At 40.4% G+C, this 239196-nt stretch overlaps 10 protein-coding genes and 1 long non-coding RNA gene across 22 annotated transcripts; 6 read left to right on the top strand and 5 right to left on the bottom strand.

Moving 5' to 3' along the window:
* Positions 1-14755: 14755 nt before the first annotated feature.
* Positions 14756-48046, top strand: ntn4 (netrin 4). Of its 3 annotated transcripts, none has more exons than XM_088645272.1 (11): positions 14756-15170; positions 15267-15371; positions 16399-16934; positions 23620-23892; positions 30303-30429; positions 32742-32930; positions 41931-42144; positions 43426-43535; positions 44956-45024; positions 45781-45954; positions 46999-48046. In XM_088645272.1, exons 2-11 carry the CDS (start codon positions 15311-15313, stop codon positions 47136-47138), a joined length of 1893 nt encoding a protein of 630 aa, XP_088501398.1. In that variant the 5' UTR covers positions 14756-15170; positions 15267-15310; the 3' UTR covers positions 47139-48046. The 3 variants fall into 3 exon arrangements, with proteins under 3 accessions (XP_088501398.1, XP_088501396.1, XP_088501395.1); XM_088645270.1 differs by having other exon boundaries at positions 14757-15130; XM_088645269.1 differs by having other exon boundaries at positions 14757-15371.
* Positions 48047-55337: 7291 nt separating this feature from the next.
* On the bottom strand, positions 55338-63430 carry LOC148655103 (uncharacterized). 2 transcript variants are annotated; one of them, XR_015941186.1, is made up of 3 exons: positions 62716-63430; positions 57523-57665; positions 55338-55705 (listed from the first exon to the last, which is right to left on the bottom strand). It is a non-coding gene; the product is annotated as an uncharacterized LOC148655103 (long non-coding RNA). The 2 variants fall into 2 exon arrangements; XR_015941185.1 differs by lacking the exon at positions 62716-63430 and adding an exon at positions 59791-60192.
* A 1014-nt stretch (positions 63431-64444) lies between these two features.
* Positions 64445-81378, top strand: usp44 (ubiquitin specific peptidase 44). Of its 2 annotated transcripts, none has more exons than XM_088645265.1 (6): positions 64445-64705; positions 67812-69376; positions 74779-74977; positions 76090-76198; positions 76611-76816; positions 79361-81378. In XM_088645265.1, exons 2-6 carry the CDS (start codon positions 67883-67885, stop codon positions 79483-79485), a joined length of 2133 nt encoding a protein of 710 aa, XP_088501391.1. In that variant the 5' UTR covers positions 64445-64705; positions 67812-67882; the 3' UTR covers positions 79486-81378. The 2 variants fall into 2 exon arrangements, with proteins under 2 accessions (XP_088501391.1, XP_088501392.1); XM_088645266.1 differs by lacking the exon at positions 64445-64705 and adding an exon at positions 66613-67115.
* A 4111-nt stretch (positions 81379-85489) lies between these two features.
* On the bottom strand, positions 85490-97735 carry metap2a (methionyl aminopeptidase 2a). Of its 2 annotated transcripts, none has more exons than XM_088645267.1 (11): positions 97539-97735; positions 96518-96631; positions 95665-95727; positions 93120-93222; positions 92875-93036; positions 92217-92398; positions 91658-91752; positions 91341-91437; positions 90873-90976; positions 86536-86651; positions 85490-86193 (listed from the first exon to the last, which is right to left on the bottom strand). In XM_088645267.1, exons 1-11 carry the CDS (start codon positions 97699-97701, stop codon positions 85941-85943), a joined length of 1452 nt encoding a protein of 483 aa, XP_088501393.1. In that variant the 5' UTR covers positions 97702-97735; the 3' UTR covers positions 85490-85940. The 2 variants fall into 2 exon arrangements, with proteins under 2 accessions (XP_088501393.1, XP_088501394.1); XM_088645268.1 differs by having other exon boundaries at positions 96518-96628.
* Positions 97736-101822: 4087 nt separating this feature from the next.
* LOC148655100 (uncharacterized) lies at positions 101823-125265 on the top strand. 2 transcript variants are annotated; one of them, XM_088645262.1, is made up of 20 exons: positions 101823-102051; positions 102200-102271; positions 102360-102469; positions 102894-103459; positions 104400-104459; positions 106564-106629; positions 107883-107986; positions 108655-108878; positions 109752-109901; positions 110305-110425; positions 110789-110920; positions 111014-111130; positions 111322-111499; positions 112097-112319; positions 112837-112929; positions 115643-115952; positions 116538-116654; positions 120921-121063; positions 122257-122381; positions 123743-125265. In XM_088645262.1, the coding sequence occupies exons 2-20, from the start codon at positions 102221-102223 to the stop codon at positions 123766-123768; spliced, it is 2916 nt and encodes a 971-aa protein (XP_088501388.1). In that variant the 5' UTR covers positions 101823-102051; positions 102200-102220; the 3' UTR covers positions 123769-125265. The 2 variants fall into 2 exon arrangements, with proteins under 2 accessions (XP_088501388.1, XP_088501387.1); XM_088645261.1 differs by having other exon boundaries at positions 101824-102051; positions 107883-107982; positions 108651-108878.
* Positions 125266-126061: 796 nt separating this feature from the next.
* On the bottom strand, positions 126062-128021 carry LOC148655099 (zona pellucida sperm-binding protein 4-like). The gene is made up of 9 exons (XM_088645264.1): positions 127793-128021; positions 127530-127717; positions 127355-127452; positions 127153-127280; positions 126886-127075; positions 126651-126798; positions 126499-126574; positions 126293-126415; positions 126062-126213 (listed from the first exon to the last, which is right to left on the bottom strand). The coding sequence occupies exons 1-9, from the start codon at positions 128004-128006 to the stop codon at positions 126077-126079; spliced, it is 1302 nt and encodes a 433-aa protein (XP_088501390.1). The 5' UTR covers positions 128007-128021; the 3' UTR covers positions 126062-126076.
* A 1927-nt stretch (positions 128022-129948) lies between these two features.
* Positions 129949-132033, bottom strand: LOC148655098 (zona pellucida sperm-binding protein 3-like). Its single transcript, XM_088645263.1, has 9 exons — positions 131656-132033; positions 131467-131585; positions 131288-131391; positions 131012-131189; positions 130813-130930; positions 130614-130699; positions 130414-130532; positions 130188-130313; positions 129949-130101 (listed from the first exon to the last, which is right to left on the bottom strand). The coding sequence occupies exons 1-9, from the start codon at positions 132016-132018 to the stop codon at positions 129986-129988; spliced, it is 1329 nt and encodes a 442-aa protein (XP_088501389.1). The 5' UTR covers positions 132019-132033; the 3' UTR covers positions 129949-129985.
* Positions 132034-136542: 4509 nt separating this feature from the next.
* vezt (vezatin, adherens junctions transmembrane protein) lies at positions 136543-167982 on the bottom strand. Of its 3 annotated transcripts, none has more exons than XM_088645257.1 (12): positions 167847-167982; positions 164118-164252; positions 157384-157473; positions 151720-151895; positions 150421-150705; positions 148593-148741; positions 146337-146485; positions 144533-144861; positions 143397-143590; positions 140736-140836; positions 139608-139815; positions 136543-138220 (listed from the first exon to the last, which is right to left on the bottom strand). In XM_088645257.1, the coding sequence occupies exons 1-12, from the start codon at positions 167880-167882 to the stop codon at positions 137658-137660; spliced, it is 2415 nt and encodes an 804-aa protein (XP_088501383.1). In that variant the 5' UTR covers positions 167883-167982; the 3' UTR covers positions 136543-137657. The 3 variants fall into 3 exon arrangements, with proteins under 3 accessions (XP_088501383.1, XP_088501385.1, XP_088501386.1); XM_088645259.1 differs by having other exon boundaries at positions 148593-148729; XM_088645260.1 differs by having other exon boundaries at positions 164118-164225; positions 167847-167938.
* Positions 167983-168102: 120 nt separating this feature from the next.
* On the top strand, positions 168103-213544 carry fgd6 (FYVE, RhoGEF and PH domain containing 6). 3 transcript variants are annotated; one of them, XM_088645255.1, is made up of 21 exons: positions 168103-168369; positions 177593-179888; positions 186213-186345; positions 189771-189838; positions 189930-189960; positions 194711-194862; positions 194961-195117; positions 195362-195449; positions 199220-199270; positions 199649-199707; positions 199847-199918; positions 200170-200238; positions 201378-201461; positions 202906-202985; positions 204462-204564; positions 204782-204928; positions 206532-206634; positions 208250-208365; positions 209244-209372; positions 210714-210856; positions 211409-213544. In XM_088645255.1, exons 1-21 carry the CDS (start codon positions 168333-168335, stop codon positions 211443-211445), a joined length of 4155 nt encoding a protein of 1384 aa, XP_088501381.1. In that variant the 5' UTR covers positions 168103-168332; the 3' UTR covers positions 211446-213544. The 3 variants fall into 3 exon arrangements, with proteins under 3 accessions (XP_088501381.1, XP_088501380.1, XP_088501382.1); XM_088645254.1 differs by having other exon boundaries at positions 168104-168369; positions 208241-208365; XM_088645256.1 differs by lacking the exons at positions 168103-168369; positions 177593-179888; positions 186213-186345 and adding an exon at positions 189299-189667 and having other exon boundaries at positions 208241-208365.
* Positions 213545-216766: 3222 nt separating this feature from the next.
* On the top strand, positions 216767-232986 carry nr2c1 (nuclear receptor subfamily 2, group C, member 1). Of its 2 annotated transcripts, none has more exons than XM_088645251.1 (14): positions 216767-216906; positions 221429-221554; positions 222003-222233; positions 223423-223507; positions 223895-224074; positions 225182-225329; positions 225424-225517; positions 226683-226864; positions 227495-227648; positions 227747-227868; positions 228427-228566; positions 229787-229924; positions 230454-230559; positions 230860-232986. In XM_088645251.1, exons 2-14 carry the CDS (start codon positions 221483-221485, stop codon positions 231032-231034), a joined length of 1827 nt encoding a protein of 608 aa, XP_088501377.1. In that variant the 5' UTR covers positions 216767-216906; positions 221429-221482; the 3' UTR covers positions 231035-232986. The 2 variants fall into 2 exon arrangements, with proteins under 2 accessions (XP_088501377.1, XP_088501378.1); XM_088645252.1 differs by lacking the exon at positions 216767-216906 and adding an exon at positions 216953-217126.
* Positions 232987-234472: 1486 nt separating this feature from the next.
* ndufa12 (NADH:ubiquinone oxidoreductase subunit A12) lies at positions 234473-237715 on the top strand. Its single transcript, XM_088645253.1, has 4 exons — positions 234473-234632; positions 235120-235202; positions 236051-236138; positions 237422-237715. Exons 1-4 carry the CDS (start codon positions 234544-234546, stop codon positions 237612-237614), a joined length of 453 nt encoding a protein of 150 aa, XP_088501379.1. The 5' UTR covers positions 234473-234543; the 3' UTR covers positions 237615-237715.
* Positions 237716-239196: the final 1481 nt, after the last annotated feature.

Genomic DNA, 239196 nt, shown 5'->3' with positions numbered 1-239196 from the left:
GAGATTTTACATAATTGTGGGTTTCTAACATAATGACATGTAACTAGAGCACATTCTCTGGAGCAATGATACCTTCATTTTTCACTCAGATCATCATAATAACCCCCTTTGTGTAAAAAAACAAACATTTGGAAGTATTTTGAAACATTCTGTGTGAGAAATACACATACACATGTATTCTGAGAAATTAGGCAGTCATAAATAGTCATGGTTCAGGTGGGTAGCTGTGTCAGCAGGCGTAGGCTGCAAAGGAACAAGTAATACAGTAGGTTTGTTCCATGCTGAAAAGAAAAGAAAGAAAACACAATGTTTCGGCCGTGGAGCCTTCTTCAGGTGTGGCCCTGTCTTTCTCACACCTGAAGAAGGCTCCACGGCCAAAACATTGTGTTTTCTTTCTTCTCTTTTCAGCATGGAATAAACCCATTACTTGTTCCATAAATACTATGCCTGGCCATGTCATGCCTGGTTAGTAGTTGCAAGGGAATCATCTTTGGTATATCGGGTACTGGTAACTTCAAACAAATTAGATACAGTATATTAAATGGCTTCCTCTCATTTGTGACAATTTTTATTTTCTTTATTCTTCTACACTTTTTTCATTTATTGTTTCCGGCACCTCAGCATTCAAGATTCACAGTCTTTAAAAATACTATTACATTTTTGCTGTCATAGTCTTAAACCGGAGAGGTGAGAAAGACCACTCTACCTACTGCTGGGGAGGAATTATTTGACTGTGGATGTCACATTACAGCTTTTTTTTTAAATCACAAATGTCCCCATTAATTATATGTAAATTACTGTATAAATCTGAGACCTTTCTCACCACAAACCATCACAAGAATACATAGGGACAATTTTGGTTTTGCTACAGAACGCATTTGCCACATCAGACTTCCTACGCCTTTTTTTCTTTTTTATTTCAATCAGCATTTTGTTTTCTTTTTTATTTAGAATTGTCACTTACGTTTTTTGTAGCCATGCAATGTGGAAGAGCCGATTGCGCGTTTGGCAAGTCTTTATTCGTAGCTACGAAACCCATGCGGAGGAGGTGTAGAAAATCTTTTCCAGTCTGCACAGCTTTGAAAGCACAGCTACCTGTCTACTAACACGTCACAGGCCCCATAGCCCTGTACCAGAGATTCAGTGCCTGGAGCTTCAGGAGCGTTTAGGAGTGTATTTTGTCTGCTGCTGAGCTGTATCATTTTTGGCCTTACTTAAAAATAGTGTGTATGCAGCAAGTCCGACTTAATTATTTATTTAAGTAGGGAGGTAACTAACCCAAACCAAACCATAATCATAAAGCTCGGCCTGCGCTTGCATGAGCACCTTTACTGTTTGAGCCCCACAAGATGCCACCTTTCCCTTTTTGAGCTCTTCCAGCTCTTGAAATCGCTTGAAATCTCAGAATCATGTTTCTGTCAGGCCCTGAGATTCTTGCCACACCATGACCCCATCAGTGACGGGGCTAGGGGCTGGAAGGAAAATTCTACAGTTCTCCCGGTAACACTGCAGTACAAGGAGCCCACGATCATTATTGTACAAGTTCTGCTTCACCACAGAGCCAGACTGAACTTTGGAACTGTTCAACCTGCTGTTGAGCCAGGAGTTCTTGGTTGTAGCTGTGGCTAAAAACAACCTTTTCTGTTTTCAATCCGGTGATCTGCAGACAATTTACCATGGTAGTAGATTACAGTATCTCACAGAGGTACCTGGATTGTTTGTTATAAGTGTTTAAATTTATCTTCTGCTACATGAGTGCATTTACATTTTATAAATGGAATATATCTAGTAGTAATAGAATAACATAAATGTGATAATAACCAGCCTCTATGGTAGGTCATTTTGATATTGACCATATCTTGAATCATACCCCTAACTCTAGGGTTATAGTTATGTAATATTTGTGTAAGCCTTTATAACATGCTTAGATCTTTTTCTTCAGCCCCTGCTAAACAAAAGTAAATAACAGGAGTCATGTAACCACCATAAACAATATATAGTTTGTGCTTACAGCTATGCTTAGTTTGTTAAGGTTTTTCTTTTTAAAAGGATAAGGTGAGTAAAACTAAAACCTAAGACAGTTATAATGGACACCTTAACTAAAGTATGACAGGTAATGGCTCAATAATTAGCACACTGCACCACCTTAGGTATTACGGTTCAGATTGTGATGTATAATTTCATGGTGATGCAATAGAATATTAGGAAAAGCATCCAAAACGATGATAAAAACCTTGCCATTTTTCTTTATACAGCAGTGCTACAGTATATGTTTTGGGATCATCTTTGTGTGTCCTGGGAATACACTGGTGTCCCTTGGATTAAGAATAATAATAGACCTGCCTGTAATAATACACTATGAATTTCTATGGGGTTTGTGGCATTCGAGTTGCACTAAGATGATTAACTACTCTGTGCAGATGCATGGCACTGTTCTTCTATAGAATTCTTCTATAGAAGGTGTATGAAACAAAATCTATACCTGGATTCTCTCGGTGGTAGTGATTTCAATAGTATTACACTCCACAACAATAAAAGACAAACACAGAATATGCGCCGGACTCAGCCTACATAAAGCAAGCATTCCTTTCATGACGTGTGCTGATCACAGATGAGCCCTAACCTTTTCCTCATCCTTAGTCAAGATAAACATCATGTTCGTTATACCGACAGGAGCCTGGTGAAAAAATAATTAGTCTGGGTTTGTAACTGAAGAGAAAAGGGGGGAAGGTTAAATCTAATTTATCAAGCAAAACAAGATTTTGGAGTGGTTATGAACGCAATAATACAAACTATAAAGAGTTCTTGGCGTTGTGTACCTGTGCACTCATCGGTTAATAATTAATCACCCAGGGAAAGAATTATATGACATTCATACTCATTTTCTTTTTAGATTTAATCTACTGTCTCTTTCTTTCTATGATCTTTCCATCGCTTCAAGGTAGCTAAGAGAGACAAAAACAATATTTCATCATCCCCTAATGATAGTTCAAATGAAGAGCAGCCGTAAATCTGCTTCTGCCTCAATTTCTAAGGATTCTAATAGCTGTGTGCTATTTTTGATTTGGGCAGATAGAGCTTTATTGTACTTCCTTGGTCAGAAAAACCCCTGGAGCTTCAACCACAAACAGCAGTGGAACCAATGGAACATGCAGTTCAATTCCACATGCTATTACTTTCATCACAATGAATGGGTAGAGTTTGAACTCTGATGGTGAAGACTGAACATGAGTAACACATCCTGTTCATTCTGTTCCTGCTGCCTCAGACGCCCAGCACATTAGCTGTTAGGGGATCTTTGGATTTTGTCTATTGGAGCACAAGAAAAAAACTAAAGATACCTTTTGTATCACACACCTACAATGTCTTGCAAAAGCATTCAGGTCCTTCAATGGTTTTCACATTGTGTTGCTTCAAAGCCTGCAGTAATGATACTTTGAAGCAGCAATTCATATTTGTTACATATGCATCTGACCCTACACATTCAAACCAAAAAGAAAGAAGTAAACAGATAAATAATACAAAAGAAAAATAGAAAAGTCATGATTGACCGAGTATTCAGTCCCTCTCCTTTGGCAAACCTAAATTAATTAAGGTGTGTGAAATTACCTTAACAGTTAGCTGAATGGCCTGTCAAGGCTATCCACCAAACTGAGCAGGCAGGTAAGGAGGAAACTGTAGAGGACAACAGTGACTTTCAAAGAGTTCAGTGGCTGAGATGGGAGCCAACGATATCCCATCACTCCACAAAGAGGTTTTGGCAAATCTTAGAGGAAAATGTTTCAGACAGAAAAATAATCACCTTTTGGTGAAATACATGATAAAAAAGAAATTACCAAAGGCACACGTGAGCGACTTAAGAATAAAAACGTAGATGCCCTTAAGTGGCCTAGTCAAAGTCCTGACTTGAATCCCATTGAGAATCAGTGGAACTACGTGCTGTACGTGAGCATCCCCCAGGGAACCTGGGAGTAATTGAGCAAATCTACCAAGAGAGAGCAAAACCTGCAACGTTGGTAGAGATTCGCCAAAAGAGACTGTAATTGTTGCCAAAGGGGCTTTCACCAAACATATCTGAATACTTATGGAAACAACACATTTCTTTTTCCTTTTTTTCTCTTTACTCTTTGCTGACATTTACTATGACTTACCATGCCCTTAAAAGTCTTCAGTATGAGAACTGTGGCTTAGAATAAAATATGAAATGTAAAAACTTATATGCACATGCATCACTTCATAATTTTGTAATGCGATAAGAAGGGTCTGAATACTTTTGCAAAGCACTATACATTTCTGTTAACAAAAGAGCTTTTTACATCAGTGTGAGATACTATCATGTTCATATAGGGTATATAAATGAAATCCGCATTCAGAATAGTTTGAAATGATCTGCAGTTGTCTGGCAGGCATTTCACGATAGAAAGCTATCAACAAGCCCATCTTGCTCACTTGGCAGTTTAATAACTAACTGAATCTAAAATTTCAACCAGCTGTTTCTTAAAGGTGCCCAGAGCTTGGGCCTCAACAGCCTGGCTGTAAAGCCTGTTTCTTACACTCACTTCTAGGAGGAAACAAGTGTGTGCTATTCTCTGCCCTAAATGTATGCCTATTACATTTTCAACCTGTGTTTCTGTTTCACTGCGGTGTGTGAAACAGTCCCCTGGGTTAAAACTATCTACTGTATATCCCCGAGGGTTTTGTTTACCTGGATCAAATCTCCTCTCAGTCTTCTCTTTTTCAGACTGAAGAAATTGAACTCCCTCAACCTGTTCAAATATAACAGACCCCTGAGAGCAAGAATCATTCATGTTGCTTTTCTTTTAAATGAAGGCTGTCATAACTTTTCTGTGGTACAGTGACCAAAACGGAACACTGTAGTCTAGGAGCGGTTTTGTTAGTGTACTGTAGAGCTCAATAAAATGTTTTTGGAATAGGATCTAACATTCACTGCGGTGGCCCAGTTTGCTAACCTGAATACATGTCATACAAACAGACTGAGTGGGACAGATGGCAGACATCCATTACAAACAAACAGGATGGAAGGCCAATATAATCACTGACTGTCATGACCACCTCTTGCACGGTGGATTGGAGCTCCTTCCATCAGGTAGGACCACCTAGATTTTAGTGCAATAGAGTATAATAAAGTTATTCTTTATTCTCACAGCTTCCCACCTACTTCATTTGAACAACTGAATGTTATTTTTTACTTATTGTATTTATTCATCAGGACTGTCTCTTGTGCATTTATCTCACACACTGATGACACAATATTTTTATTTAGTTTTCCAAATTGTTTTGTCCTCTTAATTGTTAATAGGTTCACGTGTTGTTCATTGTGTTCTGTCTTTTACCTGTCTGCAAAGCAAGTTTCACTTCTGGGATAATAAGAGAAGTGAGTACGTTACTGTCGCATCATCCAGGTGGTGCACATTGGTGGTGGTGGAGGGGAGACCCCATTACTTGTAAAGCACTTTGAGTGGAGTGTCCAGAAAATCTCTATATACTGTAAGTGTAAGGAATTACTATTTAAGTATAACTTCCCTGGAAACTACATTTAAGTTGTGGATGTTTCTGGGAAGCAAGATCTGGTGCTTACGGTACATGGTGCTCTTCAACAGAGTTTCTTTTTTTTCCCCCAACAGCACCTGTGTGTGAGGCGTTGAAGTCGAAGCCATCCTGTTCTTGCTCTGGCTGTACCAAACCAGTGGGACGCAGCCCTGCGGCAGGAGCCCGTGACGGCGGCTGCATCGCACGTCGGGCCGCGACGCCGCTACAGCAGCGCAGCTCTACAGCCGAGTGATGTTTGTGTGCTCGTGCCTGGCTGCTCTGCGGCAGGCCCCCTCATTAAGAGCGGCAGCCCGCCGGCCCTCCCTGCCTCGGCCCACACCCGGGGGAGATGAGCAGGCCGCCTCGCCTTGGCAGGTGCTGGGGGCAGCGGCCATGTTCCCACAGCTCCCCGCTGCTGCCTTGTCAACAGGCCCCGGGCTCCCCGCTGGCGGGGGAATGCTCCGCTGTCCCCTTCCTCACCCTGCCTGACAGCCCACATAATAACCGGCACCAAGACAAATGACGCTGCAGAACTGCGGCCAGCTCATTAGAATGGGAGGCAGGCGGGCACTCTCCAGCACGCCTCCCTCGGCCAAACAATCAGCGCCCCCCCTCCCCTCGGGCCGGCGACGAGCAGATGCTAATCAGCGCCGGGCTTCCGCTTTGGAAAGAAGGCTGTCGAGGGCAGCTTTCAAAATCAGCCCACAATTTCGAGACCAGGGATGGAGAATCCCTGGACACATTCAGCGGTGCCGAAATGTTTGCGACGTTGCGGCTGAAGTCGTTAATTGAATACCTTCTGTCCTGGAAGTGAGGGGCTTGAATTGAGTGAATTATCCCTCCAGACCTCAGATATGACGACACAGGTGGATCTTTGGGCATTCCCACTTCCGCCATCTATTCTTATAACTGTTAATTTCATCTATATGGGCATCGATGGGCTTTATTCCCACTACAGGCTTATTTACATCAGCACACACCCAGACATTTACATAAACCTAGAATGTGTGATGCAGTTTAGAACTGTGATTTAGTTTTATTCACATTTACTGCTCTAGTTACTTTCAATGTCAGTTTAGCTCTAGTGTTATGCAGCTGGCAGTTGTTTCTAGTTTCTTAATGAAAGGAATTTGACAGGAGGATAGATTTGGCTCCTGACTTTTTTCTCCGTCTTTTTCTTCCCTCTAAATGTACCCCCAACTTTAGAATTTCAATCAGTGCCGGTGAGGTGTTTCCATATGCGCCACTGTAGATCCTGAAGACAATATAATCAGTTTGAAAACCCCCCACTGCAGGACTTTCGTTAAAGTTCAATTACCATTAATAATTTGAACCATGTTGAAAGTAAAGTCGTGTGTGGCATTGCAAGTTTTTGAAGATCTTACAAACAAATATTCAGAATAATAACTAAAAATAAATATATATTAGTGTGACTTGCCATTTCTGGAGCTAGAAGACACGTTGGACAGTACCATGACTATGGCACATACTATAAAGTATTTAATATTATTGGATTTTTTGCACCTTCTGTCTGCAGCATTGCGAAGGCAGGGTTCTGTCTCTGCTTCAGGTAAAAAGATTGCTTTACATGCCTTTGTCTGGCTGAGCCTAAATCACCACAGAGCACTACTTAATAGCCTCCCATTACACTGCTATCAAAAGAGCCCATCTGGTCAAAATGTGGCACTCAGAGTTCTGTTTGGCACCAAGTTTCACAAACACATTGTTCCACACCTGTGAAAGAGCAGAGATGGTTAATCGGGTTTCAATTAACTCTTCTCACACCCTACAATGCCCACCATGTAATTTAGACTGATTATTTCTCTGATCTACTGGCCCTCATGTTCTTAGGCAGTAGCTCTGAGTTCCTTCTGATTTGGCATGTTTGTAACTCAGATACCCAAGAGGGGTTTCATTTGAGGGGAATTCAGCTATTTTGCACTCTGACTCCAACACATCTTTGAAGAAATGTATTCAAATTGTGCTATAGCTGGAGGTCCTTTTCAATTAAATAACAAAAGACATAGAGTACGTTTTTTTTTACTGTCATTACTGTAAGAGAGACTCCTACTGTCCCCTGTTCAAATGCAAACTGAAAACATGTTGTTTTGGTATTTCCTTAAACTACTAGTATAAAATGATTTTACTCTTCACATGGTGACTTATTATTTATCTTCTTAGGACGCTTTTTGTACTGTATATACTGTATATGTATTTTTAATTTCTGTAGTTCTGAGCTTCTGGCAAATGTTTAAAAGCTCAAGTTGGTTTTTGTTATTTCTAAGCTTTGTGTTAATGCTTTAAAGAATTTTTAAGTATTTAAAAGTATTTTTTCTCCTGGGTCTTTTATACATGCTTTGACAGCTTCATATGAATCATTTTTCAAATTTCTTCTTTTTTAATTGTGCTTTCTAACTAATCTTAACATTTCTGCCATACTTTCCCTCTGCCCTATTACTGTAAGCATCGCTGTGAAGCACTTTGAAGTGGTGTTCTTCATGAAAAGGCACCATGCAAAATAAAAATTGATTGATTTTCTAATCTTGACAGCGCATTTTTCAGTTCACTTACAGTTCACAAAGGACTTTCTCATAAAATCAAATTAAAACACAGTGAATGAAGTGGATAGGCAATGAAAGTAATACTTGTTTTTACACAAACAGGCACTCAACCATGATGAGAACATGGCATTTATAACTATATCTTTTTATTATGTATTGGCAGATTTTCATCTTTACTGAAAATAAGCAATATAGTCTAAATGAAAGCTATCTACTCTACATTTGAAAAAAAAAATCTTATGTAATTGTTTATACACTAGCTGGATTTCACACAACTATACTATAATAATTTTACATGTCTTCACACACAGAAATGCAACTACTGTATTATCTTCTTCTTTTCAATAACCTTTTTAACAATTTCTTTGATTACAAAAACAGAATTGACTTATATTCTAACAACCAAATGCAGGTTACAAATGTGACTTTGTGCTATATTGGGTTAGTTGATTGAACGTGGCAAGACTGTTGTGTGGAGGGAACAGAGCTTGCTTATATAAAATCAAATGACTTCTTCACAGAATATGTTCTCAATACCTTTCTCACTCATCAATTTGTCTTACTTGTTTGCTGCTACATTTTCACACACTTCACCTGCGTAACATTCACGTTTTAATAACATGGTGAGATATTTCAAGCTTTGCACATCTCCACACAGAGCTGATCTATAGAGTTGTTCATGTCTGTGACACTAACTCCAGCCCAGAGACAAAACTCAACCATTCATCATGTGTCCTTCTGTCTGAGTGCTGATGGATCACCAAAGTAATCAATTACCGGCTATAGGCAAGAAGGCAGTTTCTGAAAGCTGCAACAGAGAATGAGCATCAGAACAATGGATGTTAGTTATTAATGCTTCTCAGGGTGCAGTTAGATCTTTCCTTTTCTGGGTAAGAAGGAAATACTCTGCTCTTGTTACCCAGTCACTAAGAGAAAGTAAGTAGGCATTGTGCTGTAAACAATGAACTCTGTTTTATTCTTCTTCAGCCAGAATCTCCTGTGTGACCTGTTCGCAACACACACACATTACATAAATGAAATAAAAGAAAGGAGAATTTTTTTTTTCAATATTTGTGTACCTACCAAGATCTGCCATTGCATAAACGTTCAAAGAGAAGCCTTGAGGTTCAGCAAAACAGCATCAAGTACACATCAGGAATAACATTTTCTCTCCTGCACTTTTAGGATGAACAGTGAGGGACACTGTTTATATACAGTAGGTGTTACCGTTAGATGAATGCTAAATGTCATTACCTTCTAAAATGAAAATGAATGCCAAATCGTGCTGCCAGTATACGTTTATGAGGAACATAAAGGATACTGTGAGCAGCAATGAGCAATCGAAAAAGTTTGACTTTTAAAGGAGATGGCTTTACGTAACCACCGTATATCACTTGGGTCATTATTTTGCCGAGTGCTCTTTGCCAGCAAGCAAATCTTTCTCAGTAATGAGAGAAAATATTGTGGGTGAGTACTTCTGGGATCCAAGAGAGACAACTGGCTACACGAGCAGAGTTAAGCAGGTGTATCTTGCATCCTTTGCTTTAAAGAACCATCTACTAGGGTTATCGCTTGAGTTTCCCTTAAATCTAGACTTTTCTCATGTTTTAAGAAGAATTAGAAATACAGGAATTGGAGGATCTTGGTCCTAAACTCCCTGGTCCTTGGTCCTAAACTAAATTTCAGTTTGCATTGGTCTTGATATTGTATGAAGGTTGGTATTATCTGATTTGATCATCTTATCTCTCTTTAGTGCTCCAAGCAAGAATGTCTTCAACAAAGTTTCTCCAAGCAAATGTACAGTTTACAGTCACCACTGCAAAATAGCAGGAGCACAAAAATCCCCTTTTTTATCTGGAATATGAGGTCAGCCTGAACACCAACACAGAGTCACAGATTAAATGTAGTCAGGCAAGAAAGAAACAGATTTCCAAATACAGATGGTATACATTAATACTGGAAATATTTCACTTCGACGGGCTGTAAGAATAATTAGAACAATTAATTCTAATCACTTCCATTTGTATCAAACGTTTCATTACAAAATACCCCCCTGGCCATTCTACCCCAGTAGCCCCAATATAAAGTAGATTTAGTGAAGAAATAAAAAATTGCATTATTGACTGAACTTTCGGGGGGAACTTCAGATAGGCCTGGGTGGAATTTAACCAGGACACAGGCTTTAATGCATTCTCTGACAGTTCCAGGGGATCTTTAATGTTTAAGAAGCCAGAATATCTGTTTAACATCTCATCCAAAGGACCTGCAGGTTCCGTTGTGATTATAACAGTGCCACCTACTGGTCTACTACCAGCACTGCCAGCAGCAGCTTCACTTCTTATAGGGGTCCACCATCTCAGTGCTGACAGGCCCAGTCTTGCTTTTGAATTCTGATTAAAGCAGTCTACAAGGCGGCAACTTCGCTGTTGCTATTAGCAACTACCTTTGCTTCTTGTTTGCTAATTAAGAGGCAATTGAGGACCCTGGAACTGAATTGACCAGACAACCTTTTTTAACTTGTCTCATTTTCCTGAGAAATGTACTCTAAGGCCTTCCAATGGTTTCTTCACTTCAATAAACATGAAGAGTTAAGAGATGTTAATTACAGATGAGAAAGATCACCTCTCACAGTAAACTCCTGGTCTAACTGGAACAAGAAGAAGTCCCCTGTTTGTGAATGTAATTCTATGCTTCCTAAACGCCTTTTTGAATATTTTAGTAACAGATTCGATTCTAAGAAGAAATAAGAAAAAAAGGTAGTAAGAGAAACCATTAATGCGTAACGTCACAGACTTTTGTATCAAAAATAAAATTTTATAATACAAAACAATATATATAATACAATATTTATAATACAAAACAAGACAAATAGTTCAAAAGTGTTTAAAGTAGAAGTGTTGTGGGTTGAGATACATTCTGTTTGTTTTTTCCTACAGCCAAACATGTGCATCCCAAAAGATCTAACAAAAGATCTATAAAAAAGTAAAATTAAATTATTTTAGCCCATCTGTTTAACCATCTCAATCTCATTTTTGCAGAATCATGATAAAAAATGTTTTAAAGTCCTATTGTAACAAAATACAAAAACACCCAAATAGTTATTTCTCAATAACTTAGTCAATACAAAGGCTGGGGAATTTTTTTCATCAACACCAGAAGAACAAATTCCGTTCTTTATCGGATGTTTTCTAACACAGAAAAATCAGAAAAAAACTCCCACTTTGCCATGAGAATTTCCACCTACATTATTGGTAGATATGTTTCCTTTTACAGAAAATGGAGATTAGTCTGTTAATGGAGCTGTTAAGGGGCATTTTGCCTTAGTTTATGAGTGTACCTTTTGTGTATACTATCTGCTAACCATGACTTTGAATATTCTGATGGAGACAAAGTGTGGGATGGAACATCATATTGAGCGGTATGGTGCCACCGTGGTTAGCATTGCTGCCTTGAAGCACTGAGGCCTTGAGTTCAATTGCTGGGGTGCTGTCTGCGTGGAGTTTGTATGTTCTCACCTGTTTGCATGGGTTTCCTCTGGGTGTTCCTTTTTCCGTACACAGTCCAAAGACATACAGGGATGTTAACTGACTTCTCACACCAGGGAAAACTGGTCCTGGTGTGAGTGTGTGCGTGTGTGTGTCTGTGTGTGCCCTGTGATTGACCGTTGTCCTGCCTGCTTTGCACCTGTTGCTTGTTGGGATAGGCTCTAGATCCCAAAGCAAAAATATTAGTTTTGTCTTTCTTGATCAGATACTTTTGAAGAGCACTGTATGAATCCCTAATGCTTTGAAACCAAGTTTTAGGTTTCAGAAGCCCCACTTTTTAGATTTTTTTACTTATTAAACACAGAAGAAGCCTCATGTGGAAACATTTGTCAAGGACGTCTTTTTTAAAAAGAAATCAGCTTGATTTGCTTGCATGACCAGGTGCAACAGTGTCAATCTTGCCAAAATAAAGTCTCTGTCCAGTCTGAACGAAAGACCAGCCTTTGTGTGGGTTGTGCTAGTTTTGTTTGAACAAAACAAAATGTGAAATTCCTGAAACCTAAGTGAATCATCCACAATAAAAGAAAAAAAAAATGCTGGAAGGTAAAAAGCTATTGAATATCACACACCGAAGCCATGATATATTTGTAACTTAACAAAGCACTTCTGAAATGAAAGTCCACTTAAAAGAGAAAGATGAAACTGTTCAATGAAAAGAGGCTTGCCATTTCTTTTGACTGGTTTTATATCATATAAAACGGGTTGTGTGACACATTCTATGCCTTTGATTTTAACATTCTTTGTTTTCTTCTCCTTCCAAGAGGAAAAGCTCACAATTATTAATACATGAGAGTAATTCATTGCAGGATATTCAGTTCTGTTTCCCTAACAAGCTCATACATACTGTATGTTCAAGGAAGATATTTCTTTTTAGCAGAGAGTATAGTTGCAGTTCACTGTTTTCCAGGCACTGGCTCTAAGGGTGTAGCTGAATTGAGGAACTGTGTGCATTGTCTCCGTTAACTCAATACTAAATGGCGCACAATAACATATTATTTTTGATTGACACTGGGCATTACTGGGCACAGCCAGGGAAATTTTGTAGAACATCTGTCATTTTGAAGTACTGGACCAGTGCCAATATGCTGAGAGCACGTGATGGAAAAGACAAAATTATTGTTCACCATGCAAACCCGAAAAAGCCATAAAAAACGTTTGGCCCAAAAGCAAGTTGGCAAATTTGTTTGGAGCTCACCAAATGCCAGATATAGATTAGGAGTATTGTCCTTCTATGAACTGAACCAGAGTTTCAATTAGATATGACACTATTGCTTCAAATCATGCAAGAAAATGTCTGCTCCTTATTGTGCGACAGACGAGATCATTGAAAATAATTCACAGATTCACAGCGTATAACTGAAAGGTTCCAAGGGCTAAATCACAAAAGAAGTGCCAAAATGTAATTTTTCAATTGAGGCCCTTCAACTGGAAGTGAAATGCCATATTTGTGCAACACTGTTAACCGGCCTTAATTCTCTAACTCAAGAAAGAAATGTTGTGACCTGAAGCCACAGTAGGAGTGACACATCTTACAAAAGTAGCTTTTGTGAGACTGAATTGAAAGTGAATGGTAGGACAATTTAAAAGGTGACAGTTGACCTTGTGTTTTAAATGCTTATGTTCCTTGAATTCACAGACAATTTTTTTCCCTGGGGGTTATGTAGCTGTACGGCCGAGGTTAACTGCTGTAATGCTCCTGACTAGTCCACCAGGGCAAAGGTTGTTTGCCTTAGGCTAGGATACCCCAAATACAACTGCCAAGATGACAGGTTAAATAAAAGGGCCTCAGACTGACAGTAAATAATGAATGATGAGATTCCTCTCACCCTACCTCAAGGAATTCAGATGATCGATGTGAATGACAAAAATGTGTCAAATTGAATTCAGGCATCATGTGTGATCATTCAACAGTGATTGACTGTTTTGGAGAAGTGGTATCTTTCTTTCCCATAGAATATGGGCTGTAAATAATTAAGACTCATTTACAAGTACCTCCAGAAAAACCCACTACAAAAATTGATCATAACAGTGGGATAATAGCCACAGCCATTAATACACGTGGAAGAAGTATGAAATTGACAATGGTGAGGCCAAAAATGGGTGATAAAGATTTGCTGTCACCTCCATATAAAAAGCATTACAACGTTTCGCAAAACATTTAATTTGACTGCAATATGTTATGTTATAGTAAAACACTAGAGGGCAGCTTTTGGAAATTAATCCTTATTCATAATATTTTGTGCCTAACAATATTATTTAATATCTAATATTATACACCTACATATATACATTAAATGTTTTTCTTAAAATTGGTTTTATATATGGTTTACAGTCAAACTGTTTTGCATTTTTATACAATTTTATCCAAACCTTTAACATTTATAGCTGGTCAGATGGTCTTTACCATTACCGGCAATTACATCTAATTTGCAAAGATTAGATTTGTATTTTAAAATGATAGTTCATTGTTTTCGATTTGTACATCTTTGGCTTACTATACTTGTAGGTATTACACTAACAAAACTAGTGATATTTTCTGACTATGATCATATGTAATTTTTTCATCAAAATAAACTCCAAAGTCAGAAAAGCAGCAGACAGTAAATTTGAAGACACAAAACATGTAATGGCAAAACATTACAAATCCCAAAACCTTAAGAATAATAATTCTTAGCATTTAAGGTACGTACAGTCAAAAGGCCAGCGTTAGGCCTAATATCAAACCATATGAATAAGCTGGTAACAAAATCGTTTTTCGCAATAGGAGTATTCCAGATAAAGCACCTGTAAGGGTGAATATCCTGTACCTGAACTTGACAAGCTCCGAGGTATTTAAAAAGTAATGTGTTTACATTTACAGTATCACTGCTAGTCATCTTATTGACTATTCAAGTTTATTAATATTCGATTGGATAACTGTCCACTGTCCACCCCAAATACAAACCTGACGTGTTTACGAAGTAATTGCAATGAGCTGTATCAATTTCAAGTCAATTTAAGTTTCATGACGAGCGCGCTGTTACGTTCACGATATCGAAATATGGGACAGATTATCAGTTACAAGGTGGTCGTTTAGTTTCTAGTAAACTTGGTAAAACTTCGCTTTGGTCTGAAAAGGTAACCACATCTAAGGGGGTAACGAGAAATCCTGTGAATCATGAATTACAGGAATGTTCCTTTAAGCTAAGAAAATACGAAGCGACTGGGGCGGAGCCGAAATCCCCCTGTCACTCTTTGAATATTACTTACATATCTGGAGGCAAAACTCAAGTGAATGTGCGGCATGGTAGTATATGGTAGATGAAATGAGAGACATAGCAGTATCTCCTCCTCTGCACCTGGCGTTTTTGGAAAGCCTGTTACCTCAAATAAGAAAATGTGCTAGCTTGTAGTTTTCGGGAAATTCGGATAGTGGGGTTGTCAAAGATTGGATCTGTCTTCATTATTATTAGAGTGGATGAAATTGGCGAGAAGGTCAGTTGGTCTGAAGAAACGAGTTCGCTTTCTCCCGCTGGTAAAAAAAAAAAACTTGCCTCCACATGTCACAATAAAAAAGCAAAGTAAAATTTCGGTCCTCATGCGAACGCATGTAAGTCTTGGTGTTTTTTAGGAAAAACGAATTGCTGGTCTCCCGTGCTTCTCAAAAGCCCTGCGATGAAGCGTTGGACTTCAATTTCACTGATTGCACTTTTTGGATTATATTCTCTCGCTTCAGGTTGGTATTTTAATAATTTCTCTTGATTACTCTTGCGCAGTTGAAATAACCGTAGCATGAAACTTATTTTCCACGCCATTTAAAACATGCGCGATAACACAGACGTAGAGGTTCACAACAAAGATATGCTCGTCGTCACCAGACAATGGAACAGCCTTCGGATGTGAAGCTAACCCGGAATGATCAAACTGCGAGTTTTGTGGACTTTGTAAAATCATCATAATCTAAACTTCACAGCTTTTCATTGTCGAACAATAACTGCATGGAAAAATCTCGAAACGGTTTCTGTGTTGGGTACTGATTTGCCGTCAGCTAAGTGATTGTTTACAGTTATCATCACAAATGTGACTGTGTTATAACATGAATAAACAAGTTAGCCCCTTTGTTGGTATGTGATGAAGCGCATTTTACCCTGCGCTTTGAGTTTAAAGCATCCTTCAGTGTACCAGAGTCAGAAGTGTCATGGCACGCAGGATTGCACGGATGTCAATATCCGGAGGCTGTCTGGGTGTATTTTCATCCCTCTTGGAATGAATACTTCTGTCTGCATAATCCATAAGTCCGTCGTAGAGTGGTTCACTTTGAAGTTCATATTATTATGACATGCTGTAAGTGTTTTTCTCTAACATATTTAGTAGCCAACTGCATTCAGTGCCTATAAAAGTGCACATTAAAAGTTTTTATGTCCAATTGCTTACTTTTGACAAATGTTCTGGATCCGTGAATCAACGCTAATGTTACACATTTAAAAAAAAACATTACATTGAAAACATCCTTCTATACAATAGCGTTGAAACCTACACGATACCAATTGAACTAATTTAAAAAATAAGAACATTTGAAGATATTTATGGCAATGAGAGTACAAATCAGTATGACAGAGAATGAAAGAATTCGAAATCGTAACACTTCAGTACCGATGAAGGTGAAAGGGAGATCCGATGGTAAAGATCAACAATGCTGTTATGGCCTGGGTTTATTCCCTTGTGTTCCCCGTGATCAGCACGCTCTCTTTTCGCCCTTCAAGGTCTGGGCGGCGCGGGTTCGAGAGTGCCCGACAGGTGTGACAGCCGTGCTTGCAATCCCAGGATGGGGAACCTGGCCCTGGGTCGGCGGCTGCTCACGCAGTCGGTGTGCGGCTCCAACTCCACCGAGCTCTTCTGCTCCTTCTCCGAGACCGCCGACGGCTCGTGCCGCCCGCCCAAGTGCGGCAAATGCAGCGTGGCGCAGCCCCAGCACTCCCACCTGTCGGGGGCCATGGCCGACTCCTCCTTCCGCTCCCCCGGCACCTGGTGGCAGTCTGCCGGGGGAGCGCTGCAGGAGACCGTCCAGCTGGACCTGGAGACGGAGTTCTACTTCACGCACCTCATCCTGGTGTTCAGGTCTCCCCGGCCGGCGGCCATGCTGCTGGAGAGGTCGCAGGACCACGGCAGGACGTGGACGCCTTACAAATACTTCGCTACCAACTGCACAGAGACCTTCGGCTTGAAGGACGACACCGAAGTAGAAGGAGCCCAGTGCACTTCTAAATACTCGGGGCCCTACCCCTGTACCCGTGGAGAGGTAATTCGAACTTCATAGCTGTATTTTTTTCTTGATGATCAGTTTAATAACCCATTTGCTTCTGCCAATTTCCTTTAAAAAGTTATTTCAGTGATACTGATTATGAGTCTCATCCAAAAGTTCAGATATCAGCATCAGTTATGGTTCAGATGTCAGTTCTGGAGAGCCATTGTGACCCCACAAAAACAGCGGCATTTGAAAAGCTGGGAGAAGTTGGTAAACTGGCCCATTTAAGACAATAGTAGGGTGACTAAGTATGAGGAGCCGAGCTTTAAAATGAACCAGTCTTTCAGTGGTTTCCAGCCCTGGAGTCCTGGAGCAGCACTGTCTTCTGGTTTCTGTTCCAGAAAGTGCAGACCTATCAATTTCAGTTTTGTATTTGGGACATATTTGTGCATTACATTCCAGCTCTTAAAAGATCCGATAGTAATTTGTAATTGGTAACAGCCCTGTAGTGATTTCTGGGATTCAGAGCTGGTGTAATGTAAATGTAACCATCTAGACCTCTGCAGAAGAGAAAAAAAGCTGATGTTGGAGGGTTTGATTATGTCATTCCTACTGGTGTCTGTTCCTCAATAATAATAATAATAATAATAATAATAATAATAATAATAATAATAAAAGCTTAATGTAATATATCACCTTTAAAGCTGGCTGCTCAAAGCACATTACAGAACAACAACAAAAAATGCACAATATGCACACAGTGAAACTACAAATTGGGAGGAGATAGTAGATGGGGCTACGGAAGACGACAGGGGCAGAGGTATATTGCAGAACCAGTTAAGTAAAGGCTCTTTTAAAGACGGAGGCTGTGAGTCTAGATATGAAAGAGCTTAGGGAAGGTTACTCTCTGAAATGCTTAGGGATAAAGTTCCAGAGCCTTGAGGCATAACAGGAGAAGGCCCTGTCACCCATAGTAGACAGGGTCGGGGGACAGATGCTGTAGGAGACCAGAATCAGAAGAGCGAAGGTTGCGAGGTGGGGAGAAGGACGATCGTAGCTCAGGTACTGGATCAGCTAGTTGGAATTTTTTAGTCAGAAACAACAGCTGAGGAGAGTGCACGTGAAGTTCTGATGTTGTTGAAGACAGTACCCTTGAAAGAGGGTATTCGTGACACCAAAGACTAACTGAAGGGACACGTTACATGTATAAACTAGCAAGTAGATGTAGAGCTCAGCTGGAGTGAAAACTAACAGACAGCGTTCCTCCGGGACCAAAATGGGAATCGCAGGACTAGGTGCTCACATGGGGTTTACTCCTGCTGTCTGTTGTAGGTGCTCACAAGGGGTTTACTCCTGGTGTCTGTTGTAGGTGCTCACACAGGGTTTACTCCTGGTGTCTGTTATAGGTCAGGGTTCTGCCAAACAGGACTGGGAACAAAGTAACGGGCTGAGTTTGATTTTCATCTCACTGAAAAGATTATTTTTTTTTTTAGTGGCAGCTGTGTTACATAAAAGCTCTCAGCAAGGAGAGAACTAACCACCTGCAGCAGCTATTGCTCTCTAAGAGCCCTTATTTCACAGTTGGGCATGAGTATGAAAGGTCTCCTTCAAGTCATTACTGGGGGTCTCTTGCAGTGTAACTGCAACCAGAAATAGCAGCGAGTTTGATAAGTGGTTCTCAAGTGGGTAGGGTAAAGGAAACCTCCTTTAGGAATTATTATTTGCATATCTTAATCTAATGCAGGTATTTGGTTTTAAAGCAGTACAAGAAACAGGCTGAGGTTCAAGCATAACTGGCTCTTAAATACAACCTCGGGTAAAATAAAGCTGATTTGCATCCTTTAATATAATACGTATACGCTGAGTATCAGAAGTGTCACATCACAAAATTGTGTTCTGTTGATTTTTGCTGATATTTTTTGGTGGCGTATTTACTGATTATGGTTTTCTCTTGCTGCCATCAGGGGTCACAGGTGTTTTACAAAGCTCCTCAGTGACTTCACCTGGCTACTACTTAAGTTACATGTTGTGTACAGTGTCACAAAACCTGGTTTCCTGACAGATTCACTATACAATCTCAATAACCCAGTATTCTACTCCGTTGAAGTAAAGTGATCGACTACACATGGTACTCTAGATAAATCTGTATAGAACAGTGTTGGTCAAAATTAATTGAAAAGAAGTTCATTTTTTGTACCACAATGTGAACTGTCCTTATGACCATTAACAGTATCGCTAAAATTGCAGTTTATTTTTTGGAAAACGTGATTTATGTTTTGATTCTCTGCATTAATATACATACGGTAGTTGGTGGGTCATTATATATACATATTGTTTTGTACACACAAACCTATGAGGAATCTCAAAAGACAAGCATCCACATGTCATGTGATGCTACAGTACATCAGAAATTAGCCTCCTGAGATGCAGTCATATTATATCTTTTCTAGAAAGACTTTAAACTGTTATTTGGAATCAGGTATCAGCTGAGATCCATTTTATTTCTAAAGTTTCAGGTATGATCTTGGCCATGTCCTCCATGAGCAGCTTTGGAAATGTGCTAATTTTTGGCACTTTTCACATTTCAAATTTGAGATCTGATTAAGAAATTTTAAATGAAAATATAATGATTTGCTTTTAAACGTTTGGCACAGTCTGTGTCCAACTCAGCAAATAAGCATGACCAACATTTAACTGTACCACAGAACTACTGAACTTTAAGCAGCAGTTTCACAGGCACTAATTAGCACTAATCTCAGACTGCCTAATGTCTGGGCAAATAAATCCAGGCCTGCTGTAAATTACTGTGAAACCAGTCCTCAATGGTAGGTCAAAAATGAGGGCTCAGAAATCTAGTACACCAAAGACTGATAGTGTATATCCATGCATTACGTCTTCGAGCCTCTTTTCTTAATATGATAGATAGTTGCACAAAAGAAGTGACACAGATGTCTTACAGCCCTGTGGTTGTAACATACCACCACTTGAACAATGTGCATTCCTGACACACTGGCTCTTAAATATAACTACAAATAGCATAAGAGCTGATCTGCTCTTTGAAATAATTAACCCTGGTATTCATTCCAAAAGACCAAATCCTGTCTACCACTTTAACTATGTACCAACTTAACTACTTTACTGCCAGAGGAAAGGATTATTTTTTCAATTCTCTTTTGTCACGTCTGTTAGCTGTGCCCTAGGAAGATGCATTATCTTCCTCACCTTGACAAGTTTTCTCACCAGGCAAGCACTTTCTGTAATTTGGTAGCACTTTTAATGGACCACAAATTCTATTCCGGCAAATCATTAATAACATGCCTTTTTTCTTGAGCTTGTAGTGATTAACTATTGTGTCTTGAATAGTACAGTGGGGAATCAGATAAGCTTAAGCCATGATGGATAGAAACAAGAAAGAGCGATGTTGCTTCAAGCAAAATAGGTAGCAGGTATTCTCAGATTTTTGTGGAAACATTAAAACATGTCATCTCTTGTGCTGAAAGCTAAATATGCTGTGAAGAAATCTGAGTGAACATAGACCAAAATAAGCTCTACAAAATTATTTTAAATAACAACGACAGAAAATTGTTCAAATACTGAGCAAATGCATAGCTGATTGGATTTCAGGGGCATACCTGAAACATTTTTATCATTGTAATAGTAACGTGCAGCTAGCTGTGAAGTGACCACAGTTAATTTCTGTCCACTTTCTCTCCAAACACCATTTTTATGTACTTTATATCCAAAAATGTCTACATTATTTGTGCATAATTGTCTTACCATTAATAGATTTGAACTTTAATGGGCTAAACAGGATTAATGGTTGTGAACGATATTGAGGAGTTCATATATATAACGTATATACTTAATATATATATATATGTTATTTGACTTAAACTACCCATGTTAAAACTGCAGAACATACCTTTTTATCCATTCATATTCAAATTCAGTTGTAGGGCCTTCTGATCGGCTTTCTTAAATGTTTTGTGGAGTTGTTACTAAAACAAAAGGCAAATCATTCATAACATTGAAAATTTCCCAATATTCAAAAATATCATCATCTTTATTTGAGATTAGACCTCCTTTCTGAATTTGTTTGAAATGTTGCTGGCTTATATAGGATGGACTTATAAGTACTCTGAATTTATTTAATTTTTCTATAGTTTTATAGAATATTTTTGCCACTATAATTTACCTTACTGGTGTTAAAATAAAGGCATGTGATCATACTAAGAAGAAATGTGTTAACATTAGCAGTACCCTGCTTATTATACCATTAACTTTAGTAAACAAAAATACATTAACATAATTATATGTTATTGTTATAGTATTATATGTTATAAAGATATATTAACATATAATTATACTTTAATGTATCTTTATCTAAAGTTATTTGCACAGACTTCAGTTAAAGGACATATTTGACAAGACAGTATTTAACAAATGGATTCACTCTTCGCTAAATTGCCCTGAATTCAAAGAGTTAATAGTTTCTGTCTATTGAAAAAACTTTAGACCAATGTATTTTTATGCTACAATGTTTTCTATGTAAAGAATTAACAATAGTAATTTTAATAACTTTATTATTTAACTTATTTCCCCTAGTTCATGCTCCCTTCAATGTCTTGAATTTTGCTTACTTTTTGTATATGTCGGTTTCACAGTAATCCAGAATCATTCAATTGAAAACAGGGTGGTTGGAGTAGTGGTGTTTGATCAACTTTGTGTAGACTGATAGAAAAAGTCCTGTAAAATGTGTGTGATTTATAAGCGAGAAAGATGTAAAATGTAGATGTACTATATGAAGAACTTGGTTACCTTTCCATACCCTGCAAATGAAGCCCACAAGGGATTGAACCTGTTAGTCTTTCTTGAAATATCCTAGCAAACAAGTTTAAAATGTTATGATTATCACCGTAAAAAATCTCTTCCCTATGATTTTTGCCAAAGGGTTTCTTTTCCTCCTTGCTTTAAAGAAACACAGGAGGCTGCATTGGATGTCTTCTCACGTGACACCTTTAGGTATAAGCTTCTGTAAAAGCAAAGGTTTCACAGATGGATTGGAAAAGCAGTTTTGAGTTTTATGCTGCGTTTGTAATGGTTATAAAACTCAGACACTTCATAAGTCACCATGCTGGCTTAATGCTTTTATCACCAATGAAGTCGTGTAGGGCTAAATCTCTCGGCAGCTTTTGTCCTCTGATTTTCTCAAGTATCTCAGATTCCATGGCCTATTTGTTATATACCCTTAATTGCAGAACACAATGCTATGACCTCATAACCTTTTCCACTGCCTAGAAAATGAATAACAGTTCTGTCTGCCTGCCTGTGCAGGCAAGGCAAGTAAACTGTTGATAATCAAATGTTATTCTTTGGATCCTTTTGGGTTTCATTTCCCTGTGGGTTTTTTAACTTACAATTATTACTTCCTAATTGATCTGGACTGACTTTGGTTGGATTAGTGGTTTTGGTAGCTTTATAATGTTTGTCTTCTCGTTGCCAAAAGGATGTGATAGAAATAAAGTTCAGGAGCTTTTGTATGTGGCAGAAAACAGAAGAAGAACCGATGCTTATGTCAAACTTCAAATACTGGTGTTAAATCAAGGGTTGTGGAGGAGGTCAAACCCTAATCTCTCCCTCTTCTGCTCATCACTTTGTAAATGCTTACTCTCTTACACACTTGCTTACTCTCTTGCACACAGTAGGTCATTTTTAGAAGGAAGCTTGCTTTATAATGGTGTTAATGACTGATACAATCTGAATGATTTCATTTTGGTGAGATTCTAGTTGTCCAAACTGCAACAGAAATGGAAGTGCAAAGTCCTGAAGTGTAGAGATATGTGCTTGCAGTGTGGATTTACAGGTGCTGCTCATTGATGAAGCCCCCCATGGACCACAGCTACATGTGTGCCTTGGGACCAATATAGCTTGCCCAGCTCCGGTGTATCGGTGTCACCTGTCTTGACCTGCATACATCGGTCGTGTCCTGTTTTATGTTGTGCTGAACACAAGACGTGTGTTTCAAGACGGGCTCACGACTGTTACGATATTTTAAAAGACACCCATAGTGAAGGTAAAAATGTTTACAGTGCACAGTTATTGAAATACTGATCAATAACATAAATAAAAAGATGCACCCCAACGGTTAACTGAAAGCTCTTTAATCTACGGATTTTGGTATTATGGAGCATCAGGTAAAATGTATGGATATTAATAATATATTTTAAAGGACATAATAAAGCTATTTAATAATAATATAATAAAAATAATAATTGCTTACACTTATATAGTGCTTTTCTGGACATTCCAATCAAAGCGCCTTACAGGTAATGGGGACTCTCCTTTACCATCACCAATGTGCAGCCCCACCTGGATGATGCGACGGGAGCCATAGTGCGCCAGAACACTCATCACGCATCAGCTATCAGTGTGAAGGAGAGCAGAGTAATGAAGCCAATTCATAGATGGGGATTATAAAGAGGCCATGATTGGTAAGGGCCAATGGGAAATTTGGCCAGGACGCCGGGGTTACATCCCTACTCTTTTAATGACCACAGAGAGTCAGGACCTCGGTTTTACGTCTCATCCGAAGGACGGCGCCTGTTTACAGTATAGTGTTTCTGTTATAAATTAGTATCTGCAGTAATAATTAAAAAAAAACATTTGTGTCCTTGGGGCCAAATGACCCTGCACAGCAATACTCGCTGACGGCGCCCTCCTCCCCACCGTCTCCCCGCAGGTGATCTTCCGAGCGCTGCCCCCGTGGCACACCCTGAACCCCTACAGCGCCGAGGCGCAGGAGCAGCTGAAGGTGACTAACATCCGGGTGCAGCTTCTGAAGCGCCAGCCGTGCCCCTGCCAGGACAAACACCCGGACGTGAAGCCCCAGCACCTGGCGCACTACGCCATCTACGACTTCATCGTGAAGGGCAGCTGCTTCTGCAACGGCCACGCAGACCACTGTGTGCCCGCAGAGGGACACCAGCCAGTCAGGGAGAGGACGCAGCATGTGGTGAGCGGAACCAAGGAAAAACCTTGTCGTCTCTTTAGTGCCTATTTACAAACGAGGAGGGGGCCTTCACCAGCCCCTTGTAGCAAGGCGGTTGTTATGACAGTGGCATCAAAGACCACCCTGCCTCTAAACCGCCACTCGCTGTGATTTTGCTGGCTGAGCCCACCCTACGCTCGGCAGCACTCGGCAAACTATGTTGTGTTGACGGGAGAATTTCTGATCGCGGTAGCGATCACCTGGATCTCAGCACACCCGGATCCCCACCCGTGCTCAGGCCAGTGCCTTGACTGGTTGAACCGACTCACTTTCTTCTGCCCCTTCGCAATTTGTGACTGCTGTGTATTTAAACAACCCGGCCTACTGCCACTGCCAACGAATGGCACTCCGGCACAATATCATTTCTCCACTGTTCATTTGTCAGGCATAGTTAATGGCTCAGCCTGGACTCGAAGTGCTTTTCTCTGTACTACATGACCCAGTCTGCCCCGATCCTTCTGAAATGGGTCTTTTTCTGGTAGAGCCCTTTGTCCACAGTGGCTTTTCAGTTATAAGTGAACAGTATCACCATAGAGTTAATAATATATACCTGTATTCTGTGATAAGAACTTAAGGACGGTTATAAACGAGATAAGGCTATCTGGCCCATTTAATATTTGGTTGTTAATTGATCCTATGATGTCATCCAGCCATTTCTCAAAAGAAACCAGGGTATCAGGTTCAACAACATGATTGGCTTGCTTGTTCCATTCTCCCGCATCTCTCTAGGTAAACATGTTCCTCCTGCTCTAGGTTTTCCACTGTGTAGCCTCACTTCACCTGATTTTACATGTGTGGAAGGATTTCATATTCCAAGCTAATAGGTGCACTGCTGAGGATTCCAAATCGACAAATCAGCAAGTTGTTCGTTCAGTTTTGCACGGTGCTTCAGGTTGTAGTGTGCTGTTTGTAGGTCTGTGAAGTGAAATGTATGGTCCTGTAGTAAATTCACTTCTACTTCGCTTTGAAATAGATGTTCATTTCCAGTGTTTGAGAGTCATTTTCTTGCTAATTTAGTGTATCCTAAATGACAACACTATTTTAACTACATATGATGATTAATTAAAAATCACTTACAAATCTGATTTTGAGACATAACAAATTGGGAAAATGGGGTAAAAGGCAAGCAGGTCAAAAAAAGTAGGCAATTCATTGGCAAAACTAACAGACCCCGGTGGCTTTAGTTCAGTGAAATCAATATTATTATGGTGAAATGCAAGATATCCCCACATAAATGTAGCTTACAACTTAATTACCAGTAATTAAAAAAAAGAGATATTTTAACTTTTCCCCTGCTCTGCACCTAACTGTTCTACTATACAGCATTCCTACTACTACTTGAACTGGAACCCATGTTTCTTTGCTGTTTGTAAACCTCCCAGAATTAATATATAATCTGCTAAAGGCCAGTACCGAGCAGGAGCTTCATAGACAGGAGAGATGAGGTGTAATTTGCCACATACTGTCCATGGTGACTAATTCTTTGGTGAGAAAGTGTGTTTTACCAATACAAGTTTAACACCTAGTATGTATAGTATGGGCCCTTTTAGTCAGTTTATTGAGTAATAATTGGTCTTTAGTCTGTACACTGACTGTTAGTTCACCTTTGGAGTGTCTTAAATGTCATTTTCAGTTTGTTTTGAACGATTGTCCCTCTGGGTATCTGTTGTTCCGTGGGGAAAGGTATGAAATTCAGCAATTGTGTGTTCCCAATCCCCTTCATGAGCCTTGCCCATCTCTGCAAAAGGTGGAGGGCTGCCCTTCTTGACCTGACATTTCGATACTTATTAACCTTTCCCCTCCCATATTTCCCTGGTGAACCACATCAGCACGCTGCTGTGTACAGACAATGTGCATTTCTGCCTGAATGGGTTCAGGCACGGCTCTGAAGAGTGCCCCCGTCGTGCTGCGTATGTTTTAGGGTTAAGTGACTTCTTAATCCGTCTAACATTTCACGTGCCTTTAGCAGTTACAGCCTTCCACCTGCCTCTGTCTGCTTCTATGGGTTTCTCTTGTCATTTTTGTAAAAAGAGGTTTACGCAGCTGTTGGTGCAGATAAACCGTTTTAAAATGAAAGAAAAACTGCAAAGTGCTGTCTGTATTTCACTTTCAATAATGGGGGGGGGAGGTCATTCCAGGATGAGAGGGGAAAAAGCAGCAGCTAAAAAGTGTTAGCAGATTGCCTGCGTATTTGTCATTTCAGTAAGGTCCTGGTTGGTGGTTGGTGGTAGCTCCGCTGCCTTATAGCAGTGGGTTCTGTTCTGTTCTCAGTCATATATATGGAGCTTGCATCTTCTCCGAATTTTTGTGGGCTGCTCGGGTTTCCTCCCACCTCTTAGAGACACGCAGGCTAGAGTTTGCTCCTTAATCCGCATCATGTGTGGTGTGGTATGCCATTTCCCAGATAGGTATGACATGTGTCCTCACCGACGCCCCCTCCCCCAGATTTAGAAGGCACAGTGACCTTTTCTTTTCATGCTGTCTGTCTTGGGACTCGTCAGTCGTCACTGGGGTGAGCCCGGCGCCAGCGTGTGGAGGGCACAAGCCCCGTACTCGTGCTCCTCCAGCAAGGACGTTGTTGATCTGCTAGACGTATGCGCTTACTGCAGGCTGTGTGTACCGGAAAAGCAGTGATGACCAGAGGAATAATGCATCTCTTGCAAAGCTCACCGCAAGCTCACCTGTACCCATCCCGTCCCAGGGAGTCCCTGCTTGTCGGCCTGCTTGGTTCAAGCCCCCACACCTCCAACAGCTCTTTGGCTGATCCTGGTCACCGTTATCCAATGATGACACAGCCCATGTCGGCACATCTGGGCTCAACCTGTGCTCTGACTGAGCACCTTGACCCCAGATAGCTCTAATGTAAGCCTTCTGTTTAAACTTTGTCTGGTCGGTTTGTCTGTCTGTCCCAATAGGTCAGCAAGTTTGCTGAATTTTTATGTTATATGAACTGAAAATCTCCCCAGCTTCTGCTGCTTATGTGATGGTTGTATGCAGGACCAAGTGCTTACATTCATACTGTACGTGACTGTCTCAGTCCATTTGCTTTTTACCAGAGGCTGTATTGTATTTATTTTCCTTTAGCTTCCTGGAGACATTCTTTGCCTCACTTTCATCTGAATTAAGACAAGTACCCCTGACTTTATTTTCCTGCTGGATTGATACTGGACTCTGGTTTGAATTGTCTTAATTTCAATCCTAAATTTAACCTACTCAAGTCCAGAATATCTGCAGAATATAAGCAGAGATCTGCCCGTTTCTAGAGATTTGATATGCCATGTTAGGATAAACACCCTCCTAATGTGTACATGTTGGAGAAAAAAACATGGCACATTGACAGAAACCATATCCAAAAATAACCAGGATGATAAACCACTGACATTTTCAGCTGACCGCTGACAAAGAGAAGTGTTTTTTTTTTGTTTGATCTATTATTCTTATTAACGTATTCAATTTAACTCACTTCAATTCAGAATACTTTATTCATCCCAATGGGTGTAATTGGTTTTTTAGATGGTTTTATCCACAGCAACTTACTTTCATATCCATTTATTGAAATTGTTTTAATGAAGATACCAGGTTGGTAAATAACAAGCTTTTCTCCATCAGAAATTCACAGGGCCCCACCTGGCATTTAATCCCACAACCCTCTAGTTTTGTGTTCAGAGTCCTAGCCACTACTCCTCGATGAATGTCATCCTCATGGTGTTTGATTCCAGAAATAAAAAGAAATACGAGTTGTTTGCAGTCAACGACAAAGACAGCGTTATGTCTTTGGCAAGCCTAAAGAGAAGCTGCGCTTTCAGACAAGAAGTATTAGGGATTAGAGAACAAAGAGTTAGTCTTGGGCATATAAATGATTTGTGCATGGATACCCCATGGATGGTATCAGATAGGTACTTGAATGATTCCTGCAAACGTAAAAATGATGCTCTGCTAACTGTGCTGCTTTGTCTTTAATCATATTTAAGTGAGAGGCTATGAAGGTTTTTAATTTATATGAAGTGAGCAGAAAGAGTGGCTAACCTAATCTTGTAAATACAGCAAGAGACCACTGGTCTCCAGTTGATCAGATAAAGAACAAATTCAGAATTTAAACTTGTTAATGAAGTGTACTGGCAGTTAAATAATGTGTTGCATGAGCAATTCAAAGAAAGAACATTTATTATTATTCAGCACTGATAACATGACTTCAATCTTTAATTGATAGTCTCAGTCAGTCACATTTTGGATTAAAATTTGGAACACATTGGAATTAAAAGCCTTACAAACCTTGGTTGTATTTCTGGTAGTTTTTCTTTTTCAAATCTTTCCTATTTAAAGAAATAGGACCTGAAATGGAGAGCATTTTTTTGAAAGACTGGACAGGGAACATGTAACAATGCTTAAATTAAGTTCACCTAGTGTGCCATGTGACAAAACCAGTCCATGTGCGTTAATTGTATTGTAGCCACTGCCGATATGCCTTAGAAAAATATATCTGTATGTGGATTTATATATGACTCACTCCTAAATTGTGATGTGGAAGATGTTATAGAAAGTGGTTCTGCCCTGTGCAGTCTATGTTTTTCACCACAGGATTGTAGAATCTGCATAACCCAAACAACGATAACAAGAAGGGGATCGTCTGAAAGATTAAAACTTTGTAAACACTGAAGATTGAGGCGTGCTCTGGAAATGTTTTCCATTGAATAAGTGCAAGATTGATTTGTGTTGAAAGCAGGCTTTTGTTGTCTAAAATGTTTTCTAGACATAATCTTTACCCATGATGCATTTCCTTGCTTTTTAGCTTCAGTTTTGCCAAGATTTGCTTTAGGTTTCTATAATTCTTAACTCATTTACTCCACTGCTCGAAATATGACTCATTTTCTTTTGTGCAAGCCTTCCTCTTCCTCTGTTCTTTTAGGTGACTTATTGCATTTACTTCTAAGGCTTATTTTCCTTTGCTCCAGCTTTATCTTCTTAAACCATACTAAAAAGCTATGAGCTCATGCACACAATAAGGAGTTGTTCCTTACTCACAAGTGCTTTGAGATGGTTGCTCTGTAAAACAAATCAGCAGTCATGTGTAAATATATATTGTGGAGGGAAAATGACTACAATAATAACATTAATAATTTTGCAATTTTGAGCTTTTGGAAGCAGTCATTTGAAAGCAGCTCTTTGTTGAAGAACTAGTCATCCGCATTCCCAGGCTGAAGAAGACCTAATTTAGAACTTCCTCTTTCTTTAAGGCCAATGTGTGTGACCCCAAAACAGTGCCGAGCATAATCTTTTGTCTAGACTGAAACCCGTCACCCGTTTGTCCATCGCTGAAGACTAGAGCCACTGTCTGATTGCAAAAGCAAGGGAAGAGCAGAGAAACTGAACCAGCTGTTTTGGCTAATCTTCTCCTACCAACTTGTAAATGTGTTTTGTGATTAATGTAGGTGCTGTGGACAGTAACAGCTGGATCTCTGCCAGCCACTGCCTCTGAGTTCTTAATGGCTTGTTTCATCACTCATACATGTTGTTTTGTTTATGTAATTTAATGATAATGTGGTAGCAATTAGGACTTGATTCCTATCAGTAGGTTTCTGTTGGCTCTGATATTTTTTATACGGTTTCTAGTCTTTAATATCTCTTTCCTAGTGCATGATGCATGTTCTTTAAATACAGTATACACCAGTATTACCTGTTACACCGTAGAAAGACACTGTAAATTTTTTTTCAGTGATTTGGAATGAGACTGTCCTGAACTACAGCCACTCATCTGGGACTTAGAAGCTGAAGGTCTTGTTTTCCCTGGTTCCAAATTTAGAAAGATTTCTTTGCACTTATCCACACCAGCTATAAGTAACTGAACTTGAGAGAGCTTCTCAGGGTTACTTTGTTAAAAATACTCCCAGAGCCTTCTGCTTTCCTAACGTTCGATTTGTGGAATGTTCTTTCAATGCTGTTGTGTCTCTCTGGGTTTCCTCAAGGTTTAAGGGCTGGTTACTATGGGTTTTGAAGACATGTCTTTTTAATACTCAGAAAGTGTTAACAAATATTTGCACGAAGGGATTTACTGTGTTGAGAGCTTAACTGTAGTTTACAGAGGTCAGCGAATAATTCTTTAATCATGTTGTGTAAGCACAGTGCGTTGATCCTGGGAACACCGTGGAAGTAAGCTGAAATGGAACGGCTTATTTTACAGTAGTGACAGAAAGCAAATGCATTCACTTTGTACACTTTAAAATCAAAAAACCTTTCGTGGAGCATGTTTTTATGGGCATGTTGATATCTTTGAACTGGTTTTGCTTTCCATGTCTGTAAAATATTTAACCACACGCAGTAAGAAACCTCGCCAGCGTTTCTTTATCAAACCAACCCTGTTGCCCGTTGTCCACCAGGTTCATGGAAAGTGCATTTGCAAACACAATACAGCAGGTGATCACTGTGAGCGCTGCGCCCCTCTGTACAATGACCAGCCCTGGCTGCCTGCTGATGGACTGACTGGGGCTCCACATGAATGTAAAAGTAAGTAACGTGTTGACTTACTGGACATGCCTCTGTATGCATCCATAATTAAAGTATGTTTCATTCTATTTGTATTAAGTAAAACACCAGTATCTGCATTAAGTAAAAGAGCATCTAGGCACCCTTTACTGCTCATTACCTGATGTGTTTAAACACCAGTCTTTGCTTAACTTCTAACTTAGCTCATAAAAATTCAGAGAAAGCCTTTTACTCACACTCATAACTCAGGTACTGTGGGATCTAGAGAGAATCACTTTGCAAGTTTTTCCACTTTAGTATGTTATTTGAATCTGTTCTGATCTTTCTTCTGTGCACTGGGATTTCTTAAGTACAATAGATTGATATTTTCTGTCATTCTGAAGTTGAAAAATGCTCTTACTTAGTAATGATTATTTCTATTATATTGGGTTTATTAATACTGATTTCCCAAGAGTTTTAGAAACTCTGTTTCAAAAAGAGTTTAAAAGAGCCAATCTTTATGCACACTTATTATTTTTTACTGTATGATGTGAAGAAGAATTGGGGAATTAAAAAGAATAATATCATTGGTACTAACATGTCTAAATGGTGAACTGTTTGTCACCAATGATGATTGTCCTGTTAGATCTCTGGAATGTTTTTGAGGGGTTTTTGTAAGGCATGGGTGCTGTTTCAGATCTCTCAGCTGCTTCTCTAGCTCATATGGAGAGAAACACCTTGAAACTGAAACACAAATATGATGTGCTCGGTTTTGTAAGCCTGAAACCCTTGGTAAAGGCAGTAATCTATCGAATCATCTCAAAAAGCTTCAGCGAAACTGACCACAATTTCTAATTTGTGTTGCCACATGTTTCTCACTGTTAAAATGTGTTTCACGAGGAATGACAGCAGCCGAAAGGTTGGGAGAAATTAGAATAGTTTATTGGGATGTGAAGACTTGGCTTAACCCGCTTGGCTGAGGGCCAACCTCCCGGCCGTTGGACGGGGAGGATAGGACCCCCATGCGACCAATTGGGCAGCTGCAAAGGTGGAGAGGGGGTGGAGGAGGGATGCAGGAACCGAATGAGGAAGAAGAGAGGGTGACGTTTGGTATATATGGAGAACGGTCGCTTACGTCAGAATTAGTGGGAATTGTAGCAGCTGTGTCGAATGAGCTCAGCTGCCTTCATTCCTCCCAAACTTTCATTAAAAACTCCATATACTTCTGAGGTACACTGGTTTGTTATTGCACTCATTGTACAGAAAAGTACATTCATAATTTGTGTTTGATCTATGGTGCACATGAGTAAAAAATGTACATGCTTTATCGCTTAATCAGGTGGTAAAGAGATCAAGTAGAACTTAAATCATAAGTTCTTAAATAAGTACTTAAATCATAGCAGCAGTCAGACCCTTGTTCTAAACATTGCTTGTCTGAAGCTTTACAGTGTGAATAGATAAAATACATTTCTAGGTTGTATGACGCATTATGTCAAAAGTAGTGTTTGCACAAGACTGGTTATATGTCTTTATTAGTGATAAGCTCACACCCTTACAAGGAAAATAACATCACTTTGGTTAAATTAAAAATGTAAAAATCATTCCTGGGATTCTTTGTTTTTGATTTTTACTTTCCCGTTAGCAGTAAGTCATTAAAGCTGTCATCTACCATAATTATGCTGTCTCCATTTCATGTCATTAACATGCCACCATATTAAACACTCTACATACAAAGGAATAGGTAATAGGTTTATTCCGTGCTGAAAAGAGAAGAAAGAAAACGCAACATTTTGGCTGTGGAGCCTTCTTCAGGTGTGAGCTTAACTGAAACGTTGTGTTTTCTTTCTTCTCTTTTCAGCATGGAATAAACCTATTACTTGTTCCTTTGCTGCCTACGCATGCTGACGCAGCTACCCAACTGAACTAATCTACATACATTATGCATTATCTAATTATTACGATGGCCTAGTCTCTCGTTTTAACATTTTGTGTGGTGCCTGTCCGAATAAAAGATTCGGGCGACAAACTGGTTTCAAAAAATAAATTGGCAAAAGCAATTAAAAATGGACAAACCTGTTGGAAATTAGGCGCCGGCCTATGGATCTCTTTTTCTGCATGTCCGAAAGGGATATGCAAGCCGTGGAGCGAGAATAATCGGACCTGACGACAGTTAATAGCTTTCTGTTCCGCTTACCCTAATTACACGGGGCCTATAAACCTATAAGCTCGGAATCTGCAAGAAGGCAGCAAGATAAAAGGTGGAAAGGAAGAGGCCTAATTATTTCTGCTTTGTCGGTCCGGCATACTGACTGGCTTTGTCTCCCACTCCCCCCCCCCCTCCCCATTTGATGTAGAGTGCAAGTGTCACGGCCACTCGGACAGCTGTCACTTTGACTGGGGTGCGTGGCTAGCCTCGGGACAGCGCAGCGGAGGGGTGTGCGACCACTGCCGGCACAACACCGAGGGCCGGAACTGCCAGCTCTGCAAGAGCGGCTTCTACAGAGACCCACACCGGCCCTCCTCCGCCCCTGACTCCTGCACCCGTAAGAGCCGCTTGACCCCGCAGTCCGGCCTTTTTCCTGGTGACTGGCACCGGCGTGGAAGTAGGCCTGTCGTGTTTAAAAAAAAAATTCATAATCATCAGCTTACACTTATATAGCGCTTTTCTGGACACTCCACTCCCAAAGGGAGGTATATTCAACTCCTGCACCAGCCCTGCAACAGCCATATCACCCTGCAGCTCATAACCGGCAGCCCCACTGAAGCTCAGCAGGTGTGAGCCTGGTCAGTACCTGGATGGGAGACGTCCTGGGAAAGCTAAGGTTGCTGCTGGAAGAGGTGTTAGTGGGGCCAGTAGGGGGCGCTCAACCTGCGGTCTGTGTGGGTCCTAATGCCCCAGTATAGTGACAGGGACACTGTACTGTAAAAAGGCATCCTTTGGATGAGATGTAAAACCGAGGTCCTGACTCTCTGTGGTCATTAAAAATCCCTGGGCATTTCTCAATAAGAGTAGGGGTATACTCTGGTGTCCTGGCCAAATTTCCCATTGGCCTTTACCAATCATGGCCTCCTCATAATCCCCCTCTATGAGTTTCCTTCATCACTGTGTTCTCCTCCCCTCAGAGAGCTGGTGTGTGGAGAGTGTACTGGTGCATCTAGGTGGATGCTGCGCACTGGTGGTGGTGGAGGGGAGTCCCCATTACCTGTAGAGCTCTATATGGAATGTCCAGAAAAGTGCTATATAAGTGTAAGGAATTATTAATTATTATTGTTGTTCTTGTTTTTGTTGTTGTTGTTATTGTTGTTGTTGTTGTTATTATTATTATTGATTGCTGTATGATAGCAATCGGAAGATTGTGAGGATTTTATTTGCTTCTAGTTGGTGTATTGTACTATGAGGTCAGGGTACAATTGTTTCTGTAAAACAGCATTAGAGTTTTTGCTTTATTGTTGCTAAAGATTGGGGTCACAATCTTATTGTTCACAAGAAATCCTAAATGTTAATATCTCAGAACAAGCTTACCAGAGACAGAGTCCCTCTAAGATAGTATGGATGAGAATACATTTTGGGATGCAGTGGTTCAGTTGTTTACAGGTAATTACAAAAGGTCTTTCAGGTTGCTATTTACTTTTTTCCTCGAAAGCGTTAACATCTTTAATTTGGGAATTACAAAAATATATGATTTATAAACCTAGATCTTTATTTCTTTGTGCCAATTTGAATGAAGATACTTAACTATTATAATGGTGCCCAAATAAGGAGGGGTAGTTAAACTACAAAATAAGGTCATGGAGGCAACAAACGGGTCCTGGTACAATCTTGCTATGTAAGCAAATACTATTTAACATAAGATTAGTTATGTCACCTCGTAAAATTAGGGAATACTGATCATTACGCAGCACGTGTGGTTATTTTTTATCTTGCACAGCTTTAAAATAGAGTAAGAATTAGTCCCAGGCTTAGAAAAGACAATCACATATTTTTAACAGGAAATAAACACTACTACGCAGCACACAACATTACACAGCAATCAGTTACACTACAGACAGAATACCCAGAAATAGATCTTTATAATCGAATTGATATAACCAGCCAAAGAGAGAACTGCATCCTAATCAACAAGGTGTATCCTAACCAGGATTAAATCTGCCTTACTAAGCAGATGCTTACAGTTGAGTAGAAGTTGTCTATTCAAAATAAAGGCATCACTAAAGTAGGAAAGATGATTTTAGCATGCTGGTTTTACAATAAAGATATTAAAAATTTCCACATAAATAAGAATGTTCCAATCATTGTTGAATATTTAGCATGTCAATATGACTGATTTAATGATCCCTCGGTGACTCAATTGTAACATATTTAATTATTAACCCTTTAATTATTTGTATCCTGCTCTGTGTTTACTTACATGGCCCAAAGGCCATTATGTAAACACAGCAGCATTGCTTACACATTATCTCAAACCTTCACAATAAGGCACTCAAAATGGGAAGTCCAAACAAATTAATTCCTGTTGAAATTCAGCTGCTCCATTTTCTGCAACAAGATTTTAGGATAAAAAATAGAGGTAAAAATACAGGAAGGAATTTTTACAGACTTATTCATTTTTTAAATGTATGTAAAACATTTTGTAGACTTATAGTACATATTAATTTAAGAATCTACTCAATTTGTTTCTGGCAATCATGTTTCAATAAAGGTTTGCTCAGTGACGCTTTGACTTGTACCGCACTGTAGGCTGCTTCTCTGTAGTATTGCATAGTCTGTTCAGTACAGTTAACACAGGCTTTGCTGCATTTTTATATAAATGCACAATGCAAAATAAGAGGCTCATTTAAAAAAAAAAAATTGGAGAGGAAAGCTCATTTTAGGAATGGCGCCCCCTCCATAGAGTATGCCCATACAGTGACCTAACAGAGAGAGGTGTATTAGCAAGGGCTGTGTTTTAAGAAGGATCATGAGAAGTGTCAGCCGTCTAGACTGGAGCTGGGCCAATAAACAACACAGAGTTAGAGATTCCCCTGTGTGAAATTCCACAGGTTTTCAGGGAACAAGCCAGCACAAGTCAGTTTATGCAATACTGATGGGCACCTGACCACATGAGTAACCAGAATATAATGGCAAGCCAAGAGAAGGATAAAAACAGGAAGAGAATCACAAACATTTAACAAAACACAATTTTTTAAATGTGACTCACCATTCTGCAGAGTCCAGAAACAGCAGATTGATTAATCATCGGTAAGAATGAAGAACACTTGTTTAGATTCCAAAGAATCTTTTATGTAGAGTTATTAAAACAATCGTTAAGGCTCTTTTATTCACAAATAATTTTTTATTGCAGACACCTGGTGTGTTATGGATGTAAATACACATTCTGTGGGCCTAAATACACTGGGGTAGCTAACATATTCTAAAGACACAGACAGGAGCCGGTTTAAAACACAGACAGATCGTAGAGGGAGCAGCCAAATTTATTTACAATTTAGACTGAAGTATTTGATTTAAGGGGAGGCTGTTTTTTTTGGTTTCTGTGAATAACAATTTAGAAAACCTATCCAAAAAGCAGGTGAATGCAGAGTGATGAGAGTAGCAAGAGAGGTTCTCTCCAGAAGCAGTTACCATTGTGAACTTGACATCTCTCTGTCAAGTCAACTTTGTAATCCTGAACTATGTTAGGCAGGCGAGATTAAGATTTACTTCAGTCACAGCACGCGTGTTCCTACTGTAATATTGAATAATTCCTGTTCTTAAACTGTGAAAGATTTCTTTTTCTTTTTGCTGTCTTAGTGCAAGCTTCAGCAGGGGAACAAAAAAAAAACTGAAAGGCCCAGGGATTTAACGCCTTGAGCAGAAACCTGCATACAATTTGCAAACGATGAGCGATAACAGTATGTAACAAACGATCCTAGCCAATATTCTGATTCATTAAAGATATGAATGAGAATATCATTAAAATAAAAACACATTTTCAAATAGGACATTCAGCTGCAAAGTCAGTTTATAAATTTTGTTTTATAAATCAGGTTTAGTTTGCATACTTAATATTTGATTTTTTTTCAGTCCTGCAGAGAATTCCATATACAGTAGAATGCAGATTATTTTGAAAACTGATAAAAGCTTTATCCACAACTACAGAATAAGATTGTTAGGTATTCTGATTTGGCTTCGCTGTTGAGGCTGCTGAGTTCAGCCAAAGCTGTTAGGCTCGTGCTTAGACACCCTGCATCCTGGATAGAAACATGTGTATTGTTCTATGTAACTTTATGCAATGTTTTAAGTATGTATATTCCTAAATTTGTCTACCTTCCCCAAGCCTCTCTGATTTTGCATTGTGCCAATTTGACCTTGGGCAGCTAATCCTAGGGTATTATATTAAGGATTATTTTATTACTATGATGTACTTTGCTTTATTCAACAACTATTTACCCTTTTAAAGGTGCTGCTGGCTTTTAATTTAAAATTACAGTGTATATGCTATGTATTTCCAGATGGAATCTTTGGCATGCACTAAAGTGTTTCTTAAACAAACGAGAAAGTATATGAGACGTTTGTGTTTTTGCCCCAAGCTTCAGCATTAAACTGAGTGGGTTAATATTAGAAGTTCAAGACAAGAGTTCCAGGGAGAATTTGTGCAGTGGTCCAATGTGTTCTCCTAATAGTAATTCTCAAGAACTGTGAATTTGGGTATTTGAGGTCGTTCTAACAAAGATTCTGCTGTTCCCGTTTTAAATTTCACTCAGAGAATACACTTGAACGGACATCTCAAATGGCTCATTTACATACCAATACGCCCCTTTTTGAATTCCTATGCGTGATTCTCTTTGTCAATATTTCTGTTGTTACTCCTAATTTTAACTGAATGCGTTCGCCTGCTCATTTCTTCCCTCTGATTTATAGAAAAGATTCTGAATGGTGGTTTTTGTATGGAGCCCAAGCAGAGGTTTTTCCTCACGCTTTCTGGGTGCTAATGGACATTTCATGCAGAGCAGACTCTGCAAAATCAAAACAGAGTCCACGTCCCTGATTGATTTCTTTCTTGATCACTTGCGTGTGTGCCCACTGTCCAGGATTCTGCCATGATCAATATATAATATAAAATTCCAGCCTGGGACTTCCAAATGAGATTGGATATAATACTAATCAGTAAATAATATGTTGCCATTTCGTCTAAAATAGTCATATTTTATGGTGGACACAATGGTTTGTAACCCAAAATATGTTTATATAATTTATTTGTTATTAGTTCCTCCTTTCTTCTTCAAAGCGGTGTTGAATCTACTACTGTTAGAGAGCCAGTTTGAGAAAATACATTTTTTTAAACAAACTGAAAAGAAATAATAAAAGAAAGAATTAAATGGCTAGGAGGTACTTTCCGTTTACATTCCTGATATAATCTGCTGGTCTTAATGGCTGAGCCTTTTTTTATAAGTCTGTAAGTATCATAGAAGGGTTTTTGAACTTCTGATAAATTTCTTTTACCACATTCCACGCTGTTTACAGGAGTAGTACTGGTGTTGTCTTGTTCTCTTTAGGACTCGGCTTTCTGCTGAGAAACAGTGCAGTCTAATGTTGCAAGACCAGCTCTTTTATTTTAGCATTTTCTCTAGGTTTGAAATGCAGTTGCTTCTTTCTCTCTTTGACAGCTTTCGGCTGCGCATTCAGGGTATTAACAAGTGCCGAGGTTTCCAGACATCCATTTGATTCAGGAGAACAAAAGCAAATGTAATCAGGGAATCTATAGAGAGAGGCGCCAATCGCTTGTGTTAATTTATTTAAACTGGGCACAGCGAATGTGCAATTTGATTTCAATTGAGCAAAAGGATATTCTCATGCAGCTTTGAGAACAGAGAAAGCACTTGAATGCTGCCTTGAAAATCAGCATAGGAGACCGGATTCAAACTACACACTCCAGTTTTCACAAACCGCTGAATGTTTGAGAATTTTCTGTTCTCTGTGTTTCTTGGATTTGTTGTGTTGGTTTCCTCTTGCACATGTTGTTATACTGTACATTCTACATGCTTGCCACTGTGCTCAGAGATGTATGCACATATTGGAAAACCTGTCCAGTCAAGCATACGGCAAGGTTCATTTAAAACAGGCAAGGATTGCGGTGTTTTTGCCTTCATGTTTCACTCTAGGCTCCAAATAATTAAAATAAGTGATGTGTGTATGACACAATTTACAACAACTCAGCATTCTTTTTAAACTTACACAGCAGTGATGACTTAAAAGTGCTATTAGACTATTAGAGTTGCATGCTTTACTTACAAACAACCTTTCATAAAATGACTGTCTTGAACTTAGGACTAGTGCAACACGGGTTTTGCATTGCTTTTCTCATTATCTGATATCAGAGTACTTAGCATTCATTTAAAAATGGAGATATTCCCGCTTCTAATGTTCTGTATTCTAATATATGCAGTGATTACTTCTTATATAGGCGCTGGTTCAACAGACCTTGTTTGGGTTACTTGTCAGGCTTAAAATATTTAAGAAAGAATTTACTTGTAGCAGATTTGCCTTATGATCTGCATACCATCATGATAAAAGCTGATAAGTCTTATCAAGCATTTGGGAACAGAATGAAATTTGTATAAATGACAACCTTACAGATATTGTACTTAACGTCTGTGTGTCTGGATTACAGCACTGTTATTCTACGAGGAAAAGTTTATTTTTGATAACCAGTTAGCTACCATTTTATCTCTCTAAAGAGTACAACTCAAATAGTGACTCCTGGAAATGAAAAATAAAATTCTGACCTTTTAGAAAATAATATCTCTTAGGAGGAGTGTTTACATCATAAAACATTCTCTAAAATGTTTTATTTTATCATAAAGAAAATATTTGCAGAGTGGTTTTAACAAACAAGAACAATGTGTCCTTTTATAAAAAGGGTTCTTACAAGAAATGCAGCAGCATATGTATGGTTACAAATCCAGCCCATTTGGTAGTGAGTAGTTAATTGATGCAAAAGATCTCATCTAGCCATTTCTTGAAAGAAACCAGGATATTGGCTTCTACAACTGTCCCACACCCCCACAACACTTTGTGTAAAGAAGTTCCCCCTGTTCTTTGTTTTAAGTGCACTTCCACATGTAGTAGATTCCACATGTACTCTCTGGATAGGCCATGCACAGGCCAGTCAGTGTAGAGGATGCATGAACAAGAATCCAGTCAGCTCCTGCCTGCTGAACATGGGCAGCCCAGGCAGTTGGTGTGGGATTGCAGTTTTTAAACCCTACGGAAATTGTAGGACAAGGTGGCATGCCCCCAGCCTACGTTAAAACACCACCTTAAACATTTGCTTTAGGAATGGACCGGTATGGGTAAAATACAAGGACGAAAATATATTTTCCATTCTTATGTTTGCCAAATAGTGAAATGGTATTACATTACATAGTTCACGTGAAATTATTTTTTGTCTTTTCTGTTGTAAACAGAAGTTAATATACTACAGTTCTGTCACGTGTAAGGAGATAGTACAGAGCTGTCATTTTTCTAGGACCTGTCAGCATTCCTGAGATGTAACAGTGTAGGCCCAACACTGCCATGACATGAGTCAGGGATGAAGCCCAGTTCTATTTTTCATTCTGCTGACACGCAGCCAGGTGTAGCTGAGGTCTTGGAAGAGTCACGGTGCTTGCCTGTGTGTTTGACTGGCAGGTGTGTGAAGGCAGAACAGAAGTGCTCATAGTAGAAAGCAGAGTGTGCCGACCATAACACGGGGTAAGATCAATTCTGGCTTGCGCAAAACACTTATTTCAGCATTGGCTCGGCACTGCATGACGCCAGTTTTTCTCTGTAGCTTACCTGTCACTGATCTCCTGCAAGTATTCCAAAGAGTGTGACTAAGGGGGTAAAAATAAGAAGAGAGGAATGGTTTGGGAATTGTATTACATTCTCAGATTTGCACTAGAGCCACTGTGTGTCTGTAAAAGTGATCACTAAGCCATGGAAGGAAGTAGAGGCAAAAAAAATATTCTACCGTTTTCCTTCTGGAAGTGAACAGTAGCATGCCTGGATGGCGGGTGGATTTTGTCATGCTCTAGTCTTTGCCAACCTGAGAAAGAAGGTGTATATATTGCTCCTGTTGCGATCTGCAAAGACATCCCGATTAGATATTAGGAATGACCTTGTCTGTAGTAGATAGTAACAGTAAGATAGTCTTGGATTCACTGAAAGGTGTGAATATTTAACATGTTTTCTCTACATGTATACAAAGACCTACTTTAAATGAAGTAGAAAGACAAGAAAGTCTTTATATTCCTTTCCAAGTAGTAATTCCCTTAGGCTAATTACAACTGCAATGCTTATAATACTTTATAGCATACAATTATCTTTATCTCTGTACAATAAGTTTTATTATGAATTATGATGTAAGAAGGAGAGATTAATGCCAACTTTATCTGACTTTATATTGTAACTGTCTCCTTTCTCACGTCTTTTAGAACACTTTTCAGAATTATCTACGTGAAGCAAAAGTATCAGCTTTATCTGTAGTACTATTAAACTTAAGCTGACAGTAGGACTTCCAAGAAGCCAAATCTGTAGATTAAGAACTTAGAAATAGAAATTAACTTGCTAAGCATCTTCTATATATATATGTATAAAAATGACTTCTCTTTATAGAATTTCTACACAATTAAAATGGCAACATTTTTCAATACCCTGTTCGGGGATCAGTCTCTGGATGTGTTTATAGGCTTTCATTCTGACATCAGCTCTTAGCTGCCTAAACAATTGTTTTTAACAGCACAGGTTTAATACCATTCTCCTGGTGTCACTGCTTTTAAGAGACCTAAAAAACCTGCAGACACACCAGCCCTCCACGACCAAGACTGCCCACTTTTAGGGCTACCAGTATTTTTCACCATTTGGTAATATTTCAGATTTAAAAGTATGTCTTTTTAGTCATCATTATGTACTTTTAAGAAAATAGAGACTTTTGGCTGTCATGGCATCAGCTAACTTCATTGACATAACAAGACTCTTTGACATATAACATTGTTTATCATTGTCCCTGTTTCGCTGAGTATATTTGCGGAAAGAGCACAATGAAGGGCTGGGTTGTAAGAAAAATGATTTGATCCAGGTAGAAATCACATCCAGTGTAATGGATTGTTTACTTGGAAGGCTTTTCACAAGCTTGACAACCTTCTCAGTTGTGAAATCTTTGCCTGATTCATTTATAGATGTGTTATCGGCACTTTAAAGGTCCTTTTATTCTTTGTGGGTGATGCAATACCATGTTCTGATAACATAAACAAAGGAAGGCCTTTGTCTTCTGAGATCAAAATGAATAATAAGAAGAAGAAGAATCCAAAAAGGCCACAATCCATTGAAGGAGATGCGATGTCTTGCTTGCATTCTCTGTCTCATGCCAGTCAGTGATCGTTTATATTTCCAGTAAAATGTGAAATGAGGGAGCCACTACACTGCCAGGCTTCACATGACTGTACAGCAGGTTTAGCTCTTTATACGTAGGGAGATTAATAAAAGGAAGGGCTGCATCCTGATTGTGGCTGTCTTTGATCTGCAGCGTGTGCCTGCCACCCTGTTGGCTCAGTGCCCTTCCACCTCAGTGGGGTGTCCCTGTGCGACCCCAGCAATGGCGAATGTGTCTGCAAGCCGGGAGTGGGGGGCCCACACTGTGATAGATGCATGGTAGGCTACTGGGGATTTGGAGACTATGGCTGCCGACCGTGTGACTGTGCTGGCAGTTGTGACCCCTTCACCGGCGACTGTGTGTCCAGGTAAGGTAACTTTGCTCGCATTTCTTTGTCTGTTCTCACATTAAAAGCAAAATCCCTGCACAGATGGTGTCTAGTATTCTTTGACTTTGATTAGATACACTTGTGCATTATGCGGTCTGTTCTTCAATGTTGTTACAAATAGGGGGTTATGAAAATAGTCACTAAAGTAAATAATCATAACCCCCAAATTGTAAGGATTTCCCCAAGAATATGTCTAAGCGGTTGATATAATTAGAGGCATGTGAATTATTTGTTCTCTGGCACAGTTTCGCTGAAAAGAGGAATAATAATAACATAGGACAGTATGTTCTTAGCAAGATTCAAATACTGAGCTCCGATCGTTTTTTTTTCGGATATAGGTACTCTCGCCTGGCACAAGTCTCAAGTTCCATCTGCTCCTGTCCCCTCTCACGCTTGTGGTCTGCCCTTTTTCTTTTTCCTCTTTCTTTTCCTCTCATCACTGTCTTCATCTGATCTTGTAAGGTGTCTTTCTGGACTGCTGATTGACACTTAATCATTTACCCAGAACTTAATTAGCTAAGGTAAACCAGGGTGATTCTTTTGATCAGTGTGTCTCACACCCAGCACAGCTAAGTAAACATCCTTTGGTTTGAAGCTCTAGGAAGTGGAGATATTGACACTACTTAAGTGTTGTGTCTAAATTCTTATAGAGACCCCTCTATTGTCACCTACCTCAGCCTGAAGCAGTATCTTAGATTTTATTGGACTATGCTGCAGTCTGTTGGAGCAGGGCTTAGCATTGTTTCCTCACAGTTCTGGGACCATGTGTTCAATTCTGGACCTGGGATTCTATCTGTATGGGGTTTGTATCTTCTGCCTGTGTTCACATAGGTTTCTTCCCACTGCCTAACTGGGGATTTTCTCCTGAAGCTGAATTAGTGTGGAACTGAACCAGATGCCATCTGAGGGAATCATCCATCTATGTTCTAACTTGTATCCAAACAGGGTCAAAGGCGAGCTGGAGCCTATTCCAGCAGGCAATGGGTACAAGGCAGGATACACCCTGGATGAGATGCCAGTCCATCACAGGGCACACAAAGACACACACACACACTTATACCAGGGCCAATATTTTCCAGAAGCTTGTTACCCTACTAAATGTCTTTGGACTGTGGGGAGAAACCAGAGAACTTGGAGGAAACCCAGGCAAACATGGGCAGAACATAAAGTTCAAACTCCACACAGAATTGCACCCAGAGCCCTTGAAAAATCATTCTGACAGTTTTTTTTTAAATCTTCAATATCCATTTCAAATCATAGCTCAGACGTGGATGTGTATCAAAGAGGCGATTTCCCATCTCCCTTCAATGAGAGCGAGTCTGCGTGGAACTGGAGGGGTGATGAACTGTTCTCAGCTCTGCATTACTCAGGTGTGTTCAGTCTCGTTTCCACTCATTTTCGAAATGTGAAATTTCCCGTCTGTACTGTATTTTTAAACCATCAGAAACAATGGACACATTAAAAGTATTGCAACAGTAATCAGGGCAAGATTCTGGTGTTCGTGGGCTCTAGGCACTTTCACTCCGAAATGTGCAAAAAGAGGGGTCAACGCCAATTTAATTACATCGATTGACATTATGAACTTAAAACTATTCTAGTGCTAAACCACGTGATTGATCACTTCGATACTTCTAGTTCCTAGAACAGCTGCTAGATAGTGTGTGATTATTGATTTGGGGCACCTAGAGTCGATTGCAAGCATGGTGTTTCAACTCGTTTTTCGTGAGTCACTGGTGTTTTTTTAATTTTAATTTTAATTTCGTGGGCCCTGGGCACTGTGCCTACAGTGCCTAATGGGAAATCTGGCACTGACAGTAATGAATGATGCATGTAGGGATTAAAAATTCATAAGCTTAATTGGAGTTAAAAGCCCAGGCTACACAACTGAGGTTAAGATTTCACAGACTGTGGAGCATTTCAAGTAGCACATGACCTCAAGTCAGTCATCAGTCTGCCTGTCAAGGTTCATTTCCTCTCTGGCCGGCTTATGTCACCAGAGAATAGCAGAGTCGAAGTGGAGCAAACTATAGTGCTTCTCAGTAGCTACTGCAATGTGTCTACATTGGAAAATTAAACCCAGAACAATGTAATACTATATATACTGTACATGATATAAAGTACAGTATGTGAGCATTGTTAATTACATGTTTTAGATTGGTTTTTGTTCAGGTTTCATAAGATCTCTTAACGGGAAGCTATTTGAAAGCTATTTAACAGTATTCAGATGTGTAGCAGTACCTGGAAATGCTTTATTGATGTTATCACACAGTATTATGTGAACTTGTGGTGTAGCACTTTTGATGAATCTTTAATCTCAGGAAGCTGAAACCACATGCAATGATAATAATTAATAATATTTTTTTTACTGAACTGTGGGAGTTGTGGTAAAAGGAAAACCAACTGTTGGCACTTATTTACACATTATTGCTGATTATTTGTTTTTTTCTGTTTTGTGTGTGTTTCTTTTGTTTTTGGTAATCCACTACAATAAAAAGGCTTCCATGTACATCAGTAATTGAATGTCCTCTACTAAACACCTGAAGTATTCAGTCTTTTTGGTAAAATATTGTGAGATGTGCTTATTAATAATTAACAAATTACAGTAAGCAAACTGGAACCAAATCTTTTAATAGTAAGACAAACATTTTTCAATATGTGAGCAGAAGTATCCAGGTGTCACTTTCTAGATGCCAGCCTTGTTTTGCCTTAAAACTTCACAAACCACTGTAGCTGTAAAAAGGGCCTTAAAATAAAATAGGATCTTTTAATAATTATTTTCTTTTTTCATAGAAAAATGTGAATGTAAAGAGCAAGACTTGGGTAACCCCAAACTCTTTTGCACCATGAAATACGCTTATGGTGAGTATCCTTCAGTACTGTTGTTTGCATTAGATCTCTGCTGTGTTGCTTACAGCAGTGTTATGGCAGAGGTCTGCTGTGAACTTGAATGTGTTTGAAAGTGAATGAGAGGTGAAGCAAGATAACCATTGCTGGAACATTCCCAATTGTCCACTAGTCTTCAAACGACAAGCTTAGGAATATTTGAAGAAGAGAAATGTGTCGTATTTATGCAAAGGATTTGAATATACTGCTCATACTTAACCTCAGGGTTTTTTTTATTTAATCCAAAAATAAGCATTCTCTGTTTAAAGCTGATGATTGTGTATTCGCGGAAACAGGCATGAAAGAGGCTTCCGTTAGGATTCATGCTAAAAAAGTGCCTTTTAGTTTCACATCTCTTTTTCTTTTTTCCTTCTGTCTCCCCTGTGTGTTGCAAATCAGTGAATCACTAGAGGATCAGAGGAAGAATAAAATAGCTGTTCATGTGTCAGAGGTGGACAATGATGTGTTTACCTTGGAGCAATAAGATGTTTAACACAATAAAGTGGTTAAACATTAACACCGTGAATATGGGCTGGCTATGAAGTCAACTTCTCTGTAAAGAATTCTCAGTAAAAGTTTAGTTTTCTCTTACCAGCTATCAAAGTACAGTGTTCAAAATTCTTGGGGTTTGTAACAGTGAAGAGCAGGCATAAATGAGATATTTATAAATATTGTATACATTGTATATTTCCTTAAGAAATTATATCTCCTTTTTCCCTTTATTTGATGCAGTCTTAAAGGTAAAAATTCTATCTGCGCATGACAAAGGCTCACATGCTGAGGTCAGTGTGAAGGTGAAGAAGGTTTTGAATCAACAAACAAAACTGAAGATCCAGCGCAGAAAGATAACTCTGTACCCCGAGTCCTGGACAGCTCGGGGCTGTACCTGCCCAATTCTCAACCCCGGTAAGACCCTAAGATCATTAGAAAAGCTACAAATGAGAGGTAGGGTATCCAGGCTCATAACGTGATCAGTCAGTAACTAAGTGATCTGAGGATTTTACCCAGCTGTTTCTTGAAAGATACCCATGTATCAGCTTTGACACTGTAGCTGGATAGTTCGTTTCAGACTCCATTCCTGCATCCCTTTGTGTAATGAAAGCATCTGCTGCTGTTCTCTGTTTTAAATACACTTTCATGTTGTTTCCACTTGAGACTTCTGGTCTGTGGTCAACTGTTGATCCTGAAGCACAAATGGCTCACTATGAACACAGTAGTGTTTTCTACGATATGCCAATACCAAGAAATGAGCTGATAGCTCTAGCTGATAGCTAGAAACAAAAAGATACACGTACATTGGCAAGCACATGTAAATTCACATGCTGGTTAAGATTCCTTCTCTTTCCACCATCACATAAACACCATTATAGTTACCCTGCATTATTTCTCTATATGTGTAAATATATATGTGTGTTTGTGTGTGGAGAGAACGAAGAATAGGCAGATGTCCTTGAGTCCATTCTGTTTCTTATTTTATGTTCTGAAAAATCTGTCTTAAAAGTTGAAGTTTGTAAAAACCATAGTTTCAAATTCAAATACAGTAAATTAGAGGAGTTCTGGTATGAAAAAATATCATAATAACTTTGAAGTGCATAATGTACTATTTTTTTGTGCAATATTGTATTTACAAACAGAACAATATTAGCGTTTTTCCCGTTTCTCTTTTTGCAATTCATGGTCTTATTATTCAACAGTGTCTTAGCATTAATAAAAATGGAGGAGGTAGATTTTCTGTGGAGTGAAGCAATTTTACAGTCAGTATGTAGCTGCAGGTTTACTTTTCAACATTGTTACATTCATTAATTCACAATGTACCATTCACAAGCCTTTGTCTGGTCTATGAGGAAGGAGTCTCCGACTATTAAGAAGGCACATGCTTCTGCACAGCCATCATATGAAAATGGCTGAGAAATGCAGGAAGGGTTTTTAAAGACGGTGGTTGTCTTCCAGGGATGGAATATCTGGTAGCAGGCCACGAAGACAGGAGGATGGGCAGGCTCGTGGTCAACATGAAAAGCTTTGTCAAACGCTGGAAACCTAACCTTGGAAGAAAGGTCATGCAGTTTTTGAAGACGGACTGTAAAGGCTAGGACGGAGGGGTGCAGAAGAAAGGACTGCAGTTTTGATTCCGTGCACTGAGGGGGTGTCGGCTGAGGACGGAACACCCAAAAAGCAGAAGCTGAAAAAAGTGACAGACAAAAGCACTGAGCCCTCGCAGGACTCGTACTTGAAACCGAAACCAAAGTTGGCCAAATTTCCCAGCATTCCCGGCTATACCCTCTGAAGCACTTTACCAGCGGTTGGGCCAAGGCGTTGATGTCTTATCTGGATGTTCCTTTTCAATTAAGAAATCCTGGGCAGGCTGATCAGCTTGTCTACGAATGGCGAGGATGATCTCACTCATGAAGTCTGAGGTGGAAGATTGGCCTTCACACTTACGGGCTGTGCTTGACTGGCCAGGGCTCACCATCACCATCTTCAGACCTGGCTATTGTGAACACGCAAGAGTCAAACTTATTTTGTTGTCCCCCACTAATGCAAATGTTGGATCTCCCCTTTTTGTTTATTTGTTATTCACATGTGTTACACTTGGGGGTGGGGTGGGGGAGGAATTGTGCTGATACACTGCTCAATCTGAGTTGTCACTCCCAGTTGCGCAGTTCTACGTATCCTGCAACAGCTGGCTATTTGTCAGCTAGGCGGTACAAAGACTTTAGGCCTGTGGATTTAGACTATTTACTGTTGTTGCATCACAAAGCCATATTAAGCAACTGCTTTAACGTCTTCAGTACATGATGCTTCCTTGATGTGTATACAATGCATAAAAAAAGAAAAAAGACAGTGTTAAAAGAGCATTTTAATATTCAGCATTTCATAGTTGTATGCACTTAGAAGTCCTATGGACTTGGATATGCCAGATGCTGTTGTTTTTTTTTTTGCTACATTATTTGTTTATGTACAGTATATAATAAAAAAGTAAGACTGAATTCATTTTTAACACAGGCTTATGTAAGTGTCTTTACTTAGTATATTATACTAATATATTATACTATTATATTCTGTTTTAAATGTTGAACTCTTGTTATTTGTTTCATAACATATTGCTGAAACTCGTGGGTTTTTTTTTTTGTAATTTCTTTTTCTTATGATGACTGTATTAGTAATATCTTTCCAGTGGGTATTTTCTGTGTCTGTTTGGTATCAAGGAGATAAAACAGATTTAATAATAGATCATATTAAGAGACATGAGGACATTTATTCAAAATGTAACATAACAGCAAGAAACCTGGTGTCACATCCCTGGGGAAGAGAGAGAAGCTATGTACCTATAGAGACAAATGGAATGTGCAGCATAAGAAAACAGTCCTTGAAAATTCTTAATCATTTTAAAGTCTTTAAACTAGCAGTAAACTGTCAAACTAGAATCACTGACAGAAGTCAATGATTGTCTTCTTGCAAACAGGTTATGCCCAGAATTTCACTGTATGACGCAAACTTTCATTATACTGGTAGTATATTTCCATTTGTGACTCGAAAATAGGCAGTCTGTTGACTAACAGCACACTTGGGGAACTGCATTTCACAGCTTGGATTTGTACTGCTTATTCACATTAGCACATACTGTAACTATAAATACAAAACAAGTTTGATATGCAAAAAAATACTGAAGTGCTGTTTTTTACAGCAATAATAATTATAATGCAGTTTTGCTTATGAGTTTTTTTTTTTTAAAAACTCAGATTGCTGTACATAAGCACACACAATACACAACAGAAGCAGGAAGAAAGTGAAATAAATAAGAGTACGGCAAATTGACTTTAAATCCAAGCGTAAAACTAAAATACACATTAAAAGCTTTAGTGGGAAGACGGGTCTTAAAGTGAGTTTTAAAATGTCAACAGATACATAATCTGCAATGGATTTGAGTCCCATAGATAAAACAGAAATGAGAGCAGGCCTTTTGGTTGATCTAAGGTATTGGATAGTAATTACTGGATCCAAATATCTCTGCCAGAATTATTTTGAAAGAAACTGGCTAATCGGCTTCAAGAAAAGGGGCTGGAGCTGGGTAACTTGTTCCAGACTCCCACAACCTTTTGGCTAAAGAAAATGTCTCCCATTTTCAGTTTTAAATGCACTTTGTACACTTCTGACAATGTGTTGTTCAAGATATTATGCTCGGCTGAGTGAAATTGCTCATAATCTTCAGATCTTAAGCTTCAGATATGGACTATACTCATTCAGTCCTTAAAAGTCTTTAAAATAATCTAGAAGTGGACCATTAAAGGCCATCTAAAATTACTTAAAACCTTCCTTTTGCATGACTTTATTGCTAACTCCTTTGGCTTTTTTTTAGCAGTATGTCATTTTATATCTATGGATACAATTAGACTGTGATCTTCATGGATACAATTTGTGTCCAATTCAGGAAGCAACTTAAAAGCAAAAGTTCCTTGTTTTTAACAACCACTCATTTTAAAAGGAAGACCGTCTTGAAGGGGTAACACAGAAGACGTTCTTCAAGAAAAGGTAAGTGGCTCAGTCTTTCATTACAGTCAATTAAGGCATATACAGTACATAGAAAACAGGCCTTGGAATTGTAGCAGACTGAACGTGACAAGGATAGCAAGTCAGAAGGATTTTAAAAACATGGCAAAAAGTACAGTATTGCATTTTAATTTACAGATTTAATACACTTTACAGTTATCACATGCTGATTTCTAAACTTTTTGATTGAACCATTAAAAATAACTGTAAAATAATAAAGTAAAATGATAATAACTTTAAATAAGTATATGTAGAGACACAAACCCCCCTCCAAAATAATGGATGAACAAGAAGATACACTAAATATTAACAAGGAAAGACATGCGTGGCTCATAAAAAGAACATAAATCTTTTTGGGGCCAGGACGCTAGCAACAGAGATGTGTAGGAAAAATATATTTGACTTGAAATATATCAAACCTTGCAGAACCTGGTGAGTTTCCCTGGGTTTATGCGCTGTGCTGTTAATGTTTGTAACAATAGGGTCCAGACAGTGACCTTGTATTAAGGAGCAGGACAGCCACTGTTCCCATAACTTCATATCACAATATTGATGTTCTGTAAGAAGCGAGGCCAAGAGCTCAGGGAACTGGCAGAGCATGACAAGACGATCTCAGGCCATCTGGGTTTGCAAAGCGAGCTACACAGCACTGGAATTCAAATATGTGCTGTAATTGTTTTTGAAATTCTTTCAGGATTGCTTTCTAACAATGTAAGGACACTTTCTGCCTCATGTTAGTTTGTACGTTACTAATTTACAACTACACAAATGTGGTAGCACTTGCTTAACCGTGTATAAATAAAATCAGACCAATAATCATCTGGCATTCACTACAAAGCCACGTTCAGCAGTGATCTTGGGTAATGATCAGGTTTTCCATTCCAGTATTTTTACAAACTGTTTTTATTTTATTTTTTTTAGGATTAAGTTGCATATGAGGACAATAGCAATACACTAATGGCATTCTTTAAGAGATGGCGTAATGTAAACTAGTGTCCTGAATTACTGTAGTAAAAGAATTCTTAACCACTGTAACAGGCGGCCGTTCATTACACGTTACTGTGCTCTCTTTGATTTTCATACGCTGTCCTCATTGCGTTACATAATCCTTGTAATGTCCAGGCTCAGCCTAATGGGAGTAACATTTCCAGAAGGAGAGTACAGAGAATGCTGCGTTACTCTTTCCAATGGTAGTCTTTCATAACGATGATGATCTGCATAACTGGGATCCAAATTATTCAAAGTGCAGGGTGTGCAATGCAATTAAGAAGTTACTTGTGTAGGGAGTGGGAAAAAAAAAACCTCTTTAATGGGACATGGCAGTAGTCCTGCAAACCACCACATCGGTTTGCCTTCTTACTCCACAGGAATTCCGCCTAAGCAGCCACCCAGCACGTCCAAGGAGAAAACATCCACAGTATGACCCCCTGTTCCTTCCTCTACACCCACTGACTCCGTTCATAGGTGGAAACAAGGCACTGGCTTCAGGTCAGGGAACAGCTTGCAGTCGTCGCAGACTATAGGAGCAGCTCACATGCCACCAGGCTCTCCAGATGTTTGAAAGGAACAAGTGGAGTTAAATTTTAGATGGCAATTTTTAAGCTAGAGTCTTGTGTACCAATTAAGACAATAGAAAATATTGTAAAATCTTTATCTTTCATTTGCTTCTTATGCTGGCTGTGCACCTTTCCCAGGTTGAACGAATTAAAAAGAGGAAGAATTGAAGTCTAAGACAAAAATCCAAATGTAATAGAAAGGACAGGAGCTTCAGCTCATCAAAGCAGATCCTACTTTAAACATCTTAAAGTGAATTTCTAAGGCCTGATGGTGCAGAATTAACAGTTCAACTAAGTAACAAGAAGAAACTGTTTTGCAGGTTCTAGATATGTTAAGACTTGTGGAGCACGTTCTTGTGCTGAATGCCATTGCTGTTAACAAAATAGACACATCTTCGGCCAAAGCGGGAGCAGATGGGTTGTTAACATATCGGCCACGTTAAAGGCTCAGACTAATCAGAAATTCAGATCTGCGATAGGAGAACAAACTTTTTTGTTGCAAATGGTGCTTTTGTGAAGCTTAACTTTAAGTTGTCCATGCAATATATGATTTGATATATTTGAGGGTGATATATACTGTATTTAAATTATATACTGTATATAGATGTTAGGACTTGTAGCACTTGCTTTGGATATTTGTAAATCATGACAATAATTTTTTTCATGTCAATATTTACAAAATTAACATTTTGTGGTACCACTGGAGTTTCCTGCTGTAAGGACACAAATAGTGTTATTGACATTTTGCTTTCTGTCTTGAGACTTGCAGAGAAATAGTTGGACACCATGGACTGAAAGAAAAAAAAATGCCTGCTTGTTTAGAACTTGCTTGCTTGATTACTGCAAGTCGCTTCATGTATTAAGCATTAGCAGGGTCTGAAAAAAAAGGACTTTGAAATTCTACATTCATTAATACAGAGAAGTAACTCACTCCATTTGTCTAAGACAATGTTAGGACTCTAAATTGTAGAAGAATCTCTGGCTGAAGTCTGACACTGTTTTTGATTATTTTCTTTTAAAAAGAAAGGTGGAGCTGTACCCTAGTGAGTACACCAGAACAGTGCCGATTCTGGATGCTAGTGCCTGCCTTAAATGAAGAAATCGCCTTCATGAGTTTGCTGTTGAACAATACTCCACTTGTATGCTATATAATTAAGTTATTGCCTTTGTGCAACTTGCATTCCTGTGTTTTTACTGCTTTTCAGTGCATTGCTGTTTTCGGTATGCACGGACAATGCCTTTGTTGAATGGCTTTGACCGTTCACTGAATCCTAGCGCATTTGAAAGAAAAACAAAGTCACTGTAAGCTTTGCTCCTTTGCCTGAACACTTCCCAAAAAAAATCTTTGCATTATCTTGCACTTACAAACACTTTGCAACGTCAGAAACGAGGAACAGGAAAGCTTTTGTGTAATATTTGGCAAAGCCTTCGAGCAAAGATTAATGTCGTTTGCCGAGGTACAACAATCTTTTCCTGTGCTTGTCGGTTTTGTTTCATAAATCATTACAAAGCACTTACTCTTTTGACTTACGCTGATTTTAATATAGAAATTATTAGTGCATTTTATGTACACACATATACAGTACCTTATGCTGTTCAGTGAAGGCTACACACTTCACTAGTAAAGGACAGTTTCTACATGCAAAAAATGTACTGTACTTATTTGAGCATGGCCTTATGTAGACTGCATTACATCCAGAAAAAATACCTTCTCAGAGGCTACACAACATTCATAACCCTTTATGACCATTCTTCCACATGCCATAACAAGTATCGCATATCCATCCACTTTTTTAACCACTTCATCCAATATAGGGTCCCAGGGGAGCCAGAGTCTATCCAGCAAGCAACGGGCAGGCAGGATACGCCCTGGACGGGACACATATAATAACCCAAACTTGACCATAGCTCTAACCCTGAGACGTACAGTACAATAACCTGTGCGCTTCAACAAATGCGATAAATACTTACAGTATGCAACAATCTCTTTTCCCTTTTGGCTGGAAGGTTGCCGGTTCAAATCCTGCAGCTGGCAGAGGAATCCTACTCTGTTGGGCCCCTGAGCAAGGCCCTTTACCCCAGCTGCTCCAGGGGTGCTGTACAATGACTCACCCTGCGCTCTGACCCCAGGCTACTCTCCCTGTCTGTGTGTCTCATGGAGAGCAAGCTGGGGTATGCAAAAAGACAAATTCCTAATACAAGAAATTGTATATGGCTAATAAAGTGATCTTTTCTTATCTTATTTTACATGTAAAATGTGATTGATTGGTCAGTAAACATCCTCTACTTGTGTCTTCTTGTGCCTTGTGTCATGTTAAAAAGACTTTACATGTTTATAAATTACAGTATACACTGTCTGCCAAAAGAGAAATGCAGTAGCACGTTGCAAGTAGTTTTAGTAAAATATATCTAATGTAGGGGTGGATTCCAGAAATGGTTGGCATATTTGAACTTGTCTCGCATAAAACAATTAAAAAAAAGATTTACTACCTGTCCAAGGACATTTTCTTTCTCTGAGCAATGGTGTATTTTATTTGGCAGTACCACTTGTAAAACAACAGGTGTGTGTTGCAACCTTTCTTATGATAAACATTGATGTAATGGGATAACAGTGCCTACATGATCTACTGTACCAAGTATAATTTGTCTGCTTTTTGTCTGCTATTTCTGTACCTTTCATCATTAAAATGATGGGGATCTTCAGAAGTAATCCTGCATGTTTCTATACTGTACATGAAGAAATGGTGAAAAGGAGTAGAAATAGCCTTTGATCTAATGTTATTAAAGTAACATTAAATAATTTCTGTGGAAATGTTGAAACTAATGTAACTGTTTAAGAAGTCAACTTATGCTGCATATAATTATGGTGTTATTATATCCTCTATTGTTTTCTACCAATTGTGAGTGTTTACAGAGCCACAATGTCTCCCTGTCTCATGTCTTTCTAAGAGTAGCGGTCATAATACAGTTGTAAAAAACGAGAATTTAGTCATTAAAAAGTGAGGAAAGGAGATAGAGGAAGACTGAGTGTCTTTCTCAGTTGTTCCATGTGACGCTGCACCAGGAAAAACTGCTTGAGAATGTGCAGTCACAGGCAAAGTAAAATGGCTTTGTCAAAAGCCAGACACGAGGGGTAAATAGTTCTACCTGTATTCGAAGTCAACACTTCAAGCAATGTAATATTGACATTGTATCAGTCCTGCTTGAGGTGAGTGTGAACTGGTCTCACAGGTCAAGTGAGCAAAGGGATTCTGGAGTGGATGGCGCTGTTCACAAAGAGAGCTTTAAGCACAAACCCTCAAAGCAGCTTTTAGATTTCTGATAACGGCATCGGCATCCAAGTCTTGCGGATGTGATTTCTCTTCAACAATTTCCAGAACATTCAGAGTGAAACAGTAAAACACAAGGGGCAGTGGCCAGACGTTGGGTTATTACCAGGTTGTGTTACATGGGGGAGCAAGAGGGCAGCAGGCTCAGACAAAAGTCTCCGTCCGGTCAGGTCTCTAGTTGGTCAGTTGACTGAGGATGGCAGGTCACTCTCCGTTGCTCGCATGACCCTACTACCCTCTCACAAGGGGGTAAAATGTAAATTAATTTTTAGCAACCACTTCCTCAAGCGGAGAGGCTGTTAAATCTTAATCATGCGAATAACGGGTATGCTTGGCAGACAAAGCTGTGCGGGCCAGATTCGTATTTTCCTCTTTGGCAGCAGTAGAGTCCGTCTCTCTGTGTTTTCGCTGGAGCACCCGTGAGTGAGGGCTCTCTGGGATACTGCTGACCTTGACCTCCCTGCCACCTGCAGCCTGGCTGAACTTAGCAGCAACGAGCCGTCCAATCAGAGCACAGGATCCAGCATAGCTGTTCCATAACACTGGCTGCAACCGAGTCACTCATTGCAGGTTACCTCATTCTCAGGTGACACAAACAGTAAAAATTATTTTCTCAAGAGGGGAATTCAGTTTTGACGGCTTACATTAACAGTTACCGTCTAAAAACTGATCTACATGAAGCAAAAACCGCAGGAAGAAAATGAAGGTTCCTTTTTATTCGCTGATGAGCCAATATGTTTCTTCAGGTACACTGTACCGTTATAGTTCAGATGAGACTGCCACTATAACCCCTACTCTGCCTAAAGTATCAAATTGTAGACCAGCATGTAATATCACCCACAAAGTGAAGCCAACTTTGAAATGTCACCAGAGTTGAATCCTAAATGATTCATTTATTTAGATCTCTTAAATGATGCAGTGGATGTTTTGGAGGGCTCATAAGTATCACTCTTTCAAAGACCACACATTTTAATTAAAGTGGCATGTATTCATGTAAATTCTTGTACTTCAATTTCACCATTAAGTACAATGTAAGAAAAAAGCAGAACAGGACCTCTATGCATACACATGTTCATTAGGAAGACTTTCTCTCTTTCACTGAAAAAGCACTTGATGATCCCTTTCAGCTCTGATTTACCTGTGTGTGTGAAAGCTGTCCTGTGTTGACACTGAATGAATTACCCGGGGAATGCATGTGCAGACACGAAGCTCCCATCTTGCCCCCTGGACATAAATAGTGAAAAAAAAAAAACATTAAGCGTGTCTCACCTGAAAAGAAATTCAGAAGAATCAGGTCGCTGATTTACAAAACTAAATGCATGCTGGCACCACTCTTACACAAAGGAATGCTATGATCTTGAAGATACTTTTGGTATAAACTAACAAGGAGAAATGTACACAGCCAGGAAAGCATTTTAAGTGCTTAAGAAGATGTCTATGGTATGAATTTCTTAGACTGAGTTGTTGTCATCATGACCAAATAATAAATACAGTACCTTATCTGTCAAGAATGACCTTAAATTATAACTTTAAAAGCATAATGTTTCTTTTAAAGTGTGGGGAGTACCAAAACGTAACTGTTATTACTACCACACCCTTTGATGTTGAGCCAAAGTGGGGGAAAAAACACGACTCCATATTGAAGGAAAGTAAGAAAAAATAATGCTTGTGTGAAATATTAAGAAATAAGAATGGGTTGCTTTTTAATGGATTTACAAGGCCTCATCCAAATTAATTGGGAAATTATACATGTTATAATACACTGTTGTGTTATAATAGCTAATGCAAACAGGGGATTAAATATCTGTAGTATGTCAATTTTTAACTAATTCACTAGGAATAACAACACAATAATTAAGCGTAATGAAAAGATCATGGAGTGTTAGAGTCAAAATTTGGCTCAACCTGCTTGGCTGAGGGCTGACCTCCTGGCCAGAGGACGAGGAGGCTGGGACCCCCAGCAGAGTGAGGGGTGACCAAGGGGCAGCTGGAGAAGGGGTGGAGGTGGGATTCAAAAAGACAAATACGAGGGAGAGAAGGGGATCACGTCCAGTATTTATAGTGTTTTAGGAGAGGAAATTACATCAGGAGTGATTGTGGATTACTGACAGCCGAGTCTGATTGAACTTGGTTGTTGTCATCCTTCCCGAACGTTCGTTATGAACTCCATTTAGTAGCAATTATTGTGAAAAAGTAGCAAACAGGCCAGCTCCCCCCCGAGTAAAGCACCTGACAAGGTGGAAAACCCCTGCTTCTGCTTGTTTAAACCTTGGATGCAGAGCTGTTGAAGATATATTGTTTATATCTGTTAGTAAAACTGAAGAATTGTTAGATTTTCTAATGTTGTTTTAAAACATCTCTCGAATGTGAAAAGTATCTTAATTAAAAATGGAGGGCGTGACAACTCTTTCCGACAAAGCAGACTGAAAATAACCTTAAGCTGATGACAACCTGTTTAAACTAAAACATTATTTTTTATTTAATTCTGTTGATGTATGACTTTGCACAACTGATTGTTTTGCACATTACCTGTTACCTGTTGTTGTTTTGCACATTGCCTGTTGTCTCTGTCTTTCTTTCTTATACAATTGTGTTGTTGTTGTTGTTGTTGTTGTTATTTTTATGTACTGCTTACCATCTGAGAGCTAGCTAAATAGCATTTCGTTATACCATATACCTGTGTATGAGTATAATGACAATAAACTTGAACTTAAACATTATCATATCTTCAGGTTAAGTAAACAGCCTATTGGCATGTTTCTTGGCTGTATCAGATCTCATTTGGACTAACCTCCTGGCACAAGGTTGGGCATGTGTCTGTTCCCAAACCCTTCGCTGCAAACGTGACACACTGTGAGAGCTTCATGGTGGTACTGTGGTTAGCTATGCTGCAATGTTTCGATGTTTGAGAGGCTTTCCTCCCACAGCCCAGAGATATACCAGCAGGTGAATTGGCTTCTGGGAAAATGGACCTTGCTGTGTGCCCTGTGATAGACTGGCATCTTGTCCAGGGTTTATCCTGCCCTGTGCCCATTGCTTACTGAGATAGGTTCCGGGTCCCCTGTGACTCCTCAGTGGATACAGCAGTTAGGAAACGGATGGATGAAACAGAGCAGGATCTGCACTAGGAGGCTCCGATAAAAGACCTCCCTGGTCCTGTATTATCTTCACGACCAAGCTTTCACTATTTGTAGAAGAAAAGACAGGAAAAAAAAGGTTAAGGCAAAGCACACAGATGTAGAGAAAATCGAAACCATTACTTTTGAACTTTCAAAACACAGGAATCAAAATCCGTGACATGAAAAACACATAAGGGAATTTAAAATCCAGATATTATTGCCAGTAGTGTCTGAAACCTTTGCCTGCTGGGCGTTTATTCTGCAAGGCCTGTAAAAATAGTTCTGTTTGCGTACTTCAAGTACGGTCAGTTAGTGTAAACAAAAAATGTTTCCTTTTTCCGGTTGGCATCTGAAGGGCCCTGTTCCTACTGTGGTAGTTAACCGTACATAAACAGCAAAGTCAGGGTCACCAGAGGACTTGCTTTGTTTTTTTCCACACCATAAAGCAGCTCAGCTTCGGAGACGAAAACTGAGAGTGAGGACCTGAGAGACTTTTCGTGTTTCAGATATGTAGCTCTTCAATTTTTTATTGTTTGCTCTCCCAGTGTGAGCCCTACACACATTTTGCTTAAACTACATATAGGTGAATCCAGCTGCTTGTGAGATTACAATAAAATGTGATTGGAATGTTTTGTCTATGTCCCATATTATAGGAAAGAACAATGAAACAAGACTAAAATACTGAGATCTAGAAACATTACTTATGTGATGCGTCTTATAAAATCCCTCTAGGTAAAGAAATTAAAGATAATTTCTGTTATGCCTGTACATGTCTAAACCTCGAGCAGGTTGTCCAATGAACAGAGATATGTTTCAAATGAAGTCAAGCAGCGTGCAACACTTCACTTGAATTCAATCAGCCGTTGAGTGATGAAATTCTTGTAGTCATATAGTGCCCCCGCCTGGAAAGTAACTTGTATTGCATTAAAAACCGCGAAGCAAAACAGCATTAAAAACCAAACATTCTCCACTATCGGCAGCATTTCCAGGGTCTTTTTCAGGGATGTGGGGATGAACTTTTTACGCGTTGGGCGAATGGATATTTTTCCCCTTTTTCTACCTTAAATGGGGAGGGGAACGGAAAGTCTACACTGTAACACGTTTCCAGTTTTTTTTTTCCCTTTCGTGTGATTCATCGGTTAGAAACGTTCAGGTTCATTCCGTTCTATGGGTAGCAGATGAAACGCCACCTAAAAGAGTACTTGGATACGATACTCGTCAACCAGGGCCCGAGCTCTGCTAGGCAACACTGCCAACCTCTGCACCATGCCACCCAACTACAGTATATACGATCCCTTGCAAAAGTATTCAACCCCTTTCAACGATGTCCTGTTTAGTTTCGAATGGTGGTGATGGGACTACTGTATGTTATAGCTCTGCTTCTCATCAGCAGGGAATGAAAAGCTTGTCAAGAGCAAGGGGTAAACGGATGGAGCAAAGTACAAATACATCTTAAGAGGCAAACCTGCTTCAGGTCTGCTGAAAACCTAAAACTGGTAAAGGTCAAAATTTACCTTTGAACAGTACAACCACCCAAAGCCAGCCTGGAGTGGTGTCTTAAGTCCTTGAAAAGCCAGATCAAGGTTCTGACATTAATTCAGTCCAACTTGAAATTAGACAGCCTTTGTCTAACTTAATGAAATGTGCACCATCCCACTGTACACAAAGACAGAGTTCCTGTTCATAAAGACAAGCAGACGTAATTGCTGCCAAATGTTCTTCCATCAAGTACTGACTCGTTTACGTGAATATTGATGAAACCAGCATATTTTAGTTTTTTTTATCTTGCTTTGCAACTTCTTTCTTTCGTGACGGAGCTCAGTATGACAGTTCAAGTTTAATATATTTATATATAGCTGTATTTATGTCATCTGTAATTCAATAGGACATCACTGAAGGGGATGAATATTTTCGCAAGGCATACAATGATACTCTCTAGGTATTATTTTTTGGTGTCGAACTCGGCGTCTTCAGGCTTTATGCATATACTGTAAAATGTATTTTACATTTTGCTTTCATTTTTGTTACAATGTAGTCCAAGTGAAAAGTACGTCACTTAATGTCGGCACACTGACATCACGGTTAGTGTTACGTGTTACAGGTGCAGTCTATTGACCAGTCCATTCTGAGACGATGAAACCCGTTTTTTTAAATCTTGTCTTCTTTAACCATCGTTTCTGAACCTTTTACCTTTGAAACGCAGTACGTCACATTTCAGCGCGCGATCGGTTCATGGAGGTGTACACTTCTGCCATCTACTGGTGAGAAATAAGTTTGTCAAAAGCAGCGGACTGTAGTAACAGCAATGCAAGAAACATCATCACAAGTAAGCTTCGATACACAAGACATAAACCACGTATCCCTTATGGATAATGGAATAATCTGTCCAGTATTATTTTTTAACCCGGTACCCTGTCTTCTTTCAAGAAAGGGGATGATCCTCGGATCAATAAATCACTAAATTAACTACTACCTACCAAATAGACGGGCCGAATTGTCTGCTCTTTTGTAACTCATCGTATGTTTCGTATGTAAAACTCTACTGTTGAATCATTCCAAGAAGAATGTGAGGAAAACGGCGAAGTTAAGAAATCGCCAACACTGCGCCAAGAAAAACACAGCGAAACGACTGATTGTTGTCATCATCACAGTAGCCTGCGGAATTAAGGTCAAGGGAGATAACGCCTGTAGCTCTACTACAACCTCACTTTAAATTCGATGTACGGAGATGGTCACCTCATTAAATAGGCACATCAGCGTGGTGGTTATCGCTGTCGTCGGTAGCGGTAGATTCTTGCTTTGAGTACTATCTGGGCAGCGGTTGCATGTAGTGTGTAGGGTTTTCTGAGGGGTGCTCTGTTTTTCTCCCATATTCAAAATACCTGATGTCCCTAACTTGCTCCCAATCTGAGTAAAATGTATGCGCCACGCAATGATGTAGCGCTTTGTGCGAGATGTAATCCTGCCTTGAACCCTGATTCTGACAAATCAGCCGAACTCTTAAGAATAAACATCGTTCTTGGTACTGTACTTCAGACATTTTTACAGTGATTTTTAGAAGAAGTGAAATCTCATTGAACAAACAACACTCAACGAGAAAATTCGATTATTCAACCAGGACTGTCCTGAGGTGCATCTACCATCGTTTTTCTTCACCCTTACAGGTACTGTAATTATTTCTGCTGTTTTTATAGCAGCAGAATCAAAACAGGTTAATTGAGTGTAAAACAATACCAGTTAAAAAAAAAACATGGAGAGCGGAAAACGCAAAGCACAATGAGCGTAACATGGTAAGCGAAACAAAAAAAGGCAGCAATTCCAGAAAAGTCTGAAATGAATGTAGTCACTAGACTTGCTGTCTGAATAGGCGAGAGTCTTGAGGAGGCAAAGAAGATAGAATATTGGCTGTGATGGATCAAAGGGTTCGCCAATTCGCTACGATTCCTGGATCGTGTAACTTTTTACATGAACAAGATTAGCTGGGTGTCTCTAATCGCAATCTCGGGCGTTGTATACAACTCAGTATCTCCGGGAAATCTGTCACCCCCCCCTTTCAAAATGCGCAAGTGCGGCAGAAATCTTCCTTTCTTCCACGCACATGTGCGCACGGTCTGTCTGCACAGGCGGCACCGTATCGGCTGTTGCGAAGGCGATTTTTTTCAGGTTTAAATACGTATAAAATGATTTATAAGTCACCTTAATGCTAATTATACAACAGTCTAAATTATAGAAGAAAACCGAAATAAACACGAAAAGAAAAACAATTCTTTTCGATAAATTACTTAATACATGTGCATGTCTGTAGATTCCCCTAAACCGTGTTATCTGCATACCGTGGGATCCCCTTGAGCCCTTGAGGTTGAAATGATTTTGTCCTACAACAGCCAATCTGACACAGCACGGAAGACGGTGCTTGTGGACGGCCAGACAAATTACACGCTCTGGTGGGTGGAAAACGATTTCCCACGCACATAGGACGTTTGAAAGAGGGATACAGCTTCCCAGGGGCTGAAATTGGGTAGGACACATATTATCCCCTCCTGTAATTACAGCCCCATCCGCCAATAACTCCACGTCAGCCTCATACCTTTGTCTTATTTTTATTCAAAGCGAATCTGGAACAAATATGCACCGCTGTTGTAACACGGTTCATTTCTGTCTTTTTTTTAAATTTGATTTATGTGTGTTTAAGGTATTTTCACACGTTATAATTGCCTTTACACTAGATGATTACTCCCCTCATATCAGCATCTTGACCTGAATTAATGTTCATTAACTGAATAATTTATGTATTATATGCGCGGTTGTTCATTAAAGTTGTGTCAAAGTGTAAGCAGTAAGAGGAGACAGACGCTACAGCGATAAGTATTTGTCAGCTCCTGAAACTAAGGGAAGTATTTAAATAATTTGTTCTCGTTATTCGACAGAGCTCGAGTTTCGGCACCATGTAGACTGTAAGTTTGACTAAATGTCTATATTTCAAGTTTTGAGCTGAGAACAGCACGAGTCGACTGCAGCAACAAGCACCTGGATAAACTACAGAACCCTAATACCGTACTTCGGTGAGTTTTTATCCACATATCCAGATTCAACCCATTTCAAATGCAACTAATTCTAGATTATTTGAAGACCCAAGTCTGTCTCCGTTATAGACAAACCCACTCGTTTCATTTCCAGCGCTCAATACGAGAAACGTTTTTCCATCTACTCATAGATGAGTGAACAGCACTAAATTTCGATGTGTGCTGTGAAATACCAAATTAGTAAAGCAACTGTAGTCGTACTAATAATCCCCGAGAATTACTAGAAACAATAAATACACAAAACGTTATCTGACATTCGCAGGAAACATTAAGAAATGATTACGCACTCGCCTGTGAACCATAACTAATCTCAACGAGGCAACAAAACATGACCCCGATACAGTAAAAGGTGTAAAGAATAGAATTGTAATCAGTTTTTAAAAGACGAACGAAAGGTCGAAGTCAAGATTGGTCCACAGCGTAAAACATGTATTTATAAAAATACTCTGAGACGGTGGAACGCGGTAGAAAGATATACTGTAACTGCGTGTTGCAGCGTACAGATGCTTGGTCTGAGACGAGCATATTTTACCTCAACCGCAGCATTTCCTGAAAGACGACTTGGCACAGTGACAACTTTAGAAATACTGGGAAAAACTCCAAACCCAGAAATACAGTCGTCACACATAAAAATCAGGTCAGCAGAGTGGGCTCTCCGTTTCCACAGCTACTGTACAGCCAATGCTGATTAATCTATTGTTCCCGATTAAATACCAACCCGTTTAAAAAAAAGGCATCGTCTGTGGGCACCACCGGGGAGGATATAAAGGGTGTCCTGCCCCTGTAACGTCAGGGAAAAAATATTTCATGTGCGCTTGTCGTGCCTACATACAGACGTCTAGAAAAAACATACACATTTCGTAAAAGCTTCGTGGGTAACAAGAGGGAGACTAGAACCAAAAGCGGGAAAAAAAACACTCAGAACCATCGCGTGAACGCTCAAATACAAAATCGCTTATTGAGAAACTTACAAGTAAGAAACGCTCATATGGTCGATAACGTGATTATATATATAACGAATGACATTTGGTATTGCCTTTAGAGTTACAAATCATGCACGTGAAATTGCCCGCCGTCAAAGAAAAAAATTGGACAACTTTATTTGTTAAATGTGCTTTCACAGTATGAATTACTTTTGTACAGTACCAGAAATAGTGTCGGGTTATTTCATTCGTGGAAAACACCCACAGGACCCAAACAATTTGAAAAAAAAAGACACTGAGGTCCGTGTTGAACGCGCTTTTCATATTTCAGTTTTATTTAACCCCCTTTGATAGATATTAGAATATTCCAATTCGATGTCTTTCCTCACTAACGCCTTAACACGTCTGACTGCTCGTTATTCACCGCAGTTAACTACGATCATTTGCAGTCTTCGTTTGATGTTTTGAATTTACTCCGCCTGTCATCACTTCGGTGTTAGTTACAACTGGAAATGTTTTGGTGCACACAGAAAGACTGGCCCATTCAGTGCTCATCAGCGTAGTAATTTAGTGTAGTCCGGAGGACTATGAAGAGATCATCCTCAGTAGTACGCTTCCTCGTAGCTGACCTCGTGTTTTGTCTTTGTGGACTTTCGATATTCCTGTGGTTTTTTTTATCCCCTTGTATCGTGTAGCAGTCAGGCTCATCAATAGTGGTGAATTTTACGGACGGGGCAATGCCGTGCATATAACTGTCTCAAATTACTTGATAAAATAGACGATTACTTAGATGCAATAAATAACGAAACGTATCGCTGGTTGTGTTCCTGTTCATTGTTCTGGTTTCCGATTAAATTAAACTGAGCGCAAGATTAAATTTGATATAAAACGCAATTGCAATTGCGATTGGTGTGGTGTGACTGATCCAAGGGTGTTTTCGAATAATTACATGGATGTATGTACATCTGGCAGAACAAGACCATTGGTCGGCGCATTAACCAGCTGTCCGTGTGCAAACAACAACGCAGCTCGATTTTCTGATAACGAATGCTAACTTACTTGATTGCCAAGGGCACTTTTTTACTGCTGAAATATACCTGTTCAGCAGAAACCGCTCACTATCAACAGCAATCTCCACAGTGTAACCTTTTACATAGAGACGTTTAACATTTGGTGATTAATGATCACAAACCAGTTGAGTTTGATTTCTTGTGTTCACGGTTTTTTTTGGCGGCTGATAAAGTAAAATTACTGCTCTGAACTGCGAAACAAATAGTTATACCGCCTTAGTATTTCTCGCATTTTAAGTGCCGCTAACGCAATTGCCGGGAAAAGGGACAGTAGCTGGTCTTGGGCGCTATTCTAGCCCAGGAACCACATAAACAATTACAGCGCCAAAAAGCAGGCAACCCCCTGCCGTGCACACTAAAGAAGCCCCCCCTTCGGCGAGGGAGGGGTAAATGACGTCACTAGAAAAGCCAATATCTCTGACGTCACCGAAGGACGCGGAAAGGCCGAGGAGGACTCCACGCGACAGTCAATGTGAACAGACAAGATGGCGACGGTGAGAGTGTCAGCGGAGTGAGTGCTGTGTGATAGGTACGTTAGCATTGTTTATTGTTCTTGATTCGGAACACATGGTTAAAGCGATGGAAAAAATCCCGTTCTCCTTCTTCGTAAGCCTGGGAAGCCGAGTTGAGGCTCTCAACAGAGTGACAGAGCTTTTTGACACGATATTGGAATTTGTAGGTAGTTAAATAAGAAGCTCTAGCCCCAGCGAGCAGACATGCCGTGTAGCGAAGTGTCCACTATACACGCAGCCTCAGGCGCGCAGAGATTGAGATCGGTCATGTTTGCTGACAGGTTGTGTTGTAACCACCGGATCCCCCCTCTTTTCCAATTGTGTTTAGATCTGTAAGAATAGATTTGGAAAATTACGGCAGCGAATCGCTGTTCGCTGTGGTGTCTCCCCCCTCCACCAGCTTTCATCTACTGCGTATCATCTCACTACTAGATGCTAGTTGCACGCACTGTTTTTGAAAACCGTGGGAATTCATAGCGTGGACGATACATTTGCTCCCCGAGAACCCAGGTCACAGGGGGACCACGCTTGGGTCGTGAATTCTGATTTCACTTAGCGTGAAAGAAAGTGTTTATCGCCGTCGTAACATACTCGTAGCGAAACGTCGTGCCTTCACTTTGTTGGCGTCCTGTTTTCATTGTTGCAAGGTGATCAAAAACAAAATGCGACCGGTGAGCAGCTTTAAAAACCGGGGTCTATAAATAAAATCGCCCTGCAGCTCGCATCAGCGGTCGCTCCGCGATAGTGTGCAGTCTTTTCTCTGCAATGGTTTGTGGAGTGCTCAAAGCTGGGTGGGTAGTGTGGCATCGCATTTTTATTGCAGTGTGCAGGGACTGTTCTGATTTATGTTCTGTAGCTTCATTGTGCCAACTTTGTCCGCAGTCAACGCAGCGGCCAAAGTTCTCCACCTATTCAAGTACTATTTTAAAACGAGGAAGAGAAAATAATTCGCCTGAAAGAAAGGATAAAGATGTTGAGTTTGTTTTTTAGGTGCGCTGCTTTTTCTTAACCCATAATGCAACTTCTAGGCCGGAGTATAAGAAACAGGTACCAGATGCTCCGAAGTAACTTAAGTGCCTAAAAGTGCCGAAACAGTTTTAAAATAAAACAAAGAAAATCTGGAGGTTTACAGTGAAGTCTGGAAAGACTAATGATGTCAGATTTGATCTTTAAATGCAAACAGCAGGTTTGGATGTCTGAACAATAAAGAATACTTGAGGTCTTGTTTATATATTATCAAAGAAACATATCCCAGACCCTGCCTTCCACATTTGACCTATCATTATGAGGTCTTCCACAGCCAAGACAATGGAACCTCATTCCTGTTCTTAGCTACCTAATCTTGATTCTTTTTTTGGACCCTTCCAGGACACTTTTAATGAAAAATTAGCGTTTTTCAATTCTTCATTTAGCTATCTGCTGTTTAGGTCAAAAAACATAGTAAGCCTATGCCTCTGAATCTGTCAGGTTCCCTATGGCCTTTAGAAGTAAGGTTTTCATTAATCCTATGAAACCAAATCTAGGTCTTCTGAAATGTAGTCTAAAAGACTGACTTGTTCATAAGCTCTCCACTATGTTTCTTTGATAGATATGGGCAGCTGGGTACCTGATTCATGTTCTTCAATACACTTCATAGTAATGTTCATTTTATTACAGTCTATGGCTTTGTAGTCATAGGGCAATAAGATGCTTAATGATAAAATATTTAGTAAAAACAAAATCTACAAAAATGTGTTTTTGTAAAGATGCACAAAAATTAAACCAGTAACCTCAGCAGCATCATTTTGTTTGATATCTACCTAAAAGGGATTCATCCTTTTTGGATCCACTTTTAGCCGTTGGAAAGTCATTTTCCCTTTCTGGAATGTAACTGGGGAAAAAAGTGCTTAGCAGGTTATCATCAAACAAAGGCCTGGAATTGTCTCTTGCTGGTTGCTCATTCTACAGCAAGTCTTCAGGATGAAATCCCCGTTTCTCCTTTTGTTAGCTAAACTGAGGTCTCCAGTGCAGATGACTGAATAGTTAGAGGCTGAGGTTTCGATTCTTTACTACAAAGGAAATAGCATGACTAAGACTCAGACATTTGCAATAATTATCCTTGTGTGAGCGAAGAGGTGACCAGACTGTTGAATTTACCATTCAAGCGAACGCAAAGAGAAACTTTAGGGAGAGAAACAGCCATGCGGAAACACCACCTTTTTCATGTAAAAACTGTGTAAATCGAACAAGTATGGTATCTCGCAATAACTTTCTGATGAGAAGAAAAGTGAATCTAAACTGGCAAAATACTGTTTAAAATAAGATTTTTATGGTAGGCTAAAGTATAAAAATTATGCTTCATTTAACTTTCAAGAGGTTGGAGTGGGGAACTGTGTCAGCACTTGTAGGCTGCCAAGGACCAGGTAGAAGTTCATTCCATGCAAAAAGGTAAAAAAAAGAAACCCAAAAATTCAGCTGTGAAGCCCTTTTCAGGTGATTAGAGGTACATTTACGTTTAATCATTTTGTCTTTATGTAGTGCCTTGATGAAGACGCATTTTTTTCGTAGGTAATGTCTTACTTTTTCTTCTGTTATGCTAGGTGACTTTATAATATCTGGGGAAAAAAAATAAAGCTGTGTGAAACATTTGATTAGTTAAACGAGTCTGGGCTCCAGAAGTTATTCCCTGCTTTGAAACTCAAGAGTGTTTTAAAGCAAACATGTCAGCATGACTCTTGCACACCTTAGATTTAGCATCATTCCAAATCAAGGCTTTCATTCTTCAGACTGAAAGAAGTCTTCTAGTATATGTTTGTGAAAGAGTAAGATCGAAATGTGGGCTGTTTTTTGCTCCAATATTTGTATAGATACAGGAAAGGGGCCTTCAGAGCATCTCGCAACAGGCAAATGCATGTTGGTCAGGTTTGATAGGGGTTGTGGGAGTGGGGAGCAAGCTGCCCAGCCGTGTTTTGGAAGCTGACACTCTGGTTGCTTTCCAGAAACAGACGGATGAGGTCCTTGGATCAGTTAACTACTCAACCCCCCGGACAGGCTAGATGGGCCAAACGGCCGCCTCTCACTTGTCAGCTTTCTGATGTTCTTGTGTTTGGTCTGTTGTGGTTAAACCCCGCCTGTCTTTCCCAGGTTAAGATGCTGTGGGGTGGGCATGTTTGGCAGCTCACCTTCTTAGCAAGGGGGATCTGACGCCGCGGAAGATGGACAAGTGTAAGCATGTTGGCCGGCTTCGGCTGGCTCAGGACCACTCCATCCTCAACCCGCAGAAATGGCACTGCGTGGACTGTAACACCACCGAGTCGGTGTGGGCCTGCCTCAGCTGCTCCCACGTAGCCTGCGGCCGCTACATCGAGGAGCACGCGCTCAAGCACTTCCAGGAGCAGAGGCACCCGGTGGCGATGGAGGTCAACGAGCTCTACGTGTTCTGCTACCTGTGCGACGACTACGTGCTGAACGACAACGCCATGGGAGACCTGAAACTGCTGCGCAGCACGCTGAGCGCCATCAAGAGCCAGAACTACGAGGTCACCACCCGCAGCGGCCGCACCTTGCGCTCCATGGCGACCAACGACGACATCTCGGCCGGTAGCGTTCAGGAGCTGCTGCGGGACGAGGACCGCATGTTCACGGCTCTCTGGCACCGGCGGCGGTCGCTGATCGGCCGGGTGTTCCGCGGCTGGTTCGAGTTGACGGCCGGGGGGCAGCGGCGTGCCGCGGAGGAGAGGCTGAGGGAGGAGGCGGAGGCCCGGAGGAGGGAGCTGAGGGAAAGGAGGCAGGAGCTGAAGCAGCGGCAGAAGGCGGAGCTGGAAAGCGCCCCTCCCAGGAAGAGCAGCCGCCTTCGGAAGCAGAGCCGGCAGAGCGGCCCTCCCCCGGCGTCCCGCAAGACCGTTCGCCGGATTTTCGGCAGGGCCTCGGGGGCGCAGCGGGCCGGGGGGCGAAGGCGAGCTGCCCCCGCGCCTCACAGGAAAGTGGGCAAGATGGACACGGGGAAAACGAAACCTCCCACCTCGACTACTGCCTCTACCTCGTCTGATGCAGGTATGAAGAAGCCTGGGGATTCCCCTGTCAAACGGAGACCCACAGTCACCCCCGGCGTGACCGGACTGCGCAATCTGGGCAACACTTGCTACATGAACTCCATACTCCAGGTGCTTAGTCACTTGCATATCTTTCGGGAGTGTTTCCTGCAGCTTGACCTTAACCAGGACCTGGACTTCCTTGCCAGCGCTGCCAATGGGAACTCTCGACCGGCCCTGTGCAAGCTCGTAATGCGCAACGGTAAGGGGGGGGAGTCCCCTTCTCCCACCTCCAAGAGGAGTTTGTTAGCGGGCCTAAGTGGAGGCGCTTCTAGGACTAGGAACATGGAGCTGATCCAGCCCAAGGAGCCCAGCTCCAAACACATCTCCCTGTGCCACGAGCTGCACACCTTGTTCCAGGTGATGTGGTCAGGAAAGTGGGCGCTGGTGTCTCCGTTTGCCATGTTGCACTCTGTATGGCATCTCATCCCTGCCTTCAGGGGTTATGCCCAGCAGGACGCGCAGGAGTTCCTCTGTGAGCTTCTGGACAAGGTGCAGCAGGAGCTGGAGACCACGGGCAGCCTGCAGCCTGCCCACGTGCCGGCTTCACAGAGGAAGCTCATCAAAAAGGTCATGAATGTTGTCAACACTATCTTTCACGGGCAGCTCCTGAGCCAGGTTGGTGGGCCCTCATTTTCTTGTTTTGTTATCTGATTTTCTTTTTTCGCCTTTGTCTTTGCTGGTCTTAACTGGGTGGAAATTGTCCTGGTGTTTTTGCCTACTTGTCCACATGAGGTTAGCTCAGAGCCAGGTCACTAAAATGTATAGCTTCTTATGTGTTATGCTGATTTAATTCTCTTAAGTAAAGTGATAATAATTTAGGGAAATAACGAGGAGCAGGTGAGATCTCTGTTCAGGGTTCTGTGTGTTTGTCTTCACCAGGTTGTGCTAAATAGCAAGAGAAAATAAAGTCGATGTTCATGAAATATGGTTTACAAAGGTGCAGTTTTAGCTGTTCTTGGCAAGTCTTTTGACTTGTCATGGAATGTAAAGGTTATTTCTGATGTGATTTGTTTTTACTGTCATGCTTTTTATAATGAACGTAAAGGTAAAATCTTTCAAAGATTCTTTTGTTAATAAAAGCCTGGGTTTGTACCTCTGAATGCTGCAAGTTCCCTCTTACCTGCTAAACACTCTGGGACACTAAACATTCTGCATGAAAAGTAATGTACACGTTATTACTATTTGAATTATTGTTGAGTGGTACTAGTGTGATGTGTGAATAACTTTTCAGTATTCCATTTTGGTTTAGTGATAGTTTATTAAATGTTTCATCCTGGTGATTTTGATCTTTGACAACGTATTATAATGTAAAAAAACATGGCCGTTTTCCTCTCAACCCGTTAGTTATGTTTTTTATGACATTTTGTGTTCGCTTTTCTCACTGTCTGTCTTTGACGTTGTTGGGTTTGCAGTACGTTTCCGATAGAGTTCAGCCTTTGAAACATATCTGGAGAAAATTCACCAGTCTTGGAGTTATACTTCACAAGTGTAAAGTAATAAGCAGGTGTTGAACAAAAGTTTTGATTGGCACCCGTTCGTTGGTGAAGTTAGGAAGTCTTGTGCATCTTCGTACAGGATGTGATGTAAATTCCTTCATAGTATTTCCTTTCACAGATATCAGTGATGGAAAACCTCTATTAATCAGCATCTAAAGTTTAAGCACAATTACTGCTGTGAGAATGTAGACCAAACATTTTCTACTGGTAATGAACATTTCAGCATCAGATGCAGTCTGTATTGTTGTGGCAGGAATATCATGTGCTGTGGTGTTAAACTGAGAAGGAATAGCCCTAATAAGATGAAGCTCTTGTGTTTGGAGGTACTGTGTTTTACTGGTAGTGTTATCTGCATGGATATAGTGAATTGAATTTCTGCAGATTTGGTGACAGTTTGTTAAAATAATTTTCTTTTTGAAATCCCTAAACAGTGACATTCAGGTTAGAAAGGGATCTACCTCTTATATTAAGTGCCTCTGAGAATGAGTGGATCTTGGGAAAAGCTTATTAGTAGATAAGAGAGGGATTGGGAGGCCATGTATCACGTGACTGTTGATTTGAATGTTCTGGGTTTAAAACAAGTGATCACGGATGCCTTCCACTCTTTTTAATTTAGTTTAAGGATGGGGGGAAAAACGTTCTTTATAAGATCTGACTGGCTTCATACAGCTCGATCAGCCCTTGCAGCGGCGCTTGTCCTGCAGTGTGATTTCCTGCTGGGAGGGGGGTATCTACGTTGCTCCCCTCTCCTCCAGGCGAAGCCAGTTTGCGAGCGCCAGAGCCGTATCTAGTGAGGGGCCTGTTCCCAGCAGGACCTCAGCGTTCAGCCCTTATCTTGGGGGGCCGGGACAGAGCAGGGCTGCGGGCTCTGCAGGTCTCGGTATCTGGAGAAGACATGGGGGGCAGAGACACCAAGCGCCGAGCACGGGGAAACATTTTCACTGGCAGAACGCCGAGTCGCTGGCATTCGCTGCGCTCTTTCCCATCCAGTTTACATCTGATCGTTTTTCCCTGAGTTGTGAAAATGTGACTTTGGGTGTGCCTGCCTTCCTCCACTTCCCCCCTCCCTCCAGCTTTTTAATTAAAACTAGAAATTCCAGTGTAAAATCAAGAGTGTTTCCGGCAACACAAAACGCTTTTGCCTTCATTTACTGAACCATATACTTAAAACATTTTAAGTACTTCAAGCTGTCGGCATGAAACCTGCCTTAAATCTTGATGTAAACTCTTTTACGTGCCATAAATGACGTTTTTTTTTTAACACAAGAAGTAGGTCAAAGATTATGATCTGGTTTCATTTCAATTGAGAGCATTGTTTTGTAGTGTGCGTGGTTACCACTTTCTTACAGTTGGTGTCTGGTGTTGGTAAGAGTGATGTAATGGAAACTGTGGAATCTCAGTGTCTGTTTTTTTTAAACGGGCATGTGGAAAGGTTTGGTAAATATGGCACCACTATAAAGGAGAAGCGAGGGCTTATTTCTGTCATGACTTTTCAGGGCAAGCATGTAACCAAAATCCTAGTTCTTCTTCACTTGTGAATTAAGTGGGTCAGAATTGTTGAACTGTGTGGCTTTGTGCGCCTGAAGCAATACACTTGCCAAAAGAAGGAAGAGAGTAAAAAAGGACATTAAGATTTTTTATGATTTACCCGCTTAAACATTATAGGCGCTTATGTTTTTGCTTTATTGCTAGGTTTTCTAGTTGTATATGAAGTGCAGTAAGATGTAACATCAGTGATTCAAAGTGCCTAATGTCATCCAAGAGTTCTGTGGGATATTTCTGTTATGCTTCAGCTTTGTAATTAGTGTGACTGTTAGCTGCATGGGTTGTATTGCATTTAAAACCATCTTTTGCACAGTTCACACATTTTGCAGTCGCATTCACATGTTGTTTTCCAAATAAGAATTGTACAAGAGAGCAAGGAGGACTGTGGCTCAGCGTGTATCACTTAGGCTATAGCAGTAAAGATGTGAAGGATGTCTGAGGCAAGACTCAAATACTTTTCAGGGTTAGTGTTTTTTAATAACTTGATTAAAAAAAGAAATCATTTTTTTAAACGCAGCTCAACCTTCAGATATTTCAGATGTCCGGGTCCTAAGATGTTCCAAGTGGTTGTGAATAGCTGTGTACCATGTCAGGTTGCTCAGTCTGACCGGCATTGTGGGGTGCCCTCAAGGTTTTACGTTGTGTTTCAGTTGCAGTGGTGCCAATTATTAGGTATTAACAAATTGTGATTAAAGAGTGCTATGTTTGCAAATAGATCAAATGCTTTTAATATGTGTTTTCTGTGGGGAAGAATGTAATCAAATGAGAGATGGATGGATGTTCGCCCGTTATGCCTTCCAGCATGTAGGGACAGAAACATCCTGTTGCTGTTTCCGTAACATTCGTTTTTTACGGGACAGGGTTGTTAGCCTTGTGCCCAACCTCCAACATGGAGGGCCTGGCGCCCAACTTGGGACACGAAGCCACTACCCTGAGATTGAGTCTCATGCTCTTCCAACAGAGCTAGCCGGGGCCCAACCAAATGAGGGGAGAGAATTTTAATTAATTTAAGTTACTATTACTATTATATTGATGAACTTGATTTTACACAGCTACCAGTGCTTCATGGATATTTCAGATATATTAATAAAGTCTGGCTACTAGCCTAATAACAGTATTTTTACTGTTATCCGAGCTGAAGCGGTTTACTTAAAACGCAAAAAGAGAGAGCAGTGAGTTCAGAGAGATATGAGAGAACTTTGTGTTCTAGTGTAATGTTAATGATCCCTCATTATAGTATTTCAAGCATTCAATAAATCGGTGCTAAATCCCCAGGGAAAGTGTAAATAATTTGTTTGGCTTCTGCACCTGACTTGGTTCTCGGTTCGAGAGAACAGTTAGATGTATGACATTTTTTATTAGTATTGTACCACTTCCTTGGACATTTGAAGTACCCAATTGTAATATGACTAAGAGCTTACATATCAGTAACAGGCAGATCACCCGGATACAGTGTATTATACCAAGAACTACACAGCTCCAGGAGCACAGTCCTACCTAGAAGACAAATGTCTCACCAAGGACACTTTAAAGACCAGAGAGAATGGAAGTGAATGTATGCAGGCTCAAAGTATTAGGAACTGCTTTTAATCAACTGTACTCCTAAATTCACAAAAATATGACAATGGAAAATGCTTTCATTGCTGCAACCTACAATCGGAGACTTATTAACTTTTGTGGTGTTTTGGAAAAACTATAAAAACCACAGTGAATCTTGGTTGAACTACATAACAGATGTGCTGTAGGAACAAAAGGAGTTGTTCTTGAAGCTTGTGGTTATCTGTATTTGCATTGCAAGGTTTTTTTTTTGGGTTCCCATCTTTTATTTGGCTTGTATGTTTTTGGACTGTCTTTAAAGGTGAATATCAAGAGGAAGAAAGCTGTCAGTGAATCTGAGCAAACATTACAAGCCTTAGCTCATTTTCGTTGCTGTTTTATTTCATGTGATGTGTGATTATTTTTTATTTTAACATCTGCAGGTTTGTGTTTCTGCAGTACTTAAACAATCTAAGAGCTGTTGGAATATCTAGACATAAGTTAATCTTGATCATTCTTTTCAGTGGTACATTGTATTGCTCTTGGCGCGTGGTAGGAACTCTGAAGGGTATCTTTCTTCTGTGCAGCAATGCTTTGTTAGGACTCTTGCTCTGCATTTCTGATCATGAACTATTGATATGTGTTTTTTATGTATGACTGCTGCCAAGCAATACTAAATATTTTTTCAGACATTACACAGAATTCAGAATGTCCTTGTTCGACACAATGGGCATCAGAGCCTTCTCGTGCATAACACCTCATCTGTGAAACGTAGCTGCCCAAAACAGTCTTTTCATAATGCACTAAAGCTATTCATCTGGTTTTGTTTCAAAATCAGTTTGCTGTGTTTTTACTTCTTTCTTTGTTTCTATTGTGTATCATGTGCTATTGTTCAATTACATGAAGAAGGCTCAAAAAATTGTATCATGTATTTTGAGATGCATTGTAGTAAAGCAATACTTCAGCGTAGAAATGGAGAGTGCAGTGTAGATATCGGCCAGATGTTTGCAGTGTAATAGACAGCAGTATTCTGCTTTCCTTGTTCAATTTAGATGATTGTTTTCTAGTTAACACACTGCTGGTTGAGGCAAGACAAGCTGCTTTTTGTGCAGCGGTATCACTGCTGAGAGTTTTACATAATCAGTCCCTGAATCCTAGTTTGCAGGTGACGTTGATTACTGATCCCAGAGCTCAGTCCTGCAGTTTTACATTTTAGCCTGAAGGTTTTATGGTTGTGTTTTTTTTAATCTGCAGCTGTGTGAGATATCTAGTTTTAAAAAAATGGACATGTAGTAATGTAAAATTTAAAATCATAATCATCCTAAACTGAGGATGATGGAATAATTTTCACTAAATTAGGTGGTCATTCAAAGCAGGAAAACAACCACTGCATACAAGGAGACCTCGTATTAGTCTCTGACTGTCTGTCTGCTTTGACAGGTGACGTGTCTTGCCTGTGACAATAAATCCAATACCATTGAGCCCTTCTGGGACTTGTCACTGGAGTTTCCAGAGAGATACCATTGTAATGGAAAAGAGACGTCTGCGCAGTATCCTTGCTTGCTGACAGAAATGTTGGCCAAGTTCACAGAGACCGAAGCCTTGGAAGGAAATATCTATGCCTGCGATCAGTGCAACAGTGAGTATGTACACACCACAGGCTTGGCCACCTGGGCCCAGCCTTCTCCGATTCATTCGCCGCACTAAAAAGAAGTGGCTCAGAGGTTTTCCCAGCACTGTTCTCTCATTTTGTGGGGAAAAACCCTAAGGGTTACAGCTAAATTGTAAATTTAATTGAATTGGCATTTTCCATCTTAATGTTTATTTTCCTGTTGTGGTATTTGGTATATTTGGCCAGCAGCCATATCACTCTGCAACTCACAACTGGCAACCCACTGAAGCTAAGCAGGTGTGAGCCTGGTCAGTACCTGGATGGGAGACCTCCTGGGAAAAACTAAGGTTGCTGCTGGAAGAGGTGTTAGTGGGGCCAGCAGGGGGCGCTCACCCTGCGGTCCATGTGGGTCCTAATGTCCCAGTATAGTGACGGGGACACTATACTGTAAACAGGCGCCGTCCTTCGGATGAGATGTAAAACCGAGGTCCTGACTCTCTGTGGTCATTAAAAATCCCAGGGCGTTTCTCGAAAAGAGTAGGGGTGTAATTTCCCATTGGCCTTTATCAATCATGGCCTCCTAATAATCCCCATCTATGAATTGGCTTCATTACTCTGCTCTCCTCCCCACTGATGGCTGATGTGTGGTGAGCTTTCTGGTGCACTGTGGCTGGTGGAGGGGAGTCCCCATTACCTGTAAAGCACTTTGAGTGGAGTGTCCAGAAAAGTGATATATATGTGTAAGCAATTATTATTATCTGTTACATGAATGCGTGCATGACGCTAACTAGCGAGAAACAAATTGGGAATTATTTATCAATTAGAAATTTGGCCTTTTCATTTGCCTGTATAGAAGTTGTCACGTTTTCCTCATTCCTCCAGAAACTGGATGTTTTTTCAGGTTGCATACTTCCCTAAGGTGAGGCCTTGATCTATAGCTGGCCTATCCAATTTGAAAATTAAGTACTGAAGCAAAAAAAACAAACTAACGTGGTGTTTTCCTAATACTGGGAATATTTTTAATCTGGCGTTTTTTTTTTAAATCTGACAGACATTTCCAAAATGACACTTTGGTTTCATTGATAGTTTCGATGCATTTAAAAAAGACAAAATGAATAATCTCTCCCCCTGGTTTTAAGGCAAGCGGAGACGATTCTCCTCGAAGCCGGTCATCCTCACTGAAGCTCAGAAGCAGCTCATGGTTCACAAACTGCCTCAGGTCTTGAGACTGCACCTCAAGCGCTTCAGGTGAGAGTGTGGCGTAGTTATTTCTGGGGATGGGGAGGGCTGCTCACGTAAAGAGTTAGGAGAATGCATTTTTTTTCTTCCTCAGCTTTGCAGTCTGTATCCTAGTATGTTTCAGAAAACATTTTTCAAAGTTACTCAGATATTGCGAATTGGCAGTTCATGGGGATTGACGAAAGCTGCTTGCTAATAAAAATACATTCCGATTTCAAGCTGCTTTACTCCTGCTTCGACGTTGCTAAGAATAAACTGGATTTTTACTTTCGCTTCCCAATAAAGGGAAAATATGCTGAGAAGATTTATGTAGTGACAAAATTTATTTCTTTTTTCCATCAGTGATTATCATATTATAAATCTGAAACAAGTCTTTTGAGTTCAGCGGGGATATCGGCTGCATATGTTCTGTCCCTTTCAGGTGGTCAGGCCGCAATCACAGAGAGAAGATTGGGGTTCATGTCAGCTTTGATCAGATATTAAACATGGAGCCTTATTGCTGTAGAGACTCTACAGGGAATCTCAAGCCGGACTGCTTCATATATGAATTATCAGCTGTGGTAATGCATCATGGAAAGGGATTTGGCTCAGGTCATTACACTGCCTATTGCTACAACACAGAAGGAGGTAAGTTTTCCATCTCTTCAGCTCTTACTATGCCCACACCGATCAAAAATACAATCGATTTATGATTAACTCAAAACGTTTTGACTTTAAGCACTTAAGTACATTGCAGAATTTTCATTGATTGTACTTTATATTGCCATGAGTGCTGCAATGCTTTTGTTTGCTAGTTCCCAGACTTTGGTAGGAACTGTTTATGTCTGTTTAGACGTAACCTCTCTTAGTCTGGGTCTTGTCTTTAGGCATCCAGAGAGGGTGTGTGAAAATAAACCTTCTCTCCTGTTTGAAATGCACATATGTCTCAGGAACTGTAAGAAAATAAACACTTATTAAACTTTTCCTGCACTGGACCAGCCTTAGACCAGCGTTTACAGAATATCTGAAATATCTGGGGTTTTTGTTTAGATGAGGGATTGAAAATGAAATGCTGTGTGTGTTGGAGGATATCGTTATTCTTTATCTTTCAATGGGGCACAAGGATTCTACAGCCCTGATTTTAACCTCAAAGTGATGTTTTCTCAGCAGATGAAAGGGGCAGTATTTCATATTTCTATTACAAAATAGCTGAGTATTTCTAAAACATATAGTACTGGTAGTAATGTGATCCAGTGCACATTTTCATATCAATTCCCATTCTAATAATTCAACAAAGCTTTTTTTTTCTAAATTAAATTTGATTTAATTTGTAATTGTGTAATAAATGTATTCCAGAATATTGTTTTGTGTGATGTTCAATTGTTTTTTTTACAATTTTCACTCTTTGAGATTGAAACTGTTGAATACTTACCCTTTTACCATTATTTTTGTTAGATGAGTTAGCAAAAAATGTTTAATTTGAAGCAGCTGGTGAAAAGAATTCAGAAAGTTATTGTATGATTAGCTATTGTGTCCGTTTAATAGAATTAAGAATAGTTGTCAGGTCTTTTCAGAAACATTGTTTAAAAATGACATAGATGGTAATAAAAACTAGTATTTATAGTTACAATATCAAATGAAGACATTATTTAACAAAAAAGTAAAATGTGTATCGTCAAACAAATCTCAGCAACTGTTCTAATTTATTTAAAAGATGTCAATGAATAAATGTTTTTTTTTTATTTCTTCCCTAATTCTATTGGTACAACTTCCTTGTCTTGATCATGTTTATGCAGAGCTAGTGTAAGGTTGCCCTGCACTTACACACCTCCTTAATTAAATAACGAGTGTCATACCTACCAATTAATTCATTCCTCCTGGGTGATGCTCCCTGTCACTGGAAAGGAAAGATAAATTTTTAGTGTTTGATGGCTGGAAACTTGACAGAGCTCAGGTATTTCTTTAGTTGAAACCTGAGGTGTGGCTTCACTTAAAAAGGGAGACACTTGTGCATCAGAATATTTTGGTTTCCTAAGAGCCAGCTGAGAGGGGGCCACGTGGTGGTGAAGCAAGACTGTTGCTCTGCAGCCCAGGTGCTGACGCCTCCAGTCGGGGCAGTTTTGCCGGCTGCCTGCGGGGGGCGCTCTCTGGCAGGTGTGCGGCTTCTGGAGCTGGGTGGTCTCAGATCATCACGCGTCTCCTCTTTTCACCACACAGCAGCTGCGAGGTGGTGATGAACAAATTGGCGGCTTCTAATTAGGAGGATGTAAAATGTGAAAAAAGCAAAGATTCAAATCGGAGAAAAACAAATCTGGCTGGCGAAGTTGTTAATAGCTTGCAAATTAAAACAGCTGAACCCTACTGGCAAGTCCTGTTTTAAATGCACAGCGACTCAAGTGACAATTACAATCATCTCCAGGGATTTGTGGACTGTATACAATTCTTTATTAATATAGGACATCGGAAGAGAGAACGTTTTTCATTTGCATATTTGGTCATGTCACTGCAGAAACATCTTTTGGCTGTCCTCTTCTACGTGAGCTGTCGTACTAATGGCTACAATTTGGATTTAATCTAGGGGCAGTTTTAAGGTGGGACCCCAACATGCTTGTGCGGTTGTCAACATTTAAGATGAGCGGGTCAGCACTACCAAAATAGCATCTAAATGAGTTCAGATGCGACTTTAAAGTCTAAAACTTTTGTATTTGACATATACATTTAATTTAAACGACTTTTAACAACTTGTGTTACATACAAACCAGAGGACACCTGTGGAAACTACGTGGAAGGAAAGGAGGCACCTCTTTATAAGATAAGACCTTATCTTACAAAGAGGTGCTTCATTTCCTTGGTTTTAAAGATATGATCGCTTTATTGGCCATATACAATTTCTTGTATTAGGAATTTCTTATCGCATAGCCCAACTTGCTCTCGATGAGACACACAGACAGGGAAAGACGCTTGGGGTATGCGAAAAGACAAATGCCTAATACAAGAAATTGTATATGGCCAATAAAGTGATCTTCTCTTTTAAACTAGGAAATTAAAATGTCAAAATCCCATTTTTGAGGGTGGATTTTATTGCTTACAGAGATTATAGGAAACGTTCACAGAAGCAGGGCTACTCTGAAAAGGTGTGATTAGCACGGAAATCCCAATCTCGTTTTAAAAAGTGTTGCTTTCTCTCCTCAGGGTTCTGGGTGCATTGCAATGACTCCAAGTTAAACATCTGCACTGTGGATGAAGTTTGCAAGGCACAGGCCTACATCCTGTTTTATACCCAGCGGTTTTCTCAGGACAAAGGAAAATCCCTTTAGAAGGTGCCCCCCAAGGCCAGTCTCCAACACCAGCACCACACTGCAACAGATCTGCATCCAAAACATCAGCACACCCAAAGACCTTTGTCTTGGGGATATTTTGTGGACTTTTTTTGTATTTTTTTTTCATAAATACTGGATACATGTTTTAAACAGCTCCTCTTGTGAATTTGTGTACATGATGTTTATAATGCTTTGTATCAAATTTGTAAACTTTTTAAAAAATAATAGTGTACAGTAATTGATTTTTGAAAGCAATTAGAAAAACACTGAGATGCATGTGGCAAATGTTAAAGACCTTGGAAATCTAACAGTCAAATCTCTGTGTGGTTTGGGCAGTTTCAAATTCTTTCTTGCTTTAAGTATTGTTCAAAGCATTCATTTCATGAATTTTACAATGCATTCAAAACATATCAAAATACTTGCCTTATAGCTAAACAATCTAATTTACTGTGAACTTTCTAAAGTGCAGAAAGTCTGGAATATAGGTTATGTTTCAAGCCCCTAACATTACTTATTATTTTGTTACAAATGTGTATTGGGATTCATCACTTCCTTTTTGCATAAAAAAGTTTTACTATGGAGATATACTATGTTGCACTGCAGATGGACAGTATTCTGCCAAGGGAATATAGCCCTGCAGTGCACCTAAAACAGTAATTAATGTAAGAATGTTGATTCCTTGTTTTTAAACCAAAGTATTTGGTATTTTAGACTGTTTTATAAAATGTCTGGGAGGGTTTACTGATGCGAATGTCTGAGCTTGTTTAAGATGGCAGCTTTGTTTCTGCCATAATGTCCATAGTATTGTTTCATTGTGAATAGTTTCCCTTGTTCTTTTAGCCAGTTTTTTTATAATTGCACAGTGCAAACGTGCATTTGATCTTGGATACGTTTCAGTAAGATCAAATTGACTTGCAAAGTGTTAGTGGCATTTCAGCATGCTAACAGGACCATACACAAGATGAAATAAAATGTCATTGTAATCCACATTTTTTCTGTCTTCACCCTTTCCCAATTTTCTGATTACAATAATTATTTTTAATATTAAGAATGAGGATGACTAGTTTTTGAAAGTTCATTAAAAGTTCCATAAACATTTGCACTTTAATACCAGAAGATAGCACCCTCCATCCTCTTTAATAACATCTATTGCTACCAAACTGATGTTGGATAGCAGTAGCTATGAAGAGTGCCCTTCATGAACAGCTTTTTTTGTCTTCTGAGTTGTCGGAGAAATGAATTAGTCCACCATTGTCATAATCTTTAATAAAGGCCAACTTTTCTCTTCAGTCTTAAGCATTATACGGTACATTACTTTTGTCTTTGGTTTTCATTGCAGACTACATTGTGAAAGCATTTAGAATTCGTCATAACACCACACTTTCATTAAAGCATGGATGTGTTGGCTTTAGTTGCAGTAAATTCCACAGGGCCTGGACAATTCCAAAAAGTTCCAACTTTCTTGCTTGTGTTGATTAAAAATGCATGTCTCCCAAGTATTACCTATAGAAAAAGCTTTCGTTTCAGGAGGGTTGGACTTTCATACTGATTTAGCTTGGCAATTTCAGAAAAATGAATGTGGGTATGATGTATAAAACGTTGTTTAATTTTAATTTTCTCTTGTTTCATGCTGGAAGGTGTGAAGCACATTTGAAGGATGTAGCTCCGTTTCGCCATTGATTTCCAGTCTGGTTCTTTTACACATCAGCAGTTAACTAGGAACAGTCAAGCACAGCATTGTAATATTAGATTTTTCCAAATGTTTGTAAAAATTAAAGTGTTTAGTATGTTTTCTGATGTAAATTTATGGAAGTAATACTATGCAAATTGTTACCTCAATCTTTAGAGAAATTTACCTCAATAAATGAGAATATTTTTACATTTTTTTAACTTACCGACTCACTTGCATCCTTTGTACTGTTCTGTATATTTTTAATACCAAAAGTGTATTTTTTTCATTGTTTTAAAAAATGTACTATATAGCTTTGGTGTGGTGTTTCAGTTTTAAAATGGCATGTACATAAGCCCAATCACATGGTCAAGTGACCCTAGGAATTGTTTTATTAAATAAAATTCAGAAGTTTAAAAACAGATCTGAAAGTCTATTACAGTTAACAACGTCACTTAGTTACTTCTAAGTTTAATTGGATCACTTAAGATGTAAACGTCAAATATTATTATTATCATTATTATTATTATTGCAAATTAAGGAACATTTCTGAGACTTGAGGAAAGGGCAGTTTACCTTGGATCTCCTTACACAAAGACAAGACTTAATCTTTAACATGCAATTATTTACCTTTTTGATGGCTGGTTATTGCTTTATCTCCAGACACAAGTTTCCCAGAGTTATATTTGTATAGAAAAATTTTAAGGAGCATTTTGCTTTTAGCAAACCGGGGAAAAGTGAGCAGAAAAGCTACAGTACAGTATGTGTGACTATGCAAGATGAACACACTTAAGATTTACTGCTCCAATATAGACTGGTGTTGGAAGTATCGAGATTCATTTTATTACTCTCAATAACCTAGCATTTTCTTTATATACTAACTTCAAACAAAGCAGCTAATTTGATGCTTTACCTAGTTTTTTTAGTCAGTTAATATATCAGACATTCTGTGTTCAGAGCCATACTCCTCTAGTGTAAGCAAACAGTTTTAATAAACCCACATGAAAGAGTTGGATTGTTCAGGTGTGTACCCATCACTGACATGGGCACATTGCAAGCCTAATACTAGAAAGTATTGCAGTGATGGAATAGCACACTGAAGAGTTTCTGTGAATCTTGGATGAACCTTCCTTTTGAGGCTTGTGAACAACACTTTTCTAAGCAAGTGTAAGAGAAATTGGTTGTCATAATAGAGTGGTTAAGAATGTTTAACGAAAGCAGAAAAATAACCCCCGTTTACACAAGCAAATATAAATATGTCCAGTGCAACCAAAATAATTTTTCAGACTTGACATGATTCTTGCCACTTCCTGTCTTCTTGTAGAAGGGGTTCTCCCAAAATGTTTTGTAATCAGAAGACGGAAGTGCAGGTTATCAAAAAACAAAAACAAAAAATATATCCTCTCTACTATATCAAATAAGAAGCTCGGTAAATATATTAAAACTGCTCAAATGGATTAATGCATACAAAGTACTTGTTTTGATAATCTACACCTATACTTTGAATATAAACACTTCCACTAGTGGTTACATTTGCTCAGGTGTGACTAGTCTTCATGGTATGTATGCAAAAATGTTATCCTTGTGATGTTTCTTGACTTCTGAAATCTAAAAAAATCATACATTCACAATTACTTTTATATTTTCCAGTAATTGAAATATTTTTGCAAGTAAAACAAACATGCAGCATACTCAGTTTAAACTTGGCCAAATGTTCACACAGGGTAATGAGCCCATTCATGTTGACCGTTGTCATACAAGACCACGCCAGTTACTTTTTGTTCTGCCCACTTGTTTTGAAATCGCCAGTTGCGTGTTTTTCACATCTCGGCTTAGAGCTACAAACCCTGTTGTCGCACACGGGAGAGGATGTGTGAGTCAGACCCATCTGACCAGTCCACTCTCGAGCCACTCGCCTTTTTACACCTCTCAAGCAGCACAGCCCCATTCAGGAGGTGCACTACTGGAGGAGAGGAGCGTCCCTCACAGACAGCACTGCACTCCTGCAAGCACCCTGGGAAGCTGAAAGGCTCACTTGGCAGTGCATCAGCCAAGATCAATTATTAGATATTAGAATACAGATGTTAAAAAAATGTTTTGTGTAATCATAGGTACTCCTTTATGCACATAGTTCATGTTCTCAGACCACGTTGATTTAAAGAAAACAGCAAGCAGTGAAAAGCCTAAAAAGCCCAGAAATTAAAGGTACAATGCTTTCTGTTTTCATGTCATGCTCACACCTGTGCTGATAATAGAAACCACATTCATCTCTGATTGCATCATTACACTTAAGACGCGCATTAAAATCACAATTTCTAAACAAAGCACAGATCAAAGCATCATGATATTTTTTTAGTATGAAATGTTAGTATCGGGCATTAATCCAAAATATTCTCATCAGCCTGTGGTTAAATTGCTGTGGGCCACTCCTGTGTAACTACAAGCCAGCTGGTGAAGGCGCGCAGGCAGCAGTAGTCTCCTGTTGAGCTCAGGTTCTAGCCAAGGCAAGACCTTGACTGTTGACCATGAAGACCTTGCAGTCATGCCATTGTAATCCTAGCACCGTGTGGTCTCCCATTGTCCTACTGGAACATTAATACGTTCGGATTGGCTTGCACAAGAACTGTTGGGTCAAGTACTGTGTGTGACTGAGCAATAAGACAGCACCGAGTCAGTGTACGCCAAAAGTCACTCTTGTGATATAAGAGATCACCATTATATTCACCATGATATCTCTAAACATGTTGTCTCCTGTCACATCTATCAAGAGCAAAATTGCATTCATCAGTATATAAAACACTCTATTACTCTTTCAGCTACCAGCTCAGATATTCCCTGGCCTACAGAGAAGACTGCAATGATTCTCAGGTCTCAACTGAATTGCTAAGTGATCTCTGAACATTTAGACCATTTTCACACAGGACACAGTCCACAGTCCACAGTGATTCAGATCAGATGTACTGGTTTCTTGGAATATCTCATGATGTAGCTGTTACAGTCTAAAAATTATCACAGATTTTGACAGTCCCTGGACAGTGTTGAGTCTGCCTTCTAGGATGTGGCCTCTCCCTCATAGCTATTTCTCTCTGGAAAAGTCTTCTGATTGTTGAAGTAGAACATCTTGTTCTCCAGGCAAATTCACTCACATGGGATCTCATAGTGTTCCTCACTCCAGCAAAGCATAGTTAAATCATTCATTGTTCTTGCTAAACAATGTCTTTTTGAACAGGCATTTATCAACTTAATTTGGGCGATTTTGACAACTCACAGCAAACGCGTCTGCTCCTGATTTTAAAAAGGAAATAATACCTAATTGTGCTGCATTTTCATTGTGCAACGTTCTAGTTAAACACCCCCTTATTACCGTAATGTATGAACAGATTAAATAGAAAATTAAATCAGCAAAAGTGAATCTTTTTCTTAGTAGGAACATTTCTATTTGAAATTCCTCCCATTAAATGGATGTGAGAAATCAAGAGAACATTTTAAATGGAAATATCATGCATTCAAGATCACGAACACAACCTTAACCACACTGTTCCTACATTACAGTCTCTATGCCGCCACATTAATCTATGAATCAGTAAATACCACAGGATTGTGAAACTGCGCAAATCACACTGACAAAGAGGTACTGCAAGCAAGCCAGTCACGTGGGCATTATGTCCCTGCACGCCTGCTCATCCCAGCAAAAGAAGATTAAGGGGAAACGGCAAGGAAATAGACTCAACCATCTGCCATGATACAAAGTGAGTATTTTGGGGGGGGGGATACTTAAAATAATTTAATGTGTCCAGATGTCACCACTCTAATTCCCTTTACATTAAAAACAAAAATGTGTAGTAGAGTTTTTCATAAAACTGGCAGTGAGCCAGAATATTAAATGTTACTAAAATCCCGTTTCTCTCTACTAAACCCTTATAGGTATTTAACCCTAGGTATACTAGTTAAAACCAGGACAAAAAATCAGTAATGATCCGCACGATGTTTACCCTCAATGGATGATATTTGATTTTTTTAATTTCCAATTGACAGTACACCATTAAGTACCAAGATACTTTGTCTCATACTTCCTCCAAAATGCACCCGTCTCATTTAAAAGTGTATCTTCCCTATCATTAAAAAATATTCTCATTTCTGCCATCAAACATTTTTACAATGACTTCAACTATATTATTACAACTGTGGGCAACTTCAGGGCTTATTGATCAGGTTTACTTTTTATAGCAGTGTATAACAATAGTATCACACTTCAAATTGCATTCTCTGCCAGTGGATGTCTTTGTCATAAAATAAGTGTCATATTGGGGGGAAAAAAAACTTGAAAAAATCTGAACAAAAAAAGATTTTTATTTTCATCTAGTTTTACAAAAAGGTTTCTGGGAGTTCAAAACAAATTCCTACAATGGTCACAGGTGTTAGAATTAGCAGTTACTAAGAATTTGGAAGTGTCAGGGAAAATATAAATACTTATACAAGCGGAATGCAAATTCTGCAAAATACTCCCCTCTCCAACTGCAATAAAAGCCAAACTTTACAGCCATAAGTTATATGTTATTTAACTTCCCATTTGAAAGGAAGCGGCATCATTTATTTTTGTAAATGCAATAAAGCATATTAAAAACCATACTGTCAAATATTCCGCTGTTCAATTCAAACATGGTAAATATGATACAAAGTTGACCCCTCAGACAGACACTGAGCAGCACATGAATTTGTTTGTGCCGCTTTCTGCAAAAGCAAAGTGAGAAAGAAAGCTTGTCAGGGAACAAAAAAGCCGAACTTAATAATCATCTCCCCTGCTCACAACTTCCTTGCACGTTGGACGCAATAATATGGTGTGCTCAAACTGTGCTGTGTAACAGCCCTTCATGTCACAGAGAGGAGGGTATGGATCCACTATGCCCAAGTCACAAAGGTTCTTCAGTGCCATAAGGTACTTTGTCTCTCCCAGACGATCCAGCCAGCGGCGGCAGAAAGCCAAAGTGCCAAAGTCCTGATTGATCACATTCAACAAGTGTTTAGCCCTTGGGAGTCTGAAAGGTAAGTCAAACAGATGAAGTTTAAAGATTCATTTATAAACATCAACGTACCTTTTATTTTTAAACATCAGTCACCAATCTAATGAGGCTTGCTTGTGGGATTACACCACAAAAAAACCTGATGGATTAATGGCAAATTCTATTTGTGTCTTTTGGGTTACAAGGACATGTAATTGACCTTTTAAATTCTAAATGTATTTTAAAACATGGAAAGTCTTCTTTGTAGCACAAAAAAACTTGTTAAAGATGCTTCAAGCATGTATGACTGTTGTCCTTTAACATCAGGTGCACCTAGAAAAGCTGATAAAAAGCTTCATCTTTTAAAATGAAACAAACCTGATTGGCACATGTCCAACATCAAAGTTCTTCATGTAGTGTGAGCACTCCATGTCATCATGAACAACTCCTTTTCCCGTGCTTCCAAATGTTTCTATAGCATAGACCTCTCCTTCCTGAAAGAATACAATTATCAAACCTCAATAAAATCAAATTGGATACAATACAGAAATCAAACCTCCAATACACCCATGCAATTAATGTTAAGCCATTTCTCATGTCGTCTGCTCTTCAACATTCTGACAAAAGAAAAAATCAGAAGGGTTTCCTTTGAGTGAGTAGAATCATAGCGGTGTAAAGAATATAACTAGAACTAGGGTTAATTAAACTAAACCTTTGAATCTGTCAATCCACAGAAAAACAAAACAGACCCCTCAGAGCCTAATTTACCTAGACTATTTAGAATCCAACTGTGCAATATTATTTCCCTCATGTCTCAAACATTTTATTTCAGGTTTTCTGGATTTACTGTTGAGTCAAAGTTATTTAACAAGCCAACCTCAAAGCCAGCATTCTGCAAAGTAAACAGTAAAAACTACAAGCGGACCTGACCAAGGTTTGGAAATCCTCAAAGGTATATACAAACTCTTCTCGGTGGAATTTCCTAAAATCAACAGAGCACAAATCCCACTTGTAAGAATTTATGAGTAAAAACTGTGTGAAAGCACTTTTAAAATAGAGAACAGGAGCTACTTCTTTACACAAAACTGTGGAACAAGCTACCCAGCCATGTTGTCAAAACACAGACTGGGTTCCTTCAATTATCAGCCAGATGAAATCCTTGGATCAGGTAGATGCTACCATATAGGCTAGATTAACTGAATGGCCTCCTTTCGCTTGTTACCTTTCTCTATTCTAGAGATCAAAGCCAAACTAGTGCTACAATATAGCTTAAATGGAAGATTTTGAAATCTTACAAAAGTTATACACAACTGCAATCAGAGTCATTTGCAGTTAAAATAAAGCCTCAACTATGTGGGTACTAGAGGTGTAAAAGCTGCAATCCAAATATCAGCCTCCGTGTCAGTAGTGATGTGTTTATGTATTTTCGTAAATAGGATTTTTGCGATGCTAACCTAGAAACGATAATACAGAATATTATGCTTGAATGACATTAAATCAGTAAACAGGAATTAAACCAATACAGTATCAGTGATGAGCACTGAACATGCAATCCCTCATTTATAGATGCCAACAAAAAGATTCATTAAGGTTAATCTAAATCTACTTAACTCCACCCACATTTAGCCGTTTTCTCTAAGAAAATAATGGCTCAAACTTGGGTTAGAACAACTGGATATCTAAAAAATTATAAAGTATTGCATTATGTTAAAAGGTAATATAAAATCTTTGTCAAAGGCTAATAGGACTAATCGTGTATATCTGTACCTCTTTTTATGAACATAACTCTTTCCCAGAAACACTTTCACATAGCAAAAAATCGTAAAAAGAAAAACCTACTGCCATTATTTCTTATGGGTGAAATTATGATCTGTTCCGGACCCCAAAAACGTCACCCCAACTTTTACTTTTTTCACTAAAAGTGACAAAAGAAACAATAAGTAACACTATAGGTAGTGTTTTTAGTAATAAAAAAAACTGCTTACCTAGCTAGACATCATTAATCATACCACTTCATTCTCTTTTTGTGTAATTACTCACACTTACAATTCTCATTTTCTTAACACCTCTGAGGTCCATGTTAAAGTCTAAACCACAAATATTCAAACACAAAGTAAGAGCACACAAAACAGCGAACAACGCATGAAGCAAGATGGGGTGAGCTCTATCGAATGTCTCTCATGTCACTCTGTAGGCTCTGTGCTAGCTCTCACCCATGCTAGTTAGTGGAAGGTGACGAGGACACTAAATACAAAACAACTTGAACGCACAGTCTTCCTCTACATTTGGAGGAGGTGTCGAAATTTTTCTTTGCATCGCTTCTTCATAGTTTCAAAGTTGGGTTTCATTACTCGAAATACAAGTAACAATTCTTAGTATCGTTTTTTCATAAAAAATTAACAATTAGTAAAAAGAGGTATATACAGTGCCTTGCAAAAGTGGTCAAGGGTCTGAAATATTCTCATTTTACTGAATTACAAATCCTACATTGAAATGTAGTTCTGTTATATTTTTTATTTCTAAGCCCTGAAACTCTAAATTAATTATTTTAATGCGACATTGTTTATGTTAAAAACGTCACAATTGCCTTTAAATTCTCCTCTACCTGTGAATCGTTAAAATAACTGCCACATTTTCTGGATAAAAACCCCACAGTTTAGGGATCATTATTTAGGTTGTGAATCTGAAGGACAGCTGTAAAAATGAAGACTAAAGAGCATTCCAAAGAAGTTAAAGGTTTACTTTTTATAAAGTAAAACAAGTGCATAAATTAGGAAAACCGTACAAAACAAAAGTGGGCACTGCTGGTTCAATTATCAGGAAGTGCAAGCTATATCGAGCCTCCCAGACACTGCCTAGAAAAGGTCGTCCCTCAAAACTCTGCACGAACAAGGAGACTTGTGAGAGAAGCCACAGAGAGTGGAGTAAAGGTGCAGCAGTCAAACAAACAAGAGCGCTGCGTAACTCTGGCCTGTATGGGAGGGTGGCACAAAAGAAGCCATTACTGAAAAAGAACCACCTGAAGGCACATCTGGAGTTTGCCAAAAAGCATGACAGTGACCCAGGGACGGAGTGGTGGCTCCGTGGCTAAGGATCTGTGCCTGTGGCTAGAAGGTTGCCGGTTCAAATCCTGCAGCCGGCAGAGGAATCCTACTCCGTTGGGCCCCTGAGTAAGGCCCTTAACCCCAGCTGCTCCGGGGTGCTGTACAATGGTTGACCCTGCGCTCTTACCCCAAGCTTCTCTCCTTGTCTGTGTGTCCCATGGAGAGCAAGCTGGGGTATGCAAAAAGATGAATCCCTAATGCAAGAAATTGTAGATGGCTAATAAAGTGATCTTATCTTAGATCTAGTTGCGATGCGGCAAAAGATTTTGTGGTCAGATGAGACCAAGATAGAGCTTTTTAGCCAAAATTCAAAGCGATATGTGTGGCGCAAATCTAACACTGCCCACACTTAAAAAAACACCATACCTACAGTGAAGTATGGTGGTGGTATCATCATGCTGTGAGGCTGCTTTTCATCAGCAGGGACTGGGCATCTTGCTAAAATAGAAGGAAGAATGTCTGGTGCAAAATACAGGTAAATACTGCAAGAGAACCTGTTTCAGTCACTAAAAAACTGAAGCTTGGGAGAAAGTTCATCTTTCAGCAGGACAATGATCCCAAACACAAGGCCAAAGTAACACTGGAGAGGCTCAACAAAAAGGCAAATGTCCTACAGTGGCCCAGTCAAAGCCCTGATCTCAATCCAATTGAGAATCTGTGGCACTATTTCAAAATTGCGATGAACAACAGTCATCCGACTAACCTGAACAACCTGGAGTAAATCTGCCTGGAAGAATGTGTGCAAAGCTGGTACATACTTAACCCAAATGACTTAAAGTTGTTATTGCTGCAAAGGGTGGCTCTACAAAATAGTAAAATGTGGGGATTGAATACTTAAGCGAACAGCATATTTCAGTTTTTCATTTTTCTTAAGAATATTTTCTAACATAAAACAATGTCACGTAAAAATAATTAATTTTGTGTTTCAGTGCTTAGAAATAAAAATATCACAGAGAAATTTTCAATGTAGGATTTGTAATTCAGTAAAATGAGAGAATTGGTCAAGGGTCTGAAGACTTTTGCAAGGCACTGTATATAAAGTAAATTAGTTATTCACTTCTCAAAAACAGTATCACAGGACAGTTTAAAGATGGCAACTTATTTCAACTGATAACGGTGAAGGGGCCTTGCTGCTAAACTGCTGCTTCTAAGGTTGAGAATTTTTATAAAAAACAGGCCCTAGACTTCAAGTTTTCGCCAGGTCCTGCCACCTCCAAAGTATAAGTATGTGTTTGAGCATGCAAGTATGCTCTGCACCACACTCACGTCTCACCCAAGTGTAGTCTACAGTGCACCCCGTATGCTCTGGGATAACCTGTGCTTTTCCCAGTTCTTTACCAGAAGAAGCTGTTTTCCGACAATGGAATGAAAAGACAGATGCTTTTATCCAAGGTGACCTCCATATGTACCTATTTAAACAGCTGGGCATTTTTATGAAGACACCCAAGTGTGTTACGTAGCTCAAGGGACATACAACAGTGCCCTACTTTGTACACAAACTCACCACCTTCCTGAGCCCTGACCCACTAGTCCAGGTCTAATGAATTATCCTGTGTATGCTTTTCTAAGCAGATTCCTCAGATTTGAGATAGTTTTCCTGGCAGTAACTACCTCCATTCTTGTTGCTTCCCCTCCTTTGACAATGGGGACAGTCTTGCCAGCATGTATCCTGTATTGTCCAATGGAGTGGCCATTTAAATTCCGAATTGGCTTCACTGAAAGACATTATGCAGCATATCCAGTTATGCCAAGAATATGACACTCATTTAAAAACACAGAAGCAATGCATGCATCACAGTGTCTACAGCATAATCCATTCTAAGATAGAATATGTTCTTATATTCATATATTCCTTAAAAGTAAAGTATGTTTTGTGGCATTTGGAGACATTGCAAAGGCATTTGGAGAGCAATGCAAATTAAATTCACCATTACATTAAGTCGTTTTATCCTGATCTGTATCATTCTAGGCAGTTTCAATTCTTATGTCAAGACATAGGGAAACAGTAGATTTTGCATTATGTTGTACAATACTGTATTAGTGAGAAAAACACAAAAATATTTGTTACTAGATGTGTACCTTGATAAGTCTTTCCATCGATCTCAACCTCATAGGATTCCATGACTTCCTGTATAGCTTCTCCAACATCACACAGGCGTACATCAATCCCAGCACACTTAATAAAAAAACAAATTGAGAGTTAAGTAGCAACAACTGAACAACTCACTTCAGAAGAATGTCTTTACAAATGACAAGGAACACTTAACCACATTTTGGTAAATGAGCACTAACAAAGCTGAACTTGTAAGGACTTGATTTTATTTCTGAGTTGTATAGAAACTGCAGCCAAGAATAACCAAGCTCTTTAACATGAACAGATGGTTTATCACACTCACCTTGATTCCTGTATTAGTGGCATCTTTCACTGCTTCAAGAAGTTTATCGTACTTTGGGTTAAATGTAACAGTAAAAGCACAGTCTATGATACGACCTGCAAAAACAATTCCAATTATAAATACAGTGTTCATAGTACATCACTGCTGGCTTTATGTTTGAAACCTACTGACATTTTCTTCCTTTATGGTTAAGGAGTTACAAAATATCATAAGTTAACTAAAGCACAGTTTCCCAATGCTCTAGCATTAAAATACTTTGCTTAATCCCCACAACCAACATTTTTTTTCTAACTTCAAAGGTTTCATTAACCCAATCCCTGTTAAAAACAGATCCTGTACATCCAATCTGCATTTCAAGAAGTAAAATGGCTAGTCAGAATAATCCTGACTGCCCGAATCAAATATTTACACAACAATTAAATGTTTATATTTTGTATGTATACACTGAAAAACAATTCACAAGAAACTTAATATTTAAGGAAATGTAGGCAGACTGAATTAGCAAGCACATTTGAAGTGAAAGGCGATATGTTGTGTGTTATTCCAGCTTCCAACTGACCATTTATGTGCGTTCCGAAGTCTATTTTGCAGACGTCATCATACTGCAGGACTGTGGGGTCTCCAGCATTGGGGGTATAGTGAGCAGCACAGTTATTCAATGAGCAGCCAGTGGGAAAGGCCAGGCCTGCATTCAAACCATTCTCTTTGATCAATTTCCGGGAACAGTCTTCTAGTTTTTCGCTAGAATACAAGTATTGATCATGTTATGAAAAGTATGGCTGGTATGAATCTAATGCAATAGAAAGGAAACCGAAAGAAAAATTGTGCTAAATTAAAACGCATTACATCTACTGATAAAAATATTAAATATACTGGTCGTGATTTTCCTTAGTGGCAAACAATTATGTAGACCCACCTTGGGATAGACCTCAAGAAATACTAAAAGTAATCTATGTAAAAAGGATGTCACTAAGCATTAACGCATCTTTTTTCAAGTGGAAAAGTGCTAATATAGTAAATTAACTTGTTACATTTGGTCAAGACTATATGAAGTTTGTTTATCTGTTTAAGGACCGAAAATATGACAACTTGATCACAACCGAAATAGTCTGTATAGGTCATGTAATGCTGTATCATTTATCCTTGAAATTGCCATGACCTAAGATAACGCACACTGTAGAAGAACTAAAATAATAAGGGAGAAAAACATGGCTCACCAGATTTCAATCATAGTCATGCCAGGTTTGATCCAGCTCATAACATACTTTCTGACTTGTCTATGAGCCTCTGCTGCCTGTCTGAAGTCGTTCCAGATCTCTTCACTGGCCTTATCCAACACTCTCTTCTCTTCGTTAGTCATGCGCCAGGCAGCACTCCGACTGCAGCAGAGATCAGAAGTACAGTGTAAATGCTGGTTCTATTGACCTTCACCAAAAAAACCCATCACATTCACATTATTTACCCATCTTGCGTCGTTGGATATTCACATTCTTGTCCCTTTGGAAAGACTCCACTGGGATAGAGCTCACAGATCGGAATTGAAGGTGGATCAGTCTGCATCTTGGCTGCAAGGAGAAAAAGAGGCTGCACTCATTTCTGTACACTCATGGGACTGCTTAAATTGACCAAATCTGGCCTTTTCGTACATCTACCTACATAACACTGAAATCCACATTGCTATTCACTAGTCATACACCACTCATAATGTGGTAAAAGTTGGAAAAAATCCAACTTTATATTTTCTTAGTTTTCAATTTCTGGAACATAAAATGCCTAAAAAAAAGATACACAAATACCACTAGTGTTAAGAAAAAGGCCCATCCATAGGAAATTTTGTTTATAACTGAAACAAATGAACCTGTTTTTACTAGATCCCTACCCTCTGTACCTGTATACATGTGTACTTATGTAAAGTCACACTATTTTTATTGACTGAACCCAACAGCCTGATGAGGGTTGTCAATACTCTCAATATTATTTCCAAATGACTCCCTTAAAAGGGTCTAAAATTGTCAGGTATCTCTTAAATTTAGAATGCACCTGTAACTTATTAATATGAAAGCGCTAATTTCTGCCCTTGCAGATTTCAGTCCATGGAAAGCTCATCTCTTTCTTTACAGTGACTGTTGTTTTGATTCCACAGTACCATCATCCTTGTAACCAGGAAGATGAGCTTCACATGCTGTCACATGTTTAATTGCACCAATGCAATTGGTGACTCATGATTGCACGCATTTGTGGAATTATAAGGGTGCTGCTGTATGAAAAACTGTTCCCTCGTGTAATCCGTAGATCATGACACCTTTAAAAAACATGCACACACTTTTAAAATTATTAATGTTACAGTCACAGTAATTTGGAGTGCAGGTTCTGTACTGATGGGAAACATCCTACTGTGTAGAAGGTATAATACCTATATATTAATTACCAAGTATATTACCCGTTTAGAGGTCCATTTGGTCTGATTTTGCTAGTTATATAAATATCCAAATCGGTTCTCTACAGCAACCTTGTCAAATGTGCAAAAAACATAAAATTAAAATGCAGTAAATACATTTAACAAATCTGTTACTTCTTTGATTTGGTGTTGAGAATTCCTCTGTTCCTTTATGCTTCTAACATGATCATTGGTTTTATCAGCCAGGCTGGGACATGTTTGTGTAGCTTCAATTCAAGCTACTGAATCACAGCCAAGGGTTACTGAGCTGAATAGGAAAAGCCATGGATATATTATATAGCAAGCATAATAATGCTTTAAAATTGTAAAAGTATGCATGACTATCCAGATTTCCCTACAAGAGCTTCATATTCTTAATTTCTAGCAGTCAATTATTGAAGGTTGCATAGTTAAATTTAAGATTTTTTATACTATGGAGAACATTAGAAATTCAACAGCACAAAGTGTTAAGGTCACAAGCAGATACACTGACAGTAACATACACTTACAGATGTGGGGAAAGCTGTTTAATTGAAGGAATAATGCATTATTTCACAGTGATTTCACTTTTTAAATTACTGTTAAGATTAGATAAAGAATTAGACAAGAATAAGCTGGGAAGAGAATATGTAGGTGTGGCATTCATATGGAGAGTAAGTTCCATACAAATAACACTTTCTTCAACACATTTAACTATTACTTTAAGGACTGGAATCATGTCTAGACAATCAGACACAAGCAGTGTCTTCAAACCATCCTGTATATATAGTGTATAATCAAAAATGCACAGAACTGTAAAATACAGAATCATATTTGATTCTGTAGCTGCTAAAACATTAAATTACATTTCATCATCTCATTGTCATGCATGGTGCCAGACATAACTCAGTCCATGCATCTCCGCTGCTATAAATTCCCTTTTAAAATTTGAGCTCTTGCCAATATACGACATATAAAAAGACTTATCCCAGTTTTGAAGCACACAGAGTATATGAATTCCCCCCCCAGTAACAGAAAATGAAAACATCAGAAATCATCCACCAACAGTGCTGGTACTCATTTGTACCAGCTGGACTTAAGCAGTTGGGGTAAAGTACTTTGCTCAAAGGTAAAACTCAAAGAGTGTTGAACTGACGATCTTCTCATTATGAGACCAGAACCCCGACTACCATTTGACGCCGACACCTTTTATATAAAACACAGTTGTCAGAAAGTTATTACTGGTGGGGACGGTAAGATGACAGATTCTGAACCAGGGCAATTTCATCAAAACAGTTTCAGGCAGGAGATATACTGAGGACACTAACCTCTATCTCACACAATACTAGAAACGCAGTATGATGTTCATAGCAATACAGGTAAAACGTGTGCATGACATCAATCAAAGTCTAAGCAAATGTAATATTCTATTAGGTTTCCTATCATCTCACATTTTCCCCCCAAAATTACATTTTACAGAATTTGGGAGCATTTTATTTTTCATTGAAGTAATGCTTAATTAATTATCTTAATCATCATCATCATTATAAACTTGCAGAAAATGTATTAATGGAACAGGAGCAAAACTTACGTCCTTTCTTCTTTTTCTTCTTCTTTTTCTTCTTTCCTGCAGAGTTTTCCCCTTCCTCTCCATCTGTGTAAACACCCATAGCTTTTATTCCAATGTCGCTTGTAGGAATCAAGCTTAGTAGCATTTTGTCACGAGAAACTCCTAACCCCTGTTTGTGACTGGTCGGTGTTTTTTCATTTAAAATTGACAATATTTTGTTACACACCACTCAGCTGTGAATTGCAAAATATGTTTCACGTCTCAGCGAAGAGCCATGGCGTCTGTACTCACCCAGGCAGACAGAAGAAAAAAAGACTACTCAGACTCTCCCAGTCCTTGAGCCATTACTCTTTTGACACTTTATTGGCAACATAACAACGTTCAGGAGACTCAGTATCACAGACCAGTACATCCCTCACTAGCACTGCCAGACCGCAGGCACCAGGCAGTCACAGCCAGTAAATGACATGACCCAGACTCGAACCCCTGACATCTGCTGTTTGCTATTGATTTAACCATTGCCTGAAGCACATGTAGCATGTTTCAAAACGTTTGTTTCATTGCAATCAAGATTTTAGCCAGCCTCAAACCTTCTAGAGTAACATTCAGCAGGACCCATGAGCCTGACTGTAATGGTACGCAATGCCAAACAACAGAACAAAACAGGGAACCACAAAAATATGTTAAGTGTGACTGGCACCATTTTGGTGAAAAACAAATCAGGTTGAAGGTTGAAAACCAACATTGAAACCTGCCAGCGCTATGTTATGGACTGTCAAACTAAGAATTCTCTTAAAGAGCAGCTTTATCCAGTTTGATTTGTTACAACAGAGTTTTTGAGAAAATCAGGCTAATGCTGTATTTAATCACTTGCCTTCCTCTCCATCGTCATCCTTGTCTTTGTCTTCAACAGCCTGCTTCTCCAGCTGTTTCGTCATGTCGTCCACTCCGTCGGCATTCCCATCTGCCTCCGGCTCGTTAGCTGCTGCTTAATTGCAGGTATTAAAAAAAACAAGAGGTCATAGAACAATCTATATCTAGGTTATGCCTCATCTTATTACTTAAATAACTTTGTTTCCAAGCACGCTGTAACCTCTCCCCTCAACTGTCCAAATTCACTATATATACAGTCTATGACAGTGGTACACCATAGTTTTTGACGGAAAACAGATTTAAAAACGTTATGATTTTAAATTTGCAGCAGTCTCCAAACTCCTGATAGGCCTACCTTTCATAAACACATTTCTGTCTTATGTATGGTCACTTGCTTTGTTATGCACCTTAGGGAAACCTTGTTGTGAAAGGCGCTTTCTAACAATAAACTGAATAGAATGTCTTAAGGTGTAAATTTGACTGGGTCTTCAATGTGAAAACCTGGGACGCGAGTCTGAACCTCATAAGGATGGGCTTTAAGCAAATGACCAAAAGTATAATCAAATTCTCAGCCTCCGAATACTGATCTGTATCCAGGTGGCATATAATTCACTATTATACTATTAACAAATATTCATGCACACAGCCAGCGTTTCAGTCCTGGGGAACCGAGGGGGAGGTTTAATTTAACTCTTCTGAAAAGCTCCACGTTACCGCAAATCGTCGTATTATGCATCTTTTCGACCGAAACGGTGCTGTGCTCTTACGTAAGTTAACATTCCTCAACATACTGCGAGAAGAGAAACGTGAAAAACACGACTTTTGTTTTTATCGCGGTTTCATCATTTCAAAAAACTGTACTTGCATTTTTGAAATCCCAAATTGTGAGGTCAGTGACAACTGTCTTAAGTTAACATAAAGAAAGAAAAGTCTCCGCTTGTGCTAAAAGGCGTGTTTCATGTGGCCTGTCTCGACAGCAAGACGGGTATCATGGCCTAACACATACACACACGCTCTCTCACCGGCAGCTGGCGACTTGTTTTTCTTCTTCTTCTTTTTCTTCTTCTTGGCTGTCTCCTCGGAAGCATCAGCCTCCTCCTTGTCTTCGAGTTCCACCTCTCCGTTTAGGTGTTTCTCCTGTTCGGATTTCTCCTCTTGCTCTTGCTGCCGAACCACATCCGCCATGATTGGAAACACGGGGGGGAAAGAGGAAGCGCAGGGGCTGCTGGGAGGCTGTGCAGCCCCGCTCGCAATGTGCTGATTACAGTATAACGAGCAGTGAGCAGTTCAACCCAATAGAGAACTAGTTGAAGGCCGAAAGAGAGATAAGTATCCCAGATCAGATTTTAAGATTTTAAAATCTTTTACCAAGATTCACTTAAAGGAAGATTCTTTCAAGTATTTTCCCAGGACATAAGACCACCATAACTCTGTCACAAAACACCAATATTGAGCCAGGCAGTGTCACGAAATTTTAATCTGACGTTTCTAGAAATAATAATAATAATAATAATAATAATAATAATAATAATAATAATAATAATAATAAAACTTTATTTTATATAGCACCTTTAAAGGTGGCTTCTCAAAGTGCTTTACAGAATGACAACAACATAAAATAAAAAGAATACACAAGATTAAACACAATTACAATATACAGAGGAAACCGTGGATGGTGGTACTAAGAAAAAAAGAAGCAGAGGGGTAAAGAATGGAACCAGTTAAGTAAACACTCTTATAAAGAAGAAGGTTCTGAGTCTGGGTTTGAAGGAGTTTAGAGAAGGTGATTCTCTGATATCCTTGGGCAGAGAGTTCCAGAGCTTGGAGGCGTAACAGGAGAAGGCCCTGTCACCCATAGAGGGTAGACAGGCTTGGGGGACAGTTAGGAGACCAGAATTAGAAGAGCGAAGGTTGCGAGGTGGGGAGTAGGGCAATAATAGTGCAGACAGGTACTGAGGTGCCAAGGTGCCAAGCCATGCAGAGTCTTATAGGTGTGCATGAGGATTTTAAAGTCTACAGGGAATTTGACAGGAAGCCAGTGCAAGGACTCCAGGATAGGAGTAATGTGAACACTTGCACTGGACCTGGTCAGTATTCTGGCTGCCAAATTTTGAACATACTGCAGTTTGTTCAATGTAGACTTAGATACCCCAGCGAGTAGAGTATTACAGTAGTCAATTCGAGAGAACACACATATGTTGATCAGCTTTTCAGCCACAGTTATGCTGGGTTTTATGTGTGTAACTAGTTTATTGAGGGATGCTGAGTCAAGAAGAGAGAGATTGGAGAGAAGGGAACCAGAAAAGTTGGATAAGGAGGGAGGAGGTATGGAAATGATATGCGTAATAAGGATCATAAGGATGTAAAGAGGTATTGAAGTTACTGGACACATTGTAATCCCATCATTGCACAAAATGTTCAAGGACTTCACACAGTTAATATAGTTGGGGGAAGTGCTTGGAACTGTTTCTGCAATATAAAATTCTGGTCTCTTAAATTGTTTATTTAAAGTATTTATTGGTTATTCATATGAAAAGACCCCCTCTGTCATCCACTGTTTCAATATGCAGTACATTGGCGTGTTACCTGGGTGTCTGGTCCCGGTCCTTGAGGGCTGATGTGCAGATTTTCATCCTAGCTCAGCTCTTAACAACAGAAAACAGGCCATTATGGGGTTTATTTAACTAAACAACATCAACATGTACTGGTGCTTTCAGGAGTCCTAGAAACCCTGTAGATAAGCTAACCCTCGAGGACCAGGACTGGATCCTTCTTTGCTACTGCGTTGAACCTAAAATGAACTCAGAACAATGTTGAGTTCACACTACTTTGAAATGGTGACTTTTTTTGACTCAAAGCCGTATGCCTTTGCACTTTAACAGTTGTCAAAGTGAAGAAACATACATGCATATTCACTTGCTGCATTGACATAATCTGCACAAGGAACAATAGTCATAAGGGCCAATTACCCGTCATGTAACAAGCAGGTCTAATTGGTCCCTATTACCATCATTTTCCATTTTCAAGCATTACTTACAAGGACTTACATCAGAAACTACAGTACATCCAGAACTGTGCTGCTCGAGTGCTGACATGATCAGAAAAACCCTAACATGTTTCTCCTGTGCTGAAAGACTTGCACTGGCTACTGACTTCTTACAGGATAGACTTTAAAGTTCTCTTGTTGAATTACCAGGCGCTACTGGTCTGTCTCCCATGTACCTTCAAGAGTTACTGTCCCCACATGTCCCACTTTGCTCACTTCAGGAAGCTGGCTCTAGGCTCCTCAGTGCACGAGAGGGGATGTAGCCTTTTCAGCAGTAGCCTCCAGTAGCTGGAAAACACATCCTGGCCATATTTAACGGCACCCTCTGTGTTTAAATCCTGCCTTAAGACTTTCTTGTTCTCTATGGCCTTCAATTCCTAAGAAAATGCTTCCCTTTAATTTCACAATTTATATATATTTTTTGCTTCTGCACATTTTTATATATAATTAATGTCAATTGCCATCAGAATGCTCTGATTGAAATAGGCTTTATGATAATAAAATTGATTGATTGGTTGGTGGGGTACCAGCACATTCTTGCAAACAGCTGAATGAGTGGCTAAGTGACACACATGAAACTAAGGGACTCTGAACAGGCTCTGTCACTCAGATGTCAGGTCAATGGGCCCTCAGATCACGTGACTGGGTCCCACAGGGCTAGTTTGTTATAGTTGGCAGTATTGCATCAGTGATGAGCCACTTCCACCACCTGTGATGAACACATGCCACTTCAGGGTGTCAGGGCTGTGCAGAACAGCCAAGCATGTAAGTTCCATCTCTGCCCCTAATTGAGCTAATCTTTGGTTTCAATGGATCAATGTAACATTTTTTCCAACTAGCCTCCAGCTGCTGATGCTGTCTGGACCTCTAGGACCGGAGTTGGTCCAGCCATGAATTAGGACTCTCGGTCATTTCTTTGATTTCATTCCATGTGTCACTTGGAAACACAGAGGAGGCCCATATCACTTATTTGCACAGTGAAAGAGCATGACGTGAACAAAAATGATTTTTAAAATGTATTCTGTTTAATTGTACTTGTTCAATTATAGGCTGTACCAAGAAATGACGGCACTTGCTGAAGTCTATTATTATCAGCTTTAGCACTATTTTAAGGAAGATGTCAAGTACCACAGCTGCTGTAGGCTGGAGAGACTGAAAACACCACCTACGTGCACAGTTCCAGTAGGAGTATAACATGGTGTGAGCAGTTATAATCAGGAATCCCATGAGGGCTGTGATAAAAGCATAGGTATTGAAAATACCTGTGCTTTCACAGGGGCCTCTGTGCTGGAAGGATAATGACAGGAGTAGCCTTCTGCAGTTAGCAGTGTGATGAGATCCTAACCCGATTAGTTTTTTTTTAGAAAATTGGACAGCCATCCATCCATCTTCTAACTGCTTTTCCAATTCAGGGTTGTGGAGCAGCCAGAGCCTATCCCATCAAGCCACTAGTGCGAGGCAGGATACAGCCTGGATGGGACTTCAGTCCATCACAGGGCAGACAGATAGACACACTCACACCAGGCCCAGTTTCCCCAGAAGACCACTAACCTACCAGTACTACATTTTTCTTGTCTTGTTTTCTATATTGCACACTAATAATTTATGCCATATATATAAATTAACACTTTTTGATTACGTCTAGTGATAACATAGGCAAAATAGACTAGACGTATTATAGTCTTATGTTCCTTGGTGGTAAAGAAAAGTATTTTTAGACACAGGATCAGTTCCTTTTGTCCAAGGAACTTGTCATTGACATCAACTAAGCTAGATTTGCAGCGTTTCGCCTGTAATTTTGCTGTAATTTAATATTTTCCAATAATCGTATAGCATATAACTACCTACAAATATGGCTGCCCTCTTTTAATCCTTTAATGCTTTATATTGATCATATTTTAAGCAAGGAGACATTGTGGCCGAAATTTTCCTTGACTTGCGTGTCTTTGTGTTCTAGTTGAAGATGACTAATGTATACTCCTTTCATGTTTTTTTTTTGCTCAAATACAACATTCCTTTCAGCTCACTCCAAGAGCTACCTGCATAATAATTTATTATAATTGTTTAATTGCATAGATTGCATTACATAAACAAACGTTCAATAATACGTTAATATAAAACTTGCATTTCTCGGGCCAATTTGAAGTACACAGAATGACGTATTCATTTCCTCATTCAATAATATGTCTTACGAGTTCGGCTCACCTTGCTGTAATGTGTGCAACAAACTGAAGGGTTATTTGTAGTGCTTCTCTCATTGCTTCGAAAGCATAGTGTATCCAAGCAACAGGCTTTGCAAACTGAGAAAGAGAAGGATATGAATTAGGCTTTTCAGGGAAGCGCCCGTTTTGTGCTAAAATTAAAATGGAAAAATAATCTGGATTACTTTTTTTAGTTACACAATGCACTTCAAATAACCCCCGAGGAATACGGAAGATTACGCTCATCACAATTTTAAATTAAAAATGTCGTTTGCATGTGGAATACAGGTAGGAGTAATTTATCTACAACATCAGCATTTAGCTGGTCATATACAATGCTGATGATGTGTGAATGTGAATAATGTGGGCTTCAAAATGTGTATTATTTAAAAAACGTTATAGTTTATGACTTTACATATTTTGTGCTTAACCCTAGGTGATGAAGATTAATTAACAAATGGAAATTGCAGACAGATTAATCCTCGGACCGGTGTATTTCTTTGATCAGGTATAAGAAATGCTTTATTTCAAAGAATACTCGATAAGGCATTTTTTTATTTCCGTTTTCTATACAAACCTTTGTAATAATGCTTTAGCCTGCAGGATGCGCAAAACGCAAAAAACGTTCAAGAAAACCTATAGAAGAGCTGCCTCCTGACTTGAGATATGTTGCAATCAATCCACGCTTGGCTGCTTTCCTTAGAAGGTAAAAATAATTCTTAAAATAAAAGTGTTTGTGACATGATTTATCACGAAATGCAATATAGCATGTTGAAGAGAGTTGTTCACGTAAAATATTTGGAAGCTATTTCAATAGAGATGGAAAGAGAGTAGGTGTCAGATAAATCAAAATAAATAAATCCTTATCTTTATTCTATTTCGAGATTGTAACATGTAAAACAACCCACAGCTGCCCCTGCAGTTCGGAATTTATGTCCACAAACTGCACGGTTACTCTTGTGAGATGAACTGAATTAAATAAAGGTGCAATTAAGATTATTTGTGGGAAAATCCTGGCTTGCAAGTAGATATATTCATATCGATATATATTGACCTTAACTCGTTACGCTCTTTAAACTGGCACGAAGCCCCCAAAGAACTGCTACATTTACTCTCCTGTGAATCGACAGGGGTAAAAAGGGTGCAGAAGAAGTGGCGGGAGAGGATAACGAAGAAATCAAGTCTAAAGAAGGTGTCAAAAAGAAAGAAAAAACAGCGGTTCTGCCCGAGACGGGTAACGAGCCCGGAAGCGTGGCGAGCCAGGATAAAGACCCCGCTCCGGGCGCCGCGCAGTGCGGCTCGACGCCCGCAGAGGATGCCGAGACCAGCCCCGTCGATGAGTACAAGTACGGCGCTCCGCTCTTGCTAGCGGAGCTGGGGAGGATGCTGGAGGAGTGGGAAGGCTGCGGAGAGGGCATTTTCCCCCGGGGGCTGGTGAACGTCCTCTCCTACAGCTGGAAAGAGCTGACCGAGGGGGCCTTGCACGGCAAAAGGCAGTGGCAGTCGCTGGCGACTCGGGGCGAGAAGCATGGAAAGCAGAGGAGCTCAGTGCCTTCCGACAAACTCTCTGACGACTCCCCGGCAGAAAAAAGCCAGCGGGGCAAGAGCAAAGCAAAAAAGAGAGTCACACTTCAAGGGACCACACAAGAGTCCACAAACGTGTTGAATAAGCAGACAACAGCAACAGGGTCGAAACGTGAGTGCTACCTGTTGGTATAATGTTGTATTCACTTTCTTAGTGCCCTTTGATATTTGAATAGTTTAAAAGCAACTTAGAACCTCTTTCTGAAATCAGTATACAGTATGTCTTATAGAATACATAGGCTTGTTTTACAATGTTTCCAAAGGAAAACATGTTTATCTTTTAAGAGCAATCAATTCAATGCTACAGGGGTCTGCACCCCAACCCAAATGGGGTGTTGATAAAATTAATGCTGTCTGTTTTAGATAAGAAGTTCTCTTCATCAAACAATAACTATATATTCACTTGAATGCACTGATAAATAATGAAAAGTAGTGTAAAACATTTATCATCTCAGAAGTCATAATGTAGAAGGTCATACTTTTGAAAAGAAAAGAAAGCACATCTCCAGTTACTGTCTGTCATATACCACAGGGAGCTGGCAGCTGACCGAGGTGGCATGTAGGAAAGTAGGTCGTCTTACAGGGAAACCACATGCTGTGTCATTGTAGTGACAACACTCAATACTCTATTGACTGCTTGAATCATTTCCTGCCTTCAACGTTGACTCATTCAAATATTAATGTGGTACTTCAGAAAGACAGATGGAGGAGTTATGGTTACCGGGCCCCTAGTATCGTTTGACTACTTTGAACTTCATTGGAAATAAGCAAATGTTTGTTTTAGAACTTGACTGCAAAACAAGTCAGAGGTGCTGGTTGTTTCTGTTGAACAGTATTTGCAGGAAACGGTATTTTCATCCTTTCCACCACTTGTTTGAAACGTAATGTGAGTTGACAAAAAACATGGTTTGGGTTTTCTGGTTTTCACAAATCTGTTGAAGGTGATTCTCAACATTGCAAATATTGACACCCGAGGGGCCAAGTTATAAAGTGAAAAAACTTAGTCTTCCATGACCTAACATGCTCTAATGTATCTGTACCAACTTCTTAAGGTGAGAAGAAATCCAGGAAGTCAGACAACACAACACAACGAGATCATGCAGTAGATTCAGGTAACTATTCTACTATACTAGCTATTGGCAAGTGTATAACTAACAGTTTTATTAACTTATTGTTTCTTAAATGCTGAGTATTTATGATTGATAACATACTTTAGATTTGGCTGTCAAATTGAACGGAGTTGTCTTATTCATTAACTTTGTTGCTTCCCTTAAGGATGATGCTATAGACTATAAAATACTTAGATAAAGCATCTTGTGTTGATTAAAGCATTGATGTGTATATAAATACACATGCCTATATAGCTGGATATACAATATCATAAAGTAAAATTTTCCTCTTTTCCTAGCTTGTATTATATTGGGAGTTTTATGTTTCTGTGATTCGCTGTCAGTATCGAGTGCTGAGCAATGTTTTAAGTACTGAATGCCAACATTTTTGGAAACATTGTATTTCATGAGGGGGTAGCATGGAAATGTGCTGCATATATTTACAGGGCCTATATAAAGTCTGCACCACTTTTCACAATTTTCACCTTTTCTTGCCTTCTAGACTGGTATTAAAATCCATTAAAATATTTGTTTTTCATTGATTTGTCTACACACCTACCCCACAACATCCAAATGAAATCCATATTCCTGTTATGGGGATGTTTTTACTTAAACTAGAAAGTTTAAGAAAACGAATTAAAATAAAATGGAATAGCTGGGTAGTATAAGAAGTGTCCATACTCTTGTCTTAGGAATCCCATATTTGTTCAAGTGTAGCCAGTTGCCTCACAATCCTACACCAAGTTTATTAAAAATTAATTGGCTGCATCAAATTGTAGTGATTTATATGATTTCAGGATAAATTTAGCAGTGCTAGTAGTTTCCCTCTTCCCTCTGGAACCAATGAACTTTCAAAGGAAATCCAGGACGAAGCCATGGAGAGGCACATTAGAGATTCGAGAATGGTATAAAAAAGTGTCACTTGAATCTCAGTAAAGAGAATTATAAATGAAGTTAAAGCTACATGACACTGCCAAGACCGTGCCGAGATCAGGCTGTCCCTCAAAACTGGATGACCAAGCAGGAAGAAGACTGATCAGAGAGTCTACCAAGAGGCGAATGGCAACTTTGAAAGAGCTACACTGGTCAAAGTGTGCTAAGTGACTCCCAATATCTCAAACGCTCCTCAGATCTGACTAGCATGGCAGGATGGAAAGAAGGCAGCCATGACTGAAAAACAGCAACGAAGCCTTCAAGTTATACTGCCAAAATGTTTGGTGGTCTGACAAAACAAAGATGGAGCTTCTTGACCTAAATGCAAAGCATTACGTTTGGCGCAAACCGAACACAGCGCATCACGCACAGAACAGCAGCCCAGCTGTGAAGAGTGGTAACGGCAGCTTCATGTTATGGGGGTGTTTGTCATCAGCAGGGACTGGCGCACTTGTCAGGACAGAAAAGAAAATGAATGGAGAAAAGTGCAGGAAAGGCCTTGAGGGAAACCTGCTCCTCTGTAAGAAAGCTGAAACTTGGACAGATGTTCACATTTCAGCATGACAGCAACCCAAAGCACACAACCACAGGAGCAGTGGAATTGCTGAAGAACAGAAAGGTATATGCTTATGAGTGGCCCTGTCAGGGCCCTGAGCTAAATCCAATAGAGAATCTGTGTCATGACTTGAAGACGTCTGCCTGTCAGTACTTCCCAAGGGATTTCTCTGAGCTTTAACAGTTTATAAAGAAGAATGGTCAAATATTGCAAAGTCTAGGAGCACAAGATGGGTAGAGACCTAACCTAACAGATTCACAGCTGCAATTGCTGCAAAAGGTGCTTCCATCAAGCATTAACTCAGAGGTGGTGGAGACTTATCCAGTTTTTATATTTCAGTTTTGTATTTAAATCCGTATATTATATATGTTTGATATATAAATATATTTTCCTAAAACATTCTCTCTTTAAAATTGTAGAGTATGGTGTGTATATAAGATGAAGAAATCCTTTTTAAATGCAACTGACACAACAAAAGGTGAAAAATGTTCAAGGGTGTGTAGACTTTCTAAAGGCACTGTTTATTATTCCCGTGCACCTTTGTGCAAATATTTAGTTATGGTGTGTTAGATTATATATTTGTGTGATATAATTTAACACAAGTTTCATGGCTCTCAGCTCAGGTGTCCCATTTACCAGTGACCATAAGTTTCTCCATGTCTTCAAAGAACTGTGAAGAGCAAGGTAATGCAGGTCAACTGAAATGTGACAATTAAAATGAAGAAAATTAAATATATTAGTATGTTGACAGGGCATTAAGAAAGGTTATAAAGGAGAGGAGGCTATTTGGCCATCTAACCCATTTGATAGTTTGATAGTACTTAATTAATCCAAGGATCTCATTCAGCTGTTTCATGAAAGCCAGGGTATGAGCTTCAACAACATGGCTGGCTAGCTTGTTCCATACTCCCATAACGCTTTGTGTAGAGAAATGCCTCCTAGTCTCCCCTTTAAATGTGCTTTCACTTAGTTTCAACTTTTGTCCTCTCGATCATGTTTCATAGTCAGTTCTGTAGAAACTGACTGGGTAGACTTTATCAGTGCCTTTGAGCACTTTGTACACTTGTATCAGGTCCCCTCGTATTCCTCACTGTTCAAAACTATAAAGCTTCTGTGTCTTCATTTCGTTACTGTGGGACATTCCCTTAATCTCTGGACTGTGTCAGCTTGCTCTTCTCTGGAATGATTCAAGAGCAACAATATTGTTTCTGTAACACAGAGACAAAAATTGTACACTTCATTCTCACTAGTTTGTTATTCAGTTTTAACATAACACCCCCTGATTGACATTCTGCTCTTTTAACTAATTGACATAACCACTCAAGTCTTTTTCATTAGTAGCTTCTTCTAGCTCTACATTTCCCATTTTGTATTTGCAGTTTTTGTTTTTACTACCTGCATGCAACATCCTGCATTTTCAATGTGATCTGCCAGGAGTTTGTTACTTTAATCTAAATCTCTTTTTAATTTTATTTACTGCTTCTACGGAGTTTGCTAATTCTCCTAATTTGGTATCGACCACAAATTTGACATGTTTACTCATTATTCCAGAATCTTGAATATAAAGTAAGAATTCCGGTTGTCCTAGTATAGATCCCTGTGGTGCTCCACTAATTACATCAATCCCCATACAGTTGATAGGTTGAACTTGTTAGTTTTGCAGATAAAATAAACATTTCTTAAGTGTGATGTCTATTTTTCCCCAGTATTTTTTCTTTTGGTTTCAGTTCATATGTACTGTGCATATAAAGAGCAAGAGAGAACTCTGAGAGTTTATTCCAGGACTGTAAATTATTATATTTAACTTCATAATCATTAGAATATAGGTGGTAAAGGTGGTATGTTTCTAAGTATTAGCCTTTCCACAGACAAAGTGAATCTAGTCCTTATCTAGGCGTTGTCACTGAATGATCTGTGATGCGGTTTGTGTTATTTAGGTTGGATTGTCCTGCAGCAGGAACCGAAGCCTGATGACCCAGAGTGGACGTCACTGTGTGGATGGGCTGTAGACAGACTTCGACTTGCTCAAGTGCCGATGCATGTGGTCTTGTCCAGTAGTCAATATTACAGAATGGCATATTCATCAGCAAATGCACTGCAGCAAAGCAAGAAGCTTTGTCTGTCTTTGGAACGGCTATGTTACTTTAACGTGGGTAACGTTGCTCAAGGGCTGCACAGTGGAGCAGTGGTTAGCATGGCTGCCTCACAGTGCTGGGGCCCTGGGGTCCTTATTTCTGGACTTGGGGTGCTATATTTACAGGGCTTGATCTTGCCATGTTTATGTGGGTTTTCTCCCACACGTCCAAAAACCTTTTATATCAAATAGGTTTGTGTCTGTGTCTGTGTCTGCCCTGTGATGGACTGGCGTCCTGTCCTGGGTGTACCCCACTTCTCTCATACTGCGTACCGGGATGGGCTCTGGCTCCCCTGCAACCCTGAACTGGGTGAAGCAGTGAGAAAAGGGGTGCATGGATGGTTTTTATTCAGTTATTCCTCCTATGAAAATTATATAACCAACCAGTACTAGTTTTATGTCCCAAATGAAATATCCAGCGATATTCCTGAATACTTTCTTTGCTTACAGTTTCACATTTCTAGGATGATATGGTATTTCTAGGTGGCAATCAGTAGATTAAAGGAAAGCAGGACAGAGCAGAAGAAGGGATGGTTGTAATATACCGTATTTCTGGCACTTTCTTCTGCAGAAAGGAACAAATTGCGAAGATGGAGGAACAAGGATTCACCAAGCCAATCCTCCTCTATCATTATGGGGATGCTAGAAAGGCCACCATTGCCAAACACAAGAAGGAGCTCAATAAGAACTGCCTGTTTGCTCTTATCAATGGGAGGCCTTGTCTTCCTGAACTGAGGCAGGAGGACAAATCATTACAGAAACTGCACTATCGAATCAACGATGGAACTTCATTCATATAGTATCCTTTCTCTTGTCTGTATCAGTAAAACAGTGTGCAACCGACTTAAGTGTTGTCAGTTAGTGTGCAGTACTAAAGATGGTGTCAAGCTCACATTTAAATGTGTACTGAGGTTATGTTCAACCTGATGTTTGAACTATATATATATATTTCTGTTTAAGGATAAACTCATTCATTGCTATATAAGCAAAATTGGTTCTGTAGGCAAAAACCAATTAGATACATGTAAAAAAGTATCTGTTTTGTTCAAGCTGCTTGTACTGTAACTTTACGCAAACCGATTGAGTTTAAGTAGTTCTCTGAAGTACTTAAATAATTTGACACCATAAAGTACGTTACAACAAGTAGAATTGACATATATTTCTTTTTTATGCAGTCTGTTATGTTTAAATTGATTGAGAAGCAGTTATAAGGAGAAATTAACATAATCTCTAGTACACATGAATAATCAATATGACATAAATTATTAAGAAATTCTTAGTGAACAGTTTTATTCTGTTAGTTAATAAATCTCATGCAGTCAAAGACAGAATAAAATCCAAAACTGTAAAAGTAAGACGGAGCATCAATCTGGCATTTGTATTGCAAAAGAAAAGGTAAAGGTTTATTTGATGCTGAAAGGAAAAGAAAAGAGACAATTTTTCGGCTGTGGAGCCTTCTTCAGGTGTGACACCTGAAGAAGTTGAAGGAAAATAGATGGTCACATCTGAAGAAGGCTCCACAGCCAAAACATTGTGTCTCTTTTCTTTTCCTTTCAGCATTGAATAAGCCTTTACTTTTTCTTTTTCGTACTCATGAGTGGTTATTTAACGAGGGATGAGTGTAGTTGCACACCAATAGAGATGCTTAATTCCCATAATTCAACACTATCAGTTACCCCTCAGGACGCATTGCTGTCTGCCAGAGCCACTCCGGACTGGCCAGTGGTGGATACTACACAAATGTTTTCAGTGACTCCCCTGACCCAACTGTTGTTGCTGCCTTCACTGCTTTTGGACATGGTAGTGTCTGTCATTATAATAGGTAAGTGCTGCCGAGATGTAAAACAGCACGCACAGTCCATAAGACTTATTTAATGGACCCTGATTTAGCACTAATACTGCACTTTTTTCTTTAAATGAGCATCAGTTAGTCCGGGATAAGTGTTAGTCAGAGTCTTCAAAACTACTGCATAGACTCAACACAAAGTGAAAATGAGCGGAGCGTAAGACAATATTTTGCTTTTCTTATCACAGCACAACTTACAATCCTTTACTTAGGCTTTCCACTGATATTGGTGCAGTTTATTTGGTGTTTTCTTACTGTTAGTCCACAAGATAAAAAACCATTCACACGATACCTGAAGGAACGAAATGTGATTTTCCTCATCCCCACACAAACATGGCTGAAATCCCGAAGACTCTTTAAAGCCTGCCCTCCCTTGCAGTGACAAGGTGGCTGTGGTGTTCGACCACACAGGGGGGATGATGTGTGAAGAGGACGGCACGGTGAGCAAAGAGTGGAAGTGGACCCAAGGAGCTAAACTGAACGAGCCAGTCGTGACCCAGGTATGACGGAGGAGATCCGTCCCTCTTGCCACCAATGTGTTGATGCAGCTCATTGACAGAAATAGAGCTCAGAGGGAATTACATTGCAGGAGAAAAAGCTAAAAGTCCATAAGGAAGACTTATGGTTCACCACAAGCCTGTACTAGGCTATGGAAAAGAGATGGACATATGGAAGAAATGATTTCTTGGTGTGATCTTTTGCTTTTGCGTTTACTAACTTAGTCTTGGAATATATATGTAAATAATTTAAAATCCACATTTTCATACATAGAAAGTTTTGTGAGGAACGCCATGAACACGTGTAACGCCATTCCATCCTCCTGGGTTTTTTTCTGCCTTTGAGATGTTCTGGCTTTTCTGCAGGTTAATGATTTCATCACTATTCGAGTTGCCAGCCCATTCTCAGCAAGCCTTTCTTACCAGGAACGCCAGGAGACGATACAGTTGTCTCTTTCTCCGCTGGCCAACACCACTCCGCCAAAGAACAGTGACCTGGTGAGGCTTCTGTCTGTGCAGAGCGACTTTCTCTCAGATTTCATTACATTAAGCACAGTGGTGCTCTATCTGAACGCCTGCCTATCCCATTAGGGTCAGATTGTGAGTGAAGGAAAATTCTCCTCAAACACAGCTCGACAGCTTTCGAAGGCTAACAGAAAGAAGACGAAGGAACTTGAGGCGAGGAAAAAATTCATGGCGAAGAACCCTGTAAGTATATTTCTAAAAAAATATAACCAGATAAAGAAAGATGTACTGTGTACCCATGAAACAATGATGTCATGGACCTGAAATAATTATTGTACTCCACACACAAGGTGAAAAATTATACAGTGATATGGAGCATTAAGTTAAGGAAAATAATTTAATACACAGAAAAATACAAATAAGAATTTCTTTAGAACCAGATGGTCACTAAATCTTCAAGTGCGTTCATGGAGATGGTGAAGATGTTGGAAACCCTGGAAGAAGAGCCTGGTTATCAGCGGGGAGTAAAGGCTGCTCGGGAGCTGAAAAAGCTTCAGAGGAAGATCCAGAACATTCTTGACGACTGGATGGAGCACTATCGCATTGCTACAGGCAGGTCAAAGCATGTCTTCACTCCTCAGCACTGACAGAGAAGAAGAATACAGATCTTACTCAGACTCATTCCCAACAGATTTGTCCATTAGAGTGAGATGTTGTTGATGTAAGCTAACGTTAAACCACACTAGCCAAAATATCGGGAACTCCCGTCAAATAATACTGTACTGTATGCCGTATCTCTGAAAATGGCGAGGACGGCCTGAAAAGTATGTGGTATGTATTAACAAAGATTTGAAAAATTTGCAGTATCAACCTTAGATGAGGTTGTGATGAGTGGGATGGGGTTTGGGATTCAACAGGACATTCTGCCAGGTTCACTAGGATGCAATAGGTTTTGACACCTGGAATTAATTCTGACCAGCAAAATGCTGCTCAAGCATGACCTTCCTCTAAAAATATCCAATCATTTGACCGACAGCTCCTAATATTTTGGGTAATTTTTGAGTAATTACTAATTTATAGGTTGCATTACTTCACATTTGTCCGTATTCTGTATCCCATCTTTTTTCCAAAGACTCACTTGAATGGAAAGATCAAATCTTTTTTATCCTTTATCCGCTCCAATTTTTCACTGGTTTGATTTCCCTGCAGGAATCAATAGCCCAGATATTCACAAAATGTCTGATGTCCCACAAAAGATTCTGCTGAAACGCAAAACTCGGTCAGCAGCTTTGCCCACACTGCCTCCCGTTGGTGTGGAAGAAACATTACAACCCGCAAATGGCAACACTGAGCAGAGTCCCTCTCGTTACCTGTCGGCACCAGCACGACACAACCTGTGGGACCATCCCAGGAGTGCTTCCAAGTCACCAAGGTAATTGGAAGCTGCATCTTGGATCTCAGTGGGCAAATGTTTGGATGTTTGGGTAGAGCCATCTGGTTTAAAAACACAGGAGACGGTTAATTTCCTTAGTCCCATATCCATTGCTGAAGGTCATGAATCACGTCAATGGCGTGCGTTTTAGTATTACTATACAAGTGTTTCAAGATCACATTTGTTTTCTGCAATCAATGTTGTTTTTCCATAAGGTGTGATATCTTCCGGCATGCAGTTTTTGAAAACAGGGGTTTCTGAATTAAACCTCAGAAATGAATGTTGTTCATAGTCACTTTTCATTTAGTTTTTTTTTTGTGTGTGCCAGAAAACAATATCTGAACTAAAACATCCAGCCCCACCTTAAATCCTGGTTTTAACTCGGTAATGAATAGTTCATCTTTTATACCAAATGCTTTTCTTTAAAGCTGACTGTGGGCAAAGTCTTAAGAGAGAGGGTCTGTGTCGTGACTGAATCAGAGTGGTACCTGAAGTCCAGTGTCTGTCTTCTCTCTAGGACAATCTCTACGGTGCAGAAATACGAGAAGGAGGAGCAGAATCTTATCTCTGAATCCGGAGCTCTCCGGGGTCCCAGCATCCCCAGCCTGGAGTAAGGAGACCTTTCTGGAAATCTCACAATGGGATGCCACTTAATTATTGTGCTTTTATAACTTCCACATGGCCTACAATGCATTTACAGCAATTTAACGATTCTCCCAACACAAGTGCTTTGTGTTCTGTAATTACATTTTTAGAATTCTTTAAAAGAAGTGTTCTCTTTAATGTTTTAAATATCATTAGGTCATGAGATTTTCAACATGTGTTTCTCTGTGGTCTGCTGCTTTTGGGGACTCAGTGTTAAGAAGGAGACATTCCGGTGGTTTCAGTTGTTAGTCAGTTACTATTAGGCTCAACAGGAGGAGCTCCTGGAGTCAAAGAGAGGCAGGCTACTGTGTCGAAAACATCACTGTCAAAGTATTACCAGCTTCCTCTTTTTGATGTGATGATTATGTACTGTTTTAAAACATTATATGTAATTTCTCTAATTTTGTATAATTTCAGAGATATACAGTGCCTTGCGAAAGTATTCGGCCCCCTTGAACTTTTCAACCTTTTGCCACATTTCAGGCTTCAAACATAAAGATATAAATTTTTTATTTTATGTGAAGAATCACCAACAAGTGGGACACAATTGTGAAGTGGAACGAAATCTATTGGATTTTTGAAACTTTTTTAACTAATAAAAAAATGAAAAGTGGGGCGTGCAAAATTATTCGGCCCCTTTACTTTCAGTGCAGCAAACTCACTCCAGAAGTTCAGCGAGGATCTCTGAATGATCCAATGTTGTCCTAAATGACTGATGGTGATAAATAGAATCCACCTGTGTGTAATCAAGTCTCTGTATAAATGCACCTGCTCTGTGATAGTCTCAAGGTTCTGTTGAAAGCGCAGAGAGCATCATGAAGACCAAGGAACACACCAGGCAGGTCCGTAATACTGTTGTGGAGAAGTTTAAAGCCGGATTTGGATACAAAAAGATTTCCCAAGCTTCAAACATCCCAAGGAGCACTGTGCAAGCGATCATCTTGAAATGGAAGGAGTATCAGACCACTGCAAATCTACCAAGACCTGGCCGTCCCTCTAAACTTTCAGCTCAGACAAGGAGAAGACTGATCAGAGATGCAGCCAAGAGGCCCATGATCACTCTGGATGAACTGCAGAGAACTACAGCTGAGGTGGGAGAGTCTGTCCATAGGACAACAATCAGTCTTACACTGCACAAATCTGGCCTTTATGGAAGAGTGGCAAGAAGAAAGCCATTTCTCAAAGATATCCATAAAAAGTCTCGTCTAAAGTTTGCCACAAGCCACCTGGGAGACACCCCAAACATGTGGAAGAAGGTGCTCTGGTCAGATGAAACCAAAATCGAACTTTTTGGCCACAATGCAAAACGATATGTTTGGCGTAAAAGCAACACAGCTCATCACCCTCAACACACCATCCCCACTGTCAAACATGGTGGTGGCAGCATCATGGTTTGGGCCTGCTTTTCTTCAGCAGGGACAGGGAAGATGGTTAAAATTGAGGGGAAGATGGATGCAGCCAAATACAGGACCATTCTGGATGAAAACCTGTTGGAGTCTGCAAAAGACCTGAAACTGGGACAGAGATTTATCTTCCAACAAGACAATGATCCCAAACATACAGCAAAATCTACAAAGGAATGGTTCACAAATAAACGTATCCAGGTGTTTGAATGGCCAAGTCAAAGTCCAGACCTGAATCCAATCGAGAATCTGTGGAAAGAGCTGAAAACTGCTGTTCACAAACGCTCTCCATCCAACCTCACTGAGCTCGAGCTGTTTTGCAAGGAAGAATGGGCAAGAATTTCAGTCTCTCGATGTGCAAAACTGATAGAGACATACCCCAAGCGACTTGCAGCTGTAATCGCAGCAAAAGGTGGCTCTACAAAGTATTAACGCAAGGGGGCCGAATAATTTTGCACGCCCCACTTTTCATTTTTTTATTAGTTAAAAAAGTTTCAAAAATCCAATAGATTTCGTTCCACTTCACAATTGTGTCCCACTTGTTGGTGATTCTTCACATAAAATAAAAAATTTATATCTTTATGTTTGAAGCCTGAAATGTGGCAAAAGGTTGAAAAGTTCAAGGGGGCCGAATACTTTCGCAAGGCACTGTAGCTATTTCTCCTTGAGTGTGAGTGGTTTCCACATGGTCACTAAGCACACCGACAGTATGTGTCACTGTCCGCAACCGAATTGGCAAAGAAGACATAAAAATCCTAATAATTTCCATTTGTAGCCTCAGCATTGTTTTGCAGAAGTGCTTTAAAAAGAAACTGCAGAGCTTTTAGCTGCCCCTCACGTGTGAACCTTTTACGGTCAGCACCCATTTTTAGAGCGAGCCCTGACACAGCGAGCCTGATCAAAGACAAAGCAGCTGCAGTCTTAAGGACAGGCTTTCACTGTGAAGAGCTGAAAACAAATCTTGCTTACATCGTGTGCAAAAGCTGTGTTCTGCTTAGAGAAATCGAAATCCTCTGGTGCATCCCAAAAAACAGGCACGTGTATTGATCCTGGGGCCTCAGAGAAATATCCCAGTGCATATAACCTCCCCATTCCCAACAAGGCCTAACATAGAGATAGAGCGTCCTGGTTCTGAAAATGTCAGAGTACTCACAGAACGTACAGTTCCAGGTGTCTTACAAACAAAATGGGAATGCAACGGCACCAGACTACTGAATCCATGAAAGGGTTCAAAGACTTTTAGCTCGTGGGGTGACTGTTTTTCTGTTCCCCAAGTCCTGTAGTGTTCAGAAGTCCCGAGAGAAGCCGAGCGCTGCCCCTCTCCTACCAGCCCTGTCCCGTGCTGCTGAGGGAGGCAATGCTGGGGGAGGGGGAGAGGCGGATGTGCAGGTGCAGCAGCCACCAGATGCCCTCCCTGACGGACCTGGAGCTGGACGCCTTTGTCCGCGGCCAGGCGCCGTGTGGCCAGCAGATCCTGGTGGTGTGCGTGAGCTCTTCCGCCAGGCCGCAAGCCCATCCCGGCATGGGTGTGCTGGAGGAGCTGTACGAGAAGAAGAACAGAAACAGGAGCATGCCTTGCACACAGGTACTGCAGCACCAGCGTAGGCACGGGACCACTGTGGTTTCACCCCTGGCCCAGGCAACTAGGAAGACCCTCATCGCTTGTGTAGCCACTGGGGTCATTAATATTTGCGTTGGCCTCCTTAACCAACAAAGTGAACTGTAACTTCAACAAGAAAAATATGTTTCTTTGTCTGGGGATATGATAAAATAGCATATCATTTAATCTTTTCTGAGTTCTTGTTCTCCCAAAACTATTACACTTTTAACCCTTCGGCAATCTGGAAACTGCAGGACTTGCAGGACCACAAACCTCTATGGTACTGTATGTACACTGCAAGATCTCTGTGTTCACCTTGATTTTGGTATGTCACGGATGTTCTGGTACTATTTATCTGTGAATTTATCATTTATCGTGGAGCCATTGCATGCTGTAGCTCAACGATGGGGATGAAAGCAAGTTTTTACTCCAGCATGACATATTATATACTCACTGGAATCTGTCCATATTCATGTTTAGATTTTATCTGCACTGATCATTTCCAACATGTCAATTTGAGAGCAAGGTCGTGCCCATTCCACATGTCTGACACACGTCCTCTGCCAACAGTGTCGGCTGGACTCCTTTCGGTTGGTAAAGTACGATGTCTTCACTGCCGACACTTGTGCTGGCTCAAACCCCTGTCTGCTGGTGGAGCGTCACAACGTGGCTCCGGGGATGTTTTTGGTACGTCACCAGACCGTTTTCTGTCCCAGCACAGAATTCCTTTGCTTTTACCCTTTTCCTTTTCCTACCCAGGTTAAATTTCTAACAGATATCATTCCCACTTACGTTGACTTAGAACGCTACCAACGCCCATGCTGTACAGTTATGATTAAAGGGATTTCACCGCATCGATATTTTCATGTAAATGATAACTAATGCCTATTTTTGCTTTTTCCTCTCTCTCATATTTAATGGCTCTTTCTCTTACTTTAGAAATCTGAAGTCTGGATAGAGTTAATCTGAAACGAAATCCTAATTCAAAGAGAATATAGCAGAAGGATATTGCTATGTTGTGTGGTAGGCTGAAACGGTATGAAGTACCGGTAGAGACTAGTGAGCTCACCAAACGTCTCGGTAATGACTTTACCGGTAAAGTGCATACTAAAAGAGCATTTAAAGACCATCTGATCTAAGAAGGTGTAACATACTGATATGCAATCTAGAAAAACAAACAACCAAGAGGCCATGAGTGGAAACAAGGTGGAGTTGCAATTAAAAGTTAGTGTCTTTATTCCATGATGGAACAAGCTACCCAGCCATGGTGTTGAAGCAGACACCCTGGCTTCCTTCAAGAAATGTTCAGATGGGATCCTTCAGTCAATTATTATTACCAAAACAACCAAACTGAACTTACTGTCTTGCTGTCTAACTGCCAAAATGGCTACAGTCTTCTCCATTGTAACCATGTCCATCTGCAGTATACCCCGAGCTTTGTGAATGTTTGTAGCCTACAGAAATCTAAAGTAACAGATTAAAACACAAACAAAATATGATTTTTTTAATCATCTGTTTTCAAGGTACCACAAGAGTTTTGTACACATTACATAGAAATTACAAACTAAAAATGTAAAACAAAGTATACACTCATTGTTTCTTGTCATGATGACATACAAGTGGCCTGTAGGTGGCACAATTACAGATGCCAGAACTGAAGGTGAATAGGTAGAGATCTGAAAGAAGCTGTAAGACATTAACCCTAAGGAAGTTACTTTAACATCTATTACTCTTACTTTGTGCATTATATTAGCATTTGTATGACAGTCATAAATACAATTTCTAAACACTTTGCAGATAAGTACTAACTGAATCGGCCCAAGCTTGAAATGCAAGATGTTTTTTGTAGTTTCACTTTACACATTATTTATATAGTAAAACAAAGTTACTGTGTAGGTACAGTATGTGTATGTGTACTTGAGTTCAACAGTGAAAAAATGGCTTACTGAGTCAACACAATTTCAAATATGTTTTTATTGCACAACACAGATTTTTTTTCTACCACACGGATTCTGATATTTATGAGTAGTGTCATGAATTCTGAAGTGTGACTTCCTTAAAATGTGACTTCTAGTGAAGTGATTCAGTTGTTCCAGTGCCAAGAAAAGAAGTCATCCAAAGTCCAGCAGTTGTCTTGATTTTTTCTTAATGATTAACTACAGTGCACTGGATGTGCTCGGTTCTCACCAGAAGAGGCAGCACTGTCCACTGATTTAGTGAGCTGAGACGTTTGTGAGGCATGGCCAGTACTAACCTGTCAGCGCTTTTACACATTGCCTCCCAGAACGCAGGAGGTGCAGACATTTAAAAACATGTGTTGTGCATTATATCATATTGTCCTGTGAACACTGAAGCTGAAACTCTTAGAAGAATGTTGGTTTTGTAAAGAGATGTAGAGCTGTGGAGGCTTTATTGAGATACTAGATGAAAGAATTAAAAAAATAGAGGAAAATGAAATAGAATTGATCTGAAAAAAACAAAATGTTGCTACTGATGAGTTTGGAGGAGACTTGAGAAGCAAATAACAAAGCTTTCCGAACAGGGTTAAAAGCGTGATTTGTTTGGGAGTTGGGGAGTTAAAGCATGAGTTATCCGGGGGTTTGCTAAGAGTAACATGACCCAGTTCCTGTTGTCGGTGCCCTGTTGTGCCGGATGGAATGGGAGAAATGCTGTCAGTGTCTCGGGGCAGCTGTCTTTCTGAGCTTCTAGCAAGGGCCTGCTGCCAAAAACACAAACCACCTTCTGTCACCAGGCTGTCCTGAGCGCTGAGGAGCTCATTTACCCCACAGAGTTTTTCAGAACTGCGTGACCTGGAGTGTTTCGTGTTCAAGTTGTGACATTTCTGTATATATAATCAAACTGTTCCTTTTTCAATAAAAAAATCTTATGATAAGAAACATAACACTCATGATAAACAAACTACTAACTTATACACTGTAATATCTCTTTTCCTTTGAACATCTGCATTAATTACAATTTCGCATTACTTCATGTTTGTCAAGTGATTTCAGCCTAAAGAAAACAGTCCCAATTCCCGAAATCTCCTAGTTTAAATATATGAGCAATACATGTTTCTGTACTGTACATCCTTTTTAATGTCTTTCAAATAGAACATCCTGGTTTCATTGTGGTAAGCTGAATGGCTTGTGTACCTTGCCTTGTGTCCATTACTACTGGGATAGGAAGCCCTGTATTGGGTAAAAGGGTTAGAAATTGGATGGGTAGAAGATTATTTATAGCTTAGAATATATACTTTCAACAATTCAGGACTTGCACGAGTGCAGTCATGTTAGGAAATAGGATGTCTCTTGCAGTTTCAGTTTGGTATGTGTGAGTGCACGTTAAGCGTGAAGTCATTTGGCCTCCAAGAGCTATAATCAGGGTTTTTCCTGTGGCTGGATTTAAAGCAGATCCTTTATAAATATTTTATAATGCCTATCAGGCATTCAAAAGCTAAGCAGGAAAAAAAACAAGCACATTTTCCTTCAGTTACTGATTTAAAGTAAGACAGCTTTTGATAAAAAAAAATGTAAACACACTTCTCAGCTACAGGTAGTATCTGTAAGTTCCTATTATAAACAGCCTGCACCAATTCACGGTCTTGCTAATCTGGTTTATGTTTTTTCATTGCTGTGCTCTAATTATAAAGCTTATTTACATCATGTTAACCGGACTGTAACGTGCTAGTGAAATTTAGATAGGGAGTCTTCTAGCTCTGCACACTCCCATTTCTGGCATTAACCCAAACTGACGTTCTTTTTCAGTCCTGATATTTTTCTCTTCAAGTGATTCATGGCCCTTTGCAGTAGTTTAGAAGCAGTAACCAAACCGAAGAACGCAGGGAAGCTTACAAACCAGAGGTCACTTGGCTCATCTTGCTTAAAGCTTCAAGAATTCCGTCAAGCTTTTTCCTGAAGTCCTCTTCAGTAACATTAGGAGTTGTTTTCCGAATCCCACAACAAAGAAGACTCTGTATTATCAGTTCTGTGTGACCTATTGTGGGATTTACAGTGGAACGCAATAAAAGAAAAAACAGTATATCATGGAGCAAAGATTAAAATTCAGTTTATTTGCCATACACACAAGTGCAATGAATTGCTTATGCTTCTAAAGCAATAGTGCATAACATAAGCAATTATAAAGCCTCAGTTTTTAGTCACCAATATCTGTGGAATCAAATAATATTGATCACCATTTTCCAAATGAAGACTATTTAAGTTTTCAAACCTCAAGCTTCTCTAATGCCTTCCGATGTGTGCGTGCTGTTTGAAATCCTGTCTGAGCACCACCCTGGCTTAGATGAGTCCAGGAAACAGATTAACTTCATCAAGTGGTGCCCCTGAGCACCTGTATTTCCACTTGATACGCTTGAAGTGGCTCTGAAGGGTTTCTGTTATGTTTTTAGGCAGATGTTTTGTCCTTGGTCTGTCGTTTCTGGGCAACTGGTTAATGGTGGACTTCTCTGGTTTATTGCTTTCCACAAAAGACTCAAGGAGAAGAGTCTTAAATACCTTCTTTTAGTTTGAATTTGGATTAATGTTTCATGTAAAGACTTGATGTTTTATATAGCTAATGCGGGATATGCACAGAAAGTACTTGGTTTGGTATTTGAAGTATTTACTACTGTGCTATTTGTTTTTAAACTTTTAAAAGTCCCCAGCTTTAAGAAATAAGAAACCACTAATGCAAGTGTGGGAAATGTAGCTTTTTAGGTACCCTTGGGAACGCACAGACATTTTGTCTAGTGCTGTTCCAGTAAGTGTATTTTGGCTGATGGATCTGCCTCATGAAATGACTATTAATACAATATCCCAAGTTTAAGGGTGTAATTTGCCTGAAGCATCTAATGTTACAACAAAAACATGCGGTATGTGAGTGACTGCCTTTCTGTAAGGTGTTGGATTGCATTAAAAATAGAAATGTAATTTTCCTCAGTTGTTTCCTTGTTCGCAGATGTACATTAGTGGAAAGCTCCTGTTTGCTGACTACATCTTCAATGGATACAGCAGCTCAGTGAAGGATCTTCAGAAGCAGATTGCCAAAACACGTGGAGACTATCGTATGGGGCACTGCCTTCCCGCCGATTTTAGATTCAGGTATCCTGCAGCTTCTTATGAAAAAGCCCAATTATGAAGTCAGTGCGACTCCTTTCTAATAAGCAACCAGTAGTATGTGAAATGCTTTGTATTGGAGAGAAGAGTAAGGAATATGAGTATTGAGTATTTGCAGTTTTTTTTTTTTGCACCGGCCTCTTGTCTTTAAACTCAGCCATTTTAAGTGATTAAAAAGATTGCCAGTTGCTTCAGTGCCAGGTGTTGTAGGAAGTGTTCCCACAAGGTGTTTTCAGTCACTCACATAGCTTGAGGATAATACTGTAGTAAAAAAACTCCAGCTCAGCTAATAAAGGTGCTTGCTCATAGCATGGACTCATGGTTGGCTTGCTGCCCGTACCAAGTATGGAGTGCCACCAGGACGGTCTGAGCTAGAAGCTGCCCGAGATCTCTATGGTTTCCTGCACAGCAGAGACTCCTGGGATCAGCAGGGTGCCTGTGAGCTTGCAGTAACGTCAGTGAGAGAAACTCCTCTCCTCCAATCTCCTTTTAGTCATTCGGTCTGATACTAGTGAATGAGATAGAGGGACGAGTATTTGGCGAGGCTTCCCGGGCTGAGGGGGTGGCAGCCCAGCAGTGCGGATGAAGCTGCCCAGACACCCTGAGTGTTGCGGGGAGTGGGCTAAGGGGGCTAGGGACTTGCTTGAAGGGAGTAGTGAGCCGGGAAAGATGCATGTGAGATATGAGAAGGGAAGTCCTGGTTAGGTGGCTTATATGTACTGTATGAAGACGAGCGGAAGTGTGAGAGATTGCGTTCTAACTTTCCAACCAAACGTCTGTTACACAAGCCATGTGTCAAATAATGAATGACTTTAGGGAGTGCGTAATTCTCACCAGGTGGTAGTACAGCTGTATCTGTAAACTGAGCCGAGTGGCAGTGAGCAGTTATAAGTTGGGAGGACATATAAATAAAAAATACTGTACGTAGGGATTTGAAATAAAAAATGTGCCTCTGCTCCTATTGTGCTTAGTAAAAACAAAATCTAGACCCCTTTTTAAAAATATATTAGGGAAATTGTTAAACTAGTTTTAATACTTACAGAACGCCAGGTACTGCACTGGAATTTCTATCATGTTTTTTTACAACACCCCAGTACATCTAAGATTTGCTGTCATACTGAAGATTTAGAATGCAGCTTGAAAATCTTCCTGACGAAGGACGTATTTCTGCTTGTCAGTCCTCAGAGGGAGGCACAGGAAGGAGTCGGTCCTCCTGTGTCCCAGGTAGTCCTGACCAGAGGGAGCAGTGCCATTCCAGAGCTGCTGTCCCATCAGAGGACACTCACCTACAAGCCACTGACAGGTACCTGGTCACTGTTCTTCTCACAGAGTGGGTTAGGCTGACTTTACACCCACCTGCGGCCACAAGAAGAATGTCGTCTGTGCTATAAAACACACACGTTAGAACAGTGATGAATCAGTGTTGAAAAAATGACAACTCTTAGTAGTTTTACAAAACTGGAAAAATCTGAAAATATTTCCACAGAAGCAAAGACAAATTATTTAGTCTGCAGTGAAACAAGTGGTATTAAATGTGTCCCTTTTCTGAAATCCTAAATGATAGGTCGAACTAAAAATTTGCAAAGGTATCTTTCTCTTTTACAAAGGGCCAATTCTGTAATTTTCAATTTTAAAGACTTTCCAGTTTGAAAGATACTGAAAAAATCTATTTAGTGCTGTTGTAATATAGTTTTAAATTTCTAGAGCACAAAATCTGCCTATTTTTGTTGGTTCTTGCTGGTGTAACTTAAAGGTGGTACATTGTGCCATAAAAGTATGGAATTCAAGTTTGCAAAGCAAGAACAACAAAAAAGGCAGCTTGTAATGTTAGTATCACAGCCTCTACATTTAATGTGTAGGAATCTCAGCAGCTAAGCAAAGCTGGGCCAGGTAAGTACTGTGATGAGAGACCTCCAAGAGCAACCAGGGTCCTGCTACAGGTTGTGGTGGTGGCACTCTCCCCCATGAGCCCGTATTTTCAAGCCATCGCCCCAGTAGAACTGTTCAGCAGACTAGTTATTATCCTGGGTGTCCTGGGTAATAGAACTCCTGAATTGCACAGTCTAATTCACCTAAAGTACCCTTTTGTTTCAGACAGAGGTTGTTTCAGCTAGTGAATAGTGGACAAAGTGTTTTTTATAGGCTACATCCTTTAAACCCTATTTCTGTAATATTTATAATCAGTAGTTTTTTTAATTCAAAAGTCATTATATAATTGAATAAATGCAGTCTAAGCACCGAAATATACGGTACATAATAAAGCATGAATTCTTTATTGCATGGGTTATTTAACTTTGTAATTTAGAGATAAAAACCAAACACTTGGTTCCACGATTGAAGAAGTGAGATGCCCAATGTAAAAGCTCTTGGAGGTTTTTCCAACCACAGTATAAAGTCTGACAGTTGCAGTATAAATTAGTCCCACAGGCATGGGAAACAGATTCCATCTTGGAGTCAGAAAAGCTCAGGACCTCACCAGCGATCCGGTAGATCACACAATTACAGATGCAATCTCAAGTAACCGGCCTGAAAATGGGTCTCTGCTGGGGGTTCCAGCATCTGCAATATCTGATGCCGGTTCCAGCTGTTACTGTTCTTCACTCCTGCTTGCTAGCCCAGGAACAGGTGAGGACAAACACTTTGCAGTTCCTTCTTGTGTTACAGATTGCCGTCTGCCCAAGAGTTTGTAACCTACACCATGTCCAAGAGAAGCCACCTGCTCTGCGTCCAGAAGAGCCCCCCAGCCCCCTTCCCTTCCCTTCGCCCAGAGAAGTGCCTGCAGAGTCCCAGGCCTCACAGGCCGATGGCCGGCTTCTCTCCCAGGCCCTGACCTCCTCTCACCACGGCTCGGAGATGCAAGACCGACCTGCGTACTGCACCAGTGGCACCCTGCGTTTAGATTTGACGCCAAAATAATGAATATCTGCATCTATAGCCTAAGGCTTAGTGTTTGTGAATGCTGTGCGTCTGGAACCAAAGACATCAAGGAGTCTACTAAAATCCATCCTTGCTTCGCCAAGCTGTGTTAGAAGAAAAGTCAGACAATATTATTTCAGATTATGCAGAATTATACGAACTGAGTATTTGAAAGCAGGCATGATGAACCAAAAGAACCAAAATAAAGACATTTTAAATGTAATGAAATCTTCTCAAGTAGGTAGCTGCATCTGTGTGTGTAGGCTACAGAGGAACAGATAAAGGTTTGTTCCATGCTGAAAAGAGAAGAAAAGACACAACATTTTGGCTGTGGAGTCTTCTGAGGGTGTATCAGGTGTTTGTTTTTTTATTTGTTACAACTGAGGGAATTCTTTGATGTCATTTATAAGATTACTTCTATAGATTTGCTTGCTTGGTAAAAAATTAAATAATATATTGCTATTTTAATGTATCATTTACATTTACAGTGACGACCATTTTTATAGTTTACCCCTACTGAAGGACAAATCTGCTTATAGTAAACCACGTTAAAAGCAGGAAACTAATTTCTGGGTATACGTTACCTAGAACAGTGTTAAACAAGAAGTTTGCTTGTCCTGTGGAATACAATTTAAAAATGGATGGTGAGATGAACATTTTTAAAATAATATTTCCAAAAATAGGACAAAAACAACTCTGTCCATTTCCCTCAACCCACCAAAATCAGCACCATAAACCCAGTTTCTTCCAAAACAGAAACACAACTATGATATATATAGGAACGAGTAATAGGTTTATTCCATGCTGAAAAAAAGAAGAAAGAAAACACGTTTCAGCCATGGGGCCTTCTTCAGGTGTGAAGGTCTTTAAATTATGAGATATAAATCTCATTAATTTATGAGATGCATCCATTCTTTAACTCAGGGGATCTCCAGCCCTGGTCCTGGAGTGAACTCCAGTCTCTAAATCTTACTCCTTCTAAATAGTCTCTAAATTTCTTAATTTAACAGGGTCTGCTCATACCTGAAGAAGGCCCCATGGCTGAAACATTGTGTTTTCTTTCTTCTTTTTTTTCAGCATGGAATAAACCTATTACTTGTTCCTTTGTAGCCTACACATGCTGATGCAGCTACCCACCTGAACTAGGATATATATACACACACTGTAGGAAAGGTTTGCACAAATGATTTCAATGAATTTGCCAAAAATGAGATTTCGTGGCTTTAATGTGTCCCTCTAGTGAAAAGACAAACTCGTAGTGATAAAGTATTTCCTTCTCCAGCTCTGTGTGCAGTGACGACACGTGTTTTGTCCCCCAGCTGAAATGTTGGTTGTGGGGACTACTGGAGTCAGTCTTCTACAGTGGAAAACACAAATGGCTTTACTTTAAGTCTTCACGATAGCACACACACACACACACACACACACACAGTCATTTGAAATCGATTTAGAGAGCTGGACTGATCTGAAGAGTGTCTATTGGGTTGGGCTCCTGACTAGTGTACATTCAGGGGGAGTTTGCATGTTCAGTTATGCTAGGAACTGGCTCATCTCCACCACTTTTATTGGACGCAGGCTGTAGAGAACTGGGTGAAAGTCACAATCATTTTGTTCATGCACAGCACTAGTCCCCAAGTTAAATCATGGTTTAATTTTTCCTTTGAGAGGTGGCTGAAGGAAAAACTAATTGTAATCAAACTAGAAATGTTTGGCTGCCTGGGTCCTGGTGTGTTGTTCTAAAGAACTAGAACAGGAGGGCATTGGCTGAACTCACGCAGAAGGGAGAGGGAGCAGGTTTGTCAACTTGCGCATGAGGGCTGGAGAGATGAAAGAGGAATTGTTTATGAGCCCTATAGGTATTCCCCCCTCCCCAAAAGTGCAGTCAATTAGAATCCAGGCCAGTCGAAGGAATATCATTAAGACCACAGAGTCTTAATGTACTTGTCTATGAAAGATGGAAAAACACAGCCATTGAAGAGGCTTACAGCGACATCTTCACATAGACACCAAACTACAGCACTTAATGCTGCCAGAAGAGGGAAGCATACAAAACAGTACACAAGGGAGTTCAGAACAAGGCCTTTATTCATACTCCAGATTAGGTTTGGTATTCTGGATGTGAGGTCTAGATCTCCACACAGCCACCAACACCAGAGAACAGACCACAAGCACAGTAGAGGCAGCTACTACCAGCAGCCCATAGCTCAGGAACCGGGGTGCTGTGGAGAGAAGAGCTTTAGTGAGGGGTCAGACACAGGGAACAGGATCAGACACTCAGCCTCCATCCCCCTCCCTCACCTTCAGGATGGGAATCCAGCTGACCCAGAGCTGGAAGCTCAGATCCAACCAGGATCACTTCCCCACTGGACACCAGCACAGTTTCTCTGGAGGAGTCCTCTGCCACTCGAGCAACAGCTCTTCCTGCAAGAGGACAGGACAACAGCATCAGGAAAGGATACACACAGCTGACTGGCACACAACCACCCTGTACCCAGAGAACTCACTCCTCCTGCCACAGGTGGGCACACAGCGGTCAGTAGCAGTCGGCTGGCACACTGCTGCACTACAGTGGATGAACACCTGGAGAGAGCACAGCAAGGGTCACTGCACAGCCCAGGACCAGCCACCACCTCCTTCCCCACAAGCTGCTCCCTACCTTCTCCATCAGAGGCACCTGAGAGGCAGGATCCACAAAAGTGAACATCTGAATCATGAAACGCTGGTAGTGTGTTGGGTACGGCAGCCCTGAGGAGCCACCCACAGGGATCAAGGTGGTCTGGTAGTTGTCACCTCCGTAGGGACACCTGCAAGGACAGCAACAGGAAGGGTGAGCCCTGCCACAAGGGGACACTACTGAGACAAGCCAGTCGGAGCCACAGGGGTCAGATTACCCAGCAACCAGAAGGCTCCAGCTGGGCTGGCTGAGAGGACTGGGAGTGGAAGTGGCCCAGCAGTCCCCCAGGGTCAGGACAATGTTGGGGTCAGTCCTGTTCAAGATGTGGACCTCCACATACACAGGATCCCGCAGCACCTTGGTCACAGGGTAGTCCAGGTCACTGTAGTAGGAGTCATACAGCTCTCCTGAGGACAAGAGCAGCAGCGGGGTTCAGCAGAAGCCCCACATGCTCAGCTCACACAGCCCAAGGCCCGACAGCTACCTCTTGCAATCCTGAGCTCCACACGGAGAGGTCCTGGAGACACTGCCGGAGGGGGTGGGGAGACCGTGTAGACCACAGCCCGCACTGGAACAAGGTCATCGTCTGCATACCTGCACTGGAAGAACAGCCTGGAGAGAGAAGCAGGCAGTCATGGGATCCAGCAAGACCAGAGCACTCTGGGAAGCAGCAGCTGCTCACTCACTTGTAGAAACTGTCCCTTGTGATGGAGCCAGCAGGTCCCCCAATCACAGCAAATGTTGAGGACATCATGTTCTCATACACCACAGCACCACCTTCAATCTGGAGGAAGGACACATGAACAAGGTCAGGAATCGCCACAGGAACAACATCCTCAGCTGAAGGATCAAGCCCCTCACCTTCATGCTGGTGCCACAGGCACTGACTGGGAACTGGAACATGGCAAAGCCAGCAGTGGTGCCAACAGGGCCACAGGGGGCACTCCTGCCCCCCTGCAGGCTGACTGAATCCAGGCTCAGTTGAGGGCTGGTGGCATTCCTGGACACGACCACCACAAACTGGCCATCCCTGGTGCACTGGACAGTCACTGGAGGAAGGCAAGAGCTGGTAAACCAAGCCCGTTAAGCTCATCGTAGAAGACGCTCAAGATCCAAAAACCCACCTTCATTCCCATAGTAACAGCGATTTTGGCCAGACGGATCAAAGCAGCAATTATTAGCTTCACAGTCACTTTTACTGATAGTCAAGTTACCACATGCCATCTTGTCACTGTCATTAACCAGGCACTTCTGCACCTGAGCTAAAGAACAATCCAACGATAGCAAAAACAACACAATATACAACCCCATCCTCCCTCTGCTCATTGACTTCTCCATCGTGAAACTCGCCGAGGAACTGCAGAGAAGCGGCGCTCAGCTCCTGAAATACGCGCTGCGCCCTGATTGGCTGAGGGCGGCGATTGGAGGGCTGTAGCGCGCGCACGAGGACTTCGGACACTCAGAGCGTCACCCGAGTCAGCTGATTAATCACGGAGCGTCCTGTTCGACTGGAACGAGCTATCGCGAGGGTTAGACTAATATCTCAACACGATGTGTTTCACCTCTTATTGAGTAATGAGCTGCATCTGCCTCTAAGCGCTCTGTGCCATCAGTCGATTCAGAGAAGAACTGACGGTACAGAGGTGCGGTATAAACAGAGATGTGCAGTTTGGGATATTTAAGGTTGGTTCATTTTCTGGTTATATGCCCCAAAAAATCCGGTTTTCAGTTTTTAACTGATAGAAATACCAATGCTGTCAACATGTTTTCGTACACCATAACATGCTGCAAGAAAAGCATTTATTTGTACATTGTGAATTGCTGGGTATAATAACACTGACCCACAGGTACTACACACTGGCTTCATCGTTGGCAGTGATATTCATGTGCAGATTTAAATAATTTAATAAAAGGGGCATACAGCTGCTCTTACAGTCATCCAAACGAGGAGTCTCTTACTGTACATTGTCTTGGAAAAACAAGCACGCAGAGGCAGATGCATTACACTCCAAAAACATTTTGCTAGCACGTTCGGAGATTGTGACCGAGACAGATGAGCTGTTCTGTACAGTTGCGTTTTTCTCCCTAGTGTCATTCGTGTTCTACAGTTTTTCCCTAAACACTGAAACCAGCGACGTTTTGCAATTTCCCCCTAAAAGAGCAGAAGTCTAGCTTATAAATATGTGCTGTTCATACACTACGTTAGCGTTCACGTTTGATCAATTACAATATTTTAACGAATATTTTTGCTAACAAAAATAAACGAATGTTCTACTCAAAAACTAGTGTTGGACAGCAGCCTCAAATGATCAATTTCAAGTGAACGGAGCACATTTTGGTTTTAGCGATTCCGTCCACATGGAGCATCACATGTCTAGTTTGCGATTAATGTTTGTATTCACTTTTATGAGGCGCTTTAGAATAGCAGTACTTTCAGATTGTTTTAAACTTGTACAGTTTAAACACAGTATTGCTTATCGGCCTTTGCTGTAAAGCCGGCGATACGGCCCTTTTGGACCGTTATGTTGAGCAAGAAAAACCAGATATTTTGCACTTTAAACGAACAAAACTTCATTAAAGGGCACCGTTAATTACGGCAATAGGGAAAAGGGCATGGTGTGGTGGACTAATAACTCACGTGTTTAGATACTGTAATCTTTTCCTTGGCTGTTTTCAAAGCCTATAAACCTGTTCATCTTTAAAATAGGATTTGTGTCTAACTAACGTACAGCGCAAGTACAACACGCTTGATTTAGGATGCTGGGTACATATGCTGAAGCCTTTTACGTCGAGTTCACATACTGCTTTCCCAACGAAGTATTGGCGGTGCCTGTTTCTCCTCTTCGCGGAATAGGGGACCTTGGGAGATGCGAGAGTTGAGCAATTCATCCATTGCCTTAAAGGCATGGAGGCGCTCTCGTTCTGGCAGCCGACATCAAAGAACCCCTGCCTGTGGCGCCGTTTTAAAACCTGTACGATCCGATACGTCACAGCTCAGGCTGCTCCCGTTTCCTGAAGAGAGCCCCGCTTTTCCCGGGAAGAACGCAGACGCTGGACTCGGTCACTCCCAGTGTATTTTTACTATTGATTTCAGTTGCTATGCTACAGTCTGGGAGAAGCAATACCAGACTGACACTTTCTACTCAACTGCTTGCTTGAGCAGCTGAGCACCCGTGTGCAGAAGCAGGCATCCTAGACAGTACTGCATTCACACCCAACCCACACAACTTCACCAGTCCCCAGAACTCCCCTTAGGAAAGAAGCAGCTCCGTACAAGAGACGCTTTGCAAACCAGTTTATTCCTCATTCACATCAAGTCAGTTCATGGGTTTGTGTTGCTTTCTCCTGTGCAGGACTGTCCCCAGCAGAGCAGCACAGACCAGCCCCACAGCAGTCACCACACCAGCCAGGATCACAGCCTCCACAGGCAGGCCTGGAAAGAAAGCACAGAGGAGCCTCAGCAAGTGGGCACTGCTACAGAGAGGGGCCAGCCGACATGACAGCATCTCCTGCCAGTACCTGTGGCTTTGTCCTCCTCTGCTCTTAGCTGGGAGCTCCGGCCTTCTGCCTCCACTGGCCTCTCAGCAACCCGCTCTTGCAGCACAAACACGGGACCAACAGTGGCATCAGCTTCCCACTCAGGAGCTGCAACAAGAGCAGGACAAGCCTGGCTGTAGACCACTTCTTGACCCCCCACTATCCTGAGGAGATCCATGCCATGAGTGGCAGAGGAAGGGTGCCTTACCCCCTGTAGAAGCCAGGTCCCTCCTGCTCCTGCCACCCCAGTACCTGGATCGTACAGTTAGCACACAGCTGGAGTCACAGCAGCTGCAGACCTGGTCACTCCCATCCACTGATCTCCACCTACAGCAGGGACACAGGGTCAGAGCAGCTCCCTCACCTGAGCACCAGCTGGACACAGCAGCCCCCTGCCTCCTCACTGACCTGCTGCCCTCAGTGTAGCAGTCCTTGTTCAGGGAGTCCACACTCTGGGAAGCAGGAGTCACCTTCAGGTGGCAGGTGATGTAGATCTGCCAAGAGCACAAGTGGATCAAGCTACACCCAGGCCTCCGTCTTGGGCTTGTAATGGACATGCTGTTTTAAGAACCTTCTGCTTTCATGGGTATCAGGATCAAGTACTCACTGAGCTCCTGGCATCCCGATAGAACCTGAAGGCATCCAGCTTCATCTGCAGCTTGGTGTCCTGGGTTCTTGGCATGAACTGCGAGCTGGAGCCTGTGGATTTGGCATCAGTCAGGCACCTGAAAGGAGAGAAGGCAGTGTAGAACTGGAGAGACGGCAGGCAGTGTTCACTAGCTCAAGCCACCCGAGGTCACACCCACCCTTTGTTCTCAATGAAGGAGTAGCTGGGGGTGGAGGTCTGGTCAGGGACCAAGGTGGCCACGCAGCTGTCCACAAAGAGCCGCAGAGGCTGGTGGTTGGCCTGGGTGACGGAGGCTTCGATGTTCAGGACATCCCCCAGGTAGAACACATTGGAGGACCTCTGGGAGCGCCAGTCATCTGGATGAGAAGGGAACCCCAATCTCAAGCACAGATCCCATTGATCCAGCTGCACTGGCTGTACAGTCACACCGTGCTTCATCTCAGGGGAGACCTACCACTCATGAGGCTCAGGGAGAAGTCCAGCAGATCCTCAGCAGACTTGGTGGAGGTATAGGGGACCCAGGTGGGCTTCAGGGCATTGCTGCTCACATTGTGGAGCCTAGCAGACAGGAAGCAGGTGTCAGCAGGGAGTCAAGCTCCAGGCAGGCAGCCCTGCTGCTCCTCCAGGACTCACCTCATGTAGTGACACTCGATACCCACAACAGCACCATTTGTTCGCACTATGGGGGTGTTGGCCAGCGGCTTCGGGGTGTAGTTGAGAGAGAAGCTGTACACCAGTTGCTCGTCCACGGTCTAGACAGATCACAGATCCAGTCACCCAACTGCCAAGAACCCGAAGCTGCCCAACGGCAGAACCACTTACCTTCAGCACACTGCGACACGCCTGTAGCTCAGCCTCGAAGATGAGGAGCTGCGCCGCGGTGTCCTGCCGGGTGACCGCACAGTCTCCCAGGCTGAGATCCGAAGCTTTGATCAGCTGCCCGGTGCCGAACAGGTCCGTCTTGACCTGCACCACGATCGTACTCTCCCCGCACTGCGCCGACACAGCCCGGATAACCTGCTGCTTCTGCTGCCGTGGCAGCAGAGGCGAGTCCAGAAAAGCGACCCCCTTGCGCCTGATGCCGGATTGGACGTTAGCGCGGGCGCGCCATTGCGCAGCATCACACAGAACTGCGAGGAACAGCAAGGTCAACAGCCGAAAGGCAAGACCACTAGAAAACCACATCTTGAAATGAAAACAACTCGCAAAACCACGATGCCTGCTGTTTGCGAGCTCCTTCTTTTTAAAGCCACCGAGACTTTCGCACGTGATGACGTTCAGGTTCGCAGAGTGAAGATTTTCACGAGGACCCGAACTCTGCTCACACGCAGGAGGACAGGATATTGAATCCACCCCGTGGAAAAGCCATTATAGTTCAAGTGAAGGAGGATCATGGAGACTCATTTCTCCTGAATAGACGGGCCATTGTTTACAGTGAATACTTACGGTTAAACACCGAGGTAAAGTTAGCTTGAAGTTCGAAAACGATTTTGGCACGCCTGTAGCGTTTTCACGACACCTCTTAGGTCACCGAGCTATTGGCTTGTGAACAGCATTCCCCTATCCCAGTGCATAGTGCCACATTAAATAGAAGCACGAGAAAAAGAGATTCAGAACGCAAAGCTGTGTCGGTCTTCTGTGTAAAAAATCGGTTTGAAAATCATGGAAGCTGTTTTTAATAAGAGTAAAGAATATTTGAATTTTTCTGCTGTCAGTATTGTGAATATAGTTGACCTTTACCTGAATGAAAACAGGACATAAAGAAAGGGTTTCAGAAATCAAGCAAAACTTTATTCCCGTGCTTACAGTCTGGGTAATTGGAGACTGCGCTGTTCTGCTTCCTATGGCGATATACGGGTTTTTCGCACGAAGCCGTATTGAGCAGTATTTCTCGCGTTGTGGACGTGTGTACACAGCGGTCCCCCCGGGTTCCAGTTAGTGCGTAATTACGCATCGATGAAAAACCGGAGGTTTAAAAAAAGATAATTAGCTCACTGATAGTTTGATGTAGAGGCTGTGGACATTTCCACACGTCGTGGTCTTTAAAATGCATTTGGTTTGAAGGCGTTCTGTGCTTCCATTGCGAAGATATGGACAAAAGAATATTCGTGCGTGGTCCAAAAAAGTGATAAAAACGACAACATGAAGGCTGTTAAAACATTCACAATGTACTTGATACACAAAGCAAGTGTTTTCGTAACCCTAGGAGGTTTCGTGAAAGCGCTACAGGCGTGCCAAAATCGTTTTCGAACTTCCGGCTAACTTTCCCCCGGTCGTTACACTAGGACACTGGCTGTATTTTGCGGTACGTAGTCTAATATTTCCTGTTAAGAGCTTTTGCCTGCTGTCCACCAGATGTTGAGAATGATCTGATCAGAGGTGAACTAGTGAGAAAAGATAAGACATGGTCCGAAAACGTCTCACTTTACATACAGTACATCATAAGATCTCATTATTGACTTCTTACTTAAATGTCTTATTATTATATACCTACTGTACTGTTATTCATAACAAATTTTATTTCTAAAACCTTCTAAATCAGCGAACTTTACTTCCTCGTTTATTTTCGGAGTGTTTCTCCTTTTTGGCGGTTGATATGTACAGTATTATGAGAAGGATCCGATGATGCCAGGAGAAGGTGTGGGACAGCTGTTAATCCGTGTCAGGAGCAGTTTATAAGATGCATCCATTCTTTAACGGGGGATCTCCAGCCCTGGTCCTAGAGAGAACTCCAATCTCTAAATCTTACTACTTCTAGTCTACTTCTAGTCTCTAAATTTTTTAATTTAACAGGTCATCTGTTTAATTGACCATAATGCAATTGTTCCTTATCTTTAGAAAACTGGCAATTTATAGGGGAGCTGCAACACTTTTTATTTTTAGAAAGAATCGGCATTGATGAGTGCATTTCAAACCACAATGAAAGTAAAGTGTACATGGGAACATGTAAAACCTCTAATGTACATCCCAAAGTGACAAAACTTCCGAGTCTGCACAGTGTATGCACAGTGCCATATTCTATGATCCATAATGAGACAACAAAAGTTCCAGTGATGTGAAGCGGCCTTATGACACCTTAACAAAAAAGCCTTGTAAATACATCTCTTTTAACCCAACAGAAATATTGCTTTAAAGATCACATAGGAACATTTGTGCGGTGAAATGTCTGCTGCACAACCTGTACTTATTTGCTCCTACATTGCAGTACATTAGTCATTACAGTAACTAGTGAGCAGGAAGGGCGGCTTCACGTCACTGTTTGCGCAAACTCTCACTCACCTGTGGTGAGACCAGTGGTGCTCGATGACATGGTGACCATACAGTACTTTGACAATGTTCAGAATTTTGTGTTTAGTTTGGAATTTGTAAAATTTTGCGATACCATCAATACATTTATTTTGTTACCGAGATTTAATAATCAGTCTGAGAAATTGGGACTGCAGTTCCCCTTTAATGGTGATCTACAAAACCTGCCAGACCAGATTGGGAGATCCCGTCTTTAACTAGACTACTAGGTGAGATCAAGGTAATATCCTGTTTAGAAGAGTAGTTGAAGTTAATTCATTTTACCCTTCTGAATTATGGGATACTATAATTTATGTTTACTACTGAACGGGAACCAGGATGGATTTTTTTTTATTGTGTTGGTGATGCAGGTAGAACATTTAAGTCACTTTTGCCTAGATGATGCTACTTAAAAAGAACAGAATTAGAGAGTAGAGAGTTGCTTCCTATTGGGCTGCATGTACAGTTATATCATTTGTTTTAAACTAATAGGAACATCTGTGCTGTGGTTGTTGTTTTATCTTATCATCACATTAAGCATGATTCTACATAACTTACCAACCATCAGATTACCATTTTGATCTTTTTGAGCAAAGCACTTTTACTGTTTGTTATGAAGAGAACTTAAACTCTGTATATAGTTTGTAAAATTATGGTAAATGCAGATAATATATAAGACAGTAATACATTCCAGTTCTGTAACATAATTATGATTAAATGCTTATTTAATGCATGATTATATAAATTATGTTTACCTTATGAAAAATGTCTCATTTCAATCTTTTGAAGTACTAGCATAGATTAACCCTTTTCATAGTTTTACTCACCTTAAAACTCAGTTATTTCAATGAAATGAATGCATTTTTAAACAGATAAGGCTGTGCATAGGTTTAACATTTCTATGTTGGGTAATGGTATTATATGAATTCAGGAAAGCATTTGTGCATTTCATACTGTTGAGTATGATCACTGTTATTTTTATGTTTCCATATTACTGACTTTCATATCATCTCCTAGAGTGCCACAGTACTGCAGATTTAGGTACCTTTAAATCACTACTTGCTCAAAAGCCTGTTGACAATTCCAGTTCTGTGAAAAACTGGTCATTATGCAACATGGTTCATGAGAAATTAAAACAAGAGCAATCCATGGGTTTATAGCTGCACTTTAAGGGTAAAAATGTACATAAAGTATCCCGAGTGGAAAATGTTTTTATGTACTGTATACCACTCCACCTCATTAAATTGTGTTCCTAAGAGCTGGTACTGTAGGTCCACCCCCTGTGGCAAATACAGCAGCAATACACTGATTTCACTACATGGTCACAGATGTCAGAGCAGAAAAAGAACCACTCACTGGGTTTCCTGACAAGACTCGAGTCTCTTTGGTTCAGTAGCTTCTTGAAACCCAAGTTGTGCTTGCCTTTTTTCCCCTCAACCACTCACTGGCTGTAAACTGTTGAGGCTGTCTGAATTGACAAAGCAACCAGGTCCGCTGTTGCCTTCAGCATCATACCTCTTTCCCAAAACACAACACAATGAGGAAAAACGGATGCTCAAGTACCAATTGACCTTGTCAGGAATCACGAGACCCATCAATCGACTTGGGTCATTCCCATTTCCTTGGGCACTTCCATTGCTTCATTCCTTTGGAATATACTGGTATCATATTCCCATAGGACAATAAATGCATGTATATGTTACTTAAATAACAAGTTAACCATCTTAACCAGTTAATTTATAAATTTACCAGTTATAAACGTAGAACAGTTAGTAATATTAGACGTGAAATTGTAATTTAACCAGCTGATCCACAAATTTACTAATTCTTTCAAATTAACTTTAACATATATACACATAGGAACACGTAATAGGTTTATTCCATGCTGAAAAGATAAGAAAGAAAACACAGCGTTTCGGCTGTGGAACCTTCTTCGGGTGTCCACAGATGAAACGTTGCGTTTTCTTTCTTCTCTTTTCAGCATGAAATAAACCTATTACTTGTTCCTTTGCAGCCTGCGCATGCTGACGCAGCTACCCACCGGAACTATATATACACATATACATGAAGTTAAATAAGTACATAAACACATTATAGCATACATGCCCCTTTTTTCTTTGGTAGCAATAAAAATAAACTTTTTAAAGTCTTCTGCTTCCAAAGCTTTAGCACAGCCCAGCAGTCCTTTAACAGTCGCTCTCTTAGAATGTGTATAATTTCTACAAGTGCATTTAATGAGTAACTTGAGAGAGAGCACTCACATACTGGACAGTTTTAAGAAATATGTTTGGATGGAAAATAAATATTTGCTTTGCGATGTATTTTTTTCCCCCAAAATAAAATACTCACATTCTGGTAAAAGATGTTATATTGTTGCACGAGCTATTTTTCTCTTCCTAAAGACACTGGAAGAAAAGACCAGCACAAGCCTCCCACTTTGTTTAATGGCTTGGTTGATACCAAATACAGCACAAACACATGCAACTTGTGTTCTACTCAGGACAGACATTAGTGTTGCTAAGATTCACATAATATCAGTGCATCTGGTCCGCAGCCAATAAACAATCTTAGCAGATTTGTCAAAAAATACAGTTTTCTTTGATGACATTTAGGAAATTCTGTAAGAGAAATTGGTGGATCAGCACCATTCCTAAAGTATCTAGACATGGTTGTCAAAACACATTCAACTGTTCAGTGACCTTGAAACTGTAGCAATACATTCAATATCCTGGTCCCAGAGATGTACCTGAGAATTCTGTACTTGCTGTGAACACCGAGCAGCCTTCTGCACCCATGTGAACATTTCTAAACTTACTTTAGAGTTTTTCTATAAATTACTTCTCATTAAGTAATAACTTTGGGGAGACTTTACTAGTTGAACAAACTAGACATATTCTCTTACTCTGATTCCTGAGCCCGTTATTCATTCTCCCTCATTGAATAAATTAAGAAAAATAAAACCATTAAAAACCAAATGCTTCCTAGGGGCTGTGGTAACAAATGTGACAAGGTCTTGGGCGCAGTGTTTTGACACAATGCTGACTAATCCTGAATAACAGAACTGTGCGTTATAACAGGTACTGTATTTCCATGTTGAGAACGGGTGCCACAGGCCTTGAATTTTTGGACGGTTAAAAACCTACAATGTGTGCACTGATTATGAAGTGTAGCCCAGAGATGCTGTTTTTCATTATCAGCGTCTGTTGGGTTAGAAGAAAACCTGCTGGCAGTGAAGTCACCAGGAGTTCGGAGACCTCCTCTTCAGCAGACGCCCCACAGGGCTGCTGTAGACAAGTGATGTGAGTCAGCGCAGTGGTTCGGTGATCTTGGAACGCTGCCCTAACGGCGGTTCTTCCTCGTCATTGGGGGAAAAAAAAAAAAAGCCCAAAAGACAAAAACGGAGGAAGAAGAAAAATGCTAAATTCAATTACAAACAACCCCAAAAAACCCAAGCAGGTATTTTCTTTTAGACGTATATCAATAAATAACATACAAAATCTTAAAATAAATATCCTGCTGGACAGTTCTCCGTGAAGTCCTTAATGCTCCGAGTCTTCTCTTGGCCACCCCAGCTCTTCGCCCTCCCACCCCCCCCCCTCCTCCTCCTCCTCCTCCTCCTCCTCCTCCTCCTCGTCTCCGAAGGTCTGCTCCTGCATGCAGGAGAACGCGTGAGACCTGGCCGCCACCTGGGCAGCCAAGGCCGAGCTGAAGCTTACGGCCGAAGAGCCGTGCAGTCCCGCCAGCCTCTCCTTCACGGTGGCAGGCGGCGGCTTCCCCGCCGGAAAGCCCGGGCCGTCAGCTGCCTCCGTGACGCCGCCCCCCCCCTCCGAGCTGTCGTACTCGAGGCACGGGGCTTCCCCGGCACTGGCAGGGGCCCGCTGCTCTTGTGCCGGGCCGTGCCGGGTCTCTTCCCGCTCCGCCCGCCCACAGCAGTACTCCGTCTCCGTGTCTAAGGGGCCGGGGGCCGACTGTCTATCGCGTCCTCCTGCAGCCACGTGATTATCCTGGCCGCTCTCTCGCTCGTGTGAGTCCGTGTCCAGAGGGGGGGCCGAGGTACCGTCGAGGTCTGAGCTCCCCACAGGCACCGCAGGCTTCAAGACCGCTGAAAGACAAGCGCCAGGAAACTTGCCAACACCACAGTCGTATTCCTGACCCTCCTGCACGCCTCTTCTAATGCCATTAGGCTGCAAGCTGTGCACAGGCCTGCAGGGCTCAAACGCGGGCTAGCACTGCTCCAGTCTGCTCCGTGATGCAGGCTGCCAGCAGATATGTTTGCTACATAAACTGGGAAGAAAGCTGGCATGTTCAGCCATGTCTACAGTTATGAAAAGTCATCTACATGGCGGCATATGGCCTCCGGTCGCTGTGTAATCCTTCTTGAAGGAACGAGTAGTGTACACGGTAGTGATGATCTAGTATAACAATTGAACAACTGCCTGTTTGTTTAATTTTCCATTTTAAACATATTTCCTTTGAGTTACTAAAGGACACATAGAATTCAATACAATTATCCCAGCATGTGTGAAAATTAAGGTGGTGAGCATTTAGGACTGAAAAAACAAGCCATTTCTTTCCACAAAGGGTTGTGAGTGTCTGAGATAAGTTTCCACTACAACACTGAAACAGAGTCCCTTGAATGGTAAAGAAAAACTTGGGCCAGATCCTGATGTCAACTATTAGCAAACCAATAAGTGAGATGGGCTAAACACCTAACTGGGGTAAAACCCCTCATTTCCTCCACAGAAAACCTAATTTTGTCTGATATTTCCAATTACTTTACCTTGGTGCTCCTGAGGGACAGATGTCTACAGTGGGGATTATTCTTACATGCACATAATGAAATGGACTACAATCTGAAAACAAAAAAATGACCAAACAGAAGTATGTTTGTGAGGAACATATATGAACTCCACACTACTCTCTGCATATTATAGCTCTCCGCAATGTAGAAAAACACACAGAACTGCTTCTTAATTAAAAGATCCGAATGCTGTGAATTTAAATTACATGTACAGCATTTGTTTACTTGCTTTCAACAGCTTCTTTACAATCCCTGTTGTTCTTGGATGAGTCATTGAAAATGAGCACACTGACAGTGGTGGTGCCTTCTTTTCTGTCAGTTATACATAAAACATAGCATTAAAGATTAAACACTTTCCACTCTCTGTATCATTTCAGAGACATTTAATTATTCTCCCTCAGCTAAACCCTCAATTCTAAATTAGCTCCATTAAGAAGTATTCACAGACTACCATTAAGGTTGGATTTATAGTTAGAACTTTCACATGATCCTGCATCACCACAGTCCTTACAGCTGGAGGTGGTGAGTATAAAATATATTTAAAAAAAAACTAAGATGCCATACAAAGTGGGGAATAGTTTTTGTAGACTTCATTTTTGTTCTTTCACAGATTACTTCATTAGTAAAGGCACCCAATTCTAAGCAAAAAACTTCTACGTAGTTGAAGTTCCTGCAGTATTCCACTAACCTTGGTCGCTGAACAGCAGCTGTTTCCATTTCTGCCTCTCAGCCTCTGACGCTCGCAGCCCCAGCACAGATTTGAGCTCCTGCAGGACCCTCTTGGACTCCTCGCGCTCCTTCTTCTGCCTTTCCCTCTCCTCTGGAGACAGGAAGTCAAACAGGCTGCCGTGGTGCTCTCCGTCAGAGTCGGAATCCTCCACATAGGCTTCGAGTTCCTGACACGACAGAGCACAGATGTCACTCATAAACCAGGTGAATAAAGGCACAGCGCACGGGGTGTTATCTTAAAGGAGCTCCCGATCTAGAGAGAAGCCTTCTGAGGAAGAGAACACTTCTACAGGCTCTGGATTCAGCTTGGACTCATTGCCTGCATGTCCTCAATTGAAATGTTTCACCAACAAAATCGCTTCCCACTGTTACTGCTGAGAAAGCCGGTTGTCTGAGAAACAGGCCACGCAGTTAAAGCTATGAGTTTAACTGAAAAGTGTCAAAGACAGCAGCTGCCAGTCCAAAAGTGGGTTTAACTTCAAGCACAGGATGAAACGTATAAATATGTAAAAAATGGGAACAAATTAATTCCCATCTCTTGACCTGCCTATAATTAAGAAAGGAACAAGTAATAGGTTTATTCCATGCTGAAAAAAAGAAGAAAGAGAACACAACGTTTCGGCCGTGGAGCCTTCTTCAGGTGTGAGCTCACACCTGAAGAAGGCTCTACGGCCGAAACGTTGTGTTCTCTTTCTTCTTTTTTTCAGCATGGAATAAACCTATTACTTGTTCCTTTGCAGCCTACGCATGCTGACGCAGCTACCCACCTGAACTACTATAATTAAGAAATACCTTTATAATTTTTCTTTAAGATAGAATAAGCATAGACAGAGGTAATTGTTTCATAAAACACATTTTCATTCAGCTATACAGAACAACGTGGAACAATGCTTTATAGTGCCTTGAGCTCATGAAGTAATAAAACCAATATTCTGAGAAACAGGTGCCACCAAAATCCCAAGTATGCTTATGATCCGAAACCTCACGGAGGCAGCAGGTAAAAGCATGGTTCCCTAACTGCACAGTGTGTGTGGCAAGCAAGTGGACAGTGGCCTGTGACGGACTGGAGGGGAGAGACATACAGTACCTGCTCCTCTGGGACAGGGTCCCTGTCCTCTATCTGCGCAACAGGCTGGGCCGCAGGAACGATCGGCGAAACCTGGCTCTTCTCAGGAGATTCGTTCTTTTCTGCAGCAAAAATGATGTTATAGGTTAGCTCAAATTTTTACTTTACAATTTCGACAGCAATGGTTCTTAAATGTAAAATGTACTTTTCCTAAACAGAAAACGTCCCTCCAGTGGGCTTCATCAAACAACCCCTCTCTGGACCTGCCTATAATTCAGAAATACCTTTATATTTTTTCTTTAAGATAGATGACGAATAGACAGATGCAAATTGAGCAATGGCATTAATGCCATATGGGTTCCTGAGGAAAAGTGAAAACATACGGATGAACTAATATTAGTAACACTCAATGCTTTATGCTACAACAGGCCTAGATTTCAAGCAAAGACCCTAGAGGGATGAGCCTGCATCTGCAGCATATAGCCGGCCATAGCCCTGCAGAAATAAGATTCAGAAATAATTAAATACCGGTTATTTCAGGCACTTCTCTTGACTGGTTGTTCTCCCATCTCTCACTACTCCTTTCAGGATTTGTAGTGTGGTTTCTTTTCTGCTTACACTCTCTTTTGGTGTTGCCCAAGGGCCTGTACTAGTTCCCTTCTTTTTCCTTTCTATACTTGCCATCTGTTTTTCTTAGTTTCTCACATGGCTTTTCTTAATACTTCTATGCTGAAGATCTAGATATCTGTTTCCTTCTCAACTCTGAACTTTGAAACATCTGTGTCCCCGTCTATCTGCAAACACTGACCTTTAAGTTTAAATAAGAGAATATTTTTAAATATTAAGCAGATGCTTAAATAATAACCTCCGATTTAATCGTACGTTATTAGTACAAGTCTCCAATGTTATATTTTTAAATAAAAAGTTACAGAGGTGGCAATTTAGCATTTTGCCTACTATACTAGTACTTACAGTTTACAGGACTTATCATAAATTACAGGCTTTACTTTAAATGGCAGATATGCCTCCATCACAGTTACAGGTCTTACTCAGGCATAACCAGCACTGAGACCTCTGAGATCAACAGGCTCAGATTGCCATTCAACACAACTATGCATGTCACACTAATTTAAAATCTGGACAAAGTGTTCATGCCATCTACAGAGTGCTGATAATGATAAGTCACCTAGACTGAATTTATCGGGGTTAGCAGAAACAACACTGGGAAAAAGACCCTGGAAAAAAGGAACACTCAACTCAAGCAAGAAGGATTATAAATCATGTATTCAACTGCTGCTCATGACAATTATATCACCGAATAAAATCATGTGGGGTGTCTAGAGCACCTGCATACACAGAAACATGTTATTTAAAATTCCCATTCAAAGAAGCCTCTGCCAAATGTCAGCAGAATGCCTTGTGAAACCATGACCCACTCACCATTTCAAAGGGGCCCCAATACATTAGCTTATCTCTCCCCGACTGGTAAGGAAGAATTTTACAATGCACCAAGGGGTGAGTCACTGCTGCATTGTTCTGTAGACTTAAAGACGCATTCACATAACAAAACTAATACAAAAGGGACTGCGTAATTCTGCTGTGTAATAGACAATTCAGTGAACTTTAAGCACAGGATTCCTGCGGATAACCCATTGAACGCACAGAAGGGTTTAGAAGCGTGACTTCACTGTTTGTTACTTGCAAAGACTGCACATACTTTCTAAGATATATGGCTTCCTATTACTCTGCCAGTCTGAAAGTCATTTTTCATGTTTAGCAGAAGGTAAACACGGGACTGGATGTTGTTGGTGTAAAACCACACCCTCTGTAGGGCTAAAAAGGCAAATAAAAAAGCACATCTTTAACCTTAAACCACAAAGGTATCTAAGTAAATAACTATTAAATCTTACGATCACTTGAATAAGAATCCTGTCACCACTATATACTTTATTTCAACATAACCTTTAGAACTTGTCTTTCTACACAGAATGTTCTCATCAGAAGCCGTCTAGGGGGCCAGTCTGAATGTGACACCCAGTTCAAATCGCATTTCAATTGAAAGGTTCAGTGACTTTGCTGTACTGTACTGATGCATGACCAAGTTTTTTTTTTCTGTAGCAGGTTTAAAACAATCTGACATGTACTGACAGAGAAGAAGAACATTAGGTCTACAAATGTGGGAACCAAGATCTAAAACTAAACTGATTTCTCTGATGCTTTTATCCAATTCAAATTTCATGTGTATCCATTTATACAGATATGCCCGTGAGCAATGTACTGCACTAAGACTGCTTTGCCTATCGGTCATGTCCTCCAGGGATCTGAAACCATGACCTTCCAGTTAAAAGTTCAAAGCTACTGTATAACCACTACTCCACACTGCTGTCTTATGCGGCACAGTGCAAAAGGAAGCCATCAAGTAAAAATAGCATCTTCTGCCAATGTGTACAAACTGAGTCGTACCCTCTCGGCTATGTCCCTTCAGCGCAGGAGAGTCCAATCCTGGTGTTTCTACAGGTTTTCATTCCAGCTCAGCACTTAAGAAGCTTAACCAGCTCATTACTGGTTTATGGGGCCAATTTAACGGTCAACGATTCAGGTGCTGGTGCTTTAAAGAGACCTAGGAAATCTGCAGGCCCTCCAGGACCAGGACTGCCCACCCCTGCTGTGTGTGGTAAGGACCTGTGCAGTTGGTGGCCCTGCGCATCATCTTGTCCACCTGGGCCACTGCCTCCTCCCAGCAGCTGGAGCTGGCCTGCATATGGGGCTGGATGAGCCGGAGCTTGTTCTGCAGGTCCTGGTAGCCGGCGCATGTCATCTCTGCAGGCTCTCGCAACACCATCAGCTTCTCCAGCTCGTCCTCCAGGATGATCACCCTGCAGGCAGACGGGGACGAACTGGGTAACAGAGTAGCTGCTGAATTGCACTGAGCCCTCCAGTGCCACACTCAAGTTCCAGCCCTTAAAAATACAGGATTATGAAGGCTTAACCTTCACTGCTAGATCTTCAGGGTTATTATGAAATGCTCTGGGATCAATGGTTGGTGGTAGAAAAGTGGCCAAAATACACACAAGCTGTTGCTTATACATATTCTGTATATACAGTATACTTAAAATGTTAAACTAACAAACGAGTTCTTACTCATTATGCAGTCTAACACGTATTACAATGTAGCACGTGTTTGCGTCAAGCACTCAAAGAAATGTGCCGGGTGCACACTGTATTGAAATTCAGATGACTTCGAGCTATAAAGACAGCAGATTAAACTCTACATCGGGGGCGTCCCGTGTGACCCGATTGACAAAGGTGCTCGCCTGACCTCTGTGATCACGGATTCCTGTCTGGGTCGTGTTGCTAGTGGACTGTGGCCAGGAGTGCCTACACTGAAGGCCGTGTGGAATTTACTGGTTCCCAGTAACACAGTTACCCCTGTGGCCCGAGGAGGTGCCTGGAGGCAGGTGGTACTGTCGGCGAGGGCTCCTCCAACTGTTCGAAAGACAACCGTCTCAAAGGCGGGTGGATCGGAGGGCACTGCAAACGCTTCCTCCTTCTTCCCCACGTGGGGTCGTGGGAGCTGGGAGCTCAGAGCCGAGGCGCGAAAAGACACGCGACTGGCCATTCCAAAATTGTCTGGGTATGATAAAAACAACTGCCAATTCTTCACTTCTATATAAAACTCTGCGCTGTATGAAGTCGGGCAAGGATACCGTTTTCCCAAGAGGATCTGTGAAAAAGCGCAATAAGTAACTGCACTCGGCTGATCGAACCGCACACAGATGGCTGAAGGCACACGAGATGGGTAAGGCCAGCGGACGTACTCGTTGAGCAGGGCTTTCAGATGCAGCTGCAGGCTGCGAATGGCGGTGTACAGGCTGTTGAGCTCCCGGCACTTCTGCCTGACTCTCCCAGCCTGCTCAGGGCCTCCCTTGGGCAGGTGCTGGGTCTCGAAGTAGCGGTGGAAGTCGTAGCTGCGGCGCAAGTCCCCGAGGCAGCCGGTCAGCGTGCGCCGGAGGGGGTCCGTCACCTCCGACACGGCCTGGTGCATCAGGCAGAAGTCCGGCTGCTCCTGCTTCTGGACCGGCGACAGCAGCAGTGCCATCCGGCGGAAGAACTCCGAGCTCTGCCCCACCCACAGCTGGAAAAGCACCTTTACACACAGCAGTGAGAGAGGAGGAGTCAGGAACGAGCACAGACACCCCTTTCTTTGCAATTTCAACAACTGAACCAGTCATTTTTGAGCCTTGTTTACCTTTGCACATTGCTTTCTCAATTAATATGCAATTGTCTCAAACAAAAAGTGAGGGGGGCGACTGAATAACCCCCGCCTTTCATTGAGTCATTCACTTACACAAATCCCTGCAGCCCTGACACTTTCACCCTTATGTTTCCCTGACAGACCACTGCAGGAAGAAAGGAGCAGGTGGGAAACCGGTTTACTCTTGTTCCTCACCCCAGATTCCACAACAATACTCGCAAAGTTTCGACGTGTGCTTGATGCAGGATACATTTCTGAATAATCAAACCGTAAAACATTATTTTACTGATTAAGAAACAGTGTTTTGGTGTTGCTGTTCAGTGGTCTAAGAATATTAGATCAACAGCTCAAAATAAACCAACAACAAGACATTCACAAAGAGCAACATCTGCATTTGAGAAGAGAAAAACAGTAAGGCTTTAAAGAAGAAAGACTAATATCATGAGGATGTGTTCATATACAATGAATCTAACATTAAAAAAAACCCACAACGAATGGTGCATTGCTGTTTTTGTACATTCACGCATACTTAACAGATGTTTTAGAACAAAGCACTACTGTTCAACTGCCTGTTAAGCTATGTTCTTGTTGCCCGATACCTGTTTGTATGATACATTTAAGATGCATACAGGTAGGCACTGTGATTTCCATTGCAAGCACTGAGCAGGTATAATGGTTGTGCTGATTACAATAGTTTTACCTGCCCCTGCAGCTTGACCTTTCTTATCTTATGCAAGTGTCTAGTCTACCATTTACTGTTGCCAAAAGACTGTCTGTTGACATTCCCCAAGCTCCTGAAAAAGCGAGCACTGGTTTCAATGCTACCCTGTAATGACAGATTTGCCCCCAGCCGGAGAGGAGACAACCCACCCTGCTGCACAGAGAAGAGACACAGACCACAACCAAAGCTCTCTGCCACATGCCTGATTAGTCACACTGCTATTTCTGAATAAACTGGTTCAAACAAAACTGGAGGATATGCAACCGTATCCTGTTTAAGCAAGGAAAAAAGGATTCCTGCTTTTACACAGTACGCAGAAACAATGCAACGCAAAACGAAAGGGTTTGGCGTCTTTAAGAAAGCCCATAAGTCATTAAGAATATCTTGCTCCACACCAGAACAGAAAAAGAGAGGCCCTTCCCAGTGTGGAAAAAGAGAGGAACGCCACTTTCCGGCCCACTTCAGCCACCGGAAAACTCTTCAGTGTTGTATCTGCTCACCCAAGGAGACGGAGGGGGCAGAGCAGTCGAGGGGGAGGACAGGGAAGAGGGAAGACGAATATGGGAGGAGTGTGGGAGAGAGGCGAAAGCAGGAAACGGGAAGGAAAGACAAGCTCAGGCAGGAAGGAGTGGGGGGGGGGGATTACCTTCAGCGCCGGGAGGTTGTAGTCGTCGGTGAGCTCCTGGGCCCGCTCGTCCGAGAGCCGCTCCTCACTCAGACCCAGGCCCAGCTCTTTCAGAGGCACAGTCGACACGTAGTTCGTTGCGTTGTCGATCTCCGAGTTCAGGGGATAGGTGCGACAAGGGGGTTAAGGCAACTAAGGAAACGGAAGAAATGCCTGGCCGTTTTTACAGTGGCACACGCTGTTGCCTACCCTTTTCACACCTGCCTTTCTGACCATCCCTGGGCCGCCGCTTCTCAAGTGGGAACACTCCCAAAGAGCTCTCCTAGGGGAAAGCCATTTTCCTCAGGAAGAAGTCACCGTAAGAACACATACTTCAGCTGAAATACTGGATATGTATGCCGGTGGCTGCCGATTTGTCTTCACAGACTTGTTCATGGATATTTCAAGATATGAAACAATGTACTATGCATGGTTTGACATCTTAGCACATCAAAAGGCATAATAAAAGTAATAAGATACTAGTGAGTGATAACAGACACTTCTATAGGAACAGGTATTCTAATTATAGATCTAGAATAAGCTGACCTTTAATGTATAAAACACTTCTGTTCCATTCAAATTATCCAATTTGATTAACCTGAACAACCACGTCTGAATCATTCCAACCTGTCTCTGCCGTTTTCTTGGCTTCACCTTATTACAAACAGGAGTCCATGCATACTAAATGAAAGATTTGTAGCTTCCCAGATTAATTACATGACCTGCTGTAACATAGTTACTGTATAGACTGACTGGATAGCTGCCGAATCAATTCTGTGCTACAACTTCACAAAACATATCTTGTAGCCATGATACCACACACCACATTACTTGTAATTCTCATAGTTTCAGGCATGACCTCCCCAAAAAAACACGTTTTTATGGGCACAGTCCTCACATAATGTTGATAGTATTTCCAATATGGCAACAACAAAGCACACTCATAAAGATCATTACCCAGAAGCAAGAAACTGCTGTTTAGTGTAGTGAAACCCGCTATCTAAAATGGTCTATTAACTATTTGAGGGCATTATACAGCTGTTAAAAAGGCAGCTCGGACAGCCTCAGTTAGTTTTTTAAGTTTATTTTCCCCATCTGTTTGTTTGTTTCTGGGCATTACCTGTTTTATTGTTTTTTCACATGAATAAATCTAAGAGAAAATGTGAAAATACCAAGATATCACGACTGAGACCCAGACCTACAGCCTTCGACCAGGGTGGCTATATGACTCAATGCTCATTGGGACACTGTAAGACACGACATGACTTAAAAACAGGCTTTAAAATGAAATATGTTAATTTGTAAAAACAGCATTGCACCTTTGCCGAGGTGACAACTGATGATTCACGTCCGTGTGCAGTAAAGTACTGATAAAGTGCTCACTAAAGCCAATTATCAGACTGTGTGCAGAGCTTAACAATGAGAACGAATGGTTCAAAGGTTAGCTTTAGTGCTCAACAGCAGATCAGTATTACACATTTAATGCATGTGGGCACTAAGATTCAATTTTTACTTAATTAGATGAAGCTGAATTTATAAATAACCTATGTTTAATTTGGAGGGAAGTTTTAAAATCCCATCCCGTCTCGGAGTGTCAGAGTGACCAAGGAGTCACATGTTCACCCAATTTTTGAGCCACATTTAGTCTAAACCGCCCCACATACCCTTTTAGCTACAAGGTAAAAACATGAATCCCAACAATGTTAAGATGCTGGCTTGATCACACAGTGTCTGGCAACACTAAAAAACAAAACTACTTGTATATAAGTCATCCCATCTCTTCACAGCCTAGACCTGTAACATGTTAATATTCTGAAAACTGCAAAATCTTAAAATTTTTCCCCGTACTGCTGAGTCGTGTTTTGCTGCACTGAACAACTCGGTCAATCTACGGCAAAATCGGAAAATAAAAAACGGTGCCATTTTTTCCTTTGCGGACTCTCTGGCGGTAGGTAGGAGCTGTCCAGGACATCGAGCCCCCGCTGCCCGAGGTGTCCGCTCGCTCTCCCTGTGACACTAATGAGAACGGCAGCAGGCGAGCGGACAATGTGGCACTTATGCGCTTCTGGCAGCGGTAAGAGAGCGAGCCCCAGTAAAGGGCAGCAGAGGGTCCCCGACGCCGCCTCCTCCCTCAGCTGAGCTGGAAGGGAGGAGCGGGCGGGGCGGAGTGACCCGGCTTCCTTCCACGGTTCCCATGGGGGGGGGGGGGGGAGCCCGGCCTCCCAGCAAAAGGATATGACCTCAGCATGTGGCAGGTGGCCAGGCGCGAGGCGCGGACGGCGGCGCGCAGGGACCGGTACACGGCTTTCCGCAGGCCCAAGAGCTGCTGGCTGCGCTGTTGCCCCGCTTTGTTAAAAGGACAGGCCGCACTGACCCTGTCAAGCAAACTTGAAAAGTGAAATGTGATACAACTGTGCAGATGTCCCAGAACATCTCTGAAACTACAAGCAGTAAAAAAACAAAAACAAAACAGCAACAAGAACAACAACAACACCACCTACACAATGCAATGGCTGAACGGGCAGGAAGAACAGAGTCTTTTTGATATGTAAAGTGTGGCCAGCACGCTGAGGTGGGAGGACTTCCCTTCACAGCTCATGCGCCCATTTCCTACAGTCCCCTAGTCTCCATACCCGCTAGCATAACCAGCCAGCATTCACTAGTGAACAAACAGAAAGGCTGGCTTAATATTTCCTTTAAACCCGAGTAAATACTACCAAAGACCGCAAAAGAAAAGTTTTTTCTGTCTTTTTGTCCGTGAGGGGCTGGAACAGAGCTAAGATAAGTGACATCTACACTTTAAAATGAAAAGAAAAAGCCCACGTGAGTTTTTAAATGAAACTCAATGTTATTTGTATCTCCTCAACTAAAAACCAATGAACCTGCCAACAGTGGCTGGGAAAATCACAAATTTGTAATTTAGGTCACATGAAGTTAGTTTATTTTAAAGTGAAAGAGCAATCGTCACCTGACGTGATCTAAAAAACACGACAGGCACTTAATCGTTTGCTTAATGTAAGGTATAAAGAATCCTCCACAGTCTAACCCAATTGCTCCTAGGGTGCCCAACCCGAATGCTCAAAACTTTCAGTGGGCTGAAAGGAAATAACATTAAGAATAAAACCATACACACTAATATAATTTTAAACAAATCTACATTACTATATAATCATTTACCAAAAAGGTCTCTGGTCCAGACGCAGAACTGGAACTGTATCAAATATGGACTTTAGCCTGGTCTTGTAATTAGACTGGGATCAAGTGAAAGGCAAAGCTTTCCAAGGATGGAGACTTAAGAACATCAATAAACTGGGCCTCACAGTCCCAAGACGTCATTGTACAGCTTTTGCTTTTATGTGGCTTCACATATATGCCGTCCTTTAACTTCTAATGGCTGTGGAATGGCTGTGGTAAACAGATGACAGGGCATTTACAATCATGTTATTAGTGTTAGAGACAGGCTACTGTATAAATGATCCATACATTTTAGGCACTGGACACTTGTCTTTATCTTATTTTTTAAAATGATTTTCATTCTGTAACTTTGTATTAATACGTAAAATGGCAATAAGGGAACATAAATTGTTCCTAATGCTCAAAATTATATGTATATTTATTTCAAAATCCTCTTCTCAAAATGTGACTGAGCGTGATACTTGCCACAAAACCCCAGGAAGAAGGTGCTCAGCACATTGGGAAAGTTGGTGCCTAACATGACACACATTGCAGTGCAGTTCCTAGACAAGATCCTGACTAGCGAGAAATGGGGATTCTCCCAGGCTCCTGACAATGTAATCTTATCCCCAACACAGAAAATGCTCCTCACACAACTCAAATCAGACTCTGAGGTTTAGGAGAAAGAAATTTGCATGAAGACTGGCCATGGAGGGGGGGAGGGTAGGGTGACAAAATTGTTTTGCCTTTGCTATTCAGGTAACTTACACCTAAATCAAACTGTAGCTCCATCCTGAACGCACTTAAATGAGAATTCAGACAAGGGTCCCCCTTAATGACAGAAAAGACAGGGTGAATATGACACTGGGAAAAGAGGCGAGGAGAGACTTACAGCGTGAAGCCCCGGGAGATGACCTCCGTCTCCTGGATGAGGCGGAGGGCCTTGCGCACCAGGCTGGTGAAGGCCCTGCTGTTCGCGGTCAGCTCCTCCAGCCTCCCACTGCAGCTCCGCATGGTCCGCTGAAGCCTGGCTGTCCTCCACAGGCTCAGGCCCCGCAGCAGCAGGTAGGCCGTCAGAGCCAGGAGCCAGGGGCAAAGGCCCACCCACGAGAGGCCTTCGGTCAGGAAGTGGTGGCCCACCAGGACCCCTGTGAAGGCGGCCAGCACCGACAGGTCCCTGCATGAAGACAGAACCAAGCCTTCTTCCTGACAGACTCACGGAACCCGGCAAATTTTACAATATCATCTGAAGAACAGACCCAAAACAATGTCTATTGTCTGAAAGTGTCATTTTTGACTGTGTTATAATTTGTTCCTACATATTTCAAAATGAGCGCATGAAACTGGTTGCATACCACAGCCGTACAGTTTCTGAAATGAGAATTTCCATCCATTCATTTTTTTTCTAACTGCTTCATCCAGTTCAGGGTTGCGGAGGGGGGGTATGGAGCCCATCCCAGAAAGCAATGGGCTCAAGGCGGGGTGCATCCTGGATGGGACCTCAGTCCATCACAGGGCACACACAGACATATACACACACACTCACACCAGGGCCAGTCTTCCCAGAGGTCCATTAACCCACCTGTATGTCTTTGGACTGTTGGAGGAAACCAAAGCACCCAGAGGTGCAAACTCCATGCAAATAGCACCCCAGGTCTGGAAATGAACCCAGGGCACCAGCTCTGTGGGGCAGCAATGTTAACCTCTGCGCCACAGTGCTGCCTAAAAGGATATTTCAACATCTGTATTTCTTTATTTAAAAAGTTGCAGTCTTACCTAAAATATGACTTTCATACATGACAAAATACAGCACTAAAACTCTTCCCACATTCACTACAAATGAAGGTTTTGTTCTCCTGTGTGAATAATTGTGAAAAAGTGGAATTGTAAGTTGGAAAAGAAGCGCAAGGGAAGGAAGGTAAATCAAATTTGATCCTCTTAAGGAGGGACTCACTGATGGAGGGAGCGAGAAAGGAAAGATAAGGATAAGAAAGAACAGAGAAGCCTGAATCATACCCAAGACAAACAGTGTAGACCCTGGGATGCCATTCTGAAAGCAAGGAATAACACAGAACCTGATCCTCTTCACATTCCAAGAGGATTACTGATTCCCAGAATAAGAGGAGAACAAAGCGACAGAGAGTAAACCTTTGGCAGAGGCATGAGGGAAGAGGCATTCGGAGGATAATACCAAACACTGGGTGCCGCGAGGAAGCGCAGGCCTGGCTGGGAGCCACTTTGTGCTTCTGGAGAGGTTCCTGTGGAGAGGATGCTGGGGTCCAGCAGCTCAATCAGCTCCACATCCTCCTGCAGCAGCACTTCCTGTTCCAGGATGGTGTGCAGAGAGTACTGGCGAAAGCCCACATCCTAGTCAGCAAGAGCACGGAGAAGAAAACACAAAGCAAGACCGTGTTAAACGCCCGCCACCGGCTCTCCACCCTCCGCGGCTGAAAGCAGCGTTTAACCAAACAGAACATTAAGGTTACAAACCAGAGGAGGACCTTCGTCCCAGCTTGCTCATTTGGTTGCTCACAGATAACGGAACACTTCCGGCTTTGACAACGTGGCTGGGTGCTTTGTTCCACACTCGCACACGCATTCGGGTTAAAAAGTGCCTTGTGGAATGGATATCAGACTTCATGCCACCTAAACTAACCTGCTCCCAGTCAGACAAATAAGAGTTAAATTACCTCCACACAGTAATTGACAGCCCAGCGCAATTATCCTACCAGTATTTCTCAACCTTTTATGAGATTGTCTGGCTGCCTTCCTAAGCTTTGTGGGCCGCATGATCCTTTTGTGGTATAGGTTATTTTCACCTGCTTCTTTAACGTTTCAAATTGCAGATGGTTTTTGCTATGATGATCCAACCAAAGGATGAACACACCAGTTGTGTTTTTTATGTTCCAGCTAGCAGCTATGAATCATCTGTCAGCACGCTGGGGAGAATGAGGACGTGTGGGTAGACTCCTCTACCCAGCACAGGTCCCCTGTGTTACCGGGCTCTTGTGAGAACAGACTTGTGGTCCCCGGAGGCACTGAAGAAGAGAGGCGTGTCCCTCACTGACAGCAATGCATGCCTGCAAGCTTCCAGGAGCCCGCAGGAGGTGCTCCGTTGGCGACAGCACCCTTGAAGGATCCGAGTCTCAGTCAGTAAGTAACATGACCCTGACTCGAACCTGTGATCACAGGGCTCAGCCTGCGCTTGGATGAGTGCTTTTACCGGTTGAGCCACTTGGGAGGCTGATTCTTCACCTTTAGTTTCGTTCACATAACTTTGCAACTGTAACCATGTGATGTAAACCTTACACCTGCAGTCAAAGTGCACACTGTGGGTCCATAAAAAAATGACGGCCTAAAGTTGCCCTTTTGACACAGGCAGCAATATGAAGGCCAGTAGCTTATGCCAGACACAGTGCCAGAACAGCTGTGTTTTAACAAAGACAGACCGACAGTCAATCTACAGACTTCCTATGTGCACAGTGCATGTTACATGAAAGACAAAATTCACATTAGAATTACCAGCTCACATTTGACCACATTATAATTACCGTGATCCTTTTAAGAAACTGGTCAAAAGTGATGAAATTCATTGACCATATACTGAAACGGGGCAACAGAGTGGTGTGGTGATTAGTGTAGCTGAATCATAGCTGTTTGGTCATAGGTTCAATTCAAGGCACTGGACTGGGGCGGCTCCTGTATGGAATTTGCATGCTCTCGGATATTCACAGGCATTGTGTGGGCTCCAGGATGCTCTCACCTTCCAAAGACATGCTGGCTAGGTCAGCTGGTATCCCTGGACTGCCCCTGTTTGCTTGTGTGGGGCTTGTGAATGACTGTGTAGTCTGACTGTGCAGCTTATGCCTTCTGGACAGGCTCCAGGTGGCTGAGAACCCAGCTCTGAATATGTGGCTTTCTGATAATGGAGCTGATATACAAAATGTGTCTGCCTGACAGAGCTGTCTGACACTGCAATCTGGAGCAGAGCTAATGGAGCAGAATGAAAGCTTACTAGGAGCAGTCAGCAGGGGGTAGGTGGGGGTGGTGGTCCAATTTTCTCACATTCATTAAACATTAAATCTTGCCAGCTTTTCTATTTTTATGGAAGTCTCCCACTGACTGGCAAGGAAGTTGCCACAGAAGGGTGCCAGCCCTCAAATTGGTCACTGAGAAACGCTCGTCTAAGCAAAAACTAAAAAAAATTGCACCAGATAATGGGAGAAGGATTTAATAAGACAAGAACATACTCCCTGGCAGCTCCAACCAACCATAGTGTAAAATAATAATAAATTATTATTATGCAATAATAATAGGATACCGATTAAAGGTTCGATAAGATTACCGAAGAGCTCGACTGGAATAAAAAAAAACACAGGGGCACTCGAGGAACAGGACAGTGGAACTGCTTCAGAACATACTTCAGTATGGGCTATAATGGACTGCCTCCCTCACCTCAATTTTCCATCTCGATCGTTTGAAAAGGCTATATCATTAAAGGCATCCTCTCTTGTGGGCACACCAACCAACCAGAGTAAGAAAGCAATCATTACCCACATCTGTAATTTTTGTTTCAGTTGCTGACCTCCCCCCATGTTTTTTTCTCAATCTATGTGAGGAAAAGTTATACCTCCCACAACAACCAATTTGTATCTTCAGATTAATTATATAAGGCTGCATTCATAAAAGGATTTTTTTCCTTTATTATTATATCTGAATTTGGTAGTCTGTAGAATACTCATATCACTTTACCAGCTCTATATTTTTTATATGGGGCATAAGTCTGCCCGGTATAGTTTCTGATGCTCAATGTCCCTCTAAGATACATCCCCGTGTCTGATCACATTCACTGCTTCCAATGCATTCTGTCTTTCCAGAACACTATTCATCACTAGTGTTGCATTCCACACTATTGCAATCCTTGCGATGTTTCTGTGATTACATTTCCGTGCATGCTCATGCAGTTGCGTCTATCTCTTGTATTTTATTGCTAACATTCTTGGCATTTGGGAATACAGGCATTCAATTACCTGAAGATTTCTGTTTTTATTATGTTCTGTGTGTAAGCTCCCTTAAATATTTTCATTGGATCCTACTTTTCTGATTCTACTTCTAAATGGTTATGAATTTCTCTACAGATCCTTGTCCCGATTGACTTGCAGCAATCTGATTCATTCAGTCCGAATCCGATTTAGCTACATAGTGCCATAGTACAGTGCCTTTGCTATAAAAAAACGATTCCAGTGGCTGACAAAACTGGCCATTTCTTCAGCACACTGTTGCAGGTACTAGCAGGATACCGGAGAAAAACACTGATTAATCAAATCCTGTGCTTCAGTTGATTCCAAGTTTTTTAAATTTGGCTTGGATGGAAAATGTGTTATAAAGCAACATAGTGGCACGATGGTTAGGTGCTCTCTGTGTGAGTTTGAATATTCTCCATGTGTTCACATGGGTTTCCTCTGGGTGCTCCAGTTTGCTCCCACAGGCCAAAGACATTTAAAGACTGGTAGATTAACTGGCTTCTGGGAGAATCGGCCCTGGTTTGCTTGTCCGTGGTCTGTGTGCGCCCTGCGATGGACTAGTCCCGTTCAGGGTATAATCCTGCCTCACACTCATTGCTTGCTGGGATAGGATTCGGCTGCCCTGCGATTGTGTACTAGATAAAGTGGTTAGACTGAAACTGTTTACCCCAACACAGGCAAAAACAACGGAGTCTAAACCTTGCTTCAACCTTCTACTTTGTGAACAATGTTAGCCTCTTTGGTTGCAGGGAAACAGTATGCTGTTGCTGACTTTGGGGTCTGAGCTAAGTATCTCACTTACAAGATTACTAAGAAAAGAGACTCCATCAATACAAAACTAGCTTTTTAGTGGATTTGGTGTCACTGGCACTGACTGAAGGTATTGTCACTGATACCTGCACTTGTCATGGTGTTGTTCTGAAAACTACTGCCTTGAGCACAAATGCTGACTATTGGCAAATCCTGGGATGGAGCAAACTTGATAGCGATGTTTTGTTACAAAGCGTTTTCGTGGCAGTATTATTATTTCCATTGTTTTGGACAGAAGTTTTTTTTTAATATCCTATAATGGGTACAAAATTATACAATTACAGCTCCTGCAGCAACACGTTTGCTTAACAGGGTCTCCTTTGAAACTACTGCACAAAAAGCACAAAGGTGAATCTGAGTGGGCTTGTGTTACTATCGGATAGTTTGGACAAACTCCACGCCTACAGCACCCCAGGTCTGGAATGGACCCCAGAACCCCAGCCCCCAACCTCTGAAACACCAAGCCGCCCATATAAGAAACTATTTGGTTTCAAAATCCACATTCAGGGAAACATGCATTTGGACTGAGAATAAGTTGAAAGTATTCACCTCCTTCAAATGATATTCTATTTTGGTGACTTACAAACAATGTATATTCACGATGAAATGAACATTTTTAAGCAGTACATGAACACAACATGATCTCATTGGACGATGGCAAATATCAAGGCACCGTAGCTAAAAGATTAGAATTTAAATCAAGGGCTGTTATGTTACAATTGTACAAAATAAACACTGATTTTTAATTATGTGCATCTAAAACCAAGAACAGGATGCACATCTTTATACACGAGACTGTGACAGTATGGAGTAGGCATGTACCCAGCCATGATGCTTAAGAAAAAGCTGGATGACATCCTTGAGTCACTAGTGACTGAACTGGCTAAAATGGGACAAATGGCCTTCTGTCGTCAGTAAGAAGAACATGAGAAAGGCTAAACTCTTCTTTAATAAACGCTGACAATAACAGGGTAGAAATGAAAAAGTTTTATATTCTGACACCATTAAGCAACCAAAAAGCAGACCGCAGGCCACCAAAAGAGCACAAAGCAGACCACAGGGGGTTGATGGACAGGATATCTGACAGAGTGACACTGAGGGAGAGCGCTCTGTCTGTTTAACAGATAAGAAAAGACCACTGCCTTAACTCTGCAGCAGCGGCACTTGTGCATCTCCTGCAGCATTCCCTAACCCAGCAGGTGGTCCATGGGCTGCGTTTCATCTAGCGTGGAAAAAAAGGTTGTCACTGGCACTCTGTACCAAAAAGCGCACACACATAAACTCTCATGAGATGACAGATATTTTATAAAATAAGAAAAATGTAAGCGACTTAATGTACTGTAGCTGACCACGCTTACTCTAATACCCCCAAAATATAGATCTCAACAGCACACTTAGCCAAAGTTTCAGCAGGAAGCATGCTAGGAAGGACGAATTAGCTACAAAAAATGCAACAATAATGAAAACAAATCAGAAATGAAAACTGAAATATCACAACAGTTTAATATCACAAAAAATTTTAAACAATAGCCAACATAAAACATATGTCAAATATCCATATATCCATTTTCTAACCACTTTATCCAATACAGGGTCAATGGTGAGCCGGAGCCTCTCCCGGCGAGCAATAGGTGCAAAGCAGGATCAGCTACCAGCATGTCTCTGTATGATCTCCACATTTTGGTGTGGGTTTCCTCCAAGTGCTCTGGTTTCTTCCCACACTCCAACTTCCCACAGATACAGTAGCACCCCAGGTCTGGAATTGAACACAGGTCCCCAGTGCTGCAAGGCAGCAATGCTAACCACAGCGCCACCCATTTGTCAAATATGTGTATTTTAATTTCAATTAAGCAGTAGAATTGCACTTTGCAATCATTAGAATGTATTTAGGAATATTTAAGCAGGACTTTCGTCGGTCCTCCATACAAATGAAAAGTTCTCTTGTGGACAGAAACATTGTCTATCTGTTTTGTGTTGAAATCCATGTTTTCGGAGCATTTTTAATAATTTTTCAGACTCACCAGCTGCTGCTCTGGACCGTCAGACATTGTGCCTCTTTGAAATGGGCTCCACTTCAGGAGGGCGTTAGCCAGTTTCAAGAAAAGGCCTGCCTGAAATGACCAAGAAAGCAAAAGAAAGGGTCACAGACAGTAAAAACGGTAAAAAACACTACTGAAGCCTTGGTGATGAATGTTAACCTTTACATTGTTTGGTCTTTAAATAAAACTAGGTGACAATTTAGACAAATGGACTGAAGTAATAGCATCCCAGGAAAAAAAATGAATTCATTTTTTTAATATTAAAAGCAAACAAAGACATCACAGACACCTTGGTGACACAAAGATTCATTGCCAATCTCTCCTAGTATATGTATTTGGTTACCACATTACTAAAAGATACTGCTGCTCTGGAATTAACCCAGAGAAGAACATCAAGATAAATTCCTTGGCTCAAAGCAATGTTCCATATAGATAAGCGAAAAGAACTGTATCTTTTAGTCCCGAAGAGTGAACACTGTGATATATTTGTGCCTTACTTTAATATAAAACTGTCAAAGTAAGGCACTTACTGGACATCATCAATGTGTTGCTTAACTAGTAGGCCATCAATGACACAACACCACCACGTTGTCACAGCAGTATCCTAGCCTCCTTCTGGAAACTTCTGGATGAGAACCTAAGACCAATTAAACTAAGAAACTGAATCACCCCTCCTCTTCCCTGTATTTTCTAAGATTGCTAAATTAAATTTCTCATCTTGTGACATGGATGTAGAATTCCTCACTGTACGTTGCTAGTCTACTACCTAATAAACAACTAAAGAAGTTTAGTTACAAAAAGATATGTACTCTGTAACATATGCAAAAGAGTAAAATTCTTCATTGTATGTTCTTTATATTGCTCACACTCCAATGGGAACAAAATCAAAGAGCAAAAAATGTAAGCAAAGATGATTGTTGAGACAGGACAGATAAATAGTTGGCATGTTTTCACTGCACAATGCACTAGGTCATATAAGGCCTACATTTAATCATTTATTGATTTCGTTCACAAAGTCAAACACTTTTTGAATATCACAATTGCAGTGATCTGGTCTGTGACTATTACATACAGAGAGAACATCACCTACAAGGTTCTGTAACAAACAGTTCCAGTAAACTGACAGGTGGGTAAAGATTTTCTTTCTTCTCGCTTTCTTGAAAAGGAAATGTTTCAGTTATTTCTAATAAGTTTATCTGAAGTACGTTAGGCATGCAGGCAAACCTGTATGTTTAAGTAAAGATGTTTCGTGCAGGAATCTGAAGTGACAACTCAGCTGTGGGAGATACCACTAGTTCAGATGGGAAACAATGGAATCAACGCTTCCCTACTTCAAATATACTATAAAAACTTCCCGTTTTCTTTTCTAAAAAAATCAAATGCAAAGCCCGACAACGTGTCTGTATTTCAGTTGCTTCCGGTTTTCCTTTCCAGGCGAGTGTTCAGAACTGAAAGTTTTGTCGACAAGAAGGCTTCAGTTCCAGCTTTAAACCCCTACGAGATTCCTAAAGCAAACTTTGCTCCCCTGGTCCATAACTGGTCCATAACTGTAAAATACAGCGTATTGTATCTTGCATTGCCGCCACAAAGGTTTGAAAGATATCTCGTCCAAGTTCACAACAAGCCTTCCGTACGTGTCATTCCTGTTCTGCTACATGTTCAGCATTACTGACTTTTCAGCTATTACATTCTTTTACATCATTCCAGGTGGTTCTTCCACGTACCGTTCATGAAGACCACAGAGAAGTCCATGCTGGAATGCAGAGAGATGTCTGACTTAGACAGACATTACAGTAACATAACATCCATAATCCATGAATATCCAACAAAAAAACTGGATGGAGAAAACAATGTACTTAAACAAATACGCAAGACATCAGACATATGATATCAGCTCTGCCCATCTGTCTTTTTGCAGGTATCCGCAGGTACTTTCTCTATCCAAGAGCTAAATCGAGCTGTTTCTTTTGAGCCTCCCGTATACAGACTCAGCGTCTACTGTGTGTTCTGGACCTGCTGGCTTTTCACTCACATTTTCGAAATCATTGCCGACTGCAGTTCACTGCGATCTGAAAATAAAGGTGATAAACCAAACTCTATTTAGTAAAATCTGGTCTTGGTTTACATGTGCTCATTTTTGACTTAGGATAAAATCTAAAAGACTGACTCAAAACATTCTTGTTTGCACATCAGAGTTCTTTTATTTTGCCAAAAACGCTCTGCTGAGCTAGTATGAATTACCTCGTTGGAGAGCCTGGAGAAACATGTTCCTGCATGACTTAAAAGGATATTAAACCAACATGATGGCATGCTGCTTTTTCAGATGATTTTGCAAGCCCCGTTTTCAAAAGCACTTCAAATAAATAAAACCGACATACAACAATCCTCCTTCATCAGCAAGGGGGAAGTCATACCAGAATGCAGGTCAGTCAGTGGTGTGTGTAGGGGGGCTGCGTACAGTTATGAAAATAACCATCTTTCCTTGAATGGGGCTGGAGTATGGGCGTCAGCTTTCTGCAGTTAAAACTGTCCTCTCAAAGTGCCAGCGTTCCCCTGCCTTAATTCAAAAGCCCCTGTTTTGACTTACAATAACACTCAAACAATGAGGAGCCTTTTGATTTTTGAAATCTCTGCAATTAAAGGAAAGCCCTGACTCAGGTTCACCATGTCTGGACTTGTCACTCGCTCAGTTCCACCTATTTCAAGCGAGACCAAAGTAATCAGCCCACCACATCATTCAATAAGCCCATCTGGAGTCTGCAAGTCTTTAACATGCTGTCTGTGTGGACGATACAGTTTTCCACCTCCAGCTTAGAGCAGAAGTTGAGTTTCAGGTTTCTGGAATCGCCGCCAGGACCAACCAACCATATAAACCAGAAGAGGATAAAAGCTACTGAAGAACTCGGTTATTTATCAGTAGTCATTGTGAAAGGAGCTCCTAAAATGCAGGAAGAGAAAACATTTCAAATATGAGGAAGAAAATAATCTCTCAAACTCCCCATCTCAATAGCTTCCTTTCGGAGAAAGTAAATCCTTATGTGATATTTTGGACAAACAAATACATATAAATAATATAACCTTAGAAAAAGCACTTTAAACCTTTCCACATTTCTTGGTTAATTCATCATACAAAATCTGCCTAAATATAAGAGCTGAAGTACAACCAAGCAGATCATATACAAAATAAATTAAGTGGTTTAACAATAAAACATGGGTGATATGAATCAGGCAATTGTGGGCGCTGATACCACCATCTCTACATGTTGCGTCAGACAGTTAATTAAATGACTTGGATCTAAGGCTGAATTACAGCTTATGTGTTGTAAAAATGGGAAAATTAGATTTGGCTATGCAGCTCTTATGTAAAAAACATAGCATCAAGCTCCCTTTTGTACTGTTTGTTGCTGTATTTATGATTTGCTCCTCTCAACCAGTATCAAAACTCAACTCTTTACTTCCTACACAAGATGTTAAAATCCCACAAGAAAATTCATGCCGGCACTGCACTTAATTTTCTTACAGCAAATTACAGTATAAGGAAACTCTGGATTGACCACATCAGATGTGTCTTAAATATATTTCACCAGTATGTGTTAATAAAATAAGCGTCTGAAAGTGAAATCTTTTTTTCAGGATGGGCTTCAGACAATCACTGCCTTGCATTATTAACTTGATGTTTTTCAGGGAGGTTTCTCAACAAAGAACCTTAAATCTTTTTTGCAAAGACTTTTACATAGACCCTGGAGACATAGTTAATTGGTGGCAGAGAAACGTGATCTGATTGATGTGCCATTCTATTGGTGGTGTAGAGTTTACTTTTACAAACCTCTACCACAGAGCGTAAAGCCATTAAACTTCATGGCTCGTATGAAGCTGATTCAGTTCATAAGCAAGACTAAAACAAACCCTCAGGACTAAGCTGGGCACCTGTCTCACAGTTCATGTTAAATCCCACTCGATATGAGAGCAAGCTCTTGAGAGTTCGCCACTTTGTCCATAAGGTCCTAAGGGCATGGGAATAAAAAAAGAATGGGACCGTCCACACTGAGACCAGTACAAAATGAAGAGGGAGGGGGCTGTGAGTATCCATCTGACCTCATGAAACTCCTCAGCGCTTACTCCTGATCAAGGGACATTCTCTTCCTGCAATTACTATAACGGCTCTGCACATGAATACAACACTAAAACATTCTTCCCCAATGACAGAAGGAAAAATTAAAAGGCAAGCTTAAGTTGAGTCTTCAACCTGACACTTTCGAGGTCAGGAGGACAGTACTGGCTATGACGTGACATTCTAGTTCTCCAAACAGCATTGTCATCCCTTCTCAAGTTTATTCATCAGACTCGAGACATGATAATGTATCAAAAAGGTACCGCATGCAGCAGAAGCAAAGAACTGAAGACTGTATGCAAAAATCCTGCGACCTTTAAAGCTCTGTACAATAGCTATCACAACTCCTTCCGTCACTGAGCAAAACAAACTTCAAAATGCTCTTCTACTACAGTCTATAACAGTATTAAAGGTATGAGTCAAGAAAACATTGTTAAAATGGAAATTGATTACAGCTGTTAAGTTGAACCATGAAGCAACAGAAAATCACACAAAAAATAATGTGGATCTTCTGACTAGTACAATAGTGAAACCATGTGTGTACCTCTACTGTCATCAATTCAGGTGACAAAAATGATGTAACAGTATGTGCTTCATCCTGGTAGTGCCCTATTTTACACATTACTGACAGTTTGACAAAGTGAAAAACTGAATGAAAAAATTTGTATACCATACCAAAAGTGAACATTTAGGATAAGCAGTTGACACTTCTAGCAGTTAATCTGGGAACAAGTGCTCCCTCTGATATGATGCTATAATCTCATCTTGCAAAAATACTAATCTGCTGTGAAAACACACAGCAGTTCTAAATTCTGCTATATACTCTATGTTTATCACTCACATAACCAGGCTTTAGAACATAACTGCATAAAAACAAACTAGCCATGATTTTGTGCTGCACAACTGCAACTTTATTTCAACTGAAAGAGGCTTTTGTACAGGAAAGAGATTCTTATTTTCCAGGATATAGTTGTGCCATGGGCTGTGTGTGACAAGCAATGGACTCAGAGGAAGAAAATGTGAAAAACTTTCCTAAAGCAAAAACATATCCAGACTTGATAAAAACATGCTTTAGAAATGTGCAAAGATATGTGTAGAAATGGCAGCACGGTCACAAACATTATCAGTGTCATGAGACTAGCCTTGTAAATCCTGCTTTTATCCCCTTGAAAAACTGGACTAAAATAATTTAGCATGTTTACAAGCTTGCTATAAATAGGACCGAACAGAACTTAACAAGACGATGCAGCATCGAAATATATTCTCAAAATTAAATTTAGGGTTTGAGTTTTAAGGCAGTTGATTGAGACTAAGAACACTTAAAAAGAAAAAAAGGAACGTGTTTAAAACCCTAGCTTCACTTTAAAATGCAGATGTCTTTGCAAACAATTTCCCTGCTAACAGACATTACCTGAGGCTTCTTTCTGGATTCTAGATTTCCCAGGGTCATGGTTTGCTGGTGTCGTATTTTGTTGTGCTTTTTGAATTTGAACTCCTAGTCTTAGAGGATAAAGTGAGCTATGATAAAGCCTCTTGCATTTCATCTCCCTCTGCACCATATCCCAGAAGCGATGTTAATCAGTGATGGAGCAGGTTCATGGCGTGCCCTGGATAAAACTCACATGCAATAAAAACGAGGGCTGCTTTAGGAGCATGCACATCTGCAAACAAACCTCTGGAAAAAAAAAGCGCTCTGGATGCCCTTCATTTGCTGAGCCTGGTAATAATACGCCTCAGGCGTTGTGGCTGTTGTGGCTCAGTTCCAGTAGGGGCTTCACTGACACTGCATGGCAAAAGAACCACTGAAACCACTGTCCTGGATACGCAATGTGCTTTGGGTTATACTATGAAAAGCTCCTTTTAGGTATGTTTCACGTAACCTGGATAAATATCAAAAAGTAATAAAGTATAAAGTTCAAATGTAAAGTGCTTAACTACACCCCTCTGGGCCTTCCCCATCATCTTTATGATGGTGTGATGGCTGATGTCAGTGGGTGCCCACCTCGTGTTGTTAAAACAATTTTCCAGACTGTTAAACTCCTTTAGTGTAACAGTAAGCTTCTTAAAATCACAAAAGAGGGCGGTGAAACACTAAAAGGATGACTTTCAGTGCTGTTCGCTGCACAGCACAAAAAATTGTGTTTTTCTAACTTCATATGAGTTCCAGTTCCATTTTCCAAGTGTTTATTTTATATATTGAGGGGCATTCAATAACACAACATGCTACTGGTGTAGACACTCATCGGTTACGTTTTTAATGCCTCACGGTGTGTATGCATTCACCCTGAAACTTTGCCTGGAATCTTTGCCTTTTCTGTGCTGTCTCTTCTTAAGAGCACCACTTCAAGCTCTGAAATTAATTCCAGAGGAAGGGAAGTAAACTTCAGTGTAACACTGACCTCAGAAAATCAACCTCTAAATTCAAAAGCTTAGCTGACCAGGAGAAACTCACACCTGCCCACGACAGCTGCGGGACAGGTCAGGGAAAAGAGGTAGCAGCCCAGCGCACAGAGCAGGGGCATCCGAGAACAGGAAAGTGAACAGAAAGCACAGCAGGCAGCACAGGCCCCAAAGGAAGGGCCAGTGATTCACGAGCAACACTCACTCTTGGTGTGGTGGGGATATCCTGTAGGAGTGGGCCCTCCTCTCCTGTGCATTGTCCTTCCTCTTGTGAAACAGCTGGACATGTCTCAAAATCTGTGTGTCCTAGGTCCTGCAAGTATTGGAACAGCGGAGAATTCTGGTGAAAGGAAGAAAGCAGACGTTAGGCAGGAGTAACGTATTTCTGCCTCTTGCCATTTAAAATCGCCAGAGCAGCACAAAGTCACAAATCCCCACACCGTCTTATCAATATCATTAAAAAGATTATATTTTCTTTGTGAAGACCGTTTGAAAAATAACTGCCGCACAGTAGCAAGGGACATATTTGCTGCAGCCGGACCTCAAATTTCAGTATCCTCTCCAATTGTCAACGATAGACTACATAAGTGCCTAACATATTAGGTAACAGAGGCCTCTCGTCATTTTGTCGTCTTTTTTTCCCCCCCAGTCTGAAACTTACAAAGATAACGAGGTGGTCACGACTATGCTCAAAGCTCTGAGATCCCAAATGGCATAGCACATTTAGATCGTGTCAATTGCAAAAATAATCTTATATAGGTTATCATTTGCAGTGAATTTTTACACCAAGATTTAGCCCTTTACTTCCCTCTCTGAGTGTCAAACTAAGAGACTTACAAACTAGCTCTTAACACAAATAAAATCACTCAAGGTGTAAAACCTGTGACAGGGGCTGATTCTGAAACTACTACCTGCACGGTTCTGAACATCAAAAACCATCCCTGTGCCTCTCAAACTAGCCCTGCTTCTGCACATACCCTGCACTTGTTACTCCTGTCAGGAAACATGAGCATTTTCTTTCTTCAACTGAACAAGATACTGTGCTCCCCTTTTAAACGAACAAATTCAATAAAGCGGGGAATAAAAATGGAAAACTGCATTACACAGCTGTCCAGACAATTCAGGTTCAGACAATCCTGAAAACCTGTGAAATTCAGAAGCACCTCAAAGTAGAGACCACAGGGTAAGGATGAGTTAACAATTAACAAACCCATCCCTTTTTCAGGTAAAGCAGCAAGTGCTGGAAGTCTTATTCCATTACAAAGCTTATTCCATAGATCAGATAAACCCTATCAATGACCATTCATCTTGTTATTGATCTACTCTGCATGACAGTATTAGATGTGCCTCATCAATATATCAATGAAACAAAACATTTATCTGATGCTGAAGTAATCTGATTACTAAAGGGACAAATGGGTTTATTTGGAAATCTGTTTTAAAGCTTGATTTTATTTTTAATTAAAAATGACTGCATTTATAAAAAAACAAAACATTCCAGCATTTACATCAGTTGAGTATACTTAAGAGTCCTTTACTAGAAGACTACTTGTTAGCATGGCAGTATAATCTAAAAAAGACAACATCATTTTAATACATTTTTTTTAATAAGGTGCCTTTCTTACTTCTTAAATTTTGTTCTAAATCTGATGTGGTCACTCGTATGCTGCCGTTCAGTATTTAAATTACTGTATTGGTATAGTTGCCTCTTGGTCTGATTATTCACCACCGCAGACTTCGGTTTCACTGCTAAAATAGACAAAACTGTAAAAAACAGAACATTTTGTGTATGACTTCACATTACTAGGTTAAAACTCTTGCTCTGCCTATCTGGTACTAGAAAACTGGGGATGCCTTTAATCAAGATTAGACTACTGCAAAGCTCTTCTTACTGAGGTACCTTCTAACGTACTTAACAGGATTCAAAATACCAAGAAGTCTGCATCAGCACCTTAACTCCTGTGCTGTGGTAACTGCACCTGCTCCAAGTGAAATGTTAAGTGGGCTTCAAGATTGTCTTGTTCCACTGGAAGGTACCAAACAGTCAGTTCTTAGATTATTTTAAGGTGGTACTGAATGAGTGTGGTCAGCTTTTTTAATCACAGACCTGATCATACTTGCTTTCTGTGTGCTGCACCACATCAGTAAACCTTACTGCCCAAATCCTTTAGACTTTTCAGCTGCTTACACTTTCAGAACTCTCTTCCAGTCCTACCTCTTAACTAAAGATTTTGATACAGCATTTAATTGTTTTAAAGATTTTAGTTTAGTTTTATTCTTGGTTCAAGAGAGTTAATTTGTCGGGCCTTTTCTCTCTCTTACGTTTGTTGTCTAGCATGTGTGCTATAGTACAACGCTTTCAGTAATAAAAGTGGATTGTTAGTGCCAGTATAAGTTATTAGTTAGCTCATGTACACGTGTTTTCCGATGAAAGTCTATATACAGGTGATCCATATGAATTACAGTATATAATTATGGTGGGTTGTGGAGGTTATGAGCATAAACGTTACCCTTGCGACTTAAATATGAGACGCTTTTCCTATACGGACCATCAATTAGACTAAGCGTTTCACCTGTAGCTACGAAATACAATACAGAGGATCCCGTTATCAGTCCAGGTTCCGTTTCTAAACACTGCAACGTATAGTGAAATTATTTAGAAATGGGAATTAATATCCATCGGGAACAATATAATTAGCTTCCAAAGACGTTGCCAACATACAGTTTCAGACACGGGTACATAGGTTTAATTTACGAATAATATACAGAGAAATTAGGATAAACAGCGACACCAACTCCTCCCGAATTGACCTCTCATCGAAACTAATAAAGTCATTCGCTGATTCAGGGCAGAGTTTTTCCACCCTCTGTTCATGCCATAAAGTTAGCGATCACACCTTGATCCATTGGTTGGATCAGCGGCGCAGTGCGGGGAGTCAAGAGCCGAACTTTAAAGTTTAATGCTGGGGAAAACGATTCATAATCTAAGTCATGTGCAACAGCACTGTCTACAAGAAGAAATTTTAAGATTAGATTTTGTACTAAAGTATTTCCCCCCCACATTTCCGAGAAAAAAAAACAATCCAAGAAGCACCTAAACCACGTCCAGTAGGAGCAGGATATTTTCACCGTAACCGGGCGACTTACAACGCGCACCACCTGTAAAACCAACAGGAATGCGACTCCTCAGGTACAGTATTTCCACTCTTATACCATGTAGCTAATTAAAAAAACTTGAATTTTATTAAAAACATAAAGTTACACTCTGTATATGAGTTATTTCCATTAGCAGAATAAAGTAAGAAGGTTAAGCGTACTTCTGAAACACAAGTATTACTGCAAAATCGTTGTTTTTGTAGATATATTACTGTATTGGATTGATTCCCACGTTTAACGGTATTGCAACGCAACTGAGTAGGGAGAGAAGCCTCATTTGTTTGTAAACTGCACTGTAACACGATTGCAGTGCGCCAAATTTACACTGACCTACCTATTTCTCAGCCTGTTGGTCCGTGCAAATCAATTCAAAACACAAAGGGGAAATCATGCATGATTTTCAACGATTTACTTATTCTAATGTATGAAAAATACTTAAAAGCGAGCATACAATCTATTATTTAGATGTTCGGTTCTGACAGTTACCCTTGGCGTTTTTAAAAGCTTGGCAAACATATACGTAAAGAAAATGTTAACGGACTTCTGCACTCAGAACCAGGTTTGTACATCCTTAACCTATTTTCCCGTTGAATTAAAAAAATAATGGATGAATACATGCATAAATTATGTCCACTCATTTACTCTATCAGTTTAAACCAAGCCTGTCGCGATTATCGATCTTAACCAGTTTAGAAATGCATCGCGGTTACACTCGTTTAAAGTAAAATACCCAGCAGGCGTTCATGAAGTATAAAACATCTGTAAACACTGCACGAACCTCAAATACAACCTCTTCATCAAACTCCTCAGTCATCGCTCTCCGCCATACAGCCCTAACCGTTACGCATTCTGGGATTGTAGTCCAAGAAAATCATCAGGAAATGGAACTCCCGTGGCTCTCGGTAGCGTAGTGATGTGAAGTTCTCAAACTACAACTCCCGTGAGTGGCGATGAGGACGGCGCACGCGCACTGCGGATCCCTGTTGTGGCGGCCGTGGTGGGGAGCGCTCGCGTGGGCTATGACGTCATGTAGAGGCACTGTTCTGTGATCCTGCAGAAAGGAGCACAGCGCCGCTCTGAATCCGAAGAGTTGGATTGGGTTCGGAACAGCGCGGAGAAGGGAAATTTTTCTTTCTATGGAAGATTGTTTGGGATTACCTGAGCACTCCATTCATCGCATGGACGAGGAGATTGACAGTACATTTTGAAAAAGAAAAAGAAACGATCACAATGGAATGCATGCTGTTCGAAAAAAAAATATTCCATGACTGAGGAAAAAGTTGTGGGAATCATGAGCACAGGTTAGTTTCTAGAGTGGTTAAACCCAAGGTTTCTGTGTTGTTGTCTTTTTTAAACAGTAACACTCAAATAACAATGCACATCCCTTTTCTGTAAAAAAAAATCTCCTTATCTGATAATGACCTAGAAAATTATTGACAACAACGGTTTTTTTTTCCTTTGTACGTACTTTACGCCTGGGTCGTCTTTGTTATGTTAAAAGAAAAGGATTTGGTAACGAGCTTTAATCGCCAAGGGTATAGATTGGTAATTAAATTCCATCTTAACTTTCTGATAAATTTTTGAAAGTTGGAGACGTGGCTAAAAGTATTATTTTAGTATTTAAATTTGACTAATGCTATTTTCTTCTTATTTGAAGAGTTTAGTTACAGGAGGAAAACGACAAAAGGCATGTGAATGGTCTACTGATGTGGTCAGTTGTTTTAACTTTCATAGCCATAGAAGAGACTGACTTTTTTTTACCGTTTTTGGCTCTGGTGTTTAGCTGTTTTCAGATTAAGGTGGATTAAGTAAAAATAAATAAATCTTTAGTTGCGAAAAAGGCTCACCATTCAATGTGTGCGGGTTCAGACAGAAACAATATATCTTACCGAAAAAGTAAACTCGCAAGAAATACGCAATTATACTATAATTACAAAAAAGTTGTCAAATCTCGGTTTTCATGAATCTTGATTTTGTTCGTGCTGTTCAGATAATGCGTTCCTCCCTATGGACGAGGTAACCGCAACACACCAAGTGTATTCACCGTGTAATTAAGGAGTAAATGATTGTCTCGGGTACGCTACCCTAGCGTTATTGAAAACAACTTTATATGAGCAACTTTATGGTTTTGCTTTACACGTCTTGTGTAACCTCTTTAGAAGCTGCACAAAACGGCAGCAAAGGAGAAGTAAGAATAATTCAGTGATATTTAACGCAGTTTTTCAAGTTGCTTATGTGTTTTTATATGGAAATGAGTAGAGGGTATAGTATAACGAACGTCATTCCCGAAGACTGGAGCAGTCGTCATTATAATCTAAGACGTAAGTCTTTTTTAAAGTGTGTGCAATGTTACCTGCACCTGAATTTAATTATCATGTACAAACATATCCGATATATTAATGTACTTACTCGCCCTGGTTTTAAAGGTTTCAAGCCTGCTGGCGCGTACATTTGTAATAAGACAGAAGGTGGGACTTCAACCTGTTATTGTGTTGGGATTCTAGGAGAGTAAGGCATTAGCTCTAGAGAAATCTTTTGACCATTTTCTTTGTATGCATGCGGTGTGTGTTTTAGAGGACATAGATTGAAACGAGCATGTTATCCTGGCTTTTTTATCTTACTATACGAATACTAATATAGGCTCTTACTACGCATTTTACGCGTAGTGACTGAAGGTATATGGCCGCAGACTGATTAATTGCAGACAATGAAAGGTAAAATACATATAAGGCATAAATATAAATACATAAGAATGTAATTTGGAACTTGAAAGTGAAGGGTTACAGGGGATAACAACGATGTAGGTTTTGAAAGTAAATGTAGCGGAATTTAACAGTATCACATTCTTCATTGTTCAATCTGTCACCGCATCGCGAGTTCCAGACTTAAAAATTACAGTAATGACTTATTTCACTGCCAAAACCTGAGCAGAGCGCACAATAAAAAGGTTTTTAACTGAAGGGGACGTAAATCAAGAATTGTTGAGTGGATCTGAGACGGTTGAACTAATCAGAAATAGACTACAGAAGAGTACTCTGTTTTGCCTGGACCATTTCCAAAAGCCAAGACCACATTTCCTTACATACATACAGAAACTAACCAGTCATTTACAGTGTTTTTGTTATTGTTAAATGTTATTGTGAGGATACATTTCAGCTGGAAATACCATTCATATTTCTGGTTGACACAAACACCTTCCCCCTTTTATCACACCCCCGCCCCCGTAGGGATTAAAAAAGGCTGTTTTTTTTAGTCTCTGCTGTTGTTGCAGGATAAACTGTGGGGTTACCCCTCCAGCTGTAGATTTGAGTTTGATATTCCATTTGATCCAACAGCTGGCCTACTTTGCCTTGTTACTTGTGTGTTTTTGCAGTTTTTGCAGTGTCTTGTGACACTGTGTTAGAGATGCATAATATACAAATGGGTACTATTGCAATTGAAACATGCTTCTTGTACTGAATTTGATATGTTAGCATCCTAGGAAGTGCACAGCTATATGGGACGCATAACAGTGATGACATGCTGAACCATCACAGTCTGACATGTACCTTGACCTCTTTTGTACCGACACAGAATGATTCAGTCAATGAAATTACTAAGCCGTGATTCAACAGTGTTTGACAAATCTTGATTCATCTTCCAATAATGATAGTGAAATACATCTGTGTTCCCTGTGCATGGGGACATTCAGATAGTTACACCTTGCTCATTTGAACTTGAAGCTTTGTTCGTTATTTAAGATCAGGGTAGTGTGGGATTTCAAAGAACGGAGCTGTAAAAGTGTCAAGGTTAGCTCTGTGTAAATAAATATTGTTGACTTTTCAGCTGCATGGCTTTCTATAAAGGTACAGTATGTTAGTGTGCCCTAATCGGAGCCCAGCCATCTAGCTCCAAGCAATACCTTTCCCACGTTACAATATAGTACTTTCTTTTCTTAACATACCTCTAAAAGCCTAGGTATTAAAAATTTAATGAATTAAATTATTTTTTTCAAAAACAAATAAAACTAATGTCATGCAGTGCTGCACACATTGTGCAAGCAATTGTATAGAACATGCCAGTATAACGGACAATGGTGAAATAACATCACAACTTGATTACATGTTGTTAATGCAGACTCAGAATTTTGTTTTAGAACTCTATTTTCTTAGCCTAGTTCAATTTTTCACTTTTTTTATTGAGAAACTGACTCTTGATCTGTGTTCATGAAAATAAATGAAGGAAGATGCTGTACTACTTTGAGAAGATTTGGTTAGCAGAGAGAATTTAAGTTCTACACACCCTTATTGAAATTGCGGGTTTTTGTGATGTAAAGCCAGAAATCAAGATAAATCATGTCAGACATTGTTTCCATCTTTAATGTGATCCTGCAACCAACAAAATTCAAGAGAAAAACAAATAGATAATTATCAGGAAAAATAATAGAAATTAAAAAACCTACAACACCCTGTTTGCATAAGTGTGCCCCCCCCCAACTAATACTTTGTGGAAGAACCTTTTGCTTTTACTACAGCAGTAAGTCTTTATGTGAATAAGTCTCCATCAACTTTTCAAAACTGGACTTTGCAGTTTTATCCCATTCTTCCTTGCAAAAAAGTTCAAGCTCCTTCAAATTGCCAGAGCCCTCTTTAGGTCATTCCACAGGTTTTCTATGGGATTGAGGTCTGGGCTCTGACTGGGCCATTCCAAGACTGATCTTCATTTTCTGAAGCCATTCCTTGGTTGACATGGATGTTTGCTTTGGGTCGTTATCATGTTGGAATGTGAAATTCCTCTTCATCTTCAGCTTTCTGACAGAGGCCAGCAGGGTTTGTCCCAAAATATCTTGATATTTGGAGCTAGTCATTATCCCATCTGTCTTGACTAGAGCCCCTGTCCCAGCTGAAGAGAAGCAGCCCCAAAGCATGATGCTGCCACCACCATGCTTCACAGTAGGTATGGTGTTCTTTGGATGATGAGCTGTGTTGTCTTTGCGCTAAAGATATCTTTTAGAATTAAGGCCAAAAAGTTCAACCTTTGTCTCATCAGACCATATGGTTTGGGGTGAGAAAAAGTTATCAAACCTAAAAAAAGTTACCAAAGTTTAGATGGGCTTAGATGTTCTTTTTGTGAGAAATGGCTTCCGTCTTGCCACCCTACCCTGTAGCCCAGACGTGCAGAATGTGGGAGATTCTTGTCACATGCAAAGAGTGACCAGTACCTGCCAGAAAGTCCTACAGCTCCTCTAATGTTCCTGTAGGCCTCTTGGTAGCCTCCCCGCTAGGTTTTCTGCTTGTCCTGTCATCAACTTTGGAGGGTCATCCTGATCTTGGCAATGTCCCTGTGGTGCCACATTTTCTCCACTTGTTGATGATAGTCTTCACAGTGCTCCATGGTACATCCATTGCCTTTGATATTCTTTTATACCCCTCTCCTGATCGGTACCTTTCAACTATAAGATCCCGTAGATGTTTTGTCAGCTCCTTGCGGACCATGGCTATTCTAGTAGGATGCAACCACGAAAGTTTCAAGGAAATCCTACAGGAAGAGCTGATTTTTATTTAATCAGAATCACTTTCATTGATGGCAGGTGTATGCTACTTACCTTGGATATGATTTTGAATGTGATTGGTTAACTCAGCTACAGCCCCTATTATAAAAGGGTGTGCACATTTGTGCAACCAGGGTCTTGTAGGTTTTTTAATTTAATTATTTTTCCAAATAATTATCTATGTGTTTTTCTCTTGAATTTTGTTGGTTGCAAGGTCACATTACAGATGGGAAAAATGTCTGACATGATTTATCTTGATTTCTGGTTTTACATCACAATAACCTGCAGTTTCAATAAGGGTGTGTAGACGTTTTATATCCACTGTAGTTCTGGGCAGATACGTTCGAAAACTCCCCCTTCATCATGATTTCAAATAAATACACTAGGGGAAGCTCTTTGACACTAGTCCCTAAGTTAAGTTAAACCTTGTCCCAGTCCCCAGTCCCAGGATTAAGACATTTCGAGAGACTGGGAACTATGTGTGGTCTATGCCGCTGTTCAAATTTGAACAGTTTAATACATACTGTACAGCAATGAGGAAACTCTCATAAATATGTCCTTAATAAAGTTGAACAACGAGTGTGTTTTGCTCTGACAAATAACTGTAGCTTTACATGCTTTAGCCACTGATTTGTGTTTAGGAAAGACTACACTATAAACATTTACAATAAATAGACATAACTGTGTTCAGAGAAATCAATATGCTTAATGTGAGTGCACACTGATAAACTGATATATCAGCCCCATTCAGTTGCATATCTTTTCCTAGTTAAAGGAGGACACACTGGGCTGTAATTGCAACTGGACATCAGTCTGTTGAGGGATGTGAAGGTATTAATTAATGTAGGGTTACAATGAAGAAAAAATATTTTGTACTCTCAGTGGTCTGAACATAGTGTGTCTGCATGTGTATTGGCATTCTACCATATAGCCTTAATTTGGCTACAGTTTTAAACTTTGTCTTAATGTAATGTAGTATTTGTATTTTTGCTGAAAAATGGAACTGTTTTCATTTCCTTGCTTTCCTGCCCGTTCTTTGCAGCAACATAAGTATTGTTTAAAAACACCTCTGTGACTTTCAGGGAGCGCAAAGGTGCAGTAAAAGAATTTAAGCAGATTCTAAGGACTTGAGGTCAAGGTTCATACCTAGATAGGTGGTCTTCAAGTCTCCAATGAATTTAAATGAAGATTTCGCATGTACACGCCTGGACTGGGGCGAGGTGGTGTGAAAAAGTCCTCACGTGTTTTTCTGTGTGAGTGGTTAAAAATACATGGCGGGCAATAGTCCCAGCTTTCATTTGACTCGCCTTGGTCAGGTCATTTTTATTGGAATCCACTTTTCCTTGTTTTATTTTGATATACGTAAATGGTCATGTTTGGTCATTAAAGGTGAGGAAGGAGGTTTGTGGGAAGATACTGTGAAGGAAAGAGTTCTAGCTGTTTTTCTGGAAGTCATTGCAGAGCAACTGTTGCCACATGACACGATGAAACATGTTTATTTATAAAATGACTAAATTAGAAACTTTTCTGCATTGCTACTTGTGTATTAGAAACACATGGCTTGTATGGCGCATATCTTAAAACTGTTACTAACCACTGTTAGAAATCCTTGAAGCTCCTTGAATCTTAATGGTCAGTAAGTATCCAGTGTAGGATCTAAGCAGCTCCTAGTTCATCCTCTGTTTTCGTGGACTAAAAAAACCTTTCTCCTGTCTTTGCATCTTGCTCTGAAATGTGGAAAAACATACTACAGACAAACTGCCCTGTGCAAGATGGGTAATCTCACAAAGATTATGTTAGAAAGATAAACAGTTCTGACCCTATTACAACCTCTAAATCGCGAGTTATCAAATTAATTTCAAGACGTTTTTAAAATACGTTTGACTGTAAAGCTTCTTCTTGAGCTTCTCTTTTTACTTTCTTGGTTCTTCAGCTTTGAAGGTTTTTATGGAAAATTAGTTCGTCTGAGCATATCGGCCATACTTCTCAAGTAACGGGCTGTTTAAGTATTTTATAATGAAGGTATTTTGACAGAAATTCGAAATAACTTTGGAGTGTTTATGTTAAGACGTTTTTGAGAAGTTTAGTGTTTTTTAGTGCTTAGCTGTGATGGTGCGAATATGACACATCGCCTGCTTTGTCGACATATGACATTTTTAAACTTCAATGTCAGCAGATAGGAAATGCATATGATTTCTGACAAAATTCTCAGATATGAGGTAACTCAAGGAATAAGCAGATGAAAAAATCAATCAGTCAAAGATTTTACTTTGAAGTAAAATGTATCGGGTAGCAGGGAGGTGCAGGGGTCTGTGATGCTGCCTAGCCTTTGGGCCCTGCTTAGAGTTTGTATGCTCTCCCCATATTCAGTTAGGTTTTGTTCACAGGCCAAAGACATACTGGTAGGTTAATTGGGTCATGGTAATACTGGCCGTGGTATGAGTGTCTGTGTGCCCTGGAGTGGACTTGTGTCCAAAAGGTGTCCTGCCTTTTGCCAACTGCTTCCAGGGATAGGTGCCGGCTCCCCTGCAACTCTGATGGATGAAATATATTGCAGAGGCGTGCCTTACGGAAATGCAAGAAGAGAATTAGTTTTTTATGCCAACAGGCCTAGTTGGATATCCATGTCACAGGTTGGGACTGTCCTGCTGCATTCTTAGAATTCTGTAAAGGGATAACTGTCATAAAGGCATGTCATTTTTCTTTTAATTTAATATAGAAATTAAGTTAATTTACATCCCTTTTACACTTATTCCTTTTGGTAAGTAATCAGATCCATGCTTTTACTGAGAAGTTTTAAGGCATCGTTTGACTGTAAGATGGAATCTCAGAGAAATTTCTGAATAGAAGTGCATCCAGTCGATGTTTTTCAAGGGGAGTCCTGTCCATGGATTCATGCATGAGAGTACAGGAACACATTTACAATTGGACTGCCACCAATAACTGCTTGTTGTAGGCTTTTATTTATGTAGCTGTATGTTAGTGCTTATATTTAAGTGAAGCCTGGTAGATATGCCCATGTCTAAACAGTTTTAGTTTTTTTTTTATATTGCAGTACATTAGACTCAAAATCTCTGCACCAGAAGCTCCTAGACATATATTAAAAGCTTGCTGTTGTTAAGAAAACTATCTGGAAAGTAGAGGGAGTCTTTGTAGTGTTGTGATTGTTTACTTAATGCTGGAGAGACTGCACTTTAAATAGAGTGTAAGGCAGCAACAAAACCTTAAGTGTAGACGACTGGCCTGATATTTGGACAAATAAGGCATTGTTCCAGTGACTTGGAACTGCTGCTGCTCTCTGCCCGTTCTCCAGCATCTCCCAGTCGTCTCTGCTTTCTTCTGTGCAACTCTATTTTATCTGTTTGACCTCTTCGTAACCCCCTTAATGTGTCTTTACCAGTAATCTACTGTAGAGTTTTAACCTTATTGGTTACCCCTCTGTCTGTAAATGACTTTATAGCTGGTGTTGGCTGTTTGTATTCATAGTTCTTTAGATTATACACTTGAGTTAATTTGTAGAAAATCAGGGCTGTACTGAGCATGAAGAAACATATTCCTTTATTTGCGCGTGTATCATTTGAGAAAAATGCAGCGTATGGATTTTGACGATGAAATGTTTTTGCCATCATTTTCGTTAATTGATCACTCGTGACGGCCCATGATAGAGTAGTGATTCTGACTGTTGCATCAGTACTAAGTCACCTCATTAGAGGTGGGCTTAGGTGATGATGTGCTTTAACCCATTGAATGTCAAGCCTGGCCCAAATCAAGGAGGAAATAAAAGAGGAAACGCTATCTCACTTATCATGAAACAATGCTCTTGTGTCATCAGTGGGCTGGAGGCTGGAACTCATCAGCTCAGTTGGACTCACCAGTAGTGGAGCCATGTCATCTTTAGAGATAAATCAAAGTGTTTTCCAGACCCCCCTGATGCACGTCAGAGAGTGTGGCACAGATGTGAGGAACAATAAGCCAATTGATTGTGCACAGCAGAGCAGTCTATGGGGACGGACAGGAGTGATGGTTTGGGCAGGAGTGGCTCATCACTGCCGAACATTATCAAGTCCTTGGACCTCTCACTGCCCTTCCTGTATCCTGTATCCTGACGTCATAACATTCCAGCAGGACGACACACATCCTCATGCTGCTCGTAAAAGAGCAGCTATCTTGCGAGGCGAAAGTGTGACAGTTGTGCCCTGGGCACCCTGCTCTCCTGACTGTACATCTGGGGGAAGAGCTGGGATGACACATGACTTCTGGGCCTTGGGGATCCAGTACACCGACACTGTCCAGGCACTGTAAGAGGAATGGTACACACTGGGGAAAACATCCTGGTGAAAAGCATGTTTCACAGATGTACTACTGCAGCGGCCACAAGGCACCTGTGGAATGCATGGCAGACAACCCTGTTAATGACAAATGCTAATCAGCACCAGTTAATTTACTTATGTCATACCTGTTAAATAAATCATAATAAGCCATTTCATCTGCTGCAAAAAAAGATCGCAATTTTCCTGACAATGCTTAATGAAACTTGTGGTTAGTTTTACATTCCTGTGCCAGTTTGGACAATGTGTTGCTGGATTTTGTTTGAATATTGTATAGCCTGAGAAAATCCCTCGGCATTGTATGAAAAATCTATTTGTGTTGTCATGTTTCTTATTGTGAACATTTGTTTTAGGTTTTAAACAAACCTAAAGTTGGGATCTGTATTTTTTCTTCGTGTTATAGGACCCCGGAACAAGTTGCCTACCCATGTTTTCAAAGTTGATACCATGGGTTTTTTTAAATAATGGATGGGTGCCATGCTTGATCAATTATCTACTTGTAATCCAATTAGATAAGCCAGTTGCCAGCTCTCTTTTGCAAACATTCTGGTAGTCGGTGGCATAAGCCTGTTGATATAATTATTTCACACTACTTGGTCTGTCAGATTTCTAGTTCATTTTTTTTAGATGAGATAATAATGTGTACACTCTTCTGTTTCTCTACAGATATAAAAAAACCACCTGTGGCACCTAAACCTAAGATCGTAGAATCCCAGAAGGCATTTCCACCCCCTGTTGCACCCAAACCGGACATTGTTCTTTCCCACACTGCTCCTGCACTGAAGAAAGCCAAGCCAGCTGTTGCACCCAAACCATTGTTTTCTAAAAGTGCCTGTGTCCCTGAAACAAAACCCGTCATCTTGAAGAACGCATCCAGGATCTTCCCTGACGAGAAGACCAAACTCTCTGAAGATCTGGGCCTCCTTAACTCAAAAAATGGCCTGCAGACAGAGCTTAATAAGCTTAACTCAAACTACATCATAACAACTTGTACGTGCACTGTGGATTGCAGATCCAAATGCAAACACACTGAAAACTGCAAAACTGACTTTGTCATTGATCAATTGGAAAAGCTAGAAGCTTTGCAAAATGGTAGACTGGATGGTGTACAGGTTTCACCTGCTCCCAGGGCTAGAACTAAACATGACACCAGCCATGAAAAGATTGGGAGCAAGAGTCAGGTGGTGCTGAATGCAAGCCTTCTGGAGCACAAGCTCAAGAACGTTTTGGTCCAGGCTGTGTCGCCTAATAATCACCACCTTAAGTTCAAATCTCAGGAAAGAGCAACTGCTCAGAAATGTAAAGCAGGCAATTTAGATTTGGACCAAACGTCAAATGCAGGTGGAAGTGCTGCTGAATTGGGAGAGAAATGTTCGAATTCTGAAGAATCACAAAGAGAGACAGGTGGCCTTGATTCCCACAGTACAATAACCCTTTCCAATGAGCCTCAATCTCAGAATATTCCCGGTCCTATGGAAAGCTTTGTCAGTTCCACTAAGGGCACATGTGAACCCAACAACGAGAGCAGCGTATCACATAACACATTCATTTCCTCACCAGCACCTAAGAAACCTCTTCCAATCCCCATGCCAAGAAAGTCAAAAAAATCTGGACTGGTGAGGCAGGACTGCGTTGAAAGTAATGTGCATAGTGTGGATGGACATATTGAAATGCTAAACATGGAGCCAGAAGGAGTATGTCTTAAGAGCAGTCCATTTAAGTCTCCAAAAGTTTGCATTCATACTCAGAGTGTCTCATATTCTAGAAACCTCAGTGAAAGTCATGAAAATGCAGGATCCTCCCAAGGATGTGATACAGGTGAGAACTTAGAAATACCTGTTCCGGTGAGTGGAAGTTTCCTTGCAGGAGAACTGAGCAAAACGCCCCACTTTTGTGGTGACGTTTCTGGAGAGACGGAAATGGGGGAACAAAGTAAGTCCACTGCAGGTTTGGAAAGCGAAAACGGTGAGAAGAGCGCCAAGGGCGTCGTCTCTTCCGTGGAGAAAACATCTGTGGCTGAGGTGGACTTTAAATTGGAAAAATCGCCAAAAGTTGCCCCAAAGAAACCCCAGAGGCACAGTTTGTCTGCATCTGGACTGCTGAAGAAAGAGCTCTTGGAGGAGCTGACCGTCAGGAGCCCCTGCGCGGAAGACGTGGAAAGTGGTGTGCCTGATGGAGACTGTCCACAGACAGAGGAGCTAGGTCCCTCTGTCGAAAGCGACCGGAAAAGGGAGCTACCAGCAGAAAAACCAGTCTGGAAGCTTCCTCGCCCTATTGTCCCTTTATTCGGAAAGCCCGAAGCTTTAAAAACTGGGAGGCAGAGCATCATGCAAAGCAAAGTACCCAGCCTGTGTCTTGGCAAACCCAGGGCAAAGTCCTTCTCATCGGCGGACCTGGAACGGACTGAGGGTTTATCCAAGGATGGTCAAAAGAGATCTTCTTTCCGGAAGCTGCTAGAATTGAAGCTTTCGGTGAAAAAGCTCCCCAGGTTCTTGGCCAAGAGCAGTCAGTCACTGGACTGCACCTCAGTCACGACAGATCCTCCAGCATATGGTGAATGGAGCAGCAGCAAAGAAAACAGCCCTGTGTTCCCGAAGCATGGGTTTGTAACAAATGGCCAATGCGAAACTCCCATCAGTGTGAACAGCAAACTTGATTTGGCAGATGAACCCAAGGCATCTTGTTCGAAGAGTCCGGAAGAAGGAAGTTTGTATTGTACGTCCTTCCCGAAACAGGACTGTGCTGTCGAATATGAAAACCTGCCTCTTTATGAAGAAATTCCTGAATACATGAACTTACCTTTCCTAATGGCCTCAGGATTACGTAACTCTGAATCCCCAGCTTTTGGCTGGCAAAATTCCTCAAGTGTGGAGGATGAAGAGGCAGATCTTTATGAGGTTCAGGAGCCATACCTACCCTACCAGAAATACAGAACTCACATGCGGACGAACACATATGAGAGGTATGTATGACACACTTGCATTAACGCGTTTTATTCAAAGACTTGTAAATTGTATTTAGTGACGTACTGTACGTGTGACAATTCTATATATTGGCAACATCTTTCCTTTCAAAACTGGTATTCCAGTGAACCTTTCTACGAACTATGCGACAAATGTAACGAGATAGTTCAGTTGTAGAGCAAGTGTGAGAAAAAGATGGGTTTCACCTACAGTGACTGCATGCCACCTCAGATTTAAAGGGAGAAGTAAAAGTTTATTCCATGTTGAGAAGGAAAGAAACAACGTTTCAGCTGTAGAGCCTTCTTCGGGCGACACCCTTACTTGTTTCTTTGCAGCCTACACATGCTGACGCAGCTGCCCGCTTGAGCTACATTCTCAGATTGATTTATAGTTCAGCCTCTGTCCTGTTTTATTATGGGGACAGTTTTTACACATGTTGATGGCAAAGTTCTGCAGAACAGGAGCAGGTAAAGGTACGTTTTGTGCTGAAAACTAGACAGTAGAGAATAGTTTTATTCATTTTCTTCTCTTCAGGACAGAATTGACCTTGACTTGTTAGTTTGGAGCTATGAAAAGTAAAAATATGTTGTGGCTCCCCGTTCTGTCCTCTTCTACACTATATGACCTGTAACGCATTGCTTGAATGACATATCTTAATTAAGCGTGTAGTTTTCCAGTAAAACTGGAAAACTTCTTTTTAAAGAAAGTTAGTTTTTGAAAATCTCAGGGTTTGTGTACTAAACAAATCAGAAATCTGTTAACAAATGATCTAGGGTTTTTTGAGAAACTAGTTTGAGAAACTTTAAATGATATATGTACTCTTTTATATGTTCATGAGTATTGTAAGATGTAGTTCTGCGATTTGGAGGAGTAACAAATGCAAAAGTTATTTTCTGGTGTTGCCCAGTGTTGATCAGATTGACAGCAGCACTGTTGGAAGCTCTGGCCTATGCACAGTTATTTTGTTAAAACACTTAATAAACTCTTGTTGTATATGTATTGCAATAGAAAAGCCACTTATGCTTTTCTTATACTCATCTCGTGCCACAGTTGGCATTTGGTTTGTCCTCTGTCAAATGAGTCGAGTCTTTGTTTGCCAGTTTTGAACAAGAAAAGCTGAATTCCTCACTCTTTCTGGTGGCTTGGTTCTGTGAATGTTCTGATTCCTTTTAACTTTGCATTTTGTTGGAAAACCTAGTGTTTTATGGTCACTTTGTAATTGTGTGGGTGGTCGGGAGTGTTTTAGTGAAAATGGTATGTACTGTAGGTAATATTCTTACAAATATACTGCATTAATATAAAATGCTTCTTTCTGACCGATTTTATTGCAACAGTTGTGTGAGGCTTTTCTTTCAAAAAGTAAAATGGGCTCATTGGCTCCTGGTGAAATGAATATATGAAACCGCAAAAGAGAAGCTCTAAAGGATCTGGGTGTCTTGTAGATGCAGAATAAACATGATACTGTACAATTCTGTGTGTTTGGAAAAGTTACGTTAAAAACAAAACGGTAACACCGGACTTCTCAGTTAGAAAATAGGGTTGCTACAGCCTGCGTTTGAAACTGCTGTAAAACAGAACTGGCTGCTCAACTCTTGCAGGACTTCCACCTTACAGATCGCGTTGGTAGTGAAGACGATGAAAGGGGCATTCATACAGTTGTAGAACTGCCTTTTCCTGTGGGTTATTTTCAGCGGCCGGGCAGGAAATGTTTGAATAACGTGAGCTTGATGAAATTTTCTGGGAAACTAAACCTTTCGTATACTCTCTTTGGTATACTCTCTTTCGTATACTTCTTTCAGCCTTGCCCTAAAAATCTTTTCTGAAGAAATGAATTTATCGGGGTGCAGCGCTGTACCCCCCAACCTACCCTGCCCTCCCTTCTGCATTTTTAAATTGCAGAAGTTATGGGCCTCTTAGTTATTCTGTGATACCTAAGAAAGGGCTAGTGGGACATCTTTCATCACCAATTATGAGATGTTGTTGGTCAATGGCCAGGTTTCAAATGTTGTAATTTTGCTATAATACCTATATATAGGTATATATACACCTATATTTGGCTATAAATGTTGTAATTTGCCATAGTACCAGGTAACTAGTTTCACTTCCCAGATGGGTCAGTTCCATGTGTAGGTGTATGTCCTCATGTTTAAAAAACAGTAGCAGGGTCAATTGACCATGATTAAGATAAACTTGTTAGCATGTTTAGTGAGAAAAAGGCTTCAAAGTGAAAATACTGAATTTTATCTCTCTATACATCTCTATACCTTGGAGACTGAACCAACATATGATACTTTTAACCCCATCTTATAATATAAGATTAACCTTGAATAGTTTTATTATGTAAGTATATAAAACATGTAGTTTATTTCCAATAAATGTTATTAGTTGTGTCATCCCACTTGCTATGACAGAAATGTGAATGACATTCATGAATACCATGTGTCTTCCTTTCATTGCATTCCAGGGATTTCAGTACTTTTATTCCAAATGAAAAAATAAGGGTTTGAATGTAATGGTTTGGTTCATGACTACATCAGTGGACTGTTAAATCTCTATACACCTACACATTTGTGCTCCTAGGAATCTGCCTTTCTTTCACTTTCCAATATGAGGCTTTCTGCTCTGTTGCTCCAAGGCTGGGGAATAATCTCCCGATCCATATTTTGGGTTTATATTGCAAGTCAGTCAGCGCTTTCAAATCCTGTCTAAAAACTGATTTGTCTCAAAGTACCTTGAGCATAAGGCTTATTATTGTCCTTGTTATCGGAAGGTTGCGTTTCATCTGATCTACCTATTCACTGTGTTAATTGAAACAAAAAAAGCTGGACTAATACTTTTGAGCTGTGATGCTAATGACCACAACAATGTGTCCTTGTTTGCTCATCTCTGAAGACTAACAAGTGCCCATTGTGAATTATGGGTTACACTTGAAAACAAAGACTTCCTGTTTCTCATCGGTTAAGTTTGGCGAAAATGTTTCCATCAAAGGGTAATAGACTAAATTGTTTTGTAAATTAACAATTTATGAAAGTACTTCCTTGTGGCACTTCCCTTGGTAGTTCTCTTGCCTTGTATACTGTGTTTATCTGTGTGTGCTGCATGTCACTTATTTGAAAAAATCCTTTGCAAAACAATTTGATTTGTCAAAGTTTCCTTTTCTTTCATATAAATAAGCAACTTCTTTGCTTGTGCACTTGCAGTATTTCCTCTGAACTTTTCTGATGGAGGCCAAGTCCTGATAATAAGTTTTGAAACCTGGGCTGTTTATTTTGAACTTCGCCTGCCAGTATTTATATTTAGGCTACTTTTTTGATGTGCTTCATAGATTATCACTCTGTTTCCTTAAGCATTTCAGGGGGGTGTTGTTGTGTGTTAGGATTTTAAATAAGGAGTTGGGATTTGCTTCTGGTACATCATAGAATCTGAAGAGCCAGCATCTCTCTGTATCTCCTCACAGTTGTGCATGGCTTGTGTAAAGCTTGAAAACACCTTATCTTGGTCAGATGGCATCTCCTCTCTCTGAAGCTGGAATAATCCTACAAATCTTCTTTAGTGCTTCCCAGAAGGCAGGCTTTGTACCTACAGTTCCTGCCAGACAGGCAGATGGCCAGCTGCCTTGGCATGTCTACTTCACACTGTACTGAACGCACCTGGCTGCCAACCAAACCCATTATCCACTTAGCCTTCTCAAGTGCTGTGTGTGAACACCAGTGCTGGGCTGATTGTTCCATATTGGGGCACAACATTCCTTGAAGAAGTGAGCAAACTGGGGCTACAGGGATTGGTTTTACACTCCTGTGTTGATTTGATTTTTGTTGTGATGCAGTGAAGGTGTAGGGAAGCCATTTTCTGTTCCCCTTGGTTTGAAATATGCAGTGCGGGATCTGAGGGGGCCTGAATCTTATCTTTTTTTGTGTTTACGCACGCTGGATTTATTTCCTTATTTCTTTAGAGACATTTTTAGAACGCTGCCAGCTGTAAGATGTTCACGGGCCTCCCTGACAGCGTTCAGTCCCAGAGGTGCCTGGTGAGCCCACAGTGTCCATCTCTCAGTTAGCCTAAACCCACACAAGCCCAGCAGCTCTCAGCTGGTTGTGCTTGGCCGCCTGTGAGCTCCCAGCCATGGTTCTCTAGAGTTGTAACCTGGATTTGACCTGGAAGGCCTACACAATTCCTGATTTTGTGGACAGGGCACTTGGGAGTCCATGAAACACATCCTTGCATCTCTCAAACTCTTTTTTTAAATAAAAGAACAAACAGTCCTGCAGCAGATACATAGTTGGAAAATAGTTAAATTGATTAAAAAAACATGTAGATAGAGACTTTATTGATCCCGTGAGGGAAATTGCAGAAATGTAAAATGTAAAATTGTAAAAGGTTAGATTGTATTACCATCACAAATGTAGATTTGGAAAGGAAATAGGCATCATCAGTGGTTCCCAAATAAAAGAAAATGCTCTTACATTTATAAAAGTTCAATAGGAATTGTGTTATTTATGTTTACGTTTCACCCGGTTTTATTTCGCACTGGAAGTATAAGGGAATGCAGATCTTGTAGAATACATCGATATTTGTTTATTTGTGTACAGAATGAAAAAAATAATTACCACAGAAATGCCTTAAGAAGCTCTTTTAACATTAAACAAATTCCAAACTAAAAACAGCTTTGGCGTGGATTAAGTCAGAACATTGTCTGTGACTCGGACCTATAGATTGGTGGGAGCTTTGTTTTTTTTTCTAGAAGCATCATCCTTTTACACCCTAGTTTTACTGTGCTACTAGACTGCAACTGTCCAGTCCTGGGGGACTGGCTTTAAAGTTTTTATATAATCTTCAAATTTATTGAATATTTTTACTTCACCTGAATTAATGACATGGCCAAGTCTGTTGATAAGGTGCGTATAAGTAACTGGCACACTGTAAACTTTGTGTGCTAACGTGGTGCCCTGCGTTCTTGGTACAGTATGACTGACTTGCCTAAAATGGTCTGCATTTATTCCACAGGTTTATGGCAACACAGCTTGATTTTTGTTTGCTTCAGCCTTTCTCATCTCTATAATTTGTTACCACTTTAAAAAGCAGAATGGAATTTACAGTCCAGTATCCCTGTTGAACCTTTTTGTGTAAAGATCATTAGCTCCATGTCCGCTTAAATGAACTTGAATGTTGTTTATACTTTCATTTCTTCACTAAAAATGAAAGGGAATGTTGACTACATAAAAACCCACAGCTGTGCAGGCTTCATGGTGTCTTAAAATAAAATTAACTTATAAGCATTAACCTGGCCTGCTTTTGTCCACTTGGCAACTAGATGATTTGCACAAATTTCCTAATCCCAGATTCCAGGTTCTTGCATTCCCCAAGAACATCAAGGACATGTGAAGAAATAGCCAGAAGTGAGGACACTGAACACAGGGTTATGTGAATGATTGTTCCGGTTAAGAGCCTTTGAGGTGATTTTTTTTTTTTACAGCAAAGCAAAAACATCACCCATCATCCATAACGCCCTGGTTTTGTGGCAGGAGGCCAGAATCTGCACACTCGGTGTTCAAGATGGGACTGTACCATTGTGTGGACAGCCAGTGCCAGTGTGCCAAGTGTCAACAACATCGTTGTTACGTTTGTGTGGTCTTTGTACTAGAGTCTGTTAACTTGTGATGGGCCACAATATTGATTATTTTAACAGCTGTTCTGGCTTCATTCGTTTGGCAGCACTAGTGGAATGTGCTCAGCTGTGTTTCAGGTTGTGTCAACTTTTTCATGCTACACTGGTGGCAGCAGTTTCCGTCCCCAAATGACTGAAAAGAACAGTGAGGTTTTTGTTACAGAAACAGGCTTCAGTGAAACCATGTGAAATAACACAGAAGAAATCCTCCATTTAATCTGAGAAAAGTCCGTTTGCTAGACTTGCCATTGAGATAATTGTGAAGATCAGAATGCCAGAGCAAGAAAGGGAGATTATTTGGTAGACGTCTGTACAGTTTGAACCGAGGTGTGAAAAATGTGCTTTATATTTTAAACTAATGTAAAACTATTCCTATTCTGTGCGAAAGAACATGCTTTGTTGCCCTTCAAGAAGATTCCCTTTCTATTAAGAACTCGCAGGGCTTCAGGAAGCATATAGTATTTAAAATAATGCAGCGTTTCTCCAGTCTGTTTCATGCGTTTCTGTGTTTAAACGTGTATAATTATCCTCTCAAGTGGTGCTTCTGCGTATCGCTGTACTGCATATTTGTCTCTTGCTCCTATGACTTTGTGTGTGCTTCGGCTCGTTTCCGCAGGGAAGAGTGACCAGGCTTTCCTGTTTTTTTTTCTTCTGACAGGCCCTCCCTGGATCAGGACCTTGGACTGGAAAATGAGCACTCTGAAGAAGAGGAAGTCGTAAATAGCTCCGACGAAGATGACAACAGCTCTTCGTCCAGTAAAGGAGACCTTAACTTGTCAGGGGACAGACAGGTGCTTGCCTCTTGCCTCTCAGAGTCTTATTTCCTCAAATCTTTCACGGCTGGAGTGTGAAGGAATTTATAGTTCGTTCAGCTTACAATGCAGGAGTAATTCACCGGCATGTTAACCTATGTTTGTGGACTTTCTGGGAGATTGTGTGTAATTTTAGGGATATTATTTCGTTTTAGAGATGTGTGTTCCTATTAGAAAACAAATTGGTCTTTGACACATTGAGCAAAACCGAACCTTAGAACCGTGTTGTTGTAGTGAAGGGGGGGATTTTCAAAAGATGGAGGGAGAGGAATTAAAGAGGTCCCTCTAGGGAATGGCAAACTAATTACTATTCGTGATTATTAGTTGGTCTTGACAAACATCCAGAGTAGCTGCTTGTAGCAGCTGAATGATAGAATTTTGTTTCTGGACCAGTGAGTTTGAGAAACTGGTCAGCTTCCCACGAAGGTGCTTCTCAGGCCTGGATTACTGCCCTCTCCTCAGACTGGCAGAGAGGAAAATTGTCTCCAATGTCTTTTGGAAATGCGAGTGTTTTTTCCACTAACAGAGGTAGTATTTGTGCCTCTGAAATGTTTCTACTTTAAATTAGATTTTTGGGGTAAAATGGCCTTTTTAGACCCATTTTGAAAGCTTTTGTCCCCCCCCCCAGAGTATGTATTGTATATGTATTCAAAGCAATACATTGTGTCACTATCAGTGAGCACACATTGACATAGTACCTATGCTGGTAGTATCAAGACCGTACATAAAAAGTATAAAAAGGCCATGCTCTTAGTTTTTTCCTCGCTCCGGTTTGTCAGATTGCCTGCCACTCGACCCGTTCTGCGAGTGTGCCAGAGACTTGTCCTGAAGCTGTCGTGTCTGTGCTATTCTTTTAGAGAATAAAACGGCGCTGTTGTGAATGGATAATGGGAGGTTGCCTCATCATTGAGCTTTTGCAGTGCATTAAAATAACTGAACTGAATAGATACCTTAAAATGAACACTTAAGCGGGTTTGTTGTTGTTGAAAGTTTAACTCATTAGAATTGCCCTGTTGCCTTTGGAGAAGAGTGCTCTTAAATAAGTTACCGGTAGTCTAATAAAGAACTTAGCCATCGGTTTCCAGTGTCTAATTTTCAGCTGACTGGGTTATTTAGAAATGTCATGTTACTTTTCATTTTGCAGTTCTTTTACTCAGCACACTTCTGTGGAAATAAAAAGAAGTGCCAGCCTTTCTTTTTTAAGGCAGATGTTTTTTTTTATGCTTAACACGTTTTTTGAGTTGATGGGCTAACACTTGTTGCTTGCATTTTCCATTTATTTCATTTATTATTGATGGATAGAGTAATGTGTACGTTATGTCTCAGTTTGTTCTAGTGTTTGTGTTTGTGATTTTACTGGGCCGAGATCCAGCGCAGACGGCTCTGGAGAATCACCTGTGCAGAGAAGAGGTTGGGTTCTGTAGAATCCCACATTGCTTGTTTGAACCTGAGCTGTATTTTTAGTTGCCTGTGGCAAGGAGGCCCTAAGGGATGGCACACAGTTGGCTGTGCACTGCTGAAATTACTTTCACTTCGGCTTGCTAAGCTAGATTACCCCTGTAGTCTACTGGGGGTTTCAGAGCTTGCTGTGTTATGTCTTTTTAAAGCCTGAGATTCTCTTTGCTGGCACTCTGAGCTTGTGTTATGAAAAGGAGCAGAAGACCTGAAAGTAGACACTTTTCAGGGGGCATGTACAGAATACTGCCTTCAATCAGTCTTTTACTGGTTTAAGAAAATAGTGCTGCTGTGTTTTAATTGAATTTCTGGAGATTGTAAACTTATTTTTGACAAGATAATGTACTGAGGTTTGCTTTTGACATTATTTGTGATAACAGTGATGATGTGTGGTTTTGAAGCAGTTTATGACTTAAACTCTAGACAGATCAGTGGATAAGCAATCCATGCTGGCTGGTACTGAAGGATGGGAGACCTTTAAGCAAAACCAGGTTGCTGCTGTGTTGAAGATCAGTGGGTGGCATTCTTCACTGAAGACCAGAAATTATATTTCAGTATCCACGTACAGTGATTGTAGACACTGCTGTGTTGTGCTGTATGAACTGTTGTCCTTGTCCCAAGAAACCTTGGTCCCGACTACTCATGAGTAGGGATGATACTTGTGCTGTCATGACTATATTCTACCGTGGGCTTCCATAGTCTCACTTCTCCACTGTAGTAGATGCCCTGTAGTGCATGTCATCCAGTTAGGTGCTACATCGCACTGATGGGTGACTTGGGTTCCTTCCTGTGACGCATTGGGATAGAAAGTGAAGTTGGTCTTATTCTGATGTAAGAAGGGTTTTGCAATCCTTTTGGGATGAAAAGTCCCGCACAAATACAGGTCATTCTTAATAATAATAATAATTATTGCTTACACTTATTTAGCACTTTACAGGTAATGGGGACTCCCCTCCACCACCACCAATGTGCAGCATCCACCTGGATGATGCGACGGCAGCCATAGTGCGCCAGAACGCTCACCACACATCAGCTATCAGTGGAGAGGAGAGCAGAGTAATGAAGCCAATTCATAGATGGGGACTATAAGGAGGCCATGATTGGTAAGGGCCAATGGGAAAATTGACCAGGACGCCGGGGTTACACCCCTACTCTTTTCGAGAAACGCCCTGGGATTTTAAATGACCACAGAGAGTCCGGACCTCGGTTTTACGTCTCATCCGAAGGTCGGCGCTTGTTTACAGTATAGTGTACTATAACTATACTGTAAATATAACACCTCTTCTAGCAGCAACCTTAGTTTTTCCCAGGAGATCTTCCATCCAGGTACTGACCAGGCTCACACCTGCTGAGCTTCAGTGGGTTGCCAGTTGTGAGTTGCAGGGTGATATGGCTGTTGGCCTCTTCTTATTCTTATTACTACCGGCAGTAAAATGCATTGGATGCCCTGCAAACAACAACTGAGAAACTAAATTCCAGGAGATCTGCACGAGGACTTTCATTTTAAAAAGCTAAAGGTTGATGTAAAATACAAGAGAGCCTCCAGCCTTGTGTGTCTGGAGTTGTGCAGGTCCTGCTCAGCTGCATGAAGTGCTCGGGCCCGAGCCGTCAGAGACGCCAAAGCTGTTACAGGGTGACAGTGCTCTCATTTCAGCGCCTGCCTGGTGTTGGGGAGAGCGCTGTCTCTCCTGACAAGGAGTCCCACACTCCCTCAGTGCGGCTCCCCTGGACAGGACACTTCGCACGCTGACCTTTCCAGCCGCTCCATCTAGGTCTCCTGCACGTTAGGGGCTAAACTGGGATTTTCTTTTTTCCTCAGAGGGAAATGGTGGTCTTTAGTGACTTTGTGAGTTGGCTTTGTGTTTAATTTAAGGCATCATTCGGCCTTTTTTTCCCCCATACATAGGGGTCGTGTGTGTTCAGCGCTCTATTTTTCTTCTCCATTGCAGCATGACGGAGGGGTCAAGCAGACCAAGGTGGTCCACATTGCCAAGGAAATCATGAGCTCTGAGAAAGTGTGAGTGGCGATTTATTTTATTAACATTTTTCCAATATCTTGGTCAAAACTCCCATCTTATTATGTTTTTTTTCTTTTGCTCCAAAAACAGATTTGTGGATGTCCTGAAACTCCTCCATATTGTAAGTATGTTTATTCATTGTGTGTTATATGTTGCCTTGTTTGGAACACATTTTTTGTCTGGTGTATTCTCTAGTTCTCAGACATTTAGAAGAAATCCTTCTTCCTGCTTCCTAGCACAATCCAAAGAACATATTCAGCTGCTTGCTAGGGTTGTGCTGAGGGGAAATAAATGAATGGTAGGGAGAGTTGCATATAATAGCACTTTGCAAGATGTTTTTAAGGGACTATGGAAAGCAGAAATGAAAAACAAAACATTAGAATCCAGTCCATTGGAATATTTTGCCTGTTTTGTTTGAAAAAAAGTTGTAGGTGGGCTACAGATCTCAGAAGCACAGTAACCATGTTATTTGCAGACATTAAATTAATGTGTTTCACAATCTTTCTATGAAGTGTGTAAATATTGAGCACACTGAAAGAAATGGGTTTTATTAAGATAAGCTCACCAAACAAGAAACCCTACGTTTTTAACATCCAGTTAAAAATGAAAGTGTTTAAACTGCCAGTGGTCTTGGAAAAAACTCTGTATATGTAGGTCTTAAATTATAAATGTTTCATTCAGGGCCCTCATACGTAATCTGAATAGGAGCCAAAGCAGTGTAAAAATATCCTTTTGTTGAAAGGTGGCGATATCTGAGCTGAATGCTCTGGAGACCTGACAGGTGCTGTGAAATTACCATGGGTTTCAGCATTGACAGATGTAGGGTAGAATTCTTAATAGTGGTACTACTTCTGCTTTGTTGTTTTATTTTTAACAAAAAGCTCAGACCATAAAATCATAGAGGCATCACGATGTGGTGTCAAATATAACCTAGCACATGCTCTGTTTACAATAAATGAAAGTGCTCTGGAGTGCTGTTTAGTGCAGTTTTCTGAACCATGACATGATTTTTAGGGGAGGGTCTCAAAGCAACTGTGCCTTTCTATTTCTGGGTTATGACTTGATATGAATGGTAGGCAGTTATGCACCCAAGGCCAAGGTGAACTTGACAAATCCTGATTCCTAAGCAGCAGCAGGAGACAGCCTTATGTACTAAACGTTTAAAAAAAATCAAAAGTTTTTCAGCATGGATTTCACCAGCAGATTGTGCATTTTCTAGCCTCTTGTCGGTGATAACAATGGCACATTGTTGATTCACGTCGTTGCAGTTGTTGAAATTTAAAAGCATAGAATGAGTTGAAAACCCTTTAAATGCTATATACCAAGGAATCAAGGAATGAACCAGACAATGGATTGTGAAGTCTAGCAAATAAAAGTGCTTGGGTAATCCTGAACAAGACTTGGAAGAGTTAGCTTTCTTTAGGGCATGTCAGTCCAGGCTGCAGGCTGGAAAACCTATCCCGTTTTTCTGTATGCAGTTGCAACAAGTATTTTTAATGTATGAACACTACAAAACAGACATTTTAGTTTTCCACTGTTAGCTGAAAATAAACAGTTGGAAATGCGCGTAGTCATTTGTTTAATCACACTTGCTTTTAGTCACTGGGGTGTACCAGTTAATTAACAGAAAAAACTGAATTATGGTGTAGGTGAGACTAAGGAGTTGTGTCTCACTTGCTCAATACTTTTACTTCTTTCTAGGAAATTGCAAATACTATTGCAGCTCATAAAGCCCACTCTGTTTAATTAGGCTTTTTTTACAGACCACAGACTGTGGTATTAATTCTCTTAAAGCCTCTTTTATTTTGACACACCTTATGTTTGGTCCCTTAGCAATAGTCATTAACTGAGCCTTTAATTTGTATTGTCCCGACTTTGATGTTTTTGTTCTTTCGCTGAAGGAGGTTAATTCGTATGCGTTTTATCTAACAGCTGGAAGCTCAGTCTCCGGAACCCCACCCCCTGTTTCAACCTTTTTTTTAGAAGGTTTTTAGGAGGAAGTGTTTAAGCAGAGTCAAATGTTGTTGTTTTTTTAATGTGCTTTCAGTTTTTTGTTTATATTATGTGGCAGTGGTGATTTTTTTTTTTGCATGCCACAAATGGGGGTTCTGTAATAAATGTACAAGCGCTGTGATTTCTTACTATCTAACCGTCAGAACTTCATGTTTGGAAATGAGAGGAGTCTAGCCCATGGAGCTCATTTGGTTGCTAGTTGCTGTTTGATCCAGCCATTATTTTTAAAGAAGCGATGGTATCAGCTTTGAAAATATGACAGGGAAGCTTGTTTCAGCCTCCCACAACCTTTTGTGTAAAAAGAAAATGCCTCCTTTATCCACCCTTTTTTATGAATGGGTGCTACATGAGAAAATTTCCTGACAATAGGTATTACCCTTTCTTCCTTATTTATTAAACAGGCTTATCTATAAAACTTGCAAAGGGTTTAACTTCAATTTATTTTGTTTTGATGTAGATCAGGCTGTTGAGTGCGTTAAACATTGTATTTGGCAGGAAAACTTTAAAAATGAATGCTTGGGAAGGAAATAGAAGACATTCAGTGCAATTTCAAATGGAAAAAGTTTGTGTTTAAGGCACATGACTGGTGTGACAGTTGCCGTCATGGTCACGGCAAGCTGCTATTTTGGTTGCCTTGCACTTACAGAGGGGGGAAATCTTGCAAAACTTCTTCCTCAAAATTATATTTCTTCCTTTTTTCCTCGAAATTATATGTTAGCAGCAGGGTCATTCAAATTTGATTCCAGCTTGATTACTCAGTGAGGAACTGGGAAGGAAAAGCAGTAGTGTAACTAACCTCTTGCTACTGTACCTACCTGCATGGATGGCTGATTTTTCACTGATGTCAATTCAATACATCAAAGGGTATTTTGTATAGGCAGGGAATCTTTGGAACTGTGGGACTTAATCGTTAGTCAAGGTCTGTTAAATTTTAACTGAGTAAAAAATAAGAATACAGTTTGAACAAAGTATGGTTGCAAAGGTGAAAAATTAGTATCATGTCCTATGTAATCACTTTCATAGTTTACTGATCTATTTTGCTTTATTTGTAAATGTTTATTGCTTAACAGTTACTTAAAAATGTGAACATTAATGAAAGCTGTCCAGAGGTAACCACCTTTATGTTCGTGTTTTCATTTACCCCTTGGTTGCTTTAGTTAGTAGTTTTTTAATTGTTTGAAAAAGGTCCTGCGCTCGCTGGCTAAAAGAACTGAACCTGTTCAGTGTTGAATAGAAAAGGCTAGGAGTGGACCTAATGTATGTGTTCAGAATTCTCAAAGGCACCGACCCAGCCAACCCAACGGCCTCCTCCAAACTCGGCTGAGGAGAGAAGTGAGAATCGGATGGAAATATGTTTAAAACCAAGAACAGGGGGGCCAAGAACTTCTTAATGCAAAGGATTGTGGGTCTGCTTTTATGAAAGGGCTAGATGAGATACTCGGATGAGTTATCTGCTAACATGCTTAATGGCCTCATTGTGTCATCCTATGCTCTTATGAACAAAGACGTGTGGGGGTACGCAGGTCCTCAGCAGTGCCGACTGGCATACCTTGGGGTGTAGGTGCAGCTCTTGCCTTCCACAAGCCAGCAGGCCCGTCTTCACGTTTGTTCATGTTGCGGTAACGTTCTTGTGCTAGCCAATGTAATAATTACCTCAGGCAGAAGTATTTGATTAGAAAAAAAATGCAGCACCAAGTCAAAACATGAAAAGGCCAGCCAGTGAAGTTTTACACCATACTATTTATCTATGCGTTTTTAAACCAGTTCAGTCACGTGATATTATATGTGAACACATCAGTGATCTCAGGCTCACAGAGTACTTTTTATGGAAAAGGTTAAGGACCAGTAAGGATTTTTTTCACTTGAGGTTTTTCATTATAGAGTGGTACAGAGGCTTATTCAGTACTACAGTTATTTCTAAATATGTACTCTGAATTTCTTGAAGTCTGGGAGATTGTTTTCCTCAAAACAATGGTTAGCTTATGTACATTGGCCATTGCATTTATTTGATTCCTTTTTTTTGCATGCTGTTTAAGAATTCTTTTGTTGATTTGCTTGATATTCCATTAAGTTTTTTGTGCTAAGTCAGTGGTGTTGGAAGACGTGTTCTATCTAAAACTATATGCTGTAAGTAAAGAATAGTTTTCATATATATTAAAATGTGAGTTTAGTAGATAATAGCTTCTTTTCAAATGCAAAGTAGATTTGCCTAGCGTATTTAGATACCTTCAACGTCATCTGCTAGCAGGCATGAGATGACAGGTTTGATGGCACTCATCACAAATGAAACACATATGAAAACTGTTTTTGTCCATATGCTGCTGAAGGTTCTCTCTGTACTTTTCAAACTGTACCAATTGACACAGAAAAAGCACATGCCTTCTTTGTTTTCATATATGTTTCAGCGATTGCTTGCACATATGAGATAAGGTTAAGAACAGCTAACAAGATATGTGGGCAAGGACATCTTTGTCACTACAGACCTGTAAAGTTGGCTCTAAAAATCACGATGCTTACCTCCTTAGCTGGTGTCTGGGAAAAGTCTCATTTGAATTCTAAGTTTCACAATACTTTGGCAAGTTTACTGAAGGTGGTGAGACAGCAGTGTGGTGTAGTGTGTAGAGATCTGGACATGCAACTAGAAAGCTGTGGGTTCAGATCCCTTGAGTAGCACTGATATTGCAGCCTTGAGCGAGGTACTGAAGATTGCTTCAGTAACATGACAAGCTGTGTTCATGGGGACAAATGGTAAAAACTAATAGAGATAATAACAGAGACTGGAAAAGCACTGAGAAAGAGCGAGAGGCACTAGCTGAACAGCTGGCAGTATGTGGTTTGTCTGTCTGCCCTGTCTGTAGGATTTCCGGGACGCCGTAGCCAAGGCATCCAGGCAGACTGGGAAGGCCGTGATTGAGGAACGCATCCTGAACCAGATCCTGTACTACCTACCACAGCTCTACGAGCTCAACAGGGACCTGCTGCGCGAACTGGAGGAGAGAGTGGCTCACTGGTACTTGGTGCTTTCTCCCAGTGCTGCAAACGAGTATTCATTCCCTTGAATTCTTGTGGTTTTTTTTACTCCCCTGTTCTGCTCTTCGGTCTTGTCAGGAATGACCATCAGAGGATAGCAGACATCTTTGTGAAGAAGGGCCCGTACCTCAAAATGTACTCCACGTACATCCGGGAGTTTGATAAGAATGTCGCCCTGCTGGACGAGCAATGCAAGAAGAATCTTGGCTTTGCCAGTGTTGTGAAAGAATTCGAGGTATCTGGTTTGACCTGTTTGGCAATAGTAACTGGGGTGGGGGGTGAAGTTCCGTTAACATGTGTAACCCCTCAGTTTTACAAGAAATGTAAACCAGGAACATAGTTTCAGGAGACAAGGGGGGAAAAAACTGAAACCCCCGAGTTAGGGAATTTCAGAGCACGTTTTTAAAAAAATGTTATGGGAGGGGATGCACTTCAAACTACAGAAGCTTTGATTGTAATTCTCAGTCTTTTGTTTTCAGATGAGTCCTCGTTGTGCGAGCCTGGCACTCAAGCATTATCTGCTGAAGCCTGTGCAAAGAATTCCACAGTACCAGCTTCTGCTTACAGGTACTGATAAGTGAGAGGAACGAGGAACAGGCTCACAAACAGGGTTCTTTGTTTCCTGTTTCTGGCACTTGTCTGTAGTGCCGCAATAACTGCCGAAGGGTACAATGTAGGCTGGGCCAGTACACGTCCTTTCTGATTTATAATAATAAAAACAAGGTTTGGTTTAAAATTGCTGATACTGTATGTTTAAAGTTCTTTTCACCCAAGTGTAATAATGTCTGGCCAGCAGCCATATCACCCTGTAATTGACAGTTGGCCATCCACTGAAGCTAACCATGTCTGAACCTGGTCAGTACCTGGATGGGAGACCTCCTGGGATAAACTAAGGTTGCTGCTAGAAGAGGTGTTAGAGGGGCCAGTAGGGGGCGTTCACCCTGCTTTCTGTGTGGGTCCTCATGCCCCAATATAGTGATGGGGACAATATACTGTAAAAAGGTGCTGTCCCTCGGATTAAATGTAAAACCGAGGTCCTGACTGTTATTAAAAAAAATCCCAGGGTGTTTCTCAAAAACAGTAGGGGTGTTAACCAAGCATCCTGGCTAAATTTCCCATTGGCCTTTACCAATCGTGGCTTCCTAGTAATCCCCATCTCTGAACTGGCTTCATCACTCTGTTCTCCTCCCCACTGAGAGCTGACGTCTGGTGAGCACACTGTGCCCACTATGGCTGCCGTCACATCATCCAGGTGCACATTGGTGGTGGTGGAGGGGAGTCCCCATTACCTGTAAAGCGCTTTGAGTGGAGTGTCCAGAAAAGTGTAAGCAATTATTATAATAAGCCATTGTTTATGGGAGATGTCACAGGACTAAAATTAAATACAAGCAATCTGTATAAAATGATTTAACAGTCTGGTTCAAGTCAGCAGATGAAGAGTTAAAAATCTGTCTGTTCACATTTTTTTTGCAATACACAGCAAATAACTTCAGAAAAATCAGTTTAGTGAGTGAAAACAACATCGCCGTCTAGTAGGAGTGACAATAAAAGCTGAAACAGACACAGAACATCAACTTCCAGATGTTAAGTGGAACGTTTTGAAGTGACCAAATTTTACATCACAGTCTCGAGTTCTAAATGCAGTGGTTAAATAAACTGACCCACGGGAATTTAGTTTTATTTAAATCGGAGGCACAGCACAAGGGCTCTTTTACTGCAACTTAGGATACAGTATAAATATACTAAATACAGTATATTTAGGCTGTGTACCCACTGACAGCTATTTTGACCCAGGGATTGGAAAGGTGCATTTTAAGATTTGAAGTTCATGATGTGCTCATGGGGCAAAGAAAATATATATTTTTGCACTGTTACCTAACAACTCACAGGAGACTCTGGAGCTGCTTTCATGGGCTTTCTAATTTTGTCCATATTAACTTAAAAAAAAATGCTGTTTTTATACATTAACTGGCTCTTAGAGTAGCTCTTTCATACATGTCTTTACTCCATAGTATGTTCTCATCTGGCCCGAATTGTGCTCGGAGCTGCACTTTTGTCATTTATTTGCTTTTCATTTGTATAGTCAATACAGTGATCATATAGTAGTATTTGCAAATATGTCAGATTTTCCAGAATACAAAATAAGTGTACCAAACTGGCTAAACTAGGTGATGGTGTATTGGGATTACATAACTTTGGTATTTGTTAAATTGCCTTTTTTATGTTTTAAGTAATAGTAGTAGCAACTGGAGGCTTGATCATTTTCAAATTATTTAGCTTGTAATGAGTGAGCATGTTAAAATCTGTCTCTTAGTGCTGTGCACACAGAGTTACAGAACTTGATGGTAATGTGTTTTTGGTCTTGGCTTTTTTCAGGCATGTATTTATCTTGTCAGAATGCTGGTATTTGAACGTCTGACTTTTTTCCCTTGTTGCATTGTTCCACCTCACCATACAATCAGATTCTGCTCACCTGTCTCAGGGCAGTCTAAACAGAATCTGCTGGAGATTTTACCTGATAGCCGACTGCTTTCTGATTACAGTACAGCGCAGTGAAATATGGTTCTCTAACCTGGCCAGCTCGGTGTTCAAATTACCATCCCTCCTTTCAAGATCCGACTAGATAAAGATCGCTGGATTAATTAGCAATGTAAAACCAAAAACGATAATTGTGTAGAATGGCTTCTTCTCATTTATAAATTTCCCTTTTCTTTTTCACTTAACCCTGAAGGAGTGGTGATGCCCGTATATATTTAACATTTTTATTATGTATACTTCTTTTCAGTATGCATTTTTTGCAGTGCTTCATTATAAGGAGCATTTGTAGGAAAACTGAGCATTAGAAGTGGATTTACTAGGAATCCTTGAGAGATGCTCACCGAGAAGGCATTGATGTGAGGCCATCACAGGGCAGTCTTTGTTTGAAGTTTCAAAATATGCAGTATTGCATTTCATATACAATATTATTATAACTACAGTGACCTCTGCTTTGAGCTGAATTATTTCAGGAGAAATGAGTACATCCCTCCTAATGCAAATTGCAGCATTGCAGCAGGACAGAATATGATCCATTTAAAGTACAAAAATATGCAAAAGTAAGAAGACAAATCTGTGAGAAATAATATGAATATCTAAAAACGTTTCTGTCCTATTTTGTTGCTTAAAATGAAGTTTGGTCATTCTTGTGTTGGTAGAGGCTAAAAAACATCAGAACTCACATTCACCATCATAATAAAAGCTTTGTAATTTGGTTCCATACAGTATGTTGCACTTTTTGTAGCAGCATTTCTGTAAAGTGTAAATAGTTCTGCACCTAATTGAAATCAATATGAAAACTGTAATTTTCATCTTAAGAAATTAAATTATTTACAGTAGTTTGCTGTAGTTTTGAACAAGTGGGACTTCTACTGAATATATACTGTAACATATACCCTTCCCTAAAATTCCCATGGCACTATTTAAAAGAGTAGGAGTGTTAATTCATCCTGGCAGTAGTGTGGGGCAGGGGGCAGTGTTCTGCACTTGTAACTGGAAGGTTCTGGGTTCAAATCTCAGGTGAAACACTGCTGTTGTGTCCTTGAGGAAGATGCTTCACCTGAATTGTTCAAACAAAGTGACCAGCTCTGTAAATGGGTAAAAATGTATAATGTGTAAAAATGTATGGATAAACAACTCACCCAAATGAATTAGTGACAATACAGTACATTCCACTGTGGGTTTAAATTATCCGACCTACTGAAAGGACCCCTTTTTTAATTGGTGGAGCAGTTTCTCACTTCTCCAGCTGATCTGCTTTTAGTGAGGCTACAGGGGCACCGACATGGGAGCTGCACTATATCACATAAATTCTATTCAATATAACTATTAATTATTATCTAAATTTATCATATGTATTATCTAAAAATGTTAATTACAACACAGTACTTGAATGGGTTTTAAGGCAAAGGAAGTAATTCACTCGCTTAAAAAAAACTGCTGCTCAGATTCCTCAACTGGGAATCTGGCGGAAGTGCAGTGTTTTCTGAACAGGTTTATACAGTACGTCTTGGCACGTTATTACTAATGTCACCACATAGTTGTCATTTGCCAGGAAATGGGGCCGTTGTGTAGCCGCTATCTAGGCGTTAATCCTCCGAGTGACAGTGCTGCCACCTAGGGGAGATAGGGGGGAAGTGCAAGTGTAAATGCGCTTTCAAAATGAAAATATATGTAAAAGCACGAATTTATGTAACACGGTACAGGGTTGTCATTCCTGTCTGTTAGACCTAAAAGTTAAATTGAGAGTTTTTTTAACAGTAGCCTCTTTTTGATAGTAGAACTGCATCTTTCTTTTACAGATTATTTAAAGAATCTTTCGGAAGATTCCTTCGATTACAAAGACACGCAAGGTAAGAGGATCTTTGATTTCATTAGCCCATTTGAATACTTTTTGTTTTTGATAGGTTTAATTGACTATTTAGAGGTCTCAAACACATTTCCTGGGGGACCTCATGACTTCTGATTATTCTTCCAACCTAGTTAGTCAATTAACCAATTAACCTTATTGTTTTTTTAATTTATGATTTTTCTTTTGTTCCTTTACATCTGAATTCCTGAGGTATTCACTTTAATAAACATATTAACCTATACTTCATATACTCGTTAGAAGTATTACACTTATGCAGCTAATTAACTGATTAGACCACCTATATAACTATAACCCACATTCACAGTTACATAGCTTTAAAATTAGTATTGAGGGTGACGTTGGTTTTCTTTGAACACAGCTGCTCTGGGCATTGTCATCGAGGTGGCCAACCATGCAAATGACATCATGAAACAAGGGGTAAGTTATTGCAAACTTACCTGCCTCCACTTTTTTCTGCTTGCATGGATTGAAAACTGAAAAATTCTAATGAACAAATTAGAATTAAATTAAAGCTGTATGACTGAACCGCATCCCCCCCCCCTCCTTCCTCCAACAGGACAACTTCCAGAAGCTAATGCAGATCCAGTACAGTTTGAATGGTCATCATGAGATCGTCCAGCCAGGCAGGGTGAGCATGAACAACCCAGGCGGGAGGTATACTGCACGTCCAGTGTTTTCTTCATGGGTTTTGGAACATCCCCAGTTGTCATGTTTGCTCTTTCAGCCATTGAGAAATGGGGCTAGAAACTAGCGTGTGAGTGTCACTCAAGCACAGAGATTGGCTCGTTAGAGGCGCATGTCTCTCTGACTGCGGGGCAGGCTGAGTTACTCCCCATGGCAGCCAAGTCAAGGTCTCCTCTCTCCTCTTCGGCTGAGCAGGTCTTCCTCAAGGAAGGGACCCTGATGAAGCTCTCGCGGAAGGTCATGCAGCCACGGACGTTTTTTCTGGTGAGGCCCCATTTCGGCTTTTGTGAGAAATATTCCCTCCTCCCCACCAGTCTATAAATACACAGCACAGGGAATAATCCTGGATGCAAACAAACGGGAACAGATCGCACAACACCCCTTGATTAATGGCGGTTTTGGGAGAACGAAATGTTGCCCGGGAGAGGATTATGTTGACAGTGTCATTGTTTGCCAGGAGACCCATCGCTTCTGGCGACAGATTGTAGCTCAACTCCTCGTTTCACCCAGTGCTGCTAAGGTGGGAGAAACTGGTACTGTTGACAGGAGAAATGATTGAGAAAGAAAACTCCTGAATTTGGAAAATAGGGATGTACAATCCCTCAGAGTAAATTTGGTGTGTGAAAATACATGAGCAAACGTTTCTTCAAGAACAGTAGGTCACATATTTGAACAAAATGGGCCTGTAGCTGCTTTCCTGAGGAAAGGAAAATTCCCACTTTTTTTCTTTAAATCCTGTAATTACTCCAAGTACTGTTTATCTTTAAGTAAATGCTTTCTAGACCCATGTACTACTTTCTGTAACACATATGAGCTTCCAGTCTGATAGGTGTCAGTCTGGCTGATCCACGGCAAAGACTAGCAAGGCCCCAATTTCCCTCAGGCAGCCATTGAATCTTATACACCGAAAGACTGGTCTCTGATGCTGGGAGTTGGACTCTCTGGACAACCCTGCAATGTGGCTTCATTATTCTTACCTAAAATAGAGGTCTGATACACTAGCAAGGATGGTTTCGAAAATCATACTCCTTAAAAAACATTTGTTTTGCACGTACGTCTAGTACTGTAAACCAGTTCTAAGAGAAGAATTGAGAGTTTTGGAGGAAGCATGTTTTTATTATGAATTTGATCTGTTTAGAGAGAGAAATTTTGTTTTGGCACATGAGAGGGTGAATGCAGCTGGAGTTCATTAACATCTGAGAGTTTTATTAAAGCAGTGATCAAAGTGGATTCGATGCAAGCCACACCTGATGGTGTATGTGAACTCACAAGGGACTTTGGCAGGAATCAAAATTTAGTTATGTAAACCCGGATCTCCTAGTTTCTGTATCCATTTCCTGTCTACTTCAGATTTTTCTGCCCAATCATAATGCAATCTGTTATGATTTTCTTTCCAATTTCAGTTTAATGATACACTACTGTATACCACCCCAGTCCAGTCTGGAATGTATAAACTAAACAGCATGCTTTCATTGGCCGGAATGAAGGTAAGCAGTCATGTATCTTCCTGTTATTTTGCAAGCTTCCACATAAATATTTGTATCACACTTTATTAATAGAGAAGGTTGATGGGTGTTGCTGTCATTGGTCTTTACTGCAAAAGCTGCTTTGTAGAGCTAAGTATTTTATCGTTAAATATGTTATAGTGAAGAATATATCTAAAGTTTTTTTTTATTATTTTACAGTTCTAAAGAAATAAACACTCAGATAGCTGGATATGTACTGAGAGGTATTAAAACTGCAAGAAATGATTTGGGGTCTTGTATTTCCACAGAAATATCTGTTCTGTCACAAATTGCCAGGAATAACAGTTCCCTTCATTTCTAATTGATTAACCAAGCATAAAAAACTCGCCTCAGTCACTTCATTTAGAAACCACATGGTTTTCAAACCTGCAAATGTGTTATGTTCCCCTGTTACTGCACTCGTAACCGGGCACCTGGGTACGAAAAGCTGGGTAAAACATGCATGAGTCACAGCTGGTCCAGACCGCCACAACTACCATATCACTGGAGGGAGGAGTCCATTCGGATGTTGGAGACATGAGTGTCAGAATCCAGCGTCACCTGAGACTTTGCGGTGCAGGGGTGGACGATATCGACGATGTCGAGAAGTAGGCCCCTCTGTAGTCGCAGTGCATTCACGTGGGCTCCCAAGACACGGGTGCATCGGGTTGGCTTCCCTGGTGTCAGGATCCAGGACCACGTGCAGGCAGAGCTTCTCCTGGAGTGGGGTGTGATTCCTGGGGAGAAGCAAGTGCCCTGGTCAGGCCTGGTCAGACGGGAGCACTACTAACAGCCGGCAGAGGACATAATAATAATAATAATAATTGCTTACACTGATATAGCGCTTTTCTGGACATGTCAGGTCTTGAGCCATTCAATGAAAAACGGACCCTCTTGGTGTTCATCCTCCTCCATGCAGTCCGTTTTTTTTCTGCCGAAGCCAAAAATGAATCTGTTTTGTCCAAGTAGTATAATTAGAGCTCAGCTCATTTGTTGCTTTCATAATGCCTCCCAGAATACATCTAAACTCCTCAGGAGGGACAGGGACAATTGAAGCTTTTGGTGTAGCCTTGAGTAACCAGTGGCAATAATAGGCGAACTGAATCGATCATCCTGCTGTTATAAAAAACGTGCCTATGGTCTTGGGAATATTTTCCTTGCTCATTTCTTCCTTCTTAGAAGGAAATTTTTTCTCGCGGAGGTGATGGTTCAGGAAGAGTGATTAACTCTCTCAAGCTTAGAAACACATCTCTGATCATGAAGAATAATTTGAAAAGTAGTCATTCAAACTACACTAAATTCTTCCATTGTAACACATCGATCATTAAGTTAATATCTCCATTAATCTGTGGAATGACACTATTTCTTAACTCTTTGCTGTTATGTTTATGAAGGATAACTGAACTTTTTTTCTATGTCAAAACAGGTTAGCAAACCAACCCAAGAAGCGTACCAGAATGAGCTAAACATAGAAAGTGTGGAGCGCTCCTTTATTCTGTCCGCCAGGTATGCAGGGTGACAGCAGTGTGTTGACTTGCCCAGTGAGAGGCATGCTTTCCATGCTTGCTTAATCTGATCGTATTGCCATGCTCAGTAGGCCGGGGTCAACCTGGCAAGACTGGGGTCTTCAGTAAAAACACCACATAGGATTAGTTTTGTCTGGTCTGGTCCATTCAGTATGTGCAGATGATAAGACAGAGGATTTCCAGTTTTGATGCTAACAGCAGGTGTGTGGATACAATATACAGTAGTTTTTAGTCTGTTTAATGACCTAACACAGGAAGGGGGGGGGGGGAGCTCAATTAGTTAGCGGTGTTTTAAGAGTACAGTACCCCACAATGTAGGATTGCTTTTTTCCCCCAATATCTTTTATATAATACCATCATAATCTCAAAATGATTGCACTCATAAGACTTGTAGCCTTATGCCTGTACTTGAAGCACAGATGGCCTTGCATCTGTAAAAGTTTTTCACATTTAAAATGCTTCTTTTGTTTACAATATGTCCTTGCGATCCTGACATAAGGCATAGACTGCAGGTAGCTACCAGTTCTGTTTTTTGATAACAGGAAGACAAAAAATCATCCAGTTGCTGGTAGAGAGGGCTGGAAATGAGAATTGTACCTTTTATTCTATAAAGAGAGCTCTGCCCGGGGGAATTGGGCAGAGAAAGAAAAAGGAGAGGAAAGAGTTTTTTTCCTCACATGCTGCTGTATGGTGCCTTCATTTCAGTCAAAATAAAGGCTTGATAATCGCTGCACCTCTATAGCAGAGAGTCTGATTCTTTTCCCAGTCTCCTGAAGAGAGGCTACCCTCACCCATCTGCCTTCACACAGACTTAGGTTCGATGAGTCATGCTGCTTTTGTCTGTCTATAGTTTACTGGTGGGAGAAGCTTTCACCTCAGTTTAGTTTTCAAGCATTCCAGCGCAAGAGGGGCCAGTGGGCTTCGACAGGTTGCTAGAGCAACCGGAGGGGCCCACACTCCTATGTCAATCCCTTTTTTCTTGCATCTTGAAGATCACTAGAGCCTTTTATGAAAGGGAGCCGATTATGGGAGGAATACAGGAAGACAAACTGGGCACAACCCCAAAGAAAACGTCTTTTGTGAAATGTCAGGGGGTCATTTCGTAATTCATGCCAGCCCCTGCGCCTTGGGTAACCTTTCCATTTCTCTCACCAGGATGTCTGGGCAGGAATGATAACATCTTCGGTTTGTGAGGAAAATACTCTTTGTTGAAAATGCAAGGAGAAAATGAACAAATGCATTAGTGTGCTGACTGGGATATTAATAGGCACAGAGTAGGAGCTATTATTGAAAGAAGTGACTTACGTAACGCTAGCTTAAAACTAGTTTTTTGGCCACTTCTGCTTTGTTTGAAAGAAGCTGTGCCTTTTCATGCTCCTTGAGGAGTTTTCTGAAGCAAGTGCCTCCAAGGTTCTTTACGAAACGTAACTAAATTAATTTTTCCTTTCTTTAATAGTTCTGCTACAGAACGGGATGAGTGGCTGGAAGCTATTTCGAAAGCCATTGACGACTACACCAGGAAGAAAATCAGCTTCTTTAACAGCAAAAGCCTCGAAGAGGTATCGGCAAATCGGTGAACTGCTCTGGGACCTACTATTTCACATAGTTCGGTTTTTAAATGACTAACACCGGTGACCTTTAATTAAGCTGCAACGTGGCAGAAGCATTACTGAAATCAAAACCTAAATGCACACGAAAAATAAATATAAAAAACAATGCCGGAACCACAGCAGGTGTTTAGCACCATACAGACAGTGTCTGCTCTGATCTCCTTAGACGGACTCTGCTCAAGTGGATAGCGGAGCTCCTCTCGGCTCGAAAGCTCCCATCTGGATCCCCGACCTCCGGGCCACCATGTGTATGATCTGCACCTGCGAGTTCACCCTGACCTGGAGGCGGCATCACTGCCGGGCCTGCGGGAAGGTGAGGAAGAACCGGGGGTTCGTACCCCTTCACTCCCAACCTCTTCCGGACCCTTTGTCAATTTCCGCATGTGTGGCGGACCGCCACGTGTGTCTAGGTTTTTTTACCCTGTTATATACAGAAATATGATGCTATAAAAAAAATTGGCACTCTGTAGTGTACGCAACTGTGAGATTATAACTTATTTTAAGTGTTTGTGAAGCATAGTGGTGCATGTGCGTGACTAGATGCTGAGTAACTTAGTAAGACGGCTGGGTGCTATTTCCCTGACATACCTAGTCTATCGCAGTTTATCTGACTTACCTTAGTGTCAGATTGATGACTGGTTCAGCCCTAAATTCCAATTCCACATCACTTGTTTCCTTAAACTGACCCCCTGTAGTAACTTCACTCCCCACCAGGGGTCCTCAGACCACAGGTTGGGAATCTGTTCTTTTTTGAGGAACTTACTGTAGATCATAGGTCATTATTTTTTCTCCCTTCCTGATTGTTCTGTGAGGGGGAAAATGTGACACATTAATTTTAAACTAAAGTGGGCAAACCAACAAGAGGTTCCTTGTGGATTGTCAAGGTTTGCTATGTAGAAGATGGGTCTGACGATAGACTCAAAGGGCTGAGGCGGGACTGAAGAACATAAAAAAAGCTAAGTGGAATAGCAGTGTTGCAACCTGTGAGGTAACTTTCTAAGTACTGAAAGTGCCTGGCTGGGAATCACAAGGCTATGATGAAGGACAGCCAAAAACACTGCCTTGTTTGCAATGAACCAGATTGTCCAGGATGAGACACTTAATTGGAATGCTTTCAGGGGTGAGAAAACTTTGAACCAGAGATGGTGGATCATATTTCTTTAGTTATCGCAGTGCTGCAGATGCTACAGAAGAATTATATAAAATGTTTATGCATGACTTCTTAAGAATCCATTTCAGTGTAATCTTTCATCTGTATGGGGAAAATAAAAAGCACTCATACTGAGTCTGTGTAAATTAAGAGTAAGGGCCTTGACCCCCACTGGACATGTACAGTTCGGTATATTTCTTAGGTTGGACATTTTTTACCTTTTGGCTTCCTTTGCTTTAAAGTATTTTAAAACCCAGGATACATATTACCGGCTGGAGAAATTACCAACTGAGGATTCAGTGTGAAGAAAACCTTTTCTCTTTCAACATACTGTAGCCCTATCTCATCTCTCTATTTAAGCCACACCTCCACTCGTGCTAAGAAATTCATCTCGGACCCCTCTCTTTCAGCTTCTCCCTCCTGGAAAACGTTTCAAATCCTTCCTCTCAAGGACTGCCCGCTTCAACCTCAGCCTCTTTCCCACGGCCATACGAGCTCTGAATTCACGTTGAACTCTGAATTCCATTGTATAATTTTTGCTGCTGCACGGAAAGTTGTTTACATATGTATGTGACGATGTTTGTCTGTCTTCTGTCCTATTTAAATTTGTACTGTGTATGTTGTATGTATGTCTCATCTGTGTTCTTGCTGTACCAATAAGCAATTTCCACCAACTATTGTTGTGTGGCAATAAAGAATAATTAATCTGCTGTGCTTTTGAACTGGTACTAATGTGATGTCTGTTCTGCGTGTGTTTGTGTGTTAGGTCGTGTGCCAGTCCTGCTCCTTGAACAAGCACAGGCTTGAGTACCTGAAGAATCAGCCTGCCAGAGTGTGCGACCAGTGCTTCAGCAAGCTTCAGCAGCATAGTATGGGCTCTTCTGTTTTTCTATGTGTCAGGAACAGGCACACCACCTAAACATTTCTGAAATCAAACCAATACCTGTTACTTTGCTTCTTTGCTCTGAGAGTCAATAGTTTTGAAACTGCATTGAAATGGAAATAGTAGCTGCAGGTTATGATGCCGCTAACATGACTGTGGCAAGGGATGTGAGAGAAGGTATACTGTAAATATGTTGCGTAAATAATATCAATACTAGAATTAGTTAAAAATTAAGAGTAAAATGAATGTATTAAAGGATCTTTAAAATATTAATCTCCCAGCATAAATGGTGCAGAAAAACATTTTAGTGACTACGACCCAGGACGGACTGTAATAAATCCTTAACTGTGCTGAATTTTTGGAGGTGAGAGTCATCCAAGAAATTGTAAATTATTTTTTGTTGGTTTTTACCTGAAAGTGGTGAGAGAGGATTCCCACAAAGTGTGTTATAATATTATGCCAATTTATTTTATTATAATCTTACCTACTAATTTAAAATGGACATCTGTTTTGTCCACACAAAACACAAATGTCTTGGTAATTAGTGCACGTACTGTATATAGCATTAATATACAATAGATTTTTAAGTCATTGGTTTAATTTAATACGTTCATACTGCAGAGTTCTGGTAAGCAGTGGGTGTTGTTCGTTGTCTGCCTTTTGGCTTTGCAAGCCTGAAAGTTACTTTTTGAATGGTCTCGTTTCACAAACGATCTCTGATCTGATGATTGGTGTTCAGTACCATTAACTCATTGTGTAGAGAGGGCACAACGACTGGCTCTGTGACCTCCAGAGGTTTCTTTTCTCCCACTGGGAGTTTTTGTCTGTGTCTCCTCTATTCTCACATGGGCAACTGTTGCTGTACAATATCTACACCTGGTTCATAATTCTATGATAGTGTCTACGTGTCTGAGCTCTGCAGCGATGCCCGATCCTGCCGGGCATTACCACCACTCTCTAGAGGCGGTAGTTCTAGGTATATATCGACCACACGCTAATGCACTGGTCTTTGAATCGAACGACCAGCAGCCTCTGGTGGTCATGCCGAAGCCCTGTTTCTATGGTCCTCACAGATAGGAAATCTCTACTGAGACCAGCAATCAAGTGGGACTGACTGAAAATGTTACTGAGTAAATATGTTAAAGGAGTGATGTTATTTTAAAACGAGAGATTTTTCTATTTATGATTATCTGTGCTTATGTGGTAAAAATTAAAGAATCTTTGATGCTTTTATTTTTTTTATTATGGCTTCATTTATAAGCCTTCTAAAGGTATTTATATATTAATATTTGAGTACTTTTTTCTGTCAGTGGGTGCCTTTTTCCCTCTATTTGTATGTCTTTGTTTTGTCTTGTCATTTACAGTAATTAAAAAAGAGTGTTGGGGAAAAAAATATAATAATGCTGTGATATTATTCTGTTACATAATGTGTGAAGCTCTTGGTGCCAAAAAGTTGCAAAGGACGATATAACAAAAATAAATATTGACTTTTCTTTATTAGTTATTGCTGTTTAACACTTTGAAAGGTTTTCTGTATTATCGTTAAATGGTGGAACAGATAATATGATTGATTAATTATTCTCTTCTCTTAGACAATCAAGCACTGCCTACGGGATTCTCCCCTACCTGCAAAACCTCTCCAGGTGCCTTCTCTTCAGTTCTGATTAGCATTCCTTCAGGCCGAAAGCAGAAGAAGATTCCTGCGGCTCTCAAGGAAGTAAGTGTGATCTTACCGTCAAAGCTGGAGCCTGGGGCCCATCAGGTTATTCAACAAGTATAGCTCCTGTAGGAAAGGTTACAAACAAGAGGAAGCCATCTGGCCCATCTGTGATCACAGGTTCAAGTCTGGATCATGTCAGTAGCCAACTGTGACCAGATTTCTCCAAGAGGCGGTGCAGGATTGGCTGAGCGCCGACAAGGGTGGAGCAGGATAAGTTGGCTAGGGTTCCCTTGGCATCCAGCAAGATGAAAACTCCTGCTGGCCTGCAGTCATGACTGCTGTCTGTGAGAAACGCACCTCTCCTCCCATCAAGTTCAAGTTTTTGTCATTCCAACTATAAACAAGTATACAGAGGAGCGAGATATCTTTCTCCTGGTCTACGGTGCGAACACAGACAACACAATGCTGTAGACAATGTAGACATAGACATTTCTGACAGGGTACAAGTGTGTACATAGTGCAATTTACTTTTTACCAGACCCAGATTAGCCACTGCGTCCGTGTGCGCCGCCATCTTTACCAGTGCTGAACTGCTGGTACAGGACAGTGGAGCCCATGTTCTGAAGGACAAAGTGACTCAAATGGGGGCTGGACATAAGATTGTGCCTACACTGCCTTATTCTCCCCAGTTTTTAGAGTTCATAGCTGAGAGACCAGACATGAAAACACACATTTGGCTATTCCAAAATGGGTGGGTCTCAATGTTTTAATTTAAAAAATGGTACAGCCCCCCTCCATCTTTCACCCTCTGATAGATCAGATTTGCCCATTTCATGTCTGATTTTGAGCTTCAGTCGCAGAAGCCTTCTGTTTTGTTTTTAATTTATGAGATCTCATATAAACCTACACATGTCTGTGTCCATGATTGCTTTCAGGTGACTGCAAACACTGAGAACTCTTCCATCAGTGGCTACTTGTACAGGTCTAAGGGACACAAGAAACAGTGGAAGCGGTTGTGGTTCGTCATCAAGAACAAAGTTCTCTATACATACGCTGCTAGTGAGGTAAGTCTCATAGGGTGACACTGCAGATCTGTGTGTATTCACTCTTGCATAAATTGGTGGACGAGTTTTTACATTGCTGTAGCTGAATGCCACATTCCACATCTAGGTTAATAGTTTTTTAGCTTCACCCCTACATAAGTGGAATGAATGTTTACTTGGCTTATGTAGTTTCAGAACTGAGGAGGGCATCCAGTACTGTTCCTGAAGGGCTGAGGTGTCTGCAGGCTTTGAGAATCAGAAAGAGCTGGGGGGAAACTGTTAAATTGCTCCAGTGAAGTCAGTTACCAACTAGTTTAGTTCATTTAGTTCATTAGTTCATCCTCCTGGACCAATAGGATTAGACACTGCTCATATAAAGATACATCTGTCTCTGCCTTTGGTCAAGTTAGCAGCTTTTTGGACTTTGTACTGCTGACTTTGATTTGTACGAAGTTGATCGTTTTAACCAAAATGTAATGGTTTAAACACAATTAAAAAGCTTTTGTGCTTCTGTTATTGGAAACAACTTTATTTCAGGAAAGGAAAAACTTTCTTACAGGGGAACTGCAGTCCCAATATATCAGACTGGTTATTAAATCTTGTTAATAAATACATTATTTGACATTATAGAAAAGTTTTATGATTTCTGAATTAAGCATAAAATTGGAAACTTTCTGAAAATACTGACTACCCCTGGTCTCGCCACGAGCAAGAGTTCGCAACAATTGTGAGATGAAGTTGGCCATTCCTGCTCACTTGTCTGAGATCTTTGTCTGACCTACATTCCCCAGAATGCTCATCAGTCACCTAAGCAATAGCTGTAAGAAAATTTGTCAGGCGATAGTTTTAAAAACCAGGAAGCGGAGGCTTTCTGGGATGGTCTGTCTACTGTCTGGGAACAGGGCGGATCCCCTGTTAAGCAATCTGCACTAGAGGAAGAAAGGTAAGGACAGATGAAGCTTCTGACTTCGTATGGAAGTCTCAGAGAGAGACTTTTGTAGTGAAGTGGATATGCAGCTTACTGACTACTGCCTGATTACAGATGGAGGTGGGCTAAAGAAATTAGTCAACAGCTCAAAAAGAAGCCTAACCATTTATTTTGGTATTGTTTTTGAGTTTTCCCTGCACTGTAAATAAACGAGCACTTTCCTCTTACCTTATGTCTGCTCTACACTGACATGACTATCAGCATGCTCCGTGGTGCCCTACCAGCAGCAGTGTTGAGTAGCAGACAGAGAAGCCAATGCTCTATAGCCCCTAATCCTAGTGCTGTTCTGTACAGTCTGTGGGCACTGTCTCAAGCAGAGGTTCATTCAGGACAGTTGCATTGCAAAAATGATTTACAAATGCTCTTTCTCCCAGGATGTGGCGGCGCTCGAAAGTCAGCCCTTGCTTGGTTTCCACCTCCGAGAAGAGCAGTCTGGTCACAAGCTCAGGTTTAAACTCTACCACAAGAACACTCTGTTCTACATCTTCAAGGCTGATGACTTTCAGACTGCACAAAAGTATGTTGAACATTTTCCAAGAAACGTTTTTATTTATACGTGGACAAAACCACAAAAAATAGTATGTTTTACCTTTATCTACTGTTACCTCTCAAGAACAATTCAGAATTAAATTAAGTTTTCAGTGCTTTACAGAAGTATTCATGCACTGAACAAATTCAGGTTTGCCATAACAAACAGGTTAATAATACTTGTACAATAAAGGTTGACCCCCGTAAAGGAGATAAATTTGAGTTCCGCTGAAAAGTATTCACTTCACATAAATTGTATACAGCATTTGTAACTCATCGAGTTGGACATCTTTGGTATGGGGTGAGTTTTCTCAAGCCATTGTTCGTGAACAATAAAAAATTCCCAGTGTAGGTTAAACTGAATAGGTTTTAAAAATAATTCAAGAATGTGAATTTGGTATGATGACCTTTGGCTTTCTAACTTGGTTATGGTATTATTTGAAAATGATTTTTTCAAAGGCCATGGTGATATAAAGTTGCTGCTGTTGCAAAATTATATACTTACAGTACCATCTTTTTTGTGTCTTTTTTTTTTTGACAGATGGATAGAAGCTTTCCAGGCAGCTACCATCTTATAAAACAAATATGTGACAACACACACAGCAAAGTCATTCATCCTGCGGAGAAAGATACCTGTACTGATGGTGCATTACGTACAGCACTATGTTAGCAGTCCATAAACAGAAGAGGTGGCTACGGGTCATTCATTTGACTGCATGTCTTCTCTTCACCTTCCATCTGCTTTGCAACATAGGCATTCCAGTGACAATCAGCTCCCTTACTGCTCTTTTTGTAGAGGCATCATGGTTGCTGTGAAGGCCAAAGTTGTATCCTCTGCTGGACACTGTGTCTTGTGCAGATCTTTGACCTTGGAGACCATCTTTCAGGGGTCCAAAGAGGTGCCATGGATTTGATAACATGGCAAAATGCAAGTCCAACACGAAGTGCAATGGGCAGTTAGTCCTTTACACAGCAACCAAAAGGCTAGACAGTATCAAGAAACATGTTTGTGGATGGAGTGCATGAACAAGTTGCGTTTTTGTATAAATGATGCTTTGTCACCTGCTTTAGTTAATAGAAAAAGGGTGTGCATTTCTGAAACACTGTGGTATATGTAAACTTTGATTTGACTTGCAGGTTTGACAACAACATTGGTGGTGTTATCTTTTTCTCATGTTTCTTAGTATGTACATGAGAGAAGACATTCTGGGAATATATACCTGGATGCCTTCACAGTGCGAGAGCATAAAGCCAGACTGTACTTTGAAAGCTCCCCACCACCGTATTAATTCAAATTAGAGTCTACTTTAAGGTAGTCGGCAAAGACACCTGGTTTTAAACCTTTTGCACCATTCTTCATAGGTTAGCGTTACTTTCCGTTCTATCAGTGGTGTAGATGGTAGTGTACATATGTATATTTTTATAGTCTGCAGCGTGAGCTGCTGTTCAGCCTTATTTTTTAAATCTTCTTAGTTGCAGATTTTAAAACGTGGGCCCAGGTGGCTTCCGTGTATATAAAATAAGATATTACGCTGGTGCCGTGGAAGGGCTGGATCAAGTTCAGAGATTACATTAAAATGTTTTTGTACTGCTTGTAGCCAAGCTGACAGTGTGCAGGTGGCAATATTGTTTTGTTCACTTCAGACATGCATCCCTCTCAGGAATAGCAAGAAGGTAATGGAGACCTCTTCTCAAATAGGCTTATGTATTTAATATACTTAAGTGTGGGGGAATATTATTTCTACCACCTGAAAGAACCTTGTTCTGCGTGATCATGGAAAAGCCCCATTCTTCATTGATTGTAACTCCACATTCTATGCATAGTAAAACTGTAAACAAAATGGTCCTTTCCTGTTCCATGTAACCATCACATTGAGTTCCCCTTCACTGCTTTTTGTGGGGAAACAACATTTGGGGCCTGGATTGTAAAATATATTCAATCGGAGAGGTTTTCTGTATTTGCAAATATCCGTTCAGGTTTAGAAGTTTCATGTATTAAAATTGGACAAATCCTGAGATGTGCAAGTTACTAAATATGAATATCACTGGTGTTGACACCCTGGCAGTTTTTCAATGTGTAAAAATTCAATAGCATTTTCTTCATTCTACAGACCATTCTGTTAATCACTGTTTTTTACATATCCAAGTGTTGCCTTCTCACTAGTTTTCTAAAATGCAATTATATGCTTATGATTTAAAGAAATCTTGAAATCTGTCATACTACAATTTTTACACCCTGAGAAACAACTGAAGCTTATTTAAACAAATATTGTGTGGATAGTTCCACGGTGTTTCTTTATCTGAGCTCTCAGTAGACATTCAGTTCCTAACTATTCTTACATTAATTTGCACATGTGAATGCTGGTTTAAGGTTGTGTTGTAGTGAGGAGTGTATGCAGAGAGCTAGGCTGAATATACAAACCTTCCAATGAAACAATCCACTGTAATTATCTGTAATGTATTTATATTAATTGCATATTGTAACTTTGAATTTTTATTAGAGTTTACCTTTACTGGTCTGGTCACCATGGTTTGCATTATATGTATAAATAGAATTATTGAAGTCCAGTGCAGAGAGTGAATGGGGAAAAAAACACTGTAAATTGTCAGTGCCTTACATGCATCAGTAAAAGTCTTTGTACAAAAACAATATATAAAGTACCAACTTTGAAAACTTCTTTGTCTTCACGCAGTCTCCTTTATACTTGCTCCTTTGGTCTAATGTTGAATTTCAGTGCTATACATGAAGAACTGTTTCTTTATTCCATTTGTATTGTGTGTTTGACATTTGTTATGCCATGGATCCATAAGCCTTATTTTAACTCATTCACAATATATTTTTTTTTTTATTTGGAACTGCCAGTTATTTTAACAACCACCCAATTGGGAATCAGTATTTGAGATGGGACTCGGGCAGGGACTTCTGCACCCACTGGGGGTGTCATTCTCCTCTGACACCCCCACCTGTAGAGCCATTTGTCCACATGTTGCAGGCTCCACCCTGGAGGGCTCGTGCTGTTTGGAGGAGGGGCAGTTCTCCATGATGTCAATGCATGCCTGCAGGTACCCAGTCAATTGCAGATGTGTATATGGGGAGAACATCCTTATCTGATTAAGTATTCAGTCACTGGTTTTACTTTAAAGAGAACCTAAGGAATAGACTGGAAAAAATGAATTAAAAAAAAAGTGTTTCTATAACCAAAAATGTTCATCATTTTAAACCAATGAGAAGATTTTTTTCAGACTGTATACAGCACCATTTAACTCAATCCTGTAAATAAAGGCATTTGGAGATCTCCAGATCAGATTCAGATGCCAGGTAATGGAATGAATGGATGGAATGTAATTTAGACTAATAAACCATCAACTTACCATAAACTTGTCCATGTGTGCCACAAGAATAACATTCCTCATGTGATAAAAGGGCTGTCCTGTGTTCATCTTCAATTCCTTCTGCCACAATGCAACTCCACAAACAATATTAACTTGCATATAATAATGTATCCGTATACATATATACAGGGCTGGTGCAACCCATACTTGGGCCCAGGTGCAAGTAAATACAAAAGACCCCCCTCCCCGGCTTCCTTCTCCCTCCACCAGTGCACACAGAGCAGAATTCAAACAGGCTCACATATTGAACTTGATACTTAGTGCCTAGTTATTTAAAGGTAAAAAACATGGGCCTACCTTACAACTTGACTCGTCGCAGCAAACTAAGCTATGATATAATTTAAATCCACCTGCCCTGCGGTGGTTCTCTCTATAGAGCTGACGATTTTTCCTGTGACAGGGTGGACTTTAGATAAGTTTTTATAAATTTCAGTTTGCTAAAGAGCATTCAGCACTGGAATTAAAAACACTTGACATGCTATCACTGTTTGGAAATGCATATTTCATCTTTGTTGACCAAACACTGCAGTACTTCAGTCAGAGTGTTGACTTCATTGGGGAGCAGAGGAGACAGAAACTTCAATTCAGTTGCCAAATCTCCCCCATGAATGTCTCCTAAAAACAAGTTTCTTGCAGGCTTCAGTTGAATTATCTCCGGTATTTTTTGTCAAACAAAATGCAAAAAGATGGCAGAATTCGCTCAAGAAAGAAAAACATTCTTCTGTCTCATTGATGACTGTGTCCAGTAAGCAATTGAAAAAGTTCACTTTTGGAAGCAACGTGCCAATGACCAATTGCAAATCATCCGAACAGACGTGTTTTCCAAGATATCATTGTGTTTTATTTACTAATATTGCTATTGGATAATACACCGCGTTCCCCGCCCCTGACATACGAACTCTCGTTCGTTTATTTTACGGGTGGTCTTTTCTACCAAAAAAAGCTGTCATTTTAATTATGTTAGCAACAGATCCTTAGATCTGGGCCCGGGTGCAGTTGCACCCATTGCACCCCACCTGTAATGCTTGGCCTGATTATATAGCCCTTTTCTTTCTCAAAGCGCTTTACAGGTAATGGATGATGGAACGGCAGCCATAGTGCGCCAGTACACCACACATCAGCTATCAGTGGGGAGAAGAGCAGAGTGAAGTCAGTTCATAGATGGGGGTTTTTAGGAGGCTGTGAATGGCCGGGACACATGAGTTAACACCAAATCTCTCATTTGGAGAAACACTCTGGGATTTTAAATGACCCTAGAGAGTCAGGATCTTGGCTTTACATTTCATCTGAAGAACAGCACCTTTTTACAGTGTAGTGTCTCCATCGGCATACTGGGGGATTAAAAGCCACTCAGACTGCATGGTGAGCGCCCCCTACTGGCCCCAATAACACCTCTTCCAGCAGCAACCTTTAGAGATAAGATAAGATCACTTTATTAGTCATATACAATTTCTTGTATTAGGAATTTGTCTTTTCGCATACCCCAGCTTGCTCTCCATGAGACACACAGACAGGGAGGGAAGCTGGGGGTCATAGCGCAGGGTCAGCCTTAGCCACAGTGCCACTGCTCCAACCATGCCTTTCCTAGATCTCCTATTGATGTACTGGCCAGGCTCACAGCTGCTTAGCTTCAGTGGGTTGCCAGTTATGAGTTTCATAGTGATATAGTTGCTCGTATATAATGATACTTTCTCCGCATACACTTTGAATAAGCATTTGGAAATATGCCTCCGTGGATCTGTTGGGCACAGTGTAAGGTCTGTAAAACAGCGGTGGTGGGCAAACACCAGTCCTCAGCGGTCATGGGATATTCTGATTTTCATTCCACTTGAGATTTCTGGTAGTTAATTGGACCAGTTTTTTTTCTTAAACCGAGTACGTTATGTGTTAATTTAAAAATAAGGTACAATGCAGACATGTACTGCCTTGGCAGAAGTTAAGATTATCTAGAACACAATATATCACTGTTTCATACAGAAAGAGTTTTTACCATTACTTCATTAAGACCCTTATGATGACAGCATGACACAAATCACAACAAAACCCACAGAACGCAAATTAAACACCAAAGCTCACTTTATAATGGTTCAGCAGTATGTCACATTAAAGGTACACAACGTTTTTCTTATAGCTACAGAAGAATCATTATTGTGCAACACGTTATTATTTTAATGGTCGAAAAACGTTTAAATGCGAAAAGCTCACAGAAAATTCAGACTTTTAACCACAGGTTGGTGAAAGAGTACGCACACGCTATAAGACCTTAAAAACTGCGGAATCTACAAAAATAAAATAGGGAAATATATAACACCGACGACGGGGGCTGGCTGGCTTTCGAATACTATGAGACAGATGTAAAAGAAAACGTTTCCACATTTTTATTCCACAATAAAAAAACGATGTTCAGAATTTGCAGCATTTCAAATCATTCCAGTCGGGAGGGAAAATGTTAAATCGTGACGTTGTGGACGCCCTGCCTCCATTGCACGGCCTCGGCGCCAGTGCGCATGCTCGGTAGCAGGCGGCGAAACGTTTGCGCTGTGAGAGGTCACGAACTCTGACCCTCCCTGGAGCTGCAGCTACCAGCAGAAACATACATTTTTATTTTAACATTCTCGGATACAGAAAACGAAACAGCCACACTGGGTAAGATTTTCATTTTTATAAACCGCAAATAAAATAGTGGACTACCTAAAATGCAGCAAAAAGGGAAATCTGTTTTCAAAAGGTAAAAGTGCATTAACTATAAGGGCAGATACATACATAACGACAGCGGAACTGCTCAAAAGGATGTTCTCAGATTTTTGCAAGAAACAAAACGAGGTCTTAGATTTCATTTGACGTATACTTCGCATCTTATGCTTCGGTAAAGTTGCACCCCGTCAAGGGTAAACATCGGCAATATTTGGTGTGGTTATACGGGTTTGCCATTTCCTTATTTTGTAACTAGCGGCTCCTGAATCGAAAATGAAATGAAATGTCCTTTTTTAAAAACAAGCAAGTACAGATTAAAATAAAGTCCAGATCCAAACGAATCGTATTACGGATTCGGTTTGATTTTTTTGTCTAATTGGAGTTAAATGAAGATTGTGGACTGGCGCCACATCCGAACCCATTACCTCCTGCACGAGCTGCTTTGCCTCTGAACCGACGGAACGGCAACATGCTTTAACCCTTCAATGTTGACCTTTCACCCACAGGAAAAAAAAGATGTTTCTTCCTCCATTTTGAATTTAAATAATTTTGTTTACCTAGGTTAAAGCAACGCCTGATTGCATCAAACAACGGGACGATAGCCCTCTGATGCAACTTTTAAAAATTACAAACATGGAGGTTGTCTGGTGCGCCTTTTGTTTTCCCTCCGTCTCACGAGTTCTCTTTGCAAGGCGGCTGTCGGCCAGCAGCCCCGCAGCTACAACATGATATGAATAGCACGAAGTGTTTAGTTATTGTGCCGTAATTCGGCTTTTACCGATTGTGTAAATTAGAAGAAACGTGCAAATTAGAACGGAGAAGTTAGGAGTCTGCAAGCCGGAGCAATGTCGGTACTGGCCTACATCCTGTATCCCAAGTCATTCTAGGAGTTCACCGTTAAGACGTTTTATCGTAGCCAGTTTTTCACTCCCTTTAAAATACAAAAAAATAGACACTCCTGGGTTGTATAAGAAATTTATTCGTGTGTTTTAATGGCACGGACTCTATGCAGCCATAGACAAGTGTTTGTAATCGCTTGTGTCTGGTGGCTCCGTGCTTCTGCCACCTAGAACATACTTTTTTTTTAAAGTGACAAAAACATATGGAAATTGGCAAAAATGTCCAAGGAAAGAAATAACTGAAGAGAAAATATTGTAGAAATAATTTGGAAATTCTAATTATGACAAGGATTTAAGATGCAGAACTGTTCAGTGCCGGCTCTTACAAGTAGCAGTGAAATTGATCGGTGTTGTACTGGTGCAGGCGCGCGAGCTACAAAGACCAAAGCTGTCATTTTTTAAACTTTTTTTTTATGTTACCAAGGCTGTTGTTCTGTCCTCCGCTGTTTTTCCTGGGCATCAGTTAACTAGCAAAACTCATTAAAATACCGTAACGGAACCGTTAGGGTAAAGGGAGCTGTGCTCAAAAGGTGCTGTCCAGTAAGGTTTCTAGGTCACATTAAATCTCCACCCTCTTAAGAGCAAGGGAAGACTTGGGGATTTTTAATGACCACAGAGAGTCAGGACCTCGGTTTTTCCCAGGAGGTCTCCCATCCAGGTAATGGCCAGACTGCTGAGCTTCAGTGGGTTGGCTGCTTGCTGACATACAAACTCCATTCAAATAGTACCATGGGATTGAACCCAGGGTCGGCCCCACTGCTGCACAGTAGCAATGCTAACCACTGCGGCACTATGCTGCGGTGTTGTTATATCTGTGGGCAAAATCTATTTCTCACAAGTATCTGACTTCACCCCCACTCTCTTCCCGTTTCTGTGATGGGTAATTTAACCTAATGGGTTTCCAGTAACATTAAAGGACATTAACGTTAATTCATTTATATACTACGAAAGTATTAGGCCCACATGTGCTTAATGGAACACTACAAAGTAGTATTTCGGAAAAAGTAAATTTATGTTCTGCGTTGAAAGGAGAAGAAACAAGACGCAACATTTCAGCTGTGGAGTCTTCTTCAGGTGTGAAGAACGCTCCACAGCCGAAACGTTGCGTCTCTTTCCTTTTCCTTTTCGGTATGTAATACATTTTTATCTGTTCCTTTGGAGCCTATGCATGCTGACACACACCTACTCAAAGTAGTATGTAAGCTGGTACATATGAGATACAAACCTAATCAAAACTTCTCTGTTAAAGTGATTTACATGACGCATTTCTACATATATTTGAAATACATAAAGATTATTTTTAATATGGTGATAGTTGGCATTACTAGTGTTACATTGCAGGTCTGTAAAATCTGTTTAGCTATACCCTGTCCTTATGAGTGACGTACCAGTTGCTGAAAATGACTGTTTCAAGCTGCACTCCCTTACAGGCAATCCACTTTGTTAAATATATTGTGGTATTTCATTTTACTGACATTAGGAAATTTGGCACTGGACGGTGATTTATTTTTCTCTGAAACTCTTTTTTCCATTTATGTACTTGGAGAAAATGTCAAAGTGCCTAATGTTGCAAACGACACCACAGCCGCAGTTTTGCAATAATAAACCTTTGCTTTACCAGACTATTAGGAGGGGAGGGGTGTCCAGTACTGCCAGATGTCTGTTAAATTACCAGTGAGATAGCCCAAAAAACTCATTTATGACAAAAATGTGTGTGTGTATATATCCTGTATAAATATCTTCTGTGTCATGTTTCAGTTTAACTGCATCTCGTTGTCTTTCATCTTGCGGATATCTGAAACACTTTGCTTTTTGTCACTATATTCCACCAGCATGTGAGCCTCGGGCATGCTAGATTCTAATTTTTCAATGAACTCTAATTTTTCAGTTATACACAGATTAACTCTGTATTGTTCTCAATACCCCGTGCAAGATGATGAATCGCACACATAAACAGGGAAACAAAGAGTAGTGTCCCTTTTGCAAACAAAACTCACCATTAACACATTTTGTCCATTAAATTTGCAGTTTCTTAAAGCAAGGGTTTACTGTATTGTTAATCCCAGCAAAGGGCCCTTCACAAACTGCATACTTCAAAAACTGTCCCTGTTTGCGTTTGGGCCATACACAAAGGATAAAAGCCTACAGACCGTTCTGTTTAACCATTTCTTAATTCCCTGTTGTATTTGCAGTAGCCTTTGTCAAAAAGTAGATCAAAACAATCAAACATTTTGAATAAATATTTACACAGTAAATGATTTGTTTTCTTTATAATGGCTTTCGATGGATACAATTATTATTGATGGATGTCTGGAATTGTCTAAATCAGTGGTTCTCAATCCTGGTGCTGAAGTACCCTTGTGGCTGGTTTAGACTTTTTATGGATTCAGTTTTGTGGTTTCAAGAATACCGTAAAGTACATTATTTCCAACAATTTCATCTCATAGAACTTTATGCAATTCTCTCCTCAACTTGCAAATTTTCTCCCTTTTTTCTGAATAAACATCCCTTGGTAGGTACTTTATTGATGACAATCAAACACAAATTGGATACTATATCACACAACTCCTACAATGCGTCTGTGTTTCTCATTCTGCTTAAATGCAATTAGTTATTTTTCAGTGAGCACACCTGAATGAGAGCAGTGGTGAAATTCACTCATCAGCACAGGGTTTGTACAGATTACAAATCTCATCTTTTTAAGAGCTAAAAGCAATTTTAAAAAAAAGGACTCAGACATTTTAAATAAATTAGCCTGTGTGTAAGAACCACAAGACAGAGAGATGTCCAAAGACCAAAACAGAGAACTGCAGTACAGGGGAGTTTTTGGAACATAGCCCAGAGTGTAGAAAAAAAGCCTAAACAAGCAGTAGGAGAAATTACTGATAGCAGTAAGCCCTGTTGAATAAGGACCCTGTTGAACCAAAAACCACCAGAGTTGGCAGGACTCCAGGCCTGAGAACCCCTGGTCGAAACGACTAATGTTGCTGATCTGGTACCTGACAAGGTGCAACAAAAACAGCTAAAGAGATTTTCCTGACCGGTCACTTCATTAAACATGCTACACAAGTGCCATTCAGAATTTGGGGTACAAAACGAAATTGCCTTTCTTCACCTTTTCCCTCAGCCTGTGTTGTTTTGATTACCTGCTACTGATAATAGGAAACATGGTTTCTGAAAGTATAGATACACCTTACCATTTTTGGAAAGCTACTCACTCTTCAGGGCTCCACTGAAAGTGCCAGATACAAATAAAAGATCACTTTTTTTTGTGTCTGTTTTGACATTGACCGCTTAAGAAGGTGAACTCTTTTTATTTACTAATTTAGAAATCACCCAAATCAAAAAGCTCTCAAGCACCAGAGGTGACATCTCCCCTCTTTTAACTGAATTTATTTGCTGTGTGAACGTATCAGATTTTTATATTAATTCCCATTTGTTTACACATTATAACGGAAAAACTGCAGAAGTCTGACTGTATCAGCTGAGGAATGTGCAATAGCCTTGGTACAGGCTGTGTGGTTCGGGTTTATATGAATATTTAAGTAAGGTGTACTAATAGAGTTTTTGCGCAGGTATTTCCATCCCATGGAGTTAATAACCAAGGGCTTGTAAAAGGACGACAAACAATGGACAGCACAGCGCAGAGAATACAGCTTGTTCCAGCAGAAGGTGGTGTGGCACTGGCTCATCGTATACAGGTAACATTATTATGTATTATGCTTCACACATAATTAAGGTAGCAGCAGTGTGGCATTTCTTTATCTTTTCTATACTAATGATTTTAATTCTTTTCTCCTACATATTCATTACGCACAAACAACTGTAGAAGGCATCATGTAATTTTAAAGTGTATTGATCTGATCCTTGTGTTTAGCTGCTCTGTGCATGAGAATTCCTTTCATTGTCAGTTATGGTGTCAGGTTTTTACGTTCGTGTTAAAAGAAACATTCTGAACTTGGAATGTTTGTCATTGATATGTTTGACTAAATTTGACCAACATTTGTTCGTCCCATATGAAATGTTGCTTTTTTAAAAATTAGTATTCTTTTTTTATTGTTTATTAATTTGCATGTTTTCTTTTTTAATTAATGGAGGTTGTTGGCTGGGAAGCACAATTTCAGAATAAATAATGTCTTTGTTTTGCAGATTGTCACAGACCAGCAGACAGGGCAGAAGATTCAGATCGTCACGGCACTTGACCAGGCCTCCGCAGGGAAGCAGTATATCTTAACGAATGCTGATGGCTCCACACCGGGCAAAGTTATCTTAGCTAGGCAGGAGCACTCTCAAGGAAAAGTCATCTTGGCGACTCCGGATGGGACTGGTGTCAACCAGGTGCTGTTCACTTCACCGGACTTGTCTACACAGCAGATCCAGGTATGATATTCAGTGATCACTCACAGAATATCCATTCATTCTTCCTCTTCTCTCTTTGTATATTACCTGGAGCAGTGGTTCCCAACCCCAGTCCCGATGACTCTCACACCTGTTGCTTTTTGTTTCAGCCGAGCCCTCAGCTACACAATCAAACCCTTCATTCATTTAATAATCAGATTAATCTGAATTCTTTATTTCCAGCTCTTAAACATATTAGAGCTGTAACGGTTGTATTTTGTAAGTGAAATCCAATCCTAAACTTGTGACTAGAAACGCAGATATTAAATATTTAATTGATGCCGACTTCTTAAGTCAAGTAAGACTTCAATTATCTAATTAAGGTGGGATTTTGTGAAAACTAGCAGGCGTGTGGGTCACCAGATTGGGAACCACTGACCTAAAGGGTGACTGAATTAAAAGGTACAAATGTAGCTGTTTTCAAGAACTCCCAATAGTGAGATATGTAATCTGTTTATTGCTCACATAAGGTTAAGAATTTGGATTGTAAATCCGTGAAATTTTGCTTTTGAAATCCATGTTTCTAGACTATTAGCTCTTTGTAGAAAGGTTAAGATGAGGTCTGGCCTAAGCCCTGAAGATGTGTTATAAAAGTTTCTTTTTATATACATGGGCATTGAGGAGAACTTTGCATGACCAATTTTATAGATGCATTTAAGGACAAGAATTTAGAAACTGAAAGAAACATTCATTTCCTAAGTTTGCAGTGCTTTTAGAGGATTGCACTGCAAGACCGGAGTGGGTATCTGAAGTTGACATTTGCTTGCATTTTAAAATACAGTTTTTTGTCTTTGAAACTGTTAGCTATGTGCTTTTGTCTACTTTTTTTCTCCCTATTCAAAAAGATAAAATAATTAACATAAAAGAGCTGAGCTTGGGGAATCTGTTTTTGTAATGAACAGGCTTCCAATGATTCAAAATTTGTATGTTCTGCTTCTGTTAAAAAATTAAAGGATCGGGTTTAACCTGTAGAAATTTCAGTGCACCATAACTGTATGTTTTGAAACTGTATGGGATGTACAGTACAAAAAAGTATATGGATTCTTAGGCTTCAAAGTTCAGAGATTTTGATAGTAATTACCCTCTGTTTTATCCTCCATGAATGCACATTGTCCTTTTAAAAGTTTCTTCTTTATTAGTGGCACTTTCTGATGTTGTTTTTTGGTTCTAGATTGTGACAGACACCGGGACAGTGGATCAAAGCTCTTCCAAGCCTATAGTTGAATACTGTGTGGTTTGTGGTGACAAGGCCTCAGGTACAGTTTAAAGCTTTAACAGCTTCAGTTACTACCACTGGGATAGAACGTTGCAGTCGTCATCCTTCTTTTATTTACCACCTCTCATCGTACATCACTTCAGAGGGCTTTGGAATAAAACAAGAGAGACACCCATCCACTTTCTAGTGATGGTTTACGGTAGTATTTGATGATTCTGACTGGTTTTCAAGTTTTCCACTGCCTTTGAATAACAAAGCAGAAAGTGTTAACAGTCTTAGTCTGAAAACGATGTGTAGTGTTTTATGCTGATGGCTTTGATTGGCTAGTACTGAAGATGAACTGTTACTATTAGTTTCTGTACTACGTCTCGTTTGTTTTTTTGTATTGCGTTGGGCTGATGGCCTGGCTGTTGTGGCTCCCTCCCAGGGCGACACTACGGGGCGGTGAGCTGTGAGGGCTGCAAGGGCTTCTTCAAAAGGAGCATCCGGAAGAACCTGGTGTACACCTGCAGGGGGACCAGGGAGTGCGTCATCAACAAGCACCACCGCAACCGCTGCCAGTACTGCCGCCTGCAGCGCTGCATTGCCTTCGGCATGAAGCAGGACTGTAAGGCCGCCTCTCAGCTCCCTGCTGCTTTCACATTCTGCCAGGTTCACGCAGGCAGTTTTACAAGGAAAAGTCAGTCGTTTCAGACCCCTCTAGCTGCAAAAACTAGGAGGAAAGGGGTTGACGAATTACCTTTTGATTATACTTCTTTCTGAGTCTGTTCATTTTATCATGTTCCCTGCCTTTGTATTTTAAGACACCTACCTAATATAAAAGTGTGTAGATTTTGGAGAATGTTCTGGAAGAAAAGGAAAAGTACATACTATCTTATCTACATAATGATGTCAACCGGGTGTCTCATAAGCTGCCACAATTTAATAGAGCAGCACCCTATTCAAAGACAAGCGAGAGAGCCGGCTGGTCATGTGCCTGTGTGGGAATTTGTTTTGCGGAAGTGACTGCTGTCAGTGTCGTCGTCAGTTAGTCACTAGCTCCCGAACTGGCCTCCTCTGGTACGTAACTGATCTCGTGTTCATGGCAGGTAGAGTGCGTTGTAAAATCCGATTGCCTGTCCATAGAGTAGGAAGTAAAATGGAGCTGCCTTTGTAGTCCGTGAAGCAGCCAGGAAACCAGTGAATGAGGGTTGCAACCTGAGACAGAGTCTGTTGTGTCGCATCACCACCCTGCTAAAAGAACAGGATACGGGTCTTCCCAACTGGCAGCTGTTACAGCACAAAATACCTCTTGAGAAGCTTTGGGAATTTTCTGGAATGTGCTATCCCTGCACTTTCCTCAAGCTGGTGTAGGATTAAATGCTTTGAGGCTTTATACAATGAGCACACCACTGATCCTGAGAAGGTGGTTTAGGGTCCCGTTTTATTGAATTATGGCAGCTTATGTGACACACAGCTGACATCATTATGTAGTATCTGGTCTTCCAGAATATTCTTCAAAATATACATACTTTTCAATAATTCTATTGTAGTTTTTGTTAAACCATTTTTATATACAATCGCTTGTTTTTGATTGATTTTGAATTATGGGGAAAAATGATCGTTAATTAAACTTATTTGCATGAAATGGAATTGTGACTGCGGTATAATGCTGAGTTGCCTCAGACATTTGGATTACAGCCCTTTTCTGTGTGCTGTACCTCTTTACTTCTAGCTGTGCAGTGTGAACGGAAGCCTGTGGAAGTTTCCAGAGAAAAGTCTGTGAACTGCGCTGCCTCCACTGAAAAGATTTACATCAGGAAGAATCTCTGCAGTCCCCTGGCTGCTACACCCACGTTTGTAACAGACAAGGAGACTGCAAGGTACATGGATACTATTTATAAAGTCAGCAAGTTCTTGTTGTGCAGTAGTTTTCTTAAACCTTTGTTTAAATCGGTTTCATTCTTAAAAAAATAGGTCTACAAGTTTGCTGGAGTCGGGAATGCTTCTGAATATTCAACAGCCCTTCACAAAGGCTGACAGCACTGAGATGATGACATCCCCTGATAAGGTATTAGTTCTCCTTTCTCTCCAGCTCCCACTGGTGCAGTTGTTTCCTGATGGGTCTAAAACAGACTCATTTTTGTTCAAATGGTTATTTCTTTCATAAAAATGACAGCTGTCAACATGTAATTAATACATTTTATAAGTGATTAATCTACGAAAGTATAAGTCTTTTTCATGCTTTTATAAATAATACACTGTAACCTGGAAATACAGTTTCTGAGATTGAGCTAAATTCCAGAACAGAAATGAACATGAAGCCTTAACCGCATTGCAAAACAGTCCTGCTCTGTCCAAAGAAGAGTATCAGTTCCAAAGCATTGAGAAAGCTGGCAACTGTCAAATACAATCCAGAGAATAAGAGTGGAAATTGCATGGAAGTAAATTTAAGACTAAAACCAAGTTGCGCTTTTGATACACAAAGGCCTATGGGAGCCTGGCTCAAGCCACCAGGCCATGTTGTTAAATCTGATACCCTTTCTTCTTTCAAGAAACATCTAAATGGACCAAATGGCCACCTCTGGTTTGTAACCTTTCTTAGGTTCTCATATGTGATTTTTGGCTCCATTACCTACGGGTAGTCTAACAAGCAATTTGTTGTCAGCAGTGCTGAACACTTTGTAGCCTGATATGTTAAGATCCCAGAAACTTAGCAAGGCTGGAACTGGCCAGTACTGGGATTAGAAATAATGGGATAAAAAGGATTGCTAAGAATAACAAAGTTGCTCCTGGAAGTGGTATTAGTGGACTGCTAGATGATACTCTTCCCTGTGTTAGAATTTCCAAATCAATGCCCGGGTTCGCTGACTTGACACACGTCTGTAAGGGGTGCCATTGTTTCAATGAGTCGTTAAACCAAGGCCTTGGGGACTTGGTCTTTAAAGATACCTTGGCTCTTTTCAAAAGAGTAGGGGGTTAACTGTTGCTAGTGGCGTGACTAAATTCCATTTTGGTCTCATACATCTGGCCTTAATGAAGTTCCCGGTGAGGTATTTTTTCACTTCAGCACCTGATCTTCCGCATAGTGGGACTAACGGTGTGTAATGGCCGCTGTTCTCCAGTGGTGGATGGAGTGGGTGCCTTCTTTTATGGAACCTTCGGCATGAAAGGTGCCATATCAAAGTGTTGAATTATTATTATGATGTATTAATATTTATTGTGCTTTCTTGCAGAGTGACCTGTGTCAAGGTGATTTGAGCACCCTTGCTAATGTGGTGACATCACTTGCCCATCTCAGCAAAACAAAAGAGATGAGTGACAGTAACACAGACCTGTCAGTGATAGAGACACTAAGTAATGGAGATAATTCAATGACTGAAATTCAGACAGAAGAACAATCCAATGATATTACAAGGTTTGTCTTTTTTCTCAATGTAATTATAAAGTAAAATGGGCATGTGTTATTATGGCAGTGAAGAGTTTATCCTCTTATCGCTAACTTATTGCAATGCTGAACACTGCGCCGCCCTGCCCCCTCAGTAGCATTTCTCACAAAGTGTGAGTAGAACACAGTGGTGGGGATTTGCATCAGCTTTACATGGCTTTAAAGAAAGAAGCAAAGGGCAGTTCTGCTCTGACCCTCAGGAAGAACCTAATTTCTTCTTTCGACCCTTCAGTGCAGAAGTAGCATTTTCCTGTTTCGTGGTGCATATACATTCCATGCTGCCAAGTGTACCTGAGCTTTGAATGCAGGTTTACTCATATGTTCCTTTTTAATGCATGATTATTATTTTTGTTGTTGTAAAGCTTATGCTCTTCATCCTTTTTAGACTTTTTGCAAATGCCGATACCACAACAGTGCGAACCTCTTTGCAGTTGGCTTCACTTTTCTGTAAATTATATTTTTATATCGAAAGCTGTGCCTACAGGTTTACTTGTAAGCTGTTATCCCTGTGTGTACCATTATGTAACTGAAAGTATGACTTTACCTTAGTTAAAATATGTATTTGACCTAAAAGGAGGTGTTATTTTCTCCTGGCTACAGAGCATTTGATACACTAGCAAAGGCCCTGAATCCAGGAGATCACCCTCAGGGGGAGCACATAGAGACGAGTATGCACCTGGTGTCAGGAGACCAGTCGGGGAGTGTGGTGGAAATAAATGGCCCTCTCTTATCTGATGTTCACGTGGCTTTCAAGGTAAATGTAGTTGCAGTGATGTCTACAATATTTTTGTGAAACTAATGATTTTGTCAGAATGATGCAAACCGCACGTTTCTGTACCTTTCCCCCTCTAGCTTACCATGCCTTTACCCATGCCGGAGTACCTCAATGTGAATTATATCTGTGAGTCTGCTTCAAGGCTGCTGTTCCTCTCCATGCACTGGGCTCGCTCCATCCCTGCTTTCCAGGCACTGGGGTGAGTCATTCTCCTTTAGAAATGCTCTCATTGACACAAGCTGAATTTTGACATCACTTACGGTACTTCATAGAACTTTCTGAAAATTGCTTAAGTCTCCGAAAAAGCAGGGTGTTCAACATCACCTTCTCTATTTTCAATGATTTTCTCTGTAATCTGAGCTTGATTGAATATTTTCGGAATTCGGATTTTTACACCACAATCTGTAAATAAATAGACTGGTTTAATAGTGTTTCTCACGACTTTTATGATCTTCCTACTTCCTACTACTAATCTTCCTACTGAAGTAAGCAATTCTATGAGAGGAGAAAGGTGATACAGTTATTGCATCTAAAAGTGTTATGTTGATTTCCTGTGAACCAAAAAAAGAATCGATTTAATGTTCCATCTGTTTCTTCCCATGTGCAAATGCAAGTAAATTGCATTTTCCCATTTTGCTCACTAAAGTCAGTCTACTAAAGAAAAACACATTTTGCTCCTCTCTGATTACCATTACATTTTTCAAAAACTAAAAATGAAATAACAGCATTTTCTGTGTGTTGTTGTTGTTGTCCACAGACAGGACAGTGACATAAATCTGATGAAGGCTTGCTGGAATGAGCTCTTTGCTCTTGGCCTAGCACAGTGTTCACAGGTGATGAACGTGGCCACAATTTTAACTGCTATTATCAACCATCTCCAGAACAGTTTACAGGAAGGTGAGTGGTTTTGAGTGTGAATCACTTCAAAAGTTTTTTAAACACGTTTTGAGGAAGTACATTCATTTGCTATATAACCAAAGTTTGACATATCGATTTTAACTCAAGCTGTAAAGGACGCATTGCACATTACATACCAGGAGAATTTATTTAAACTGTAAAAAAGCAGCCCAGCATTTAAGAGCACTCCACAGTCTAACGCTCAATTCACTGTGCAGTGTAAAACGTGGTAGCATTTGTAAAGTATGTAGGAGAACGCCAAGGCTGAATATTATGTGCCTGTCCCCTGTCACCTGATGCTTTTACCAGAAAGACTAAAATAAATTCTACCAAATCCAATGTTAGGAAAAGGTTTTATTTATTAATGAGTAGCAAGACAAATGTTGCCCATTGAAGAAGAAGACAGGTATTTTTTTAAATTATTAATAATGTGAGAGAGGGCAAGAGTGGGATGGTGGGGAGGGGTGTCAGAGGAGTGAATTTGGGAAGGTAATTATGCTTTCTAAGCAAATGAAAATGTCTTTGATAACTTGAGGGAGAAAGGGATTCACACTGGTGTTATGAATGTTTCAGTGGGAAATGAGAATCGGGCACAGGTTTGCGTACGGTGTTCTTTCTCCATGGCACGAGTCTGTTAAGGCATGGGGCTCCTTGCTGCAATATTGAAAGCTTGTATCACATAAACGTTCAGGAGGCAACAATTGCTCATTGAAACAAAGCCCTATAAAATACAATGCCCAAAGAACCGAGAAACATGAATTCTGCATATTCATGTAGGTGTTTAACTGTGAAGTTTCAAAATGGGAACTGTTTAAGATGCATTTGTTGGCTTATCAGGTATTTATCACATGCTGTGTGAGCATGGTGATAATGATATAAAATGATTTCTATGTTTAGAAACATTAACAGTCATTCATCTTGTCTGTTTGCACATGATAAAACATGCTTGTTCTACTCAAACTTTGTCAGAAGCAAATACCTCTTTAAGGTAGTGCTTTTCAGTCAATCATCATTCATTGATGGGTTTTTTTTCCCATTGTGACTTTGATAAGGTTTTGTAGGCATAATCCAGTTAGCACAATAGATCTGAGTATTGCTATATTCTCAATCTAAACTTTCAAATTACAAGACACGGGGCTGTTACATCTTTGCTGGTAAAAGCTTATTTTCCTGTTTCTTTGCTTTGTAGTTTCTCACAAACCCCTGTTTCTCTTTGACAGATAAACTCTCACCAGAAAGGGTGAAGATTGTAATGGATCACATCTGGAGAATGCAAGAGTTCTGTAACAGTATGGAAAAACTGTCTCTTGATGCTTATGAATATGCATATTTAAAAGCAATTGTTCTGTTCAGCCCAGGTAAGAGACTTTTGCTATTGTAGAAAATAAGTGTCTTTCTTTCAAAGAACACCAAGAAGTTAAAATTATGCAAACTAAAATCTACCATGATTAGGATATATTCAGTACATATTCTGTGGTGGTAGGGTGTACGTTTTGCAAAGCATCTTGAGACTTGCATTAAGTCAGTACTTCACTTCCAATCTCAAATCCAATTTCAATTTAAAATCTTTATAGTGGTATTATTTATTATAGTAGTTTCCATTGTATAATCAAGTAGCCTCAGGCAAGTATAAATCTAAAGCAATATGAGTTCCATACATTGGAACCTATAGGGATCTATAGGGCTGTATAAATGCTATTATTATTATTATTATTATTATTATTTATTATTATTATTATTATTATTTATTATTATTATTTATTATTATTTTGTTGTTATTAATGATGATAATAATATTAATTAGGCTGACATTCTGTTCAGTTTTTCATTAATATTTTTTCCTCTTATAAGTTCACCTAACGTATCCCATTCATTTGTTTTTGGTAGATCATCCTGGTATAGACAATATATTACAGATTGAAAGGTTCCAGGAAAAAGCCTATATGGAACTGCAGGACTATGTCACACAAACATACCCAGAAGACACTTACAGGTGAGTCATTTTAGCATTGGTGCCTGTTATTAAGAATAAAAAAAGAAGAAACAAAACTACATTTTAAAAAGTACTGTATTCATTACTATTACCATTTGAATGATCTGTTCATGTACAGATGTACAGAGAGAGGATATAAGAAATACAGCCAGTATACACAGTAGAGAGACACCCGTGGTACACATGGAACGTAGCCTCAAGATAGAATGGAGGTGGAGGCTGCTCTTTGTACAAATGTACACCGTTAGTGTAATTAATAACATTAATGTGCTGCTTGTAATGAGCAATGTTTTTCTGCAGGCTATCAAAGCTGCTCCTGAAGCTGCCAGCACTGAGACTGATGAGTGCAGCAATCACAGAAGAGCTGTTCTTTGCTGGCCTCATCGGCAACGTGCAGATTGACAGCATCATCCCCTACATTCTGAAAATGGAGTCCACCGACTACAACAACCAGATTATCACCTCTATAGAGTAAACTGAGCTTGACGAAAAGGCAAAGGCCCTTCATTTTTACAAAAATATACAAATTGTGGGGATACAACTTCTCAGAGATATCAGCAGATTAAGATTTAAGAATTCATATTGGCCTGGATTTTACTTTCAAATGTTTGATTGCCAGTAGCCTGGAGTGTGTTTTTTTTTTTGTTTGTGCAGGTGCATTTTGTATGTGAATAAGTAGAAAGTGTATCGCTGTACGAAGAATATTCTGTTACATTTAAGGTGGTCTCCTTTCTAATTAGTTGGATGTTGGATTTTTTTGTCAAGATTTCATTTTTGGATTCTTGTATGCTTGTTTGAGTTTGAGAAAGTGTACAGATTACAACCTTATTTCTAAAATCTTTATCCCATCTAAAGGAAATTAGTGCTTAAACTGTAGCTTGCTCTGGACATGACCTGAATGTGGTGCTTTATGTGTGTATATATATAAATATGTATATTAAAAATCAGGGACCATTACTTGTAACCTCCCATTATCTCTGGAAATATATTAATGTACTTAAAAATATTAAATTGATTAAAGGTATTTTCAGACGGTATCGCAAATGCACTTTAAAATCAGTTGCTCTTTTTATAGTGGTATTAATGGGTAGGCAACATATTTTCCATTATGTTTAATGATCATCTGTACATTATACTGCCTTGTACATCTTTTTAAATTAACAGCTATTTCCACTCAAAGACACTGTATTACACAAGTAAAATGAGTTGTTACTCTTCTAGCACAAGTAGGTATTGGGCAGAAAATGTGTTTTTATTACTCCAGGAAAGACGAGTCAATTATGGAAAAAGGTGTTATTATTTTAAAATGTATTTTGTAACTGATTACAAAAGGTTTTGTCCAGAACTGTTTTTGCACAAGTTGCTGCAGTTCATGTTGGAATGCTTGCTGAGCAGCTCAGCGCTGCCTTTTAAAGGAAGCATTTTCTTTAACGCTTCTTACTGTGTGTTAAGTTATATTGTAGAGCATCCCCACAGACCGACACCCTTTCCATTTTTAAACTCAACATTTTTATTGAAATGTGATAGCAATTTGTGTAGTTTTATTTTTCTTAAAGTGTCCTGCTGCATTGCGCTGCAGTGAAATGACTTATCAGGGCTGTTAAAAAACTGAGTTTTATCCAGTACCCTGCAATCTGAAAACCTGGCCTAGGTTCTGTGTTTTAGAAAGAGGTGTGCTGTGGTTTTCTGAAGTACGGCATTGCGCCTGCCTATCCTTGCCTTTTGGGATCTAGAAGGCCGGTGGACACCAGGATATATGATAAAAAGTCTCTCCCTTAGCCCAGTGAGGCCAAATGATGCAAGATGTGTGCCATGTTAATGTTTCAGATCTAGCAAAAAAAAGCCAGTTCATCTGCTGTAATAAACATAGTAAATGTTAACTGTATCTTGAAAATTATACTAGAGCAATGAGAAAGTTGGAAAAATACTTGTGTAACCATTGTAAGAAATATCATTTTTTTCACAAGTTTCAAAAGATTTGCATTTAAATACACATTTTTGTTTTCCTGGAAGAAAACGTCTAATGGAATAGAGTTTGGTTAATAGTGGAGTATTCGGTCAGTATAGTGCTTTGGGGGGTTCTGTGTTTATTAAGGATTTCTGACATTGTTAACTGTATTAAAGTAGGTGATTCATGTTTTTTTTTCCTTGCATTGTTTTTGTTTATTGTAAAAAGGATAATGTAAACGTTCAATTTCAATTAGATATGTAAATGGCATTTTCTTTTGATTTTTAAAAATATAACATCAGCTTTTTTTTCTTATCTGTACTGTAGGCTACATTATTGAAATTATTTTATTTTAGTTTTGTAACCTTAATTTGTCATGTATAACAAAGTCACATTTCGTTCTCATTAAAAAATAGAGGTTATAAGATAAAGTTGGTTTCCAATACTGTATTAAAAATAAATATGCAGGTTGTACTTTGTGGAATGTGTTGAGTATAAAGACCATTAATGATACAATTAGACATTAAATAAGATTTCTTTTTCACTGCACCAGCTTTTTCTGAAATCAGCCAATGGCAATTTTGTAAGGGGTATTTGGAATTGACTTTATTAAATGTTTTATTTAAAGTGTATTCCAGTGGCGTTTCTGGCAAAGGTCTGCTATTGAAGAGTAGAGTTAAATTAAGGTTTAAATTAATTCACTAACAAAAAGCTGTAACTTGGTACTTTACTTAGCTTTGCATAAACATGAATTTTCCTCTGCCTTCACAAATTCTTTTGAAACTGAGAAACTTCTCTTTGCCTACAGGACATACTCATTAGGGTTAACAAACACATTGAACAGAAGAAACATTTAAAAAAGAATATATTAAAAGTAACAAAAATGAATTTGATGAATTACAAGAGTTTGGGTTTTACATACATAAAGGCAAAATATTCTGTGACATTTAAAGATTAGCTTCAGAAATGTTGGAATGGAAAAAGATTATCTAAAATCAGTTTAATCAAAATATCAAATGCAGTGTTTTTTTAGTCTGGGCTTGTAAATAGTTTCACCTCCTATCACTAACATCACGTTTTGATCAATTACAAATAATGCATTTTGTTTATCAAAGGAACGTTTTATTCAAAACTGCAAAGATTGAACTGAAAACTGTTATATGTAAAGGAGGTTGAATGTCAGTAAAACCGGTAAGGAAAAGTTGACGGTTTACTTATTTACCTAAGTACTCAGCCTCTTACATCAGTGGAAGAACTTGGTGGAAACGCTTTTGGCAGCAATCACTGCTGAGTGTTTGGGCAGGTCTCTATTGGCTTTATACAGTGGGGTGGTGTAATGCTTTTCCATTCAGCCTGGCAAAATTGCCATTTTTTACAAGCTCATTGGGGATCATTGATGAACTACATTCTTCAAGTCTCACCATAAAGCTTGTATCGGACTCAAGTCAGCATTTTGACTAGGCCACTCAAAGCCATTCACTCTTTTTGTCAAATTATTCCAGTGTGGCTTTGGCCTTGTACCATGGGTAATCACCCCTTTGAAATGTGAATTTTCAGTGCAGTTTTAGATTCCTGGTTGATTCAAGAAGGATTATTTCCCAGAGGATTCCTCTGTGGTGTGCTCCACCTATTTTCCTCTCTGTACTGACAAGCTTCAAATTTGTTAATCATGAATCGGAAGCATCCCAGAACCATGATGCTGCCGCAATGCTTGACAGTTGTCAGCAGCCGGAAGTTGCTTTGCATTTAGAGTAAAAAAAAAGTCTGTCGCAAACCCAACAAAGCACACCACTCATTCAAGCTATTTTTCAGTTTACGCTCTTTTCTCGCCATTAACCCACACAGACCCACTTTTTATAGCAACATAGCAACGATTTTTTTTATTGTCCCTCTTTGTTGGCATAGTATCATAACGACTACATATACACGTATTCGACATTCTGCTAGGAACCATTGTTTCGAGCGCCCTAGTTTTCCTGCGGATGTTTTTACAGAGAACAAAGTTCCTACCGTGTCACGGCTAATTCCGTCTGAACATGGCGGAGTACTTGCAGGTTGTTCGGAGGGCTGTGGGACAGTTGCGAGGTCATGGGGGTGTTCGCGGTGCTATTTTGCAATTACTCAGGTTAAAGATCTTTATGATGCATTTTCTTACAGCTAAATAAGAAAGTTAAGTGCTAAGATTGCAATAATAATAATAATAATAATAATCTAATAACCTTATAATTGACCTTTTCTAAGGCTTGAGTGGTTGTTGCTATGTAGCTAATAAACCAATATTGATGTATTTCTTGATTTTTAATAACACCATTCCTAGGAAACCGAGAAATGCCAATTTTGCCACACAATTGTGTCTTTTAGGTGGTGTTGGTGGACGCGATGGATTGATTCACTTGTCGGTTTCATGAACAACATAGCTATAACTTGTACTGAGAAGCGTTCCAATTAAAACTGTATACAAGCTCTTAGCCGAGACCAATGTGAATACTAACCGTTTACGAATAAAAAAAAAAATCTGTCAACCTAGTTAGGGTTAATGAATTCTGGATTTTGAAGCTTTTTTTTACATTGCCTGCAGCTAATGCATTAAATTGTAGTGTTATGCTTTACAGAGTAAACGATATGAAGACTGGAACTCTTGTTGGAGTAGACAAATATGGGAACAAGTACTATGAAGACAATCGGTACTTCTTTGGTAAGCCCAGAACTGTGCAGCTTTTTGTCTAACCGACTCACAGACATGCCTTGTCAGTAAAATAATAAGAAATGTTTAGTCTGTAAAGAAAAAATAGTGAGAGAGGAAATATTTTTAAGTATAAATCTATGAAATAAGAAAAGGCTTGGCCGGACAAGTTGTATTTGCAGGTTATGTGGATTCCTGAAGCTTCAGGATGCATGTAGATGTATAATGTTTGGCATGGTTAGTTAGAATTGCTGCCTGGCCTCAATTCTGGACCTCACATCCTATCTGCATGGAGCTTGTTTTCCCCATGTTCACATGGGTTTCCTCTGACTGCCCTGGTTTCCTCCCACAGTCCAAAGACATACTGGTAGGTTAATTGGCTTCTGGGAAAATTGCCCCTGTTGTGTGTGGCTGTGTGTGCCCTGAAGTGGACTGGTGTCCCATCCAGGGTGTATCCTGCCTTGCACCCATTGCTTGCCAGGATAGGCTCAGGCTCCCCTGTGACCCTGTACTGGATGAAGCGGTTAGAAAATGGATGGATGGGATGCTTCCTTCTTTTGGGTGGGGGTCTGTATTTGAGAACTATTCTTTTAATTTCGAACTAAAACAAGGACCAAATCTTGTTCAGGTGACAGCTGGAGGATGAGCAGAGAGCATCTCTCTTTAGGAAGAACCTGTACTATGCTCCTTATTTCCTATTCTGTCCATTAAATGTGTATTGTTCCAATTGAAAATAAAAGTCTTTACTGTAACCCAACAAGGTATGGGTTTCAATCCTCACAAGCATATCAGCTGTAAGATGGAATCTCCTATTATGTGAAAGTAGGGGTATTTCTTTTATTCTTTTTTCTGTGATTTAGGTCGCCACAGATGGGTGATTTACACTGAAGAAATGAACGGGAAAAAAACTCTCTGGGATGTAGATGGTAGCATGGTCCCCCCTGAATGGTAATTTAGCAAACAAGACTCTCTTTTCAGTGTGTTTTAGACTGGTGTTTAAATATGAAGGGGGTTAAGATCCATTTTGTTTGCCTTATCAAATTGTTGACGGCTGTATCCAATCCCACAAAAGGCCATGGTATACTACAATTCAACACTTATCTTTCGGCATTCAAAAAGTCTTTCAGTGAATTACATTGCACAGTCCTTGCCCCTCAGTATATCAATTTGTTGGTCTATTTTGATCTTTTGAGGATAACAAAAATCACAATGTAATTATCTCTGTGAGGCCTGGAGTCATTCATCAACCTTTTTTATATTTCCTAATCTGTTGATTGAGAAATGCTTTTAAATCAAGCGCTAGTCCAAAAAAGCCATCTTTAGACTTCTGTTGGGAGCATGTAGGTGGAGAGGTGAGAGAGCCCGATTTTGGGAACGTCCTGTTCCATGATGATGATAATAATAATAATAATAAACTTTATTTTATATAGCGCCTTTAAAGGTGGCTTCTTAAAGCGCTTTACAGAATGACAACAACAATAACTAAAAAGAATACACAAGATAAAACACAATTACAATATACAGAGGAGACCGTGGATGGTGGTACTAAGAAAAGCAGAGGGGTGAAGAATGGAACAAGTTAAGTAACGGCTCTTCTAAAGAAAGGTTTTGAGTCTGAATTTGAAGGAGTTTAGAGAAGGTGACTCTCTGATATCCTTGGGCAAAGAGTTCCAGAACTTGGGGGCATAACAGGAGAAGGCCCTGTCACCCATACAATGAAGGCGGGCTTGGAGGACAGATAGGAGAGCAGAATTAGAAGAGTGTAGGTTGCGAGATGGGGAGTAGGGCAATAATAGTCCAGACAGGTACTGAGGTGCCAAGCCATGCAGAGCCTTGTAGGTGAGCATGAGGATTTTAAAGTCCACACGGAATTTGACAGGAAGGCAGTGCAAGGACTCCAGGATGGGAGTAATGTGATCATTTGCACTAGACCTGGTCAGGATTCTGGCTGCTGAAATTGGACATACTGCAGTTTGTTCAAAGTAGATTTAGGTACCCCAGCGAGTAGAGCATTACAGTAGTCAATTCGAGAGAACACAAATGTGTTGATCAGTTTTTAAGCCGCAGTTAGTGATGGTATAGGGCACAGTCTAGCGATATTTCTGAGGTGAAAAAAATGATGATGATGTGAGACACAGCCGGTCTGTACCACACGGGGGAGCTCTTTACTTTATTCACACCCACGAATACAGCAAACTCAGGTTTCCTCCTTGTCATTTTCCTTTCTACAGGCATCGCTGGCTGCACTCCATCTCTGACGACCCACCAACAACGCACCCTCCAGTCCCCCGCAAGTTTATCTGGGAGAACCACAAGTTTAATGTGAGTGGCACACCAGCCCAGTATGTACCTTACTCCACCACCCGCAAGAAGATTCACGAGTGGGTCCCTCCACAGGTATCCAGCAGGGGTGAAACTGTATAGCTGGAACAAGAACTCTTATTTCCAAATGTCCTCGCTGATACTCTGTTCTTCGCAATAAGTGTGATGTCTCATAACGATAATAAAGTTACAATGAAGCTGTGTGACTGATTCTTCTAGTTACTCTTCTGAAAAACATTTTGGGAGACCCCTTGCAAGTAACTTATGAGATATATTAGTAGTGATTTAAAAAAGATTTTCAGTGCCGTTTCTTGCACATTATATTCAGGGTCTTTCCAGGGAAAAACACCTAAATTCCATATAAATTTAAAATAGTGATTAGATCCCTAAATAAAGGCAATGTTCATTTGGAGCAGCATTTAAGGATAACTTTTAAATATTATGTAATATACTGATTTTCCTACAAACAAAAGTTCTCTCAGTTCCTGTAGTTGTTCACATTCAAAATATGTGGTCATATTGAAACAAACATTTCCTTTCATTACTGTGATAATGTTACACAGTACTAAATTCTGCTAAATAATCAACTGAAATTTTCTTACCAGTATAACGTTTTGCCTGAATGTGTTTAAAATTTGAGTGTGGAATGTTTTTGTTTGAATTCAGCCCATGTTTTTATTAGAAAAGATGGAATTTTGTATAATTATGAAATAAATTTGCTTTATCAAATTTTTGACAGTCGTGTCCAATCACACAAAAGGCCGTGGTACGCTCCAATTCAACACTTATCTTTCGGCATTCAAAAAGTCTTTCAGTGAATTACATTGCACAGTCCTTGCCCTCCAGCAGATCAATTTGTCGTTCGTTACAGACAAAAAGAGCATTTCCAAACTCATGTTGTACAGAAAACAACTAGGACTGCAAGGAACCAGGATTTCAAAGAATTGAAGGCACAATTTTGATTGAAGGTCATTGTACTGTCATGATGCGTAAGGTGTGATCATGAGCGAGCGTTTCTTAATTTAGCATATTTATGTTAAAAATATCTATCTTTTACTGCTGAATGAGCTGATGCATTCTAGCAACAGGTATGACCTCTTTCAGCAAGAGGGTTTTAATAGAGAAATGTTCCCTGCTCCACTGAAAACCAATGTGGTGCTGTTCTTCTCTGTAGAGAGTCAAATGTGTATAACGATTTGTACCTTATAACAGAATAGGATACTCAGACGTGTGGCGTTAGGGCTGTCTGGTATTTTTAATATGTGAAAAGCAGTTTGCAGAGCTTATCTTCTTACTCTTGAACTTTTTAAGGATGAAAGACATTATTCTGCTTTAGGTACAGTATGTATTCTGGGTTTGTTTTGATGTTTCAACAGAAAACAAAACACTGACCCTATCCAATACAGCCATTAGTTTTGCCAACCAGTTTTTGGAACAAACACTGTCATGCATCTCCTACTTGCATCCTAGCACTCTATTGATGTAGTTTGGACTGTAATACATTTTCCCTCTCCTCTATTACCAGCTCAATAAAATACTGTGCCTCTGGGACCCTTATTTCACTGCACAATGTAAAAGGCCATTTGGTGTTTTTAGCGTCATACAGCATTGTATTGAATTAAGAGGTGCTTTGTTTAAAAATGAAAATAGCCTTGGAATCTGCAAAGATCTATGATGCCCTGTA

Source organism: Lepisosteus platostomus, chromosome 9, assembly GCF_059453375.1.
Source record: "Lepisosteus platostomus isolate fLepPlt1 chromosome 9, fLepPlt1.hap1, whole genome shotgun sequence".
Classification (NCBI taxonomy): domain Eukaryota; kingdom Metazoa; phylum Chordata; class Actinopteri; order Semionotiformes; family Lepisosteidae; genus Lepisosteus; species Lepisosteus platostomus.
This window is presented reverse-complemented; position numbering and strand designations above follow the sequence as displayed.

Bases quoted from the DNA above. Each gene is read 5' to 3' on its own strand.
- ntn4 (XM_088645272.1), top strand. From the start codon at position 15,311: ATGAAGCGTTGGACTTCAATTTCACTGATTGCACTTTTTGGATTATAT. The intron at 15,372-16,398 runs GTTGGTATTTTA...TCGCCCTTCAAG, and splicing joins ATTATATTCTCTCGCTTCAG to GTCTGGGCGGCGCGGGTTCG. The intron at 45,025-45,780 runs GTGAGTATCCTT...TATTTGATGCAG, and splicing joins CACCATGAAATACGCTTATG to TCTTAAAGGTAAAAATTCTA.
- usp44 (XM_088645265.1), top strand. From the start codon at position 67,883: ATGGACAAGTGTAAGCATGTTGGCCGGCTTCGGCTGGCTCAGGACCAC. The intron at 74,978-76,089 runs GTGAGTATGTAC...CCTGGTTTTAAG, and splicing joins TGCCTGCGATCAGTGCAACA to GCAAGCGGAGACGATTCTCC. The intron at 76,817-79,360 runs GTAAGTTTTCCA...TTCTCTCCTCAG, and splicing joins TTGCTACAACACAGAAGGAG to GGTTCTGGGTGCATTGCAAT.
- metap2a (XM_088645267.1), bottom strand. From the start codon at position 97,701: ATGGCGGATGTGGTTCGGCAGCAAGAGCAAGAGGAGAAATCCGAACAG. The intron at 96,632-97,538 runs GTGAGAGAGCGT...CCTGCAATTAAG, and splicing joins AAACAAGTCGCCAGCTGCCG to CAGCAGCTAACGAGCCGGAG. The intron at 86,652-90,872 runs GTAGTTACTGCC...GTATTCTTTCAG, and splicing joins GGGAAGCAACAAGAATGGAG to GAAGGAGAGGTCTATGCTAT.
- LOC148655100 (XM_088645262.1), top strand. From the start codon at position 102,221: ATGGAAATTGCAGACAGATTAATCCTCGGACCGGTGTATTTCTTTGAT. The intron at 102,470-102,893 runs GTAAAAATAATT...GTGAATCGACAG, and splicing joins TTGGCTGCTTTCCTTAGAAG to GGGTAAAAAGGGTGCAGAAG. The intron at 110,921-111,013 runs GTGAGGCTTCTG...CTATCCCATTAG, and splicing joins CGCCAAAGAACAGTGACCTG to GGTCAGATTGTGAGTGAAGG.
- LOC148655099 (XM_088645264.1), bottom strand. From the start codon at position 128,006: ATGGAGAAGTCAATGAGCAGAGGGAGGATGGGGTTGTATATTGTGTTG. The intron at 127,453-127,529 runs GTGAGGGGCTTG...TCCTTCCTCCAG, and splicing joins CCTGTGGCACCAGCATGAAG to ATTGAAGGTGGTGCTGTGGT. The intron at 126,416-126,498 runs GTGAGTTCTCTG...GTCCTCTTGCAG, and splicing joins GCCCACCTGTGGCAGGAGGA to GAAGAGCTGTTGCTCGAGTG.
- LOC148655098 (XM_088645263.1), bottom strand. From the start codon at position 132,018: ATGTGGTTTTCTAGTGGTCTTGCCTTTCGGCTGTTGACCTTGCTGTTC. The intron at 131,190-131,287 runs GTAGGTCTCCCC...CTTCTCATCCAG, and splicing joins CTCCCTGAGCCTCATGAGTG to ATGACTGGCGCTCCCAGAGG. The intron at 130,931-131,011 runs GTGGGTGTGACC...CTCTCCTTTCAG, and splicing joins TCCTTCATTGAGAACAAAGG to GTGCCTGACTGATGCCAAAT.
- vezt (XM_088645257.1), bottom strand. From the start codon at position 167,882: ATGACTGAGGAGTTTGATGAAGAGGTTGTATTTGAG. The intron at 148,742-150,420 runs GTAAGTCTCTCC...TCACTTTTCAAG, and splicing joins ATCTCCCGGGGCTTCACGCT to TTTGCTTGACAGGGTCAGTG. The intron at 138,221-139,607 runs GTTAGTGGAATA...CTTGTCTTTCAG, and splicing joins GCTGCTGTTCAGCGACCAAG to CGGTCTTGAAGCCTGCGGTG.
- fgd6 (XM_088645254.1), top strand. From the start codon at position 168,333: ATGACTGAGGAAAAAGTTGTGGGAATCATGAGCACAG. The intron at 189,839-189,929 runs GTGAGTGGCGAT...CTCCAAAAACAG, and splicing joins ATCATGAGCTCTGAGAAAGT to ATTTGTGGATGTCCTGAAAC. The intron at 202,986-204,461 runs GTATGCAGGGTG...TTTCTTTAATAG, and splicing joins TCCTTTATTCTGTCCGCCAG to TTCTGCTACAGAACGGGATG.
- nr2c1 (XM_088645251.1), top strand. From the start codon at position 221,483: ATGGACAGCACAGCGCAGAGAATACAGCTTGTTCCAGCAGAAGGTGGT. The intron at 222,234-223,422 runs GTATGATATTCA...TTTTGGTTCTAG, and splicing joins TGTCTACACAGCAGATCCAG to ATTGTGACAGACACCGGGAC. The intron at 228,567-229,786 runs GTGAGTGGTTTT...TCTCTTTGACAG, and splicing joins CCAGAACAGTTTACAGGAAG to ATAAACTCTCACCAGAAAGG.
- ndufa12 (XM_088645253.1), top strand. From the start codon at position 234,544: ATGGCGGAGTACTTGCAGGTTGTTCGGAGGGCTGTGGGACAGTTGCGA. The intron at 234,633-235,119 runs GTTAAAGATCTT...TATGCTTTACAG, and splicing joins GCTATTTTGCAATTACTCAG to AGTAAACGATATGAAGACTG. The intron at 236,139-237,421 runs GTAATTTAGCAA...TCCTTTCTACAG, and splicing joins AGCATGGTCCCCCCTGAATG to GCATCGCTGGCTGCACTCCA.